Below are 242,446 nucleotides of genomic sequence, written 5' to 3'. Positions count from 1 at the left end.
CGGAGCCGGCTTGCACACGCCTGGTTCCAGCTCCGGTGCCCACAGCCGCCTGGCACAGCCCGGCCTGCCACGCGCCTCTCCAGCCCCGCATCCAGAGAGAGCTGCTCAGCAACAGCCTGCAGCCAACTGACCGGCTGTGAGCCCCCCCGTGCAGCCTCCACCGTCCAGCCCTGGCTCTGCGGCCTTGCTGGCAGGCCCTGGCACTGGCGGGCGAGGAGGATCCTGGGGTGCCAGGCAGTGCCCTGGGGCCAGTACAGCCTTTCTCCTGGGTCACTGCAGAGCCCTCGGCTGGGCGCAGCTGGAGCCCCTTTTCCACAGCCCCGAGCCCAGTTGTAAATCGCCCGCCTGGGGTGCCCTCTGCTGCCCACGTGCCAGCGCCCAGGCAGCTCAAGCACGGACCTTTCCGAACCTCCGGGTGGACAGAGCAGCGTCCCGCCCGAGTCAGGCTCTGAGCCTCGCCCCGAAGGGCAGGAGCGACCCCGGCAGGGGCAGCCGCCAGTGCAGCAGGGAGCACACGGCTCCAGCCCCTGGCACCCGCCCCGGCTCCCAGGAGGGGGCAGGCCGCCCCATCTGACGATGCAATTAGACCCGGGGGGACCCCCTCGGGCTCCTGGCGAGTTGCCAACGGGACCTGTTGCGGAAGCAGCGTCTAAGCGCCCCAGCCATGCAGTGCTCGGGGGCGGGGCCAGGAGTCGCCCTCGCTGTTTGCAGGCGGAGGTGCTGGGCCGGAGCCCGGGGCGGGCGCACGGGACCCTTCTGCACAGCGTCGTCTCACATGGAAATAAAGGTTTATTTTTTCAGCCAAGCCGCATGCCCCACGATTCCACTGTGGGCCACCTCTCCCTGCGCTCGAGTCCCTGCCCGGGGCACTGCTCCAGCACGGGCGCGAGGGGGCCCAGGGTCGGGCACAGTGCGCCAAGCCCTCCCCCCTGCCACAACTCTTCACCCCGGCCCCACCCACCGCTCAGCTGCGCACACTGGGCCCCGTCTCCGCTTTCTGCCCCAGGCCAGTGCACGTTAGCGCTGGACCCGTGGGTAAGAGCGAACAGGACACAGCAAACGGCACAGCCGAGCAGGCTGGGGAGCGACGCAGCAGCCCGAGCCGGGCAGATCCAGCCCCGCTCCTCGCTGCTGAGACACGAGCCCCTGGCCCAGCCCTGGCCCTCTGGCACGGGGCAGCAGGGAGACCCTGGCCCCAAGGATGGAGTCACAAGGGATGCTGCACGGTGGGAGCTGCCGTCAAAATCGAACTCGGCTTTTTTCCACTTCCCCGGCGCGGAGCAGGGCAGGCCAGCTCTCCAGTCCCCGCTCACAGGGGCCTGGCCTTGGGCCCGGGGCTGCCCCCGCTGACCCCACAGTGCGAACGCTGGGCGTGAGCACACCCGGGCCCCAGCACCAGCCCTGCTCAGAGCGGCCGGGGGCCACGCCATCTCCAGCGGCTGCAGCAGCGCTCCGGGGGGCCAAAGCCCGACCCAGGCGGGCTCCCGCAGCAGCCTCTGCGACTGGGGCTCCCCTGCTCGCTGCCCAATCCCACGCTGGCACCAAGGGGCAGGGGCCTGCCGCCAGCTGCTTCCCCACACGCATCGGCCAAGGTCCGAGGCTGCAGCGTTTCCAGGCTGGGGGGGGGGGCTTTCACTCAGCCCCCTGGAGAGCCCCACTCACCATTTCATTCTTGTGCTGCCACCCTGCAGCGCCTGCCCCTCCCACCTGGGGTTTCCCCGGGTGCCCCCCCTCCCCCGGCTGCCCTGCAGCAGCCCCCGAGCACGGACGGGAGGTAGGAGCAGGGCGAGCTGCCAAGTCAGCTCTGACGGGGCCTGTGCCCAGGGCCGACCAGAGGCTGCCACCAGGCCAGGCAGGAGGCTCCAGTGAGCTCCTCACCAGCTCCCAAGGGGGCAGGGCTGGCCAGCTGCAGGCTGCCAGGAGGCGAGAGCCCCACCGAGGGCGGGCCCAGCTCTCCCCCACCCCCATTTCCAAAGCACGGGGCTCTGCGCCCCCGCCGGCTGCACTGCCCCGCTGGCCAGGGGCACGCGGCTGCTACAGACAAGGGGCAGCCTTGGAACCGCGGCAGAGTCTCCGCCATGCGCCAGCTCCGGGCGCTAACCCTCGGGCAGGGACAGCAACCTGTGACGGGACCTGGAGATCAGCCAGGCCCACGGACCTCCTCTTCCTCCGCGGCCACCAGGCGGCCCAGCCCTTCTCCGGGCGCCCGCCGGCCTCCTGGGGTCCCCCGCAAGGCGGCGCGCTGGCGGGCCAGCTCTGACTCGCGTTCTCCAGGCACTCAGCTTCCGGGTGGAACCATCACCCGACGTCGAATCTCTGCCGGGGGAGGAGCCGCTCAGAATCGGCGCGGGCCCGGCCCCCGAGATGCAGCAGGGCCCCCACGGAGCTGCCCTCAGAGCCACGCCGGGCGCTCGGGGCCAGGCGCGTGGGCAGCGCTCCGGGGCAGGGAGCTCGAAGGGCGCCTGTGGCCGCCAGCCAGCCCCTGCTTTCCCGGGCAGGGACCTGGGTCAGCGTTTCCCTCCCCACTCACCGTCCTGCTGCGTTAGGGCTCTGGCCAGCTCCGCTTGTCTCGCTCCGGGGCCTGCAGCCGCTGCAGGTTCTGAGTCACCGAGCGCAGGGCCTTCCCTATGGGCACACGCAGACCCGTCAGCCCCGCCCGGGGCCGGGGAGTGGATCAGCCAGGAGCTCCCCCGCCCACCTGCCACTGGGCCCAGCTTCCCCCAGTCTGGAGACACGCAAAGGCAGCCCCCGGGCAGGTTAGCCGGGCGGGGGTACGACGAGAGCAAGGGCTCGCCGGGCTCGCCTCCCCCCCCCCGGTTTCTGGTGCCGCGCGGAGAAAGGCCTGAGCCACCCCCCGCCCCCGAGGTGCACGGGAGACCGGGGGAGTAAGAACCCTGCTGCTACGGGGTCAGCGGGGCTCACTACTACAGCTGGGCAGACGGCCGGGGGTTCAAGCCCCACACAAGACCCCTGGCAGATGTAGTGGGGGGAGCCACAGTAAGCTAAGTTCCCTGTAAGCTATGCAGTCACGGCTGAGACAGCCCGAACCCAGCCCTGCCGGACATCTCCTCACCAGCACAGGTGCTGCTGCGAGGAGAGCACGGGGGGAGGGGGGGGCCGTTTCTCCTTCACGGGCCTCGGAGCACCCCCCACGCCCCAGCCCACACCCTCAGCTGGAGCCCTCTCCTCCACCCCAGCTTTTCAGCCGAGCCCCTCATCCCCAGCCTCTCCTCACAGCCTGCACCCCCACCCAGGGCCCCTGCACCCTAGCACTCAGCCCTCTGCCCCAGGCCTGAGCCCCCCACACGCCGAACCCCTCAGCTTCACTCTTGCCACACAAATTTTGTTAAGCACACCGACATGGAGGTGCAGGGCGACACATCGCCTACACACCGGTGCACGTAACAAAATTCATTCCCCACGGGGCGGGGCGAATTAGGGGCCCACAGAGGGCAAGACCCATCATGCTGGGCACGGGGCAGGGATCTCTGCCCTCTCTCCGGCTGAGAAACCAAGTGCCCGGTTCTTTCAGAGGGCGTTGGGGATGGGCCCTGTGCTGCGGCCCCTGCCGAGAGCCTCTCCGCCGTACCCATGTCTCCCGCACGCTCCTCCAGGAAAGCCGACAGCTCAGGCAGGCTCAGGGACTTGAAGGAATCCGGCCCTCCTGCTAGACCTGGGGGGGCAAGCCAGAGAGATTCTTACCAACCAGGGCCCCCCCCCGGCCACAGCACCTCGATTTGCCGCGCTCTCGTATGGAGCGAGTCACCGCAGCGCAGACGTGGGACGAGCAGCAAGCTCCCTGGGCTGCTAACTCTGCCACGAGGGGCCGCGCGTGCCTGGCACAAGGGCTCTTCAAGCCCAAGGCGTTAAGCTCCATGGCCCGGCGCCCGAGACGCTCGGCGGGTCGGGTGAGAGGCGACTCCAGGACACCGAGCGGGACAGGAACGACCAGGGTCCGGGGAAGGTGAGAAATGGACCTTGTGTGTGTGCGAGCGCCCCAGCTCTCCGGGCAGCGGCGGCTTGCCTGTGACAGGCCTGCGGCGGGCTGCCTGCTCCATACAGGTCAGTGTAACCCCCCAGCTCTCCGGGCAGCGGCGGCTTGCCTGTGACAGGCCTGCGGCGGGCTGCCTGCTCCATACAGGTCAGTGTAACCCCCCAGCTCTCCGGGCAGCGGCGGCTTGCCTGTGACAGGCCTGCGGCGGGCTGCCTGCTCCATACAGGTCAGTGTAACCCCCCAGCTCTCCGGGCAGCGGCGGCTTGCCTGTGACAGGCCTGCGGCGGGCTGCCTGCTCCATACAGGTCAGTGTAACCCCCAGCTCTGCGCAGCGGGGTATCTGCGAGGGCCCCAGCCCCTGCACATGGCTGGGGCAACCAGTGTCAAAAGTCCCTAAGGGAGTTAGGAGCCTAAATGCCATTTTCAAAGGTAACTTAGGTGCGTTGGTGCCTGAGTCCCACAAAGGCCTTGGGCCCTGGGTCTCTTGCTCGTTTAGTGACAGTTTTCGAGGCTCTGCCGAGCAGCTCTGCCATTTCTGATGCCTCGCTAGTTTCACCCTCGGCCTCTTATTAAAACAGGCTTTTCCCCGGGTGCTCTCATTCACTCCTTGTCTTCCCGCAGCCCGGCCCGCCCAGCCCCAGCGGCACCCAGCTCTTACCTTCTCCCTCGGGCCCTCGGCACTCACCAGCTCCCAGCCACGCCTTGGTCTCCGGTGCCCCGCCCGCCACGGGCCCGTGGGCCAGCCGGGAGGAGAGCTCTGCCTGACAGGCTCTGCCAACGAGACCAAACCCCCATTAGTCAGGCAGCAGTGACAGCTGAGCTCCTCCTTCACCCTGCAACACCTGCCTGGGCTGCCGAGGGAACCCCCGGCTCAGGGCTCTGGCAGCAGCTGGCCGTGGGGCGCCCGAGCAGCCTGCCCTGGAGACAGCAGCCGCGGAAGTCACGGAGCTTGTGGAAAGTCGAGGAATCCGTGAGTGCTGCAGCCTCAGGAGAGGATCGCAGCCGTGGGTGCGAATTAGGGTGCAAAGGACTAGTCAGATAGTCAACAGGATAGTCGACTAGTTGCTCCTTCTCCGCCCCCCCCCACTGCATCTATCAGACAGAGGCAGCATGGGGGATTGGGGGGGGGTACTCAAACCCCAGTGGCATTTCAAAGGGGCAGCGCCGCACTGAGCCCGGGATCAACTGGGGAGTCCCCAGCTGATTCCAGGCTCCCCCCAGAATGTAGAAGCAGCAGCGCCGCACAGAGCTGACCCCACCTCCGTGCCACGAGTCCCTGAGCAGAAGCGCCCGCATGGAGCGGAGTCAGCGGGACTCCCCACTGGCCCCGGGCGCTCCAGCTTTGAAGTGCACAGGAGCCCGCGCTGGGGCTCTCGCACATTTCAAAGGCGGAATGCGGAAGGGCCTAGCGACTAGTCGTGGAGTAGATGGAAATTCCGACTACCGCTAGTTAACATCCCTAGTGCGAATTTCAGCCTGACCACAGCTGCCGAGCAGCATCGCCCTGATGCACAAGTGCTCTGGCCAGGGAGAATCACTACAGGGTTACTGGTGAGAGGACTCCTAGGTTTTCTTCCCAGCTCTGCCACTGATTCTCTAAATAGCCATGGGCAAATCACTTAGCATTTGGCTCTGGCTGGGGCTGAGCATTCACAACTGCAGCTCTGGAAACTCAGGCTCCTTTGGGAAGCAGGCTTCTCTCCAGAACATGCTCCTTGGGGGAGAATTAGAACCGGGCCAGATGCTGCAGGGAGCTGCCTACAGTCACACCAGAAGGGCACCACCGCCATTCCCCGGACACCGTGGGGTCTGCCGGGGCGGCCTGTTCTCGGCTTCCGCCGGAGTCACTTACTGCATCTGCTCTAGCAGGACCCCCGCACCGCCAGTGACGGCCTGGGCCTCCTGCAGCTGGATCTGGACCTTGGTCCAAGCCACGTCCCGCTCCATCAAGCAGCTCTCGACCACGGCCCGCAGCTCCTGCTCCTGGGACACCTGGCTCTTCAGCACTTCCACCTCCTCGCACCTCTGAGCAGGGAGAGCGAGAGGCGGGTCTGAGAGGGGCGTGCTGGCAGCTCGGACCCGACTGCTCACACGCGGCCACCTGTTCAAACGGTCCGGGTGGCTCCGAACGCACCAACCAAACCCATCAGCGGCCCCGATGCAGGCGGGAAGGGAGCTAGGAAAGGCTCCCACACAGGCCAGCTCTGATCCCAGGCACTCCCTTGCTCTCCACGCAGGAGGGGGTTTGCCCTGCGGACAGAGAACTATTCCGCACGAGTTCCCCATGTTCTGTGTGAGCAGCAGGACGGCAGATCTCCCCAGCCCAGCCTCCCCGCCAGCGGGGTTGGACTCCAGCCACCCACGTCTCAGCAGCACGGAGAGACCAAGGGCTAGAGGGCAGCAGAACCAGCAACGTGCTCCTCTGCATCCCTTGCCAACTCCCTCAGCTCCCCCACCCCAGGAGGGGCCAAGGAAACGGGGGACTGGGCCTAGAGCCGGCTCCTTACCTTGTGGAGCTGAATGGCCAGTTCCTGCATTTCCGCCTCGAGCCGATCGGCGTAGGCCAGCTCCAGGGCGTCGCTGGGAGGCCTGGCGTTGCTGTGCCATCGAGCTATGGCCGAGGTCATCTTGCGCTTCGGCCCAAAGAGGCTGGAGAGACAGCAGCCGGTGGTTACCGCACGGCTGCACTGGGGGCCGGAGTGGGCGGGGCTGGAGGACCAGCACGCTCAGACCAGGCGCAAGGTGCTCTGGACGATCTGGGAGGGGCGGACGGCCCACCAGCGGGCAGCACGGGGGCGGGGAGTGGCTGGAAGAGAGGGCTGAGCTCCGACCCCTTTGCAGGCACCCACGGGAAAGGGGCTACGCCGGAGACTCACGTGATGCCGATTTCCTTCAGGTCGCTCTCTGTGAGGGTGAGGAAGATGCGGAGGTCGATGTCCTGCTCCTCAAACACTGGGAGGTACTTCAGACACCCGATCTGCGCCAGGAAGGCTGCCAGGTCCTGTGGCCAGCCAGAGCAAAGGCCTTGGTACCCACACGCCGCACCGAGCCTTGAGGGACAGGCTAACGGCCACCGCCCATCACGGACCCCCGCTTCTCCCATTCCTGCCCTGGGCCACACGCCACAGCAGGGCCTGGCTCTTCCTTCGCCTTCCCAGCCCATCACTGCCAGCGGGTCAGGCAGGATCAAACCCTCGGGACGCTGCGCTCCTAGGGTGGGGCCGGTCGTGTTGTGTGTCTGCACAGCGCCTGGCCTGGCGGGGTCCTGCCGAGGGAGAGTGGGAGGAGCCTGGCTGGATGCGCAGGGGGCTGCGGGTGTTTTCAGCGGGCGAGCGTGAGCAGTGCAGGTCGGCAGCTAAGCCCACGCGGGCGGGGGGACATTGCTTCCTCCTCTGGGCTGTGGTCCAGGGCCGGACTCTGCTCTGGGGAGCTCCCAGGGCCTCAGCCCATCACAGCTTCCGTCCTTGGCGCTCTTACCTGGGGTCCCACGTAGGGGGTGGCCTCTAGGGGGGGGAGCGCGCTGGGCTGACTAGACACCCCCGCTTTGCCAGGGCTGGGGGCCCACGGGCTCTCGCCGCCGTGCCGGGCCTTGAGCTTCCCGTAGCTTTTCGCCGGTTTCCGGCTGGAGCACTTCTGGGTCGGGTCAGAGTCCTGGGGAGACGGGAGAGCGCTGTTCAACGGCACAGGGCTGCACGGGTGTGGAACGGGGGGAAGCCCATTGCAAGGCCTGGCTGGGCACGGAAGCCTCTGCCTTAGCCACGCTGGCTCCTGACTGGGGCGGTGGCCCGGGGACGTGGGGAGCGGAGACTGAGCAACGTAAGCTCCTCGGGGCAGAGCCAGTCTCTGTCCTGTGTTTGGACACAACTAGCCCAGCGGGGCCCAGGTCACTACCCCGGCTCCTCAGGGCTACCCCACGCCAACGGCTGAGCTCACGGCGGGGAGGAAAGCCCGCGGAGCCGGGGCCTGCAGCGACCAGGCACGCTCCGGCACAGCCACGGCGACGCGCGGGCGGAGTCTCACTGAGAAAGCAGCCTCTGCGTTCTAAGAGCAGGAGGCTGAGCGGCACAGGGTCAGAAGCTGGGGCTGGGGGGAGGAGGGGCAGCACCGCTTCCTCATCGGAGAGAGCCCCACGGCCAGGCTGAGACCAGGCAGCGTTCTCCGCAGGGAGCTCCAGAACCTGCACTGAGAGCGCGAGGCCGCGCTTTGGGGCTAGCCCGGGGCACGGGGGTGCGTTCGCTCAAGCCCAGAGACTAGCAGACGGACGGGCGGGGTTATTCCTGTGAGAGGAGCCCAGGGATCTCATGCCCACCCAGCACACAGCTACACCAAAACCTGACCCCGGCCTACTCAGCGGGGCGCGTCACCGACGCATTCGAAGGCCGCACTCCCCCCTCCTCCACCCTGTGGCGCCATCCTGCTCCCACAAATCCACGGCACCGGATCCAGTCATCTGGGCAAAGTCCTTCGCCAGCTACCAATTGGCGGCGGTGGGAGGGTTCCCTTCTAGAGCCAGGGCGAGGGCTGGGCCGCGCAAGAGCTCTGGGAGCGGGGCGAGAACGGTGAACGTTAGTGCCCCCGAGGACGGGAACAGGCGTCCCCAGCTACAGCCCAGCGCAGGAAGGGCGTCAGGCCAGGCCACCGGCCCCTCGGGAGGCTGCAGAGTGCAAGGCAGCTGTTCATACTGCCCTGGGCTAGCCAACCCTACCCAGGGCTAACCTTACAACCACAATTTCCCGCTTGCATTCTCTGCCCTGCCCGTCGGCCGTAAGTGGCTCCAAGAAAGCGCCGAAAGCAGCCACGTGCTCTGGTGGCGAGGGCAGCCAACGGGAACAGCCACAGGATACCCGGCCAGGGGCAAGTGCTGGGATGGGAGTTACTGGGCCGCCCCTTGGGAACTCAGTCAGCAGGGAGGGTGCTCAGAGAGCCAGATCAACGTCAAACAGGACAACCTGCCACCCCCCCAAGGGCAAATGAGCCGACTCGGTGTCTCCCTGCCTATCCAGACCACTGGGCCCGTCTCTGGAGTCTCACGAGCCACCTCGCTCAACTTCCTCCCAAAATCAGAGGTAAAAATACACGTCACGGCACGCTGCTACTGAGAGCCATCCCGCTTTCTCATTGCTACCATGCGATTACAAACCAGCTGGGCTAGAACGCTGAACCTCGCGCGCGTCCCAACAAGGCATGGTCCGTAGGACGTTTGTTCCTACTGACTGCACTGCCGTAGCCTGCTGTGCACCCAGGCAAGCACCTCGAGGGGCTGCATGCCCTGAGTGAGGCCCACTGCCCCACCCACTGAAAGGGGCGTTACTGTTGCCTTCTCCCCACGACCCTCCAGGCTCTCGGCAGAGGGAACGCCACGGCACGCAGCCGGAGTATCTGCGAGTTCCCGTGCTCCACCAGCCCTGGTGACGGAGACAAAGCCTCACCTCGTTGCTTTCCAGGGAGCCCTCGCTGCTGACCCCCAGGGCTTTGGGCAGACACTCGCTGCTGCTGCTGCTGCTCCTGATGGTGGCCAAGTTGTTGGTGAAGAACGCAGTCTCTTCTGGAGGGGGCCAGAAAGGCAAACAGTGAGCCCCTGGTTCTCCCCGACGCCCAGCCCGCATCTGCACGCAGCAGCTGCTCAGACGAGCAGGTTGCCCAAGGAATGAGTGAAGAGTCTCGGGTCTGGCGTCCATCCCCCACCAAGGCCAGGGGGAATACACCACTGCAGATCCAGAGCCATTTACCACCCTACCTGCAGGGATGGGTAACACGGGTATGTTTTAGGGTGTGGGGTTACTGGCGAAGGCCATGCTCTCGTCCCCAGGTGTCTCCCAACGGCCGTGGGGGTGGACGGCACTCATTCTCCCCCACTCTCCTCCTTGGCTCATGGCCCGTCACTCTTCTCTGGCATGGCAGGACAGCACTGATGCCACTCCAACACAGACTGCCTGTGCCCTGGCAGGGAGCCCCCTTTCTTGCCAGCATCTCAGGCAAGATGCCTCCCTAAGAGCACTTCAGACCTCGGGGGAGAGGAAAGAGGCCACGTGCAGGCTCCGAGGTGGTTCTCAACCCCAGGCCACGCACAGTGCAAGCAAAACCCTCCTCAGAGACCAGCCCCTACCCCGGCCGCTGCTGCTCTCCACGTCTTGCTCGTTGATTGGCGAGGTGACGTCCCGGAACCGGAGATCCTCCCCTTCAAAGCTGCCATCGTCGCTGAACGTCACATAGCCCCGGGGAGGGACCGGCTCTGTGTGCAAAGGGAGGAGAGGGCGAGTTACCAGGCAGGCTGCAGCCTGGGGAGCAGCAGTTGCCAGTAAGCATCCGGGGCTCGGAAAGCAATTGGGGAAGAAATCACATTTTAAAAGAACCAGCTTGTGGCCCCTTTTGGACGGCGAACAACATTGCCAGGAACATGGACGCCTAACAGCTCCCTTTGCGCCAGGTCAATGCTGGTCACGGATCCGGCTGTAGCCAACGACTGGATCAAAGACTGTTGCATGGAACCAGACGTTCAGCAGATGCCCCTCTGGAGTACTGAGCTGGGAGTGTTTCCTGGGAGTTTCTGGGTCAGCCCCCCGGGACGCTCTGCACCTGGTGGCTTGAGCGTTTCCACGTAGTCACCCCCGGTAGCTGTGTCAATGGGAAGTACGACACTAGTGTATTTCCTCACTAGCCTGGACAGTAAAATAGTCGTTCAAGCTCACGGCAATGAGCGGGTCGGTATTGTTTCCTTCCACACAAATCGATATTCTTGGCCATCAAAGACAAGCAGGTAGCTGGCTAGAGCCATGGACCATCTCTGTGCTGTACCACGCAGCCGCACCGGGCACAGCTCGTCTCAGCTTCACGGAAGGGCTAACGTTTAAACCCAGCCAGCGTTTCCCGGGACCCCGTGGCTGGCCGCGCCAGTTCCTGGAACAGGACGCACGCCTGGCGCTCCGGAGGATGCAGCTCACCCGGGCCCAAAGTTGGGCGATTCGTTAAAGCATCCCTGCTCTTTAGCCTGTTGTGAATCACCCCCACCCCACCCCTGCTGGTGGCTCCGGCTCCTGAGTCTGCCTGGGGAAGGGAAGAAGGGCCACTCTCAAGAGCCAGACAGCAAGCAGAGACTGAGAGGATGCGGAAGGACAGTTATCCCCTTCTCGGCCGAGCTGGGGACGGTTTTGAGAGCTGGCCTTCAGCCCCTTGAATCACCGGTGTTTGCTCAGTGCTGGCAGCCGTCGGAGCCATGCAGGAAGGCCCAATCTAAAGGAGCAGGGAAGTGCTGGTGCCGGAGTAACAGCAAAGCAGCACTGTCGTTCCCTGCTCCAGTGGGAATTCTGCACCACTGCGCAATGCAGAATTGGGCAGAATTAACTATGTGCTTGCAGAATTTCCTCCCCCGCCACGGGCTGCAGTACTGCTGGCTGGACCCAGCAGAGCCCAGCTGGCGCACAGAAGAGACTGCCAGCGGGAGGGGGCCGGAGCAGGGGCGGCCCGTGAGGGTAGGCAAATTAGGCAGCTGCCTAGGGCGCTGCTGGCCGGGGCGCCCGATGATGACATCACGGCTACTGCCGGCCGTGCAGGCGGGGGCGCCAATCGTGCCTTCTGCCTGGGGCGCCAGCTGCCGCAGCCGGCCTCAGGCCACTCCTGGCTAGAGGGGTTCCCAGCACGCCCCGAGGGCAGCAGGGATTTGGGCGCACAATGGCCCCAGGAGCAGACTGTGTAGGAACCTCTCGACTAGGATTCCCTGACCCAGGCTCACCACAGTGAGATGGCTTCTTCCCTGCAATTCCGACGGCCGTTATCTTCGCCAGCGCCTGGGGCCCTTCGTGGATACTGGGGCCCTTGGTCTTTCGGGCAGGTCTCTGTCTCTGGGGGGCGGAGCACGACTCATCCGAGGAGCTCAGATCTTCGTATTTTCCTGTGGTCCAAACACAGACCGTTAGCTGCATAGTAACTCCAGCGCCTGCCCTTGCCTGGCCCCCTCACACCAGCAAGGGCTCCCAGCCTGGAACCACAGCTGCTCAAAGGAGAGGGCTTTTGAGCAGACGACCCAAGCACCACTTCCACTAAACCACCGCACTGTAACACAGCAGCAGCCTCTTCCCCAAGCACCTTCCCTGCAAGGAGGCGTCTCACTTACCCGGGCCCCTGCAGAAGACCTTGGGCACTGGAGCTGCATGGAGGTCTATCAGCCCCACAATCTTCATGTGGCCATATGTCATGGCCAGCGTCCGTGCCGTGGCTCCAGTGTTCTCTCTGACATCCACCCTCACGCCCTGTGGGACGGCAGTGCATGCTGCTGGCGTGGCTGTTCTGAGCGGACACCACGCACAGCATTCAAGGGAACCAACGGAGTTGCATATTCCACCGGGACCCCCTCGTCTGCCCTTTTAAGCCACCAGGAAACAAACGCTTTCCTGCGACGCCCCTCTGTGCTGTCAGCCCAGGATTTCACTTTTCTGCACCACCCACCAGAATCTTGCTCGATTTGCTGCCAATTATTTTTCAGTGCTTCATCCTTCAGAATAAAGTCGCTATCCGGGGTTCACTGCAGTCAGAACCCAAGATGATCGGATAGTCAGACGTTAGCATGAAGGTGGAAGATGCCACGAGATAAACTCGACACACCTGTAAGCACTCGCTAGTTCAATATCTGGCCCGCCACCAGGAGATCTGAACACCATGCTCTGTCCGGGCCACAAAGGCTAAACCACTAGCAAAACCACTCTGTTTTTAGAGAGCTCCTCTTCACTGCTGGTTGGAGTGGGAGCAGCAGGAAGGCTAAATCGTAGAAACGTGCGGTACACTCCGGTCTCAATGCAGTGAGATTGGGGGCTGCTCTCGTTAGCCAGCACTGAACACTAATTAGCCCCGTTAAGAATGGCCCATGTTCTATCCCAGCCCCATCCTTGGATGGAAACTCCGCGGAGGAGGGAAGATTGTTATTACCCTGGGTCAGTTCTAGGGCAGGGCATGAGGAAGGACACAGAGGCCTTGAAATTGACCTGACAGTCTCTGGGGGACCAGCATATCAGCACAGTGCTAGGACACGGCTGCACTTTGGACAAACGGAAGCTCCTGACAAAGTTGACGTGCTTCTCCTTAGGCATAGCAAGGTGCAGTATGAGCGTACGTAGCGTCAGTCAGAATCCCCTGGGCCAGGGCTCCAACATCAGGCAAAAAAGACTTTATCTAAAAAGCTACAGCTAGTTAAGTCTCAGAGGGGGAGCTGTGTTAGTCTGTTCCAGCAAAACCGAGGAGTCCTGGGGCATCTTAAAGACTAACCGATTTATTTGGGCATCAGCTCTTGTGGGCTAGAGCCCACTCATCAGACGCGTGAAGTGAAAGGTACAGTTTGGCAGGGATATAGACACTTGCGAAGCTGGGGAGTGTGACATTATCACACAGAGGACCAGAACTAGCGAGGCAAATTCAATCAGGGTGAATATGGCCCTGTCCCAACCGTTGGAGGTGAGAAAACCAGAAGGAGGGGAATTACTTTTAGCAGCAAGCTAGCCTCTCCCAGTCATTTCATAGAGCCCTGAAAATCCACGGCTACCCACTTTTACAGCTGCAGCGGTCTCTGTGTCTGCGGATATCTGCAGCTCATTGCTGATACAAGCGCAGATACACATTCTGTACCCATGCAGGGCTCCATGTATTCAGATCCATTTGGAGCGCGTCAAGTCCGCATGTGAATTCCAGCTCTGCACATTCCAGCTCGAGTCTCTTTTTGGAGCTTTTTGCCCCGTAAGTACGGCAACAGCATGAAGCTGCATCTGTGGCTACACCGCTGCGTCTGACAAAGCGGGCTACAGCCCAGGAATGCCGATACCCAATCTCTTAGTCCAAGGTGAGTCAGGACTTCGGGTTGTTGCTGCAGCCAGGTAAGACTCCTACAGCAGCCCAGAGTCCAGAAAGAACCCTACACTGCTGACGACAGGATCCCGGCTACATCTGTTGGGCAAGTCCAGTGCAACACCTACCTCAAGGACAGAACAACCTATGAGACCCCCTGCTGGAAAAGAGAGGAGGAAATTCCACCCTGGAACCAGGCTGGTGTTTGACTGGGTTGTGCCCCAAGGGACCTAGTGACTCAGAAATCGGATACAGGGTTTGAAAGGTATGTTTGGGTTCTTTAGCGATAGCACGGGTACGAGAAAGGAGCATTTCATCCCATTTGGAAATAAGGAAAGACCAGAGACTATGCTGGAGACAGGGAAGGGCTGTTGGGGAGATGCACGCTGCGCCGAGAGAGGTTATTTTACATTTGGATCGTTCCATTTTACTAAAACAGATTTATAGGCATGTAACCCCCGAAAACGACTCAAGGAGGCAGCGGCCGGCCACCAGAGGACAGCTGGAAATACAACCCTTTAGAAGGCCTGTGCTCTCACAACCTGTGTTCTCCGGACTGCAGGTCTGGACTGATTTAGAACGGGGCAGATACTTACATGATTGAGAAGATACTGGACAATTATCTCATGGCCAGAAGCAGCCGCTTCCATCAGAGGCGTATAGCCGTACACAGGCTCCCTGAGTAGGAGAGAAAAAGCCCATGCAGGCGGAGTCAGCCCAGGGGGAATTAAAGATAGAATACAGGTTGCAGGTCACACAGAGCAAGAGAACCAAAGGGGAGGTCTCATTCCCTGAGGCTGAAGCAGAACCCACACCCTGGCTTCAGGGAAGACAGAAGCTTCCAGGCTTGTCAAACTGGCCCCTTTACCCAGCATCCAATTAAACTGAATTCATTAAATACATAAATAAAAAAAAAGCGCACTTAGCTTATGAAGCCATGTATTGCTCAAGGCAGCACAGCCATTAAAATGCCATTTTACTACCATTACTCCAGGCAGGAGGAAGGCCAACCTGATTGCATGACTGATCTGGGCCCTTCCAACTGAAACAGGGGCAAGCCCCATGACTCTTTTGCAAGGCAGTAAGCAGGAAAGGCAATTCCAGTCCATGCAGGATCACCTCCTAGACGACAGCCCTGTTTGCCTGGCACACCGCATTCTCTGCTTCGGCTGCATTTACATAAATACATTTGTTTACCTGGGATACACTTTGACCCTTGGCACGCAAAAGAATTATTCGGAACTCCAAGGAAGATGGGTTGATGTTCAACTGAATACTAATGTCCCAGCCCGCATGCCGCTCGAAGTCACCAGACCGCTGGTGCTATGTTATACAAGGGCCTGGAAGGATTATTTTCCCCTGGCATCATGCAATCTAGCCATTGATGGTGTTGCAAATGGGTCAAAAATTCAAGAACATACGTATTTGTGACAAACATTCAGACCTTTGAAATGTGCATTTACATAACAGACCGATTTCTTCCCATGGAAAAATACAGGAAACGGGGTTCTGACCAGGAAGATTTCACCTCTGTGGGTCCTGCAAAGCTACTGTAATTATGGGAAGAGTCAGCTATTCGCGTCAAGGATTAAGATTGCCAGTGCACTTTTAAAGCTAGATCCTCAGTGTGTATAAGCTGGAGTGGCCCCAGTGACTTCAAACACCTGACTGACACCAGATACGTCTCTGGGGCTTTCAGTTTTGGAAATCAATATTACTGGATGTAAGAAAATAGGAGCAACACGACCAGCACGTACTAGGCTGTTTGATGAGCGTGCAGTAGCGGGAAGCTCTCAGAAGTACAGGCACTGCGGTGCACACGGACAGCGACCGTGCATGAGCAACGACTGACTGATCAGGGTCAGCAGCAAAGGGCAGTCGAGGGCAGGAGCAAGTTGTAACGCTCTTTGGCTTTCACAGAGCTCAGCCAAAACTGACCCTCATTCCCGAGGTGGTTTAAATAGGGGATGTAATAGCAGAACCATTTAAATGGCTAACGATAACCCATGAGCGCAGGCTTATTGGTTGCATAGAGTCTCTGGGCCCCGGAAGTGAGGCCAGCAGGCAGGAGCCGGTACTCACTGGGAGCTGGCTTCTGGCACACACCGGCTCCTGTGGAGGCAGCTGCTGAGCTGTTGGCTCTGCAGCATGAAGCTTATAATGCAGAGCCCACAGCGCAGCCGACTCCGGACTGGGGCCAGCCGGCTCTCTTCCTGGGGAGCCGGCTACGCTGCAGGCGCTACAGTATAAGCGTTATACAACCCAGCCTGCAGTGTAACAGCTGAGATTTTCAGCTGTTACATAGTTATCTAATTAACTGCTTTTTAAGACCTCTAGTTTCAATGTGGCACTGTGGGCTAACTCCACTCTTCAGAAGGAATGTTATTGTGTGGACAGCTACACGATTAACTGATAAGCCTGGGCTTATCAATTAATCCTGTCGACTATACACATTCCCCCGCTCTGGCTGCCTCTGTATCACAGGCAGCGGGGAGGGAGCAGGAGCCGAAGTTGGCTCCCCACAAGCACCGGATGGGCCCTCCCCCCATCCCCGCACTGCTGCCTCTGACAAAGAGGCAGCAGCATGGAGGGTGAGGAGGGCAGGCAGGAGCCAATACGCACCGAGAGACCACTTTTAAACCAGCTCCCTCACATGCTGGCTCCATGGACCTACAGAGGCTGCGGGAGGGGGGCAGGCAGGAGACAGTGTTAGGCAGAGCCGATACTAGGGGGAGAGGCAGCAGTACGGGGATGGGAGCAGAGAAGGCTGCCGCAAAGCAGCCTCTGTCTGTGCGGGATCCGGGCTTGCTGTGCATAGAGGCTGCACCAGCATCCCACGGAGCAGCCTCTGTCTGCAGGGAGCTTGGATCCTGCATGGACAGGAGCTGCTGCCAACCCACACTGCTGCCTCTATCACAGGCAGCAGCGTGGGTTGGCAGCAATCTCCCTGGGAGTGGGGCCAGGAGTGCACTGGCTGCCAGCCCTGCCCCCTGGGACTATTGAATAGTCGTGTAATTGCAAAAATTTGATGCAGTTACCCAACTATTCAATGTTACGCTGTCTAACATCCCTACTCCTCAGTTTACACAGCACTGTGCTCACGACATTAAACGGAGAGTGGGTTACAGCTCATCTCTGTAAGCTGGCAGGGAAAAGGGACATAAGAACATAAGAACGGCCGTACTGGGTCAGACCAAAGGTCCATCTAGCCCAGTAGCCTGTCTGCCGACAGTGGCCAGCACCAGGTGCCCCAGAGAGGGTGGACCGAAGACAATGATCAAGCAATTTGTCTCCTGCCATCCCTCTCCAGCCTCTGGCAAACAGAGGCCAAGGACACCATTTTATCCCCAGGCTAATAGCCTTTTATGGACCTAACCTCCATGAAATTATCTAGCTTCTCTTTAAACTAGTCCTAGCATTCACAGCCTCCTCTGGCAAGGAGTTCCACAGGTTGACTACACGCTGTGTGAAGAAGAACTTCGCTTATTAGTTTTAAACCTGCTCCCCCTTAATTTCATTTGGTGTCCTCTAGTTCTTCTATTATGGGAACTAATAAATAACTTTTCTTTATCGGCCCTCTCCACACCACTCATGATTTTATAGACCTCTATCATATCCCCCCTCAGTCTTCTCTTTTCTAAAGGGGAGGGATGGAGTATGTTTTCTTCCATTATGCTCTGTAGCAGTCAAGCACGTTCACATGCTAACATGCTTCTTTTGCATTTGAAATCAGGTGGAAATCCTTGAGGCAGGAAAAGAAACACCGGGTATTCTTCTCTTACTTGCAGTTGGCGTTCGCCCCATTGTCCAGCAAGAATTTGACCATCTGCTGGTGTCCAGCACTGGTGCAGTGGAAGAGGGCAGTCCAGCCGTGAACGTCCTTCATCTCCAGCTCTGCGCCTTGCTTCAAGAGAACAGAGAAGGGTCTTTACTGCAGCATCTCACGGGGTCTGGGAGCCACTGCCCTCCGAGCTGTGATTCTGAGAAAGTCGGAATCCCCGTCAGGAAGCGGAACTTGCAGCTGTTCCTGGAGCGGACCGTGCTCCGTCACAACTGCTGGAGGATTCCGCTCCTCCGGCATTGCACGTGTACCAGAGCAGCTGTTCCTCACCGCTCCCGAACACCCACCTGGAGCAGGAAGTAGGCAACACTCTCATTGCCACAACTGGAGGCCAGCATGAGCGGGGTCTGCCCTTCCGGTGTGGGGACGTTCACGTTCACCCCTGCCTCCAGCAGCAGGTGCACGATGGTATCATGCCCGATGTAGGAGGCGTACATCAGCGGGGTCCAGCCACCAGAGTTTCTCTTGTTTAAATCCATCTCCCCACTTTAAAAAAAAAAGAAAGAAAGAAAAAAGCGAGCGAAAAGAAATCAGCAGGACCAGTCCTAAAGCGGGTCAGCGCCGCAACACAGACTCCTGTCGCCAAAATCTCCTTTATCATCATTGCAGTTCAAATATATAGAGGGTTAAAAGCCTTGTCTACACCGTGGCTCCCATCTGTTCTAACTCCAGTAGAATCACCGGGAATTTGGGGGTGAATTTCCCTGTCCCAGACATGGCCCATAAGTCACTTTACACTGAACAAATGACCGAGTACCACTGAAGTTCACATGCCATAGGTCCTTGATCCAGTGTAAACTGACTCTATCCTGCGGTGATTTAAAAATAAGGGCAAGTAAGAACAAAGCTGTGCTAGCCTGCTCCGCCCGCTCCTTACCGGTGAATACACTCCTGCACCACCTCGTATTGGCCAATGGAGGACGCTGTGTGTAGGTCCAGGGGAACATCCAGCTCTTCTCGACAGATCATCGGGCCTGCCCCATGCCACATGGACAGGCTGCGGTTCAGCAGCTCCGATTCGCTGGCTTCATCACTGAGCTCGGACATCACGACCTGTAGAGCCAAAGCGAAACAGAACCTTCAGGTGCAATTTCAGGGACCAGGGTGGGGCCACCTGACTCTGGTGGGGAGACGTCCTCAGCTTGGAAGGAGGGCTCTTCTCAGAGCTTCCTCCTGCTGAAATCTTCCCTGTAAACAGACCCATTCCTCTGGCCTCCCTTGGTCAACAAAGTTGTCCTGTGAAACAGCAAGTGATTGCTGCAGATCCTCCAATGATAGCTCTTAACTGCTGTTCTGTCTAGATCCTGTCTACATTACCCCCCGCACGTACCCCCCCCAAAAAGCAGCAAGCAATGCTAGAAGTCATCATTTAAACTGATTCTAAGGTTATCAGCAGCCGTAGTTTGGATCAGTTCTGCGTCCAATTTTGTTCAGTAGCTTCACCAATGATTGAGAGAACGAGAGAGAGAACACGCTGATAATGTTTGCAGAAGATACCAAGCTAGGAGGGGCTGCGAGTGCTTTGGAGGATAGGGTTAGAATTCAAACTGATCTGGACAAACTGGAGAAGGAGTCTGAGGTAGACAGGATGAAATTCAATCAGGACTCTACTGCCACAAAGTCTCAACCAAGGGGCTCTCTCTGTGCTATGCAATGCACAAGCACATTAAATGATGAGCCCTGAGGGGAACAATGATGAGAACGGTCAAAGTCCTCCACAGTTATACCTCTGCCTACATCTCATTTCTACCTTCCTACTGCCTTCCCTTTGCCCCAGCTTCCCAAACATAAGAGTGGCCATACTGGGTCAGACCAAAGGTCCATGTAGCGCAGTATCCTGTCTGCTGACAGTAGCCAGTACCAGGTGCCCCAGAAGGGGTGCACCGAAGACAATGATCAAGCGATTTGTCTCCTGCCATCCTTCTCCAGCCTCTGACAAACAGAGGCCGGGGTAACCATTCCTTACCCCTGGCTAATAGCCTTTTATGGACCATGAATTTATCTAGCTCTTTTTTAAACTCTGTTATAATCCTAGCCTTCACAGCCTCCTCTGGCAAGGAGTTCCACAGGTTGACTGTGTGCCGTGTGAAGAACTTTCTTGTATTAGTTTTAAACCTGCTTCCCATTAATTTCATTTGGTGTCCTCTAGTTCTTCTATTATGGGAACTAATGAATAACTTTTCTTTATTCAACCTCTCCACACTACTCATGATTTTATATATCTCTATCATATCCCCCCTCAGTTTCCTCTTTTCTAAACTGAGAAGTCCCAGTCTCTATAGCTTCTCCTCATATGGGACCTGTTCCAAACCCCTAATCATTTTAGTTGTTCTTTTCTGAACCTTTTCTAATGCCAAAATATCTTTTTTGAGGTGAGACCACATCTGTATGCAGGATTCAAGATGTGGGTGTACTATAGTTTTATATAAGGACAGTAAGATATTCTTCGTCTTATTTTCTATCCCTTTTTTAATAATTCCTACCATCCTATTTACTTTTTTAACTGCCGCTGTACACTGCGTGGAGGTTTTCAGAGAACTATCCTCAATAACTCCAAGATCTCCTTTCTGATTAGTTGTAGCTAAATTAGCCCCCAGCAGCTCCTCTCTCAGCCTCGCTTCTGTGCTGTCATCATGGTCAATACAGTAGTGTCTAGTGACCAAATGCCAGGGCCCTGAGGTGTACAGAGAAGCAGATGGTCTCTGCCCTGGAGAGCTTACAAGCAAGCCAAAGTTCAGGGGAAAGGGATCTCACACACGCACGCACGCGATGGCAATAAATGGCACGCCCATACCCAAACCTTGTTGGGAGGGGAGTTAGCTAAATGGAAGGACAAGAGGGGAGAGGAGGAGGAAGTTAGGATTGCTGCATTACAAGTAAACAACACCCCCACAAGTGTCTCATTGAAGACAGTGGGACTACTCAGTGTTGTAATTGCTATGATGGGCAGCACAGACTTCTTCGCTCCGGATTCTGTAAACACATCGGTTTGTAAGGAGGAAGAATGGGCCACTAGCGCGGAGCACCAGCCTGGATTACAGGAGACCCAGGTTCAACTTCCTGCTCCACCTCTGACGTCCTGTGCGACCTTGGTCAAATCACTAAAGTCTATTTGTGACTCATTTCTCCAGCAATCAAATGGAGATGAATGGCACCATCCTACCTCGCAGTGGAGTTCTAAGGATGCCTATGTATTCAGTCCATCAATAAATCCTACACGGGACATCTGGCTATTCAACAGGATCCACCCAGAAGAGCCTAATATAATCATCTGTCCCGTTAGTCACCCAAGGCACATGCTGCTGAACCTGGCAGTGTCCATGAACAACGGAACAAAGAGTCTAAATAGCTCATCTGGAACGGAAGTCTTGCGCTGGGTCCCACATAACAGTTAGACCAGTGGTCCCCAACACGGTGGCTGCGGGCGCCATGGCACCCGCGGGGGCATTTGCGTGCGCCCGCCAAGTGCTCAGGCCTGGGCTGGCCTGGCCCCAGGCACATGGCGCATGCACAGTGCCGGAGCTGGGCGCATGGTGAGCACTGGCCCCGGGAGCACCGTGGATAGGCCGCCCGCGCTCTGGGCACGTGGCGCATGCGTGGGGCGCCAGCCCCGGGAACGTGGCCCTTGGAGGGGGCCCCGGCCCAGCAGCTATGGGGGGACCCCGCCCCCTGGCGCCCGGCAACCTCAAATGGTTGGGGACCACTGGGTTAGACCAACAAATCCCGGAAAGCATCACCAGGGCTTTGTGGGCACCCCTGCCCCACCATGGATCAGTCTCCTTTGCTGCGCAGCCCTGCGGCCGCACCCCCCTGGGGCATCGTGGCCCAGCCCTCCCCCTCCCGCTGGGTATCCCCCTCCCGCTGCGCGTGCCCCCCGTGCGCGCGCCCGTCCTTGTCCCCTTCCCAGCCCGTGTCCCCCCCGCCGGGCGCGCGCACGCAGCAAGGCAGCAGCTGCCCCCCCCGGACGCCAGGCGGCTGCAGGCAGCCCCCGCGGGGCCCGACCCCAGCGCTCCCGGGCGAGAGTCGCGGCCCGGGGCCCCCTCAGCCCGGCCCCGCGCACCTCGCCCCGCACCGCGCCGCTCGCTCCCGGAAGCCCCGCGCGCTGAGGACGCTGGGAGCGCGGCTCCGCCAGCCCTGCGCCCAATCGGCGCGAAACTACAAACCCCGGGCTACCTCGCGGCAGCTTGTGGGACCCGCCCCCGTGCCTGCTAAGCAGCCAATGGAGGATGAGCGTTCCACGAGGCGGGGCTCAAATTAGCCAATGAGGTACGAGAAGGAGGAGGTGAGTGAGATCCTGGCAGGGCAAAGGGAGGCATTAGCGGGCTTTGCGATAGGGAGGGGGATAAAATCCCCACGGATGCCGAGAGAACGGAGTGAACACGAACTCGCTATTTCCTCCGGGAACTAGGCGGCTAGGTCCGAATTTTCTGTTTGTGAGCTAGCCGTTAATTTGTACCCTGGCAAGACCGCGGCGGGGGCGGGGCTTGAGGCGGGGCAAGCGGCCGGGGCGGGCCGAGGGAGGCTCTGAGGTGCGCTGTGAGTGGGGCGGGCGGAGGAGGGGTGCGCCGTGGGGGGCCGGGCGGTAATGTTCCGCTGCGCGGTGGGGTCGCGGGGGCGGACACCGGGGCGGGGAGGAGGGTGGACGGGAGACAGGCAAGGGCCCGGGTGGCGGTTGGCCTGGTTACCATGGGAACGGGAGGAAGCGCGGGGGAGGAGCCAGGGAGCGGTGGGGGCGGGGCTGGGGGCGGGGCCTGGCAGTTCGGGCGGGGCGGCGCTGCGCCTGGAAGGAGGCCGGGGCGGGGCAGAGGGTCATGCTGCGGGCGGGGCGGGGCGGGGCGCCAGACCCGCTCTCACATCACACCCAGCTGTTCCGTGCGGCCCTCCGCTGGGAGAGCTCCGGGGAACGACCTTGAGAGAGGGGGCCGGGTCACAGCCCGCCTGGGGGCTGGTTCTCGGGAAGGTGGAGCGGGGCCTTCTGTTCTAGCTGTCTCCTAACACGGAACAGGAGGACACGGTGGGATTGCAGGGTGGCACGTTCCAAACAGAGCAGCAACGCTTCTTCACACAACCCAGAGTCAATCCGTGGGGTCAAACAGAGGAGCAAAAGATTGTCCATTGGGATTGGATGGGGTAGTGTGGAGAGAGGGAGCCCTGGTGCTCTGCCCCCTGGCCTGCTGGGGAGTGGACACTTCATCGAGGGTGGGTAAGGATTCTGATCCCCCGCACTGTGAGGCAATTGGAGATTGACTGATGAATAGCACTAGATAAACCTAGGGGTTATCTATACTGATAGCAAGACCATTCCGAGTTGTAATAATTAATGCTAACAAATTTTGGAAGAGATGTTAAATGTCATAATTCAGGTTTTTAACCCCATTTCTAGTTATTAGAGATTAAGAGGGGAATAACCTAAAATGAAGGGCAAATTATCCAACTTCTACCTAATGCAAGGGTGGTTGCTGATGCTGACCACTAGGTCTGATCCAGCCTGGCTCTTTCTGTGTTTCCTGTTACTCACTCCACCTATGACAGAGGTCTCGGGTTTGATACTGGAAAATCCACGCTCGTCTGTAGATCAGAAAAGGAACCAGTGGGGGAGTAATCTCTGTAGCCAACTCATCCCAGCCTCATAGGGAAAAGCTTGCAGTCAGTGTGCTGGTCTCACCACATAAATCCAGCCCCATATCAGGCATCAAATGTCATGCAAGCTCAGCACCGTCTGATATGGATAAAGGAGACATATTAGATGGATGACGTGCAAAGCATTCACAAAGGCTCATTACTCACCTTGGGTCTATTAAATTGTAAGCTCCTTGGGCTGGGAATGAGCCTTGCTCTGTATGTAAAGTACTCTGTCAGCCTTTGAAAATGCAAGTGATTTAAGAAGGAAAATATAATCACAAGACTTATCAAATCACCGCTGATCTGCAGACAATAGCAGCCTCCCAACCTTTGTTATCCGTTAGAACTGATTTACTTCCATTTGCAATTCCTATAGAAATCATAGAGCTGGAAGAGACCTCAGAAGGTCATCAAGTCCAGCCCCCTGCCCAAGGCAGGACCAATCCCAAATAAATCAAGCCAGCCAGGGCTTTGTCAAGCCAAGACTTAACTCTCATGATTGTATCACAAATTGAAAAGGAAAAGGTCCCCAAATAGTATGAATTATCATCCAGTGAGCAAGAAGGCAGCCTCCACTGTCCTTGTGAAATACCCCTTCTCAATCTACTCTATGAAGAAGCCAATCTCTATAAAAACATTGAGAAGTCAAAATCCAAAGGCTAAATCTTTAGATCTGTGTTGTGCTATATTAGCATCCCCCTGATAAGAGGGAACCTTTGACTAGCACCAACTTTACAGCATCCCTTTTTGCCTTTCTCCCAATGTGGGGAGTGAGCTGTAATATGGTTAAGGTGCTAGCACAGTTTAGGAACACCTTGGATGCTACTCTAAATTACTCCTATTGATTCCCTCTACCTTCCTGATTTTCTATACCCTCTACTCCTTTGCCCCCCCCCCATTTATTTTGGGTCTGCACATCCTAAACTCAAAACTCTGGTCATCTGAAGAAGTGGGCTGTGCCCACGAAAGGTCCTGATCCCATCTACATGTTTTGTTAGTCTATAAAGTGCTACCAGACCATTTGTTGTTTTTTTCTGTACATACTAACTCGGCCACCCCCTGAAGCTCTAAATTATGTCGAGGCATGAAGATATCTGCCTCACTAGAGTCAGGTAGAAAGAAAGGCTCCATATATTGCCCTGTATTGCAAATCATTCTGCCCAGTGCTGTGGTATGGCTGAAATATATTAGAATAATGGGATTCCCAAAAATTACACTGAGGCTTAATGCACATGGAGTCTGTTCCTCCCCTGTAGTGATGCTATCTCTGTTTTCTTTAGTGGCACATGTTGAAGCCCTTTTCCATGTGATTGGTTATATGGGAGCGGTTTCAAATGGCATCAGAAGGACAAAGCCAGGAAAAAGAGGATCCGTCTGAGGATCTTACAGCCCCTTTCCAGGGCACCAGACCTTTCCACTGGGGAGCCATTCTCTCTGCAGTGAAAGACCAAATCCCATCTCTAGACTCTGACACTTCTACGGTAAGTGCTGCTTTCCAGCATCCTTCCTCAATATGTTACTCAAGGGCTCTAGGAACGACACCCGAGGATCACCTCGTTAGTGACAAGCTCCTGAGTAGCCAGTGCTTCTCTCAGTGGGCTGCTCGTCTGCTGGGAGCAGTGCGGTAGTGGGTGCTAGTCTAGGAGCTCTGTAATGGTCAGAATGCTGCGCCCATCCTCCCTCCTCGTCATCTCAGACTCTACTGATCACAGGCCTGAGTCTCCCTCAATCTTACTGAAGTCTGTGGGCGCAGAGGGCACTGGAAGCTCACAGCATGAGGCCTCCTGTGCTAGTCCTCTAGCAAAAACATGTCATGAAATGTGCAAGTAACTACATTGAATTTCTTTTGTGTTTTATTTCATTCTGCTGGAGTATTAACCGCAGCCCTGTCAGAGCCTGGCACAAAGCCTTTGAACATGCCTCTCCGTGGCTGAAGGCCATGGAAATACGATCCTTGGCCAAGAAAAGATCTTTGCTGATCTGCCATTGACTGATTGTGTGACAGAGGGAAAGTCATCCCATGCTATCCAGTGTGCCTTGATTTCCCCGCCTGTAAAATGGGGATGATGCTACTTACCCTCTTTGTGGAAAGTGCATCGAGACTGACTGGTAAAAAGTGCTGCATAAGAGCTACATGGCATTATTTATCATTTATTTATTTTTTATTACTTTTTTTTTTTTTTGTGCTTCTAGTAGGCTGACTGTCTTCTCAAAAGTATTTAGGTCTGTACCATTCATTGGAATCAATGAATAGTAGGCCCCTTAACCTTTTTGTGGATCTAACCCTGTTCCCTTTGTGTCCCTTGATGTTCCTGGGACTTAGAACGGATTTTATGTAGCTCTTTTTCTTGAAGCCCATCAATGATACAGTCTCCCACAATATTCTTGCCAGCAAGTTAAGGAAGTATGGATTGGATAAATGGACTGTAAGATGGCTAGAAAGCTGGCTAGACTGTTGGGCCCAGTGGGTAGTGATCAACGGCTCAATTTCAGATTGGCTGTCGGTTTCTAGCAGAGTGCCCCAAGGATCTGTTCTAGGACTGGTTTTGTTCAACATCTTTATTAATGACCTTGATGAGGGGCTGGATTGTACCCTCAGCAAGTTCACAGATGACAATAAGCTAGGAGGAAAGGTAGATACGCTGGAGGGCAGAGATAGGATCCAGAGTGACCTGGACAGATTAGAGGATTGGGCCAAAAGAAATCTGATGAGGTTCAACAAGGACAAGTGTAGAGTCCTGCACTTGGGACGGAAGAATCCCCAAGCATTGTTACAGGCTGGGGACCAGCAGTTCTGCAGAAAAGGACCTGGGGATTCCAGTGGATGAGAAGCTGGATATGAGTCAACAGTGTGCCCTTGTAGCCAAGAAGGCTAATGGCATATTAGGTTGCATTAGGAAGAGCATTGCCAGCAGATCCAGAGAAGTGATTATTCCCCTTTATTTGGCTCTGGTGAGACCACATCTGGAGTATTGTGTCCAGTTCTGGGCCCCCCCACGCATTGGAGAGGGTCGAGCAGAGGGCGACCAAATGATTAGGGGGCTGGAGCACATGACCTATGAAGAGAGACTGAGGGATTTGGGTTTGTTTAGTCTGCAGGAGAGAAGAGTGAGGGGGGATTTGACAGCAGCCTTCAACTTCTTGAAGGGAGGTTCCAAAGAGGATGGAGAGAGGCTGTTCACAGTAGTGACAGATGGCAGAACAAGGAGCAATGGTCTCAAGTTACAGTGGAGGAAGTCTAGGTTGGATATTAGGAAAAACTATTTCACTAGGAGGGTGGTGAAGTACTGGAATGGGTTACCTAGGGAGGTGGTGGAATCTCCTTACCTAGAGGTGTTTAAGTCTCGGCTTGACAAAGCCCTGGCTGGGTTGATTTAGTTGGGATTGGTGCTACCTTGGGCAGGGGGCTGGACTTGATGACCGCTTGAGGTCTCTTCCAGCTCAGTGATTCTATGATTCTAATGTGCTAAGTCACCAGCTGTGTATCTCAGACCCTTTGGATGTAGAGTACTTGGCACTCCAATGATAATACGGCTCAGCAAGGACAAAATTAGAAAGGCAATGTTTGAAATCAAACTGGCTAGAGACATACAGGTAACAAGAAAACATTGGTTCTGCACAGGAGTGGTCTGAGGCCAGGTGTGGCAGCTGGCGCCCCACCCTCCCGCACGGCCGTCAATGGCCGTGATGTTGTCATCGGGCGCCCGAGCCAGCGGCGCTCTGGGCAGCTGCCTAGTTCGCCTAGGCTCACGGGCTGCCCCTGGTTCTGCAGGGAAGCCCTTACCTTTCTGACTCCCAACCAGCAGCCCAGCAGGTTTCTCAGCCAGGCTCCTTGCCTTGCAAGCCCCTGCATGCTGCTCAGAGCAGCTGGCTGTGGGGGTCATATGCTCCTCTGAGTGCTGTGAGCCTGGGGGGAGGGATACTTTGTACGCTACCTGTTCTGCAAACAGGCAGCAAACTGGCCAGTGGAAGCTGAGAGATTGTGTTGTGGGCAAGGATAGCATGCAAAGCCTCTCTCCTCCATATCAGCGAGCTTGCAGTGTCCAAAGAAGCACACAAGGCCATCACAGTGGCGTCTCTGAGTAGTGCATGAGGGCAAGGCAGGCAGGACTGTGGGCTGGATCTGGCAGCTTGCCTGCCCTTGGTCTAAATGGTATTCCCTACTGCGGGGACTGGATTCCCTACTGCGGGGACTGGATTCCCTACTGCGGGGACTGGATTCCCTACTGCGGGGACTCTTGAGGTCCCTTCCAGTCGTATGAATCTAGGATAACCCTCAATAGCATAACCAAGTGTGAGACAAAGCAGTCAGATGACTTCTGCCCCAGTGAAACAGCTGTGCAAATGTGCTTGGCCCTTCCTTTCGTTTTTTGTTTTGTATGGCAGTCTGATGGAGATGAAGATGGGGAGCTGTTCATCTTCCAGCGAGACCTACCCAATCTGATTCCTGACCTGTCGGAAGAACTGACAGATCTTTCGCCAGAAGACCCAGATGTGCAGGTGACTCATTGCACTACTGCAGCCACATTTGCTGGGATTGCCAGCAGCACAGCTGCTTAATAGTACAGTAGATTTTTAGGTTGCACTGTGTGATATAAGTGTCTGGACTCTTTGTCTTGTTTTGGGTCTGCATTTCTCTCTGTTCCTCATCCATTTTTGTAGGATTCTCTCTGTTCTTAGGATCTGGGCCCTTTTCTTTTTGCCCCCACCTTCCAGCAGTTCCTCTTATCCCCTTAGTGCCCATTCTCTAGTGGGGAAGGAACCTTTTTATAGCTGCTTGTAGTGTGGATCCTCACTGTCCTTCCGCAAGACCCTGGCCCTCTTTCTTCCCCTCACTGGCCTGGTCCCGCTGTCTCCCAAGGAGTCCTTCAGTGTTCCCCAAATCAAGTGAGCCTGCTTTTGAATGAGCTACTGCTCCATGTGTGGCAGGTGAACCTAGGGCTGGGGAGCCAAGCCCCCATCCCTGTCCCTGACACCCGAGGCTCTGCCTCTGCTGACCAGCGCTCTGTGGGAGTCAAGCACTCCCCCAGTAAGGGCAGGCTACCTTTCCCCTAGCAGGTGATGGGTAGCTCCAGCCTTCCCTGGCCCTGGCAGGCGCATAGGGGTGAAGAGAGAGCAGCCTCCCAGCCCCCAGAGCATTAGTGGCATGGCCCCAACCTTGTCAGGGCTGAATTCCAGCCAGCTCTGAGGGTGCCACACTCAAGGAGGGTGGGGACTAGGGGCAGAGTGTGAGCGGGGCTGGGCTGGCAGTTTAGGAAGGCATTGCCTTCCCCTGCCCCTCATACCCGCTGCCCATGTGCTGCTCCATGATGGAGGTGATGCTGACTGGCTTGCAGTAGGAGCGGAAAGGTGGAGATTGCAAGCCGCAGGCTGCTTGTCAGGAAGTGCGATGGGGACACGTGTGCTTGCAGGAGATACTGATCTGTTAAGGAAACACTGTAGAGCACGGGGTCTATGAACACGGGGTCTGCAGGAGACCATTGTCCCTCAGCCACGGAGCAGCTCCGACCCTCAGGATGATCTGTGAAGCCAAACATCACCCCAGCACTTACTATAGGCCAGTGCAGCAGATTATCTAGCCAGTCTTTCACTGTGTGAAATGGCTCCAGTCACCATATTCCCCACACAGAACCCAGAGGGGATTTGGTTAATGGGGGTGTATCAAGAAGTCATTGTATGACGTTAAGACTTGGGCATAGAACCATGTGTAGATAAAGGGATTGCATTGCACCAGGAGGGATGAGACTCACTGGTGGGATGAGAGCTAGCTGGGGAGCAGGCCAGCTCCAGGGTTTTGACACCAGTTTCTTGTATCAGCTTCCCTGTTCAGCTGGGATCTGTATGGAAGCAGTAACCCAGGCTATCAAGGCACGGGGCTCAATGGGTCTCGGGGCATTTTACAGAATGAATCTCATTCTGGTTTGTAACAAATCTCCGGGATGAAACCGGAGCCATGCAGTTTTCAGATGCCCGTTCCGTGTGACCCTCCATCAGCCAATCCATTCTACTTGGTATATTGTATGTCTCTGTATTGCTTTGGTGAGGGGTGTGATTGTCTCTTCTGAGGTTCATTTTCTGTATCTATAGCAAATGTTAGAATCGGTGGGGCACCCTGGAGAGGCCTGGAATAGAGACCTAGAATGTTCAGACCTTTGGAAAGAAATGGACGTTACCCGCGCTATGGGAAGAGAACAAGTACCATTGGATAGAGAACAGACGTATGCTTTTGCTAACGCAGCTGAAGAAACTTCAGGCCAGCAGAGAGCAGTTCTTGCAGATCCTATTGATCAAACTCTCAGAGGGAAAGAACTGGGCGATGGAAAAGACAGGGAAACTGAAGACTTTTGGACTAATAAAGCCCCCTCTGCCGAAGGGCCATCTTTTGTAAATGCAAATAACAGTGAAGAGAGGAGAAAGCTGATAGAAACAAAAATACTCTCTAAGGTGACCTTAGAGGCACCATCTGGAGATGGAGGCCATTCGAAGTTCAAACCAAAATCACCATTGGAGATGATCAGTGACAATCTAGAGAGAATCACTAAAGCAGAACATGAGCAAGGAGCCACTTCAGCTGAACACCCTCGGGGGCTGACGCTCTTTTCATTGCAGGTAGGCAGGGCAAACAGTTTCCTTCAGTGATTGCTTAGGTGTCTAGTCTGGTGGAAAACGCATTAGATGCAGAATGTTCATCGATAATAAGAGGACGTGAATGGCTAATTCTGCACATACCTTGTCATTATTAATTTATACTGCAGTAACACCAGTCATGGCCAGGTCCCATTGTCCTTGGTGCTGTACGAACACTCAGGCCCTGCCCTAAAGAGTTCACAGTCCAAGTAAACCATGTTGGAAGTTAATCTCATGGATCAGAACAGGACATGTCCATTTCAAGGACCTCGAGCACTGGGTCTCTGATGTGGATGGAATGTGTGGTGAACTTTCTAGCCATCTGGTTGCAAAGAGTGCTGAGGTGGTAGGCTTGTGATGGCCATGCAGTAGCATTAAGACTGCTGAGAACTTTCCCTTTCTTGTAGCAGGGTACTAGTTTTTGAAGCTTAATTAGTGGGGTCAGTCACCTGCTGTCATGGAACTGCAGATGAAATACGGTTGTTCTGCACTGTCAGTGGCGTAGATACATCTTGTTTGATGACTGCGAGTGAGATCAGATTGGAGACATGATCCAATCTCCTCCCCTTAGCTGCTGCTGTTCCAGTCTATCAGCTCCCAGGGTCAATGGGGCACTCATGAGACCACCTGTATGCTAACAGAAAATTAACAGTTTTTTATTTCATAGATTAAAATACTTTGCCTGGTGGCTGACTACCATGAGAACCTTTGGATGTCTGTTCAGAGCCATCAGTGGGATTAAAATACAGATTCCCCAACATCCCACAAACTTTACAGGACAAAGTTACAAAAATCAGTGTCCAAGCCGCACTCACAAAACATATCCCCTTTTGTGGTCAAAGCTGTAACATGCACTCGCCTTTTTGTGCACTCAGCTGCCTAGCTTGACCCAGCAATTCCCTGCTAAACCCTGGCCCAAGTATTTTTGGGCCTAAGTCTGATCTTAATCATACTATTGGAAATTCTCCCTCAGTATCCATTTTACGCCAGTACGTCAGTTGAGTTACTTTTGATTTGCACCAGCGTTGGTGAGAGGAGAGCCAGGCTCAGTGGATTTTACTTTGGTGTAAGAGAGCGGAGGCAGGCCCTTTGTAAACACCACTTAGGCCTGTGTGTAGAGAGTGGTTTGTGCCGTAAGGGGTAGAAACTTGAGGTCAGCCAATGCTGGTCCCCATGGAGTCACACCTGAGCAGAGATCAGCTGATTCCCCTGTAAATAGCAGCAGGAAGGTTGGGGGTGGGGAAGCTGAGTGGAGTATTGAGGCTAGTGTGAGGGTGAGCAAGTAGCCTCCATCAGAGAAATATGAGACCACAGGAATGAAAAACCTGGAAGTGACCTGAGAAGAGGGTAAACCGATGGACTTGAGAACTTTTATTTTGAATATTTGTTTAATAGCACAGAACCTGCAAAGGACAAAAGGAGTATTGAAGAAGGCTCTTGACGGAGAATAGTGAGGCAGGGACTATTGCATGGCCATCCTGGCCACAGGAGTGACTCATCCGTTTTACAGCCTGCTTTTGAAAATTAGTCCATATTTAATTCCCAGCTCTAAAGACAGTTAAGTATGTGCCTCGCTTTAGGCATGAGGAGCCCCCCGAAGTCACTGGAACGACTCATGCTTACCATTAAATCTCTGCTTTGTTTTGGGGCCTTAGTAACTCACTTAAAGAGGCATCTCTCCTAGACTGGCTTCTTCCCAGTCATCTCTTTTGTTATCCATCAAATCCTGCAACTCTTAGCTCCTTTGCTGCTGGGCCTCATAAAACACTCTGTAATAGTCTTTGTTCCTGTGAGTCAGAGTGTGTCAGGGGGACCCGACAATATAATTATGTACATGATTCATGATAGATCAGTGTTTATATTTATTTAGCAATGGCATTTAAAAAGAAGCTGGTTGTCAGTTACACCATAATTATTGCAAACGTGTAAATTCTGTGCTTTCATTGAGATCCTTTGATAAAGTTGTTATGAGTGCTGAGCTATACGTAGGTCTAATTACAGGCTGAACCTCTCTGGTACTGGACTCTCATCCGGCAACATCTGTGGTCCAGCAGAGCCATGGGTGTGGCTGGACCAGGGAACCCCAGCCACAGAGATTGCAGCCCACAGGTCCAGTCCCTCTTGACTCATGATGCTGAGGGATGGTTCTCCAAAGAGCACGTACAAGTGTTACCCGTCAGCCTGGAGCTGTCAGGTCATGCAGCATCGATCAGTTACTGCAAGGGAAGAATTTGGAAAACCCACGTCATCCTCCATGGCAGTCTGCCCCCCTACTGGAAGCCCTATGTGTTTAAGCTAGGACTAGTTATGGAGGTTCTTACTTTCACAGGAGCCCTGCTGGAGGATCAAAGGCCTGTCCTGCAGGGAGCCCCTGAAAAAAACTGGCCCTGTGGTATCTCCCTTAGTAACCCTGCACTCCGCGGGGGGCTCCGCTGTGGCCAGTGTAGTAAGAGGAGGAAAATGATGTTTGCTGCAGGGCAGTGCCCCTCCTTGCTGTGTCAAGCAGGGCCGGAGAGATGCAGCTCATTAGCGGGTGGATTGTGGGCATCCAGCGGAGGGAACTGCTCCAGGAAGGAACGTGGCCCATGACAGCCGTACAGTCCCTGACGGCCACACACTTGCTGCTGGACACCCCGGGGTGTGGGGCCCCAGAGGAAGTGGCATGGAGGAGAAGGGAAGAGGCCAATGTACCCCACTTCTGCTGCAGTGACTCAGATGCTGCCCATCTGATTAGCAGCATGCCCACAGCCAGGTTTTTGGTTTCTTTTGGTGGCGCACATGCCTGGGTGCACATAGAAGAATTTATTCCACGCATGGATGGAAAAAAATCCGCACATGGCTAGAAAAGATTTGAGGGAATATTGCTCCCTGGAGGCAGATGCTGTGCCCGGCTCCCTTGCTAAGCCTCCAGACAGGGGAAATGCCTTCCTGGTTGTGCCTCCAGCAAATTCTTGGGCATGTAAACATCCCCAGCCTGGCTTTGCAGACGAAGGTGCTGCTTTGACACCAGCCCTGATGAGCTTCCCCATCTCAGGGCCCTGGTCCGGTGGCCAACGGAGGCCCTCAGGACCAGTAACCCACCTTGCTCTGTCCTGTAGCCGAGCTGCTCCCAGGCTTCTCCTGTTAGCTGTGCAGAGCAGGGGTGTGTGTGGAGGGAAGAGGGGAGTGCTGAAGTCAAGGTAGCCCCCTGCTTCTGTACCCCATCTCTACAGAGCAGTGGTCGGGGAGGGGGAGACACACAGCAGAGCTGCTCCAGTCTGAAGCGTGGGTGGTGAGTGACTCTGAGGAGTGCCGGTCTTTCCCTCACCACTGGTTTCATTCTTTCAGGATCTCGAGAAGTGGGATCTAGACAAGATTCTTGAGGACCTGGAGGAGCAGAAAGGCAGTAGAACTCACTCCGAGGAGCCTGTTCTTCCTTCAGAGGATCATAGTAACCTTACAAACCAAATGTTAACTAGCTGAAACTGTCAAACCAATCAGCTCAGAGCAGGGCCCCCCAGAACTGACCTCTGTTCTTGCCTGTGTCATTCTCTCTAGCTTCTCCTTGCCTCTGTGCATTGATGGTGCCTTCAACATCTACCCTCTACTTAACTTCTCTTACGCTTAAAAATCTTTATTTCTAGCCTAAACTTTCCTCTACTGTTGGACCATTGCCTCTTAGTCAGCCATGTTCTGAGAATGAACAGTTCCCTTCCTTAGTCTGTGTTAATGGTGCTGGCCCATATGTAGCCCTGGTCTAAGTCTATTGATTGAAACAGAATCCACCAGGTCTGAATTTGTCCTACTCAGCCTATAGACTGGCGTCCTGTCTCTGCTACCTTCTGCCCATCCCATCTGGGGCCATGTTGCGTAAGACTTGTGATCATGTCCTTGCAGGCAATTGGACAGTGAGCAACACACTGCCAGGGCACCTGCTGCTTTTTAAAGAAATGTATCAACTGTGCCTTGCTCCTTCTTGCCCACTCCAGAACCACAGGCTGGAGATCTCTTAGAAGCCACCATGCAGTGATCCCCAAAAGACTCCACTGTCTCCTCTCTACCAGAATCTCACATCCTCCGCACCAACAGTAGCTCTGTCCTCGCTGAATCGAGTCAACCCAGCTCTCCACCTCTTTCCACCCCGAAGTTCTCAAGGGGCTAAAGATGGGGACAGTGATATCATGCACTTCCCCCACAACATTCCTCCCCTAGTGCTGCTCCCATCACACCTACCCCTCCTGCAAGGGCTGCCTGGTGGCCCCTCAGCCACTTCTGGTCTGGGAATCCCTAGATCCGCAAAGTCCATCTCTCATCATCTTCACCAGATGGCACTGTTGTGCCCGAGCAGAGCCCTTGGCAGGGAGGCTTGCTGCTGGATGCAGTGTAGACATGTCCTAAGCCTGAGACTGTCAGTTTAGGACTTAGTGCTCTGAGAGCCCTTGAAGACTGAGCCCCATCTTCTCTGCAGTACTGGTGACACGTTTGTGTTGTGTAGTTCTTTCCCTCAATCAGCGGCGGATTTAGGGCAGGGCGAGCAGGGTGGCTGCCCCGGGCCCTGCACTTCCTGAGGCGCCGCGCATGCACCGTGTCAAAGGAGGGGCCCCGCGAAATTTTGCTGCCCGGGGCCCCACGGTGCTCTTATCCACCCCTGCCCTCAATAGACACCACTCTCCCTGTAACCTCAGTGTCTCCAGATTAGACCCTCAATTACGCCCATGAAAACCCACTGAGGACGGATGGGGTTGCACAAATCTCACTTTGGCTTGTAGAAGCTTTGTTACAGGTGACCCTGGGAGGGAAGGGAAGCCTGACTCTAAGATCTAGGCCGAGTTTGCCAGAGGAGCAGACAGAAAAACAAGTTTATTACCTGCAAGTTTATCAAATTTGATGTGGAACTCAGCGGTGCCCAGTGAAAATGAAGCCCCATTCTATCCTCTTGGGGGTTCCGCAGGGGTCTGTTTTGGAACCGGTTCTGTTCAGTATCTTCAGCAATGATTTAGGTGATGCCACAGAGAGTATGATTATTAAGTTTGCAGATGATACCAAGCTGGGAGGGATTGCAAGTGGAGGATAGGGTCAGAATTCAAAATGATCTGAACAAACTAGAGAAAGTGCTTCTTATGCCACTGCAGAACTGAAGCTTAGTGGGAAAGAAAATGGAGGCTTTGGTCACTTTACATGGATATCTGTCTCAGGCTGAGGAGGACAAAAAAGCATAACTGAATGAAAAATCTGGGACGAGGATGACTGCAGGGGTCGGGCATTTAAGATGTGACCCTTATCTGCATTGTCCATGACCTCAGACGTGATGGTTCTGTAAGTCCCAGTGTCCACTTGCTTTACAAGTTCTTGTGGAGAACGGCAGTGCTCTTTTGATGTAAATAGAATCAGCAGAAATCTCAGGGTTAAGCATTTGGGGGACCCACCTGTCTCTCTCCACATCTCCAGACCTTTCAACCTAATGGTTTGTGCATCGATTAGATTTTGAGTTGTAGTTTTCATGGTGTTGCTGTTTACAAGTGAAGAGAGCAACTCCGACAAATTCATTTCCCTCTGCTGCAGTTCCAAATGCATCTCAGGGTCATTCCCCTTCTGTTCTTCATCATTAACGCTAGCTCCAGAGTGGGGGGCTGCCATGCTAGGTCACCACGCTTTGAAGCTCAGGCGGAAATCTCTGAAGTCTCTGCCCTGAAATTATGTACATCACTTAGAGTAGTTATGGAGCTGGCAGTCTGGGAGTATGTAAACCTAGGTTCGGGGGGCTAGTTGTTTCCAAGCCCACGCTTGAGTGTCCACACTGCATCACAAATCTGGGTTTACAGTTACTGGACCCAGGTCTTGAGTTTAGTGTGTAGTGTAGATAGTAGGGATGATAAGCATGTAACTGTAACACTGCCATTTTTTCAGTGGTTATATGGTTACATGCACCTGCAGCATAGGGTGGCAGCCAGCTCCCTGGGATCCAGTGCATGCTGGGAGCCAGCTTTTAAATCAGCTTCTGGTGCAAACTGGCTCCTGCCTGCAGCCCTGCTGGTAGGGAGCCGGCTGCCATCCTGCTCTGCTGCCTCTGATTCAGTCATACCCCCTGCCTCCAAGTGCTTGGTAGAACTTTCTCTGCAACTGCTGAATGAGACAGGGGTCCTGAGAACAAGCAGTCTGTGATCATGTCATTAAAGGCTGTCTCATAATGCATGTGCGCTATGGAACGGAATTAACATTGTGGCATCAATCAGAATATGGGAATTTTTCAACCTCTGAGTGCTTGACTTTGCAACATTAGTGTTCTTTTAATATAGCTTTTTGCATCTATTTGGAGGATGACTTAGGTTTCTGTGCTCCTCTCTCTGAAACAAACACGATAGGTCACTGAGGGTGGGTATATTATTCCTTACAGGGAATATTTTTGGGGAGTCAAGTAAATAGCATCAATTTTTCTGTCTTTACCTTCTCCCTAAGTGGCCTGACAAGGAGACAAAAGAAGGTGTCAGTTACATTGGTTTACGCTTCCTTATATTCCTTTCTGAATCTGGCCCTAGTTGTCTGTCTGGCCATGCTGTATCAACACTCCCGAGGGCAGGTTCCTGGGGAGGAGCTGGCACAAGCCAAGTGATGGCAATCAGTAGCAAAGGAAGGCTAGACCATTAGAACCTTACTCCCAGGGGTTTTTAAAGTTTATTTAAAAATTAAATGATCAGTCTGGTTTTGAAGTGTAGCCTGATTTTGTTGCAGCGAAGCGGTAATAAGCTTACCACTCCCGTCCCTTTGACACTGAGTAGGGAAAGTGATGAGGCCCCAAAGGGGAAGTTGGAAGCCCTTCTTATCGTAGCAAGATTGTAGTAAGTAGTTCTCGGTCTTCTCTGTTCATCCATAGAGACCGTGGTCGCTAGATCCCAAAGCAGGCTCATGGAAAAGCTAGAAGAGTTGTGTACCAAGCAGTCCAAGGCATTGTCTCCCTGCCGCAGGAAGCCACTGGCCAAGCTTGCTCACTTTCAAGAACATGGAGGCGATCAGAAGTAGGTTCTTCTCGCTGGGAGTTAATTTTTTCATATACTAGAGCCATGGAAAGTGACTGTATGCATCAGAGATGTTAAATATCAGTTAATTGAATAGTCAAATAACCTCATGAATTCTTATCGAATAGTTGACTATTCTATAGTCCCCGGGGCGGGGCCAGCAGCAGCGTAGAGTGCCGGGCGGGAGCTAGTCCAATTTAAAAACCAGCTCCTCTTGCAGACCAGCTGCTTGACACCCTGTGCTGCTAAAGAGGCAGCAGTGCAGGGTAGTAGCAGCCCCTGTCTGGGGTGTGTGTGTCTGAGCTCCCAGAACTGGTGTGAACTGGAACTGAGCTGTGCTGCCTGCCACCCAGCTCCAAATACACTTTAAATGTAGAGACACAGCAGGGGGAGGTCCCGGACCTGGCATGAGCTAGATACTGAGCCAGGCTGCTGGCCAGCCTGCTTAATAATTTACTGGTTGAGGGGAGGGAAATGCGTGTCGTCTGTAGCATTAACCTACAAGCTTTTGCTTATTGGTTAATCGACTACACAGTTCCATCCCTAGAGTGCATTACAATCTATCTTTGCAGCAGTGAAGGGCTCTTGGACCCTGTTGCTCTCAAAGGGTTGTATTGGCAAAAGACCCTAGGAGAATTAGATGTCGAACTTTCTATTGAATTGCAATGGGATTCTGGCATCTAACTCCCTTTGGGTCCTTTCAAAATCTCACCCAAAATTATCTGAATCAACTCAACCAGCCCCCAATTACAGGTCCCAATCAGGTGCCCATTGAAGTCAAGATTTCCATTGACTTCCATGGGTGCTGGCTCCAGCCTGAAGTGAGCAACCCCCCCTGCTGACTCAAGCCACGATGACCAGCTCTAGGGGGAGACACATCCATGACCATGCGGGGTCACTGCTCCATTTGGTAGTGGTTGACTGTCATCAGTAAGGTGCCCTTCCAGGCTGGGGGGAGGGCAGAAACGCAGACTCCTTTCTCTGCTCTTCCAGAGTGTTTGATTTACACAGAAAGAGCGTGCAGTCTAAACCAGGCCTGGGCGAAGGGCAGGAGACTGGGCTCGAGCAGTCAAGCAACGTAACGAGCGTGAGGAGTGGCCATGTTTTAATCACTGAATGGGAGGCTTGGGGTTAGTATTTTCTCTCAATGGCGTCTTGACCATGCGGTGCGGTGAAGATGTGGGAGGCAGTGGAGGCATTCAAAGGCGGGAGTGATGTGACGTGATATTAGTGACAGCACATGGGAATGAGACAGAGGCCTGCCTAGGAAGCCAAAGGAGGAAGTTACAGTAATCAAACATGTGCCGGTGTTTGAGATTGTAAGCTCTTTGGGGCAGGGACTTCCTTTTTCTGTGTTCTCCAGTATCAACCTCTCCATCAGTGCTTGAGAAATAAATAATAATCATTAACCATGGGACAAGGGGTCCTGAGAGGTCAGAAGATTCAACCTCTGGCAGGGGATACAAATCAGAGCATCACCAACTGGTCTCTAAGCAGACAAGTGTAGGCATCTCCTTTGAGGGGATCAAAAAATCCCATTTTCTGCCCAGTCTGATCAGGTAGATTTATATGTCTGGCTGTTTCCAAATAATCAACAGTATTGGACATCTTTGAGGAATCGCCAGTTTTCAGTATAGGCAAGGACTTTGCTTGGTTAGAAGGACAAGCAGACTGTAAATCTGTAGCATTTCAACTCCTGTCTAGCCCAGAGGATCACAAAGGTGCTGTGAACGCTGACCTGACCTGAACTCTGTGACATGCATTAATGCCAATAATGTCCGTCAAATTCAGCTGCTGTGAAGTTTGAATCTTGGTGGTTTTGATAATGTTCATCTATCATCTAGACTTTAGTAAGGCATTTGATATGGTCTCGCATGATATTCTTATCAATAAACTAAGGAAATACAACTTAGATGGGGCTACTATTAGGTGAGTGCGTAACTGGCTGGATAACCATTCCCAGAGAGTAGTTATTAACGGTTCACAATCCTGCTGGAGAGGAGTAACAAGTGGGGTTCTGCAGGGGTCTGTTTTGGGACCAGTTCTGTTCAATATCTTCATCAACGATTTAGGTATCAGCATAGAGAGTACGCTTATTAAGTTTGCAGATGATACCAAGCTTGGAGGGGTTGCAACGGCTTTGGAGGATAGGATCATAATTCAAAATGATCTGGACAAATTGTAGAAATGGTCTGAGATAAAAAGGATGATGTTTAATAAGGACAAATGCAAAGTGCTTCACTTAGGAAGGAACAATCAGTTTCACACATTCAGAATGGGAAGCAACTGTCTAGGAAGGAGTTCTGCAGAAAGGGATCTAGGGGTTATAATGGACCACAAGTTAAATATGAGTCAACAGTGTGATGCTGTTGCAAAAAAAGCAAACATGATTCTGGGAGGCATTAACAGGAGTGTTGTGAGCAAGACACGAGAAGTCATTCTTCCGCTCTACTCTGCGCTGATTAGGCCTCAGTTGGAGTATTTTGTCCAGTTCTGGACACCACATTTCAAGAAAGATGTGGAGAAATTGGAGAAGGTCCAGAGAAGAGCAACAAAAATGATTAAAGGTCTAGAGAACATGACCTGTGAAGGAAGACTGAAAGAACTGGGCTTGTTTAGTTTGGAAAAGAGAAGATTGAGAGGGGACATGATAGCAGTTTTCAGGTATCTAAAAGGGTGTCACAAGGAGGAGGGAGAAAACTTGTTCTTCCTGGCCTCTGAGGATAGAGCAAGAAGCAATGGGCTTAAACTGCAGCAAGGGAGGTTTAGGTTGGACATTAGGAAAAAGTTCCTAACTGTCAGGGTAGTCAAACACTGAAATAAATTGCCCAGGGAGGTTGTGGAATCTCCATCTCTGGAGATATTTAAGAGTACGTTAGATAAATGTCTATCAGGGATGGTCTAGACAGTATTTGGTCCTGCCATGAGGGCAGGGGACTGGACTTGATGACCTCTCGAGGTCCCTTCCAGTCCTAGTATTCTATGATTCTATGACCATGTGCAGAGACTGTGAGCTGGAACCTGCCTAATACCCAGAAGCACGGTCCCCTTCTCGATCTATTTCCATTCCAAATGTGTGTCCTGCTGGAGCTCTTGTCCCTCATAGATGAATACTACATTGAAATGATTATTTATATTCACAGAGAAGTCGTCTTCCCACCATCTCCCCAGAGCTGTCGAAGTAGGGATGTGCCAGAACTGCAGGGCCCAGCAGAGCCCCCAACAGTGTACATTGATTTAAGGGATGCTAAGCCACACCAATCTGCGTTTCTGCCCAATGAAAATCAAAGGTAATTACTGAAATCTGATGCTTGTGGAAAACCAGGGTCCAAGGTCATGAACCTGACGGTGGTTGCAATATCCCATGCCTGTGATGAGCAAGTACCATGAAAAGCTTTCTTTGCTGTATCACTTCTCCCTGCCCTTTGTCTGGAAAGGGTGGCATATTGGTGGAGAAAGCGAGCATTTTGAAAGGGAAACTATGCAGTCAGAAATCCAGATAGATGGGCAAACAAGGGATTGCTGCCTTTGCTTTCTCAGTCTCCCTGTGAGACTAAGAGGTTCCTAGAGGTGAATTCTGGGAGATTGGCTTCTTTCCCACACTCCAAAAGCTCTGGCCCAGGGTCTTCTCTAAAGCTAATGAGTCTGAGGATGTGTCTACATGGCAGGGCTTAACTGAAAATAAGCTATGCAAATTGAGCTACGTCAGTTGTGTAGCTTATTTTGAAATTGGGAGCGTCTACACAGCACTTATTTCAAATAGAGCACTCTTCCTCCGACTTCCCTTATTCCTCGTACAATGAGGGTTACAGGAGTTGGAGCAAGCAGTCCTCCAGCTTGACAGTATTTCGACATTATTTTGAAATAACTGCCTGCTGTGTAGAGGCCGACTAAGTTATTTCGAAGTAACGCTAGTTATTTTGACATAATGTTGCTGTGTAGACGTAGCCTGAGAGACTATTTGCTTCCTCCCCAAGGTGCATGTCCACAATGGGAATGGACAGTAGTTATTAACAACTAAGTAGAAACTGCTGTTCTCTCTTCCCAGAGATGCTAGTGATGGTGCTTGCTAGAAAATGGCTTTGAAGAAAACCGTGATCTGGAGACACCTTGTAGATAATGAGAGCCAAGTAGATGTTTCAGATGCACTCATCTAACACACCTGGCTCTAAAAGTATCTCATTAAGGAGGTCTAATGTAACCCTCAGGGAGCTTTGATTTTACTGTCGATTTAAATTTAGCTAAAAGCACATTGTTCCAATAAAAACAATCATGAGATTGTCTTTCATGATCCAAGATGAGTTACGTTGTCTAAGCGGGTTCTGTTGTTAGGGCATCCATGTGTATCAGTTATTGGAGTATTTGCTATTGGGATGATGCCCCTGAGGAGCTGTCTCTATGCACTTTTAAATTATAAACATATTATTTATTATCATTATTTATTTATTTTATTGCACTATGGGCCAAATCCTGAGCTTATATAAATTAACCTAGCACCACTGTAGTCCATGGAGCTGTGCCAGTTGATACCAGCTGCAGGTCTCACTCCGTATATTTTCTTTAACATCCCATTGTTTTAAACGTCTGTCTCAGGTCTGACTAAGACAGCACATTATGGAGAAGTGCCCCAGGCTGGTGGTTGTTACTGTGATAGTGAACAGAGGTGTCCAGTAATTCGATCTCTTTTCTTCACAGCTTCCACTGTGACAGTTCCACTGAGGATGTGACAGTTCCACTGAGGAGTGACAGTTCCACTGAGGATGAGGGGGACACAACGGTTAAGGACCAACAGAAAACAAAGAGTATGCCAAAGTCTTCCCAAGGACCACGGTACAAACTTTCCTTGTCATGAACCTGAAATGATCCCCAAGAAAGACTTTGAGAGTGACACCTCACCTATTGAAATTCTGCCTGGCAGTGTCTTATTGCAGATCTGCTCCACTTAATAGCTGAAACACAACGTTTGTCTCTAGCTAACAAACAGTTTTGTGTTCTGTCTGCTGCAGCCATAATTAAGATGCTGGAGATAGAACCAAATTAATGCTTACGGCGGAATAGAATTCACCTTGTTCTTTTGCAGCTACATGGGATCTATAGAGATATTGAGCGCCAAATCTTTTCTTTTTTTGTCGGTAAATGCAACAGACATGGCTCAAAAGACACATACAGAGTAGAAACAACAGGAGTCCTATGGCAGCTTAAAGGCTAACAGATTTATTTGGGCATTAGCTTTTATGGGCAAAAACTTCAGTCTTTAAAGTGCCACAGGACTTGTCATTGTTTTGCAGATACAGACTAACTTGGCTACCCCGCTGATACTTATCACCATGCAGAGTAGATATAGCCAATAGGAAGAATGCCTCTTTTTTGAGCCATTTTGAGTTACGTGAGAGAATTGTTTTTAAATAACTCTGAATCAAACATTTAAAAAAACTGTGGGTGGAGACTCACAGCCAACCTTGTTAGGAAAATGATCAAACAAGCTAGTACTTGACATTGCTCTAGAATGATCACGCTGCGTGGGGAAAAAAAACTCTCCAATCTCCTTATTTGTCTAGGTATTATGTGACCAGTCAAGAAACTCAACTGTAAATGCTTCTGTATTCAGGGCTGGCAACTCTTCCCTGTTGCCAACCTCAGCATCTGATTCAGCAAGGTGATTAAGCAGATGCATAACTTTAAGCATGCGAGTAGTTACTGCTCAGATGCCTAAAGTTATGTACATGATTAAGCCCTTTGTTGAATCAGGGTCTAAATTCTTCACCCATGTGCGCTTGGTGTTATCTTTAGAAACATTCCCTGGATCTTAATGACGCACTTATACCTGAATTAGAGCAGTAGAAGGAACAAGCAGAACATGCTGTTTTGTGCTGTTTTTGTTAGAACCAATTACACTTATTTTTAAAAATAGTTGTGAAGGAATATGTGATTCGCCAAGGCGCAGGGCCCAGCCACTCAGAGTGTCTTAGCAGCTGAGACTAGTCAGACACCAGAACCAAGCAAGAGCAATCAGGGGCCCGGGTGCTCTCCTCTGTGCTGGTGTCAATCCAGAGAAATGCCGCTGAAATCCCTGGGAGAGACGCCAGTGTAAATCTAGAGTCACGTAAAACAGACCCTGTCCAAGTATATTTTGATCGGTTTTAAAATTGTGAAAATGATGCAAAGGTCTGACAAATATTAAGGTTTTTTGTTTCTACGTTAGGAAATCCGGTCATCTGAGCAGGCAGAAGCCCCACGGGCCGAATTCTGATCTCATTTACTTGGGCTTAGAGCTGGTGTCACTCTACTGACCTGAGTGGAATTACACCTGAGTTACACTGGGCTAGAATCTAGATCGGGGTGGGCAAAAGGGGTGATCCAGCCCATGGAGGCCCTGCTGCTGCCCCGCTCCCAGGCCAGTTAGGGCCTGGGGGCAGGGGAGTGTGCGAAGCCTTCTCCACTCTGCCCCTGCGCTGCTCACAGGGCGGGGGCAGAGCAGAGAAAGCTTTGCGCGCTCCCCCACCCCCAGGCCAATCAGGGCCTGGGGGGCGAGGGAGCTGCATGAAGCTTCCTTCGCCCTGCCCTGGCCCTGCAGGGAGGAGGCTTCCCGCGCTCTCTCGCCCCCAGACTCTGATTGGCCTGGGAGTGGGGAACATGCCAAGACTCTTCGAGGGCATGGGTGCCTAGTGGTAAGGGGGACAAAGGGGCTCCCCCAGACCAATCATGGTCTGGGGGTGGGTAGCCCTGCCCCTTCCTGTTTAGATCCCGCCCCTTCCGGGGTGGCCCGGGGCTACTTAAAATTTTTTTGAAGTGGCGCCCAGGCAAAAATTATTACCCACCCCTGATCTAAATGATGTCTCCCAGGGGGAAGCCTGCGGGACGGAGATCTCCTCAGGGAGATGCAGACAAGGCTTTGGGCTGTGCCCTCAAACCTGGCAGGTCCCCAGGGTCACGTGTAAGAAATCTCTGTACTTGTGCACCACCGCTGGCTTCTGACATTTCCCACCTTGCCTCCTTGGCAGGGCCAGCAAGCCTCACTCATTTCAATCCCTACACTTCCATACGGAGCAGCGTCAGATTCACCCTACCCTGCTCATTGCCTCCCAGAGGAAAAGCAAGCAGAGAGGTAGTGTAATTGTCACATCTGTTCCACTGGAGACAGACAAATATCCAGTCAGAATCCTCACTGCTGGGTTGCCATCTTGGCTCTTGTATGTGACTCATGATTGTCCAAGGTGTGTTGTCCCAAGGCATTCTGCTAGCACTGCTGCTACCACTGCACAGTCCAGACAAGGCCAGGAATGAACAATCATCACTCTGCACTTACATCAGCAGCTCACCTGGCAACAGATATAGAATCTGAAGCCCTGCTGTATGGCTGCTGAGTTCATTCATCATCGTTGGGATCTGGCTGGGGGGTATTAGCAAACCCACACGGCTTAGTCATTCCCCTGAATGGTCCAATTCTCACAGTACCCAGTGGTTTCAGGTGTCCAGCAGAGTCTTGTTCTCTCCAGAAGAGGTTATAGGTTGAAGTGGTGGTTCCTAAGCAGAGATAAGAAAGAGGAGACCCTTAAGAAAACAGAAGTGGGAAGCCTAGCTGCAGAATACTCTGTGTTCTGAAAAGTATAAGGTTAGTTTGACTAGAGCACAGCACCGCACTAGCATGCAGGCGTAGGCTCGGCAGAGCCAGGACATTGTAATATCAAACTCAGCACAAAGCCATTTGTCTGGGTCCAAATAATTCTCAGCTGCCTCCATCAGAGCCGAGCTGTGACCTCTGCAATGCTCCCTTCTTGACACCCAAATCTGGTGGCCCTCCCCTGGTACCGGACATCTAGTGAGCGCCTTCACCATCAAAGTGACAGGCAGCCACAAAACAAGTGTGTCCTGCTGTTGAGTTGCAACGTTCCGCTGTCATTGTGAGCCAGGGAAATCCCAGCATTGTGCTGCTCATGATAACACACCAGCATCATTTCCGCAGATGCAGGGAGGAAGAAGGCCTCCCTGATCTCCCTCCTCTCTTCTATAAGAATAGTAGGGGGGAATCTTCTCTCTTTATACCCACTGGATGGGACAGGGGCTACTTGGGGGGAGCGGTGGACTCTCAGACTTCCATGCCGCAGTCCATTTGCTCAGTGCTCCTGAGACAGGCACAAGGGCCTTTTCAAAGGCCCTTAAGTCCCACTTTCTAAAGTGACTTGGCTCCTAAATCCCATTGGCGTTCAATGAAACTTGGGCTCCTACGTGTCTATGGCACTTTTAGAAATGGGCTATCGGCTCTTGAATCGTGTAAGGGTTTTTGAAAATGTTCGCCCTCCCTCTCTAGAGCCAGGAGCTGTGTGTACCGTAAACCGTTCTAGATAATAGTCTACTGCAGCAGAGTCAGAGTGTAACTGACCATCCCCTCTACCACTTCTTCAGCAGAGGCAAATAACTAGTCCCATCACAAGGGACAATGCCACCAGAGCCTCACGAGTGCTGTCTAGGTTCATAATGTCCAGATCAATGCAGCAATGGCTACTTGATCCACCTGGGTGCCCAAAGAATTCCAGGTGGGCTCATGGTGGCTTGTTCTATCATCCGTGAGCTAACATTAGGACATCAATAACCATTATCCAAGCTGATCTTGTAAGCCCGCTTTGTGCCACCAGTCAAATTAGGGTCCTCAGTAAGGATCTGCTAAATTATAATGCTCTACCTTGGCTTAATCCATTTGATTTTTGATTTGCAGCGATTGCACTGGGAAAAGCCTGCTGCTGCAGCAGCTCCGTAACTTCCGTAAAGAAGCATCCCAGCCTCTTGCTAATGAGGCCTCTAAGCAGGTGCTAAGAGGTGAAGGAATGAGCCAGGATCTTGAGAGCCTAGAAGAGATGGGCACCCTGAAAATCAGGCGAAAACGCTATCTAAGAGTGAGAGGGGAGGCAAACAAGGTGACTTCCAGGTGGTTGGTGCGCTCAGACTCACAGAGAGGAAGCCCCCCCCCGCCAAGCCATGTGAGACATGGAGTCGATCCTTCAAGGGAAAACCAGAAAGAGACTGAAGACGCTCTACGTTCAGGAAGTGCTCCAGGGCCCCCACTAAATAAAGCAGCAGAATCCCCAAGGTACTAGAGCGTTTGGAGTGAATCTGTCAGTGGTGTGTCTGAATGCCATTCCACTGAGCATCCAGCTAGAGCAGTGGTTCTCAGCCTATAGTCTGTGGGCCTCCAAGGGTTTGCAGATTATGTCTGAGATTTCCAAAGGGGTCTGCACTTCCATTTGAAAGTGCTAAAAGTCCACAAATGGAAACAAAAAGGTTGAAAATCACTGACGTAGAGAGCATATTACTGGCTGCAGTCTGGGGGCACAAGACTGTCTGGCCTAGGATGTGACTAGACTACACCTCTCTGTTGGCAGAGAGATGTAGATTAGGCACGTCGAAATTGCTAATGAAGCTGGGATTTAAATATCCCGCGCCTCATTAGCATAAACATGGCCACCTTTTTTTTTCAAAACAGTTTTTTTTTTAAAAAATGGCAGTCTAAACGCGGATCTGTCAAAAATAAAAGGCTTTTTCGACAGATCCTGTAAATCTCATTTTTTGAGGAATACAGGATCTGTCAAAAAACACTTTATTTTCAACAGATCCGCGTCTAGACTGCCGTTTTTTTGAAAAAAAAACTCTGTTTCGAAAAAAGCAGTGGCCATGTTTATGCTAATGAGGGGCGGGATATGTAAATCCCGGCTTCATTAGCAATTTCGATGTGCTTGACTTGCATCCCTTTGTCGACAGAGGGATGCAGTCTAGACGTAGGCCCGGAGAGACAGTCAAACCCGGTGGCTCTCTCCATTGCTTAGAGAGGCAGTCGGACCCAATGGGGAAGGCTCTGGCTAGAGATTAGGGAGACTTGTGTTCTGTTTCCAACCCAGCCGCTGGCTTCCTGGGTGACCTTGGCCAAGTCACTCGTTTCTGCAATCTGTAAAATGAGGATAATGACATTGACCGCCTTTCTGCAGCATGTTGAGAGCTACTGATGGAAACCTGTGTAAGAGCCAGATGTCCTGATGTCTTTACGTTTTACAAAGCATGTCGAGGAGGAGGCGAGAGAGCTCGGAAATGCCTTGCGAGGCCAGGGAAAGAGAATGCTAAAGGGCATTAACAAAAGAAATAATAGGGACCTTGCTTCAGTTAGGCAGGCCTCTGCCACCCCATCTTGAGCTGAAACTGGAGCTAAGGGTTGTGTGCATCTGGCAGTGATTCATGCAGGGACCCTAGTACCTCAATGCTCAAGAGCCTGTCCAGGCTGCATGACGTCGTTGTGGTGCAGTTCAAGCTCTTTTTTTTTGACCTATGAATCCCTAAATGGTCTAATATCTGCCAGTCCCAGAGACCTCCTCTCTCCCAGCGTTAAATGGTCTAATATCTGCCACCATTGCCAATGACCAAAGCACGTGAGCTGACAGGAGGCTGATTGCAGGGTGTTGATGGGACAGTACCTGGAGCTTGGGAGGGATGCGTCAAAGAAATCAGACTATACACATCAGGTAAGCCCCACGCTGCTCAATACAGCAGGGTGTGGCACAGTGGGACTGCCATAAGGATTTGGGTGCATATTGAAATGGGATGAGTACAAATAGGAGGCTGAGACCCCTGAGTTAGAACTGAATGTAGGTGGATCTGTATGGCATGTTTTGCAGGACAGAAGAAAGTGTGAGAGAGCTCTCTCAGAAGGAGAAGCAAATGAAAGAGAAGCACAGGAGACAGAGACTCCAGGAGCAGCTGGAGCGATTGCAGCCTCAACACTCAGTCACTGGAAAGCAGCCCATGGCAGAGAAAACACCCGTTTTGTTCCACCCGGTTAGTAGCTCAGTGCAGGACTATTGATTTTTATGGTGCTAGCTTCCATTTGGTCACCTGTCCCCAGTGTCTTGTCTCTCAGCACTGCACCCACATCTGGAGAGGCAGCAGGTGTGAAAGGAGGATTGTGATGTTACTTAGGTACATCTACACAGCAGTGTTATTTCGGAATAACATAGAGCATGTCTACAATGCAAGCTGTTATTTCGAAATAATGTCGAGCTGGAGGACTTCCTACTCCGACTCCTGTAACCCTCATTTCATGAAGGGTAAGGGAAGTCAAAGGAAGAGTGTTCTTCCTTCAACTTCCTGCTGTGTAGACAGCGCCAAAAGCTGAATTAAGCTATTTCGATGTCAGCTACGCAATTGACGAAGCTGAAGTTGTGTAGCTCAATTCAACTTTTGCCCTTCAGTGTAGACATGCCCTTACTTTCTTTCCCTACAGTGTTTGATCTTTGCTGAGCGTGTTCTTAGGGGGATCCCAAAGCCATTCTAAATTTCGGAAGCCTAATACAAGACTCAGAAAAGAAGGTCATTTCTCATTTCCATGGGTTCTCTATATTTGTCACTGCACTAGTTTTGTTGGAAGAGCCCTCCATCCCCGCAGAGGGTGATGGGGAACAAGATTTGTCCCTACATTTGCTCCAGGTTCACTGGTACCAATCACTTTAGCTTAGCAACCGTCGCAAACATTTCGGTTAATGCTAGGTCATGTGGCCTAAATGCACTTGACAGGAGGCTGGTTTAGTCAGGTTTGCATATTTTGTAAACAAATGTGACTTTACTGGATTTTTGCATTTTAAATATTCATTTTTAAAACATTGGATTAACCGCTGATTAAAAATATTGGATTGACTAACCTGCCAGCTGAAGTCTTTTGTGTCAATAAAGGAGGATCAAGAAGAGTGATGCAGTACTCAGTTCTCACATAGCATTCCACTAGTGGGTTCAATGCTTGTTCTATAGGGACCTTCCATAAGGGTTTCTCATGTGTAGTCTAGTAGAATCAGCAAACTTGTTGCATTTGTGGTCTGGCAGAAGCTGTTGTTAAACTCCTGTTGGTGCTTGTTAAGATATGGACACTTGTTCATTTGGAAATAGATCGAATTCCACCAACTCTGTTGCACCAAACCATTGTCAGGATGTGATATATTTTGATCAGTACCAACCTTCATTGAATTTGTATCCAGGTAATAAAGGTAAAAGACTCCTTAATCCAGTGCTAATTTCATAAACTACCAGTCTTCCACCTGTAACTAAATTCATGATGCATAGTGATGGAGCTATACGAAATGCAGGCTGTGGGCAGCTTCTATCCAGGTCTTGTTCCTAAAAACCCATTTTGAAATAAAAATAGAAACAAAAACTACGACAATATCATCCATCAGCTCCAACAGTCCTTTTTAGGGTTATTTGAAATTCACCCTGACAGTTAGCAGCGTTTCTGGGCTTCAGATTAGAGCAGTTTTTTCTTTCTTCTTTTTTTATTTGCATAGATGGAAGCAGAAAAACTGAGACTGTTTTGACATAGAAAACTAAAGCTATAATTTGGCAGCTGTGTTGCTCAGAGATTTGGAAATGAAAATATCTAACACCACATATATTTTTTTTCAAAGAATAAACTGGAGTCTCAGACAGGGCAACACGCTATCAAATTTGTTTTCTACAGACTTTTTTTTTTTGGCAGCGATAGACATTCAGATTTGGAGCGCAGGATTCCTGACCATCCAAATGTACATCAGTAATTACATTGAATAATAAGTACAGTAGCTCAGAAGCCTGCATAGAGGTTATTAGAAAGTAATGAACTGTTTTTATAAAATGTGTGAAAGTTACATAAAAAGTCTTATAGAAACTCTTGAAAGCAAGGAAATTCAGATTTAATGTCACCACTCTTGCCATAGTTTAATCCAGTTCAGTCGAATTCTGTTCACAGTTTCTACTTCTAGTAAGGTGGCAATAGACTAAATGAGAATCATTAGATCTGAGGTAACATTTTCAAGAACACCTAAGTGACTTAGGAGAGTAAGGACTGAGTTTTTCAAGGTAATTAGGCACCTAAATATGCAGCTGGGTACCTATTGCGATTTTCAAAACATGTAGGTGCCAAACTCTCATTGATTTCAATGGGTGTTTTGAAACTCTCACATCAGCATCTTAAGATGCTTACATACCTTTAAAATCTGCCCCCCAATCCAATTTTCAGAAATGACTTGGACATTTAGGAGTCTGAGCTCTTTTGGCTTTCACTGAGAATCACGCGGCTACATGCCTACTTCACTTTTTAATATGGAACTTGGCTCCTAAGTTAGTTAGGCACTTTTGAAAATTGTGCCCTCGATCTATTGGTCCGGATTCAGACCTAGCATGAGCAAATGTAGTGTTCTTGAAAGTCTAACTTGGGTGATGATGTAAATGGTTCTGTAAAGTACATGTAGGGTTTAAGCAACAACATAATGAGAGCTGCACAGATTTGGTTTCAGTAGATGGACAAAACAAGGGTAACATATGTGCAGTGGTGGTGAAGGGATTTTGGTTGCAGGTAAAGCAATTGAAAAGATGTAAGGTAAATTAGAGGCACCTGCCTTCTGAAGTTACTTATCTTGCATATTAAGTGGACACTGCATCTGTGACTCAGCTTCCCAGCCTGGGTCCACAGACTTGGATTAGTGGGACTCCTGCTGGGCATTGCAACACAACTATTTTAACACACTAATGCAAGTCCCACTAGCACAAGTCTGTGGGCCCAGGCTGGGAGGCTTGCTCCCAGATGCAATGTAAACATACCCCGAGTGTCAAATCAGGACCATTCATGCTCCAGCACCACTTTCTGATTCCCGTGCACCCCTGCTTCCATTAGATTGGGTGGCAAAACTCCCATGGACGACAGTGAGAGCATGATCATGACATGTAACTTACCTGTCAAAATGTAGCCCTGACCTCAACCATATTGCATTACTTCTCCCGGGCCACACTCACTGGAAGTTACTTTTGCTCTACGCAGTGTAACTGAAAGTAGATTTTGGCCCAAAATATAAGCAAAAAGCTTTTCAGAGTTCCTTGAAGTACTGAGCCTACTTGACTTAAAGACAGTGGAAGACCACCTGAAATCAGTCCGTTTCAAAAATGAAGTTTCGGATCTTTCACCAATCGAGCAAAGGTTAGATGATCCCAGTGCTGTTGTGTCTGACTGCACCATGCTCTTTCCGGGGTTGTACTTACAATACCTCTCAGATTGGGGACTGGGACACACAGATGAGATGATTTCCTTAAGGTTTGCTACAAGTCATGCCAGAGGCCCAAGCTTGCAACCTAACCTCGGGACCTTCCTGCCTTTCTAGGCCAGCTATCCCAGAGTAGCCTGCCAATTCCAGGATATCTTGAAGGATATTTTCTTATTGTTATAAAGGGGAAACGAACTAAGAGCATGATTCCTCAAAGATTTTCACAGATGAGTAACTTTATTCATGGGGATAATCTATTTCTCTGTGGGCAGTCTTTTTCCAGATCAGGCCCTACCTCGTGAAACAGGGCAAAAAGATAGAATTCAGCCACTCTTAACAGGTGCATGGGGCTTTTCACCTAGGTAAACTTGATTATACACAAAACTGTCACATGCACAAAGCAAACAAACAAAAATAGAGCAAAGTCTATTTTGTTCCAGTTATAGTTATCTGATGTGACTGCGTGCAGGAATAGTAGCTGACATTTCCTGACTTAAGTGCGATTTTTGAGTTGCTGTGTCTCTAAATCAGAATTTGTAGATTTAAATTAGATTCTCAAGGCCCCAATTCTGTTTTCATTTACACTGTTGGGCTATGTCTACACTGCACCTCTTTTCCGGAAAAGGGATGCAGATGAGACAAGTCAGAATTGCAAATGAGGTGGGGGATTTAAATATCCCCCGCTTCATTTGAATAAACATGGCTGCCGCTTTTTTCCGGCTCGGGGCTTTGCCGGAGAAAAGCGCCAGTCTAGACGGGGTCTTTCGGAAAATAAAACCTTTTCCGAAAGGTCCCTTATTCCTCTTAAAATCAGGAATAAGGGACCTTTCGGAAAAAGCTTTATTTTCCAAAAGACCTCGTCTAGACTGGCGCTTTTCTCCAGCAAAGCCCCGAGCCGGAAAAAAGCGGCAGCCATGTTTATACAAATGAAGCGGGGGATATTTAAATCCCCCACTTCATTTGCAATTCCGACTTGTCTCATCTGCATCCCTTTTCCGGAAAAGGGGTGCAGTGTAGACACAGCGCACATGTATAGTTCCACTGAACTCACGCCAACATGAATGTGGAGTAACTGAATACAGAATTTTGCCCTTAGTGTTATGTTAACATAGTTTTTTAATTAAAAGTGAGATTCTGTTCAGAAACACATCTGTAAAAATGGCCAGAGCTGCTTCCTCTGCTGAACTTGGCCTGTATATGCTCTTCTGAGTCCCATCCGATTTCATTCTCTGGTGATGCTGGGTTTATACTTTGCAGTGATACATCAAACAGCCACCAGATGGCCCCTGTTTCCCTCTCTTTTGTCTAATAAAATATTTACCAATTGTTTGAAACAAGACCAAAATCTCTCTCATTTAATGAAAAAAATAAATTCATCACTACTACCCTACCTCCAGAATGGCTTAAAAATAAGGTAAGTTAATTAGAGATCATGTAGTTAAATCTACTGTGCAAGAACTGTACGGCTTTAAGATTTTCTTGTGCTGCCAGCTCAAAGGGGCTAGAAACAAGCTGGATCTGACCAGCCACCAATTCCTTCCGCATGGGGGAACTAGTGGCTGGTACAGTGGCAGTGTATCTGGCTCCTCTGTCAGCTTATTATTTATTATGCTGTGCTCCAGCTGTGTTTGGCTGCCTTTGCGATTCCTTAGCGAACGTAGGCAGTAAGCTAGAGATGCCCTCAGGCTGCTCTAACCTATGCCAGGGATCAGGATTGCACCCCTGAGATTTAGGAAGCCATGACTGTCAAAGCAGAGAATCCGGGCCTTAAAGTTTGGCTGCAAAGACTGCGGTGGTGTTAGCTCTGGTTCCCAGTACTGTGAGCTGTGGGACGGTGAAGACCGGTGACCTGTCGGTGCAGGCATTAAAACAAGTCAAGACTACCAACATCTCATTATCCAGCTGTTTCCTGTTTTTATACCGCACCCAGCACCATGGTACCTAAGTCGAAAATAATCACCAATCGTCCTGCTTTTATGTGGCATTTGACCAGGTCTTGCAGAAGTGCCACTGAGGTGACGCTTGCTTCACCCAGACTACACCTAATTATCATTTCAAAATGCTAAGGCCCAGACTTTGACAGGTGCTTAGGCATTGCCGTGCTCAGCATTGCAGTGCCCAGCTGACTGAGGCACTTACATCTCATTGTCAAGAGAGATTTAGGCACCAAAGAGCCTTCATTCCATGGACTGTCAATAGGGTGCCGTGGAGGTAGTAATGTAATACCTGAATCACGCTAGCTGGTCGCTGTCCAGGACCTATGGCACAGAGAATTCTTTCAGGGAGGCCATTCTGTTTCTATGGAATATTAACTTCCATTTGTTTTTGAAAAAAATTAAGATGCGAGCCCTCCTGCCTTCTATGGAGTCTTTCAAGGAGCTGGCGCATGTGCCAACAAACAGCCTGAAATTGGAGCTCTAAGGCCCAAGCTAATGTGCAGCAAAGTCAAGGGAAAGAGTCCCCTGGATTTCACTGGGGCTTGGGTTGGTCCCTAAGAATATTGTGACAGTCTCCATGGGTCTCTGAATGCAGCTGGAGATCACTGAAGTTGCGGGTGGGAAAGATCAGTGCAGCCAGCGAGTCCATTCCCTGAAGGAGTCTCTTAGATTCAGTAAGTTCTACTGATTAGGGACGGTTTGTTTGCCAGCAGAATGTTGCTATTATCCAGCAGTTGCTAAAAAGCAGCCAGCCGAGTTGTGAGGCTACAGCCGGGGAAGGCTCTGGGATTCGCCTCCTTTGGCTAGAACCAGCAAACCTGCCTTGGTGGGCGGGGTCTGGGGGACTGCACTGTACCCCCAACCCCAGGGCTCTCCATGGATAGGGACTCGGCATGCTCAGTGCTTCCTTCCCTGCATGCAGTTCCTCAGCAGGGCACAGCCTGGACAGGGGAGGGGCAGGTGCCATGCAGTTCCAACAGCTGGGCTGCAGCCACTTACCTCGCTGCTGCCTCCCTGCCCATATGGCCCTGTGTGCAGGCAGGGTGACCAGCCTGCAGTCAGAGAAGCCAATCCTAGCACTTCCTTTCTGGCTGCAGCCTCACACACTGGCCTGAAGCTGGGGCGTTTGTTCCAATTAAAGTTACCAATAAGTCAATGCCCTAATCCCATTAACCCTGCTCTGATTGGTTCCCAGCAATATCATAGAATCCTAGAACACTTAGAACTGGAAGGGACCTCGAGAGATCATCGCGTCCAGGTCCCTGCCCTGACGGCAGGGCCAAGCACCGTCTGGATCATCCCTGACAGGCGTGTGTCCAACCTGCTCTGAAATATCTCCAGTGATGGAGATTCCACAACCTCCCTAGGCAACTTATTCCAGTGTTTAACCACCCTGACAGGCAGGAAGCTTTTCCTAATGTCCAATCTAAACTTCCCTTGCTGCAGTTTAAGCCCCTGGCTTCTTGTCCTGTCCTCAGAGGCCAAGGAGATGTGTAGCCATTAAGCCAAAGTTGTATCAGCATTGCTATTCAGTGGAACCTACTGTATGTATGTGTTCCCATTGCTATAGTATCTATGCATTTCATAATCTTTAATACATTTCTCCTTGTGGCACCCAGGCAAGGTGAGGACATTGTATTCCCATTTCATAGATGGGAAACTGAGGCATGGAGACAAAATGACTTTTGCCATATGTGAAATCTGAAATGGAGCAGGAACTGAATCTAGGAATCTCTAGACCCAGGCAGGCAACCTAACTCACTGTCCAATCTTCCTCTGTCTCCAGGTTTCCACACTCAAAGCAGCAGCCAGTTACATGTGCAGAGCTGACGAGTCTGGTTGCTGCCTATAGTACATTCTCCAGTGCTTTGTTAAGTAACTTAAGGAAGGGTGAGAGCCCCGTTGCTTGGGAGACAGTCGGCTTGTTCTCACGTTTGGGAACTGTGCCTGATTGTCAGCCCTTAATTGCCTGCTCTTCCTTTCAGCGTGCACCTCGTCAGTATACCTCAGGGTTGAAAGCAAGCTAGCAGGAGAGGAGAGGGAGCAGAGTGTAGCACCAGAAGGAGAGAGGGGGAACCAGAGCTGAGTATGACCAAACGGGCGTGGCAAGTAGAACTTCTTTCGCTGTAGCTTTGGACTGAAGACAGTCTTTGTTCGGGGCTTGCAGCACTGAGTCCCAAAGATACACTCTTCAAAACAGATTCCCTGTGTCCGTTCCAGGCTGCAGGCAGCTGGCTGCTGCTGGGAGAGGAGAAGGGTGCCGGCGAGAGCACGCTGACCAGAACGTTCTCTTGAACGTCCTGTCTGTCCCTACCAGCCAACAATCTGCTGGCTGAGAAGCGAGATCCGGTCCCTGCTGGGTAACTGAGGCCTGTGACAAGAGCAAGTTTGCCAGCTGGGGGCCTGGGAGAACAAAGCAGAGCTGCCCACAGCACTGTCCTCTTCTTTGGGCTGCAATGGCCTGGCCCTTGGGGGAAGATGCCATGTCTCATCCCATCACCCTGGGACAGGAATTGAGACTGGGGAACGGGAGAGAATAGAGAGGAGGGAGGGGGTTAATGGCAGGGCAGAGGCAGGGACACAGAAGAACAGGGAGGGACCAGCTGGTGCAAGGAAGGGGAGAGAAGGCAGAGAGCAAAGAGAAGGTGGCAGGTGGAAGGCGCGAACGGGAAACCAGGAAAATCAAATGCGACACCAAGTGATCGGGTGTGGAGGGGGAGGGTCGTGCACTGAGACAGGTTTCAAGGCATGGCTGGGCGAAGGCAGGTTGACACCAGCTCCTGAACTGGGTTGCAGAGGTCTATGCAAATTAGTTTAGGCTCTTGGGCTCCTGGCAAGTGCCTACTGGAGCTCTTCTTTTGCAAGGTGTGCGCTCCTGCTTACCTAGTCAGAACCGCACACAGGTCCAGCCTACGCTGGTGTGAGAGCCCAGCAATGCTAATGCTAGAGGGTGCACTCGCATAGCCTGCCGAGGTCACCGGTTCACAAGGGAACCTCACCCTAGATTCTTCTGGGCGAGTTCACACAAGGCTGTAGCAGGCCGGCTTCCAGGCCATGTCCTGGGGGTCCCAGGCCCACCGAGAACAGGCTGAAACAAGAGTGTGTATCGTACTGCTTGATTTGGGTGCAAGCTGCTTTGTGCTGACTCAGATCTGTGTGGCAGTAACACTCGCCACCCACTCTGGGCACATCCTCCATTGTCCCCCACGCTTGTACCATGGCACAGCAGCGGGTGGCAGGTTTGGGGAGGGAAGTTGCCCTCTGTGTCTTGAGCCTTGCCTAGTGGAATGCCCTTGCAGGAGCCCTTGGCTTTGTCTATATCACTTCCCAGCTCTGCTGTGGAGTGGCTGAAATCTGAGGTCTTTCCAGGACTGGGGTTCTTTTCAGTCCCTTTTTCTCTAATAGGACTTTGAAATGGCTCATAGAAAGCTATGAAATATTTAGTCCTTTATGTTCCTTGGTCCATCTTGGGAGTAATTAAAATGACTGTCGGTCCATTATTAAATATACTCATGGCAGATCTTGACAGATGGAAACATTTGTTGCTTTTGCTTAAGGGGAAGGTTACTACAAGTGAAAGGAATATTGTTTCCAGGACTGCGTCCATGCGGCGCTTGCTGCCAGTAGAGGTCCCTAAATACTTTCCCATTCCCATTTGCAGAGTTGTCAAGGTAGATTTGAAGAGCAAGCAATAGCACAACCCGTTAATTAGCTAACCCCTAGCTCCCATCTGCAAGGGGGCAAGTGAGGCAGAAATTATGTCTGCATAAGGCAGTTGCTTTTTGACAAGCTGGCAGAAGTCTAGGTTACCTATGGGCCAAACTCTATCACCTTGGCTGGGGCAGATCAGTGACTATCTCTTTGATCCTGGGGAGCAGTACGAGCGCTGGTTTCCGTTCAGTGCTTAGCGTGATGGGGGGAATCTCGCCTGGGGCCGCTAGGTGCTGCCATAATAAAATCCTCGTGCCAACTAGAGAAGCCTTGTCCACAAGGACTGTGCTGCTCCTAGGAATTTCAGACCGTCTAGCTGGGGTAGCAGAGTGGAAGAATCCTGTTGTTAGGATTGGTACAAAGCAGGTGCTCAGGGTGCAGCCTGACGCAGCTACACAGCCCTCCCTCTGAAGTCAGCACGGGCGCTCAGCACCCCTTGGGATCAGGCGCAGAGATAAGTCATGTCCCGCCCCCTCCCAAGAGCTCCCAGCCGAAGTCATACCAGACACACTGGGAATGTCAGCAGCACGGATTGGTCCTTGCAGATGAAAACAAGGCTCCATCTAGCAAAGTGTTGAGGGCCCTCAGCTCCCAGTGAGACCGGTGGGAGGTGCGGGCACTTGGCACCCCGCCGCAGTGCTCCTCACCACGCTGGATGGGGCTTACGCTGTCTCGGAGGAGCATCGTTTGGAAGGTGCTACATGTACCCAGCTAGCCCTCTGTGATGGTTTCGGGTAGGGCTGCGTGTGGAGTGGTCATTCCATTTTCAGTGCCCTGCCCTCCATCGCAGGCTTGGCCTTTCTCGCAGGGACACGGCTTCATAATCACACCCCTCTGTGAAACTGTTTTACCTGCTGACACTACAAGTACCACGTCATGAGTTGATGGGCCGACTTCCCTTTGCCCTCCCCTAATCCTGGTGGGGCTGTGTGCAGGGTCAGGACTTCAGCATCGCTTACAGCATTACTGCTCACAGCCCAAGGGTCATACCAGTGCAGCTCAGGGGTTCGGGGCCATGCCCCCTTTCTGCAGCGAGATGGGAGATGGCATGAGAGCCTCAGACCCTTTGTACCAGGGTAACCCTCCCAAAGGCAGATGTCCCTGCCTCGTCACCTCACTTCACAAGAGGAGCTGGTTCCATGACTACACGCATCAAAGGGAAAACGTCTGTCTTCATTTTCCACCTGGGATTACTTTGTGTATTCAACAGCCCTTTTGTTTCCTTGTCTAGGGAACCAGGTACATCCTGCTCCACCACAGGCTCCCTGAGGGTCTTTGAGCGAGGCTCAGTTCTGTCCAAGGGGAAGGGCAGCCCTTCCCTTCCCCACAGGCGTGTGGCGAGGGCACAGAAGACTGAGCTGTTCTGGTGACTAATCCCGGCGGCCATGTGAAGCTCTTCTAGTGGGTTACTCTCGCCCTTCCTTTGTGCAAGTCTCTCTCACAGCAACAAGGGAAGGAAAAACATGAACAGGAAAACGTGATGGTGAAAGCTACAACTACTGGACTGTACCTAGGTTATGGGTGTATTTCAATTTGCATAGTGTTGGCTCAGTGCCGTGTTATTAATGGAATAAGAGAAGTATATAAAGACAGTAGATGCTTCAGGAGGCAGTGGAGCCTAGTGAATAGGGCACTTGGCTGGGACAGGAGACAGGGCTTCTCCTCCCAGTTCTGCCACTGGGTGACTGTAGGCATGTCATTTTCCTTCCTTATGCCTCAGTTTCCGTGCCTGTAAAACAGGAATGATGATGCTATTGGCTTTGCATGAATAGTGCATTGAGATCTCCGGATGAAAAGCGCTGTGAGGGAGCCAGGCGCTGTTTGGCCTGCTTCTGTTCCCACTTACTTTGACGGAGTCCCTCCTGATTTCCTCTCATGTAGGGTGGACGAGAATCAGGCCTGTAATGTGTTAACTGAGTGCGAGAGTGTGGAAAATGGGAATTTTCACTGAAGGATGCTGAAGATAAGATGTGCCAAATGAGGCTCTTTCACATCACATCTGCTGGCACGGAAGAACATTCGGAGGGAGGACTCTTGCAGTAGGTGGAAGCAGGAAATACCGTGAGCTTTCCGGGCTGCTTTTGTATCTTCGGGGTTTGGAAATCATTCTGAAGAGCATCACAGCATTTGGGAGCTGTTGTCTGAGGTTCACTGATCACAGGCTGGCCCTTCTGATCCCTTCCCAACGATTCTCAGAGTCCGAGTAGAAATATACTGGCCGGGCGGGAAGGGTTGTCTCCTTACTAGTAGCTCAGGGGCGGCCAACGGGACTTGTGCTTCCAGAAACAGTGTCAAGAGAGTCCATGCTGAGCCTGATCCTGGCATCACATCAGAAAGACGGCACAGCCAGGGCAGCGGCACGTACCATCCGCATCCAGCAAGGGGAGGTTCAGACACCACCGAGAGGATATCACTGGCCAGGCCAAGTAACCTGCGACAGCGCTCTGCGTTTGGTTGCTGTCCTCAGGTGCAATTGCTGACTGCAGTGGAGCCATCTGTTCACTGCAGAGCTCAGAAGCGCATGTGAATTTGGGGCCAAGCACATCCGTTTGCCCTGTAACCACAGCCTTGTTGCCCAGACACAAGGCCAGTGGCACAAGCAGTATAGATCTGCCAGTGCGCTCCTTGGGCCTTGGATCTGGTTTGGTTTCTTTGTGCTGCTTTGGTGGCACAAAGAAGCCCTCAAAGTGCCCTGCCGGGGCTGCTGAGGATTCCCTGGGAGTGAATGAGACACAAGTGGGATAGAGCCAATGGAGCTGGCTCCATACCACACCCCTTCCTGACTCCAGCATGGGGGATACCAAGGAAGTGGCCAGCCGGAGAGGGACGTATATGGACAACTGCTATTCCCACCTTGTTTATCAGGCATTGGGGTATAGCAGCCCGGGGGCTGCAGTGAATTGCACCTGAGGTTGACCCAGTCCCTCCTGGCCCCACGATTGGGGGAACATGAAGCTGCTATAAAGCCATTCCCCCTGCTCTGGGTCCTGTGCTGAGCATGGCCGTGTGCACCAAGGGGATCCCACCTGCCCCTCCACACTGCAATCATTGCTGAGTGACTCCTCTGGGACTCTTCCCCTTCTTGTGCCCTTGCATAGACCCAGGCAGGCTTTAGCACTCTCGGGCTCCCATGGAGAGAAGAATGGCTGATTCCAAATCTTATCAGACTTCCAAGCAGGAGAGATGATCTGTTTCAAGCTAGGGGCTAAGAATAATAGCAGAGAAAAGAAGTTATTCCTAGCAAGGGAACGTCTGCTTTCAATTTCAACAGCCTAACACAATATGCAATGCCTGGACCCAATTGGAGAGCTGTGGAGAAGGGATATTAGCAGCTAATACAGCCTCTGTTTCTCAAATCCTTGAATCCCCGCAGTCCTATTTTGGCAGTGTTTTAGAATGATCCACTTTGGGGGTTTATACCTCATCCGTCTGAATAATCTAAAGCATGGTTCAGGTCAGAAAATCTCTGTACCATCCCAGAGTGGTCCTGTTTCTCAGCTCAGTAACCCCAGGCTGGTTAATATTCTGAAAACCACTCCTGTTATCAACTGTGAGTCTCGTTCTAAAGTGCATTCACAGAAAGACCATTCGAACCATTAACGTCAATCTTGCTATTCTTTTCATTATTAACTGTTGCCATCCTAATTACAGTGTGTTCTGCCAGCTTAATACAGGAAATTCAAACAATTTCTCATTCTTATGCGTTGCTTCTAGTCGGCAGTGATAAAAGCAGGTCTCGGGCTGATTGCAGGATTTATTCCACAATTTAATGTGGAGTTTGAAATCGACTAACAGATGGTATTGCCACTGTTTTCTCCTTTCCCCAAAGAATGGGAAAGAACAAACACTTGACATTTCCAATATGTCTTCATCCAACGCTAGAGTTTAGGAAGCCTTGAAAGAATGTTAGCTGTGTTTCACTGGAGAGATGGACATGATGGCTAATGGGGAACAACTGCATTTCCTGGCTGGCTAAAGCACAGTGCTGTCCCGTTTGCAGGCTTATGAAAACAGACACATGGCAATGCTGATGCGTGCCCCATCCGTGCTCCTCTCCCTCCCTCCTTCTTTTTTCTGCACACGAATGCTGTGTACTGTAAGGGGTCATGCGAGGCTGGAGCTGTTTCAATATGGAGAGAATAGTGACTTCATTAGAGGAATTAGCCAAGGCTGCTAAAGTACCTAGAAATCAGTTCACATTTACAAATGTACAGCTGATGCATCTTTTGGCAGACAATTTCTGCAGTCGGTAATTTGCCACTCATCAGGGATTGCCTGTTAAATCCCCATGCTCCAGGATGCGCGGAGGATGACATAGAAAGATAAATGAAGACTTGGCTGCAAGCTACTGTTTTATGAATCCTCCATCCGGTATGGAATGAGACTGCTTCCATCCACAACCCCTACACATAAAAGATACCTCTTTATTTCGTTCATCAGGAAGCCACCTTGCTCCTCTTCAGTGTGGATGGACTACACTCTGATTCAGTCCTCACTGCTAGGGACTCTGTTTAACACCCCAAAGACTGTCTCACAATAAGATCTGACCTTTAGCTTCATCTTTACACAACGTTAGTGTGCATTTCATGGCAGATTGAGAGCCCTGGAGTCCAAAAGCTTCAGTTTAGCCACGTAAACAATATAGTTATACAAAGATCTCCTCTAACGGCCCTCCCTCCTAACTGGGAGAAACCCCCAAAAGGACCGAAAGGTGAACTCACTGTGCAAAGAAGAGCAGCTGCTCTTACGTAACAAGGACACCCCGCTGGATCCACTAGATTTACCTAGAAACCATTAGTTGGTGACAGCTTTCATTTGTTACCAGGCCAGTCCAGTCCTCTCCTTAGGGGTGAAAGGTCTCAGATTGATCTGCCCCCTTCCCCATAACATCCAACCATCTAAAAATCTCCACAGGACCTGCCAATTTAGAGCAATAAGAACTGGTTTCCAATCCAATATATGGATTCACTGAAAGGAAATTTAGAAAAAGGCCAACTCTCCTTTCCAAGAACTGTCTACAAACAGCATCATTTGATCCACTGGAGCAGAGGTGAGCAACCTCTGACCCTCAGGCATCCCATTGGGGTTCCACGTGCGGCCTGTGCACCCCTTTTCTGCCCCGTCCCCCCATGCCTCTCATGCCCGGGGGGCCCCTGCACTTACCTGCCCCAGAGCTTGAATGCTGCAAATCAGCTGATTCACAGTGTTCAAGCTAGATAGAGAGGGGGAGGAGCAGAGATGCACTTTGGAGGGGAGAGGCGGAAGAGGTCAGGCAGGGATTTGATATTGTAAAGGAAGTGTAAATGTTTCTTTTTTATTATAGTTGAAGTGGATGACAGTGTTATTAATAGACAAATGGTTAAAGCATTTCCGCTTGTATTGAAATAGTCAGCGCGCCCTGTATTAATGTATGTAATCCTAGTCTTGGGGTCATGCTTAGTGCTCACAGCTGGTTTCAATCTTGCGGCCCACTGAAACAAAGGAGGGCCACTCATGTGGCTCGCTCAGTAGCCTTGGTTGCCCATCGCTGCCTTAGAGCCATTTTCTTGGGAACGCATTGTTCATGTCGGCCAACAAACTTGTATCCGCTAAGCCTCAGCCCATTGTGATTGATACACTGCGGTGACCCATAACCCAGAGAGCTGGGGATGAAAATGCAGTGCCGTCGCAATTGTGTGCTGTGTGCAAACGTGTTGCCCTGGGTGGTAGGGGCACGATTTACTGCCGCAGCGTCTGGACAGGTCTCCTGCTCTGTCGATGATGAGAACCAGAACGCAGCTTGCGGCTGTGCTCAATGATGTGGGCCCAATGACCACCGCAGACTCCGAGAGGCCACAGATCAGAGAAGGACTGAAGGCTCCCGGCCAGGTTTATTGTTAAGTGAAGTACAGTCACAGTTGTCATATTTGACTGCACCGAATCACTACACATGTACTTATAACAATGGCCTCAGCACAACTAGTGAGAAACTCCCACTGCTCCCCAGCTGGACAAAGACTGTCCCCCCAAAACACCACTTTACATACAGGTACAAACAAGTTAGTCATCGCGCTGCCTAGATACCACCCACCATCCTGTGCCTCGTGATCTGCTTAGATCATCTCTATCCATCATGCTGTCATTTTAGACCCGTTTCTGAACCTGGGTCTGTGTCTGTGGGGAGTGTGGGTCCCAAGGTCTTTTTTAATGAGCTGGTGGTGCCGTGTGCTTTCAACTTACGACCAGCACCAATGTTTTGCGGTCGGTACCTAGCACCAATTACTGGTCTACACCTGGGCCTATTACCAATTAGTATTTTGCTCCCTCAGCCCTGTTTGTGCTGAGTTCTGTGAGCAGCAGCCTTGCCTCTTGCTCACAGCTTAGCTTTGCTTTATGGTAGGCATGTTTTGTTCATTGTTAGCTAGGCCTCAGGCCTCACACCAGGCCTGTGTACATGGGCCTTTGTTTCAGGCCCTCATATTACTACACCCTGTAAAGTTCCCCACATGCTGCTGGAGGGACAGATTAAAGGTAAATGCGTGTTTTAGTGTGGGTGTAAGGAATTGAGCGGCGCAGAGTTTCAGAACAGACTGAATGTTATTGGAAAACTGATCATGGTCAGTGCAAAAGTGTGAGAATTGCATTTGAAAACCAAAGGATGGGGGAAGGGCTTGTCCCTAATTGAACAATCCCAATGCTCAGTTCCAGTCAAGGAGATGCAGTGCGAGTTCACTGGAATGTACATGGGAGAGCAGCGAGGGTTGTTAGGCAGAACAGACAGTAATACAAGCGCTCTGGCTCTTATCAGGCTTGATTCAAGGGCATTTCCTTGATCACTAATTAACACTTCAGGTTGATGATGAATACTGAATAGCTCCAGCCATACCACCGCGGGCTGTGAGCTCATTAGCTTCCCCAGGCTAAGCCGCGCTGGGCGAGAGAGCTCTGAGCAAAGCCAGCATGCTACAGGGAGTGGCACTGGGAATCAAGCCATACAGAATCAATGCCCCCCATGCAGCTAACGGGACTTAGGTGCTGTCTCTTGGATATGCGATGTAAAAGAGATGCTGTAGACATGGACATCCCTGTAGATGGAGGCACCCAGTTGTGTTGAATAAACTAAATATCAAATGCTCTGGTAGACCATTTGTTGTTTTTTTCTGTAACAGACTAACTCCCTACCCCCGAAACAAAATATGGTTTTCTGTCTCTGGCCTCGTCACACCGTTTATTTTAACGTTCCCTCTCTCCTGCCACAGGAAACCTCTTATTTGCCAGCGGTTAACGTGCTACCCAGCGCAGACAGCGCTAGTGGTGAGATGCATCTCATGACGATTTGGCTCTCCAGCTGTGGACAAGTAGCCACATGTGGTCAGCACAGTGGACGCTTCCCAGACACTGTCTTGACAGCAGCCAGCACCTACCATGCCCTTGTTACCTGGCTGCTCTCCCTGGTGAGTTACACAGCGTGATGTGCTTCAGAAGCGGGCTCCCCACATTTTGTTCACCAGCAAACATCAAGGCAGGAGCAAAAATGTATCATAAGAACATAACAGAAGAGCGGCCAGCCTGGGTCAGCCCAAAGGCCCATCTAGCCCAGTGTCCTGTCTGCCCACAGTGGCCAATGCCAGATGCCCCAAGGGAGGGGACACAACAGGGAATCCTCACATGATCCCTACCGTCTCCCACTAGAGACACCGTTCCTACCCATCCTGGCTTATAGCCATTGATGCCATCATCCTCTTAACACCGTGGTCCCCAGCCCGGTGCCCGCGGGCGCCATGGCGCCCGCCGGGCTCTTCACATGCGCCCGCGGAGCAATCTGGGCTGGCCCTGCCCCTGGGCGTGCAGCAGGTGCCAGCCCCGGGCGCATGGCCGGTCCCGCCTCCGGGGGCGCGGCGCTTACGGGGGGGGGCGCGCCGGCCCCGGGCGCGTGGCTATGGGGCGGGCCCTGCCCCCGGGCATGCGGCTGGGGGGGGCCGCCCCTCGGGCAGGCAAGTGTCCCCGCCCCCTGGCGCCCGGCGGGCGAACGGCCACGCCCCCTGGCGCCCGACAACCTGAAAAGGTTGGGGACCACTGTCTTAACACTTCTCCTTCCTCCAACACTGCAAACAATGGCCGAGCCAGACATGCCGCGATGGAGCTCAGCTTGAAGCCATGGGAGAGATTCCCATTGAGGTCAGCAGATTTAAAACAAACAATCTAGCCCAGTGTCCTGTTTCCCCGCAGTGGCCAATACCAGATGCCCCAGAGGAAGTGAGCAGAACAGGTAACCATCAAGTGATCCCTCTCCTGTCACCCATTTCCAGCCTCTGACAAACAGGGAAGGGACACCATTCCTGCCCATTCTGGCTAATAACTATTGATGGACCTAACCTCCATGAATTTATCTAGCTCTTTTTTGAACCCAGTTCAAGTCCTGGTCTTCACAACATCCCCTGGAAAGGAGTTCCACAGGTTGACTTTGCGCTATGTGAAGAAAAACTTGTCTGTTTTAAACCTGCTCCCTATTCATTTCTCTTGATAATTGCCCCTCTTCTGTTCTTTCCCTTGGAAGCACCTGGCATTGGCCACTGTCAGAAGACAGGACATGGGGCTAGCTGGACCCAAGAAGCCTGTTCTTCTGTTCTTATTTCCCTGGTTGACAGGGCTCCTTTTAGTCTCCTTCCCACCATGAATAGCGAGATCTCTCATTGCAGACCATGTGCTGAATTCATCATACCTCAGCAGGACTTCCTGAGCCTTACAGCTCTTGTCTTGGCCAATAAGGCGTTTATGAGTCCAGAGCTCAGTCTTTGGAAATAAGCTGCTATTCTTGGTACCTGGTGTTCATTATCAGGCTGGCTTTATAGCCTTCCCATTTCAGATTAAATCTGTACGTTAAAAAATAGAATGTATCCCTGTGCAACAAAAAATACAGTCTGTTTTTATAAAAAACCCAGCCTCTGTCTAAGTAAAACTGGAGAGTGCCTGATGCACTGTGGCTTTGACTGATCATTATGGGGAATATGAAGGCTTATTAAAGAACTTTGTGCTAGCTCCTTATAATGACATAATCACTTGGCATTGATTTTGAGCAGAGATTCTATTGATCTCATTATCGTTAATAAAGGCAGTGGAGAGCGCTGCTGTGGGCTTGCAGCCTGCAGCACAGTGTTGACAGGGACTCTCCATTCTCATTTCTGGCTAAGCGAGGGAGTCCATACAAGCAAAACGTCTCTTGCTCTTGCAGAGCTGGGTGCAGAGCTTGCAGATTATTGGGGTCCTTCCTGGGAAGATAAATCCTCTGACCTATCACCGCCTACATATCATTCCTATTTAATTTGGCCTTGATTCAGTTACTGTTGGCTAAACTGTGGCTATTCAGTTAATCCCGCGAGGCTACGCCCAGGGTTACTCAGCACAGGCTGTCTCCACTCAAGGGAAGCAGAGTGAGATCAAGGGCCATTGTCAGTCCCTGTCTGAAAAGGCTCTCGTGCAGCTGTGAGTAACATGAAAGCATCTGTTCCTGTGAATTTACAGGTCTCTCCCTTGAAAGTGAAAGGTGGCCCCAGCGTTCCATTTCAGGTGCTGGGTCTACAGCAGGTGTGGCGGGAGGATGGGCTGGCGCTCTACGCTTGCCTGATTCCAACAGACGACTCTCCAGCGCAGAACCCCACCAAAATCCGGAAGCACAAAGTGAGTGGCAACATTTTGATAAGTCCATTACCTCAAAATGCCGTGGACGTGTCCTGGTGCTATTTATTAAGAACTAGATTTGACTGTCCTGACTCCAGCTGAGAGCGGGGAGCCAGCCTAGTTTAGAACAGCCCTGAGGCTGCTCTAAATCACACCAGGAGCAGCCAGCTTAGGAGGGAGGGAACAGACAGGTGACTTTCAGCCACTCTGCTCCTCTCATCTGTGCTGCTTTGAAACCTGCAGCTCAGAACCCAGTCCCATACATCAATGACTCTTTGCCTGTTTGCTGCAGATGAGTTGCCCAGTGGAGAGATCTTTCCCCAGCGATCAAATAGGGAAAACGTGCTTGACATGCAGGGTGGTTTTGCGGTTGTATTTTTACTATGTGAAAATGTTGCTTCGGAGAGGGCATATTGCCTTGCTGTTCAATTCCCAGGCCTTGGAGTCCAAAGTCCTGCCTTGTCCCTGCTCAGTTCAATGGGAGGTGGGGATCTAGTCCCTGAGCTGTTTTCTTGCTGCATGATGTAGCCAGGAATGTCTGGGAAACACACTGCTCCATGGTGTCCCAGGGCACCTGTCTCCGGAAAGACACCTGTTTGAATGAATGTTCTACAGGGAATCCCTGCTGAGACACTGGCCTGGCCCTTTGCTACCGTGGCAGGGACTGGTGGCTTTCTGTGGCACAAGCAGGTCTGAAGATGGGGTAGCTGGCCAGAGGGGATGCTCCCATTTAGGGGCTACTGATGCGGCCAGGGAAAAGGAGGCATGGCTGGATCCTGGCAATCCCTAGCAGCCACCATGAGCCATGAACAACCCTCCTGCTGTTCTGACTTGCACCGGAGAGCCAGCCTGGCACATCGTCACCTCCGGATCAAAGGAGGGGAGGTGCAGATGTGCGTCGAGAACCCCCTTTGCACTGTCGCCACTTAGCTGTGGGGGGTGTGCCTCGGTCACAGCAGAGGAGCCGGCTGCCTGTGAGCGGGAAGGACTCAGTTTCCCATGCTGGCTCTGAGCTAAGCTTCGCAGATACGCGATCAATGCCCTCTTAGCGGTGCCTGGGCATTTGTAGTGGGAAGCAGCCTGGAGAGCAAGCAGAGGCAGCCTGCTGAACAGCCTCAGGGCATTACACTCTTTCTGCCTTAGGCCACTGGATCCAAAGTAAACAGTTGGAAATGCAAGCAAATGGGCGGTGAAGAGACTCCCCCAGCCCCGTGCCTGGCCTGGATGCTCTCTGCTCACCCAGCCCCCGAGCCGATCAGAGCATCGACACCGAGCAAACTCAAAATGCCATCTGGGGGTCACATAATTGCACGTGTTTTGCAGGCTCCAGGCCCAGCCTGCGCTGAACATTTGGTGGGGTCAGGGACGGGGGGTGATTTTATCCCACATTGGCCGGGCGTGCTGCATAGTGCTTCCATCCCCGAAATAAACCCTGGAGCAGGCCTGCCACCCTGCTTGCATGCGCTGCCGCTGCTGCCCCGCTCAGCCAATGCACACAGCAGTGAACACGTGAGCCCGTCGAACCCTGTTCTTGAAACTGGGCCTGTCACAGCTGATGTTTCCTCTTCTCATTAGAGGCTCCAACGTATGCCATCCCAGCAACACTGACCTTTGTTATTCCTGCTTTCTCCAGACACTTGTACAGCTGCTCTTCGGTCCCTTGTCAACCATGTAAGCTGATGGGAACCAAGACAATGAAAACAAAAGCAACTCTCTGCTGCCTCTCTTATTGTTCTCCTTATCAGCCACAGCTATTGCTGGAGAGAAAGCTGGCAGGTTTCACTGTTCAGACTCGCTTGCTAGTCTCATGCTGCAGTGCTAACGTGTCGTCTTTTACCTGGCAACATGAGAGAACAATATTCCTCTCTTGTGATTCTTACCATTCCCCATTCTCGCCGTTTCTTACGGAAACAATGACAGTCAGTCACCGGGGCTTAGCTTAATTTGCTGTGCAAAATCTCATAGTCATTCTCCTGGCCAGGAAAAGAACTTGGTTCCCCGTAACACAGCTTGTCTTTGTTGGTTGTGAGATTCGAGGGCAATGTGAGTTGTCACCTTTTTTTAGATCATCTACAAACAGGCACAGAAGGTCATGGTCAAAGTTAAAGTCTAGCACCCTGACAGCTTGCCATTTTAATGTCCGTGGCTTGAGTAATCCGTAGTTCATGCGTTAGCGACAGGGCTGCAGACTGTTAGATACGACTTAGTATCCCTATGTTGCCAAGGAGGAAATGTCGGTCTTCCTGTGTGTCGGGCTCCTGAGGCCATTGCAGTAGTGTCTGATTTCCATCGAGTCAGCCGGAGTGGACTGCAATGTTTTGTTTTCTTTTAAAATTCTTTCATGCAGATAGTGCTGATGAAAGGCAGTGGATTGCTAGTCCTGGAAGCTGAGGACCTAGTTCAACCCACAGAGCAAATGTAGCGGGGTGACCAGCTGCCCAGGAGTGACATGGTGGGACATCTTGTAGGTTGAGTGAGACATTCTGTCCCATTGGGCCTTGCATTTCCTGTCACTTTGGCTTGATTGCCAGCTGTGATGGCCGAGTCTTTGAGTCACCAGGTGACTGCTCCTTTAAGACGGCTCAGGGCCCAGTCTACCTATGATGGTCTTCTTCAAGGAGAACAAGCCCCTCTTGGCCCATCTGTAGTATAATTACCTGCCTCAGAGGCTGCTAATGGGCACCTGGCCTGATAAAAGGCTGCCATAGCTCTGTTGAGAGGGTTGTTCCTGGAGGGCGGAGAAAGAAGAGAGAGGTGCTCCCAGACCCACACGGAACTGCCAAACTTGCTCTCGGCAGGGATGGAAGGGCTGAATTATTAACATGGGTCCCAGGAAGAGGGCTGTGGGACTCTTGCACTTAGGAGAGTGGGCCTGAAAAAGCCATTATCATCCAATGGCCTCCGTGAAACGAACAGGGTGTTTCAGGCCGGTTCACAGTGGCCCAACATCCACCTCTGCAATCAGCGCTAGCTACCATTATTATAAGTGCGGCAGAGCATCACCCTCAAGCAAGCCTCATGCAGGGAGGACGTTGGGCCACTGTGAACCGGCCTGAAACATCCTGTTTGTTTCACAGAGGCCATTGGATGATAATGGCTTTTTCAGGCACTACCAAGTTGGGGTGAGCAACCCAGAGAGGACAAACTGTCCATTCCAATCTCCTGAGCCTTCTGCTTTCTGCTTGCTGGGCATTTCATAGGCAGCCACAGGTCTTTTGTTGTTAACCACATTTTATTTCTCTAGCCCAAGGTCTAACGGTTTCTGAATAAAAATACAACAACAGGCTCCTTGAGGAAGGAACTGCTGTCTTAGACAGATCCGCCTTTCGGTCGCTCAACCATGACAGCATCCTTTGTTAGGAAATCTAGTCTGTAAATCAAGCAGATCTTCAAAATATGTCCCCCTCTGCCATCTGCTAGGGTAGCTTTTGGGGGGCCAGTTCCTGTCCCCCTTCCAAAGAAGGAATTGAAACTCGACAGGTGTACCCATTCCCAACACAGATCAGGGCCCTGGAGTTGTCAGATCCAGCGATGACACATTTATCTCTTGCAACCTTTGCATCTTGATAAAGCGGATTCATTTAGAAGTGTGTCTGATGGGAATGAGATTTTTATGACACGTGCTCTTTAAGAATTTAAACTGTGTTTCCAGTTAGTCAGACTTCCATTAAAAAAAGCAGTCTGGTTATTTCCTATACACTTGCTAACACTAAACCATTTTGTGGTGCATGAAAATAACTTCCAGGGAGTCATTGAACGAGTTGTGGACTTAGTCTGAAACCTTTGCAGCTTGTGCTTTTGTTTGAAGGTACCTGAACAGATGCAAGAGAGAAGGTATCTAATATATAAAGGAGAATATTTGTATGTTTGTGCTCTAATAACTTGGACACTATAAGAGCTACTGCAACCAAACTTTCCCTGGGATAACCTTTCCTCCAGGAGAAGGTTTTAAGGTACATTTGGACCCCATCAGGCCCGACTTCAACCGGTAAAAATAAAAAATAACCTGCCACACCGCGGGGCAGGGGCAGCCCTGCCCACCCTGGGTCACATGGCTGCCACCTGCGGCCCCCAGCACCGTCCAGGACTCGCCCCACCCCCATGCGCACAACGGCTCAGGCACCTGCCCTGTCCCCCGTGGCTACGGTTATCAGGTAGTCTAAAAAAAAAAAAAAAACAGACACTCTTGATCAAGGATGGGGGGGGAGGAACTGTCCGGGAGGGGAGCACGGCTGGCTGGGAGGAAGGAGTGGGGCTGGGAAGCAGAGCTGGCCGGGGTGGGGATAGTGGGGCTGACCAGGGAAGATCATGGGGGGCAGCTGGTGGGAAGCAGAGCTGGTCGGGGGGAGGGGGAGGGGCAGCGGGTCTGGTTGGGAGAGTTTGGGGTCGGGGGCAGCCGACGGGAGCGGGGGAGATCGGGAGGAGGAGAACTGGCCAGCAGGAAGCAGGGCTGGCGGGAAGCGAATTGGCCGGCGGCAAGCGGGACTGAGCAACGCCAGATAACTCCAGCTCATTTTTTATAACCATTAATCCTGATCATTTACAAACTGGACCCTAACTGGTAAACTCTTCTCTCTAGTTATTGAGAACCACATTGGAGGAACAAGTGGGTTTAGAGTGGGAACGAAAGATATCTGTAACTTTCCAACAGCGCAGAATGAAGTTGGGTTGCAGTGATTTTCATAACAATCTTATTAAAAAATCAAATGAATAGCACAGTTCAGACAGTAAAATAGCCTCGTGAAAGGTTTCTCAAGTGAATATTATACAGCATTAGACTGATTGATGCTCCCTTTAATGAAATAGTTTCCTCTCTGCTTCAGAAAGGCAGAATCTGGTTATAATTAAGCAGTGCACCTTCACAAAGATTTATACAATGCAATCACCCCCGGGCTGCAGAACAAGTGGCCAAAAGAAAGTTAGTGGTCACCCTTGGTTATAGAACACTCTGAGATTCATAGCATCGCCCTTTGGCCAGAACGACTGAAATGATTGGCTTGGTTAGCTATAAAGCTTTATTATGGAGAGCAGCCTTGGCGTTAACTTCGATTGGCTGTAAAGTCTAGGTATAAAACAACTGAAGCATGCTATCAATCACATCCCGCTCCCAGCCTTTTGGGCATCCGTGCCACTTCAGCAGGTGAAAAACTCGGCTACGCCTGCCTGGGCCCTCTTCATCTCCCTTCCTCTGGAGCTCGCAACCTCCTCTGTACCTTCATGCTGAACTGAGGTCTCTCCTCCATGCTAGGCCCAGCCCACCTGCTCCCATTCAGTTGTACTGCATTTATTTGCTAGGCTGGTTTGGGCAGAGAGAGCTAAATGAAGGACAATTTGTTATTCAAATGAGCTGAGGTGGGGGCAGGTTGACAGGTGGTGGGAAGATAGCCAGCCAGGTTTCAGTGGCAAAGCTGGAAGTATAATTGCTGGTCTGCACTGGGAACAGTGGTAAATTCTCTATTCCTCTCCCACTTACCTCCAGTCATGCACCATGTGTATGAAAGGCTTCTTGGAAAGAAAATGTGCTGCTTTCTTGCAGTGCACTGTTAACTTGAATCAAATGTCATTGGTTGCAGGCTAAGGACGACCTTCGAGGAACATCCATTTTTTACCAGCAGATCTCTACCTACCTATCGCATACATGGCTGTCAAGTGTTATCTGGTGGCACGGAGAACTGACCAGTCACCTCCAGAGCCAGCTATACCCACTCCTTCCAGAGATTCCCGTTGTACGGCTCAGCTGCATCACCGCTGTTAACCCTGACCCTAAGGTACTGCCTGTGAGCTGTGCGTTTCTGTCCTCTACCATGACTAGGGCCAGTAACCAGTGTCGGCTTCATCCATTAGTAATCTTTTCCTGTGCTCGAGGGAGAGGGGGGCTTAAGGTCTGTTTCTAAGCCTTACTTAGTACAAGTTGGGCCTCTCTGGTCCAGCACGCTCTGGACCTGATGGGTGCCAAATCCGAGCATTAGCCAAAGCATGGACAGGTCCATTTTGTAACGAGTACGTCTCTTTATTTTTATTTCGCCGAGGCAAATAAATGGAATGCTTGCAATGCTGCTTAATAATGTATGCCTGTACTGATGCATCCTACGCCTAGCCAAGGCTGATCAGCTCTCTTCATAACAATGTGTTAGTGTTGTTACACAATCGTACTGTGTTGGCTCAAGGAAATAAGTGGAAAAGTGGGACAAAACCCATGCTTATGCTCAGCAGCATTATTAACACTTCCACTGCTTGCTGGGCTCTGAGAAGACATTTAGGGGTAACTGAGAGCTAAAGAACACCTCAGAACACCGAGAGCCAGGAGTAAGCAAACTTGACAGGACAGTGGGAAACTTGGCCCCACTCATGCTAAGTGAACATCCAGCTAATTCAAATCCTGCCGGACCACGGATGTTGCCAGACTGGAGAGTGCCGGACTAGAGAGGTTCAGCCTGTATTCATAACTCCCACTGCAGTATTAACACAAAAACGGCCATATGGGCTAGATCAAAGGTCCAGCTAGCCCAGTATCCTGGCTGCCGACAGTGGCCAATGCCACGTGTTTCAGAGGAGTGAACAGACCAGGTAACCATCAAGTGATCCATCTCCTGTCACCTATTCCCAGCATTTGACAAACAGAGATTAGGGATGGCTCAGAGCCTGGCTTTGCATCCCTGTCCACCCTGGCTAATGGCCATTGATGGACCTGTGCTTGGGTCAGTGAGGATTACAAGTGCTCAGCACCTCTTAGGATCAAGCCCTTCGAAATGCCTGAGACTAAACTAACCCTGGGAAGGTGACTCTGCATGTCTAATGGTCCATAAAGATTAACCCGTTCACTGCTGTCCGGATGTCAAGTCTTCCATAATATCCGCTCAAGTGAATGGAATGCGAGAAGCGTTCGTGTGTTTCTGGTTTAATGGACGTGTCTGTTTCCTTTAGGACCTTGGACATGACACAGGACTGGCTTCTCCTATCTAATTGTGAATGGTCATAGATGCATTCCAGGAAGCAATTCTCTGGGACAGATGTTGGTTTCTACAGGACAGCTGTGCTGAGCCTCTTGCTCTCCTAGCATTTCCCCCAACAGGCAGGCAGAATGTGGCTGCCGCATTTGCTGAGTGCCAGGGGCTCCCAGCGCTGCTCAGCCCCTCTGGGTGCTATGCTGTGGAGAAGAGAAGCCAGGATGCTTGCAGAATGGTAAACAACCAGATGGCTACATTGGAGGCAATGGGTGTTTTTTATTTCCTAGTGGTCTAGCAAGACCCCAGTGAATGCACTCCTTCCTCCTTCCCCAGACACCATGCCATCACGCTGCTGCCCAGGCTCTTCACCTTGTCTGCTGGGTGGGTTCCCACCCATTGCCTTCCTGTACTTCAGCAGCCTCTGTCAGTCATCTTGTTTTCCCATCATTCCCAGGTCACTGTACGCACAGATACACAATCCCTGGAATCAGTGGACATGACAGTGTTGTTTTATGACTGAGCCGATTGCTTTGAAACGGATCATAGAATCATAGCACACTAGAACTGGAAGGGACCTCAAGAGGCATCGAGTCCAGTCCCCTGCCTTCATGGCAGGACCAAGCACTGTCTAGACCATTCCTGACAGGTGTGTGTCCAAACGGCTCTTAAATATCTGCAGAGATGGAGATTTCACAACCTCCCTAGGCAATTTATTCCAATGTTTAACCCCCCTGACAGGTAGAAAGTTTTCCTAATGTCCAACCTGAACCTCCCTTGCTGCAGTTTAAGTGCATAGCTTCTTGTCCTATCCTCAGAGGCCAAGGAGAACAATTTTTCTCCCTTCTCCTTGTGACACCCTTCTAGGTACTTGAAAATGGCTATCATGTCCCCTCTCAGTCTTCTCTTTTCCAAACTAAACAAGCCCAATTCCTTCAGTCTTCCTTCATAGCTCATATTCTCTAGACTTTTAATCATTTTTGTTGCTCTTCTCTGGACCTTCTCCAATTTCTCAACAGCTTTCTTGAAATGTGGTGCCCAGAACTGGACACAACACTCCAATTGAGGCCTAACCCGTGCTGAGCAGAGCGGAAGAATGACTTCTCCTGTCTTGCTCACAACGCTCCTGTTAATGCATCTCAGAATCATGTTTGCTTTTTTTGAAACAGCATCACACTGTTGGCTCTTATTTAGCTTGTGGTCCACCATGACCCCTAGATCCTTTTCTGCAGTACTCCTTCCTAGACAGTCACTTCCCATTCTGTATGCATGAAACTGATTGTTCCTTCCGAAGTGGAGTACTTAGCATTTGTCCTTATTAAACTTCATCCTATTTACCTCAGACCATTTCTCCAATTTGTCTAGATCATTTTAAATTTTGACCCTATCCTCCAAAGCAGTTGCAACCCCTCCTAGCTTGGTATCATCTGCAAACTTAATAAGCAACTCCTCTATGCCAATATCTAAATCATTGATGAAGATATTGAAAATGCAGTACTATGCCTCTTGCAGAATTCAAATCAGATTCAGGGGTTAGTAGTTATGCCACACAAATCAAGGCAATGAAGAGTTAGGCGCTAAGATAGCACTTACAGTTTTGTCCATATTATATTCTACCTCCTTGACTGAAAAGGCAGCTTCTCTTTCATTGATGCAAAGAAAAAGTGACTTCAACCACTGACACGTACTGAAAAGTTACCCCGTATATTTGTACAGGATAAATCTGGTGCTTATTTGTAAGGCATCGAATGAAGCCTCATTTCAATCAGGCAAAGCTTTTATGCCTATCCCTTATTAGGGGAATTATAAATCATTAGAAATTGAACAGCCAGGCAGCAAACCCATTTTCTGTGTGAGGAATCTATCTTAGCTTCGCCTGCTTAGAAGAAATTAAATCAGATAAAAGGCCAGATTTTCCCTTCAATTTCAGGTGCTTAGCACCTCCTTGGATCACTCCCTTAATGATGCAAAGGCCACATCACATCATGGCCCTTTAACCAGACCAACCTACTCTTAATAGGTGTAGCTTTCAGTTACAGAACATTTTGATCTCTATAAGCTAGCTGAAAATGGCCTGATTCTCCGCTGACGGAGATGGGTGCCAAAGTGGCCTCATGCTGATTGACACCAGCTGACAGTCTATCCTAAAACCAGCACCATGGCCATTTACATGTGACAGTGCAAGCTGTAGTCATACAATCATCCAATCCCAGATCTGGAATCCCGATATCCACGAGTTTTCAAAAATAATGGCCAAAGGCTCTACAATGACATTTGCCAACTCCCTCAGTAGCCTCGGATGCATTAAATCCGGACTCGTGGATTTGTGTATGTCCAGCTTTTCTAAATAGCTCTTAATAGTCAGGCTTGTCAGCTTGAAAACTCTGGTGTAGGATCAGTGATCGTGATTATTTATCATTCATATCGTGGTGGGGCCCAGAGTCCCAGCTAGCTTGGAGCCCTGTGGCGCCAGGTGTTGGACAGATGGTTAATGAACACATAGCTCTGTCCCGGGGAGCTCCCGGTGTAAGAGACAAGATGCAAAATGATGGATGAAAGAAAGGTGCGGACAGGAGGGGGGGAAAGAGAAAGATGGGGTGAAAATGTCATAGGATGCCTTATGCCAGCGTAGCTCTGTGCACAGGGTAACCAGTCAGTAGCGTTAATCTTTATATACCTGCTTTGTCAGAGAGAGAGGGCGAGCCAACATTTACTTTTCAGTCAGTTGGTCCAGTAGTTTCTCAGCAGATTCTGAATCCTAAAATAGATCTCTTTGCCCTTGTTGCCTTCCTTTGAAAGCCTCCGTTATTAATGCTATACATACTTTCTATCGATCCACAGCATTTCATTTTGGCTATCCAGAGCTAACTCCCAAGGGGATCATTAAATCCCCAGGTTGGGTTCAGAGTGATATAATCCTTGTGCAGGTTAGCAATTAGTGTTCCACGTCAGCAGAAAGAGGAGTGCTTCCTTTTACTATAAAATACAACTATAAATGCATCTTCATATTAACCCTTGAGATGCCGTGTATTTGTCCTGATAACTTCCTTCTGTTCTCCTCTTCCTCCACTCCCTAGCATCTCTATCAGTGCCCTGGGCACTAGAGGGCAGGCCCTCTCATGCTCCCTGTCTGCTTTTTCTTCACCGTCCTGCACAGAGCCACCCTGGGTGCCCAACCTGTGCTGGTTACCACCTGTTGGGGGGAATCGGGAAGGTGGATTGTGTCAGGAGCAAATGCCGAGGGAGAGTGAGGGGTCTTGCTGGTGTTGGGGAGATGGATCGGGACTTGCTTAGCTCAGCCTCACTTGCCCATGGATGGAATGCATCTAGTGTCTTCCACAGAGCCCTGGAAGTTAGCTAGTTCCTGGCTGACTTCCCCCAGCAAGTTGAGTCGTTTCCTAAGGGTTGTTTCGTTTTTCATGTACAGTTCTAATTGGTCCTACACAAAACTCCCATTGGTCATGTCTGGAGTTTTGGGCCCAAATTCTCCTGGGAGCAATTCCATTAGCGCTGAGGGTGCGTGTTGGCCAAAATATAATACAACTTCATACGGGGTAAGGAGAGCACTTGGGGGCTATATGAAGACTGAAGGCATATCACCAAAGGCACACAAAATTCACTGCTGTCGTGTCTCCCCTCTCTGTTCATAGAGGCTATGTCTACACTTTCACCCTCTTTCGAGAGAGGGATACAAATGCAGACATTGGAAATTGCAAATGAAGCCGGGATTTAAATATCCCGCACTTCATTTGCATACTCGCATTATGGCGCTATTTCGAAATAACAGACACTGTTAAGACGCGGTTATTTCGAGAGAAAACCCCTCTCTTGAAATAACCCTTATTCCTCATACAATGGGGTTTATCAGTTTTTTCAAGAGAAGGGTTTTCTCTCGAAATAACTGCGTCTTAACGGCATCTGTTATTCTGAAATAGCGCCATGACGCGAATATGCAAATGAGGTGCGGGATATTTAAATCCAGGCTTCATTTGCAATTTCGAATGTCTGCATTTGCATCCCTCTCTCAAGAGGGTGCAAGTGTAGACATACCCAGACTGATACTGCCTCCTAGAAAACAACCTGCCTGCGGAATTTGTGGTGCACAACATGTCCCGGAAGGGATCTGCTCCCATACGTGCAACAGACCAGAGCAGAGTATGAGTATGAGTTTTCAAAGATGTGATCATTCTGGTTCAATAGTAGGTGTGAACTAGCCGCCGCAAAATGCACCAGTCCAGCATGGATGACACCAGAATGTGCTTCATATCGTGGGAACATAATCTCTACAGATCAGACTTGGGAATTCTTGTTCCGAGCATTCTGAATTTGATCAGTTAGGCTTTACTCTCACAAGGGAAGAGGTTAAAAGTCCCTGTCACTTGGGACATTTCAAACAAGACAACGGAAAATACAAAAAAAAATCATGATGGGGAACTAGCACCAGTCGAATGACCTCCAAGGGCTGTTCTCTGATTAAAAATTAAGAAGCTCTTTCCCGGAGAATACATTAATGGGATATTTGAATAACAGCACTTGTGTGACACAACTGACAAAACCCATTAGCGTTTTGCAATGCTTTATAAATGTGGTGTTCCTTCTCTTCTCCCAAACACACGTATAATATATCTCCCCACTCCTGCCTCTCTGCTCTGAGCCTGAATGGTATCCTTCCTGCCTTATCCAGCCACTGATCTATCTCAGCTTCGCCTGCTTAGAAGAAATGAAATCAGATAAAAGGCCAGATTTTCCCTTCAATTTCAGGTGCTCAGCACCTCCTTGGATCACTCCCTTAATGATGCAAAGGCCACATCACATCATGGCCCTTTAACCAAACCAACCCACTCTTAATAGGTGTAGCTTTCAGTTTTATCTTTATCTACTCAGGTTTACTCTTTCTCCTGACACTTTATGCATAGAGGTAAGGGGGTGGGCAACAGAACATCTTCCTTTCCCCCCATTCCCTTCTCCTATTTATTACGAGTTTCCTTATCCTCTAATCATAACTCCGGCCATCTGAAGAAGTGGCTGTGCCCATGAAAGCTCATGATCCCATCTACATGTTTTATTAGTCTATAAAGTGCTACCAGACTATTTGCTTGCTGTTTTTTTCTGTAACAGACTAACTCGGCTACCCTCTGAAGCTCCTGCTCTTAGCCTGTGAGTGATGAGAAGTCCCATAGCTGTAATTCTACCAACAAGCACATCCACTAGCCCCAGGTAAGGGGCAATAGCACCTTTTACTGCCCCTTATTAGCAGCTCGTTTGCCATCATAGCTGATGGAGGAGCTCCCTTGTACAACTGCTGCTGCTGTCACATCAGCAGTTCATCATCTTCACTGCCAGCTTCACCTGGTTCTCTTAGGTTCTTGGCTGTGGAGCTGCTACCTCTAATCCTTATTTGTCAAACAAATACATGAAAATTGCATTGGGTAATGTGGTCTGGGCTCGGCGCCTCCCAGATCTTGATAGACCAGACGTTTTATTCTTCTTTTCCTGCTGCGTGTGTTCTCTCTTTGTCTTTTCTTTTCACACACTCCAGTGGGTTCAAGCTGCGCCCAGGTGTGGCCAGATGGTGCCCTTTATGTATGGATAGGACAGTTTCCAGATACCTTGGGGTGCACCATGGCTTGGCTGGCTGGGGGATCTGGGAGCTCTTGGGTCCCAGTGTGTGGCTCAGGGCTCTCTTGGCCTCTTCTGAAGCTTCTGCTAAACCTAATGCCAAATCTTCAAAGACTTCATTGTCAAGCATCTGAGCCATGCGTTAGGACTCTGCCTTAATGGGATCGACTCTGCAACAGCACTTTGTTGTCTTCAGAGTGGCTGGCCTCTCCCGGTTGGAGTCCCAGGGAATGCTGAGAGATGGGCATGTGTAATGCCTGCCTTCATGGGGCTGCTTTGTAAAGCCAAAGAGGCACCACCGCGCTCGAAGCACAGATCAAAATCTTAATCAAGGAGCGTTACTCTCCTGCATGAGTAACACCTCACCTGCCCCTGATTAGTCAGGGCCTCCTACTGTTCCCTCCCTTCTTGAGTTGGCAGTGAGAGGCCAGCGACCAGGCATTCCTGTGTCTGTTGGACCGCCTGATGCACTCATTATGTTGCCTTGACTGCAGTGCCTATAGATGCTTCACATCTCCCCTGATTGGTCAGGCTGTTGAGTCCCCTTAAGGGCTGACTCACCCATCCTGCCTGTGAGTCAGATGACCTGGTCCGCTGCTGTACAGCGATAATGTGGCTATATAAATGAATGCCTGTTTGGAGACTTACAGTGAGCTGCTGCATTACCTTGCTCCAGAATCCCACTTCACAGTGAAAAAAACATGATGAAATCCAGATCCCACTGAAGTCAGGGGGAGTTTGAAAAGCTGACCTTGAGAATATGAACGAAATGTAGACTAACACAGTGATGTTTGCCTGAAACAAGCTTGGAGAGATGTGAATTGCTCCCACTCATCACAGTGAAGTGTTCACTCTGAAGCCTAATGATTAAAATTAACTGGGGACATGGTTAATTACTCCACAGATGACTGGCTAGCAGAACCATCCGGCTAACATGCTTATCCTCCATAGCTGGATGTGGTGGTACATCATTGGGGAAGAGGGCACAATGAGACATCTTGTTGCTCTCACAAGAGAATGTGGAATACAGTCTTGTCTCCTTCTACCCTTAAAAGCACCTCTGTTCCTGTCCCAAAACGGGAAAATGAGAAAGCCATCTTTCCAGGTACATCCCTCTCCCTGCACCAAACCCTCAACCTCCTCCTGTATGTCAGTGTCCAGTACTGCCCCTTCCGTGCCTTCCTGCGGGACAGAAACTTTAATTGCCTCCTTCCCAGCCATCCAAACCTCCACTTGCCCCAGGCTGCTTCCTTTTCAGTACTAAAATCTGCAGCACACAGACATTCCGGGAGTTCTGTAAAGTAAATGGAATTTAGTATCCAAATAACATGAGGGATTGGCCCATGTGGCGGCAGAGAGAGGAGAGAATTTAGCAGCATGTCCCAAATCCAGGGTCCCTGCCATGTATCTCTGAAGCCCCTGCGATGCACATCTGGTCTTCTGTGCTACATGAGCCACGGGTCTCGACTATGTCTCGCCGCTGGGGCCTCTGCACCAGCTTTTAGTGCCTGGGGTAGTGACCCTTCCTTTAATGCTGTCGAGACTCTCACTGCCAATGGCATTTGCACAGCTGGGCTTGGCAGCTGCCTTGTCAATGCCCTGCCACTCATCTTGGCTTAAACCCAGTGATGCTGCATGAGCTGGTGCAGACAATTCACCCTGTTAAAGCGGATGATGTGAAGGAGCTAGGAGAGCTCTTTGAGACACCCACTCCTGCGGAGGGGAAGGGGAAAGCCGGTGACTTTCTCATGGGGGATTTGAGCAGCTTTTCTTTGGGGAAAGGATGGATGGCTGGGGCTGGGGCTGGGGCTGGGGCTGGGGCTGTCTCATGCTGGGAAGCACCAAAGGCTTTGGGGATGAGATGCAGAAGTAGCTAGTGCTCCTCCCTGCTGTGGCTGGGAACCAGCTCTCAGCTAGTAGAGTCTGTTTGTGGCATGAAGATTCTTTTCAGAGTCTCTTGAGATAATGTAATGGCCAAACCTTTTCCTTAGTTCTTGTGGGGAATGAGTTCAGAAGACCATACTACCTCCAAGAAGGGAAATAGCGGAGCTGGCTGTATTCTGGAGGACTCTCCGAGTAGCTAGGCTCCTGTAGAACTGGCTTCCCCTTCCTGCTTGCATTGTTTCTGCTCTGTATTTTACAGTCCATTTCCTGCTGTGAAATCCCTTCTCCTAACTGTGTCTGGCTACATCTGCGCAAGCTTGTCTGAAACAAAACAGTGGCTCCGAGTTGCTTTTAAATGGTTTTTTAAAGCAAAAGTCATGTTTATGTGCCGTGTCGGCTCTGCTACAGAGCAGTCTTCTCCCGTGCCTTCAGGTGACAGAAATCAGAGTATGGCTCCGAACAACAACCGAGAGAATTGACAATTCTAAAGAAAAACACACGACGCCACCAGCTAGGAACTGTAGGCTCCTTGGTCATATTACAAATAACACTGTGGGCTTTTTTCCTGAGCCTAGGTCTGCTTGGGAAGGGGCTGTCAGGGAGATAATGAGACTGCTCCAGCCTCAGCGTAAGTCAGCGCAGCTTTGGGGCCGCTGTAATTTCTGTCAGTTGCCCGTAGTCCTCCAGGGACCATATGCTGAGTGAGACTCGCTGTACTATGTCCTGCTTTGCCTCTGACACCTCTATGTGGGACACTTGGGGTGTGTCTAGACTACATGCCTCCGTCGACGGAGGCATGTAGATTAGACAGATCGGCAGAGGGAAATGAAGCCGCGATTAAAATAATCGCGGCTTCATTTAAATTTAAATGGCTGCCCCGCTCTGCCGATCAGCTGTTTGTTGGCAGATCGGGGCAGTCTGGATGCGCTGCGTCGACAAAGAAGCCTTTCTTGATCGGCACAGGTAAACCTGGTTTCACGAGGCATACCTGTGCCGATCAAGAAAGGCTTCTTTGTCAGCGCGTCGCGTCCAGACTGCCCCGATCTGCCGACAAACAGCTGATCGGCAGAGCGGGGCAGCCATTTAAATTTAAATGAAGCTGCGATTATTTTAATCGCGGCTTCATTTCCCTCTGCCGATCTGTCTAATCTACATGCCTCCGTCGACGGAGGCATGTAGTTTAGACGTACCCTTGGCGCAGGAGCTGTTGATTCTGTCACGTCCCAGCAGAGAGCTCTCCTAGCATGGGAATTCTCAGCAGCCGTTCAAGGGCAGCTCCCTCCGCTTTGCATCCCGTGAGTGGTGCAAAGTGGCAGAACATAGAGACTCTCGCCCACCTTCACTAGCGGTTACAGGCGGTTTTTGGTTATGATGTGGAATCTGGTTTAATGGGGCCGAGGGACCTGCTTTCCTGTCACTTATACCCCTTTACACATTACTTCGGTTTGATCCTTGATCCTGACACAGACTGCATGTCCTTTGAACCTGCCCTTATTTACACCCCCCCCCACACACACACACACACAATTTCTTCCTTACTTGAGGCTGCAGACGTGTAAATGAGGCAAGGCTTGGCTCATTTGATTTAAGCAACTCAAAGACAGTGAAATAACACAAGAAATGGAAACTGACACTCAAGATTCCTACCCTGGGGGCAAGCTGAGAGTCAGCCTCTCCCTCGAGTTTCCTAAGCTGGGTTGGGCTGTGTCCTAGCTAGAGCTGGGTGAATAGCGAGAAAGGTTTCCATGGAGATGTGGCCACATTCCGGATCAAGTTTGCTTTGACCGTTTCTTCTGCTTCCTTGAATATTCATGGCGGGAGTTTTTGTGCCAGGGTCAGCCTGCATGCATGCAGCACTGCCACAGCTCTTGTACAAGGGATGCCTCTGTGTGCATTCAGAGACACGACAGCACCAACAGTGCTCCTAGGGCCACCCCGAATCTGGTGGGAGGATGGCAGGCAGTCAAGAATGAGCAAAATAAAGGATTTCCTACAATAAATAGGATTGTTTAATCATCGTGAACAAGAGGGGGAGAGCAGGGATCTCCAGTCGCACAATGGTGCTGGCAAGGTCTCTTTCTGAGGGACACTTTGCCCACGTGCAATGGAGTGTGCACGGGTGATTGAGGGAGTGATATGATCACCCAGACACAACTACTCACCAATGCTGCAGCACAGAGACCTTCCAGAGACGGTGCCCCCAGATGGGTATCCTGCCCAAGAGCTGCTGCCCAGGACCTTCCCATCTGCTGGTCAGAACTAAATAGCAGAAGTGGGGTGGCAGGAGGCAGACCAGGGAAAAGATGGCACTCACCTTTCACAAAGGCCCCCCGCTAGCCAAGTGTGTGCCGGCACTCTCTCGTTTGAAGCTTCTTCAGCAACTCAGCCCTCCGACCAAGTCTCACACCCTGTGTGCGAAACCATAAACTCCCTCCTGGGTACATGTCTAATAGGTGCCCCCTATAGTATCCCTCAGTCTGTTTCCCACTCTGGCAGAGATTGGTGCCCCCAGGGCTTCCTGACCTGGAGACAGCGTCTTGGCCCTTACTTTGAGGGCTTTATCTCAGAGTCCCAACATAGCCCAGCCGTATCCAATAGCTCTCCATACAGAGCTGTCCATGGTGTTGCCACTTTCTCAGCCAGATAGTCACTCGTTTGCACAGCTTGAGGTCTCCAGAGGAACTGACTGACACTGGTCCTGCAGCTCCTTTTATAGGGACTTCTGGGCCCCTCATTGACTGCTTCCTTTGTAGCCACTCTAGCCTCCTTGGAGGACCTCTCTATTGTCTTTCTGAAGCAGGGTATGGCAGGACCACAGTGCCTCTGGCAGGGAGCCTCAGGGGCTGGTCCACTCCGTCACAGGGCCTCAGCAATAGGAGATCTCTGGGGTTTCCCAGCCTGCCTGGACTAATTTTCATTGTGCTGCTACTAGCATGGCACAGAGAAACTGGTGGGGACTGGCTTTTTTTTACCTTAAGTTAGTGATTTCTCACATCTGTTTCATCAGATTTTCCACAGCAAAGGAGTATGGTGTCACAGGGCAGAAACAAAGGGACAGAGCCTCCATTGGTGTAAATTGAGGTAGCATCATTGACTTCAGTGGAACCCTACCAATTTAGAGCAGCTGCGCCATGGAGTTCTGCACGTTAACACCAGCTGATCCCGGAATTCTGTTTCCATGCAAATGACTCTTACAGTGTTAATAATAATAATTAATAATAATAATAATTAATAACAACAAAACTAAAACTAAATGCTGCTGCAGCAGCACAGCACCGCACCAGAAGGTGTCAGAGGGGTTTTAACATTACTCAAATGCATTGTCTTTGGTTGTTACTGTTTTTAAACATTTATCGAAAGGCGTAAAGTCCATATTATTTATCCACCAGAGCAGAGTATCTCTCAAATGCTTACACAATTAAACTGTGTTATATGTACCTTGTAAACCAGGATGGCCCGATTTTTGCATAATTAGCCCAAACTGTGTCCATAATAAAAATCTGAATGATGCCTTCATGAAATATCATTTCTTTTCCATGGAATACATTCTGGTGGCATCTGAGCTCAAAAGACATTTTAACTTCAAGGGTCATATTCATGTCTGGTGTAAATTAGAGTCCATCTCAGATGAAGATCTGGCTGAGAACTGATATTTCTTTCTTCAGTCAGAGAGCTAACTTCTGCTCCATGGAAATCTCATGTAATGCCACTGATATTTCTGGAGTGACTCTAGTTTTACACTGCTATAACTTGGATCAGAGTTGGTCCCATTACCCAGAACTTGGCCAATAAGAATCTCCCCCGTGACCTGGAGATTCATTCATTCTTGGGGTGAATCCTTGCATGCTAATCTTCAAGCCAGAACGAATTGTTATGACTGGGAAGTAGCTGACACATCCTTACGCACAGAGGCTCAAACTGCACTCTTGCAGTTTGCGTGGTTTGCTGCACAGAAAATGTGTAAGACCTAATAGAAAGTGCAGCATGTAGTTAATGCTGGGTAATGAAATGCCTGTAGGCCCGCCCCACGTCTACCTGAGTAATGATTGCATCTGAAATAACAGGACCTCCCAAAATGTGGGGTCTTTGATTTACGTTGCAGAACTGACCTTGGTTTCATTCTTGTAGCAATTGGCTAATCCAACTCCTCTCGCCATATAGCCCTTTGCCATGAGATGCTCAGCACTCGCACTGACAGGCGAATGCTTGGCATGCTTGCAGGTCGGATCCTGCCATTCCCCACTGCACAAAAGACCCATAGAAGTCTGTGGGAGAGCTGCATATGGAATGGTAGCCGGTTGGTCCCTAATTATGGTCATTCTCCCAAGATACCAATTGTAACAGGTCCATGCTCCTGGATGTCATTTTAAGGAGTTCTTGCACCTAATGGTAAACAGAGCAAATGATGCCATGATATTGAACTAATGAGTACAACCCTTTGTCGTTTTTCTGCTCTCTCACCGTAACGTTGTCTTTTTCACTTCCTGCCTTTGAAGGATCAAGATAATTCCCAAATAAAAGCTGTCTTTTGTGCATTTCAGGCTGTGGAGAAAGCATTTGCAATGCCAGCTGGGTTCTACTGGCAGACAGTCGAGACTGATGAAAAATACTTCCCTCACAGCAGTGACATTGGGGCTAGCACAGATTTAGACACTGAGGTAAGAGCTCCTTTCTGACTGGCAGAATGAAGTGGGTATCTGCAGGACGATCAAACTGTCATGAAATGTTTGAATTCATGTGATGGGTGCAAATAATCAAACTTTAAACATTTCTCACTCCGATCTAAATATGCCAGCCTAGCCTTTGGTGTCATCCTTTTCCCTGTGCTCGTTGCTCCGAGCATGAAAAGATTCAACTCTGAAATGTCTGGGTTGGAGAAATCGCTGCCAGCCAGGTGCATATCTGTAGTGGCAGACTCTTTTTTTGAAAATCTAACCCAGCTTGACTACAAACTGATCTGCCATAGACCTTGCCTGGCTTTTAGAACTTGTACAATACAAAGCTGAATAAGTCCGATTCATTTGGGGAGGCTTTAAAGCGTCATCTTGAACTTGATCTAAAAATGCAGCAGCTGTGACTTTCAGCTAGACGGATGATTTGATCCCACATGCCTGGCTTGATCCTACAAAGTGCTTGATATCCACCAAAGGGCACCAAGGATTTGGGAGTGATGTACCTCTCTCTAGTCTACAACAACTCTTGTGACTGGTTCACAAGTGACCTTGTTGGGCTTCTCAAGGGACCTGCTTCTGTGCTGAAAAGAGGTCTCCAGTATGAGGCCTTGAAGAGGATGAGGAGTAACTTACTTCCCTGCTTGCGAAGTCTTTGCTAGAGGGTTTATAGGGCAGGAGCCTATGGGAAAACTCATTAGCCTGTCAGCGCAATGGGTCAATATCAAGGATATTATAACAACATCAACAGGGAAAACAACTTTTTTTGTCTGGTTGGAATAGTCTCTTTTATTACTGAGGTCAATTTATAGCTTAATGTATCATAATGTTGTACGCCTCACTATGTGTTTATGAGGGACTAGCACTTGGTGGCATTTCATTTAAAGTGTTAATTTGGCATTCACTGGAGTGCTAACACTCCTTCTTTGGGTTAGCATTCTGTCCAGAAGGGGAAACCATGAACAAGTTGTAAGCCAGCATAGCTGTACTATGCAGCTCAAGCCAGACCTTCCAAGGTCCCTGAATTTCAGGGAAAACCTGGATTCTTACATTTAAAGTATTTAGAGTCCTGCAAATCCGTGGATATCCACTTTATATCTGCAAGTGTCCACATTCGGGGATGTGGATATGGATATCCACTGCTCATTTTTGCAGATATAAAATGTGTATCTGGCAGGGCTCTAGAAATATGTACTCCTTGAAACTTGAAGTTTCCCCTTATGGAGTGTGAAATACAGAACTGAAAGCAAGAAAAGAAGAGGGTTCCGAATTATTTTCTTTCCTGTTCAGAAACATGGATATGAACATTCAGTCCACAGCTGGATGTCTTTCAGAACTCTTTAGTTAAAGACAAGTTGAATGATATTAATCTAGAGAACAGGCTTTTAGAACATAGACATATTACAGGATACCTGGTGTATCTGTTTTTAAATTCTCTTCTAACATTGATTTTAGAATTTCTAAAACTAGCAAAATTCAGTCATCTAGTCTAATATTATCAGAAAATGTTCTTTTACTACTGAAAAGGTAAACAGTGCATTAGGTAAATTTCATCCCTTTTCCCAAAGAATCTACAACCTAATACAAGACAAAAGATAGTACTTCAGCCCACAGAAAGCATTATGTTATTCATTAATGTTTTAAATATTTCTGATTATGTAAGTGTCAGAGGGGCCAAATACAGAACAAAGAGATAGCTCCCCCCCCCAGAGATTTTACAGTGCAAGTAAAAGTTCATCTACTTTTACAGTGGCATGTAAAGAACAGACATTCGATGCCCAGCTGACGTGGCTATAAATAGCATAGCTTAGGCAAGCAGAGTAGAGGCAAAGTCTTATTTCCAGGGTCTGTATTCCACATGGCTGTTTCCAGGTCTTCCTCCTCTATACTGATATTATTAGCTTCCTAGGGAACGTCTAGACTACAGGCTTTTGTCGACAGAGGCTTTGTCGACAGATACGGTCGACAAAGCTTCTGTCGACAAAGAGCGTCTAGACTACAGCCAGTTCTGTCGACAAAGCAAGCCCCTTTGTCGACATGAGAGTGTAGACGCAAAGGACAGTGTAGATGCAATAACACCTTCTGACAACAGAACTCTGTTGATAGAAGGCGTTAATCCTCGTAGAATGAGGTTTATGTCGACAGAACGCAGCAGTAGTGTAGACCCAGGTATAGTTTTGTCGACAAAAGTCCACTTTTGTCGACAAAACCCTGTAGTCTAGACACACCCCTAGTGTCCTGCTTCTTCCCGGCTGCTGGAGCTTTCCTCATTGTAGTGAAGGGCTCTGGCAGGAGACAGTGCTGCCTCCCCCCTGCTAGAACTTTCCTAGATTCCGTGAAGAGCTCTGGAAGCAAGAATTGGATCTGGTGAGGGAAGGCAGCAGGCAAAGATTCCCGAGCCTTCCCCATTGCCAGAGCCTTTCCCTGCCATACGTAGTTACACACATAGGCTCCTGTGTTCTGTGCGCCACTGCCAGTGTGTGGACGTAAGCTAAGGCACAGGGATTGCTGAAGAGAAGAGCTACCACTGCCCATTGGTGTGCGTGGCTGGTTCTCTCTAGAGCAGAGACTCAGACTGAAGCTCGTGAGCTGCAAGTGGCTCATTAACGTGATTCTTGTGGGTCTTTGCGGCCCACGATATTAAAACACCGTGGTTTCATTATTGGATAGTAACTTGGATGGACTCATCAGGATACTTTTACAATGTTAGTAACCGATTGTAATTTGTAAAATGTCATGATGTATATTATATACTCTATCTAATAATGCATATACATTTCGGCTGTGTCTACACTGGCCTCCCTTCCAGAAAAGGGATGCTAATGTAGCACTTTGGAATAGGCAAATCCGCGGGGGATTTAAATATCCCCCACGGCATTTGCATTAACATGGCTGCCGCTTTTTTCCGGCTTGGAGATAAGCCGGAGAAAAGCGCCAGTCTAGACGTGATTCTCTTGAAAGTAGGAATAAGAGATCCTCCGGAAAAGGCTTTATTTTCTGGAGAATCACGTCTAGACTGGCGCTTTTCTCCGGCTTATCTCCAAGCCGGAAAAAAGCGGCAGCCATGTTAATGCAAATGCCGTGGGGGATATTTAAATCCCCCATGGATTTGCCTATTCCAAAGTGCTACATTAGCATCCCTTTTCCGAAAGGGAGGCCAGTGTAGACACAGCCAACTTATGTATAGCATATAATGACTACGTAGCAGCCTAGTAAATGAACCAGTGAATTCACACGACTGTGGCTCTTGTGGGTCCCTGATTAGCCCTCTAAAGCCCTGAGGTCTGAGTATCGCTGCACTAGAAGAGAGAGCTCACCATTGTCAGAAAGTGCGTTAGGAGCCGTTTGACCCATTCCTCCATTGCACTCTTTGTCTGGCTGTCCAGGTGGCTGTGGTGTTGCTGTTTGAAACCCTGCTCCGAACTCCTGTGGCCGTCCATCACACGTTACAGCTGATCCTCCGTGCTGGTCTGGATATCTGTGGGCTCCGCTTGCTCTATCCCCAGCACAGCGTGCTCCTCTCTAGCACAGGTAAGGCCTCCTCTAGCTGCAAGAGCTGCTCCCCTTTAGCTGTATCCGCTCACAGGCCTGCCCAGACCTGCTCAAAAGGAAGAGGAGTTCGGGGGATCTGAGCATGGCCACAGTCAAGACCCTTCGAGTCTCCTCTGGAGTCAGATTATACCCTGCCCCCTTCTGCCTGGCCCCAGTGTTAAAGTGTTAAGTTTCGGCAAGTTTTTGCTATTTCCTCTGTTTTTACTCCCCAATACTCTTCATGTCTCTGTGCTGCTGTTCTTCTGGCCTCTATTTCTCTGTAGATGGCCGCCCCAACTTTTATCTCGGAGGCTCTGAGGAAACTGCAGTGTCTGGGACTGCTTACCTGACCTTGCCCCAGACACGCTGAAGGGTGACCCACCCTCCAGATTCCCATGCTTTGCCAAGTAGCTTCTGCCCTTTCTTTTAACTCCGGGGGTGGGGACTAAAGAGAAGACGAGGCACCAGCAGTGCATCCACACATGGATGCCTGCAGTTAGACACTTAGGCTCAGATCCGGAAAGGTGCCTAGTTCTGATTGAATTCGGGGGAGGCAGGTGCAGAAATACTTGTGAGGATCTGGCCCTAAATCCATACCATTAGATATCCATGTTCGTAAATAGCAGCCCGGTGCCTCAGTTTCCCTGTTAGTGAATCAGGCATAATAAAACCCACCTCCCAGGGAGAATGTGAGACTTAATTACACTATAAGCCCTTCAGTTTCCTAGCATGAAAGCCGTCACATAACTTCCAAGTCCTGGGATTGCTTCTGTACAGGCTAGCTCTCCTGGGAACACTCTCAGGTCACATGCTCACATACTCTGTATCTCTTGGGGTGGGATATTGGCAGGCTGAAAGGGAGAGAAACAAGCTAGAACTTTCCTTTCTGCTGGGTGGAAAGTCAGTCAAGGCCTGTTCAACCACTGAGAAAAGTTCTGCAGGCTCCCTGCTGCCTTGTCCCATTTGAAACCAGTGGGCCCAGGCTGGCTCATAATTCTGACTGTTGTTTCAGCAGTAGGCTTGTAATATGTTGGTACAAGCAAATGGGAAGCTTAGTAAGTGTGACAACGCAGTCAGGGTTCCCCCGTTCCTGCACCCCCAGAGCCGCAAGAACAGACTCTGCCAGCTGGTAGAATAGAGGGGTTGTATTGCTTCTCCAGGATACAGTACAGCCTAGATGTGATGTGTTTACAGGAGTCTGGGCCAGGATACTTCAGACCCCTTGAGATGGGTCCCTAGGGCCCTGGATTCCAGCTCTCTCCTCAGACTGGTTCCTCCGTGATTCCAGCCCAAGACTGGCTCTTCTTCCAAGCCCTCAGTTCCTTTGTTCAGCCTCTTCCCTTAGCTTGTAGAACTGGTTTTAGCCACTGCCCTGGGGCGATAGGGCGCCCCCTGCTGGGCCGTGCTTACAGACAGCTGCCAGTGGGGGTCACCCACAGCCCACAGCCCAAGCATAGCAACCAGCAAGGAACTTACACAACACCACAGTAAGGGTCTGTCTACACTACCCCCCTCGCTCGAACTAGGGTGGTTAATGTAGTCATACGAACTTGCAAATGAAGCCCGGGATTTGAATTTCCCGGGTTTCATTTGCATGTTGCCGGGCGCCGCCATTTTTAAATGTCCGCTAGTGCATTTAGGTAGTTCGGACTAGGCTTCCTATTCCGAACTACCTGTACGTGGAACGAGGCATACAGGTAGTTCGGAATAGGAAGCCTAGTCCGAACTACCTAGTTCGTGCCGCGTGTAGCCGTGGGCACGGAGTCCACACTAGCGGACATTTAAAAATGGCGGCGCCCGGCAACATGCAAATGAAGCCCGGGAAATTCAAATCCCGGGCTTCATTTGCAAGTTCGTATGACTACATTACCCACCCTAGTTCGAGCTAGGGTGGTAGTGTAGACATACCCAAGGTGAATAAAAAAAATATAAAATCATAAAATCCTCATTCAAGCACAGAAGATTGGCAGAGCTCTGCTGAGTTGAGATCCACAGCACAGGTCTGAAAACTGGCCTTTGCTTGAACCGTGAAAAAATACAAATATATTTCTGCTTTCAAGTATTTTCAGCCTCTTCCTCCTTTATTTATCTGTTCTGTAGTGCCTGAGATCACCCTTCCAGTTCATCTGCATGAATTCATGTCAGCAGTTCCTAATTCTCATGCTTCAGGCCTTCAGTCAGGCTGCTGCAGGGATCAGGAAGGGTTTTTTCCCTCAAAATGTGTTTTGGGTTTGTTCTTATTTTTCCCCCTTCTACTGCAGCATTAGTGATGACCATCGCTGGAGATGGGACACTGGGCAGGGTGGCTGGTACCCTGAGATGGTGCAGAGAATTCGCTTAGTTAAACGCATGGCCAGTGGGTCTTGTTCACATGCTCAGGATCAAACTGATCCTGAACTTTAGGGCTGGGAAGACATTTTCCCCCAGGTCATATTGGCAAAGAACTAGGAGTTTTTGCCTTCCCCTGCCGTATGGGCCACAAGTTGTTGTTAGGTTCATCTGGGTATATCTCACCAGCTCAATTTCCTGCCATTATAGGGGCCTTGGACACTGGTGCACCCCTAGCCCTCCATGGCACCCAACAAATCCTGCATCTTGGCAGGGGTTTAGACTAGACAATGCTGGTGGGGGCTAACTAGGTGAGGTTTAATTTAATCAGCCCTAATTAGACCTGGTTGCGTGGAGGGCTCAGGCCTGCTGCATCTCCTCCTGCCTGAGCTGCAGGCCAGTGGGAAAACCTGGGCTTGCGTGTGTTATTGCAAAGCATCGGCCCTGCCCACACAGGGGAAGAGATCGCAGTGTAACCGGCAGTGCCAAAGCAAGAGCCTCCAGAGGTGGGCAGGGACCCAAGGAGAAACAGCTGGCAGACTGGAAGGGGTGCTGGAGAGGCACTGATCAGCTGTCAGACATCTCGGCTGAGTAATGAACTGAGAAGAGACCTTGAGTGGAGTGAATGAGCCGGAAAAGGGAGATTCCAGGCATTAGTCACATGTGTTTATCTTTCACAGACAAGCTGCCTTCTGCTTACGCTCCAGAGGCTGGCAAGGTACCCCCTGTGCTGGCTTTAGGTGTGAGAGGGCCGAACGCCCGGAGCGCCTTGCAAGATATCATAGGGCCCTCGGATCCACAGCTGGCCCGCATGACAGACGGCAGCTCCATCAATGCCATCTACTGCAGGAGCCACGCTGAGCCCCTCGCCTACCTGCCCCACACAGACAGCCGCGTGCACAGGGAGCTGTGCCTCTATTTCGGAGGGAGAGCATGCTGGGAGGAGGTGCTTCTTGCTGGTGTCCAGAATCCTGCCTGCAAATATAACAAAACCAGGTGACAGTCCCGTACTGCCGGCCTGTGCTACATGGGCTTTGCTTCAGGCCCTCCTCTTACTGCACTCTTCCCCAGGCTGAAATGTCCACTTCCCTCCTTGCCCTGCAGATTCCCTGACAGGCTCAGACACAAACAACCCAAGGTGGGGAAGACGTTTCAGTCCTGTAAGTCTAAATGGCAGGACACGCTGGTGTCCCATGAGGATGTGTCAGTCCCATAGAAGAGATCCGGTTGGGGAGTAGAGCACTACCCCTCTCTCCACAGTGGCCTCTTGAAGTCACATCCCTCTGATTGTCCCTTGGAAGCAGGGTGTAGTGGGGGCATCCACCCCACAGAGCAAGCAGCTGGGATGTGAAACTCCCCCTTCCTCAGTCCCTCTCTTGGGTCTCTCCAGGCAAGGGGAGAGTTGGCTCCTTTTAATGTTTCCTGATGAACTACATTGTGCGGAGATTCCCCTGGTTCAGAAGTCCCATGTAAGCCCTGAAAAGTCCCTTCTGAAGCTGTGAAAATAGAGCTATTGCTGCGACAGCGGGACGAGAAATAGACAGCACATGGGCCTAGCATTGTCTCTACACTGAGGCAAATTACATCCTCTCTGAGTTCATGCCCTTGCTCATTAAGGGTTGTTTCCTGCCGTAATGCTGTCTGGGGGTATGTCCACACTGCAGAGTTTTTCCAAAAAAACTTCACTTACGTCCACACTGCAATCGCGTTCTTTCAAAAAAAAATGGAAAGAACAGAGGGGGCTTTTCCCAACATCGGTAAACCTCTTTCTACGAGGAAGAAGCCTTTTTCCAAAAGAACTCTTTTGCCACTCTGTCCATGCCACTCTGTCCATAGTAATCATGGCTTAAATGCGAGATAGCGTCCATTCAGTGTGGACACTATCTGTCGAAAAAGCAGATCGCTTTCTTGATGAGCTTTTGCTGTGTGGATGCTCTCTTTTGGAAGAAGTTTTTTCGGACGATCTCTTCCAGAAAAGCTTCTTCCAGAAGAAGCCTGCAGTCTAGACATAGCCTGACCGAATTTAGCTCAGCATGATCCTTATCACTGAATCCAATTAACATTTCTTGGCTTTAAGACTGAAAAATTTTCCCTCTGCTAAAGGGGTTTGGTTTGGTTTTGTTATGGGTCCTTCCCCCCTTACCAATAGGAAACCCCAGTGTAACATAGCGACACAGTGCTAAGAGTTTGGTCCAGCTGGAGTGCTTCACTGGCAAGAATATAGATTACATCTCCAAGCTCAGCTCCTTAGGAGAACCCACAGCCCTTCCTGTCAGCCTCCTGTGCATTGAAGACCTCTCAAGGGAAGGGGGCAGGCGCGCTTGCTTTAGCAGTCCGTGCGTAGCAGGCTGGCCCCCATGATTCCCAGATTCCAGTTGGCACTTCTGTTAGTCCCTTGGCCTTTGAAACCACAACATGGGCAGGGGCGGCCCTAGACTAGCTGCCAGCAACTGGCGCCCTAGGCAAACCATGCAATCGGCGCCCCCACCTCCAAACCCCTCAATGATATTGCGCCACCATTTGGCGCCCCATTTAACTTGGCGCTCTAGGCGACCGCCTAGTTTGCCTATATGGACGGGCCGCCCCTGAACATGGGTTTGCCCTGTTGTGCTTTGTTCCCTTCTGGAAGGAGGGAAGGGAGGAAGGCATATTGGGTATTTCACTGCCTTGGGCACCACTGCCAGGCCCAGTTTCTAACAGCTTTGAAAGTGCTTGACCCAAATTCCAGTCTGATGAAATATTCACCAGGCAGTAGCAGGTTTGAGATATCACAGGACAGGAAGGACATTTGAGCTGTGGCCTGGCATGTCTCAGCTCCTAGTTGACCACGTCGCATTAGTCACTTTTGGTTGATGAGAGCGAGCTGGAGAGAGAGGCTGCAGTGAAGGAAAACATCCAGTCTGTGTACAAACCTCTGTGTGCTCCGTACAGACAGGGGACTGAAGTGGCACTTCCAGGAAAGCGGTTTTAGAAAAGCAGCCTCCCTCTCCTTGGGGTTAGTGGGCAAAGCTGTAAGAGCCTTTCCCAGCTTTCACTAACTCTGCTGTTCTCCTCAGGCCTCAGAGTCCAGTCTCCAACAGAGCCACTGTTGACCAAGAGCGGGCTGATCTCCAGGACATGGCACCATCCAGGCCTCCAGCAACCCTGGTCTCGACCACCAAAGGTCATTTCTGAGGAGCAAAGCTGGAGATTTCACTCGCAGCCCAGACTCCTTCCTGCGTAGCCGAGGGTGTTACTGGGTATCTTATTCCTGCCCCATATGTCCGTGCCGTCCCGTCCCAGTGCGCACCTCAGTGCTGGGCCCTGGCCACAGGAACAAGAGTCGGGAATTAGTGTGTGAAATGGGGCATGCTTCTTGCCCAGTGTGAGGCAACCAGAGACTGGCCTGCCCCCACCCCCCGCCCTGTCCATGTGAGTAGCTACTAGAGGCCTGCTGTCCAGATACTGCTCTCAAGGGCCTAAGCAGTGCAAGGTTTCTAAACGCTTTTGCTGTCCAACATTAACCGGTGATCAAATGGCTTATTTTAGGCTTTGGTTTTACTTGGTGACTTGGCAAACTCCCAGAAGTGCTCATTCAAGTTCAAAATGGATTGATTAGAAAGAACAAGGTATCAAAACAGGCATTCAGAGTGGAACTGTGGCTGAATGATTGTACAAAACCAAACCTTTAAATCCTTTCTCCATTTGGAGACCAAATATCAGTGACTCTTATTTTCAGAAAAGCCTTTGATATTTTACTCTCAGAACCGGTGTGTCCAGGGCATTTCCTTTTCCTGTTCTGAACGAGCAGACAGACCAAGGTGGAGGAGCAGATAGAAAAGCAGGGGGAGATACAGCTTCTGTTGGTATTGTTGGTATTTTCTGGTATGCTGGCCTGCTGGACAGTTACAACCTGGCTAGCAAGTTGACCACAACATCTGCTGCTTGGATCCTGGTTTATGATCTGATCAGTGATGTCATGTCATTGAATCTTTCTTCTTAGACAAGCAGGCTGGGATGAATACAGCTTTGTTGGTGTTAGGATTTGATGAAAAGCCAAGAGAGTGAGAGTAGGATAGAAGGAGGCGGGTAGAAAATAACACAAGGGAAAACAAGCAGGATCTTGTGTGCTTGAAAACAAAATGTCGTGTACAAGATCATGGTCAGCTGGCCTTCCTCTCAGAAGAAAACCTTTAGATGAGCATTTGTTGAGATCTGGGATGCCAAGTTGGATAGGATATGAGAGGGGGAGCCGAAATGAACATGTCTTCTTTCCATGTCCCTTTTTAAAAAACTCATAAAGGGGAAAAGTAGGCATCATAATTCATCCTCCTCGTTATTTTATACACCAATTAAGCCTGATATCCATTACATCAATTTTGTTCTAGTCACTTCAACTGTAGTAACTTCAACAGTCCTTGGATTAATTCAACGTGGAATTTTGTATTTAGCCCCATCCAACTTCTTTATTTGGATACAACATTCACTGTTGTAAACAATTTGATCTGCTTTTTTGTGGTTATTGTAACATTTGACAAGCTTTCACATACTTTTTACATTTGAACTCATAATAGGGGCACCCTTTGGAGGTCCAATTGTCACAATAGGTCTCCTAGACCCTGCATGAGGGAATCTAAACCAGGAAACCCTTTATTCCTAGAGCCTGATCAGTAAGGGCACGTCTACACCGCAGGGCCAAAGCTGAAATAAGCGTAGCTAAAGTCAAAATAGCTTCATTCGGCTTTTGGCGCTGTCCACGCAGTAGAAAGCCCGAGGTGGAGCACTCTTCCCCTCACTTCCCTTACTCCTTGTACAACGAGGGTTACAGGAGTCAGAGGGTACGTCTACACTTGCTCCCTATCTCAAGATAGGGATGCAAATGTAGCCGACCGAAATTGCTAATGAAGCGGGGATTTAAATATCCTGCACTTCAGTAGCATAATCTAGCTGCGTGCTATTCTGATTGCCAGCTGATTCGAACCAGGAAGTGCGCTCTGGGCCGTATTAGTTCGAATCAAACCCCTTGGTTCGAACTAACGTTATTCCTCATTTTTTGAGCAGTAACATTAGTGCTCTGGCAGCCTTGCCCAGGAGCGACAGCCGCCTGGGAAGTGGGCCCAGAGAGAGCCCTGGGGACGCTGGGCTCAGGAGGAGAGTGTGTGCGGCAGATGGGCCGTTGGGCCCCATGGCTGCCTCTCCAAAGGAGGCGTGCCTTTGAGTGTGCTAGCCCTGCTCTCTGGACTAAGACTGGCTCTGCAGGGAGGAGCTGAGGGGCCTCGGGTCCCTCCAGCCAGCAGTGAGAGGCCAGGAAGGACAGGGAAGGAGAAAGATGCTCTGGCATAGAAAAGAGGAAATGAACTGGCCAACAGAAAGAGGATTTGAGGGGGTTAGAAATGGGAGCTGGGAAGCTGCGAGGGGCAGAGAAGGCGAGGGAGAGGAGGAGGGGAAGGGAGGGAAAAGTCAAGAAAGGAGGAGGCCTGCCTTTGAAAGCCTCCGTGTCGGCTTGTGTGTTCGTGCCAGTGCCTGGCAGGCCCCCTCCGCTCCACGCTCGGGGGTGGGGAGGGAAGCAGGTGGCGGCTGTTGCTAATGGCCTGAGCCAGATTTCCTGTTTCCCTCTCATTTTATGGCCACTGCTGATTCATGCTCGATGTGGGCTGCTGAGCTGCCCCCCGCGGCAGTTCCATCTGCGGTGGTTGGGCTCAGGAAGTGGCCTCAAGCTTTGCTCTCCCAGTGGCTGGTGCATCATGCCCCTGGAGGGAAGAGCACACAGGAGTAGGGGAGCCAGGAGCCACGGCGCTCCCTGGGCGTCTGCCTTGGGACAGGCTCGTCCCACCTTGTCGGGGCTGAGCCTTTCCAGCACTCCCTTCTGGCCCAGCCACTGGACCCACCTCTCCTCTGGCTCTTTCAATCCACTGCTGCTGGGCTAGCCAGGACGCTCAGCAGAGGGGGTGAGGGCGGCGGAGGCTGTGACATGAATGCGCTCTCTGGAAAGGCAATGCGGCTCCTGCTCCCAGCCCCACGTTGGAAACACTGTGAACAGCAGCATCTGGATTCCCGATGGTGTCTCCAAATCCTCGTTTGAAACGACGCCATCAAAACTAGACCTCTGTGGGGAGGAGGGAGTTCGGGGGAGGGAGGAATAGGGACATCCCTTCTGTGCTTCAAACTGTCATCCCCCCTCTCCTCAGAGCAGAAGCCCCAGCCCTCTTCCTTGGGGCAGGGTTATCAGTTAACCAGCTGTAGGACCTTCACTCCATTCTTCTTCTCCTCTCCATACCCCTGTGGGTTCTGATATTGAACCTTTCAAACCCTTAAAGGCCCATTCCCACATGGTGGGGTGGGGTGGGCTGACCACTAGGGGCTCCTGCCTTGAAGGGGCAGACTACCCCATCAGACATCCATACAGAGTGGACAGTGCAGCTGCCAGTCACACTACCTGAGAGAGACTCGGTGGGCGAGGGCTGTTGGAGAGAGACAAGCTTTTCAGCCACACACGGCTCGCCTGCCGCTATTGAACCGTAGCAGAAACACGTGTTCGTTTTAGTCCTAGATTCATTCCAGAAGGGTATTGTTTTAACTAGAGGGGGCTCAGAACCTCATCTGGACAGCCAGGCCCAACCGTAGATCCACACTGGCTTTGATCCCACAAACTAGCCCTTCCTGACACTTTGCAACACACAGACCCCCCCATCTCCTCGTTTCACGCGTATTGCTTCTTTCTTCATCGCTGCTGGTTTGGTTTGGAATTCTTCCAGTCACCGTGGGATAAGGATGTTGGAAACCCAAAGGGAATCACAATGGGATGCAGAGCCGTCTGCTTCCAAGCTATCCATGCACAGCGGTTGAAGTCCAGGGGTGAACAAAACCAGAAGCAGGTGACTGTTCAAAGGTCAACACATGCTGGGTCTTTAGTCCAGCTCCTGGAAGACAAATGTCCATCTCACAAGAACCACAATGGCCATTTCTTGCTGGCGTGCTCAGCAGCGATAGCTGCAGTGATTGGGCTCTGAAGACAGAACTATTCCTCCCTGATCAGGGCATGTTAGCAGGGCGGTACAGAGAAAACCTCTCTAGAGCTGACATGTTGTATGGAGCCTCCTCCTGGCCTTTCACAGAGGGCAGGTTGTTTCATGATTACAGCAAAGGGCTAGGAGAACAGAGGGCCAGTTTGAATCCAAGGTGAACCACTGACTCCCTCTAGCCATGCCTCAGTAAAGTGAAGAAGGAATGTATAGATCACTAGAAGATGTACCCAGCATTGCTCAGGTCCTTAACTTAAATACATTTGTTTTTCTTCATCTAAATCATTGTTCTGGGATGGAGGGGTTCAGTATGCAGGCTGCCCCAGGACAACCCCAGCCCTCTCTCACCACAGCAGCTTGGGGCAGGCAAAAAGCACCAGTCCGTAGCCGCTATAGCTGCAGTGGGCACAGCCAGGGGAGAGGTGCATGTCCCCTGGCTTGGGGGCAGACAGGAATACAGACGAACTCTCTGAAATATATAGTAGATAGTTGTCCCTTTCTCCACCCCTGTCCCTTGCTGACCCTATGGGATTATAGCAGCCCCAGTCCTCATCTCTGGCCCCTTGCTGCCCCCTTCTGGTCATTCTGCGGTATGACTCCCTCCTACCAGACTCCTTCCTTTTCCATTTTATGAGAATCAATTGAATTCCAGGCACATCCCATTGTCCTGGCACAACCAAACCCTGACTTTGCTTTGAGGTATGCTAAGAGGAAGCTGCCTACCAAATTTGGTGGTCCTAGCTCTTGCCGTTTAGAAGGAGTTCTTGAACAAATGGACTCACAGACAGACAGGTGCACATTTCTAAAATCTGTAGTGAGACACCTAGACAGACCCGAGTCACAAATGTTTCTGTGATTTTGGTGTAAACCCTCTTTTCCTGGACAGCTGCATGCAGGTGTGATAGGGGGACAAGCGGTCCTGTTGACTGCAAAATGCAGTGTCACCATCTGGATTGGGCTGGCCACTTCCATGAAGTTTCCAGGAAAGATAGAGCAGCTTCCATGAAAATAACTTGATTCCCTTCTCCCCTTTGCATTGATCCAGGGGATGTCATTGTGGTCGTGTCGCCTGCTGTGCCACCCCATGCATATGGGGATGTGATTTCAGTCTGTTCCCAGAGAGGGTTCACTCTGCAGGGCATCAAGCAGCAGCGACTGTCTCCCAAGCGAGCCATCATGCTCAGCATGACAGCAAGTCAGGTAGGAACCAGAGGGCCACTAGGGGAATGATCCTGACTGTGTAAAACGGGCATATCCAAGAGTGCACCTGCTAAAACCTGCAATGGGTCAGGCCGATTCCAATCCCAGGGAGGTTGATTTTGGCATGACTGTCTGACCTCTTGCAGGCTGGGTTCCTAGGATATTGAAAGCCTCCCAGAATACCTCGGTGGCTGGTGTAACATAATTGTATTGTGATGATGAGTTGCGATATTGAATAGATAGCAGGGTTAAAACAAAAGGAAGTTTTTCTTCACACAGCACATAGTCAACCTGTGGAACTCCTTGCCAGAGGATGTAGTGAATACCAGCACTTTAACAGGGTTCAAAAAAGAATAAATTCATGGAGGTTAGGTCCATCAATACTTATTAGCCAGGATGGGTAGGAATGGTGTCCCTAGCCTCTGTTTGTCAGGGCTGGGAATGGGCGACAGGGGAAGGATCACTTGATGGTTCCCTGTTCTGTTCATTCCCTCTGGGGCATCTGGTATTGGCCACTGTCAGCAGACAGGACACTGGGGGTACGTCTAGACTACACCTCTCTGTTGACAGAGAAATGTAGATTAGACACGTCGAAATAGCTAACAAAGCAAGGATTTAAATATCCCACACTTCATTAGCATAAACATGGCCGCCGCTTTTTTCCAAAATGGAGCTTTTTCAAAAAAAATGGCAGTCTAGTTGCGGATCTGTTGAAAATAAACCCTTTTTCGAAACACCCTGTATTCCTCAAAAGATGAGGTTTACAAACGTGTGCTGTGCCATTGCATTAGTCCATCACAGCCAACTGGGCCTCGAATTAGCTTGCACTTACTAAGGGAAATCATCGTTCCTGTAGCGACAAGCATGCTTCACCCCTGCTGCAGCACCGTGGGTGAACTCTGCTTGGGGCTTTCTTAGGCTCGTTACCCTTTTACCAGCAGCCAGGATTCCCCACCTTCTGACATCATGTTCCTTAGCTATGAGTGGCACCTCCAGTTACTTTCAGAGCTGAGCTTCCCTTGTGCTGGAAAATCCCATTAAAGCCCCTCCTACCTGGCAGCTGAGAATATGCCATTGTGAAAGTCAAACATGAATTTTGCCATTGATTTCAGTGGGAGCTGGCTCATACCTTAAATCTATACATCACCGGGCAAATTCACTACTGGACACATTAGTTGAACATAAAGTGTTGGGGGGAAAGTCAACATGGTTTCTGTAAAGGGAAATCCTGCCTCATTAATCTACTAGAATTCTTTGGGGCGGGGACAGGGGTCAAAGTACACTTACATTTCCAGAAAGCCTTTGACAAGGTCCCTCACCAAAGGCTCTTAAGCAAAGTAAGCTGTCGTGGGATAAGAGGGAAGGTCCCCTCATGGACTGGTCACTGGTTAAAAGGAAACAAAGAGTAAAAATAAATGATCAGTTTTCAGAATGGAGAGATGTAACCAGTGGTGTCCCCCAGGGGTCCATACTGGGACCAATCCTGTTCAACATAGTCATATATGATTTGGAGAAAGGGGGTAAACAGGTGGCAAAATTTGCATATGATACAAAACAGCTCAAGACAGTTAAGTTCTAAGCAGACTATGAAGCGCTACAAAAGGATCTTTCAAAACTGGGTGACTGGGCAATACAACGGCAGATGAAATTCAATGTTGATAAATGCAAAGAAATGTACATTGGAAAACATAATCCCAACTATACATATAATGTGATGGAGAGTAAATTAGCTGTTACCCCTCAAAAGAGATCTTGGAATCATTGTGGATAGTTCTCTGAAAACATCCACTCAATGTGCAGCAGCTGTCAAAAGAGCAAACAGAATGTTAGGAATTATTAAAAAGGGGAAAGCAAGTAAGACAGAGAATACCTTGTTGTGTCTATATAAATCCATGGTACAGCCACATCTTGAATTCTGCGAGCAGATGTAGTCTTCTCATTTCAAAAAAGATACCTTGGCATTGGAAAAAGTTCAGAGAAAAGCAACAAAAACGATGAGGGGTTTGGAAAGGCTGCCATATGAGGAGAGATTAATAAGACTGGGATTTTTCATCTTAGAAAAGAGGAGACTAAGGGGGCAATATGATAGAGATCTATAAAATCATGACTCGTGTAGAGAAAGTAAATAAGAAAAATTTATTTATTTGTTCCCATAACACAAATAGGAGTTACTAAATGAAATTCATAGGTAGCAGGTTTTAAACAAACAAGGAAGTATTTCTTCACACAATGCACAGTCAACCTGTGGAACTCCTTGCCACAGGATATTGTGAAGACCAGAACTTTAACAAGGTTCAAAAGGAGCTAAATAAATTCCTGTAGGATTGGTCCATCAATGGTTGTTAGCTAGGATGGGTAGGAATTGTGTCTCTAGCCTGTTTGTCAGAAGCTGGAAATAGGCAACGGCGGGGGGATCGCTTGATGATTTCCTGTTCCGTTCACTACCTCTGGGACACCTGGCATTGGCCACTGTCTGCGGACAGGACACTGGGCTAGACGGATCTTCGGTCTGACCCAGTCTGGCCGTTCTTACACTCTTAGGGTATGTCTACACTACCCCGCTAGTTCGAACTAGCGGGGTAATGTAGGCATACCGCAATTGCAAATGAAGCCCGGGATTTGAATTTCCCGGGCTTCATTTGCATAAGCCGGGCGCCGCTATTTTTAAATCCCGGCTGGTTCGAACCCCGTGCCGCGCGGCTACACGAGGAGTAACGGTAGTTCGTGCTGCGTGTAGCCGCGCGGCACGGGGTTCGAACCAGCCGGGATTTAAAAATGGCGGCGCCCGGCTTATGCAAATGAAGCCCGGGAAATTCAAATCCCGGGCTTCATTTGCAATTGCGGTATGCCTACATTACCCTCCTATTTCGAAATAGGAGGGTAGTGTAGACATACCCTTATATTTTTATCACTATGAAGAGGATTTTTAATCAATGACTGTGTCATCAAGAGGATGCTCCTCATGTGTCATATATAACTGCATAACTTCATGGTTCCTCACATCTCTCATAAATTAATCCCCTTATGTACAAAGAGCATGTATTGCTGTAGATTGGCAGGGTTCTCCTATGATGGTGCCAGTTGGCAAGCTTTTTATCTGCTGCTTTGTGTAATCTTACATTGGGTGCAGCTGAATGCGTTTGCATTTGGCATTGTCAGATCTTAGTCGAAGGAAGTCAAGATAATCATTAAAACAGGGCTTCCAAGCCAACTGAGATAGACAGGAGTGAGCCTAGGCCTGCACTGTTCACACCAGCCCAACACCCAGTGATGTAAGTGAGATGTTTCCTTGCACAGGGAGACAGCCCTTAGTAAGTCCTGTGTGCACACGGCAGGGTAAAGGGGACGTGGGACTGTAGAGTGGGGCACTTTCTGGTTTACCAAGAAAACTCTGCCCAAGGAGCTTGTTTGCACCTGATTGTCTTCAGACCTCAAGAACCATCCCCCCTCGTCCTCACACCGTACCAATACAAATATCGCTGGCTTCCAAAGTCTTGTGAAGGAAGGTCCCTAAATCCTCAGGCTAGCACTGAAATACAAATGGCCTGATTTGCCCAGGCGAGGAGCACCCACAGCTCCCCTGGGCCTCCTGAGATCTGCGTGCTCAGCTTCCCTGCAGATCAATGACTTGGAAAGGGTGGACTTAGGAGACTAGCAGGAGGTTCCCATGAGGATGTGCTGGCCTGTGTCGTTTCAGGTGGCTGTTTTTTGCCCTAACAAGATTTCAAGTGCCGCGGAGAGATCCTCAAGAGAAGACCTTCCTGCTGAGCCACGCTTGCACTGCCTGATCCTACTGCTGCGGAAGGAGAATGCTGGCCATCATGTGCCTGCGCTGGTGAGAGGTAAAGCCAGTCCTTCCCAGGTCCCCCAGGGAAGGGCGCTGGGATTCGGGTGTGCACCACTCCGACCGGGCAGCCTCGTTTCACAGCTCCCCGGGTGGCAGTCAAACTCTTCCACATCTTCGCCCCTGACCGTAGCTTTCAGTAAGGAGGATGCATCACCAGGCTTGTGTGTGAATCAGCCTCCACCATTGGATCCACATTCAGGGTAGCAGGATAATCAAGCTGCATAGTAATTTGGTCTTTAGGCTCCAGTCTTTGGACTCCTCATTGCCCAGATAATCATGGTGGCCAAAAGGACCCATCTGCCACTGCACGAGAAGTTAGTGCTCCATCCTGTCAGACTCAGACCTGGCCCCTGCCATCACCTATTTGTGAGTGACCCCAGGCTTCATTCCGCGCCTGGGAATTCATATTTTAAGGCCAGGAGAGACAGGTAATCTAGTCTAACACAGGGCAGAACATTTCGCCCAGCTCCCCGTACCACGCCTGGTGTTCGATTAAAGCGTCTCTTCCAGCGAGGCACCCAGTCTTTAGCTGACAACTTCAAGAGCCGGAGAATCCACCGGTTCCCTCAGCTGCTTGCTCAGTGGTTAATCATGCCCCTGTTAAAGAACTGCACCTTGTTTCTCGTTTGAATGTGTCTGGCTTTCCCTTCCAGTCACTGGCTCTTGTTACAGCCGCCTGCGCTAAGCCTGAGCTGTTAGTACCAGGCATTTTCTTCCCTTGAAGGTTGATCCAGCGCAACCAGGTCACCTCAGCCTTCTTTCTGATAAGCTAACCCGACGATCTTCCCTTGCCTTTGGTGCCGCGAGGCTGGGTTACACCAGGGGAGCAGCTGGTGCTTTGGGTTCCAGCGGTTGGGCCGTCAGGACTGGCTCTTTGTCCCGAGCACAGCGCAGTTCTCGTCCCTTCTCTCTGCCCTGGCCCCTTTTCCATTTCTTTTCAGGCAGGGCCCCTGGAGGCCGGTTATTTCCACATGGCTCCAATACGCTCGAACCTCTGTAATCCAGCAGCCCTGGGAAACAGGGAATGCCGGATTAAAGATTTTGCCAGGCCAGGGAAGGCGCTATGGGGTCTGGGCGTGAGGGGTACAGGGTGGGGCACTTACCAGACACCCCACTCCCAGGAGCACATGCAGCTCTATGCACCCTGCCGCTCCCAGGCGCCAGCGGGGAAAAGCTGCAGTGTTAGCATGTTGCTGTGTTGACGTCCCCCAGCAGTGCAGAGCCCCTTCCACCTCTGGCCATGGGTATTCCTGGATTGGGGGCACCCAGAGCACAGGGGTTCAAGTGTGATCGCTTTTCTCTGTGCCCTTCTCTAGCGTTATCCACCCTTTCCAACCATGAACTAAACATGTTTGTAAGGAAAGCATTATTATCCCAGTTTAACAAATGGGGAAACTGAGGCAGAAGGACGCTCACTGACTTGGGCACCATCACACAATAAATCTGGTGACTCATACGTGTTTCATCTGCATCATCCATTCGTCACTGTTCCTTTATTCCTCTATAGTATTCCCCTAGCCATCCCGCCCTCACTTGGACCCTTTTCTTTGCAAGATCGGACCCTGTGTTCTTTGGGGCTGGGTGCTTGACAATGTCCCCTCACTGCCTATCCCAGTTTGAGAATTCCTCTTCCTCTCTCTAGTGTCTTGTTTTTCGATTGTGCACCATATCATGCTTGAAAATGGAAAACCATCCATCACAGCTGTTGCTGCAGGAAAGACGTTTGAGGGTCAGAATGACTGGACAACTCCAAAGACTCTTTCCCTTGTTTCCAATGAGTATCGCACACGCTCCCTGAAAACATGCCCAGGTGTGACTGATTGATCAAGGCAGACTAATTGCTGCACTGAATTGTTTTCTGCCTGCATGCCTGTGGAAAGTTACTCGCTGAAGAAATGTGGTTCCTGGCCTTTCTAAGGGAATTTGAGCTAATCGTTCTCTTTGAGAAGGTCCCTGAGAATATGTAGCATTTACAGCACTTGAACAGAGCCAAGCAGAAACTGGCACAAGGAACCCTTTGGGAAGGTAAAAGATTGCTGCTCAAAAATGCATCGAATCGAACCCCAGAAGGCAGCCCTGCGATCTGCTCGTCTGACCTCTTGCATAATCCAGGCCAGAGAATTCTCTGAAGCAATTCCTGTCCGAACTGGGGCAGAGCTTTAGGGAAAACGTCCAGATCTGATCACACCAGATCTTTTTCATCCTTAGACCAGCTCTGCAAACATCCTTCCCTGTGGTCATGATCAATGCTTGGAGGATCAGGCCTGTGGTCAGGGCTGGTGCCTGACTCCAAGAGCCTTAGTCAGGGATCAGACGCCAAAGCCAGGGGTCAGAACCCCAAGCCAGAGTCTAAATACAGAAGCCAGGTGGGAGGCCAAGTCCAGGTACCGAAGCTGGGGTCGGGATCGGCCTTGGCGTTCAGGGCGGAAGCCAGGGCTCCAAGTCAGGGTTGGAGTCTGGGAGCGAGACAAGAGGCAGGTCCATCCCTGTAGCTGGCTGGGGAGTCCACCTAGTTGCACGGACACTTCCTGGGGCTCCTCTTGGTCTTAAATAGGGTGCCTGGGCCAATCAGAGCCATGTGGGAAGCTGTCAGTCTGGTCTTCTGAGGTGCAGCTTTCTGTGGTGTTTGCCTCCCCGGGGTCCCGTGACAATGTATCCAGCCTTCTCCGGCTGCCGGGGCACCTGCCTCCTCTCTGGCCTGTCTGCAGAACCCCAGCCCTGCCCCCTTGCATGGCTCCAAGCACCGACCTCGGCTGGCGGCTCCTTTCTAAGCAGCTTGTGGAGCAAGCGGACTGTCTTGTCCAATGAGCTTTAGGTTGGCCCCCAGGAAATGCCAAGCTGGTACAAGGCCTCGACTGAGCAGTCCAGCGTTGCCAAGGAGCAGCCGGCCGTGCCTGGTGACACGGCCTACTTACTTCCCGACCGACACAGAACGCAGAGGCTCCTCGTTCTCCGTGGAGCGGGGCAGGTGTGGGTTGCGAATGCTGGGATGTTGGCCGCAAGGCTGAGAGTCCTTCTAAGAACGGGAATGGCCCAGCCAGCCTTTCCAGCCGTCACTGAATCCTGCTGTAAATGAATGTGGCTTGCCATGCTGGCGAGGCTGCTTCTGACGCTGTGTTTTACATTCCTTGGGCGAACTCGCCAGCACCCTTATTAATGTCTCCGTCAGAGGAGCCTGGAAATAGGACCCAAGGATAGGTGGCAGGACGAAGCGCACTCCCACTGAGCCGAGCGCCGACGGCATGCACCGGGAATAGTGTGTCGGACTCTGTCTGTCGTTCTGTCCCTAGGGCTGATGAAGGAACTGGCAGAACGGGGCCTCCTTGGGGAGCTACGAAGCAGCTTGCCACTCAGTGCTGAACTGGGATCTGCATGGGGTATCCACGTAGCTCCCTATACCGACAGCCTGCTGCAGACGCTGGGTAAGTCCGAGTGCCGCTGTTCCAGAGCGGGACCCCGAGGTCTGCCAGAGCCTGGGCTCTTTACGGGGAGCTTTTGTGAGCCAGAACTTTAGATCTGGTTCATTGTCACCAATAATGGACTTAGCACTGGCCTCTGAGACCTTTCCCGATGCTGCTGGTTAGTGACTCCAGTCGGACAAGTGGAGTAAGGTGCTACCCTGACAAAGGCAGGGAGGCAGAGAGGAACACCTGGCTGGGGGCAGGGTCTGGGAGCGAGGAGTCTTGGGCTGGAACCATGAAGGAAACAGACTAAGGAGGGGGCTGGAATCTAGGGGCCCAGGAACCCCATCTCAAGGGGGCTGAGGCATCCTGGCCCTGACTCCTGTAGACACATCACGTCTGTGCTGCGCTGTGTCCTGGAGAAGCAATAAACCCCCCGTTCTACCGGTGGGCGGAGTCTGTTCTTGCTGCTACGGGGCTGCAGGATTGGAGGAACCCCGACTCGCCGTCACAAACAGATACTGCCCTGACCAGATATAAATATCTAAACGTCAGTTAGAGACGCAATCCAGCCTTTCTAGCTCTGGTCGGTTTCGGGCTGGAGAACGATTCCCTGCTGGTGTTGTGCAGGTCAGCCCTCGCTATAGACCAGCGTGGGACTGTCGCCAGACACTTGCTGATGTCCTACTTGTGTATCTGGGGGCTGCTGCTCCTAGAACCCAGGCTCTGTTATTCCCTAGAGGATGAGTCAGTCCCTCCATGTTCAGAGAAGGGGGAAGCTGTTACCCTGGTTAACTAGGATTGTTGTTTTGATCTCCCTGGGCAGGAGGCAATCTGAGTGCAGTGCCAGACTTGGGTATGGTTCCTCTGGATCTTTTATGCCGCCGAAGCTACGCCTCGGATCCTGAAATGGAACAAGTTGTCATCCTGACTCTAGTTGGGAAGGAAGCCCTGAAGAGTGCTGGCCATCTTCTGTGCCACATCCTTCGCCCTGGCTGCCAGAAGCAGCCTCCGAACTCCGGTGAGTCCTGCTCTTGGGGAAAGGTTGGAGGCCTAGGCCAGCTCCGTTCTATCCAGCTCCTCTTCTCAGTGGTTTTACTTAGGGAAAGGAGTGATAGGGCCTGTCATGGGGCCTGCTCTTCCTCATCCTTAGACGCCCCACGTGCCTCTCAGACTCTCTCTGTTGAGTGATTTGTTTACATCCCCGTCCCCCACTAACACGATACCACATACAGTGTCTCTCCTCCTTTAGCCCTTTCCCACAGGGCTCTCTCTCCACCCAGTGCGCTGCATGTACTGGACTCCCCCCACTGCATCCTTTCTGTGTCGTCCTCATATCCCCCGCTGCTGGACTAATTCACTCTCCCAGCCTGAGCATCTGACTAGCCTGCACCTCCCCAGCCAGCCTTTTTGGGAGGAGCTACCTCGGAACACAGCAGGTCCATAGATGTGCTGATTAACCTCCCTAAAGGCACCAAAGGTCTGTGAATGTCAGCGAGTGATGACCTCATCCATGGATCACGATTCAAAGAACATTTTGGCCCAGATGGGCACCTTTTGATGCAGGGGGTTTGGACCAGTTCAGGGGAGTGGTAAGGCTCAGGCTAGCTCATATGTGTAATCGGAACCAGTTTACCCATCCCTAGTCTTTAGCAGGCAGGATGGCTCTACAAATGGGGAAGAGAACAGGGGAGTCAGGAGACCTGAGTTCTAGTCTAGCTCTGCCACTGATCTCCTGTGTAACCATGGGCATGTTACATCACTCCTCTGTGCCTCAGCTTCCCCATTGGTATAATGGAGATAGTGACTGTGACCTCCTTTGTAAAGTGCTTTCCAACTGTAAAGTACCATAGAAGAGCTAAGTAGTATGATTATTGTGTTCTACTAACGGGAAGTAATTACGCAGAAATTGTTACGGAATAGAAAACAATGTATTCATTAACATCAGGCCAGTTTGGCAGCCTGGCTCCTGCTGAGTAGCACCTTACCCGGAGAGCCATCTGGAAACCAATGGGAGGGCTCGCAAAGGAAGATACTACGCAGGCGTGCCAGGGTGCCCAAATCTAGCCCATCGTAACTTCAGCAACGTACAATTATGCACTGAACCCCAAACATCTTGCTATCCAGCAAACAAGCCTAGTTTGCAAACATAACAATAGTTAAGCTATTCCAGTGACAAGTCAGTGTTACAATGGCGCTTATTACTATAATTAATATCCCTTAAAATGAAGCATTATCAGAGTGGTTACAGAGTATCTATAATTATATGCTATTCTGTGTCAAAGCACTTAAATACCCTTGGATTCCCAACATATAGTTTCACCTGCTCTCCATTCTTTAATCACTTGATCTCCGTGTCTCTGCTGATGAGGCACAAGGTTTGTTATTTGCTAGGGAGCCCGTTCCTGGCTCGATTGTCAGGCACTGTTTGAATATGCTCGGTTTCGCCCTGGCTGGAGAATGGGGCAGCGGGGAGACACGCGCTACCACTTAATAACGAACAGGTCTCTCTTGTCTTGCAGAGGGACTTGACCCTGGGTTTGAGCTTCTGAGCCTCAAGTGGCTGCCCCGTCTCACGCGAAGTCAGGCCAAGGAAGTAAGCCCCTTCGAGGTGGGAGACACCTGCTGGCAAAGAAGCCTCAATATGCTGATGTCCAGCCCAGCTCTCGTCTGTGCGCTGCGCAGGGTCAACGCCTTTGGGGTTCTTGCCGAGACTCTGAAGAAGCTCAGGCTTCTGGGGGACAAGCAGCGCATGGGCACCGGGGACCTGCAGAGAGTCATGGCCTTGACTCCAGAGACGGCCTTCAGGCAGGCGGCTCTCTTCTTCTCCGACAAGGAGCTCGTAGCCGGTAGGAGTTGTTACTGGGAACGGCCTTTGCAGCTAGGCAGACCCTGGGCTGCTTACGCAGTGCAGACAAAGGAGCCTTCCACTGTGGCTTCCATTCAAGCAGGAGGAGACACACACGAAATGGGCCAGTTCTGCACGTAGGTGCATGTCCAGTGAAGTCACTGGGAGCCGAGGCACCGGGAGGGAGGATTTGGCCCTAATAGTCTAACACAACTGTGTACCTCCATTGCGCCTTTCCTCGGAGGCTCTCAAAGCACGTTCCACTACTGAGTAGCCCTTACAACACCCTGTAGGCTAGGGGAATCGGCTTCTAGCCATTTTGTATGCTTCTGTTTCAGAAACCGAGACGCGGAGAGCCTGTATGACGTGCTGAAGGGCTTCCAGTAGCAAAGCCAGGCACAGAACCTAAAATGAGGGGCCCCAGCCTTTTTTTCTCATAGACTCATAGACTTTAAGGTCAGAAGGGACCATTATGATCATCTAGTCTGACCCCCTGCACAGTGCAGGCCACAAAATCTCACAAAATTTTCTAACTCCCACACCCAGTCCCCTGTTCTAAGCACTCCCTGCCCCCTGCCCCATAACTGATCGCTTTGAGACTCACGGCAGAACATGGGTAGCCATCCGCTCCACGACTCCTGTTGGGTTTGACCGTGCAAAGTAACAGACACGCCAGGGCCTGGTGTCCCGGTGCAGGCAGGCTCCTTGGGGCCTTTGGTTAGCATTTCTCTCTGAACTAAAGGAGAGCAGCTCATGGAAGATGGATGGTGCTGTTCCAGAAGCTCCCCACACATGAATGGTGCATGCTGGCACTAACACATCTGTGCGGGAAACCTGCCTGTTTCCTTCTGTGGGAAGGAGTGTGCCTCCCGACCTACTAAAACCGAATCGCTTGGCAAACTGGGCTCTTGCATTCAGAGGGGAGGCCTTGGAACAGCCAAACTTGGTGCTCGCTCCATTGCTTAAGAACATAATAGCGACCAGACTGGCGCAGACCAAAGATCCATCCAGCCCAGTATCCTGTCTGCCCACAGTGGCCAATGCCAGAAGCCTCAGAGGGAGGGATAGGATGCAGTGCTGAACAACTTCCAATGGGAAATCCATCGGCACATCCCTACAGGTCTAGGGAAATCCTGAGTCCCAGCACCGAAAGGGTAAATAATCCATAATCACATATGCTGTCACCTCATGTGCACATCACACCCAGGGCATCTAGAGAGGGGCACGTGTATTGGATGAGGCAAAGGTGTCAAAGTTCCATAGACTCATGATAAATTCCTTATGAGTTATAATAACCCTCTGGTTCTTCCTGTCGCTGCCCGTCTGCATTGCTGCTGACTCAAGTTCCCATGCACCTGCCTGTGCTTGTGCAGCGCACAACAGTGCGGCAGCCCAATCGAATAGCCGACGTGAACTGTGATGATGTCCAAAGTGTGTGCACGTGCTCCTGCGAAGATCTGCAAATGAGCTATACAGATGTTCTGTGTGCAGCATGGAGGAGCACGAGGAGGGGGAAAGGGCGGGGAGCCGACAGCTCAGCTAGATCTCCCCAAGAAGCCATGCGAGCTGATGCAGCATTGACCTGCCTTAAAGCCCTGGTGCACGAAAGGTTCAGGGCTGAGAGATCAGCCAGCACAGGGAGGGGTGGTTCAGATGCCTGTTTTCCCAGCTAGGCCATTGTCAGGGTAGAAATGAAGGAGAGAACCTGCAATTAACCACGACGCCCGCAGCCAGCAGGAATTCTTTCACGGGTCGCTCTGAATTCTTTCCTCCTCCTCCGGGGTCTGTGTTCTGAACAGCAGTTCTTCCTGGGGTGGTTGCAGCAGGGTGAAGGCCACTGCTATTGCCATGGCACCTACAGCTACAGGCCCAGGCGCAACAAGCCGTCGGGGCTGCCTCCCTGGGATTAGTCACAACAAGCACATCTCCTTCCCTTGCAGATTGCACTCGCCGCCCTGCTGGGAAGTACCTGCCACCCGCTGGCAGAGGAGCCCGGGCTGAAGGTAAGACCAGACGCATGGGTCAGTGATGCCCTTTGTGCAGAGTTTGCTCTCGGATGATCCCCTGGTCCTGAAATACGGCAGGGCCATTCGGTGTTTACTGAAACCGTTGTCATTGTGCAGCCGCTGGCCCTACCCACCCCATGGGGTTAGCAGCCCCAGGCTGCCGTGGGCGGACCCCTGTGCTTCCGGAGAAGCTGGGCAGGCGGTAGCATCACAGCCACTCTCTGCAAGGGATGCCAGGATGGGAGCAGCTTTGGTGAGCAGAGCAAGGGCCATAGGGTCCCGCTGTGGAGGACGCTGGCGAGTGTGCTGGCTCACACCCTCTCCTTGACCATGACCCCCCTTCCCCTGTCATGGGCTCCAGGCTGCTGGCCCAGTGGGGGTTGTGGCTGATTTGATCACTGCAGCCCTTTCACTGGCTGGTGCCAGCATGAGGGGCTCACCTCTGCTTCCAAGGGGGGCGGGCACTGACTGGCCCTTGCTCTTGATTTCTGTTACAATATCATTTGGCTTGACCAGCATTGGGAGTGGCCACCAAAATGATTCGGGGGGTGGAGCACGTGACCTACGAGGAGAGGGATTTGGGCTTGTTCAGTCTGCAGGAGAGAAGAGCGAGGGGGGATTTGAGAGCAGCCTGCGACTCCCTGCAGGGGGGTTCCAGAGAGGAGGCGAGAGGCTGGTCTCCGTGAGGGCGGGTGGCAGAACGAGGAGCAATGGGCTCAAGTTGCAGTGCGGGAGGTCTAGGTTGGAGATTAGGAAAAGCTGTTTCCCTAGGCGAGTGGGGAAGCGCTGGGCTGGGCTGGGTCCCCGAGGGAGGGGCTGGAATCTCCATCCCTAGGGGTGTTTGTCCCGGCTTAACACAGCCCTGGCTGGGATGGTTGAGTTGGGGTTGGTCCTGCTTTGGGCAGGGGGCTGGACTCGACTCCCGAGGTCTCCGCCCGCCCTGAGGTTCTCTGATTCAAAGAGTGCTGCAGATGGAGTGGAGCATGGAAGGCAGCCTGTGCCCATGAAATGGTGCTGGCAGTCACCAGCCTGGCTGACTGCAGGAGAGCAACGTACAAGGTCCAGATTTGTTGTCTGCTCACTGACCATGGAGTGGGGGCGCCTTGCACCCTAGGGCCCCTCTGGTGAGAGCTCAGCCAGCCCTCCTGTCTGTCCATCTCTGAGAACTCTCTGGTGCCCAGGCCCACCCATCTTTAATAGGCGTATCCTCACGTCCTCATGCGAGGCAGGCACTGCTGTTCTCCCCACTGCACAGATGGGGAACTAAGTGACTTGCCCACGGTTGCCTAGGAAATCTGTGTCAGAGCTAGGACTTAAACCCAGATTCGCCAAGTCTCGGCCAGTGCCCTAATTGCTGGACCCCTTTCCAGTCTTCATCCTGTCCCAGGCAGACAGGCAGTCCCATCTAGGGCTGTCAAGGAGTGTGGGGCTTCCAGAATACCCCAGAAGGGAAGAGGTGCTTGGGGATGGATGACAAAGGGTCTGTGGGGAGGTGCCATTGCCAGTGCGGGTACAATGTCCATGTGGACACTGCAGCATGAGCAGCAGGGCGGGCTAGCCACCCGTGCTCAGACCCAGGGGTCAGGCAGACCTAGAGCTAGACAGCTCTGGTCGGACATACCGGCTGTCCACACCACCCCATAGAGTGCACGAGCTCTGCCCCTGCCAGGCATCACCTCCCCCACTGCAGTGCAGATACATCTGCTACCTACTCCCTCTTCACATGCTCCCAGAACAGAACAGTGGCCATGGCAAGGAAGGGATGCGGCGGCTGGGCAGCTCCCAGGGAAAGGCTGCGGGAAGCAGCAGTCACGTGGATGGGAGACTGCACAGACTCCGAAGCGGTGGGGTGATGTCTGCTGCTCGCAAACAGAGTTTCCTTTTTAACTGGGTGTCAGGCATGTTCAAGCGGCCAGGCTGAACGCCAGGAGACTGACGGCCCTGTGCTAAAGGCGAAAGTTACAGGCCTCCCCAGCACCGGCTCAGTGGCGGGAAGGGGTGTTCCAGAGGGGCCTGTGGGGAGTTCAGGCTCCATGGCCCCTGCCGAGAATGCCGAGAGAGGGGCAACCGGTTGGTTTGTAACCTCTCTACTGTAGCTGCACTGAGAGCCGTGAATTGATTCCATCAAAGCCCCTTTCCCTGCCACTGCCCGGCCCTTGCGCATCGAGACTGGCCATCAACCACTAGCCTGGAGGTGGAAGGCTCCGTATTGCCTTGTCTGTCCCTTGGGGGGTGTCAGTTTTATAAACGCGAGCGTTAAGACGCCTGGATGTTTGGGAGTCGCTCCGACGGACGTTGTGCCCGGAGCACAGTCCGCTTCAGCTGGCGGGCCCGCTGTGTCCTAGATGGCTGAGAGGCTCAGAAGCGTCCCGTCACTGGGCGGTGCCCCATATGCGTGTGACATGCATTCGGGGGTGGGCACAGCGCTGGAGCTGCTTGGCTCTTCATGGGGTTCCAGCCCTCGGGACCCCAAGTGGCATTTTTCATGCCATTGCCAGGCTGCATGGTGACTCAGTCTGGCCGCCTGGCCGGCCTGGTTTGTACGTTACCGGAGCCCTGGGCAGGACATCAGAGTAATCCATCCGGCGCTTTTCTTTGGGCACTGGAAAGCAGGGCCCCAGGGAACTCCCCAGCTCACATCAGGGGCTCTGGACTGGACGGGGGTCACAGAGCCAAGCCCTGTCATATTTCACTGGCTGTAAGGGCGAGCAGCAAGGGGAGGGGCAGGGTCTAAGGGGAGGGGCAGTGCGAGGGTGAGGGCTCAGGAAGGAGCCATGCAGGTGTTGGGTGTTGATGGCCCCTCGCTTGTAGGAAGCTTCCTCCGCTCCTGGTTCACATGTAACTCAAGTGGGCCTTGAGCTTCCTGTAGCTGCCCCGTTATCGCCCAGCAGCGGTGCCCCGTCAAGCGGGAGAAAACATTCGCCCGCAGGGTCTCCTCGTGGGGCCTGACGGCCTTTTGCCCTGGCCCCTCCGGTGGCTGGCAGTTGTCCCTGGGAATACTCCCCATTCAGCAGGCCCATGTTAGACCTGGATAGGATTTGTGGGTGCTCAGCACTTCTGAGTCCCAGCCCCGTGTGTGGGGATGGGCTAGCTGAAAACAAAACCTGCGCCGTGAAGGGCGCCCACCATTGTAACTGCCACATGCTGCAGTGCAGCAGAGAGGGCCACGCTCCTCACCTGCGGCCCACAGCAGCGCTCACCTACCAAGTCCCTTTGCTGTTCTTCTCCAGGGGCAGAGACTCGGAGAGGCCACGCAGAGTCGCTGTTCGCCTACATGCAAGCAGGTGAGGGCAGGCTCTCTCCAGCTCACTGGCTCACGTGCAGTGCTAGGCTGCAGATATCCATGGGGAAAGGGCCTCTGTGGAGCCAGCTTGCTTAGACGCCAATAGGACGGCGCCTGAACTGCATGAGATGCTTCCCTGGGCTTGAACACAGACAGTGACATACACTCCCTTGTCTAAACATCCCAGGAACCTGACACGTGCTGCTCTTGAGACCGCATTGATTTATACACCCAAGGAAGGAAGCCTCTCCAGTTTAGCAGTGTACACGAGTGAGTGCCACAGGTTGGCTTCAACCTCCTGGAAAGCAAAACCGCCTTAGACACAGGAGGTATCCTGAAATAGCTGTTCCGCATCGTTTGAGTGTGCCTGTTATTTCGAACTCTCACGGGCTCGCTATTGCGGCGTCCCTGTAAACCTCCTTCCACGAGGAGTTTCGGAGTAGCGGCTTATTTCGAAATTAACTCAAGATAAGCTACACAATTTGCATAGCTCGAATTGCACAGCTTCTTTCGAGCTCCAGATGCAGTGTAGACACACCCGGTGTGGTTCTTAGGGGAAGCTGAGGGTATCAGTTTTGCAGGCTCACCTGAAGGTAAAAACATGTACACACCTTTGGGTGTGGAATTTGTATGAATAGGCAGCACGTATAGTTAAGCACATCCCAGAAAGAATAGGAATGTTTGCCCGGAAACACAGCAGATGGTGCATAAAACATCTTGAGGACAATGACTACTTATGTAACAGTATGTAATTTAGATTGCCATTCTATCCACCAGTAGCTGAGGGTAGCAGGAGGTTTGCCTCTGCAGAGCAAGCTGTTGCTATGGCATTTACCTTTCTGTTCAAGGATTTTGTACAGAAAATATGAGACCCTGTAATGTGAAAGCTCCCAGAAGAAAATGGGTTAATTTGTCTCACTGAGATGTACACAGAAGAGGGGCATGTTGTTGTTTTTTATCTGGCTCCAAATTGCTTTGTGTCATGAATCAATAACATGTCTCTTGCCATTTGAAAATAACTCCATGCGCCAAATTATATGTAGTATTACTGATGCTTCGTTGCATTAACATCTGTATAATCAGTAACTTGGTGCATAGAAAACATAAAGTGACATCTGATATATGCAGGCAGATAATAACGGTAACAGTATTAGCAGCCTGCAATACTTATTATTATTACATGCTTCATGCTAGCTGACATGGCCAGGTACGAGGAGCTGACGGGTCCCAGTTCACTGTTTCCAACATTACAGTTTGCCTGCAAATCTTTAAAGGATATTATCGAGATAAAATCATAATTGTACTCTTAAAATTATGGCGCTTTCAATAACTGAGACTGATAGAATTTTTATACTGTTTGTTTGCTTTATGTATTATGCCCAGTGAGGACAGTGGAGCTAGTCTGATCAGTTTCACTTCCCCTTCCTGGTCAGTTTCATTTTGTCGTTTTCAGGGATGTGCACCAAGATGCTGAGCTTGGTTCTCTGCTCTGCAGACGGGAGTTTGGGTCAGACGCAAAGTGATTTTGGCTCAGCTCCTCAGTGATATTTAGACATCTAACTGCCCTCTAAACCAGTGGCAGTTGTGTGCCTAAGTACCCATAAGAATCTCAGAGCTAAGCTATTTGACAGTGCCCATCTAAGCAGTATAGTCCTAGTGGGGAAACAGACACATACGGAATCTAAATAAAGGATGCTAAGGGCTCAGTGGTTATCCCAAACAAAATACAGGACTATGTAGCACTTTAAAGACTGTCTTTAAAGTGCTACATAGTCCTGTATTTTGTTTCAGCTACACCAGACTAACACGGCTACATGGTTACCCCAAGGATTGCATTATAAACTCTGTGCTAACTTCGGCTTTGTTTTGATCTTATATTACTTGAAAAGGGGGGGGGGGTTAAATTACCCTGTTTAACATATGCAAAAATGGCATCCCACAGAAATATCTTAATTGATTCTGGATCTACAGATTTGTACTATAAGATGTTTGGAGCTGCTCACAGACATTCAGATATCAGATAGAATCGCCCTTCTGGCCTTGCCTGCTCTAAATATATTTTACAACTAAAATGTTAAAGCATACCATCTTTATTCTGTGATTGTTTGGTTCTGACAGTAGTGTCCTGTAGACTACATGCCAGCTGCTCTTTTAAAGTCCTTGCTCTTTAAATGCTTGTCCTAGCTGACAAACAGTTAACTGATGTTTGCCTTTAAAACTACTGAGTGAGTACCCCTGCTCTCCTGCTTTAAGCAGCTTTGCTTTCACTGTTGTTTTTCTGTTACAGGAGCCCAACTTCTGTGCACTGTGTTGCTGATCAAACCTGGTGTCTGGGCTCGTAGCCTCGCCAAGATCCTCCGAAAATTAGTCCTGGAAAAATTCAGCCTTGTTGGGATGAAACACATAAGCCTGAAACCAGACATTGTCTTAGGATTTCTCTGTTCTGAAGCTAAACAGGTTTGTTAAAAACCAGACAGATCTATGACTGCGTTAGCTCTTAAAGTGGTCCCGCTGCAGCATGTGCTGATAGAATCCATTTCTGTTAAAGCAAAACACTCCAGTCCGGGATTTCTCAGTGGTTGGCACAGGTGAATTCCACAAAACAATTCTGTCTGCACAGGGTGTCAGCTATGAAGAGAGCGGCAAGGCTGAGAGCCTGTTTGTATCACATGGCACAAAGAAACAGGCCAGGTTTCTCTGAAAGGAAAGTTCTGAGCATAATTCCGTTCAGGAGGAAATCTCCCAGGCACGGAATAAGTTATTAAGTAAATGCCCTAATTCATAATGAGTCCTATTACATTTGCAATCAGAGCTCAGCCCCCTTCCCCTCCTGCCCAGGTTTCCAGACAGGAGGTGTGGGCGGGAGGGGAAGGGGGTTCACACACCTTCGAGTGAAATGCACATTCGCAGAGGGAGAGGTGCCCAGGGCGAGAGTCAGTAGTTTGTTTACAGAGACTGGGTGGTTAAGGTGAAGGGCTGGTGAGGAAATTAAGGCTCTGGAAGTGGAGCTGTTAAAACAGGAATCCCTCAGGGTCAGGTGGGAACCCTTTAATAACACAGGAGAAAAAAATACAGCCAAGCCCTTTGCACAGTGGGACCTGCCACATGACTCCCCCCCCACACACTATGTGACTCTTTCCATGCCATCCCTAACTCGGGGAAGGGCTCCACCTCTTCCTGCCCTTGCCCCGCCATCTCCATTCGTTCCCCAGGCCCCCTCCCCGCTCCTGTTCCACTCAGGTCCAGGTCCAGTGTTCTCTAAGCTACAGAGTGAGCAGCCACCCAGAAGAGATCCAGGTACTGGCCAGCTGATTACCAGAGCCAGCAGCCAGTGTGTGTTTCTGCAGGTGGTGCACATCCACACGTGTCTTGGTGGACATAACAAAATTTATTCTACACATGGATGGGAAAATTAGAGGGAACATTTGTTGGGTCCCCCTGCCACAGTCACTGGCAGCAGTGAAGGAAGCAGAGCGACCCGGCCCCTGCTTGCTCCACCCCCCTGGCTCCCAGCTGTGCCGCTCTGCTTCCCGCTGCGAGTGAGTGAGAGGGGGGTCGCTCTCTGCTGCCAGCGCCAGGCTACTCACTAATCCCTGGGCTGTGTCACTTGGAGCCTGGGGGCTAGGGGCAAATGGCTGAAGCTGGCCCCCACCCGCTCCCTGGTGGCAGGAAGTGGAGCAGGCTGGGGCCAGGTCACTCCACTTCCCCCCACTGCTGCTGGTGAGTATGGTGGGGGGGACCTTTGCTGCCGACAGCAGTCCCCTGCTAGTTCCCCAGTCTGCCTGGGGCCCCAAGAGACCCCCCAAAAGGCAGGCTCTTCCCACCAGCTGCTGGCTGCTTGGTTCTCCCTCCCATGGTGTTTGGGGGCACTTGACCCTTTGTGCCCCGGCTCTGAGCTTGGGAAGGAGCTGCCCCTTGTACCGGAGCATGAGGAGGCACTGCTGACTAAAGTTCTGAGTAGGAATACAGGGGTGTGCGCACATCCTCTCCTGGCTCGTCCATCTCGAGCAACTCCTGTTACCAGGCAGCTGAGCAATTGCTCGGTCTCAGTAACCCTTGGCCCATGGTGCATGCTACAGATCCCGTGTTGGCCTGCGTTTGCTGTGGGTTTCTATTCCAGTCTGACTTGGGGAGCAGAGGAAAAGGTTTTGCTGCTTTTGAATCCTGCCAGCCCTGCACAGCCTACACAGCTTAACACTGATCTTTCTCGGGCATCGGTGCAGTTGTTTCTAAGTCCCAGTCAACGACATGAGTGCTACACGAGGATGTCACTGAAGACAGTGAGGTTGCATGAGGGTAAATGGGGGCATTGTCTGGCCTGCAGGACTTTGCTGCCTGTGACAGTCCACCAGAAGGAAAGAAGCCAGCTTGATTCTCTGGTCCCAGCATGAGTTTTCAGGGTCAGCCGTTAGACACAGCACCTCAAAATGAAACACGTTTGCATGGGAGCCATTGCAGGACAGTAAATCTAGATCCACTGCCCCAGCATTTCTCCTGGGTTTCTTTTCATAATGGAACCACACTGTAAAGTAATAGCAGTAGTACAGATAAGAAGTTTTCAAACCAGACGTTTCTTCATTGAGAAATTTCCGTTTTTTATCTGAAAAAAACGGTAAAATTCCGTTGACCAAAAAAGTCTTTTGTGACATTTTAATGGAAATGTTTATTGACATTTATATCGAATGTATTTGCAACAGTTCTCAGCATTTTAATTTGCCAAGGCAAATGTTGATAATTGAGGTAGCGGTTTGGGTAATATTCTTGATCAAAAGAATTCTATCAAACATTTCTGAAAAATGGGTTTCACGTGATGAAACAAAAGCACATTTTTGAAAACAAAATGCACTGGGTTGTGAAATTCTTGATTTGAAAAGTGGATAGATATTCTGCGCTGTTACATTTCTTGCACCGGGACTCAACAGCACTTTTTTATCACAGCACAGCCCTGTGGAGTTTGTGCATATACTTTCCATAGGCAATAATACCATGGGAATGAGCTTGGACGCCAGTGACTTGTTTGTCAGCTTTACCTAATTTCATGAGAAAAAATGTCCTTAGATGTATCAAGACTCTTAGGTAACCTCTTAGCAACATCAGCATCCCATTCCGAGGTGGCATAATCTGTCGTGTTGGATCATTAGTGTTTGTTTTGGTTTCCCCCCTGGGGAATGCTCAATATTAGTTGGAAAAGGAGTTTTCTCCAGTTATTTGCAAGGCTTGAGAATGATGGCTAACGCCTCTCCCTGTCCGTATTCCCTGAAGCAGGGGCGGCCCGTGCGTATAGGCCAACTTGGCTGTCGCCTAGGGCACAGCGTTAAACGGGGCGCCCAATGACGACGTCACGCCATTGATGGCTGTGGAAGCAGGGGTGCCGATCACGCGTTCCGGTTGGGGCGCCAGCTGCCGGTAGCTCGCCTTGGGCCGCCCCTGCCCTGAAGTCAGGGGGACGTGCAGCCAGGCACCACGTGTGCCCCTGTGGAATATTTTAATGTCCTCAGGGAAAGCAGTTTTCATTTGGGTGCTTCCAAAGGATTTATCGTAAAACGCTACGAGAGCTACGTAGGTATGCTCGTGTGTGAGAGGGCGGCCATGTTGGATTGAACCGGCGGCTTCCAAGCACGAACTGCTACAGCTTGAGCTAAACAGACAAGAGTCCCTAGGTGGCGCTGGAAGTAACACACCCCTATTCTCTGGGGATCGGGTGTCGAGCCGGCCCTGTGTAACATGCACTCGCCAGTGGGCCACGTGCACATGTGTGGGCTTGGTGAACTTTGGGGCGGGGGGTATTGGCAGGGAGCACATGGCCCTTTGGCAGGAAGCAGGGCAGGGAATAAATGGTGTTTATTACGCTGTGGATGTGGTTAGCCATTGGAAGTTTGCCAGGTGTATCTAATACTCAACGTGCATCAGTACAATCTGAGTCTCTCCCCACTTTTCTTTTCAGGAGCCTGCAATTTTAGAAGCTCATAGCAGCTACCTCACCTCTGGCTCCTCCCTTGTGTTGTGCCTGCAGAGAGAGAATGCTGTAAAGAAGCTGGTGGACTTACTGGGGCCGGAGGACCCTACGCTGGCCCAAACGCTAGACCCATGCCTTTGGAGGGCTCAGTACGGTACCAGCTCAGTCCAAAATGGATTCTATGGTGGGTCCCCAAGCTAAGAAAATGATATTTGAGGGACTCCCATAGGCCAAGGGAAACAAAGATGGCCTGCAACTACTTCTTCATGTATTGCCAGGCCAGAGCAACCTGGGGAGGCACCTCCGCACGACACCAAAGCCAGAGCCCATGGGGAGCTGTGGCTGCTGGGTAGGGGCCGTGCAGAATTCTAGGTGGAGATGTGTGAAGAGGTTAATAGCCCCATTGCTGCCTTGGCTCTGGCCAAAGCCACCCAAGTAGAGAGTCAGAATCCCCTTTGATCCCCAGACTTCCAACTCAGGGATCACGTTCTCATCTCTCTCCCTAGTGTGGAGGTGGGAAAATATCTGAATCTGCTGGTTGACAACTTAGTATTTTTCCAAATAAAATAAGTAAGCTTTAGGAAGCACATGGGTTTGGTTCTCTAGCCCCCTTTAGGCTAGTTAGATTTGCTATTTAGTTCTACTCCATGGCACCAAATCCCCCTCCTTCCCCATCACTCTCCATGCTGGAATTGAGAGCGCTCAGCAGATTGAGCTGCATGTTCAAGGTCGTGATGACGAGTCTCCTGCAGAGCTTTTCAAAATTCGTAAGGGTGGCTTGCCACACTCTGCCTCAACGGCTCATATTGCCAGCCAGCCAGCCAGCCTGCGTGGACACAGGAAGGATCTTTCTGCGCTCAACAGGATCCATGCCAGTACAGAGTCTGACGTACACAGGATTTACCAACGGCCACACTCTGACAGCAGCTCCCTTGCAAAGAGAGAGAACCCACATCTTCCCGTACATCAGCAAGTAGCCAGTGACCGTGTGGATGCTTCAAGGAATTCAGTTGGCTCTTCAAGAGTTGTTCTCTTTTCCAGTCCTCAGGGATAAGCCAAGAGAAATCCCTTTGCACTCCCACTCGGATGATCCCAGTCAGGGAAGTAATTGGGAGTAGGGTTTACCAGCCTGAAAGATTTGAAGAAATATCAGAGCTGTTTACCTGGCGCATGCCCAGCCTGAAACCCTGCTTCTCAGGTTCCTAAAGGGCTGATGGATTTCCACGTGCTGAAAACTCGGTGGATGAGATCTCGCCACGCCTGGTGGAAAAGGGTCGATGGATTTCAATCACTGTAGCTAAAGTGGGACCCTGTGAATCTGAAGGGTCCCACTTTGGCTACTTACACCAGCTGAGGGGTTGGCCCCAGAGTGTCTATTCCTCGAGAGGTCACGCAGCCGACAGTGTCTGCAGAAGGGCTCCCAGCCAGTTCTGAAGCAGTAGCCACTAGAGTGGTACGGCTATTGCGAACTAGCCACATTATTCTGAAAACGTAAATAACGGTGTGAGCCAGCTAGCCGCACTCAGGTGGCCAGTGGTCAGTCGCTGACAGGCCACTGTGTAGTTTGCCAAGGCAGGGCAGGGTGCACTCCAGCCAGCTGTGCCAAGCAGCAGTCCGTCCTGGGACATGGGGCATTCATCAGTTCTCCATGCCCATCCTCCGAGCACGGGAAGGCAGAGCAGGGAGAGCAGCATTCGGCATGGACTGATTGGCGAGCGACAGGGGCTTGCCCAAGCAGACTTCTTTGCCATATGAAAAAACACCAAGTGTCCTTAGTTTTGCCCCAGACAATGACACATTGCTGGCTCCCTGCCAGATCCTCTTACTGAACTGGAGCAGACACGAATTGTGTGAGTTTCCTCCCCTAGCAGCAGCCCCTAGCAGGGTTCCCTGGACATTGATTCAAATTCCACTCAGCTGATTGTCAGAGCACTCACAGCCGGCAGCCTGTGTTTCTATTGGCGGTGCACATCTGCACATGCCTTGGTGCAGATAACAACATTTATTCTGCACACTGATGGAAAAAATCAGAGGGACCATTAGTCCCTAGCATGGTCAAGAAAAATCAAGCAAGGCAAGGCTAGAATTCGGCTGATTGCACCAAACAGCCACACGCTTTTAATACTAGCAGCTGACCACCTGGACTGCTTCCGTCTGCTCTGGATCTTTGTTTTCCACACCAAGGTGCAGGGTGTCTGATGCCCTGTGGCCCTGCATCTTGCGTGACCATTTACACTGGAGCAGCAGGGCCTGGAGCATTTTACACCAGCTCTGCTGAGGTTTGAGTGCCATTCACAAGGTACAGGGCAATGGCGAATCAGGCCGCAGGGCTCTGCAGCTGGCAGCATGGCTTCCGCACCACCGATCACTCGATACACAGCTCTGGGGTCAGCTGACTTTCGCATTAGGCCTCTTCTGACAGAAGACTCCAGGAGCTTTTGCACCACAAATGACTAGTCGGATGTTGAGTCTGCGCAGCCTGCAATGGGTGAGCACTTTCCAGAGAGCAGCAGGCTTTGGGGCAGGGACCTCTCGCATCCCAGGAGCATCAGTCTGCCCGGCGCATTGGCAGCCTGCTTGAACTCCAGTCCAGGGGCATAACTTTCCTTTCTCTAGTCCTTCCACTTGAGACTTTCTAAGCAGTATGAATACAGCTTCACAGCACTCCTGGGCTGTACCAAAATCTCATCTGCCCTCTTTTGCAGAAGGGGAAACTGAGGCACGTGGCAGTTAAATGACTTTCCCATCACTTAACAAGGCAGTTAGTGTCGCATTCAGGATTGGGTCAGATACCTCCTGCCTCCCCGTCTTGTGCTTTAATCACAGGACCATCCTTCCTCCTCGTGTTTCCCCCCATATTGTCCCACTCTCCACAACCCTGGTATCAAGAGGTGTGGATAGTGGTGCATGATTAACCAACACATTTTGCCTCGTGGCTGAGCCGTGCCTATTGATGAAAATGCCCAGCCCCTAAAGTAATCCCAGAGGCTACGTCTACACTGCCGGCTTCTTGCACAAGAAGCTTTTTGCGGAAGAGATCTTCTGCAAAAACATATTGCGCAAGAGCGCATCCACACTACAAAAGTGCATTGCAAAAGCAATAGCATCCAGACTGTGTGGACGCTCTCTTGAAAGAAAGCTCTGATTGCTATTCACAGAATAGCCACCCGAGCACCTGTGCTTTTGGCCATTGGCTCTTTTTGGGCAAGAAACCCCTGTTGCCTGTCCATACACACCTTTTTGTGCAAGAACTCTTACACAAAGAGGAGCTGTTCCTCGTGGAAAGAGGAATACCTACACTGCAAAAACTCCTCTGCTCTTTTGATTTACTGTAAATGTACTTGCGCTAAAATGCGCTTGAGGTGTGGATGCTCTGCGGGTGTCTGCGCATTTGTGCAAAAAGCCTGTGGTGTAGACATAACCAGAGTGACTATCTCAGCTGTGTTCCCAGGAGCGCATTGCTGTTGTGGGATTTTGATGCCCATTCCCTCTGGGGTGGCTGATGTTTAAAGGGGAAGAAAGAACCAAATTCTGCTCTCCAGGATGCCATGGTGAGGTGTAGCCCCCGGGGTACTGAGGTCATTCGTAGCTCCTTCCCACCCGACCACACCTGCCCCATGTGATCCAGCCTGGATGGTGCATTGTTACCACTGACTCCCTCCAGCCATCCCCATTTGATCACCCTGCCACGGAACGGAAGGCGCCTTGGTTAGTATGAAGAACAAGCTGAGCAATGATAGCGCCAAATCAAAATACCAAGACAATGAAGCAAATGTAAACACAGTGGCTTTAAATGTTCGCGGTGACTGTGTAGAACAGCTGCCCTTTAAAGCAATCCCTTCAGCGAGCTGCATGCCATCAATCCAGCAGAGTGAGCCTGGAGAATGGGTGAGTCCTGGCCTGATAGAATCTCCTCGTGTCTGTCTGGCAGGCTCCGGATCCTACCACGCTGCTGTCCGGGATACGAAGCTGTTTTTCCCAGAAGGGCTGTGCGGGGCCGATTGCCTGGTGCTGAAGGAAGAGGAGGTAGGGTTCTGCCTTTTCCTGAAGCATGTCCTGCTATAACAGGGCAGTGGTTGTGGCCTGGGTAGCCCAGGACTCTGATCTCGTCCTCTGTTGGGTGCCGTTTCCACCTCCTCTAAGCATTAACTTTCGTAAGGCTTTTGACACAGTCTCGTATGGCCTCATAAACGAACTAGGAAACTACAACCTAGATCGGGGTGAGGAACCTCAGGCCTGGGGGCTGGATGTGGCCCCTGCCTTGCCTGGATCTGGCCCCTGAGGCTCAAGGACACCCTCAGCTTAAGCCCCCCTGTACAGTGCTGGAGGGCACAAAATCTACTAGCCGGGGTCCGCATCGGGCCGCAGTTTGGGCTTACGAGAAAAAAAAACATGCATGGGGTCATTGACTTGATCCCCTAGCCATTAAGTTTCCCCACTTCAAGTTGTTTCACAAGAAGTCCAAGTCTTTTGGAACGTCTCTTGGACTTACAGCGAGGATGGCCTGTACCTCAAACCCAAATACTCTTGCCCCACCTACTTCATGCCCCTTCTCCGAGGCCCTCCCCTGCTCACTCCGGCCTCCTTCCCTTTCACCAGGCAGGGGCAGAGGGCTGGGGCGCAGGCTCTGGTCTTGGGCTGAGGGATTTGGAGTGTGAGAGGGGCTCTGAGCTGAGCCTGGGGCAGTCGTTGGGGTGCAGGAGGGGTTCAGGGTACAGGCTCTGTAAGGGAGTTTGGGTCCAGGGGGCTCAGGGCTAGGACAGAGGTGCAGGAGGGGTTCATGACTGGGGCAGAGGTTCGGAGCTGGCTCCAGCTGGGTGCTGCTTATCTCAGGTGGCTCCTGGGTGGGGGTGCAGTGGGGCTAAGGCAGGCTCCCCCCTGCCCTGGCCCTGCACCGCTCTCCAAAGCAGCCAGCAAACTCCATCCCAAGTCCTGTTGTGCCCCCCTCCGTTCTGTGGTGATAGAATATGGCGGGAAGGGGGGCACCCTGACTTCAGCGCCCTCCTCTCCCTCCCCTGCCCTGCACAGCAAGCAGGAGGCTCCTGGAGGGACTGGGGGCAGGAGATGCACAGCAGTGGGGGGAGGGGCAGCGGAAGTGCTGCACTTGGTAGCCTCTTGGCCAAACCCGTCAGGATCCCCCGTCAGAGGCTCCAAGGTCTCCCGGTAGATCCCCATGGACTGGCTGGTGACCACGGGGCTAGAGAGTCCGGCCTGGGCAGACTCAGGGCAGGGACTTTGGACAAGGATAACGAGGTGCCCTGAATTAACCACAGAAGGGAGCGTGTTCAGCTCCCGAGTGCCCGGCCCGGCCTTCCCTAGGCTGGCACTGACAGGTGAATGCCACAGCTTGCCCAGATCGCTCTTCCCAAGCATGGCCCCTGCTGATGAGAGGGCACCAGTCACGTGGTCCGCCTTTCCCCTTCCCTCCTGTAGATTGAGAACATGCAGCGGGACCCCGTGGTCCAACCGGAACCCGGCAAGCGGCGCAGGGTCGTAAGGCGTGAAACCAGAAGGCAGCTCGGCTCCCGGGGCACCGAGCAGCAGCAGAGTCTAGGTAAGGAAACCTCGAGCTCCTCCGATTCCTATTGATTCCTTGGCCAGCAAGACAAGCCCTGGGTGGCAGCCTGAGTCAGCGCTGACTTGCTCAGAGCTGCAAACCACTCAGACTTATTAACCCCTTGGACGCCAGGCCTTTCCTCTGGACTGCAGTGAGCCTTGGCTCAGGGCCCATGTATCTCTGTAGCATGACGAGGCCACTCACGGCCACATCTTCTCGGTCATGCCCTTTTCCTGCCCGGAATATGAATAAGTAAAGGGCAGGGAACTCAGAGGCATGGGAGGTAACTGGCCCCCTCGGGTTAGCCGTGGGGCAGCCGTAGCAAGGCTGTTCAATCCGTGACTCTCTTCCATCTAACATTCCAGCTCAGCTCACCCCAGGTCATAACTCATCCTTCACCCAAACTCCCTTCAGACCCAACCCCCTCTCCTGCACCCCAGTCCCTCATCCTGAGCTCCCTTCTGCACTAAAACCCTGTCCCAGACCCCATGTCCCCTACACAGAAAAGTGCAGCCCTTAACCACTTACCAACATCTTGGAGTTGTTCCCCCCGCCCCCCAAAAATGTTTGCCTAGTGGTTGGCCCTGCCAGGAGTGCAGGGGACTGGACTTGATGACCTCTCAAGTTCTGGATTTGCAAGAGTTATTGCAAGTGCGACCCCTCCGGGTATGTCTACACTACCCCGCTAGTTTGAACTAGCGGAGTAATGTATGCATACCGAACATGCAAATGAAGCCCGGGATTTGAATTTCCCGGGCTTCATTTGCATAAGCCGGCCGGCGCCATTTTTAAATGCCGGTTTGTTCGAACCCCGTGCCGCGCGGCTACACGCGGCACGGGCTAGCTAGTTCGAACTAGTGGGGTAGTGTAGACATACCCTCCCTGAGGAGACGGGAATACTCCACAAGCCGCACTTTGGGCATGTCTCCACTGGGGCTATTTCGAAATAACGAGGTGAGTGTCACTCTACCATGCCCGGTATTTCGAAATCACAACTCCTGCTTGTGGAGAGGAATAGCTTATTTCGGGAGTTATGATTTTGAAATAACTCCTTAGGGTAGACATAGCCTTTGTGTCCCAGAGTTGGCAGTGAATCCTGGAGTCTGCCCTGTTTCGTATGTATCAGCCCTCCTGTGAGCGACCGGGCCGTGTCTGGGCACAGCTGAGGGCGTCCGCTCAACTTCAGGGCTCCTTACAGTCCCCAGACTGGTGACCTCTCCAAACAGGCCACAAACCAGTCTCACAGAGCACTTCAGCAGCTGCCTGAGGCCTCACGAGCAAAACCCCTCCGACACCCCAGCAATATCCGTGCCCCAGATGGCCCTGGGCCTATACACAGGTGGGGGGTCCTAGCATCCAATCCCACCTACCCCGAACAAGTTCTGTCCGGTTCCAAGAAACCAGCCACAGATCCCTGGTCACTTTACCCTCTGGACCTTACCCACAAATCACGCTGGGCCAATCCTTTAGAATCTATATCTAAAGGTTTATTATCACAAGAAAGAAAAGCATGAGAGTAAGGTTATTAAAGTACAGTATGATACATGCACCGAATCTCCCAGTCCTCGATGCAGGCTCTAGCAGAGATGTTACAGCTGCTGGTTTAAAAGTTCTTGTTGCACATCCTAGAATCAGGATGGGTTCACAGGTCTTCCGGGCTCTTCAATCCCTGCAGTGCTGCCTCTGGGATGAAGTGCTGAGCTGAGAACAAAATGGAGTCCCCCACATGGCCTCTTTATACATCTTTCCTGGCCTCTCCTTGGCCGCAGCCAGTCACCTGGCAGTCAGCCTCTCTCTGCTGGCAGCTCTTAGGCCTCCGCCCTCATGCTTTAGGTGTGTCCTTGGCCCATCGAGTGCCATTGTCCCATGGCCTCGCTAATCAGCCTGTCCATAGGCCAGGCTCTGCCCAGTGCTCAACCACATTCAGAGAAATATTCAGTTTCCACACAATTACAGATTCCTACCTACACACACGAACATTATACACTCACATAAATAGCGTACACAGGATCAGCAGACAGTAAGCTTCTATTCAATACCTCTCATGGCCCCCTTCTATACCATTCTTGGGGCCAACACCCCCACCTATGGGTGCATCAGTGATCTGGCTGCTCCCCTCAAGATCCAGTAACGTGACACCCCCCGCCTGCCCTTTGCCTTTGAGAGTGTCTAAGCCAGTGGTCCCCAACCATTTGAGGTTGCCGGGCGCCAGGGGGCGTGGCCGTTCGCCCACCGGGCGCCAGAGGGCAGGGCCGCCCATAGCCCTGTGCCCAGGGATGGGGGCGGGGCCCCCCCATAGCCACGCGCCCGGGGCTGGTGCCCCCTCCAAGGGCCGTGCGCCCGGGGCCGGTGCCCCCTCCAAGCGCCACGTGCCCGGGGCCGGCACTCCCCTCATGCACCACGCGCCCAGAGCACGGGCGGCCAATTCGCGGTGCTCCCGGGGCTGGCGCTCACCGTGCACCATGCGCCCGGGGCCAGCTCCAGCGCCATGCATGTGCCACGTGCCTGGGGCCAGGCCAGCCCCGAGCACTTGACGGGCGCACAGAAATGCCCCCGCGGGCGCCATGGCACCCGCAGCCACTGTGTTGGGGACCACTGATCTAAGCACAGAGAAGAGTCAGGAAACATGCTGGACCGACACAATACACCCATCCAACAGCTTCTGAGACAGTCGCCACAGTGGGACTGTCCTGAGAAGGCAAGGACATGAGACCACTAAATCAGCTGGCACTTTAAGCCACATGAGCTTTTAAGATCATCTTGGACACTAGAGGGCTCTATTGCACACCCAGAAACCTGTTCCTTTGGCTCCTATTCATCAAATCCACAAAGCTTTCGCCTGGACAGACCAACAGATTTATCATAGGGAAACCACGAAAGTCATCAAACCTTACAGATGCTGATCCGAAGTGCATGTTTGGATTATAAAACCAGATGGATTAACAGATTTCTTTGCCTGGATGAAATTAAATGGAATAATATCTCGTGTAGTACATCAGGCACTGTCCTGGTGTGATGTCTCTGAAAATGGGGTCATTACTGCTGTCTGACTACATACAACACTCACACACAGCTTGAAGTGAGCAATCACATCTGCTAGCATCTACACAGCATAGTGTTGTATGAACCTCTGGCCCCTGGATTATTTAATTTGTTTGGACAAAGGGAGGGTATTTACAGGTTGTTGGGTTTTTTTTTCAATATTAAGCAGCCATCTGTTGTGTTTTGGTCTTTTCCCTTCAGACCGGCCATTGCTGGACACACTCTGCCAAACCACTTGCCTGATACTTCCTGGGATAACCCTTCGGGGCTCCGAGCACCCACCCTGCCTTGGACTGCTAGACCAGCTGATTGGCAGAGATTTCACAGTGACAGGGATACGTCTCACCGTGCTGGACAAAGCACAGGCTCACCTCGTCTCCGAGACACTGAGCTCGGAGGGGCGCAGTGTTTCAGCAATGGTACGGGACAAACAAGGAGCTGCTCTTCCCTCGGCCCACCCATTTGCTCGCCTTCACAGTTCTTAGTTCCACTTAGTTGTGACTCCTGCAATGGCAAACCCCCATCAGGTCTTCGAGTACCTCCCCTCTCGGTGCATGGGTGTCTTTACCGCACTTGCTAGAGTCCAGGTTGGTTATAAGCAGACAGGCATCCCCACTTTCTTTTTGGAGTCCCTGCCACGGGTTCAGGGAGGACATTGCCCCTGATACCTACAGCCTGTTTCCCTGTTGTTCATTTTACTCATTCATCCCTGGCCCCCTTTGGCTATTCTAACTAACCCCCCTCCTTTCCTGGGGAGTGCACGCTTGACTTCTTGGGAGGGGATTCTGTGCCCCACCGCCTAGTTTTCGCATAGCCAGTCTAAGCATATTTAACCCTTTCCTGGGTTTTGCTCAAAAATCAGACCCCAAGTCATTTTTGTTGCTCATCTCTGAGCTGCCTCCAGTTTGTTGCTAGCTTGCTGGTGCTGAGGCACCAGTATTCATCTCCGGGGCAGGCTAGCGTGTTCCCACCCAGCTTGGAGCTCCGTGCTGCAAATGGCTGAGAACCTGAGCCCTGCTCTGCCCCGGCACTGAAGTACGTGACAAGGGCTGTTGAAGCCCAGGGAGTTCTGGCTCTTGAAGCCCGGTGAGAGTCTGACCCCAAACATGTTTCCTCCCTGGCTGCTGTGTGGAAGACAGGCCCATCTAGGGAGCTGGCCAGAGGGAAGTAGCCATGGTGACTATCCAAGGAAGTGCTGTCAAACGCCCAAAGCAAGCAGGGGGAGGGGGGATGAGCCTGACACTGGCTAGAGACAAAGGACTGTCCCATGCGCGCACAGCCACCCAACTGAGAAAACATGGACATCGTTTGCCTCTCGCTGCTCAGCGTGGGGCCATAGCTCTTCCTGCAGCAAGGGCAGGGAAGCTATTTTCAGAGCATGATTTTTACACTGACAATATCCCCTTAAAGTAGATCTGTATAGAAGAGCAATTCTATCTAGTAGCCAATTAGACGAAGCACCAGTCTGCTCCCCTCTGGTTTTCCCAAGGCTGCCAGTCCCTCCCCCAGCCCCACCCGGGAATGATCCCCAGCTGTTATAGGAAGGGAGAGGGATGGGTAGTAGGATGGAAGCCGGGGAGCACCAGGGAGTGTTGCGCTGAAATCCTTTTCCCCACTCAGCGAGGAATCTCTTCAGTCACCAGTGAGGCGTGGCTGGTATATTTCCATACAGGCCTGGGAGTCCTGAGCCAATGGGAGTCTCCCAAAGGAGTCCCTCGCCTCCTGCCTCCAGCAAGGCCTGTCAGCGCAGTCTGAGTACCACCCCAGGCCATGCCTTCCTGTCAGTGCCTCGGTTTGCCTCTCGCCCAGAGGGAAATGACTAGACCCGTGCCCAGCCCGAGGAGAATGGGGAGGTCTGAATTCTCGTGGGGCCTGCTTTTCAAAGCGTGTGCTGCCCCATCTCTTCCATCCCCCATGCAGCGCGCTGCCTGTTCCTTGTGCTATCAGCAGCTGAGCAGAGTTCCTTACGTGGGTCTCTACACAGCCTGCTTTCTTCCCTCCCTCGCAGCATTCCCTGTTGGATGGGGCCTGTCTGGTGGTAGCAGCACAGCGAGACAATGCCGTTATTTGCTTTGACTCCCTGCTGGACAGGTAAGCGGGGACACCACCACGCCAGCCACATGCCAGAGAGCTCCTGAGCTCATCGTGGGGCTGGGATCCTTTTCTGCAATTCATCTCCCATGTACCTTTCCTAAGGGGAGGTACCTCTCAAAGGCCACCCTACTGTCATTGGTTATATTGGGACCAGCATGGTAGAGAGCGTTCATTTTCGGAAGTCACGCATCCAGAACACCCCAACCAGGCACTGGGGTCTCTCCAGGACACGGTCAGGGTAGTGTTGGGATTTTGTTGTGCAAAGACACCGGGAGTTCCCCAAAAGAAGGCTTGCTTGGAGAATAAACCTGCAGAATCAATAGGAGAACACCGGGGTGGATTCTGTTGCATCTACCACGGAAAGCCAATTTCAAGCAAATACCAGCGAACGGAATAAAAAATCTCCCTGTTCAGTAAATCCCCACGAATGCCTGGGAGAGGAGTAAACGTGCTAAAACAAACAGAGCCCCCGTAGGGGCTGATTAGTGGAACCGAATGATCGCAGACCAATTACCCCAGTGGGCCCAGGAGGCAGAGTTTCCCTCTCCAGCACGACAGGCTGATTGTTTGCGATGTGTGCCGGGCTTCCCTGGATCCGGCAGAGCCTGCGCTGTGCCGCACCCTGCAAGGGCGATCTCGCGGCACTACAGGCCGGCTCGCCGCTGGGCAGCACCCCCCGGGAGAACGCCGCCAGGGCCCTGCTCTTCTTGAGCCCACACACGCGAGAGCTGGAAAACTAGCAGATCTTTCCAAAAAGGCGCTTCCAAGCTTTTGAAACTCGAACCCAGCACATCTAGTCCTGGAGCGCCCTCTCTGGCTCATTCCTGGGGGCTTGGATGGGCTTGAGCATGGGAGGAGCGAGGACTAGTGGAGGCCTCTGGGTTTTGGTGGTCGGTCCAGAAGCCCTGTGTAATTGGGGAAACAATTAGAACTCCTATGGAATTCCTCTGTGTGATTTCCTCCAGAGATAAATAGCCAGGTCCCGAGGGCTTGTCTCTTTCCCCCACTGCCCCAGAGACTCTGTTACATCACTGGCCATTACTGTTTGTCTGAGGGATTATATCTGAAGAGCTCCAATCCGTTTATACAAAGCTTCGTAAAACCCTGGATTTAGCTGTGTAAAGAAGTTCAGCAACAGATGCGCATGGCCAAGAACGTTCCCCTCCCCCAACTAGGTCATTTGCAGGCTCTGATGGCATAGACGGCCGAGTGACACTTGCTTTTCCCCTGCTCTGTTTTCCCCCCCTCTTCCCAGTGGCCACCGGCAGAAGCAGGCCGTGCAGGACTGCATGCGGCATCTTCTGTATCCTCAGACCGAGAAGCAGGCAAGTGGGTGTAGATTAAGTCCAGCTGTTGAGAACGGGTTTATTTTGGTGGAAAATGTGAATGAAAATGGAACTTTCTCTGGAGAGAGGAGCAGGGGAGAGTGGGTCAGGGGGTCTCTGGCTGTGGTGCATCAGGGGAGGTGTAGTCTGGCCAGAGAGCTCAGCCCGTGTAACAGAATGGGAGCGTGAGGCTTCCGAACTCCAACTCCCGTGAGGCACCGCGGTGCCATTTTGAATAGAAGAAATGTTTTGTCCTTTTGTCAACAGAGCACATTTTCCCCAGGGATCAGATACTTTTCATTTGGTCGAAGCCCTAATTTTCCATCAAAAAGCAGCGCTGGTGGAAAATTGGCCACTCAGCATTCAGATTCTAGAAGCCCTGTCTCTGATCCAGGGGGGAGGATCGCTAACCCGTAAAATGAGGGGTGGCTGGCGGTTTTCTCAACAGCGCACTGCAAACGTGGAGAGGGTCTGTCCAGCAGCTTCCAACCAGACACAGACTTTGGAGGGAGGGTGCTGGCTGAACAAGGAGGGATAGGTTAGAGGAGATGGGACAGCATGAGGAATGGTAGCCAGCCAATCTGCCTGTCCAGGAAAGCAAGGGAGGGTGTCAGATGTGTTGGTGACATGGCAAAGCTCCCGCCGGAGCGACAGCAGATGGCACATTTCCCCAAAATCAGTGTTCGGCACCCTCAGGGCTAGGCCTTGCAAGAGACCCTGGGACGGTGCCCCAGCTCTGTGGCCTTGCCAGTTGGACACCCCTTGGTGAGTGCTGTAAAGCTGTAGTTTCCAGCACAAGGTATTCTGCGTTGCCCTTGACAACAGGCAGTGCAGGTCCCAGGATGCTGAGCCGAGTGCGATCGGAAGCCCAGCAAAGTCTGCAAGCCCAACTCTTCCCTAGCCCATCTTTGGGAGCCAGCTGTGAGTGTGCGGCACCACACTGCCTGCTGTGCCAATGGGGCATGTACCGGGCCACGGCAGCCATTCCGGGCTGCCCACTGGCTTGGGGGAGGCCCTCTGGTTTGCTTTGGAAACAGTGTTGGTCATTGCTGTCTGGCATGAAATCTCTTCTCCCTTGTGCCAGTACGTGGGCGCTCAGCCAAGGAGCAAGGAGCTTGGGATGCTTTCTGCACTGGGACAAGTTTCATTGCTCTATGTGAGAATGTGAGCTCATGTCCCCAACCCAGCCTCTCCTCCAGCGCGGTGCCAGGCCGCCCCTTCCCCCTGTTGCATGGTGGGAAATTTCATCTCCCATTGGCAGGGCATCTTTTGCTCAGGTAGCTTGAGAAATGACCGAGGAGCAAACCCGAGGAGCATGCTCCTAGAAAAATGAGTTTGAATTGCCTCAAAGGTTGTCCCGGGCAGCCACGTCTGACCCTTGCTAACGAGAGTACAAAGTGCCAAGCAGGCCCCCAGGCCAGAGCGAATGGGAAACAATATGATGGCAGGCAACGGGGCTAAATAAGAGGAGCTAAGGATGAAAATCCTCGTTGTTTGCAGCACGTCAGATGAGCAGAGCTCGGTGGGGCAAGCCATGGGCCGTACAGCCAAGGGATCGCCCGCTCTGCTCATGGTCCCACAGGCTTCCAGGTCAGAAGGGAGCATCATGATCACCCCGTCTGTCCTTTGCGCATTGCAGGACACACTCACACACACACCCCTCCATTCCTGTAATAAGCTCATAACCTCTGGTGAGGGACTGAGGTCTGCAGCACTTCCAGTGACCAAGAATTCACCGACTGCTCTAGTTCAAACCAGCAAGTGACCCCGTGCCCCACAGTGCAAAAGAAGGTGACCCCCCCCCCAGGTCTCTGCCAGTCCGATCTGGAGAATCCTCACCCATGTGCGGTGATCAGTTAGACCCTGGGCATGTGGGCAAGAACCACCAGCCGGACACCTGGGGACGAAGAGTCTCCAGTGTCGCTGGGGGCCTGCTGCGTAAGGCACCATGAGCTAGTAGGCTCCCCTTTCAGAGCTTATGTCAAGACCAGGCAGCTGTAGCGCACTGCTCCAGAGCGAGCCGCGACGGTTTTCCCTCAGGGGCTCACTCGAAGTGCAGGGAGGAGAGAGCTCGCCCGCCCGCCTGCCAGTTCCGTGTGGGATTCGGCTGCCCTCTCTGTATCACGGAGCACATGGCTCATAGGGCTGCCAGGTGTCCAGTTTTGAACCGGACGGGACAGTCCAGTATTGAGCTTTCTGTTTGGGAAACAAATGGAGACAATAGAACTGTCGGGTGTTTTCTAACTCAGACGGGATGTCGATTGTGATGTCATGGCAAGTGTGTCCGGTATTTTTGTTGAAACCATCTGGCAGCCCTAGTGTGTGTGTCCCGCTGGCTTTGCACTGGGCCGGGATGACCCACCCCGTCCAGTGCGCACTTCCATGCCCTCGGAGTGGTTTGGCTCTGGCCCTCTGATTTGCATTGCCACAGACGGTTATCTCCTACTAGCAGTGTGCCAGGGAGGAGCCCCCCGGCTGACAGACAATCAGAGTGCAAAGCTTTGCCTGGTCACGGCACAAACCTGCCTCCTCCGGGTGGCAGCTCGATTCCCCCAGCTCTGCCCGGCTTCCCGCCCCGGGAGCTTTCCAGCTGCCGCTGGCAGCCAAGGTGGCCGTCTTACCGCCTCCTGCCGTCAGCTGCCCCGAAAAGCTCCGTCATTGACACGAAATAGAAGGGACAGCATGCTCGCCAGGAGCGGGGCTGTGACACTGCCCAAAGCACCCTGGGAAATCCCCACCCCCTCCAGCCTCTTTGTGCCAGGTGAAGGGGTCAGTCCCCTGTACAGGAGCCCTGAGAGCCCCATATCTTCCAGAGCAGGCACTGGGGCAGGCAGCCCCAATGGTATCTTCCAAGGAGCTGCTCCCAGTCCCGGGCATATGGACGTGGCAAGGGCAGGGCTGAGCACATGTTGGGGGGACTCTCAGCACGTAGCCAGTTTAGCTGCCCCCCGCCCTGGAGCAGGAACTCTGTGCTGCCCCTCTGAAAGGCACAGCCCAGAACGTCACCCTCGGGCTCCTAGCTCCTCTTCAGGCCCCACCGTGCCCGCGCTGACTCGGAAGTCGTCGCCGCTGTCCCACTCCCCACCCCAGTGAGCGGGGCCCGGTGGCAGTGACCTGACTGCACGCCTGCCCCTCTCCATTCCTTTGGGAAGCCTGAGGGCAGACCCCCGGGGCAGCCAGCCAGGGCAGGAGAGCCAGAGCGGGGTGGCAAGGAAGGGGCGGGAGGAGGAGGAGCAGAGGGGATGTCTTCTAGTGGTTTCCCATGCCGCATCTTGTGCGCTGCCATTTTTGCCCATGTTATAAGAGTAACCGAAGGGCGTTTCCCTTCTGCTGGGCTAATCCCCCCTCTGCTCTGGGATGGCTTCAGCCTGCCCCCACATGTCACCTGGCAAACAGACAGTAAAGCCAGCTCCCCCCCTTTTCTCCCCAGGCTGAAGAGCTGCTCTGTTGCCTTTTCGACTCCCTGACGTCCAACAGCTTCTACCGCCTTGAAATCCAGGATTCCTAGCCCGGGTTTTCTGTTCTCCTGAGCAGCCCAGCTGCAAATCCCATCGGGGTCTGAGCACAGGAGGCCTCAGGACTGCACTGGTAGAGCAGCCCTGTCCCATTTGGGATTAAAATGCCAAGGCTGGAGCGTGGCGTTTGCATCTCTAAGTTGAGTCAGGGGGAAGGGGGGAAGCATCGCTCCACACTGGAGCCCCGGTTCCCAGGGGGCTGACTGGAAAGGGAACAAAGCAAATTGGGGGCGGAGCTGACGCAGAGAAGCCTTTCTGGGGCGCTCTGACTGGCCCCGGGAGCCGTGTGAACAGGGAAGTGGGGCTCTGCCTTCTCCCGAAAGAAACTGGCAGGAGGCGCCGGTTTGCCAGCCACCAGCTTGTCGCTTCTGCAGGGCCTGCTGCTCTCCTGTCTGGGTCTGCAGGCAGCGCAGACGGGCGGAGGCAAGAATAGGGAGAGATCGGCCTTGTGCTGCAGCATAATTGGTCTGAATGTCTGATGGGTGCTTGGCGGAGCCCGTCCCTGGGAGAACCCCCCTTCTGCCCTACGTCCTGCCCCACTTTTTCCTGTCACCACTCTGCTCCCACTCCACCTCTTCTCCCAAGCCCCGCCCCCACCTCTTCGGCCCCTGCTCTGCCCCTCCCAGCCCCAGTGCCCCCTCCCTGAACGACGCAACCTGGTGGCTTACCGGGGAGCCCGGCTCCGGCAGCAGGGTTGGGCCCAGCCTGCTCCACTCCCCTGGCTCCCAGCCGTCATTCTGGGGAGCAGACTGGGCCGAGGCTGGGCTGCTCTGCATCCTGCCGCCATCGTGAGTGCACGGGGACCCTTTCTGCCAGTGCGAGCCCCCCCGATAATCTCCTGGGGCCCCCCAAAGCGTCCTATGGACGGGCCAGCTCTGCCTATAGGGTTATGTCAGTCACTTGGGTTAGAGTTACGGTTCAGTCCTGCTCCCACTCTCAGGTGCCCTGCCACCACTTCCCCAGTAACGCTCACCGCCGGCTGGTGTGTGACAGGAGCTGGAGAGTGGAGACAGGCACAGCCCACAGAAGGGAAGCTGAGTAAGGTGGGGCAGCCTGGGTTCTCTGCAGATCCCCCTAGGAGGCTACCGCTATTGACTGAGCAGGGATAAAAGTATGAGAGTGTAATGTCCGCGTGCCTCCGACCCAGCCCTCCCGCTGAGCCCTCTGTCTGCTCCAGCCCCCCGCCCAGCCTCTTGCCATTCCTGCCACGCTACCAGTAGCCTGTGTTAAAAGCATCATCCTTGTCCCTTCCATTGACTGTCGTGGACCGCTCAGCCAGCTCTCTAGTTCACCTGCCTCCTCGCAGAGGCCTCAGCCTCCTGGGGGCAGCTGAGAAGAGACAGGTGAACTACAAGAGCTCTCAGGAAGATACTTGCCGAGCTCTCTTCTCAGCCCAAGAGGCCTCTTGTTCCTTTGCCCTGTTGGCCAGCCTGAGATCTGTGCCCATGTGCACCAATGCAGCTGATTACATCGCCGGTCGTGGGCGCAGCAGGAGCAGTTCTAGTGCGGTTCCCAGGGAGCTGCTAGCTCACAGCATCACGGCACGCAAAAGGACAGCTCTTTGCTGAGACGCAGTGCAAGCCGTATTTCTGAGGGCACGGTTTTACGCCATTCCGGCAGCTCTCTGCCATGGGTGGTGGGTGAGGGTATTGCTGGGGGGGATATAAGCCTCCAGCCCCGCCCCTTCTGCCAGGCCCCGCCTCCCACCGGAGCCAAGCCGCCCTGACCCCCCACAGCTTCATGGGGAGGGTGGTGCTCCGCCCCCAGTACGCTTACGTTAGGTATTCTGGAGGTGGGGTATGGGCGGGGCCAGGATGGCAGTTTAGGAAGGCAGTGCCTCCCCCTGCCATTGAATTCACTGGTGCGTGATCTGCCTCACAGTGACTGGCAAGGCCTTTTGCCCCGTTGATCTATTGGCGGGGGGGCCCACCCTGAAGAGAAGCACCCACAATCCTGAGGTGTATGAATAACCTCACAGGCCCGGATGCCTCCCAGCTAGATAGTGAAACACAGCAACATGGCAGCGGAAACTTGGCAGCTCAGGCATTTGTCCTGATGCTGCTGCTGCTCCCCAGGGCCGTCCCCCACAAGGTCCTCTGAGTACGGACCCAGCATGCCTGATAACCGCCGCTTGCCAGCCCCAGCTCAAGGGACACCTCTTGGCCTTCATCTGTCTGCTGGCTCTCTCCTCCCGTGATGCCCATGATGAGGGGTTATAAGGCCCATCCTTGCTCAGCAGAGGGTCACACGGCACGGCCAACCCAGTGCTCGGTGATGTTCCAGTTTCTCACCGGAGTCCCTCATGAAGGAGGTAGGAAGATGGAGTTCCCAGAGGGGCCATTAGCTTCCTTTGACTTTGCTGTCTTCAGTTGCTGTCTGCATAGATCTGGTCAACCCCCAACCCTGCCAGCCACGCAGATAATATTCCCTACACAGGAGCGTTTCTTGTGCTCAAGTCAAATGTCTTGCTTGCTGTGCCCCAGAGGCTACAGACTCGGGCTGCGTTCCCGTGGCCAGTGAGCTGTGTGCCTGATGCAGGACTTCCTCTGACTGCCGGCCATAGCTAACACACATCAGTGTTGCCTGTGTGTGCTGATTCCAGTTGTACGCGCTGTGTGGAAACGAAGAGGTACATGCGGAGCCGCAGGTTTTGTGTGGGAAAGTTGCTTCCGGTTCCAGGGTAGCCAGTGGCAAGTTTTGGAACTGACGGGCTGGGAAGCACAGCCCCGTGGATTCTCCCGCCCGGAGACCCAGGCTTGGGCTGCATCCACACTGCAACATGCTTGGGGTCTGACCCAGCCACTGGCAGTCAAGAGAAGTTGGCCTGCATCCAGCTAACTTCTGTGTAGACGGAACAAGGGCTTGGGCTTGGATCTGAGTTTGAGTCTGGGCTCCATGTGCTGCGTAGACAGACTCACAGTCAGGCGCGACTGCAGATTGTTCTGCCCTTACGACCTTGCGTACTGGAAGCCTCTCTTCCAGGGTTGGCACCTACATCAAGGAGCCGGGAGAGGGGTTCTGGATAAAGGAAGAATGAGTGCACCGGCTGCATGGAATGGGGTGGGTGTATTAAATGCCCTCGGCTGACTCTCTTGCCTCGTTCACTGATCAGCCCACGCTGTTCCCCTGGCTGCTGCCCCCAAGCAGCCTGCTGGCATGTGAAATGATCATACACTTGGTCCCCCTCCCCCTCGCCGGGGGGTAACCGAGTGACTGCAGTAAGCATCGAAAGACGCATTGCACATGGATGGCAGCGCTCTGCTGGGACGCTCAGAGCAGCACCCCACAGCCCTGCGAGCCTGAGCGTAATTCCTCGTTACTTGTTAGGGTGACCTGCAGAAGGCAAACCAGCTGGGGCTGGGGCCGTCTTGGTTCTCTACGGTGTTTACAGAAAGGCTGGCCAGTTATTCCCCTGGTGTGTGTGTTACAGTAGAAATTCATCTGCTCTCCGGCGGAATGGGCAGGCAATGACACCCCATTCGCTGAGAAGGTGAAGTAGTTTGGACTTGTCGGCTGAGAGCTCTTTAGCTCTTCTCTCACACTGACCTCAGCTCCTTGGAAAGTATTCATCCCAGTTGCAGCAGCTGCATATTCTTGATATTTCTAAGGAAAAACACTGGTTAAAACCCCCTCTTCCTTACATATTTTTTAAGCTTCAAACTCTTTCAGGCCTTCCTTAAAGCCATAAAGAAGCACACACAAAATGACACAGCCCCAATCCCCCTCTCGCCCCATATGTCACCTTCAAGCGCTGACCAGAAGATATTATACCCATTTTCCAGCTGGGAAAACTGAGGCACAGAACGGGGAAGTGATGTGTCCGAAACCACCCAGCAAATTCAGTGTCCAATGGAGGAGTAGGCCCCACATGTCGCCTTCCCAGCCCACTAGTCCAACCACTAGACAAACAGGCCAGGGTGATGTTGATTGTAGGGTGTAGGTAAGGTCCAAGAGGCCCGTAGCCGAGAGCGAGGGTACAGTGTGCTACAGCCAGGGAAAGGAGGCAGAATGTGGACTGCCAGTTCCCTTGGAAAACCTTGTCTGTCCCTAACTGATAATTAGGCCATTTCCTGTGCTCCACGCCAGTCTCTGACATGCTACGAAGCTGCGTGCAGCTCTGAAACAATTGAAAATGAAGGGGATGCCCTCAGGGAATGTGAGTGAAAAAAGGAGAGTGAGCGTGTGTGTGTTTAGCTGCTAGTGAAGATACACGAGGGAGTCAGCTAGAAACTGAAGTCTTCCAAGCAGTTCCGTAATTATTCCAAAGAGGGGGCAAAGGTCAGCCCCAGAGGTCTGCGTCCGGGCAAGGAGAAGGGGCAGAGAACACTCAGGAATGTCTGCGGAGGGACAGACCGTCCCAAACCAGCTGCACCTGCAGAGAAGGGCAGGGAAGGCTCTGGAAGGCCAGGGCCTAGACAGGAGGTGGGGAATGCTCCAGAACATCTGCACCTGGCGGGCTGGGGTAGAGAACGTTCTGGAATGCCTGTGCCTGGGGGAGAGGGGCAGAGAATGTTCTGGGATGTCTGTGCTTGAGGGGAGGGGCAGAGAATGTTCTGGAATGCCTGTGCCTGAGGGGGGAGGGGCAGAGAACATTCTGGAATGCCTGTGCCTGAGGGGGGAGGGGCAGAGAATGTTCTGGGATGTCTGTGCTTGAGGGGAGGGGCAGAGAACGTTCTGGAATGCCTGTGTCTGAGGGGGGAGGGGCAGAGAATGTTCTGGAACGTCTGTGCTTGAGGGGAGGGACAGAGAATGTTCTGGAACGTCTGTGTCTGAGGGGGGAGGGGCAGAGAATGTTCTGAGACATCTGTGCTTGAGGGGAGGGGCAGAGAACGTTCTGGAATGCCTGTGTCTGGGGGGGAGGGGCAGAGAATGTTCTGGAACGTCTCTGCTTGAGGGGAGGGACAGAGAATGTTCTGGAACGTCTGTGTCTGAGGGGAGAGGGGCAGAGAATGTTCCAGAAAGTCTGTGCCTGAGGGGAGGGGCAGAGAACAAAACAGATTGGCTGGGGGGAGGGGCAGAGAACACGTCTGTGCTAGGGTGGAAGGAAGTGCTTGATGAATCACGTGCCCTGTCAGCTCCTGTATTTGTGTTTCCAGCCCTCCCCCCCCCCCCCTTCGCTGGACTCTCCCTTGGCTGCTGTGGCCTTGCAGCCTGGCCCCCTCTCTCTGGACTCTCCGCCCGTCTCCTGCTGTTCTAAAAGAAACCAGAGGTGTTTCTCCGGCAACCGACCGACTCTCCTGAAGAAGACATAGCAGCTAAAGCAGCTGCTGCAGCAGGCAGACTCCCAGGAAGGCAGCCTTCTCCCTGCAACACCCCCCCCAGGTGCTCCCCACAGCCCCCCCGTGTCTCTTGGCCTGGCTAACAGGCGTGTAAACCCCCAGCCCAGGCATGTCAGAGATCCCGCAGGGGTTTCCCTGCTGCGCACCGGCCTAGGGCCCCCATGGCCATGGCCCGTTGCTTCACTACTGATGTTCTCGGTGGCGTGGCACGGTTCTCAGGGAGCTCAGGGCCACGGGGGCCACACTGCTGGCCCCCACTCCCATGCTAAAGAGCTGCAAAGAGAGCAAAAGCCAGGGTCTAGGTGGGGGGACCCCCTCCAGTGGTCTAAGCCTGGCAGAGCCAACGCTGACACCAGTCAAAGTAGGTGAGAGGAGGGGCAGGAGCAGAGCGTGGCACCGCTCTGACAAATCACAGCCTGCGAGCTTAGGGCCCCTCGCATCTTCAAAGGTATTTATGGCCCCAACTCCCACTGATTTCAGGCAGCCCGTGAGTTCATTGGAAGTTAGGAGCCTAAAGACCTTTTGGAGGTGAGCCTGTGTGCCTCAGTTTCCCCTGTGTACAAAAGAACTACCAGCACTTCCCCTCCTCACGGCGGATTGAGGATAAATACACTAATTAGAGTGCGGCGCTCAGACGCTAGGTACAGGGACCGTATCCACAGAAGTAGCTTAGATTTAAAAAGCACCATGCTAATTAATTTCAAACTGCAGAGATACGCAGCAGACCCTGCGTGGAGCAGAGGCGGGATATTTATAAAATGTCAGGGTTCCATAAATAACAACCCCCAGCCCGTTCTCGCCACTACAACGGACGTCCTGTCCTGTAGGAACGCCGGGCTATTCGGTTTGGTTGGAAAAACCCACAGATACCTCCCCATTGCCCCTCCGTCTCATCGCTGCTTGTAGCTGAGCTGCCGTTCACACCGTCTTATCCTCACAACCTGCCACCAGGCAATGGGGATTAACTCGCCAGCGTGGAGGAGCCAATTAGCGATTGTGGGAACGAGGGAGGTGGCAGATTTGATCGGGGATTGTCAGCTTGCAGCTGGCTTCTACTTGCAAACAATTCATTTAGATTATGAAAGCAAGAAATTGAGCACAAACCCCCCCTAGATTGTTTGCTTCCTACAGAAAGAAAAGGAATTTAGATTAAAAATTATGCTGAATGGTATTAACTCCCCATCCACTTTTGCCTCCTCCCTTGGTGGGAGATACAGAGCTAATCAGAATTTGGGATTCTTTTACCCTCCATATTTAGAGGCTATCTCAGTGGAGAAGAAAGGGTAAAAATACCTTGGTCTTTTGTATTAATTCCTGAGGGCTCTGTTTATCGACCTTTCTGCATATAAGGTCTAGTCTGATGATCTATGAATTCCTTGGGTAGGAAATATCTCGGTGTCTGGTCCCATACCTCTGATGCTTCATGTAGGCTGACAGAAGGGGCTGCCCTGGTGGCCCGTGTGCCAGGTCTTGGGTCCTTTCACTCAGACCCGTCCTCTTACTTTGGGGTTTGGTGAAGCAGCAGTTTAGGAAAGGTGGCTTGACTGACACCCCAGCCCGCAAAAGCCCAGCAAGGCCCCAGATCTGACCAGTGCTCAGCCCAGTGGGGACGGCTGTGCCCTGTCGGGGTTCTGTCCTCCTGGGGCCAATAAGTCTATGCCAGTGGTCCCCAACATGGTGACTGCGGGCGCCATGGCGCCTGCCGGGCCATTTCTGTGCACACGGCACATGGGCGGTACCGGCCCCCCAGGCACACGGCACATGGGCGGTACCGGCCCCCTGGGCACACGGCGTATGGGCAGCATCAGCCCCGGGCACGCAGCACATGGGTGGCCCTGCCCCTGGGTGCGCGGTGCAAGGGTTGTGCCAACCCCGGGCGCATGGCATATGGGCGGGGCCGGCCCCTGGGCGTGCATCATAGAAGCAGCGCTGGCCCCAGGCATGCAGCACACGGGCGGTGTCGGCCCCGCCCCTGGGCGTGCGGTGCATGGGCTTTTCCAGCCCCGGCGCATGGCATATGGGCATCCCCACCCCTGGGCACGCAGCACCGGCGCCGGCCCCAGGAGTGCGGCGCATGGGTGGCACCAGCATGGGGTGCGCGCTGTATGGGTGGCCCTGCTCCTAGGCACGTGCACGGCCCTGCCCCCGGGTGCATGTGTGGCCCCGCCCGCAGGTGCCCAGCGTGTGAGTAGCCCCACCCCCGGACGCCTGGCAGCCCAAAAAGGTTGGGGACCACTGGTCTCTCCGATTCTGAGGCTGCTCCTTGCATCTGGTGGCTCCTTTTCAGCCATGCCTCCCTCCAGTGCTGGCTGCCACTGGGCCCGGGGTAGGACGGCGAAGCCCCGCGCGGCCCGGGGTAGGACAGCCGAAGCCCCACCGGGCCCGGGGTAGGACGGCGAAGCCCTGCTGGGCCCAGCAGCACAATCCGGGCAGCAGCTTTGTGCTGTGGCAGCTGCATTTCTACCCTGTTCATTCTGCTTCACGCAGCTGCCGTAGTGCCGGGCTTTGCCCAGCCCGCACCCAGGGAGTGGCTGGCCCGGACGCGGCCGGGGGAGGCCTGGGCAAGGCTCGTGGCCGGATCGAGGCTGCCTGCTCCAACCGGCCCCTAGAGCAAGACAGCGGAGTGGGAGCCCCTCCCTCCCGGGCCCAGCATCAGGGCCCCATTGTGCACACACCGGCCAGAGCTCGCAGTCGCCGGAGAGGGGGGGATCCTGGGCTGAGCTCCCCTGGCCGGGGGCAAGCTGCCTGGGACATGCGGGTGACCGAGGTGGGGTCCCCCTGCCGTGCAGCCACAGGGCCTTGCCTCCGCTCCTGCTGGCCGTCAGCGGGCAGGGCTGGCCTGGACCCAGGCCCAGCTGTAGCTTATGAAGCTGCTATTCACCTGGGCTGGGGCAGGGGGAAGCTGTATCAGAAAGGGTCTGTCTGAGCTGGGCCAGCCGTGTCCTCACTCAGCCGCCGACAGCTGAGAAAGCAACGCTCCCGCCGCACCGGCTCCCTCTCCAGAGCAGGCCGTGTCCTCGGGCGCAGCCAGGCGCCTGCTGCCTAGAGATGCAGACCCAGAGCCCGGACACCTGCGGAGGATCTGGCCTAGTGACTGCGCTGAAGGGGGCCAGCTGTCTGGGTGCCGGCATTTGGCTTGCTCCGGGGCCTCCCTGCAACGGGAGCGAATGTTCTGCCTCTGCTTGGAAGCCCCAGAGAGGGGTCAGGCGAGCGGCGACCTCAGACTAACCACTCTCCTACCGGGGAAGCAAACGCCACTCCCTCCGGGGCTGTGTTGCCTATAGGCTGTGGCACTTGCAAGTAGGTGTCCTAGGTTCTGTTCCCAGTTCTGCCACTGTGGTCCCTGGAGCAAGCGCTGGCCCCGCTACGTGCCTCAGTTTCCCCTGGAACGTGGAGCTCATCACTTACGTCTCTGTCTGGGGGCTGCGAGGGTAATCAGCACTCCGCAGCGCTCAGCTGAAAGGAGCCGGGCACCTGCCCAAGGGGGTTCTGGGCCCTGGGGCACGCTGGTCAGACGACCAACCGGGATGACTCAGCAGTGGGTAATTAACCTCCTTGAAGGTAGAAGTAGCAGCGCTCTTTGAAGCCTGTAAGTAGGTCAGATGGGAGCCTGTTGCGATCGGTGTCTCTCGCTGGGGCTGCCGCAGCCGGGGAGCTGGTGGCAACATGTAGGAATCAGTGAGGACAAGGCTTCAGGGAAGAACATGCCGGGCAGGTGGGACAGTGCCTTCAGTGAAGCGAGCGTCATGCTGGGTGCAGCTGGGCCAGGACAGGGCCCTGCCATGTCGGCTTCTCCCTACGGACGGGCAAAGCGCTGGGCTCTACAAGTGTGCAAGCCCTTCGGAATGCTCAGCTCGTGTGAACTGGCAGGGAGGTAGCGTGGCCTAGTGGATAGAGAACTGGTGCAAGATTCGAGGGGCCTGGGCCCTGTTCTTGGCTCACCCACTGTCCTGCTGCGTGACCCTGGGCAAGTTGTTTTGTTGCTGTGCATCTGTGCCTCAGTTTCCCAGTCTCTAAAAGGTGGTAAGACAATCGTGGAGACCTCTGGCTGAATAGCACTATTAGTGCACCCACCCCGTCTGGCCTGCTGCCCCGAATGGCCCCCACTGACACACCAGCTGGGGGGCCGACGCTGAGATCCAAACACAATGTCTGACTTCCCTCTGCGCCGGTTCCGAGGCCGGAAGGGACGAGCTGGGCTGCCTAGTCCAGCGCTGGGCAACCTGGGCTAACGAGGGGGCCGCACGAGCAGCCTCCTTCATCTCAGTGGGCTGCCAGATTGCTGTAACCAAGACAACCTCCCGGGCGAGGGCAGGTTTGCTCGCTGTGCCGACTGATCCGTAGCCGCCCGGAGGTTGGCTGCAAGCGAGCGCCCGGCTCTCCCTGTCAGTGCTGGGTGCCTGTCAACACGACATCGAGGGGAAACGACATCGAGGGAATCCAGCAACCCTGCGCCTGGACAATAGGAAACAAAATGCCTCCCGGGCCGCAGGCACCCATCAGTCTGGATGGGTCTAGCTTCAGCCTCCAGCCGTGGGTCCGGCTCAGCCTCCCTCTGCCAGCCGGACTAGCCCATTCGTAGATGCTTGTTCCCGGGTCGGTGTCAATAGCCTGGGAGCGAGTCACCCGTCACAAGCACTCCGGAGTCTGCCGCTGAGCCCGGTTTTCCGACCCCTGGATTGGGCTTGTGGCTTTTCTCTGACCCGTTCCAATGTACCAACGTCTGTCTGGAACCGTGGGCCCCGGGGCTGGACACGGGATCCTCGCAGCAGCTGCACCGCAGTGAAATAACGTCCCTGCTCCTCCTGACGATCCCCCCGTGAACCCACCCAGGGATGAGCCCGCTCGGCCGCAGTGTCACATGGAACTCATGGCCCAGATCTAGAGTCCTGGCCTCCGGGGCAGACTCCGACCCCCCAGGCTGGTCCCTTTCCCCACAGCCTCTCCTAAGGGGTGGGTGAGTCCGCGCCTGCCCCTTCGCCCCACCCTCACCCAAGAGGGCAAGAGGCAGAGTGACTCTCAGGTACCTCGTTGGCACCCAGGGGCTCAGGAATGTTCCCATCTCCTCCTCCCTTCCCCCACCTGGGTTCTGACCCATGCCTGCTGTCCGGGGCTGCCGGGCCCTGCTCTTGGACTCCACGAGCCGCCAGTCAGGCTGGATCTCGCCTGGCACAGGAGCGGGGAGCGGGGGGAAAAGCCTTTGGCTGCGCTGAGGAGCAGTGAGCAGGGGCCGGCCTGCAGGCGCCTGGCCCCCCAAGCACCGTCCCTGCTGCTGCGTGGGGAGCTGAAAACTCAGCCGCCGTGGCCTGCTCAGAGAGCTGAAGCCCAGCGGGGTCCCTCTACGTGGAGCCACCAGCTGGGAGGCAGGGAGCAGGGGGGCTGGTGGCTGTAAGTGGAAGGGGGAAGGCCGGACAGAGGGGTCCGAAGCTTTTGGGTGGAGCAGCTCCATCTTCATGGGCACGTTACACGGGGATGCCAGCACCAAGAACCACAGCAGGGCAGCCTGTTTCTCCTGGTGGTGCACATCTGCACAAGCCTCAGTGCACCTCACAAAATCTATTCCTCACATGGACAAAATTAGCAGCAACCCTGCACAAACATCTGCTCGGCATCAGCTTCCGTGGGGGCCAAATGCTGCTCCGTAGCAACAGTGACAACGAGTTCCCACCCCGCTCAGCGCTGCCGGGCCCCCGGGCTCCGGCACCTGCAGAGGGAGCCGCCCCGTGTGCTGCAGGAGGCCAGACTAGGAGATCGCAGGGGTCCCTCTTCTGGCCTATGAGTCTGTCTGCACATGGGCCCACAGCGCTCTTCTGAGCCTTACACCGCCCAGGAGTCCATGGCCTCGGAGGAGCGGACCGGAGCTGAGTCCGGTTCCTGCCGCACAAGAGGCAGAGGAGCATCCTTCTCATGGCAGAGCCAAGTCCCAGGCCGGGCCCAGAGCCCGCGCTCCCCTGCCAGCCTACCCTCAGGGGAGAGGAGCAAAGCCGGGCCGCCCGCTGCCCATGCTGCATCTCCTGCAGGCACAGTTGGCAGAGTCCAGGGCTGCGGGGCTGGCACGGCCACCCGCCCAGCTCCCAGGTGTGCAAGGAACAAAGCCGGGCAGCAGAGCGGAGGGAGCAGCCAGCCTCTGTGTGCGCCGGGAGCACTGCCCCAGCCTGGGGGCTGCGAGGGAAGCGTTACCGCGGGCGAATTTGGCACAGAATGCGCGACAGCAGCTGTTTCCAGCACGAGGAGAATGATCCCCCTGGCCGGTAAGGGCCCGTCTGCCCCAAGGGCCGGGTAACCTCATTGCACCAGCCTGCAGCAGCCGGTTGCTCTGGCTGCACAGCTGGTCTGCGAGCCGCCAGTGTGTCACGCAGACATGGAGCGGATCCGGGCGTGGGGCGGATCCAGTTCCCCACTGGGCACCTGCCCCGGCTCCTGCATTCCTGCTGTCGCTGCAGCACTGTGTGCGCACGCCAGGGCCTGGGGGATGGAGCAGCAGCCTCTCAGGCCAGGGGCCGGGGAGCCAACCCCAGCCCGGCCCCCGCCCCCAGAGACCATCGAAGCCCTCATGTGAATGGTAAAGCCCCTGGAGCGAGAGGGGAGCCAGACGGCTGCAAGGGAGGGCTGGGCAAGCTGCCTCATGCGGCCACATCAGCCCCTCCGCCCCCGCTCTGCCAGCCCTCCTCAGCCTGACCCAAAGTCCCTGCCACCTGCCCCGGCCCAGGCACCTCCACTGACTCCCCCGAGCCCTGACCCACGCCTGGCTGGGTCTCTAATGCTATAAACGTCATTCTCCATGGCCAGCAACTCCCATAGCCCAGTGCTATGAGCTCCCTCGGCCTAGCCCTGCGCCGTCTCCCGTCGGCTCAGCTCGCCTTCGGCTGGCTCATTCAGAAAGGACGAGGGGTTCGGAACGGCTGCCCTCTGAGGAGAGATCACTCAGACTGGGACGCTTCAACTTGGAAAAGAAACGCCTGAGGGGGATAGGACAGAGGTCTATACAACCCTGACTGGCGTGGAGAAAGCGAATAAGGAAAAGTTATTTTCTCCTTCCCATAACACAAGAACTAGGGGTCACCAAATGAAATGAAGAGGCAGCGGGTTTAAAGCAAACAAAGGGAAGTATTTCTTCACACAACACACCGTCAACCTGTGGAACTCCTTGCCAGAGGATGTTGTGAAGACCAGGACGTTAACAGGGTTCCAAAGGAGCTAGGTACATTCATGGAGGTTAGGCCTGTGTTTGTCAGAAGCTGGAAATGGGTGACAGGAGAGGGATCTTTGTTCTGTTCACTCCCTCTGGGGCACCTGGTCTTGGCCACTGTGGGCAGACAGGACACTGGGCTGGACGGACCTTTGGTGTGACCCAGAGTGGCCCTTCTTACGCACAGGCACCCTCCTCCAGCAAGAGAGCGAACGAGAGACGTCTGCGGGGCTGTCTCCTGCCAGGTCAGATACAAAGAGCCGCCTGTTTCTGCACAAACAACCTCTTGTCGCGCTGCCGGGGCTACTGCTGCCCCAGAGTCCCTTCCCCTTGACTGTCCGGGCTACTCCAGGACAGCCAGAGGAGAGCGAGCCCCCAGCCGTGATGTAGTGCCCGTCAGCCTGCCGCTCCTTGGCAGAGTGACGGAGCGCCTGCCTGGCCTCGCGATGGATGGGGGTGATTGAAGGTGTCGCAGCCACTCAGCTGGGAGGAGGTAAGATGGTTCTGCCCCATTGGCTCCTGGGAGCCAGCCAAACCCATCCATCCCTCTTCCCTGCTGGGGAGTGATGGAGAGAATCAATCTCTGCCATTCCCCACTGGCCCCCGTGCGGCGTGGCCCTTCCCACTCTCTGGCTGATGAGATCGCAGCTGATCTGCTGCAGGAAGGAAGGGCCCCAGGAGCTGGGACTCCGGATCCCACAGGCTCTGGGCTGAAAGAGCCAAACATCCTCCCTCGCCGGTTTTCCCCTGCTCCCCACAGCCAGCCGGGCGCAGCCGGAGAGACAGCAGCATCCCTCCGGTGCATCAAGCGGAGCTGCAGGCCACACCCGCGATTAACCAGCGAGACCAGCCGTTGGGACGAGTCTCGGAGAACACCGGAGAAAAGGGCATTTCACCCCACCAAACCGGCCCCGCGTGCCAAGTAAAATGGAGCTGGAGAAAACTATGTGGCCATGAATCCCCCTTATAAAATTCAGCTCCCGCGCGGATAGATCCCTGGTACCCTGTGCGTGTGTCCCCTGTAGGCAGGGTCAGAAGGGATGCCAGGCGCTCTGCAGTGCTACCTACATTCAGCCCCGCTGGGCGCCGCATCACAGTTCGGGCTCTCACCGCAGGGTTACAGACCGGTTCTTTCACCCCGGCCCCTTGTGCAACTTTGCTGGGTTTCCTCTGGGGCCGGTGCCGCGAGCAGGGGCCTAGGAGTCAGGACGTCCCAGCAAAGAGTTGCCATTGGCTGGCAGATGCCAGTGAGCAGCAGACAGGTTTGTGGGCAGGGCTGCAGCCAGGGGAGTGCGTGCTGGGACACCCCCCACCCCAGCTTAGCCCTGCAAAGCTGGCTATGGGCCGGGCAGGCGTGAGGAGGGGGCTGCCGGGGGGACAGGAGGGCCTGTGCAGGGCAGAGGTGGCAAGAGGTGCCTTGCAGCTCCACGGGCCCCCAGAGCCCGCTGTCAAAAGCCCGGGCACCTGCAGCTTCTCCCCACTGCTGCCCTGCCCAGCTCAGCTCCTGGGTACAGGCTGATCTGCCGGGCTGCAGCTAGAGACTGCTCATCCCTGGCCTTCCTTCCCTGCTTGCAGCCTGGACAATACAGTCCTCAGTTAGTGGCCTGCCCCAGCCAGCATCCGCACCCGGTAACATGAGAGCCAACAGGACCAGAACGGTTGGGGGGGACGTGCTGCTGTTACCTGGAAGTTGTTAAGATTGGGGTTGCTACGAAGCAGGAGAGTTTAGCCCTGTCTCTGTGGGACAGCCCCACGCGAGGTGAGTCTGAGTTTGCTTTTATAAACAGAAAGATTTTTTTTTTTTACAAATAGCCCAGAGAAGTAAAAGAACCAGCAAAGTGGGAACAGCAAAATCTGTAGAGTCTCTAGAGCGTAAGGTGGAATTTTAATGCAGGGCGGGTGGGATTTAAGTTTATGCACACACAAATGGATGGGCATATGCATGCACACGTGGGCGTGCGTGCACCCGGGTGCACACATACCTGTCCATGCAGATGCCCACACCCACACTCACAGCTGGGGAGAAGAACTGAGCCAATGACCCCAGGACATCTCACGGTGCAATCTATCGAGGACTCGGTTGTGGGACCTCGCTACTCCCTACTCAGACTCCACACAGCATCAGGAGCCGCACCCTGTTTCCCCACAGCAGTGGCATGAGAGACAACCACAGCTTCACCCACCCTGACCTGCGGGAGCTCCAGCTGGCAGACGCGTAGCTAAAATGGACATGACGGCTCTTTCCCCTCCACTAGTGTGTTCTATTAATTTATTACAGGTTTAATGTATTTGCTTTCAAATGGCACAGATTTTTCTTTTTGCTGATTTTATTATAGAATACAACTCTATTATTTGGAACATAGTTCATCTTTATTAGTTCACAAGATATGCTGCAGAAGTGCCCAGCAGTTCTGAGAGCAACCAATTACTTTTTACCGTCCAGCATATCACAGCTCACAGGATCGGCGATAAATAGTGTAATACTTATAAACGTATAGCAAGGCCTGCAACTGACTAGGTGCACTGACAGTGTTACTCACAAATGTACAGCAAGCACCACACTGTTCCAAACAGCAGGATCAGGCAGAGCACAGTACGCAACGTGTTACTGTGGCTCACTCTTAAAGTGCTCTTTCAAGCCTGCCTGAGCTGTATAGCTCCACATTGAGCCCTGTGTCGGGCTGTTCAGAGTCAACGAACAGCTGCTCCAACTCCATCCTTTCCCCCAGAACCACCTCCCGCCCTTCGTTTCACATATATTACACGGCATAGAGCAGGCAGCTGTAACACTGGGATGTTCTTTCTCACTTACTCCTCGTGGGATAAGGTTTAACAGTTAATTCGAACTAAGGGGTTTATCTTGTAATCCCGTTTCTCTGCTGCATGTAGACGCGGGCAGTTACTTCGGGCTAGTCAGTTTCCAAAATGGCGACCGGACGGGATTATGCTAATCAAGTGTGGGATATTTAAATCCCGTGCTTTATTAGCAATTTCGGTCACCCTCATTAGCCTCCCTAGTTCGAAGTAGGGGGCTAGTGTAGATGTACCCTCACACACACACACACACACAGACACACCCCCCCGCTGATGGTATAGTTACTAGTCTGTTGCTCGGCCCAACCTATTGGCCAGATAGGTTAGGTGTGAGGAAGGAGCCGGGTTCATGTCAGTCTGGACTGATGCTCCTCTTGGTCTTAGCAGGACAGAACCCAAAGAACCATACAAGACACCCCATCCTGTATAGGACTTTGCTTCCATGCAAGTCTATGCATTTTGCCTCGTCAGGTCTTAATCAGCAATTCAGCATCACAATCAATCTTCCTACAACATGTGCTTATCGGGAGGAAGTTGTTCTCACGGTCATCTGATACCAGTGTGCTGACGATCCCTCCAGAGTGTTGTCCTTCCGGCAAACGTTGTTATCTGTTTCCTATCATGTTTGCCACTAACTTCAGGGTTCGTCAGTCTGCCCCAGTAGTCTGCATCTTCAGTGCGCTTTCATTTAGTTGAAAATTATTTGGTGCTTCTGAATGTCCAGCCCCTCCTCTGACCATTTGAGCATGCAGTGGCCTTCACACTTATCTCTCCTAAAACATTCTCTCTCTCATTCACACAAACAACACATTTACAGAATTGCATCATGGAACAAACGGTACTTCTAGTCACTTGAACAAAGTTACAAAGTCTTTCAACATTAAACTTCTTTCTATCTGCTACAAGGTCTTGCCTAATATTAGCATCACTATGTATTATGATATTCCTTCGCTTCAATATGCTAACATCAAACAGAGCTGGAGCTAAGTTAACAAAGCTGCCTGACCTGTCTGAGACCTACATCTTGTATTTAAGTTTAATCCAAACCTTTTGCTATAACATACATTTATTATAACTGACTTCTTAGTTACAAAAGTCCAATTCCAGTGCTACAAAACGGCACCAAATTTCAAAATAAAGTGCTATTTCGAGACATCCCTTATTCCTCGTGGAACGAGTTTTACAGGGATGCCGAAATAGCACGTCCATTATTTTGAAAATTATTTCAAAATAGAAGACGCGTTCCTTAGACGCAGGGTAGCTATTTCGGGATACCTCTGGTACCCCAAAATAGCACTGCAGTCTAGATGTACACTCATTCTGCAACTGCAGAGCAGGTGTTTGAATCCTTCCCAGGTGCTGTCAAGTGCTGGTGCTGGCCAGGGTACGGCTTCTGTTGGAATTTCAACATGGCCAGTGATCATCTGCTGGTTGGGAAAGAAAGCCCCTGCTTGTAGCTTCCTGAACAGCCCTGTGCTCTTAAAGACATGTGTACCATGCACCGCTGGCCAGCCCACACCGATGCTGGAGAAGCATCCGTAGGGCTCCACCAATGCTCGCATGACCCTGAAAAGCAGCTGATGTATTCTGTAGCGAGGGGCTCTTGTGCCTAAGCAGGGATATGTGCGCACCTATTGCTCCACCACAATTCGGGAGCATCGCTGCTGCAGACCCATCCACTACGTCTGGCACGTTGTCAAGCATTGCAGTTGTGTGTAGCAGGGGTGCTTAATTGCCCTGCTTGCTTCCATATCAACAGCCCTGCAGTGGATTTTCCAACTCCTGCATGGTTTCCCACTGACCAGTAGCAATCCCGTGTTACAAGTGGGGGGGATGGAGGGGTGGTGGTGGCAATACCATGCTCTGGGCAGTCCAGCCATTCAGTTAGCTAAAGTCTTTTCTCAGCAGAGAACTCTTTAGACCTAACCTTAACGGTCTTGCCTGTAAGGGTTAAAACCATAGACAGTGGGTCGCACAGAGTCACCAGGAATGCCAGAGAAGCAGGAAGTGAGTTGACAGAAGTCGAGGAGAGCCAATAGAAAAAGAGTGTGGACTTCTGAATTGGTAGCATTGGCCCTTCCTGTTCCTGTGGTATGGCTGGAGCAGAGCCTGGGAGGACGTGAAATAAGCCAAGGAGCCAGGCAGGGAGAACCCAGTGAGATCCATGCCTAGGGAAGGACTAACTCTTGAAACTACAGAGGAGTGAGTAGAGCAGGGAATGTTTAGTCAGACACGAGGAGATTATTGCCTTTATTTTGTGGCTTGTCAGATGCCTCTGTGCTGAGCACATGTAACTGCCCCTTACACTGTGATTTCCCCCTGTGAGTTGCTCTGTAACACCTGGCAGCCAAAGAGTGTAAAATCACCCTTTTAAAACCATGATCTGATTCTTGGTCCTAGCAGGTGGGGTGTTCTGTGTGCCTAAGGCTGCACGCCAGAGTCTGAAGAGAAATGAAGGGCTCCTTTTTGGTTGATTGCACCAGCTAAGGGTCCAAGCTCTCTCCAGAGGGAGGGTGAGAAGAGCTAGAGGGTTTCCCACAGGAAGGAATTCCCAAATGCACCTTCCTGGGCTCTCAAAAGCATTTTGCATGTGGGTGGTGGCAGGGATACCAGTCCATGGCTAGAGAATCTGTAACGTGGGGGAGTTTTAACACAACCCTTCAGCAGCAGGGTATTTAAAAGTCCTTTGTGGGCCCCCACCTTCTGCACTCCAAGTGCCCGAGTGAGAAACAGTCTCGACAAGAAGCTTCCATCGTGCAATCACCTCTCGCTTCTCCGCTGTCCATGCAGCTCTCAATTTGGTGCTGCTACATCAGATTCGGGGGCAAGCTCCATGCACACATCTGGGATTGTGGATCCCAAAGTTCTGAAGCCACGACTCATGGTCCCAGGTCTTCCTTACGACATGACCCCACCGGTCTGCTCGTTTCTCAGGCCCAGAGGAGGTGCTGCGTCATCTGCGGCTGCTCCATGAATTCCACCAGCAACCCTGACCTGGTTCTCACTATGTCCCAAGGCCTCTGTCCTGCACGAAACGGTCATGTTCCTTGCTGATCCAGTTGTTCTTGAGGCTCTGCAGATAACTGAGCATCACGTGTCTTGTGCTTGCAGTGTCAGTGACAACAGTTCAAAGCCATGCAGGGCTTCTATGCTTCTAGCAGGGATGGCAGCCAGGGCTGTGCCCATGTGTGAGATTTTGGGAAAAAAGGCATGAAACTTATGAGATACAGATGGCATTATGGGATGGAGACGGTTGCACACTGGGAAGTTGCCTTTCTTGCTCCCAGTCATTCTGCACGACCCATTTTGCCCCCGCCATTTGTCACCCCCTATTCCTTATGAAAATTGGCTCATGAATATGCATAACTCATAGGCGCTTTAGGCAAAATGCCTCATGTGACATATTATTTTAAAAATTTCCGTCTGCTGAATGTGCATGTTCTATTTGTGTGCATGTGTGTGAAGTTAGAAATATGAAGTGTAAACCTGCTTATTAATCTGGAATTTGTAGTGAGAACCCTTAGTGCTGCTTACAACAGAATGGCCCGGTGCTCAAGGTAACAATCTGTGAATGGCTATGTTTTTCCTGAAAGCCTGGATTGTGGTTGGTCCTGCCAGGTCACATGGCCAGGACACCTGATACCGGAATCCATTTTGGATCTTGTACTTTTCCACTCAAGGTGAGAAAAGTTTGAACTCAACACTAAGAATTCCTGTGTTGGGCAAAGGGGAGATAAAGGTGGGAAATCAAACAAGACACCAGCAGAAACCCACTTAACACCCAAGATGCCTGCTGGAAACATCTAAGACTTAACAGGGAGAAGGATCAGGCTCAAGGTGAGAGATTAGAACAACTGTTAAGGTAAGACTTTGCATGTAACAAGCGTCTTAGTATATTATGCTTAATTGGCTTGTTTGGTTTATTTTGGCTCAGTAACTTACTTTGATCAGTCTGTTTTCACTTGCAATCATTTAAATCCTACTTTTTATTCTTAATAAAAACCCTTTTGTTTATTCTCAAACCCAGTGTGAATAATCATTACCTGGGGGGAGTCACAGCTGTGTGTGTCTCTCTTCCATTGACAAAGAGAGACAGCCTAATGAGCTTTCTTTGTGTGAGGCTTGTATACAGAGTAAGGCGGATTTATTGGGGACCTTGGTCCCTTTTGAGGGCTGTGTTCCTGGGTGTTGTAAATGAACTACAGCTGAGCTGAGCTGGTTCAGCATCTTGAGTTGCTCTGTTGGGGGGTAGTTACCCCAATTCTGTGTCTTTCTGGGGGGAGACCAGAGCTTCTGGCCCAGCGGGACAAGGTGGTGGGGTGGCTCAGAGGGTAGGTAGGCAGGCTCAGTGGTGTGATCAGCGCAGCGTGTGACAGCCCCAAGGGGACCTCTGTGATCCAACCCGCCACACCATGCATCTCCAGAACTTCACAGAGGCCAACCCCTCGTACGTGGCATTGGGCATTGATACAAGCTCTCGTGGTCGTCCTGAGTGTCCATGCCCAGAAGCGCTATACTAACTGTGCCAACGTTTGTGGAGCAGCCACGCTCCCTACCCTGGAGAGAGGGGGGTTAATATCCTGCATTGCAGGGCGAGAACTGAGTCCCGGAGAGATGAAGGCCCATTCGCAGCCTCACACAGGGCATCTGTACAGAGCCAGGTCTTCTGAGGCCCAGCCAGAAGCCTTCCCTGGGCAGCCCAGTGGGGCAGGAGCTGTGTCGCGAAGGATCCGTGTCTGAGCTGCACACGCAGGACGTGACGGACACGTTGGAATCAGCTCGTCCGTCTCGCTGTGAGCAGCGTGTTCGCTGAACCCCGCCGGGCAGTCAGATTTCAGCCGCCCCTTGCTCCAGGCCTGGAGCTTCTTGCTTTGCCGTTTGCTGCCTTTCTGGGGTCAGATCTGCGTGGGCAGCCCCTACCCCTGCATGTGCCGCTGGCGCCCGGGGAGGACAGCTGCCACGAATGATGTTCCCGCTGCTGGGAAGGGTTGTCCCCGTGGGCAGAGGAGCTTGGGGGTGGAGCCAAGCATCTGGTGACAGAGCCTTCTCCGCTCGGCTGGTGGCCAGGCTGTCACTGGGTGGCCTGGGGCTGCCAGGGCCACATCTGTGCCAGCAGAGCCTGTCGTTTAAGGTCACCGGCATGCCGGGCCTGGTGCAGTGTCGCTCAGCTGGGAGCTGGGAGGAGGCCTGCCCCGGCTGTTCTCTGGCACCCTGGATTCCTGCTTCCTTCCCTCCTGAGTGATTGACAGCCCTGCGGCTCAGCGCCAGGGCAGAGCTGGGGGGACGCTGCCGGCAGAGACTCGGGGTGAGACTGGATGTAGCCCCGCCCCGGGGGAACCTCCCCACATCAGCCGTCTTGCCGTGGACCTCCTCTGAGCAGGACCTGCCAAGCAGCCCTCTCTGGGGCTGGAGTGGGGCAGAGCTGGGGACTAGCCTCTGAGCCCCCAGCCTTTGGGAGGGCTTGGATTGGGGTTCCCTGCTACAGACACAGTCGGGGAGGCGTAGGTGCCTGGCAGGGTGCTGGCACTGTTGCCGGGGGAGCCGTCAGCCCCCAGGGCGGCTTTGTGCTGCCGCAGCAGGCTAATTCCAGCCCCGGGCGGCATAACTACAGCTCCTGCTAATCCCGCTGCTCCTCCACGTGCCTCTTAGCCCGTCACAGGGGATCACAATATTTTCCCTCTTCTGCGGGGAGGTGGCCTGGCTGGCACTCACGCCGGGCGTCTCCGCGCAGCAGGGCTCAGGGCATCAGCTGCAGTCCTGGGGGGGCGGCTCGGGACAGGGCAGAGAGCAGCTTGTGGCCCATGCCCTCTGGCTGCTCTTGCAGGTGGCCTGGTGCAGGGAGTGGGGCTGGATTGGCAGCCCCTGGGCACGGAGCCTTCCCTGGGGGGCCACTGTCCAGAAGGAGCGAACCACAAAGCTCCCAGACCTTGCCCTGGAAAGGAGCAGCTGCAATCAAACCCCCAGGGCCCTCTGCTCACCTGCCCCTCCCAGCAAACCCCACGCTGCTGGGCACTGCCAGGCACTCCCCTGGCAACCTGCCGGTGCAGCCCGTGGGCCAGGTCCGGGCACAGGGAAGAGACACCGGCTGCCCAGCCGCTGGTGCCCCAGGCATGGGGGGAGGCCCCGGCAGGACGGGCTGGGAGGGCAGGGAGCGGGCCGCAAGGCATGCGCGTGGCTCGCCCAGGCTCGGCGCCGACCAGGGCCCAGCCCGCCCCTTTCGCCACACGCCAATGGCTTCTTCCTCCCACCCCCAGGCACAGGTGCCCCACAGACGGGCCCGGCCCACGGTGGGGAGGGGGAGCTCGGCCGGCAGCCCGGGTGGCTTTCCGGCCCCTATTCCTTTGCACGGGGATGGCGCCGGGCTGCGAGAGCCGGTCGTCAGGCAGGATAGAGCGAGCGCCAGGGCTGCCAGTGTCCGGTAGGGACCCGACAGGCCGGTACTTCCGCCTCCTGTCCGGTAAAAAATCGGAAAATACCGAACCCCTGAAACGTCCGGCACTGTCGGATCGTTTTCCCTGCCAGGAGGTGAAAATACCGGACACCTGGCAACCCGGCCACACGCAGCAACCAGGCCCAGCCCCGTTCCTCGCACCCCGCTGGCCTGCTTCCGCAGGGCAGCTGTCTTGTGGCATGGAGGAAGACAACAAGATGGCTGCCGGCAAAAAAAGCCTCAAAGGCCTTGAAAAGGGCTGGGTTTTGGAATTAACATTTTTTTTTTTTTTTTGCTCAATAACTTTGGCCTCCCCCTTTTTTTTCTCCACGGTGTTTTTTGGGGGGGGGGGGGATGGTGTTTTTCGGTATTTTTGGTTAAACCACCTGGCAACCCTAGTGAGCGCTAGTGCCAGGGCAGGCCGGGGAGCGGGAGCGGCTGGATGCCGAGGCCAGGCCTGCCCTGCAGACAGCCGCCATGCTCCGGGCTGAGAAACATCCCCAGCCCTGAGCCAGGCAGCGGGACGGCGCCGAGGCCTGGCGCGGGCAGCGCTGTGTTGCCAGGGGAGCGTCTCCCATCGCCATAGCTACCGCCTCTCGGCGAGGCGGATTCCCTGTGCCTGCGGAGCAGCATCGTCCCTCGCGGGCTGCGGTGCACAGACCTGCCCTGAGGGCGCACGCAGGGCCCAGTGCCTGCTTCTAACCCCCCCGCCAGGACCCTCTCCGGGGGTGTCCAGCCCCAGGGACGGCGCTGAGACACGTCTGCCCCTCCCCCAGCCGGCGTCTGTGGGGCTCATGGCATTGTGAGCTCCCTGGGCAGGTGTGAGGATGTGCAGCCGCCCCCACCCATCCCCGGGTTTCCAGACGCTCGGGGGCCTACGGGCACAGCTGCACCGCCGCAGGGCCCCACGCTGCCTGCCTGCCCACGCCACCCACCAGGCTGAGGACACCAGCGAGCCTGCTCTGAAACCCGGCAGCCACAGCCCCTCTCTGACTGCTCAGCACTTACACCTACCCCAGGTGTGCTTCCCACCTGAATTCCTGGCGCCACCGCTGAGTCCTGGCGCCAGCTGCTGCTCTGACCACTAGGCGTGACCACCTCCCCCTGGTGCCTTGCTCAGGGATGTGGCATGCTGGGAATGCGGGGCTCTGGCAGCAAAGGCCGGGGGAGAGAAATGGAATCGGATTGTGTATCAAGGTGCTTGGCAGAGCTGTGGTTGGCGATAGCAAGTGTGAGATGTGGCACGGCGCTGGTAAAAGGCAGCAAGCTTACAGTGACGACAGGGCCGTAAGTTTCTGCAGTGTGGAATTAGCTGTGGAACTCATTGCTGCAGGGCATTACTGGGGCAAAGAGAAACTGAAGCTCAAGAAAGGATCCAGCCTGCATGTGGATCTCTGTAGTGATGGGAGCTGGGCTCTCAGGACAGGGGCTCTCAGCCCTCAACTTCGACATCACCTCCCCAAGCTGCTGGCTGCTCTCTGAAATGTCTCCCTAGCTGCCTGCATCTGCAGTGCTCTGGGCCCAAGCCAGAGGCCTTATGGTCTGGCTCCTGGCCAGAGAGTGCAGGCTCCTTCCTGGGCGTGGCTGTCGGCACCTTGGCTGTCGGCGGTGCCGGGATGGGGGTGTGTAGCGATGCCAGGCCGGGCCTGGCTGGGTGTGGGTGGGAGGTGGGGGTAGGGGCTGCAGGTCAGCACAGGAACAGCAAAGAGCAGAGAACACAAGATCCGGGTCTGTAGTGCAGGTCCCAGACCCCCGGCCCCGGAACCCAGACACCCCTCCCCCTGCACACCTGGCTCCTGCCCGGGCGGGTCCCAGCCGGCGGAGGCTCTTCTTGTTCAGCCCCTGGGCGCATGCTGGGCTGTGCAGCGCACCATGAGCCCCTTCGCCCGTGTGGCCCGTGAACCACGGGGGGGAAAGGAGGCGGGACTAGGTGGCCCAGCGAGCTGAGCTGATCAGCTGTGGCTGGCCCCATGTGTTCAATGCCACCTGGCTGGGTCAGCCCTGCTGAGCAGGTGCAGGGAGTTGGGGGGGAAGGGTGGATCCCAGTGTGGCTGGGTAATACCCTGGGTGGGAGGGGGCTGGGAGAGGGCCCCCCCCCCGTCTGGGCCAAGCGGCCGAGCGAGTGGAAACACACCGAATGCAGCTCTGGTCCTCCTGTCTCTGCGCATCAACCCTGAAAAGTAGGGCAAGGCCAACGCGACAGCCCAGCCTGCTGCTGAGCTGATGGGCCCTGACAGTGCCGCGGCCAGTGAGCGCTGGGGCGTAGCAGGAGGGGCGCAAGGGGGCAGCGAGGGCAGGGAGGTGAGGGGATGAGCAGGAGGCTGTCTGTTTGGATACGCCAGGCCGGGCGGTGATGGGCAGTGGCCACGCCGATGCCCCCCCCCCCCCCCCCCCCGGCGTGGATGTGCTCAGGCCTCGGCGCAGGGCTGCGGGGAGATCTCCAATCAGCGCGGATCCCTGCCACCCTGCTCCCCGCCCCCTGTGCCAGCCCCGCACGCGGACGGATTCAGGCAGGGAGGCAGACGTTCATCTCACCGCCGGCCTAGGCCAGCTTCTGCGGCACAGGGCAGGAGAAAGGGGCTTTCTGCCCCAACTCGCTTCCATCCACTCATAGCTGCCTCTGCTTGGCTGCAGCCTGGCCCCGTTTCCCTCTGCCACTCGGGAGCCCCCAAAACTCCCCTCCCCAGAGAGAGTGGCAGGAAGAGTCCAGCAGGAGGTGCTGGCAGGAGAAAGTTGCGTCTCTCCCAGGTGGCATCTGCTGCCCGCTGCCTCCCCCGGCAGAAGAGAGCCAGACCCTGGTCCTGTGACTAGCTCCACATGGCTCTGGGGGTGCGGCAGCGAGGGGGAGGGGCTGCTCTGGGCATGCACCAGTGACCCTGCCGTGCAGGGCGTGACCATGAGGCGGGCGAATGGCCAGAGCAGCCCGGATGTGCCTAGTGCCACTGGGCCAGGGGTGTGGTGGCCCCGTAGGACCTGCAAACTCAGGATCCTCCGACCTGGTTCTTGGTTGCTGAGCTAATGGGTTTGTGCAAGAGCAACAGGAAGTGGGTTGTGCCCACAAAAGCTCGTGATACTAGATACGTTTCTGTGCATCTCTGTGGTACCACAGGGCCCACGGGGCCGCCACTCACTGGTTTCAAAGGTACAGACTGACGACGCGGCTCCCCTCTGAGACGGAAGGACTTGGGCTTGTTTACTCTGGAAAAGAGAAGACTGAGAGGGGACATGACGCAGCTTTCAAGTACCTAGAAAGGTGTGACAAGGAGGAGGGAGAAAAATATTCTTCTTAATGTCTGAGGACAGGCCAAGAAGCAAAGGGCTTAAATTGCAGCAGGGGAGGTTTAGGTTGGACATCAGGAAACACTTCCTACCTGTCAGGGTGGTTACACACTGGAATAAATTGCTCAGGGAGATTCCCCTGAATCCCCATCTCTGGAGATATTTCAGAGCAGGTTAGACAGACACCTGTCAGGGATGATCTAGATGGTTCAGGGGACTGGACATGATGACATCTCGAGGTCCCTTCCAGTTCTAGTATAATACATTTCAACAGAGACTGCTCTGTCATGATGAGCAGGCCTGTCCCATGGCTCCGCTCCTCCTCTGTCTGTCTCCACTCATTAGACTGTCCGTGCTGTGGGGCGGGGACTGTTTGTTCTGTGTTTGTACAGCTCCTAGCGCAGCAGGGTCCTGGCTGGTTACTGAGCTCCTGGGAGCAGCCACAATCCAAATAATAATAAAAGGCCTCCTTCCTGTGGAGGAGCTACAGGGTAGTATTTGGGACTAGGCCGCTCGGCGCGTCTGTCGGACATGCTTCATGCGGGGCTCCATTCTCCGTGGTGTGCGAAGGGCCAATAAGTGCTGAGCAGCTGGTTTACACACGTCACACACGGGGCGGGAGCTGGTTAGCAGTGGAGGTGGCATAGAGGGGTATAACTGGGTATAGCTTGCCCTGCATAATAATTGAGTGACCATTCATTAAAACACGGATTAACACTAACTCTTTCCCAAGGGAACCGTCGCACAACACGTCACCGTTTCCTGCAGGCCGAGGAGCCGTGTTTCTCCCCGCGCTGAGGCAGCTGTATCAGGGAAGAGTCTGGTTCAACAGGGCCTATAGCAGACAGGTATCAGGGAACTTAAAACGGGGGAATGGTTCTGTCCCCAGCCCTGGCCGCTCTCCTTGCCAGAGGCAGGCAGGGGCTAAGATTCGAGGCAGCGCTGGATCCCAGATCAGCAGCCCCAAGCAGCCCAAGGATGGTCTGTTATGCACCAATCCCGTGAGCACAGACATGACTTGCAGGGACCATGGCCCCCTGTTCCCAGCTGGCTGGCTCCTTTAAGGGAAGATGGGCCCAGCCCCACCTGTGACTCCGCTCACCTGTCCGGGTGGGGCAGAGGAAGCGGATGAGCCTGGGCGAAGGCTGGCTGGGGGAGACCAGGATCCGGTGGCGGTGAGTCCAAGGGGGAAGCGCAGCCCGCGCCCCGGAGGGAGGGCTGGGAAAGTCCCTTACTCAGGGAAAGGTTGGGCCCCACAGGCTGCTGGAAACCACGTGAAGATGAAATAAACCAGCCCCCGTCCCAAGAGGTGGCATCTCATTTTCAGTTCCTTGGAGTGTGGGGAGAAGGGGAAATTGTGCTGGGTTGCTGCCTCGAGAGTGCCTCCTCCTGGCCTGGAGTGGGACTGCAGCATCCTGCCTCAGTTTCCCCTTCTCAGGTCTCCACCAGCTCCCAGGACTCAGAACGGGGGAAGGATGCATCCTGAGCCAGTGCCTCAGGCCTTGGTCAAAGTGATCCTGGCTGGTCAGGCGTAGGGGGGTCAGGTTAATCCCCACACAGGGGAACAGCCCTGACACCCAAACATGGCCTGGGGGAAGCCCGGAGGCTGTGGGGGCCGTGGGAGGAGCACCCCGAGTCCAGGCTGAAAACAGGGGGGCCCTGGTGTGTGCTGGGAGGGGTGGTGAAGGGGGGGACCTGTGTGACTGGAGATGGTGGCTTGTCAGAGGCCGAAAACCCTCTTAGCCTGGAATCCAAAACAGGTTGGAAGAGCTCTGGGGGTGTCCGGAGGTATCTGAGCCAGAGTGAGCCGGCCGGTTGGCCAGTCCCTTTTCCTCCCCAGGGCTGGGACCCACCGGCTGAGTCTGGGGCCCTGGAAGGACGGGGCCGGATGGAGCCTGGGGAAAACAGATCTCAGCTCCTTCCCAGCCCTTTGCTGCTGCTGTTGTCATGGTAACGGGGTCGGAAGCAAGGAGCCAATGATGATGAATCGGGCCGGCGACTGGTGTGGCTGCCGTGGCCGTGGCGGGCGTGAGTGCCTGCATTCTCCATTCTTGGGTGCCACGTGACCTCGTATGGCCCGTCTAAGCCGCCCTGCATCGCTGCCTGTCCTCGAAGGCTCCTTAGTGCCACTTTGGGGTCCAGCTGGGGGTACCGGGGCTCTGTGAAGCAGCAGCGTGTCAGGACTGAGGGTCGTCAGGGGAGCTGTGGCGGGCAGCGAGGGCCAGAGAGCAGGGGCTGCCGGTCGGGAGTGAAGGGTGCTGGCAGAGGAGGGGTATCTCTGCAGAGCTGCTCTCGTGGGGCCATGCAAATCGGGGCCAGGAGTAGAATCAATTGGCGGTCTTCAGGATCACGCAGCCTTGCCCCCGGCTTGCTGTCAGGTGGCATGATGGGCTGGACTGGGCCCAGAGGACCCTTGCTGGAGATCTCAGGCCCTGCCACACTCTGTCCCAAAGAGGAGCAGTAGAGAAGTCCTCCAAGAGACCTAGAGTGGTTGCAGGGAAGCAACCAATGAGAGATGCTTCAATGAGCAGCCAATCATGGCCCAGGGGGCCATATAAAAAGGAGCTGAGGCATCAGAACCAGTTAGGCAGTTCCTTGCTAGAGTTAAGGGAGGGATAGTTTGGTGGTTTGAGCATTGGCCTGCTAAACCCAGGGTTGTGAGTTCAATCCTTGTGGAGGCCATTTAGGGAGATGGGGCAAAAGTTTGTCAGGGGTGGTGCTTGGTCCTGCTATGAAGGCAGGGGACTGGACTTGATGACCTTCAAGCTCTAGGAGAGAGGCACTCTCCATTAATTTAATGGAGAGCAGATGGTTCTCCTGTCTGGCCAAAGGGCACTGCAGCCCAGCGGATAGAGCCTATGTGGATATAAATGGGTATCTGCAGATATCCACATCCACCAGTATAGTATAGTATACATTTGTCTCCACACAGGGCTCTACTATGCACGGCTCAGCCCTAGCAGGCACCTGGGGCATGAGGAGGAGCTCTGGGCTGGCTGCTGGGTCTGTGTTAGAGTCCCAGGTGAGGGCCGGGGTTATGGGGAAGCAGCCCAGAGAGCTGACAACAGTGTTGCTGAGGGGATAGGATAGGGTGGCTTGTGGTTACTGTTACTGTTCTTAGGCTCCCTGGGTGTCCAATGCTAGCACGTGCTGGTAAACCATGAACCATGACAATGCTACATATTCATCCCCGAACCCACCCGAACCCACCAGGGAGTTTTTGTTAGTCAAGTCCTTTGCTAATTGTCCTTTCCTGCAAGCCCATTCCAGCTGTGTCTACGCTGCACACTTATTGTGACGTAACGCCTGCTATTTTGAAATAACAGTGTGCGCATCTACACAGCAAACCCGTTCTTTTGAAATCATTTCAAAAAAACAGGTTTCTTACCCCCGCTCCTGCAACCCTCATTTCACGGGGCGTAAGGGAAGTCGGAGGAAGAGTGCCCTTCCTTTGACTTCCTGCCGTGTAGACAGCGCCCAAAGCCGAGTGGAGCTGTTTCGACTTCAGCCATGTCACTGACGTTGCTAAAGTTGCGTAGCTTAATTTGACGTTAGCCCTGCTGTGCAGACCTGCCCTCGGTGAGCTTACTAACTGGGGCGGGGCGTTGGCACTGCTCTCTCCTTGAGAAGGGCTGAAATGAGACACCCGTGAATAGTGGCCCATTACCTATGATTAGTTCTTAGGGACTCCTTTGTTGTTCGAATGGCAATTCACCACATGCTGTTCCATTGTTACTCAAGGTGTTGGGCAGCCCTGGTGGTTAAAAATAAAGTGTTTTTCCTGTTGAATCCAGATACTCCAGATGTGCGCTAAACCTTGGGCCAAGGGCAGACAAGAATGTCCCATGAGTTCAGTGGTACTTTCCCCAGCTGTTTCCTGTGTTTAGCACAAATTTCAGGGTTGGACCCCAGGTCACATTCTTACACTTTTCAATTCCCAGATGAGCACCGGGAATATACTTGGCACTAGTGACCTTACGCTGGGCCACATCCCAGCCCGGGGATCCCTGTGCCATCCTCAGCAGCAATTTCATCTCTGAGGTCCCCATCAGCTTGTAAGCTTGGAGGTAGCCAGGGAGCCCACCTTGTGGAATTATACTCTAGCTTTGTAAGGCTGGATCCGTCTGTATCTTGTGTCGGAGCTTGTCAGATTTCTTTTTTCCGAACTGGGTCATGCGTGAGTCATATTTACTTCAAATTCCTCTTCCTGCCTTTCACTATTTTGGGGATTCTTGAAAGCATGTCAGCTGTAAGACGCACGCTGAATGAGTCCTTTGGCAGCATCGTCTTCTGAAGACTAGGCGATGCTTTGCACAAGAGCGTCTGTGATATAGCTTCCAACAGTTTCTGACTCAACTGATTTCTGCTCAGAGACATATTCATGAAAGGGCTCACAACCAAAAAACACTGCTTTTCTTTTTCAGTCCGTGGTGTGTTAGTCAGTGCTTCAGAGATCGGTGTGTCTGGACGCTCCTCTTACAGAAAGACTGCCCCCGATTTAAGCAATGGGCTTAAATTGCAGCAAGGGAAGTTTAGGTTGGACATTAGGAAAAACTTTCTAACTGTCAGGATGGTGAAACACTGGAATCAATTGTCCAGGGAGGTTGTGGAATCTCCATCTCTGGAGATATCATCTGTCAGGGATTATCTAGAATGCTGGTGTTTGGTCCTGCCATGAGGGCAGGGGACAGGACTTGATAACCTCTCAGGATCCCTTCTGGTTTGAGTGTTCTAGGATTCTATGAACCCCTGTGCTTGTGCATCGACTGAGAACTTAGGTTCTTTGTGAATCACAAAACATTTCAAATTAAGAGCCATTGCTTTAGTTGGCCGCAGAACTTTCATGTGTTGTCAATAAACTGGGCTCAAATCAGTAGATCATTAACAAGTATTTCTACCCTGGCCAGAACCTGAAAGGTTTTACCTAGGGAGATGATTCTCCATCACGCGGTGGCTGTCTAACGGACAGGCTGTAGCTCAAACAGAAATGCGGGGCTTGGTGTATGCGACAGTGTGACCTGAGAATTGTCACATGGAAGGCGCAGGGAGGACCCCCACGCAGCAGACTCCAATTAGCCAGTCTTCTCAGAGACTGCTGGGAGTCGGAGGAGTCTGGGGGCTGCATACGCCAGACCCAGCTCACTCCAGATAGACGGGGAGGAGGAGATGCAGCAGCTAAGATCGGGAGGCTGAAGGTTGTGCCACAAGAAAGCTGCTCTAGAAAGGGGCAGGAGGAGAAGCGGAGGGAAAGGAACCGAGTGGAGGAAGAGGTGGGCAGAGGCCGTGGCTGGCCCTTTCCTGAGAGAAGAGCATGTATGGGTAAATGGGGCTAACAGCTTTGGGTGGAGGTGATGATAATCACATGGATTTGGATCCACAGCTGACCCATGATCCACAAACTTGGCACGTGGATATCTGCAGATTCGCCAGGCTCCATCTTCGTTCTCCTGCGTCCCCACCCCCATGTCTCTCTGTGGTTCTCAGCTCATCATGCTGCCCTGCCAGGCAGTGGGGATGCTGGGAGCAGTAGGACATGGGCGTAGCTGGAAGGCCGGGTCGCGTTAGCGCTTGCCTGCCTGGGACAGCCGTGTCTCCACCTGTTCACAATCCCGAGCAGCCAGTGGGGTTCTCTGGTGGGTGCTATGTGGAAGGGCAGTCCCTACTGGCTCTTTATTGACCGCTTGCTCTGCATTCTGATGTACTTTGGCTCTGTGGTTTGAGCAGGCTGCTGACCCTGCACTAGCGGCTCAGTGGTCCCTTTGGGCTTTACAAAAATCTACACGAGCTGTGGGAGCTGCTACGTCGTGGCACGTCAGATGCTGCAGTGATCCTGACTGGTCGTCACTTAGATGTGTGCTTGTCCATAAGCGGAGCTGATGGTGCAGGGTCACACCTCGTCTGTCTCGCTGGTGCTGCCACACCCTTAACGCGCACCCCAGATTGCTCTTCCGCCTGCCTTTTGACATCTGAGCCTGTCGCTTCCTCCCTCCCCCATCTCGTGGGAGAGCACGCCTGCGAGCAGGCCTGATTCCCAGCTTTACAAACCCGCACCGTGTTTGATTTTGTGAGCGCCCATCCCATTAACCTAGCCAGCCAATGTCTGCATGAGCTCAGTAACAGCTCGTTTTCCACTCAGTCGAGTGTTTGTAACGGTATTTCTCAGTGTTAATGGGGCCGTATGTGGGGCCTGTATTTTTGATGGTGTCCTGGGATCTCCAGCGATGCCTTGTAGTCTGTCCAGAGCACAGCTCAGTCCTGCGTCACATTCTGGGAGAAGATCCTTTGCAGCTGACCTGAAAGCAGGTTGTGCACCTGTTGGATCATCTGCATTTGCAGCTGACTCCTCCACCCAAGCATGTGCCTCCTGTCGCACGGTTTCAAACCGGCCGTTCGAAGTGCCAGAACTGGTCTACCATGTGGGTTCTCATCCCTTCCGTGTGCGACACGCCGAATCAGTATCGCAGCCTGGAGAGTCACTAACACGTCAAGGGGGTGTTAAGTCTCCCATTCGAACAACTTCCCTTAGTTCTTTTAGCAGCAGCAAGTTTTTATAGAGAGCCCCCTGCCCCCGCTGGCCGTCTGACCGTCACTTGCATGGAACTAACGATACAATAACGGTCCCTCGTGGGACGGGGGAAGAGCTGGATGAGATGGTCTGGAGTTGATATATGTGCAAGTGTGATCCTGCGTCCTTTACAACAAAACATGGCAAATACACCCAAAAGGGCCGGATGGACCTCTAGTCTGACCCAGTCTGGCCGTTCCCAGTGTAGACAGAGCCTCACTAAACAGAAGGGAAAAGAAACCGCTGGGCCCTGCCTGCTGAGGGCTGGGAGGAAATGAACATTGTGTTTATATTTAAAAAGGGTAAATGGGTTGACCCTGGTAATTATAGACCTGATACAGATCCCAGCAAGATAACGGAGCAGCTGGTATGGGACGTGATTGACCAACACTTCACGGAGGCTAATACAACTGATGCCCCTCAGCATGGGCATGGGAAGCTGAATTCGGTCGTACTCATTTGATAGTTTTAGGAGCTTACACGTGTGGTTGATGAAGGGACTAGCATTGAAGCAATACGCGTCCGGGAGACATTTGATGTGGCGCCGCGGGACGTTTGGATTAGAAAACGAGAACGACACAAAATGAAGATTCCCCACGTCACATGGATTTTAAACTGCCTGGCTGGCAGGTGACGACATGTAACTGGAAACAGGAACTCATCCGCAAGCGAGGGGCTGGCTGCAGGTTTGGGTTCCCGCGGATCCTGGCCCTACGCGATATTCAACCTTTTTGTCAGTGACCTGCAGGAAACCATCAAATCATCGCTGGTCAAGTTTGCAGATGACCCCAAACTGGCGGAAGGGTCCGTAATGAAGAGGCTCGCTCCCTGCTACTCAGGGAGGTGGAGCAGGTGCTAAAGTACACCTGGTCCCCAGTCCCACTCCACACCTGCGCCTCTGCTCAGTTCCTGACTCCCGATTCCTGACCCTGGCTCTGGCTCCTGGTTCTGGCTCCTGCCACTAGGCCTGGCTACCCACTCATTGATCCATGTCATGCATGAGCAGGGGAATCTCGAGTAGGAGCAGAGAGCTTCCTTCACCTCTGGATTTGGCACTGGTGAAACCACCGCTGGAATCCCATGTCCAGTCCTGGTCTCCGCGATTCAAGGAGGAGGTTGGTACGTTTGAGAGGGTTCAAGGGAGAGCCATGAGCACAGTCCCAGGGCTAGAAAGGGCCTTAGAGTGACAGACTCAAGAGCCGCGGTCCATGTAGTTTACCGAAGAGAAGGTTCAGGGCTGCCCATTGGGAGGGAGGGGCCCCGGGGAGCAGTGTGGGGACCTCAGGGTGGCCGTACACCCGACGGGAGGGGAGGGGGGGGGCGTGGCAGAGCTGTGGGCGGGGCTGGCGGAGCAGGCGGGCTGCAGGGCGGGATGGAGAGCTCAGCACTGGGGCAGCAGGACGGCTGTGGCCCAGGAGGGACGGGCTCTGACAGTCCACACACAGCCGCCCCGCTCAGGCCTAGTGGGGGCTCAACCCCCACATCCCACCCTCTGCCCCGCACAATGGGGATACTGAGAAAGCCGAAATGTATTCCAGCCTTGTCCACAGGCTAATTTCAATTTCCTGGCAATTATGCAAATGAATGTGGATTTAATTAAGGGCAGATTTCATTAACATCTCCCTGGGAAAATGGAAGCAGCGAGGGGAGAGCGCGAGGGAGGAAGGAGGGAGACAGAGGCCGTGTCAGCCCCGGAAGATAAATGACTGCAGGCAGAATGGCTGGGATTGGCCAAGCCACACGCCGACGTGCGCTCCCTTCTCTGGGGCTGGGCGTCTGCTCGCGGGGCCTGCAGCTGGCACTGAGAGGGCGTCGCGGCCGGCGACAGGAGACAGAGACGCCTGAATTCCAATAAAGGCGCCTGCCCCCCGCCTTTGTGTCTGGCTCGCTCCTGTCTTCCGTCAAGATGCCTCCTTTCTTCTCTGTGCGCTGCTGCCTGGCGCTCGCTCGCCATCTCCCTGGCACGTTTCCTGGGGCGGGCCTGGCCCTGCCCCTCCTCTGCTCCGGCAGGAGCCGAAAAGCTCCGCCACAGCCGGCCCATGAAGCTGGCTCCTATGGCGCGTGTGCACTATAGAGCCCCCCCGGGCACGCCCACTGGGAGGCTGTGCAGCCCACGTTGCATCGCACACCTGGCACAGCTGGAGGGCATGAACGGAAATATGCACACGGTGCGGGCCAGGCCCACCCACCAAGGGGAAGGCCGTTCCAGCGCCCGGCTGCCCAGCTGGCCACAGAGCACTGGGCGGCGGACGCGGGGAAGGCTTCTCGGGGCTGGCAGGCGTGGCGTGCAGAGACAAGGGAGGGCTTTGGATCCTGACTCTCAAAGGGGTGTAGATGCCTTGGGCACTGACCTGGGGGGGCCCTCTCCTGCGGTTGGTGCTCACCTGGCAAAGAAGGGACCAGGCCCCCTGTAGGCCTGGCAGGCCCAAGGCTGGAGCACTCCCCTGGGATGTGGAGGACCTAGATTCCAGTCCCTGCATTGGGCGCAAGGACGTGAAGCCAGACCCGCCCCCCTCCGCGGTGAGCGCGCTGGGCATGGGGGTAACGGCATCTCCCGCTGGAGCAGGCCACCGGTTCCCGGCCCTGCTCCGGTGTCTGTCTGTGTAGCTCTGCCACCTGCAGCCGCTCCAACACCCCACCCGCGCACGCCTGCTGTGGGGCCCGCTCCCAGCACTCCCTGCTGGGCGGCCGCGTGGGCGACGCCCCTGTCGTGCCCGGGGCCAGGCCGCTGTGCGCATGCCAGCACCCACGACTGTCCTGGGCAGGCCCCCGACGCCAACAAGGCGCCCAAGTCTCCACGGAGACCTCCCTGCAGGCTCACCCCGTCTGCTCCGGTAGGAGCCAAAAATCTCCGCCAAAGCCGCGCTGCGCCCGCCCCACATGCGCAAAGTCAAGTGCTGGACCTGGGGAATCTCCCTCCTGGGATTTCCCATTGACGGGGGCGTGAGCCCTCTGGAGAATGGCCCATGGCCCGGAGGCTGAAGGCAGTGGTCCAGCCAGCGCCCATTGCACCGCCTGCTGGTCTGAACTGGCTATGCTGCCACCAGGTCCAAGTCCCACGGCTTCCTGTACGGGTGGGCTAGCCGATGTGTCCGTTCTCTCCTACTAGCCTGCGGCCGTGCACCGGTCTCCGTGCCTTTGCAGCCCGGGCTTGTGAGCCAAGACTTCGGACACTTCGCTGCCTGGCCCCGGATGGCATAGCCATTGGACGCATGGGTCTGGCGAAGGCTTCCATCGCCGACGGGCCACGTGCCACTCAAATCAGGTTGAATTCATGCCCCCCAGCCACTGTGGTGCCATGTGAAGATGTCCCTTTGGGCCGACACACCAGCGATGGCACTCAAAGCATGAGCTACTATGCCTTGAGTTACAGAGCCATGGCCCTGTGGATAGGGACCCTCCCAACTCCTGCCCTTTGTGGGTCCACACGGGGGAGGAACCGGTCGCACACGGTCAGCAGAGGATCCCACAAGAGCAGGGCCGGACGGAGGCATGGGCGAGCCGGGCAGCTGCCCAGGGCGCCAACCGATGGGGGTGCCTGATGGCAGCTGTAAAGGGCGCGCGGCGTCCCGCAGAGCTGCCATCAGGCACCATGCACCCGGCTCCAGCAGCGCTGACCCGGCGGTGCCGGCCAGAAGCGCCCTTCCCCCCACGGCCGCGGGGCCCTGCACGGCCCAGTGCATGCACCTGCAGCGCTGGCCAGCTTGGGCAGCGCATGCGCCGTGCGCCCTGGGGGCAGGCCCCAGGCTGGGCACTAGCAGCCATGGCCAGCCCACGCATGCGCCATGTGCCCTGGGGGCGGGCCCTGGGCTGGGCACTAGCAGCCATGGCCAGCCCACGCATGCGCCGTGTGCCCTGGGGGCGGGCCCGTGCACCCTGGGGGGGGGCTGTGCATGCGCCGTGCGTCTGGGAGCAGCGCCGTGTGCCCTGGGGCAGACCTGCACACCCTGGGGGGGGGCCGTGCATACGCCTGGGAGCAGCGCCGTGTGCCCTGGGGCAGACCTGCACACCCTGGGGGGGGTCCCGTGCATGCGCCTGGGAGCAGCGCCGTGTGCCTGGGCCCAGGGCGCCAAAAGGGCTCGGGCCGGCCCTGCACAAGAGTAATGACAATTAAACCACTCACAATTTGAAACCAGGCCACCCGCACCCAGGTTTGTGTTGAAAGAAGCAAGGGGCTGAATTCAGGCCAGGTTAGTTATGTCAGTGCTAGTCTGGGTGAAGTCAAGTCCCAAAGGAGAGATCAGACAGCGAAATGAGGCAGGTAGAAATTAAACAGCGATAGCCCGAGCGAGAGAAGGAAGGGAGACCAGAGAGAGCGAGAAGGAGCAATTAGATCCGGAGTGACCAGATGGCTAGACCCTAGATAGAGGGAGAGAAGACACAACCCAATTTGCCAGGTTTGTAGCAGCTCTGCCTGGTGGACTCCTGGTCTCTTTATCAGCTCTCCCAAGTCCTGAGATGGGCTAGACCAGGGCTACTCAACTCAAACCATTTGTTTGTGGCCCACGGTGCGGTTTGGGTTGATGTGGGGTTCAACACAAGGCCCACGGGTGGGAGCCAAAGCAAAAAAGTCATCAATATAATGGTCTGTTGATATGGTGCTGAAAGATCCGACCGGGGGCCGTGTGCAGCTTGACCTTCTGCTCACAAACAGGGAGGAACTAACAGGGGAAGCGGAGGTGGGTGACAACCTGGGAAGCAGTGATCATGAGATGGTAGATTTCAGGATCCTGACCAAAGGAAGGAAAGAGAGTAGTAAAATACACACCTTGGACTTCAGAAAAGCAGATTTCGACTCCCTCAGAGACCTGATGGGCAGAATCCCCTGGGATGCTAACATGAAGGGGAAAGGAGTCCAGGACAGCCGGCAGTATCTTAAAAAAGCCTTATTGAAGGCACAGAAAGAAACCATCCCGACGCGTAGCAAGAGAGGCAAACATGGTAGGAGACCGGACTGGCTTATGGGGGAAATCCTTGGTGTACTTAAGCACAAAAAGGAAGCTTACAAAGAGTGGAAACTTGGACAAATGACCAGGGAGGAGTTTAAAGGTCTAGCTCGAGAATACTGGGGGGTTATCAGGAAGGCGAAAGCGCAAATGGAATTGCGACTGGCTAAGGATGTGAAGGGTAACAAGAAGGGTTTCTACAAGCATGTTAACAAGAAGAAGGTGATCAGAGAGGGTGTGCAGCCCCTAATGGATGAAGGAGGTAACCTAGTGACAGATGATGTGCGGAAAGCTGAAGTACTCAATGCTTTCTTTGCCTCTGTATTCATGGATAAGGTGGGCTCCCGGACTAATATGCTAAGTGACACAAGATGGGATGAAGATGGACAGCCTGTGGTGGGTAAAGAACAGGTTAGGAACTATTTAGAAAAGCTAAACGTACATAAATCCATGGGTCCGGGCTTAGTGCATCCAAGGGTACTGAGGGAGTTGGCAAATGTCATTGAGGAGCCTTTGGCTATTATCTTTGAAATGCCGTGGAGATCGGGAGAAATCCCGGATGATTGGAAAAAGGCAAATGTAGTGCCCATCTTCAAAAAAGGGAAGAAGGACGATCCAGGGAACTATAGGCCTGTCAGTCTTACCTCGGTTCCTGGAAAAATCATGGAAGGGATCCTTAAGGAATCCATTTTGAGGCACTTGGAAGAGGGGAAGGTGATCAGGAATAGTCAGCATGGATTTACAAAGGGCAAGTTGTGCCTGACCAATCTGATTAGCTTCTATGATGAGGTAACTGGCTCCGTGGACGTGGGTAAGTCAGTGGATGTTTTATACCTTGACTTTAGCAAGGCTTTTGATACGGTCTCCCACAATATTCTTGCCAGCAAGTTAAGGGAATGTTGATTGGATAAATGGACGGTAAGATGGATAGAAAGCCGGCTAGAAGACCGGGCCCAGCGGGTAGTGATCAATGGCTCGATGTCAGGATGGCAGTCGGTTTCTAGCGGAGTGCCCCAAGGTTCGGTTCTAGGACCAGTTTTGTTCAATATCTTTATTAATGACCTGGATGAGGGGATGGATTGCACCCGCAGCAAGTTTGCAGATGACACTAAGCTAGGGGGAGAGGTAGATACGCTTGAGGGCAGCGACAGTGTCCAGAGTGACTTAGACAAATTGGAGGATTGGGCCACAAGAAATCTGATGCGGTTCAACGAGGACAAGTGTAGAGTCCTGCACTTGGGACGGAAGAATCCCAAGTATTGTTACAGGCTGGGGACCAACCAGCTAAGTAGCAGTTCTGCAGAAAAGGACCTGGGGGTTACAGTGGCATATTGGCATATTAGGTTGCTTTAAGAGAGCATTGCCAGCAGATCTAGAGAAGTGATTATTCCCCTTTATTCGGCTCTGGTGAGGCCACATCTGGAGTATTGTGTCCAGTTCTGGGCCCCCCACTACAAAAAGGATGTGGGTGGACACATTGGAGAGGGTCCAGCAGAGGGCAACCAAAATGATTAGGGGGCTGGAGCACACGACCTGTGAGGAGAGGCTGAGGGAGTTGGGTCTGTTTAGTCTGCAGAAGTGAAGAGTGAGGGGGGATTTGAGAGCAGCCTTCAACTTCCTGAAGGGAGGTTCCAAAGAGGATGGAGAGAGGCTGTTCTCAGTAGTGACAGATGGCAGAACAAGGAGCAATGGTCTCAAGTTGTGGCAGGAGAGGTCCAGGTTGGATATTAGGAAAAACTATTTCACTAGGAGGATGGTGAAGCACTGGAATGAGTTACCTAGGGAAGTAGTGGAGTCTCCATCCCTAGAGGTGTTTAAGTCTCAGCTTGACAAAGCCCTGCCTGGGTTGATCTAGTTGGGATTGGCCCTGCCTTGGGCAGGGGGCTGGACTTGATGACCTCCTGAGGTCTCTTCTAGCTCTATGGTTCTGTGATTCTATGGCTGTGTCTACATTGGCGCAATCTCGCACCAAAGCGGCCACTTATGCGCAAAAACATGCTGCCTGTCTACACTGGCGGGGAGTTCTTGCGCAAGAACACTGACGTTCTAATGTGTGAAATCAGGGCTTCTTGCGCAAGAACTCTGATACTCCCGCTCAGGAATAAGCCCTTTTGTGCAACTGTTCTTGCGCAAGAGGCCAGTGTAGACAGGCAACATGAATTTCTTGCGCAAGAAAGCCCGATGGTTAAAATGGTCATCGGAGCTTTCTTGCACAAGAGAGCGTCCACACTGGCACGGATGCTCTTGTGCAGAGGCACATGCCAGTGTAGACACTCTCTTGCGCAAATACCTTAATGCACGAACTCTTGCGTTAAAGAGTATTTGCACAAGGTCATGCCAATGTAGACACAGCCTATGTGTTTTAGTAGTTACAGTCCTGGACTGTCATTGCTCATTCAAGGTGCTGTCCTCTGGGTGAAAATCTGGTCAATGTTGCATTTTATTAATATTAGCAGCACTGACTTAAATGGGGCCTGCGTGTTGTGTGGTCTTGCCTTAATCTTTGTAGTCATGCCCGTCAGTGTGAAAGAAGCTATTTGCATATATTTGCATATATATTTGCATGTATATGCAACCACACTTAAGTTGCGGCCCTCGGCATGTGCTGGGAGTATCCTTGTGGCCCCCGGGGCTTCCAAAGCTGAGTAGCTCTGGGCCAGATGATCACAACAGCCTCCTTTTCGCCGTCCCATGGCATAGGACACCACGCCACGCTCCCCTTTCCCCGCCCCTCCGCCCCTGGGGCTCTGCTTTCTCTTGCAGTCGTGCGTTCCCGGGGGTCTCGTGGTCACCCGGTAGGGTTCAAGCATTGTGCAGCCTCCCAGCGTGCACAGGACTTTCTAACGCCCAAGAAAAGACCGAGCGAGCTTTGCCAGGCCGCACAGTTGCTTAGCACCATGATTTGAATTGCAAATGTGAAACCCGTCTCCGCCTAGGGCTCCTGGCTCGCTCATGCGCGGCCTCAGGCTGGCTCGGTTGCATATGAAAGGGGATAGAAATGGAAGGGGTCAAGGCACCAGAGACCCATGATCAAAACCTTCTTTCATCCTACAGCAGAACCTGTACGGAACCCTGGCGCCAGCAGCTAACAGCTGCGGGGATGTTCCCACGGGGCGAAGAACCCTGCATAGCCTTCATGGCGAGCGGCACGCACTGCCTGGCGGGGTGAGTGCATGTCACAGCACGGTATGTTGCCATGAGTCCATTCTCCCAGGTGCAGTATAAACGCCTGGCGGCCATGCGGCCTTGCATCTGCCCCCCCTCACTGCTCCGTTCCGGCATGGACCAGTTACCGGTGCCATGTGCGGGGGAGAGGGCTGACCATGGTCAGATCCTTCCACAGCTGGCTTGCGGGTTCGGATCCCCGCGCAGGGTGGGAATAGCTGGCAGTGGCTCCCTCGGGGCTGTGGGCTGCTGGGCTCTGTCCAGGCCTCCATGTCCTTCTGATGCTGCCCTGCGGCTACTTGGCCATGTCAGCAGGGATGCGGGATGCCAAAGAGCCCAAGCTGGAGCCCAGTGGGGACGCTTGCCTGCCCGCTGCCTGCTCCCGGCGCACAGGGCTACAGAGGCAAGAGAGTGCAGCAAGCAGAGACACAAGCGCAGAGGAGCCGTCCCCCTGGGTCACCATCTCCTCCTGGGCGAGGAAGGCTGGGCTTGTGCTAGGGCTGGCCTGGGAATCAGGCGATGGAGTGGCACTTCCAGGCCCTGGCAAACCTTTCTGGGCTTCCTGCATCACAGCTGTGGGGTGCATGGTCCTGCCTGGGTGTGCTCCCGCTGGAAGGGCTGGCTGAGCCTGGCCTCTGGAGCAGCGAGCACGAGGTCCCGGTGGAGCGGACACCTTGGTCATAGACCATCTCCTTCCATTGGACGTGTTAAAACGGTCCCTTCCAATGTGGCGGGGAAGGGCCCATGTGTCTAATACATACGCACCCCCATGCGCCCCCTCCCCAGGGACACGCCCCGCCCAGCCGGAACGCCAAACACTCCCTGGGCTGGATTGTTGGGGCGTTATCCCCTTGGCTTTATTTTAGAGCAGAATTAAAGGACACATTTAAAACCCTCGTGCTCCCCAGGTCGAAGAACGCCGCGTAGTTACAGCCACGTGCTCGTGTGAGCGTTTGCTTTCCCTTTTGCAGGACGGGGTGGGCCGGGAGAAATACACCACCGCTATGTCTGATCGGTGGCGTTCTGAGCTGGCCCCTCCCGCAGGGCACAGTGCCACAATGGCACAGACACCCGGCCGGCTCACAAGGCTACGTCCCAACGCAACCAACAGGATGCAGGGATGCTTAGTGTGAGAGCAACCGAACCAGCTGACGGAGGAGAGGGCCATGCTGCTGGATGGATGAGTCAGCCGGGGAAAGCGAGGCTGCCCAGCCTGTGACATCTACGCTCCCCACCTCCTGAGCCATCTGGCTCCTGCAGGCTTGCTCAGTGAGCTGTGGGCCTTATCAGCGCCCGCGGAAGCCACTGGCCAAACTCCAGTTGGCTTTGCGAGGAACATGGTCACAGCCCAGCCGACTGACGTCCCTGGCGGGGGTGGGAGGGGGGTTGCTGATTGGCCGGGAAGGTTTGTGGGTTTCAGCACAGGGGTTTCTTTAGCAGGTTCCGACCAAATCACGTCGTGACCCTTGGTCCGAAGTCCCTCAGCTGTCCGAGGCGCACGGTCCAAAGGGAGGGCTACGCAGCTGCCCACCAAGGCGATACTCCCAGTCTAGGGAGACTAGGTATCCCAATTTCATAGGGACAGCCCCAAAATTCGTGGCTTTGGCTTAGAGGCACCTTTTAACCATCCACCCCATTGCTATCTGGCCACAAATATCAGCTCATCAGGGGGAGTGTCCCAGCCTGGTGTCTGCTCCAAAGGTGTTTCAGCTCGGAGAACATCTAAGCTCGTAGGAGCGATGCCAAGGGGCGGGAGGTGGAGCTAGCCCACCGGGAGGAGCGTGAGACCCTTTCTTCACCTTGGCTTTGCCTAAGCAAGAAGCAAAGACCCCTGGATTGTCGTCACCGCCCCCCCCCCCCCCCCGGGTAGAGCACAGCAGCAAGGGCCGCAGCAGGCGGCACATTTGCAGCAATCAGGATACAGGGCGCAGATGTGGCCAAACCCCTTCATCAGGAGCGATGGCCTGTGCTCCCAGCCTTCTCCCGCCCCACACGCTGGCTAGGGCAACAGCTGGGTCAGGCAGCGTTTCCCATGGAGCGCTAGGACTGCACGGCAAGGTGCACTGTGGGCCGGACAGCGGGCGTCAGGGCATCTGGAACGTAGGCAGCCAGGACGCAGGGCTAGATGGGCCACGGCGCTGCTCTGGTGTGGCCAGGCCAATCACGGCCTGCCTCGTCTGCTGGACTCGGCCCGCGAGGGAGCCAAAGGGCAAGCACTTCGTGGGATGTTCGGGGCTGGACTGGGGGCCTGACCAGATTGCTCCAGGGAGCTGGCTGGTCCGGGAAATGGGACAGGCGGGATGTGGACGACTTGGAGAGTCCAGCGCAGGAGAACAAAAATGATTCGGGGCTGGAGCACGACTTATACAGCGAGGCTGAGGGAACTGGGCTCCCAGGCTGAAGAAGAGTAAAGGGCAATTTGGTAGCAGCCTTCAACTCCTTGGAGGAGGGTTCCAAGGAGGCTGGCGAGAGGCTGGTCTCAGTGGGGGCAGACCCAGGAGCAAAGGGCTCAAGTTGCGGTGGGGGAGGTCTAGGTTGGACATGAGGAAAAACGATTTCCCTAGGCGGGTGGGAAGCGCTGGGCTGGGTTCCCGAGGGAGGGGTGGAATCTCCATCCTGGGGGTGTTTTAAGTCCCGGCTTGACCAAGCCCTGGCTGGGCTGATTGAGTCGGGGCTGGTCCTGCTTTGGGCAGAGGGCTGGACTCGATGACTCTTCCAACCCTGCTCTTCTATGAGTCTATGACTGACCAGATAAGCCAGCCCCAGGCGACCTGCTCCGACTCCATGGGGCCGTGCAGAGCAGCGGAGGAGCCTGGCCCTGCGCACGCCCGTGGAAGGGGCCGGTCTCTGCAGCGCATACGTCCATCCCACTCTGAGCGCCGCCGCCGCGAGACCCAGGGGGGTCATCAGCAGCGCTGGGGGGAAAATTCAGAAGCTTGCGGCTGCCATTTCAACCTTCCCTGAGCCAGCCCCAGAGCAGTGTCTGCAAAAAACAAACCCCACAGCCCGCTTTTTGGACCAGGGCTCAAACCACAAGCCCCCGCCCTTCCAGAGAGCAGCCAACACACATGGTGGTTTTTGTGCTGGCCAAGACCCGTCAAATGGGCCAGCCCCGGGGGCCATCACTGCAGTGTTACAATAGGGAATCACTTTTCTTTTCTTTTATTTAAAAAAGGCCTTCACGTCCATTGATAGTTTTTGCTTTTTTTTAAACAGCCATTTTGTTGGTTTTTTGTCATTTTTTAATTTTTGTCTTTGCTTTTGTAACAGTGACAGAAACTGAGGTAACACTGTGACGCTGTAACCTCTCCTACGGGAAGAATACCCCAAACCCGGCCACCAAAGGCACTGCCGCCCCCGCCCCCCTAACAACAACAGCAACACAAGGGAAGAACTATCACACACACACACCCTGAAAATCAACAGACCAACCGGAAAAATAAAAAAAGTTCTACGTGGTGTTCTTATTCCTTATCTACATTATTGCACGAAAGATCAAGGACATTGAGGGACCTAAGGCAAAAAGGAGAACTCGCGGCTCTATTCTCTAAACCTGTGCAATGCTACCTCTAAAAAATACTCGCGCCCTGGGCTTTCCCCAGAGCCCAGGGTGACACTAACAGGCGGGCAAACAGGGAGCGTTCACCCAAACCGGGAACCGCTGAGAAGGGGCGACGCTGTGACAGCAGGTGGGGGAAGAGGACCAGTGGACACAACTGGGGACCCCAAAGGTCAGATCCTGGGAGCAGCAGGCTGCTGGCCTGAAGGGCGGGTCAGTCCTGCCCGGGGATGGAGCAATGGGCTAGCAGACGTGGTGGCCCCCGGCCATTGCACCTGGAGGCTCTGGCGTCGCCACGGGGGCGCAGCGGTGAGGGAGGCGGCCAGGGCGGCGTGTGCTATGCTCAGCGAGAGGCAGGCAGGAGACTCTCGCTCTCGGCTGCAGCCCGGTGGCCCTGGCTGCCGAGCGCCCCGGCGGGTCAGGCGCGGGGCCGTCTGGTGTGTGTGTAAACTGTGGTTGCTGCTTAATCGTGCGATAGCCCTTGGTGCAGCAGGTGCGAGTCAGGCTGCGCCCAGAGCCACGGGCTGGGGGGAGCTGCTCTCCAGCGTGACACCCCCACTCAGCCAGTCCAACTCCCCCCACCATGGCCCCTGGGGAGCAGCCAGCCCTGGGAGTCTGGGACGGGGGCAGCCAGCTGTGCTGGTGGGACTGGCCAGTCTGCACCCCGGCGGCATGCCCCTGGCAAAGGGGCCAAGCCAGCCGCTGGAGGCGGGTCTGCCTGCTGCAGAGCTAACTCAGGCGCCTATTCATCCAGCCACCCCCTGCCCAAACCTGAGGGTTCTCTCCGCTTGGGCTAGCTGGTGGGGGCTCTGAGCTAAAACCCAGGCACGGATTCCGCGTGGGCTAGTTACCACTCCCCTGCCGCTAGTCCTTCCGCGCCCGTTCCACCAACCCCCCAGCCCTGCATGCCCAGAAGGGCGGGGGCTTCCCCGCGATTCCCTGGGAGCGCAGCACAGACTGGCTCAGCTGGCTGCTGTGCTAAGTGTGGCCCAGCCCAGACACACTCAGGGCGCACCGCACCAGAGGCAGCTGCATCTGGCTTGGCAAAGTGGCCGTTTGTTCATCCCAAGCTGGGGGAACTGGGGCACTCAGAAATCCTGCCAGCCCGCCGGGTTAGCGCTGCAGGGAAGATCTGCCCTGAGGTGCAGGTGAGGTAGGCACATGGCAGATCACTGGGGCAAGGAAAACTCCTCCCCCTCTACCCCCTTCCCAGCAAGATGGCCTGGGGCTGTAGTCCCTGATCTTGGGAGAAAATCCCTTTGGAGCATGCCCCTGGCTGGGAAAGGGCCCGTCTGCCTCTGTCTCCCTGGGGACCCCTGCTCAGGGCCTGCACTGGGAGGGAGGCAGCTGAGCGGGCGAGACCCCCAATGCGCCCACTCAGGGCCTGCGTCTGCGCTGTGCATGGCCCAGGCCTCTGCCAGGACCTGCTATCCCTGCCCCCCCCCCGCCCTCTGCAAGGACCTGCTATCCCTGCCCCCCCCCAGCCCTCTGCAAGGACCTGCTATCCCTGCCCCCCCCCAGCCCTCTGCAAGGACCTGCTATCCCTGCCCCCCCCCCCAGCCCTCTGCAAGGACCTGCTATCCCTGCCCCCCCCCAGCCCTCTGCAAGGACCTGCTATCCCTGCCCTCCCCTCCCCCCCGCCCTCTGCAAGGACCTGCTATCCCTGCCCTTCCCTCCCCCCCCCGCCCTCTGCAAGGACCTGCTATCCCTGCCCTCCCCTCCCCCCCGCCCTCTGCAAGGACCTGCTATCCCTGCCCCCCCCCCCAGCCCTCTGCAAGGACCTGCTATCCCTGCCCTCCCCTCCCCCCCCGCCCTCTGCAAGGACCTGCTATCCCTGCCCCCCCCCCGCCCCTCCCCAGGACTCTCTGGCTCTGAAGCACCCACAGCTGTGAATTCCACTTCTGCCACCCCCACGCCCCAGTCACTGACCCCAGCCAGGGAGAGCAAGTCAGCCCCCTGCCCCAGAGCCAGCGGGGGGACGGGGGACGGACAACTAGTTACGGACTGGCCCTGCTAGGCCCTTCCCCAACCGGCCCATGGAAATGGCAATTCCACCCTCCCCCTCACACAGCCCCTCTCTCACACCCACGTCTCCCACCCCCCCACACATCTCCCAGCGCGGCGCAGGCTCCCAGGACGGTGGCAGGGCAGGCGCCATGGGCTCCCCTGTGCTCCCCCCACTACAGGGACGTTCCCCACAACCCTGTAGTCACACGGCCAGAGACCGAGCTGGGATCAGCTGAGTCAGCCTCCTGCTGCGGTCAGACCCCCCCAGTAATTTCGGGGGGGGGGGTTTGAGCCGAGAGCCAGAGACGAGCTGGGCAGGCCGCCGGGTCCCAGCCAGGCTCTGGATGGGGAGGGAGCGAGCGGGGAGCCAGGCGCCGGCCCCGCGCGAAGAGGTGACCAAGCGGCGGGAGTCACCCGCCTGCTCCCCCGCCCTGGCGTGTCTGCGCCCCCGTCCCATGGCCCTTCCCCGCGGCAGTGGTGGGCTCCCAGCGGCGGGACCGGGCCTGACTCGGGGGCAGCGCGTCGCTCTCCCGCCTGCCCACCCCTCGGGGGAATGGCTCCTCCGGGCGCCGGGGGCCAGGCCGGAGCTGGGGACCTGGCTCTGTGGGGAGATACTCAGACTTGCCCCCCGCTTTCCAGCCGAGGAGCTGCCAGGCCAGCCCTGAAGATGTGGCGTTAGCAAGTCGTTTGGTTTCCAGTCATTGCATATGTAAATATATGCACATTGGCTATTTATGTAAATGTATGTAGATTTAGCACTGGTCTAGCTGAGGACGCCCTGTAGTCCTGTTTGGTTCCAATGCACCCACCGAGGTGGGGGTCCTGTGCCAATCTCCATGCCAACGCCTACTGATGTGCCCTGGGCAGCCCCGTTAACTGGCTCTGCTCTGCCCTGGCCTCCCTCCTCCCCCCCGAGGGGTCACACTGGTGGCAGGAGACGCCAGCAAGAGCCTGCCAGCCCAGCAAGCAGGCGCCCGGCCAAACCCATGGGGGTAACTGTGAACACCCCTCCCGTGGCCCTGCCTGGCAGCCAACCCCCCGCCCATACAGCCTGGCACTGAACACCGAGAGCCTCTCTCAGCCCCGGCTCTCCGGCTGCCCTCAGTCTGCCAGCTCCGCCGGAAGGGCTGTGACCTCTGGTCCCCTCGCGCCGTGCCCCCTTGCTCCCCACGTGGCCCTGGGGCGGGAAGGGCGACGGGGAGCGCAGCTGAGCCCCGCCGTCCCGACGCACACGGACAGGCCGGCGTTTGCTGCCTTCAGGGGGCATTGGCTGCTTCCGCCGCTGGCACAGAGCAGCCTGGCCTCAGGAGGCGCCGGGGCTGCTCGCCTCCCCAGGCCTCGCAGGGCTCCCTCTGCCGCAGACCGGGCCCTGCGGCCCCCCCTTCATGGACAGACCAGCGCCTCAGCCAGGCTTGTTGGCTTCCTCACCGTCTCCTGCTCCCCACCACAGACTGGGTGGCAGCGGGGGCGGGGCGAACGCCAGCCTGCTTGGCCTGGGCTGGGCTGGGGCACGCGGCCCCCCATCGCTCCAAAGGCCTCCTCCACAGACGGGGCTCATGAGCCTTTCACTCAAGCCCCACGAGTCCACCCCGCCAGGGAACCCGAAGAGCCGACAGAGCCACAGGGGGTAGCACCCGCAGGGACGGTCCCGGCCCCGGCCCTGTCCTCTCTCGCAGGGATCCCCGCCCAGGGCCCTAGGGCCGAGATGGTCCCGTTCGCACAGGCCTCCCGTCACCCCAGAGCCCCACCGCAAGCCACCCGTCACGGGCAGCCCCGTGTCCTCCTGCCTCCCGCCCACCCACAGGCCTGCTGGCTCTGAGCCCCAACTCCCCCGTCTTCCCGCTCTGCTCACTGCGACAGTCCCTGCCGACCCCCCCCGGGAGGAGCCGCGGAGCCACTGGCAGAGTGGGGGGCGCAGCGCAGCGTTCTGGGGGACGCAGCCCCCAACCCAATCCTGGAAGACGTGAGGGGAGGGGCCGCCCTGGCGCTCGTGGTCCTTCCCGGCCGCCGAGCCAGGGCCTCTCTCCGGGCTCCGTGCCTGCGCCCCGGCCCCCCCTCAGGCGCTGGCTGTTGGCTCCTCGGCCCCAGTGCGCACTAGCAGTGAGTATTTTTTTGCTTCGGGAGACAAGGCTCCTAGTCCTTTTTCAAAAGGAATCCCCTCCCCCCGCAGGCCCCCCCTCGCCGGCGCTGCAGGCTGCGCGGAGCAGGGGACCAGCCGCCCCCTCTTCCCGTTGAGCCCTCATCAGACACAAATCTCTATTGCTGTGGCCAGGACCATCTGCCCTTTGCCTTTGTCCTGCCGCCCGTCCGTCCGGCTCGCGGCCCCCGGGGAGGGCAGGCCCGGCTCGGAGGCAGAGAGCCGGGGGCCGCTGCCTTCCGTCAGGATGGTTCTCTTGAGCGGGGTGGGGGTGCAGGCGCTGGGCGTCTCGTGGCGGTGGGGGCCAGCAGCCAGCTTGTCCCCGGCGTGCTTGCGGGAGCGGTAGGAGGGCCGGCGGCGCACCTCCGACATCAGGTCGCACTTGATGAAGTAGAAGACGTCCTTGACGGGGCAGCGCTTCTCGGGGTCCAGGGCCAGGAGGCGCTGGAAGAGGCGCAGGGCGCTGTCCGTGAAGCGCCGCCACTGGGACGGCAGGCCGGCCAGGCGCCCCTTCTGCCACCGCACGAACTCCTCGAAGAAGGTGTCGGAGGCCGAGGCCGCCTCCCAGGGGAAGTTGCCGGTCAGGACGCAGAAGATGAGCACCCCGAAGGCCCACACATCGATGCTGGTGTCCACGGCGAAGCCCTCGGCCCGCCCGGCCTGGCAAACCTCGGGCGCCGTGTAGGGGATGGTGCCGCTGACGCGCTTCACCCGGCAGCCCACCTTGCGGGTCATGCCGAAGTCGGCCAGCTTGACCCGGCGGCAGTCGCGGTCAAAGAGCAGCACGTTCTCCGGCTTGATGTCCCGGTGCACCAGGCTCTTGCTGTGCATGTAGTCCAGGGCCAGGCCCAGCTGCTGCACACAGCGCTTCACCATGTCCTCGGGCAGGCCCACCTGCACGGGGAGACACAGCACATCAGCACCGCGCCCGGGGGCGTTAAACACGGCCCCGGGGCCAGCCACAGGGCGTCAGCCACTGCTCTGCTGCCTGACGGGCAGGCCTGGGGGCTGAGCCACAGAGCTACAGAGCAGAGGGAGGCAGAGCAGGCTGGCTCTCCAGGGACGGTCCCAGTGTGCCAGCCCCCGTCCCGGCACCTCCCCTTGGCACGGCTCAGGCTGCGGACTCTCCAGGTTAAGTGCGTGAATTAAGGAGGGCCTACTGTAATTCCTTTCCAGTTCCTCCCCCAGGCCTCCACGTGCCTTGCACAGACACGAGCGTGGCACTCCAGAATGGTCCCTGCCCCGAGTCACTACAGGGGTCACCAGCATAGCGAGCTCTCCACATCTCCCCCACCCACATTTGGTACCGACATGGGCACTGACTCCGCAGGCCCTTGGGCGAGGGGCTCCATGCTCCCAGAGGGGGCAGCCTCCGGTGGAAGGGGCAGGGCAGGGCAGGGCCAGGCCAGAGAGCCCTCCATGCTGCCCCAAGCGTGTCGCCCCCCCCGCCCTTAGAGCCGCCCCACGCGTGTCCCCCCCGCCCTTAGAGCCGCCCCACGCGTGTCCCCCCCGCCCTTAGAGCCGCCCCACGCGTGTCCCCCCCACCCTTAGAGCCGCCCCACGCGCGTCACGCCCCCCCGCCCTTAGAGCCGCCCCAAGCGTGTCCCCCCCCGCCCTTAGAGCCGCCCCACGCGCGTCACGCCCCCCCGCCCTTAGAGCCGCCCCACGCGCGTCACGCCCCCCCGCCCCGCCCTTAGAGCCGCCCCACGCGCGTCACGCCCCCCCCCCGCCCTTAGAGCCGCCCCACGCGCGTCACGCCCCCCCGCCCTTAGAGCCGCCCCACGCGCGTCACGCCCCCCCCCCCCCCGCCCTTAGAGCCGCCCCACGCGCGTCACGCCCCCCCCCCGCCCTTAGAGCCGCCCCACGCGCATCACGCCCCCCCCCCCGCCCTTAGAGCCGCCCCACGCGCATCGTCCCCCCCGCCCTCAGAGCCGCCCAGAGCGCTGCGCTGAGCTCCAGTGGGTGTCTAAAGGGCCCTGGGCTCTGGCCGCTGATACTAGAACAGCAGGGGTAGCTGGGAGCCCGGGCCCCTTTGAATCACCGGCCCTCGGGGCAACTTCCCCCTTTGCCCCCCCATCAGCAGGCCTGGGTAGCGAGACGCCCAGACACCATGGACATTCCAGTCAGCCTCCCTGCTCTCCTACGCGGGCCTGGCCCCCTCCACTGTCACCCTCAAACACAGGGCGGGGCCCCTGCTCCCAGCAGGCAAGTGGCAGCCGGATCTCGGCTGAGGACTTTCTCCCGGAGCGGGGCCGTGAGCACGAGGCCGGAGATCCAGCTCAGCTCCAGCGCCGCCCATTCACCCCCAGACCGCGAGACCCCGCGCAGGGGCGGAGGGGCTGGCCGGGGAGGAGGGAGAAAGGTGCTTCGCCGAGGGGCTGTGAAGGGGAGGCGGTGGCGGCCATGCAGGACAGCGCAGCAGCGCTGGGCTCGGAGGAGGAGGCCGCGAGGTCCAGGGGGCTTGCGAGGGGAACAGGGCCGCTCCACCCAACGCAGGCCCAAGTCCTGGAGCACAAGCGGGGGCTGGTCCTTGGTGGAGAGGGGACCTAAAAGGCCTTCCCTGCGGCCTGGGCGCCCCAGCCACATGCCCCACAGAAGCGGAGCCGGAGCGCAGAAACCATCGTCACCCAGAAATGACGCCCGCGCTGGCTCCCGGCCTCCCACGGGCCCAGGGGGCTGCCAGGCAGCTGGGTGGGAACTGCCAGCCACTCGGGCGGGGGGGGGGGGGGAATACAGGTCCCCTTCTCTAGGGGACCACAGCCCAGGCTAGCCGAGGCCTCCCCCACCCCACACAGGCACAGTCTGTCGGGCCTTTGCTACTGCGTCCGTGGCAGCTGCATAATCGCATTGCCTTTTATTCGCTTTCCATTACGATTGCATTACACTTCCAATTCAGTTACGTCTAATTCGATTTGGGGAGATAGCTTTCTCCTCACCGGCCGCCCTTTCTCCTTCAGTTCTCTCAGGTCGGTCTGCTCCCCGTGCAGAGGGGGAACGCTGGGTGTGAGAGCAGACAGCCCCAGAGGATGACTAGGACCCCCGGGCACCGCCGACTCCTCCCTGCGCTCAGAAGGCTGGCGAATCTGTCGTTCGTTTTTGATCTTCCGCTCGCACCTTTCAGGATCCCAAAGCTCTCTGCAAATGCCGGAGCCAGACATGGCCTCACCCACCACTAAAATGCAGCCCCCTCTGGGGTGAGGCATGCCGGGAGTTTAACAGCGCGCAGCAATCCCAAGCAAAGGGTTAGCACAGGCCGTGATGCCTCAGGCACCCGGTTACAACCACAGGGCAAGCGGGAGCAGGAAGGTTGCCGTGACCCCAGTTCGTGTTTGACCCCCGTGAATATTTCCCAAGGACACAGGGTTCGGGTTTGCTGCCCCCAGGGTCAGGTGGACGAGCTCAGCATGGACGGGGTCTGCCGTCGCCCTGGGGCAGCAGGGGCGGGGAGGGCGCCAGTGGGCAGGAAGGGGTCTCTCGCGCAGGGGAGCCGTCCAAGGCCCGGCTCGGGGGCAGGCGAGAGGCGCCCAGGGCCGGTACCTGCGGCGGGATGATGTCGAAGAGGTCCCCCCCGGGCGCGTACTCCTGGGCGAAGACGTAGCAGTCCTCCGTCTCGAAGACCACGTCGAAGACCTTGATGATGAAGGGGCTGGAGGAGAGCGTGTTGGTGATGCTGAACTCCCGCAGGAAGTTCTTCAGCTTCGTCTTGCTCTTGTTCACGAACTTCAGCGCCATTTTGGTGCCTGCCGGGGAGAAGGCTCAGCCACGGGGGCTCCTCCCGCCCCAGGGAGAAGGGGGAGGGGGACCCAGCGTCCCGGTGAGAGCTCCCAAAGACATGCCCCCCGGCACGGGCACCACCCACGGCAGCAGGGCGGTCCCAGGGGGCGCTGCTCTCCATGGCAACCCAGCTCCGCGTGGCTCTTGCAGCGGCCTGGCCCACACCCGCCAGAGCTCTGGAGCGGAATGAATTTTGTTACGTGCACCGAGGATGGGGGGGAGCTTAGCGTGCGACACATCACCGTCATATTAGTGCACGTAACAAAATTCAGGCAGCATGGTGGGCCCAAGGGGGTCTGAGCAGGGGGGAGCTCAGGGCTGGGGCAGAGAGTTGGGGGGGCCAGAGGGGGAGGACTCCAGCTGGGGGTGCAGGCTCTGGGGAGGGGCTCTGGGCTGGGGTACAAGAGGGGGGACGTGCTCTGAGCTGGGGCCCCACTAACCGCCCTGGGCTGAACCTGAAACGGCCGCTCAGTTCCTCTGCCCCGGACGTGCCTCCCCCGCCCCGGCCGGGCCTCACCTGTGCTTTTGTGGGACACCAGGTCCACCTTGCCGTAGGTGCCCTTGCCCAGCTCGCGGATGAGCTCGTAGTGCTTGTGGACGTCGGTGCCGGAGAGGGTGCGGATGGCCAGCGACTGCATGTCCTCGGTGATCAGGGGCACCCCGCAGCAGGCCACCTTGCGCGCGGGCTCCTGCTCCACCGAGCCGGCGCTCATCGTCGCGCTGCAAGGCACAGAGCAGGTCAGGGCCCTGAGACAGACCCTGGGAATGGCTGGTGGGTGGGGGGCACAAGGGGGCCTGAGCAAGGAATTAGGAGTCGTTATTAATACGTGGCCTGTGGCAGTCCCTGCTGTGCTCGGGCGGGACGTGATTGATTGGGCGTAGGGCAGACACCACCTGGCGCGAGGACAGCCCGGTCCCCGGCACAACGACAGGACACGGGGGTGGGCCCCCTCCGTCTGGCCACTCCTGCACTTTGCCAGCCTGGTCCTAGTGCCCCCCTGGGCCTGCCCCCCTGCTCCAGGTGAGCCAGATTCGCTGGATCCCAATGGGCAAACACGGACCGTTCCGTCTGGGCAGCACTCCGAGTTGGAACAAAGCATCCAAGCGAGATTCCCGATGCGCAGAGCTCTCAGCCATTCACGCTGCCCGCCCCGGGGTGCCAGGCCCCTGGGGCTGTGCGCCCCTCCCCTGAGCGCTCTCGGGGCCCGGGCAGCCTTTGCGTGGTCCAGACGGGGCAGAATCCCAGACCCCCTTTCTTTCGCCAGCATTCCCACGGCTTACACCAATGTGCATTTTCAAGCATTTTTTTCAAACTCAAGGCACATTTTCCCCGGGGAGGGAAACAGGAGGGTTGTCAGAAGGGATTTAATGGCAGGACCCGTTGAGATTCAAAAAGGTGAGGTGTTGTGACCATTAACACACAGACTGTCAACAGCCCCTATCAAAACCTATGCAAATATCCCTCACGCCGGCGCTACTAAGTGCTCAAGCCGCCTTCCCTTGCTGTGTCTCTGTGCGTTTCAGTTCTCACCCTGAGCAGGGACAGTGACATCGACATCGAGCCAAACCTCCCAGAGTTAACGCGGGGTGTGTCCAGTGCCAAGCACCAGGGACGTCAATCCAGAACCCAGGCCCCCAGGCGTTACCCAAACACGACCACTGTCCCTCCAGCACCTCTGTCTCCAGCCAGCGCCCAGCGGCCTGTCTGAACTGGACAGCGCTTTTACCAGGACAGGAGAGAAGGATGTGGGGCGAGGAATTCACACCTCTTGTTGTCCCCTTCCCCCCCGCTCTGTTGTGAGCTTCCATGTATCCCGGGGGACTGTAATCCCTCTGTGGTTGGGGAGTCGGATGACTAGTTCCCATGGCTGCCCATTCCCACAGCAGCTAGGACTCCATTACACACCACGATGGGGTGCGTAGCCACCCGGGGCCCTGAAGGGGTTAATGACGTTCTGCAGCTGTACCTGGGGGGGGGGAGGGAGCCCGGTTTCACTGATCTCGAAGCCCAGCTGGGAAGGAGCAGGGCAGTTAGTTAAAAGCCAGGAAGCTGAGAGCAGAAGAGGGCTGCGAGGGGAGATGCTGCAGGCTGCGTGTGGGGACCCAGGGGGGAGAACAAGCACTGGGAGACCCGCCTTGAAAGAGGAGCCAACCCAGAGAAGCTGGGGCAAGAAGGCCCAAGAGAGGCAGGGTACAAAGAAGTCCAGGGAGCCAGCACCGAGGAATGGCACGGGGCAGCCCTGGGCTTGGAGGGTCCCCGCCGGACGGCACCCCAGTGTAAAGAGAGGGCCCAGATCCCCCCCTCACCGTCTCTGGGAAAGCAGCATGAGCCCCGTCAGGAGCCAGAGATCCGACGCGAGGGCTAGACAGTATTTATTGTCGGTGGAACTTTTTACCCCAGAGCAGCCAACATAAATCTTGTGACCTGGCCAGAGGGCCAAGATGGAGAGACACCACCGCAGCAATGGGGTGACCGCCAGTAGGGGGCGCCGGACGGGGAAACAGCTGCTCTGCCCCCCCAGGCTGCTGCGTGACCGCCTTACGCGCAGGCACATATAACCCATGCAGCTTTAGGACCCAGGTACACCGCTTACACAGTGAATTACCGGCACGTAGCAGCCTCCTGCCAATTACAGGAACTGGTGACGAAGCACAACCACCACAGAACACCCGAACTAGCGGTACCTGCACTATCGTTCCGGCATCTGCCCCACACCGCTCTGCGGTGACTGTAAAGTAACTCCCGCACCATTGCAGTCACTTGATTGTATCACCCACTGGGATGGAGCTGCCGGTTTCAAGGAGGCAGGCACCCGGCAGCCCCATGTGCAAAGTTCAGGGAGACCTCAAGAACTGAAAGGGAATTAGGCCCTTGCCTTCCTTCCGGCCACTTGGGCCTCGTGTGCTGCAGCCTGCAGCCCTGATCCTCACCAGGAGCTGCACTCGGGCGCCTGACGGTGTTTGCAGGAGGGGTAGGAGGGTTTTACAGGAGTTTGGAAGCTCTGCGGGTTTTAAGGCATTGATGTGCAGAAAGAAAACTCCGTCCGTGCGTCTAGTCACCCCGGATGAAGCCTCACACTTGAATGGGCAGTGAGGGAAAGTGATTAAAGTCATCGAGTAAGTGGCCAACAATTTACTGTTGTGAAATTCCTGGCAAGTTCTTAGCAGCTAGCAACACCATGGAGATGTGTCAAATGCCCTGCGGAGCATAAAGCTTCCATCCGGCAGAGTCCACGGGCTAGCCTGGCTGCTAAAATCCCCTGACCGGCCATAGCGCCGCGCTTCCTTGGGCCAAGCGCTAACGGCCCCTCCCCACACACGAGAGCCTAGCGATGGGAGAGACACAGAAGTGAAACGATTCGTGCAAGGTCGTGCTGTGAGCGCGTGGCGTGTAGAGGAGCACGGCCGGAGCCCTGGGCCGAGCTGGGCGAATAATGGATTCTGCGGTTCACCGGCAGTTCGGGAACATGGAAGAAAAATGCATTTGGGACCCACAGAAAACATTTTCTTTCCATGTGTGTTTTAATTTTAACCAATCAAAAAGTCGCGAGGGGACTGGCTTGGGTCAAACCCATTTTGTTTTGGTTCTTGAGCAATTACAAAAACGAGATGGAAAGAAGCGCTCCCGGCAGACGGAAAGGCTCCTTCGTCAGACTGTTTTGGGGGGGTTCCAACTGAGCCAGCTTGCCGAACGCGACAAAGTCACGAGCCGGTGCAGTGTCACCAATCTGCGTTTTTCCTCGAAAAAAAGTTTGGATCAAAAAAATGCTGGGCCTGATTCTCAGTCCTTCGCTCTAACCACCAGGCCACACTCCCATCTGTAGGCTGGGCAGGATGTGGATACAGAGCTGTAGGGAGCAGTGGATCCCATGGGGGCTCAATGGTCGGGGGGGGGGGCTTTACAGGGAATTTTGGTTTGGTGTCCAGTGTCCCCCTCAGCAGCTGCAGCAGGGCCGGGCTAGGGAGTGACTAGGTGTAAATCCATCAGCCCAGCCCGAGCCGGGACCCTGACCCCGGGTCGGTTCAGGACCTGATCACCTGGCCCTACCCAAAGACCCCGTCTGACTCCCCTGCTGGGGCAGGGGGCTGCAGGACTTTCCAAAAAGCCAGGTAAGCTGCACGAACTAGCCCCATCCATCTCCCTGCTCTGGATACGTCAGCGCGGGCGGCTGCCTGCAACGCCACACCTGTCTGCGGTCCCCGTGTCCTCTGGTAAAAATAGCACCCGCTCCGTCCGCCCCTGCTGTTCCCTGCAGCCTCGCCGAGACGGCAAGGGGGGGCCGTCGTACCGCAGCGCTGGCTGGCCCCGCGGCCCCCTGCTGGGAGCGGCAGGACAGGACTTCTCAGCTGTGCTGCGGCCGCACTACTGCATGCAGCACCTCCTAGGGGATGCAACGGGTACTGCAGCAGGTCCTAGGCAGCACCCTCCCCCTTGCAATGCTTCTGGTGGTGAGCTACAGGCCTCTCGTCCAGCCTTCCACTGGAGCTAGTGGCATCTGCAGCCTTCTCCACGCCCAGCCCCAGGGGTGCACGGGAGGATGGATCTGGGGCCAACTTGCTGGATTCGGGGACAGAACCGACCCTGCACTGACCAGCCTGAGGATGACTCTGGAATCTGCCGTGTCTCAGACATCAGGGCCGAGCTCCTCTGGGCAGCGCCTGCTCGCTCCCTAACCAGCTTTGAGGAGCACTGGGCCCTGCCTGGGCTCCCTGCTCGGTGCCCCCCTCTGGATCCCTCATTTTGAACCTCTGACCCCCATTCCTGGCCCCGTTACCCCACACTCACTTGGATCCAGAGCCCAGATGGCTCCGGTGCATACGGCAGCGTGGAGGCCTGCCAGGGGCGAACTCGGGGCACACTGGATCTGGCCCGCGGGCCGGTATTTGCCCACCCCTGGGCCAGTGTCTTAGCCACAAAACCCACCAGCCCCCGGAGTTTTGCTTTCCCTGCACAAAGATCAGCTCTGGCCTCCCAGCCGGAAGGGGCGTATTTCAGATCCAGGGAGCCGCTCCCCCAAAGCGAACTCCCCACCGGCCCATTCCAGCTGTGCCTTTCAGGGCGGCAGCCACCTCGGCAGAGCGCGAGCCTCTAGAAATGTGCACGGAGCATGCGCGGCCAAGACCGTACGCCCCCCCAACCACCCCGCTCTGAAGCCCAGGGCTGCCCACTGGCTCAGGACCCTCCCCGAGCTCCAGGCTCGGCCATCCTGCCGCCCCGCTGGCAGCTCCCCTCCGTGGGCTCAACAGCTTGATTGGTTCTTCCTACTCCTCAGCCGGCGGCTGTTCTCTGTTGGAGCAAAGGAACCATTTATCTCATTGACTAGCGAGGCTGATCCACCCACCGCTTCCTCGCTCCATGGCTGTGGTACGTATTTATAGACGGCGACAGTCTCCCCATGGCAGCTGTCTTCTCCCTCCCGTCCCTGCTCTCCAGCACCCCCACCAGCACCCGACCCGACCCCTGGCAGCCCGTGAGGCACAGGAAAGGCCCCCCCCACGGTTCCCCCAAAGAGACCTGCCCCGCTGCCAGTCTTCTCCCTGTTCGGTGACCCAGCCAGGCACATGCACACCAGAGACAGGCTGCAGCGGGCCTGGGGGAGATGGAAGGGAACGTGGCTGAGGAACGAGGGATGGGTCCCTGGGGTATCGGTGCGGTGCCCGACTGCACGGGCCTGGGGCAAACAGGAGACGGCTCCGAGCACCTCCAGATGGAGGCGACGTTCAAACGAGCCGCACCCCTGCCAAGCCCTGCACCAGGACCAGGCTTGGTACAACACAGGCCTGTGGGAATCTAGGCTGTTCCCAGGGCCTCGACCCACGCCGGGCCCCTGTCTGCCATTCCCACCCAGAGTGCAGCCTGGTCAGCCACGCGCCGGCCGAGCAGGAGCAGGAGTTGCTGATCTCAGGCTGGCAGGCCCACAGACCCACTGGGAACAAGCACCAAGCAGAGCTGGGCGAATAACGGATCTTCCAGGTCACTGGCGATGGCCAGAACCCAACAAAACGCAGCTGGGCCCCTCCCCGGAATGACTGGTTTTTAAAATGGTGAATCAAACAATACAAAAAAAAATCTGTTTCATATCAAACAAAACTTCGATCATTTTGAGGTGTGACAAAAACATTCCGCAGCTCTCAAGAAAACGGCAAAATGAAAAATCGCTTTCCATTGAAGAAAAACCCGGAAGGGTTGTTCCAAAAATCTCACCTCTTCCCCCCAGATTCTGTTGGCTTGTTTTTCCTCCCCCCTGAATCCATTTGATAAAATGGCCACAAATGCGCAAAGCCCAGTGGTGCCAAATCTGCATTTTTCCCCACCACAGAAAGGTTCAGTCAGAAACGTCCAGCCAGCAATCGCCCCGGCGAGCCCCGCTCTGCTCTCCGGCAGCCATGCCCTGCTGGGGGAAGACACCGTGGCCTGCACGCCTGCGGTGGAAGCCAAATTCACCCCCAGAGATGAGCTTTGCTTGCTCCATAGCCAGATTGCCCCTTAAAATTCCCCAGAGGGGCTGCAAAAGGTGCCTCGTACTGGGCTCTCCCCAAGCCCGGCTGTTCACCAAGACGGGGCTGCCAATATACGTGTTGCTGGGGGGCACTGCCCCCTCCCCGAGCCGCCCAAGGCACAAAGCTGGGGCAGCCACACGCCCACTGTTTCTCCTAGTCTGTCCCCCACACGGGCCAGCGGCTGATCGCCAGAGATGTGAGTTTTCTATAGTAACCCCCCAAATTCTCCAATTCAAATCCCCCCCATATATAAGCCTGTGGCTCTTCCGTGATTAAAATGAAACATTGAACTTTCGCTTGCCTCGCCACACTATCGAGAGGTATCAGCCTGATGGCCAGAGCCCTGCCGTGGTCAGCCCCAAGCTGACGGCGGTTCGGGCGATACGGCAAGCCGGAGAACGGGACGAAATGGTTCTACCGCACATGGATTTTTTTCCCCCACCAAATGTGAAAGCTAAAGCTTCTCTGTAAAAATGCAAATTCCACGTTCCCCCGTGGCAAGCGGATTTGCAGGCTCCCTGCTGATCACTCTTTAGAGCCGCGTCTGAAACGCTGCCTCGGTTGCCCCGTGACGCTTGTCAAGCTGTGTGACGGCTCCCAGTGAAACGTCCTATTTGAGGGCAAGGAGCAGCGCTGGAATCCGGCGAGACACAAAGCGGCTCTTTTTGGAACCGGGGGGAAACAACAATCACGCGCTGAATCCAGGTGGCCTTTCGTTGGCTTTCAAACACACCCGTTGCGGGCGGCGTAAGAGAGGGCCTCTTCCAGACCCTTCCCGGCCCCGCTCGCTCACCACTCGGCCCCACAGCCCCTCTGCGCCGTCTGGTTACAGGGAGCAGCCAGGCAAAGGCATTCTGGAAGCTACGGGCCCCAGCTCAACTTCCTTTCGTTCAGAAGCAGGGGTGGCCTGGTTTCCGCCTGCCTGCTGTTTAATTTTAACGTGGTTCTCGCCTGTTCGGTGGCGTGAGAAGGGCTCTAAATATAAACGCGGGGCAGCGGTGTCATGCTGGCTCTGCTCGGAGCTGGTCCCAGCAGCTATGAAACCCGGGGGACTCCGGCTGCTTTCCTTGGGGCTGTGGGGGAGCAGGGAAGCAAGCCCAGTCCTGTATCTGTAGGCCCAAACCTTCCCCCATCAGCCCGTCATCGCCCCCGGCCGTTCGGCTGTCTTGAATCAGTCCTGGTGGGTGTCAGAAAACACACACTGCCGGGGCCCCCTGCTCCCCAAAACCCCTGGGCAGGGCCAGGCGTGCTTGTGCACATGTGCAGAGGGGGATTCGCCCCGGAACGTGTGAAGAACAGTAACTCGCCCGAGGGGCCCCACCCTCCTTGCTCGCTTCCCCGGTTGGCAAGTCTCCAGCTGTGGAGCCCCGAAAGAGCGGAGCTACCATCTGTCCCCCTCTTGCCAAAGGACAAATCTAGGCTCCTGCCTTCTTCGGCACGGGCCGCTCTGTCTGGGGCTGACCTCCCTCTGCCCAGTGCCACGTGCACCGGTCCCCTGCTGCGCTATTAGCGCGCTGCCTTCATCTCATCCCACTGCTGGCACCATGGGGAGAGGGCTGCGCTGGGGCGAGCAGATTTAGGCGCCTGCTACCGGGCACGAGGGCAGCGACCCCCTGCAGGCTCCGAGGTGCAGACTGAGACGTGTCCGGTCCCCAGAGATGGCCCCACCGCCTAATCTGCTTTTCCATTTCCGCCTTCCAGGATTCACCATTTGACTCCCCATGCACCGGTGTGAAGCAACGCAGGGACTAGAGACAGGCAGGAAACCCAGACGATCTATCCCCCAGCCACCAGAGACAGCCGGTCTCCCTGCAACAAGCCTGGTGTATTTCAGCTCTGCCAATAAATAATCGGCAGCTCGTTAGCAGCTCCTTGAGGGCCCTGGAAACCCTGGGACAAAAGCTCCGGCAGGTCCCGGCAGAGAGGGGCGGAGCGTCTGCTTGTCAATAACGGGGAGAAACTTCAGCGCCAGGAACTCCCTGATCATTCGATGGAGTCAAAGTCGATGGGCTTAGCGCTGGATCTCGCACATGGCCACCTGCATCGTGCCAATGGCTACATCCCAGGGAGGCTTGGTGGGGGGGGCAGGCGCTGCAGAGGGCCCACCCACCCCCGAGCTCTTCGGGCCTCAGTCGACCCAGCCAGAACCCGGGCGCATGGCAGGAACCGGGCGGGGGTGCCAGGGAGAGCGCCGGCAGGGAGCGAGCGAAAGGGAGAAACCCTTCTCTGACCCCCGCTGCGGACGGCGTGAAGGGCAGCGGAGACCAGGGACAGGGCCAGAGCCCTACTGTGAACAGCCACAGCTCCACCGCGGCCGAATGGGGAACGGCAATGGCGCTTCCGTTCCATCTCCGTGCTCCCCCTCCCCAGAGCCAACTGCGCTGCGACTGGCACACCCCTTCCAGCCGGGGCCTCCCCACCAGCAAGCGCCCCCCTGCCAGCCCCGTCCGGGAGGGAGCAGCCCGCAGAGGGAGAGCCCGGAAGGGAGGGGCTCAGCCCCCATTGCCAGGAAGAGAAGCCAGGGCCCTCGGTCCGCGCTTTGGCCCCCCGCCTGGAGTCCCCCCCGCAGGGTTTTGCTGCCCGTGGGCTGGCCTGTCTGCTGCCTCCCGAGCGCCTCCAGCCGGTGCCGTGCTCCCTTCGCCCCTCGCCAAAGCCGGGAGGCGTCGGCTAGAAAACGACCCCGGCCCAAGCTGCTGGCAGGAGCCGGCCTGAGCAAAACGGCCTGTCCTGGGCCAGCTCCAAGGGGCCCACCGCCCCGGCAAAGCTCTGCCCCACGGCCTCCCAGCAGCGCCTCCCTGCCCCACACGGCTGGGCTCTGACGGCCCCTCGGCGGGTGCATGGCCTGGAGCGCAAGGGCCATACCCCGTGTCCCGCAGAGGGCAGGAGGCTCGCGGCAGAAGGGCCCCCTCTACCTGCAGTAGCTGGGGGATGGGAGGAGGCCCATTGGCACCGGGACCCCTTGGCTCCCACCTCCCGTTGCCATGAGCGATGGAGTCCTATGCCCAGGGCGGCGGGCACTTGTCGTGAGCAGGGCTGCTGCCCGGAGCCCGGGTCACACAACGCCCCCCGCCACGTGGAGCAGACTGGCAGGGGGTCCGTGAGCTCAAGGGACCCTGGAGCACCCAGGGCCCGATCAGGAACCACCAGCATCGCCAGGCAGGACTCAGGGCCCCAGCGCTGCTCAGCATCGCCAGCTGGTCTGGGGGCGCTGGGGATGGTTGCAGACGCCCTGCGGGCTAGGGACAGGGGCCGCTCTCACTCACCCACGGCACAGGGAGGGCGGGTGATTCGGCACCTGGCTCCTGACTGGGCTTGAGAAACCCCAGCTGGGCCCCCCAGCAGCGAGGCAGACCCGGAGAGCCAGGGCGAGCGGCCTGAGCACGGCGCACAGGCCCGAGGGTTGCTGGCAGGGAGCGATAGCCGCCGGGGTGGAGTTCTGTGGACAGCAAGAGCCAGGTGCCCAACTCCCATTGGCTTTCAATAGTCAGCAGCCCCCTCTCCAGGGCACGTCTCGAATGGTCACCCCTAGGTCCGTACTGCAGTGGGGCGAGCGCGCCGCTCTGGGGCCGGTGGGCTGCTCCGTGCTGCTCGCTCTGAAGAGTCGGGGTCGCTTCGCAGGGCCCCAGCCCAGCCCCGGCCCTCGGTGAATTTCTCTCCCGGCAGGGATCTCAGCAATGCACCCGCCTGTCACGTGAGACCCGCGGCGCCTCGGCTCCTCCAGTCCCCGGCTTCCGTCTCAGCTTCTCTCTTCCCCCCGAGCCCCAGAGGCGCTGGCTGAAGCCCCACCTGGTGGTTCTGGAAGGGGGGGGGGGATTATGTAGAGGGACCCACCCCCCCTTAGCAAGCCTGCAGAGCTGCCTCACCTCTGAGGCGTTCCTCACACACAGGGGGCCTCTGCGCACAGTGACTGGCCTGAACCTACTCCGCAAAGGCTGGGAACGGGCCAGCTCCAGCCCCCATGGGGACAGGGAAGGGAGGCACAGCTGGGGGCGGGGGGGGGGGCAGGCTGAGTCTCTGCAGAGCAGGGGTCTAGTCTCGGTTTGATCCCTCACCCGCTGTGTGATCCAGAGCAAGTTGCTTTTGCTGCTCTGTCTAGAGCCATTTCTCGCCCCGAGCTTGGACAGCTCCTAGTGCTGGGCGCCGAACAGCACAAATAACCCCAGGCCAAGCGGGCAGCCCTTCCAGCTGGGCTCCCCACCCAGCACTGTCTGCACCGGTCCCTCCGCGTGCTGCTGAAAGGAGAGACCCCGGGGGGTTTATCCCACTCCCCGAGGGCCTGTTCTGTGGGCAGCTGGGCTGTGGAATCTGTATTCGCTGGGGGGTTCAGGAAAGCTGCCAGACCCCTGCCCGGCAGCCTGAGGGGTCTGCCGTCTGTCTCTCACGGGGTGCAGGCAGGCTCCACACAACAGCTCTGCCAGTCCCGACGCAGAGGGACCAGCCAGGGGGATGGGAAGGGGCCACAGCATTCATGGGCTCCTTGCACGCTGCCCGTCAGGCTCCGAGGCGGGTGTGGGTCTCCGTTCTGGGGCCTCTTGCCTGCCTGGGATGGGGCTGTAGCCGCTGCAGACAGAGCATGAGGATTAGATCAGACCCCAGAGTTCAGTCTGGACTGGAACCAAGCACTGCACTAATCAAACAATAAGAGGGAAACACAACTCATTCATGTCACCGCTCCAAGCAGCTGGTCAGGGACCGTCTGTCTGTCCAGCACCTAGGACAATGGGACCAGGGGCCATGCCTAGAACTCCCAGGGCATCACAACAGAGCTTTATAACCCTAGAAACCCAACTGCATTGTTCAGAAGCAACACAGCAAAAGGGCACCGGTATGTTGCTACTCACAAGCATCGACTGTATTTTCAAAATCAGTTCCAAAATAGCAATCCCCCAACATTTCAAAGATTCTTAAAAAAAAAAAAAGCCAGGAAAAAAATTAGGATGATCACCAAACTTCATTCTGATTTTGATTTTTTAAAACTTTTAAAACAGCCTTTTATACAAAAAAACCCTGACATTTTTGGTAACAAAAAGATGGAACTGTCACGTTCCCAAAAAAGGATGAAACCGGAAGTTCTGACATTATCAAAATGCCATCTTCTGTTTTCTAAACAAAATTTCAACACAGGTGTCCCAACTGCTTAATTTTCAAACAAAAACGCATTTTGGGGCAAAAACGATTTTGATGAAAAAAAAAATCTCCAACCAATTCTATTCATTTTTCCATACAAATACTATTAGACAAATTCTTACCACTGGAGATTCTTGGGCTCCTTTGTGTCTTAAGGTGCAGTCAGTAGCTATATAGATTCATAGATGGTTGCCTGACTTAGCCTTCCACCCTGCTGGGTTTCCCTCCCCCCAAAATAATTATACTTTGTACCTTCCTAGCAACTTCCATCTGACAGCTCATTACACACATTAATTATTTCAATTCTCACAGCAGCTAGATTACATTTTGCAGAGGGGGAAACTGAGGCCCAGAGAGACAAAACCATTCGCCGAAAGTCACAAGCTGAAACGGAAGCAGACCCAAGAACAGAACCCAGGAGTCCTGCGAGGCAGCGCTATTTGTTAAGCCACATCCCCTCCTCCCTCCCTTTTCAGCAGCAACCTTCTCTGTAGGTCACATCACGGTAGCTTTTCTTTGTGTAATGCTTTGTGTTTTCCTTTCTTCCTCTTTGTTCTATAGACGCAGCTACAACCTTTACTGTCGTTTGCTTTGTTACACACACACACACACACACACACACACACACACACACACTGCTGTGATACACACACACACACACACACACACACACACACACACACACACACACACACACACACACACACAGCTGTGATGCTGACAGCAATCACCTGGCCATCTGGGGACTGGCCATCATTTTTGCAAAAATTATGTGACAGCAATTCCTGGTGGGAACTAACAGAGTCACCACACTGTGTCCAGCCACCAACCCCCCTCCCCCTCGCCTCTGACTGTTCCCCTCTGTCCCTTATCCGAGGGACATGCTGATCTCAACCTTCCAGCCCCATCTCCATGACGACAGATTCTTGAAGGCAAATTCTCAGTAGGGATGTTAACAGGTATTCGGTACCCAGGGAGACGCCCCACCCAGGGCTGGGTGCAGCTGAACCCCCCCCCCCCACCACCACCTGCCCACATTTAATCAGTTAAATATTAACTAATTAAAGGGGATTTTACATCCCTAATTCTCAGATGGTGAAATTGGTCCCAACTGCTCAGCTCCTGGAGTGCCACCAATTGAAACCTACAGGATATTTGGGTCCCAGTTTCTCACCGGCTCCCTTCTTGGGACGGTCGGTCTCAGGCCACCACCACGGCCAATTTCAAAGACCCTGCTCCAGTACACCCTGGAGAACCCCTGCCAGCTCTCTCCGGTGCAGATCTGGCCCCCTACCATAGTACAAGTAGAACCTCTCTAGTCCGGCACCCGACCGGTGCTGAAGCAGACAATTTGCCAAACCACAGGCTGTGCAGATTGTCCAGCAGCATCACCAACACTCCCATGGCTTGCTGCTCTTAGAAGACATTTCGGGGACATTAGAGCTAAAGGACAGCTCAGAACACCGAGAGCCAGGACCGGGGGCTGGAAACAAACTTTACGGGACCACAGGAAACTTGGCCACACCTGTGATAAGTGGGCACCCGGCTAACTCACATCATACCGGAGCCCGGATGTTGCCAGATTAGAGGGTGCGGGTTAGAGAGGTTCAGCCTCTTTTTAAATATATTGATGCTCACAGCAGCCCTGGGAGGAGGGACGTGCCATCACTTTGCACCTGTGCCCCAGAGAGATTAAGTGGCCTCCCCAAGGTCACACACAAGTCTGTGGCAGAGAAGGGGATTTAACCCACATGACTGGAGTTCGGGGCTCATTCCCAGGCCACTGGGTCTGGGTTCCATTCCTGCTCATGGACTATAGGATCTTCCGCTGTCATTGGCCAATGAGGTTTGGAACACGGCTTCCTTTGGTAACTCAGAATCGGCTTTTGTGCCCTAGGATTCATCCCGTAAGCCCAAGAGAGCAGGGTGTGCAGTGCAAACAGCCACAAGCAGAAACACGGCAGTACAGCTCTCCGAAGACATGGGCAAGCTACGGATGTTGTACTTAATTAACTGATTGGGAGTGTAGGGGAAAACCTCTTCGGTTCATAATTATGGTATCACGACAGCCCAGCCAGTAAGATGTCTCAGATCCTAACTGGCAGCTTGGCCGGCCAGGGGCAAGCAGAGTAACTCAGCCGGGCAGGTTGTATGACCAGACAGCACCACACTGGGGCAGCCAAAGGGCCCACCCAGTCCCCCGTCACTAATCCCAGGTGGCTCCGAGGAAGCTATAATCCGCACTACCCACAGAGAGCACCTACAGATACAATATCCCGTAAGGCAACATTTCTTCCTAACCCCAGCTGATGTCATGAAGCACGCTGACTGAGAACCCCCACAACCAGTAGCACAGCCAATCCTATTCTTATTCTGTTTGCCTTGACTCTTATATGGCTCATGTCCCGCATATCTGAGCAGATCAAAAGATTTATACCCCGGAAGATAGAGAAGTATTATGTCCATTTCACACATGGGAAACAGCAGCACCAAACGATTGAGTGACTTGACAAAGGTCACATGGAAAACATGTGGCAGAGTCCAGAACTGAAATTAGATTGACTGGGTCTCATTTCAAGACCATCCTCCTTGCCCTGTATAAGACCTAATCATTGATTAATCTTGCTCCCGTTTTACTCTGTGATATCCTCCAACAGGGGCTTCCGAGCTTACCCCCTACAGGCAGCTCTCGTCAGCCCTTTTAAAGTACACTGCCTTTTAATTTGCAGTAGCCTTGTGTGATGGGGAACTAGGGTCGTACAAGTGGCACTCACTAGACCACACTAAAAAGCGAATGTGGTGCTGCCCAAGGTGGTAACATTTTCTGCGTTGTTCTCCAGCTCCTTCCTATGTCCTGCCAAGACCCAGACCGCTCCTCCATTTTCCCTGATGTGAGAGAATTCTCTGGAGAAGTCCCAACCGATCCAGACCTTTGAGGAGTTTCAATGATCCCCTGGCAAGGACTGCAGGTTGCCTGCAATAGCAGGGCAGCGTCCTCCATTCCTTCCAAGGGGCACAACTCTGGCATTTCTCTAGGCTGAATTCCACGTCCCCTGTCATTTCAGATTCTTCCGGAGCACCTCAGAAAGCCTCCGCGCCACGTGAAAGCCCATCGGGCCGGATTCCAGTCACACCGCCAGCAATCTGGTGCGACTCCTTGTAGTCAGTGCAATTACACAGGACGCTCTCTATCGCGCTGTGTTGGGAGCACGTCCCCATGGCGATACGCAGCCCCCTTTCTAGGTTAACTGACGTACTGAACTCGGGTCCCAGTCCAGACCCTTGGGGATTCCATATGTAGCATCCCGCTGGTGAGATCCCTTCACTTCCCAGCTCAGCTTTTAATCAGGAACAGGACTCCACCATTCTCCCCGGGGTTACCAGGTACCGTGAACAGCAGCGTACGGGAGCCTCCACAAAAGCTTTGGCCAGAGCAAATGACTGATTTCCTCCTTTCCTGCCCTACCCGCTGCTTTATCCTTCACTGCTCCCCAGGCATGTTCCTGATCATTCCCCCCCCCCCCCGTCCCTGCTGTGTCTCAAGCCCCCCATGCTGACCTGCAGCTGTGATCTTTAACAGGGCAGCCCCTTTGCCTGAAACTGTTACACCTTCCTGGGTAAGTTCTCCTCCTCATCACCCCCGCCCCGCGTGGCGGCCCCAGCACTGCGCTAGCCCATGCTACCAGATACGTACTGCCACTGAGCCTGTCTTCTGCAGTCCGCTGGCTGACTCCCTACCTGCTGGCTGTCCAACCCTTTGCTGCCCTGCCCTCACTCATTAAGAGCCCCATGAACTCAGCCCCTCCCCTCATCCACACACTGGAGCTTATCTACCCCCTGTCCATGGGACAGGGGATCTCCCAGCAAACAGTCTAGATGGGGCTTGGGCCTGCCAGGAGGGCAGGGGACTGGACTCGATGGCCTCTCCAGGGCTCTTCCTGTTCTAGGGTTCTATGATCCTAGGTAAGTCCCTACCCTAAAGCTCCAGTGGTCTCACCGGCCAGCGGTTGGCTGGTTGGGGGGAGGAATTACCCTCCTCAGCCTGTGCCACAGGGCAGCTCCCCGACCCGTCCTCTTCTGGCTTCTCTGATCATTGCCCGTCCCGACGCTGGCTTCACCAGAGGGTAACCGGCAGGCCCCTCGCTCCCAGGAGCCTGATTCTCCGTGAGTGCAGCACAAGCACAAAAGCCTGGTGCCAATGCACGGCGGCGGGGGATCCGGCACACGAGGTACATCGCCCTGCTGCCCATCGGGAGCTCGGCAGCCCGGAGCACCTTGCCTGGCGCCTCCCATCTGCAAGGGCAACGTGGCCGCCTGGTACGCAGGTGCCAGCGGGGGCCCGCAACTGGGTCCTGCAAGACTGTAACCGACTCCGACTCCCGCCGTCTAGCCCAGCGATCGGCTCCTTCCGCTGCCCCCCGCGGAGCAAGCGAAACCCCAGAGCCCAGTCGGCTCCCGCCTGCCTCGCCCCCCCGCACTGCCCAGGTCACCCTCCCGCCTGCCCCGCTCAGCCCGGGGGAGCCGCCTGCTTCCCTCCGGCTTTGTATTCTTCCTGCCTTCTCCAGCCCGATCCCTCGGCTCCTTCCCTGCCACATCTCCCCAAGTCACCTCTGGTCACCGCCCTCCATCGACTCCCTGTGCTCCGAGCCATGACAGCCAGGCGCCCCCTGGTGGCCGGCGCTGGCCACTGACTGCTCAGAAGGCACGCCAAGAGAGCTACAGCCCCCCAAACTTTTCCCCAGTCCTTCCCCGCTGATTTCCGCTGCCACTCAGGCTCCAGCTCCTTTCAATCATGACTCACTCCGGTTCCTCTCCGGCTCCCAGTTTCTCTACAGGGACGGATGCCAGCTCAGACTGCTTGGTTCCTTGACAACCCAGCCCAGCCAAGCAACGGGGCGGTCCTCTCCTCCCAGGCGGGGAGGCCACCCCCAAGGAGCCGGCAAAGCTGAATGACAAGCAGTACCCCCCAGCCGGAAGAGACCACTCCAGGGCCATCCGGAAGAAACAAAAATAAACCGCCACGCACGTCACAGCCCCACCAGCTGCACTCCCTGGCTCACCAGCTACCCCAAGCAACTGAATAGCTGGGCCACCTGCGAAGGCTGAACCCAAGGACTGAGTCAGAGGAGCTCAAGAGCTGTCTCGCTCTCCAGCACGTGCCTGGCGAGGCGAACATCCTGCCACGCGTATAGGTGGTGCTGGGTGGCCCAACAGGCAGGCACGTGGCCACGCCCTGCTCCAATGACCCCAGGAGAGGTCACCAGGCAGAGGCATTATGGCTCCATTAACAGCTATTTACGGCATGTTGTTTGCCAGAAGAAACAGGCCTGGCCGGCTCTCCAAGTGCCCAGCCAGGGAGATATTGCTATGGAGGGAGGGATATGCCCCTTTGGAAAACACCCCGGTACAGGGCACTTACCCAGCAGGCGAGGGGGGGGGAGAAGAAGGCAGGCCATCTTTGGGACAGGGATTCCAGCAGGGCTGCTTGTAGCAAATGATTCTTCCAGAGGGGTTTGCAGCCCAAACACCAGGGCGTCTGAGCTCTTTCGGGAGCATTACACAGACTCTGGGGAAGCACATGGGCGCCCCAAGATCTAATCCCGCCTCCTGCTCCTCGCACTCCCCCACCCCGCCTCAAGCCAACCCTTGGAATCCATGCAGCTAGCTGACAAAGTTTCAGGCAGGGATCTACAAAAGGGCAGGAAACAAGGGATCAGAGAAGTCGCCCCAGGCAGGGCTGAAAATTCCCTGCTAGAACAAGCATAAGAATTTAAGGCAACAAAGGGGGGGGGGTACCTGAGACCAGCTGGAAGGGCCTAAAACAGACTAAGGGAAGGGCAGGGGCAGAGAGGACAGGGCGGGCAGGCGGCTGTGAGAGGCAGATGTGCAGAATAGCAGGACCTTGACCCGGCTGGGAACACGTCACCTCCAGCGTCTGCCCTGGTGCCAGGGCCGATGGGCAGCAAGGCTGGATGGAAGAGCCCAGGTCAGACAGGCGGGCTGGGCCAGTCCTGGGAGTGGAGGGACAATAGGATTTGCCCCTGGTGCTGCTGCCAGTTCACTGCCCCCCGCCCCCCCGCAGAGCCCCGATGGAGCCGGGCAGACAGAGCCGGGGGGAGGGGGTTCTGTGCGGGGCTGGCGCCGCCGAGCCATGGAGGGGGAGGGGGCCCGGCTTGGCGCACGGCAGAGACACAAAGGAAAGGGCCTCGCAGCCCAAGCCCCAGGGGCTGGAGCGAGCCCAGCCCAGCCTGCACCTGCCTCCGCCAGCAGCATTCGCCTGCGGCCGCACCCTGAGCACCGGCTGCACGGGGGGGGGACACAGGGCGCTGGGGGGGGACACAGGGCGCTGGCCGGCGGGGGGCTCCCGGACCTAGGGGGGGGGGGACACAGGGCGCAGACCGGCGGGGGGCTCCCGGCGATGGGGACGGGGGGTGACACAGGGCGCTGGCCGGCGGGGGGCTCCCGGCGATGGGGAGGGGGGGTGACACAGGGCGCTGGCCCGGCGGGGGGCTCCCGGCGATGGGGACGGGGGGTGACACAGGGCGCTGGCCCGGCGGGGGGCTCCCGGCGATGGGGACGGGGGGTGACACAGGGCGCTGGCCGGCGGGGGGCTCCCGGCGATGGGGACGGGGGGTGACACAGGGCGCTGGCCGGCGGGGGGCTCCCGGCGATGGGGAGGGGGGGTGACACAGGGCGCTGGCCCGGCGGGGGGCTCCCGGCGATGGGGGATGGGGAGGGGGGGTGACACAGGGCGCTGGCCCGGCGGGGGGCTCCCGGCGATGGGGACGGGGGGTGACACAGGGCGCTGGCCCGGCGGGGGGCTCCCGGCGATGGGGATTGGGGAGGGGGGGTGACACAGGGCGCTGGCCCGGCGGGGGGCTCCCGGCGATGGGGGATGGGGAGGGGGGGTGACACAGGGCGCTGGCCCGGCGGGGGGCTCCCGGCGATGGGGATTGGGGAGGGGGGGTGACACAGGGCGCTGGCCCGGCGGGGGGCTCCCGGCGATGGGGACGGGGGGTGACACAGGGCGCTGGCCGGCGGGGGGCTCCCGGCGATGGGGGATGGGGAGGGGGGGTGACACAGGGCGCTGGCCCGGCGGGGGGCTCCCGGCGATGGGGGATGGGGAGGGGGGGTGACACAGGGCGCTGGCCGGCGGGGGGCTCCCGGCGATGGGGACGGGGGGTGACACAGGGCGCTGGCCGGCGGGGGGCTCCCGGCGATGGGGGCGAAGGGGGGCGCCGGGCTGGGCTCCACCTGGCCCCGCGCCGGGGCCGCAAAGGAGGGCAGCGTGGCCCCGCAGCCTTACCTGGGTGGGAGCCGGGGCGAGCCCCCGGCGAGCTCCCACCTCCCTCGCTCACTCGTTCGCCTGCCCCTTGCGGCCGGCCCAGGATCGCCCCTGGGGGCCCGGGCGGGGCTCGGTCTCCGCCTCGCTTGGCTGGCCCGGGGGCCCGGGGCATCCCCCCTGCGCCGCCGCCCTGCGCCGCTAGGGGGGTCGGGTCCGCATGGCGCGGGGCGGGCGGCTCAGGCGGCTCCGCGCTGCTCCCCGGGCAGCAGCCGCCGCGCTCCGCGCCCCATCGCCCCCCGCCTGCAGCCCTCGGGATCCGGGCGCCGCGCCCCGCGCCTGCTCCGGCCCCGTCTGCGCCCGAGCGCGCAGCCCCTGGCCGCTGCCTGCCGCCCCGCCCCCGAGCCGCCGGGTCCTAGCGCCGCCCGCCCGCCCGGATCTAGGTCACCTCGGGCTGCGGGCACCTGGTAACGTGAGTCCGCGTCCGCCGGGGTGCGCCGAGAGCGGGACACACGGACTCCTGGGGCTGCCTCAGTGGCCCTCACACAAGGGGGGTGCAACACACACACACACTCCCATACACCTCTCACACAAGGGAGGCGAATACACACCCCTGACTCCTCCTGCCCCCCACACACACAGAGAGCGAAGGGACACAGACATTCCCATACACCTCTCACACAAAGGAGGCGAATACACACCCCTACCTCCTCCCACCCCCCACACACAGACAGAGTGAAGGGACACACAGACACATTCCCATACACCTTTCACACAAGGGAGGATGACACATATATCCCTATCACCCTCCACACACAGGGTGAGGAGACACATGCACACACACAAATACACACTCCCATACATCTCTCACACAAGGGGGGTGAGCACACACCTATCTCCCTCCCTCCACAGGGTGAGGGGACACACACAGAGACACACACACACCTCCATACATCTCTCAAACAAGGGAGGATGACACACACACACACACCTACTTCCTCCCCTCCCTGCCCACACACACACTTCCATACACCTCTCACACAAGGGCAGCCAGTCCTTCCGGGTGCCTGGTGTTGTTTTAAAGGGCCCGGGGTTCTAGCTGCTGCCACAGCTTCAGTAGCAGCATGACAGCCAGGAGCCCCCGGACTTTTTAAATAGCCGGTTCTGAGAGCAGCTGTCCTCTCTGCCCCCCACCCCCTCCCCATTCCCCCGTTGGTGGCAGTTACTCAAAAAGGAACCCCACACAAAGTGGAAACAAAGAGGAATCACTACTGCGGCGTACAGAAGAACAGCACAAGCGCATGCAGACAAAGTCAGAAGGCCCAAGGCCCAACATGAGTTACACCTGGCCCAGGATAACAAGCGCAAGAAGAAGAGGTTATTTACATACATGAGGACCAGGGAAAGAAAGGAAGGCAGGTGTAGGTCTTGCATGTAGGAAGGAAGGCAAGCAATAACTTCCAACTTTTACAAGGCTGAGGTAGTTAATGTTTATTTGGCTTTCGTTTTCAGTAAGAGGGTTTATGGTGACCAGATACTCAAAACAACATTTGCAATAAGGGGCAGGAACACAAACCAAAGCAGGGAAAAAACGGTTTAAAAATATCTAGCTAAGTTAGACGTATTCAAGTCAGCAGGACCTGATGAAATTCAGCTTATAGTATTTAAGGAAGTGGCTGAAGCGATCGTGGAACCATTAGCAATCATCTTTGAGAATGCATGGAGAATGGGGGCAGTCCTGGAGGCCTGGGAAAAGGGCAAACGCAGTATCTAGCTTTAAAAGAGGGAATACAAACAACCCAGGGATTTAAAGACCAATCAACCGAAAATTGATACCCGAGAAGATACTGCAGCAAATGATAACAGAGTTACAAAGACAAGCCGGCATGGATTTGTCAAGAACAAACCATGCTAAACCAATCTAACTTCCTTCTGTGACAGGGCTACTGGCTTAGTGGATGGGGAAGTTCTTCACTTTTAGTAAGGCTTCTGACACAGTCCCACCAGACATCCTCAGAAGCAAACCAGGGAAATGGCACCTATATGAAACTGATGTGAGGTGGGTACACAATTGGGCTGTACTCAACGAGTAGTGATCAGACCAGAAGGCCGTATCTAATGGTATCCCGCAGGAGCCAGTGCTGTGTCTGGTGCTATTCGATGTATTTGTTAATGATGTGGATAATGGAGTGGAGAGGATGCTTAGAACTTTTGCAAATGAGACCCAGCTAGAAGGGGGACCCGCGCTCGGATTAAAACTCAAAACGACCTTGACAAATTGGAGAATTGGTCTGAGCAAGATGAAATTCCACAAAGTCAAGTGCAAAGAGCTCCACTTGGGGAGGAAAAGTCAGCTTCACCGCTGTGCAATGGGGGATAACCAGCGAGGCAGGAGTTCTGCTGGAAAGGACCAGGACCTGGACCTGATGGTGCAACACAAATTGGATATGAGTTCACAGTGTGATGCAGTTGCAACAGCAGTTCTGCAGGGTACTAACAGAAGTGTTGCATGTAAAACACAGGAGCTAACAGTCCTGCCCTGCACAGCTCTGGTGAGGACTCAGCTGGAGTACTGGGGGGGCGAAGCAGTGCAGCGGTGGTAGATCGGCTTCCAGTCACCTGCTCTGCGTGGCTGTCAGCACGTCCCTGCAGCCCCTGGGTGGAGGTGGGGGGTCTCTGTGTGCTGCTCCTGCTGCAGAGTCTGGGGAGCTGTGCACTGAGACACCGCCCCCCCTGGGGGGAGCATGTGGGGACAGCAGGCAGGCAACAGTGTAAAGAGACCCCCAGCCCCCAAGAGCCACGGCCAGAGGGGGGCGCCCCACGTAAGCATGGCACCCCAGCCGCATCCCCCCCACACCCTCTCATACATCATGCTCCCTCCCAGAGCCTGCACCCCTCACCCTTTCCTGCACCCCAATACCCAGCCCAGAGCAGGTGGTGCTGCTGAGTTAAGTGGGGGGAGTGCAGGCTCGGGGCATTTTAGGACCCACCAAAATTTCTGCAAACCTGCTGCTCCTGCCTACAATCACTACACACCTTCCAACTTCTGCAACAAAGGAACAGGAATCCTACAGACAGCAGCCTCCTGCACTACCTAGATCTGCTCCATTCACAGCCCACCCTGAGCTCTGAATGAGGCAGGGTCCTGTGGAAAAAATAGTATAAAAGACTGTAGCATAAAGCATACGCACAAGGGGCCATTCTGGCATTTCCTAATTTGTAAGTGCTTGCCTTTGCCACCTTACTGGTGGCTTTTCCGTAAGGTTCTATGTGTGCAATTTCCAAGGATTTTAACAAAGCAAATGGAACAAATGCCCTCGTGTAGAATGATACTGACACGCCCACGTGGTTCATTGCATGATCACTTTTAGACCCACCAAACAGACCTCTGCCAGGTCAGCTCCAGGCATAACCAGCTGCAGTATCAGGCTGTTATCTTGTCTGTGGATCAGGACTACAAGGAGAGACACACATTTTGTAGGAGAAATACAAGACAGATGGTTTCCCAGTTCTGGTGCCACAACACCCTCAGCACCTTGCAGTAGCAACTACAGGGAGAGACCTCCCAAGCACCATCCCTGGGCTGGGGGAGACATCCATTTGCTCCCTCGATGCTTTTGAGGAGCAATGGGCATGGTCCAGGGCTCTCTGCTTTGTGTCCCCATCTGACTCCCTTGTTTTAGCCCTTTGACCTTCACTCCTACCCTGTTCTTCTTTGTATTTGGCCCCTGTAATTACTTGGCATCCTGGACTCAGTTGATCCTCCCCTTAGACTAGGGGAGGGTCCTGTATACAGCCCACCCACCTCCTGGACCCCAGGAGGACCATCCTTGGTCTGGAGCATACTCAATGCAGACAGACTCTGCAGAGAAGCCTCCATAGTACATGCAAAGAGAGATTTTGCAAAGAGTTATAACTTGCCCAAATTCGGGCAGATTTTTACAGGGAAGGCAGAAAGGCAACTCTCCCTCGTAAGCTTCTCAACCAAAGAGCTGAAAGATTTATCTGAATATGGCAGAAGAACAGCTTTCCCCCTAATTTTGTTCTAAGACGTGGCCGGAACGTCTTAGCTGAACCTTGGAAAGAAAATTCATCTTGAGGCTGACGCCCAGCCTGGAAAATTTCAGTCCAAACAACTGAAGTTTGGCAACGTTATTAAACTACTGACAAGAAGGTTATATAAGGGCAGTTTTAACTAGAGGTAGTACTGCAAACTCTGCCTGTCACTGCAGACAGAGGATTAGAGGAAAGGCAGCTAGGTATTCATTCCTGAGCCAGGCCTAGACAAGTTCTCTCTTTCCTTTTATGTCTCCTTCCCACCCCATCATTCTGGGGATGACTGACACATTGGGGCAAACCGTTCTTCACAAAGAATGGGCCAGATCCTCAGCTGGTTTAAACTGGCGTCGCTCTCTGAGCTGCGTGATTCCACCCAACTGAGAGTCAGGCACGGCAGCTGTTAAAAATGCAGTTTGTTTTGCAACGCATTGTTGGAGAGGCTGCTCTTTGTAAGCATTTGCTGAAAAAGTTGGACCCGTCGTCTTCATGCCGTGCACTGTCCACAAACGCTTCATGCCAGCTATGTGTTATTCATTACTCATGTGACGTGGTTAGTCCCTGTTGTGAGGCTATATCAACCCCTCCTCACCGGAGAAGGCCCGAGAGCTCTATTAGCCCCACCTTGCTACACCTGGAGGGCGTGTCCGGCTCAGGAAGGATCTGAGAGTGGTGGGGTGGAGGAGACCCAGGAATGAGGGGGTCTGGAGTTCCTTCTCTCTGGGAAGGACCAAAGAGAAGCCAGCTGCAGGGAGAGGTGGGAGAGATGTAGAGGAGAGGGGTTAGCTCCTGCAGTGAGTCTTGAGACAGGAGAAAGGGAGGATCTTTGTGGGCTGGCGGTCAGTAGAAGAGTCGAGAACTGGGGGAACATGAGTGGGATGGAAGGCTCAAGCCTGAGACAGGTCAAGTTGCTTAGTTAGTATTTTGTCTGGTTTGGGGGGCTCACGATGGACCAGAGTCCCGGCAGAAGCCTGGATGGCTGAGGAGCCGGAGGGGCTAAGGGTGGCTTGCGAGGGACAAGAGGAGCCGGAGGGGCTGAAGATGCCTTGTTGACTGGCATTCCTTCGATGGCTTTGTCTGGGACGTAGACAATGGGACGGAACTGCAGTGTGGCCGGCTGGAGGACAAGCTCGCCACTGAAGTCCTGGGGACGAGAGCGAGGCAGAATTGCTGAAACGTGGCGCCCCACCCCAGGGGGTGCTGCAGGGCCATTGGTTGATGGCAGCTCCCCCCCTCCGCTCCCCCGGGTGCATGGTGTTTCCTTCCCTAACCGGATGATTGGAATGGTTTCAGCAAGAGAAGGACCAATAACAAATCCTGCACTTCACCGTAGGGATATCGGGAACGTCCTTGGTGTTCAAATCTGCTGACGTGGGGCATATGTTGTGACCCCCCCAGCTGTCACCCCAATTCCAGGGAATAATGAAGCAGATGGGTCGCAGCACGTGGACTGGTGCAAATTAGGTTTCCTTTTTCATTCTCGTCACCGGGCCCTTCAGCCATCTCCCAACCACAACGTTCACTATTCTAGGCGCTGCGGCAGGCCTGGATGACCAGACACATTCCTGAGTGAAGGGGAGCCGCCTGGCTAGGAGAGGAGGATGCGGCTGGAGAAGAGAAGGAGGGAGTTTCTCTTTCCTTCCCCACATTCCCGCTCTGGGGGCGTCCACTTTCCCATGCTGGGACCCCCTCCAGCACCTGCAGGAAGTCTCTCCCGTGAATCTCTCTTCCCCATGGCGCTAGTCTCGGTTGGAGCACAGAGCAGTTCAGGGACTTGAACCCAAGAGGCTGAATCCAGATCTGACACTTCTGTTATTATTTCTATTACAGTCACAACTGTAAGACCCAAAGAAGATCAGGGCCCCTGTGTGCTAGGTGCTGTACAGACCCTTAGCCAGGCCCCGAGGCGCTTACAATGGACCAGAGTCTGTGACAGAGCCAGGGCTGAACCCGCATCCCACCCCCATGCCTGTTCTTTAACCGCCAGACCAGCCTGCCATTCGTGGACCTGCCTATTGAACCGGGTAGCGAGTGATCACTTCTCTCTGGTTTCCTTGTCACAGCCTAGGGAACTTTATAGCAGGAATAGGCTACTCTATTCAATCCCATTGATTCCTCTGAAACATCTCCACCGTTTCATACTTGCTCAGTTTTTTAGGCTTTTTTCAATAGGGCCATAGAGAAGGCCTCCAGGAGGCTAGAGTGGCTTGGAGGAAACCAGCCAATCAGGGGCCAGGAGGGACTATATAAGAGGAGCTGCAGGACTAAAGGCAGCTCAATTGCAGCCGAGATGTGGAAGGGAGAAGGTCAGGGGGTGGGTGGCTGGCAGGCGGAGCCAGGGATAGTGCCCAGTGGAGAGCTGTTGAGAATGATGAGCAGAGGTAAAGCCCTGAATTAGGAGCAAGAAACCCTGTCCAGGAGGAGGAGTCCTGGGGGCACCACTCTCTCCTGAGTGGGGAACCAATCTGAGAGGAAAGGGACATTAGCAGAGGGTACTGGGAGAGGCCCCTGTTGAGGTGTACCCTGGAAGGGGTTTGTGATTGCATGCAAGGCTAAGTAGCCGAAAGGCAGTGCAGGGACCTGTACTCGTGTGAGGGGAAGGCTGACCCCCATTACAGCCAATTGTGGTGTTTCCCATGTGCAAAGAGCCACCATCACCTCTCCAGCCAAATGACTTCTGTATTAAGAGAACAAATCAAGAAAGAACAAAAGTAAGGTCCCTGCGAGAGAGAGAGAGAGAGAGAGAGCGCTGTGTGTGTGTGTGTGTGTCTGCATAACAGGTTGCATTTGAATGGAGCACAGGATAGCAGCTCGGGGTGGGCAGGGATTTTTATGGCCCAGCACACGCAATGGACTTGCAACAGATACACTAACCCGGAATGAGGTGAGAGCTGGAAGGAGCGACCTCCTGTAACTTCCTGCACTGAGCACGGTCCCCCCATGGGAAAGCTTGTGTCCTAAGCTGGGGCCGGGGGTGGGGGGAGAGAGCAGGTAAGGGAAGAACACGCTCTGGATGGTGTCCCTGCTATGGAGGAGCTATCGCCAAGCTCTCTCATCATGTTGTTCTGCCAGGATGGAGCTGGGCCGAGAGGCATGGACCGGGAGAACATCAGAGTTGCTGGTGACCGGGGGTGGAGGAGACGGTCTGGACTCAGAGCGGGTGGGTTAGCGTAACGTGAAAGGAGCCTGGCCTTGCAGAGGACGCCTGACAGACCCATTCCCCCCACTTAGCCATTCTCACCCCCCCCCCCCCCGGCCTCATTGCAGGGGGAGGGCAGACTTTAGGTCCTGATTTTTGCTCCTCCAGGGTGGTGCTTCTTCCATGTCTCTTTGGAGCTCCTTGGGGAAATGGGGGTGGCTCCGGTTGTCCCATAGGGATCGGGACACTGACTCAAATCTCTGGCCATGCCCCTCGTTGCTGCGGGTCCCTAGGCACTGTGTGGCAATGCCTCAAGGTATGTTCTCTGCAGAGACTGAACCTGCATCTCCGAGCACAGTCCTCTGCTGTTCAAGCCAAAGGAACAGCTACTGGCTGGCCTGGCCTGCTCCTTTGGCTCAGAGGCTCCAGCTGACTCAAAGCTCATCTTGCCACGGGAGGGGGGGGAACCACACTTCTTGGGTGACCTTGGGAAGCTGTGATTTTTCTGAGCCTTATCTCTCTGCAGAGCATCGATGGGCAGCCAGGAACAGCCATGGGCCACATGAGTGGCCCCCGGTCACCGCAGTGGGCTGCAGCAATCGCAACCCTCCTATCGGACTCCCTGCCCCACGCATCTCTCACGCACTGGGGCACCGGAGCCCCACACGTACCTGCTCCTCCCCCTCCCTCCCAGCACTTTACGCACTCCATCCCGCTCCTCTTCCTCCCTCCCAGAGTGGAACAGCTGCCAACAGGGGCAGTAGTGGGGCGTGTGAGGGCGAGGGCAGGCAGGGGCTCCATGGGCCATAGGTTGCCCACCTCTGACTCAGATGATGAGCTATGCAGGGCCTGCAGTGATCTTTACGAGGCATGTCCAGCATGGAACTCTAGGAGGCCTTGATTTAGGTTCATGCGATATTGGTGTTCCCTGTAAGCCATGTGCTTCAGTGTCCACCCAGGAGAAATTCAAGTGTCGCCCAGCAGATTAGCAGAGCACCCACAGCCGGCAGCATGTGTTTATACGGGTGGTGCACATCTGCATATGCCTCTGTGCATACAACAAAATTTATTCCACACATGAAAAATTAGCAGGAACATTGACCACAGCAAGGATCCGGATGAGAGCAATCATCGCCATAAACTCTTCCTCATCGAGGTCAAGAGAGTATCTTTCCCCTGCACAGAGGATGGCAAAAAAAGCCAAGCATGTGCCCAGCTAGCTGCCCAGTTATCAAGGTGAGAGGCAGGAGCCCGAGTCTACCAGACCAATGGTTTCATTTACGAGAGTGAATCCTCTGCACCCACATCTCCAGCCCACTGTCTCTCTGGCTGGATAACCGCCTGAGTGGCATGCTCCCCTTCTGACTCGTGACAGACAAAGGCCTTGTAGGCTGCACCAGAATCTTTCCAGGAAGTGGCTAATACTTGGTTGCAGATCCAAGCGCTTCATTTAGAGCAATTAAACCGGAGCTCAGCTCTGACCAGCTAACAATTTCTCCCCTGAGCAGCTCTTGCGCAGCAGCTGCGGCTGTCAGCCTGCAAAATATACTTTGCGCTGGAGCGGGCATGTGGGTCGCGTAGAGATTGAATAATAATAATAATACCCGCACTCAGCATTCGCATGGAGCACTCCATCTTCCCAGTGTTTTACAGACATGAGCTAATTAAGATCAACGAGATGGAAGGGGCCGGCTCATTTCTCCAGAGCTGTTTCAGACACGTCGGCCACCTAACACAGTGGGAGACTGCACCCAAACCGCTTTATAAAACCCAGACTCTAGAGCCATCTCTCAAAGCTCTCCTGGCTGAAATTACTAAGGGACTCCTGGCCCAGGTCAGTGATGCTGGCTGCTGATAGTTCAGGAGCACACTAGCAGAAGGGTGCTTGAAACTTTGATCGGGGTTCCAGCCACACTGTGGGCAGAACCTAGAGGCTGATCAATTTCATTGAGTGACAGGAGCTAAAATGCTACCGTGCGGTGACATTTCCGCCCCAGCTGGAGGGGAAATGCGTGATCTGGACTGGACAGGGATGGCCACAGAGCAGGAGTGGAGCATGCTGGGAAGGGAGCTGGCCGAGGCGGTACAAATTAAACCGAGGAGGAGGGAAACGCATGGCAGAGGAAAGGCTGGGGTGACAGTCAGCGGGGGACGCCCTGGTGCCCAGCTCTGGCAAGAGCTGGCCGAGCTGCGGCAAAAGCCAGAGCAGGGAGCTACTCAAAGAGCCAGCAGGGGCCCAGGCCGCAATAGGACAGTCCCTGTGAGAAAGTTGAAGTTACTGTCACCGCTGGGAAAGACCCCAAGGGAAAGGCCAGCAGGAGCCATTAGGGTCCTGAGGGCAGAGCCAGGAACCTCAACTGGAGCTGAGTGGAAATGTTCAGAGGGAATTTCCCAAGAGGTAACTGAGCCTGGACATCAGAAACCACGTGTGACACTGACCCACGCCCAGGTGTGAGCAGCGGGGATCAGACCTGGGAGCCTGGAGCTAAACAGACCTACTATCTGCTGGAGAGAGGCAGGCTGGCTGTTTGCGCAAGATCTAAGGGGTAAGAGCCAGCACCACCAAATTCCGCAGGCGGCGTCCTCTCCTCATTGCTTAAAGCCAGGCCAGGGGTTGGCTGGCAGGTCAGTGGGACGTGCCCGGAATGGGATTGCCCACCAGATCTCACGGTGCTAGCGACAGATTTGGGTTAGTTTCTAAGGTGCTACATCCCAGTGCATCCACACCAGCAACTCCCCGGGTTGTGGGAATTTGGGGTTGAAGCGCCCTCTAGTGGGCGTCCTGCGTCCTGCCGTGCAGCAGGGTGGCCTTGTGTTCGCAGCCTGGCCGCCCAGCCAGCGCACGGGTGCCAGGCGCAAAAGCCGGGGTGTTCCCCTGACCAGATGCTTATGGGCTCCCCGGAGCTCGGAAGGAGGGGTCAGACCTGCCCACCCACAACCCTCTATCTGCCAGCAGAGCCTTGGACTGCTAAGGGCCAAGGGCAGGCCCATACGCAGGAATTTCCAGGGGAAGGGGGTGCAAGTTATGGGAGGGGCTTGTGGCTACCCCACCCCTGCGGCTCAGCCCTGCCCCTGGCCTTGCTCTTGCAGGGTGAGGGGGGGAATCAGCCCCAGCCTTCTCCCAGCCGACTGGAGCACGGGGCAGGGAGGCTGGGGCAATGCGCCGCCCCCAGCCTCACGCGTACTAGGAGGACCGGGGGGGGGGGGGTGCGTTCGCACCCTTTGCATCCCCCTGCATAGGGGCCTGAAGGGACTTAGCCCTTCTGTGACAGGGGCTGCCCTACAGGCGGTGGGCAGTCGGGGCCGGGGGTTCCTGGGCACGTGGGGCTGCAGTTTGTGGCACTGGCGTGACCCACTGTGACCCAGCCCTGCGGCCAGGAGGCTCTTGGGTCAGACGGAGCCAGGCCCGGCTGGTTCCAAATGGGGCGGCCGGCCCCTCTAAGAGAGGACAAGCCCATCTTGGCAGCTCGTTGGCTCCTGAGCACTGGGGCCAGGGAAGAGGCTGCCAGAGCTCGGCCAAGGGAGACACTCCTTGAGGGAGGCTACCCGGTCCCCGGGGCTTGCCTGCCGGATGCCTCGCAGGTAGCCCTGAGGCAGCTGATGGGGGAGAGGAAGTCCCGGGGAGCCGGACGAAGAGGAGTCTGGACTCTGGCTGAGAGTTGATAACTCGGAGCCCCACAGAAGGGAGCCTCCTCTGGATGAGTGGCAGGGTGGGGAGGGCCGGGCGCGCTGGGGGGCCAAGAGGCGGGTGTGACGTGAGGGTGCTGCACGGGGGAGGCTATCCCTGCAGATCCCCCGGGTGTAGGGGAGCCTGCAGCGACAAGGCCTTTCCTCTGGGGCAGGGGCCTCCCTGTGTGGTTCCTTTCTGTCGCCATGGCGGTGCCGACGCTGGGGGCCGGGGCAGCTTTCCGCACCGCTGGCTGATGTAGCGACTGTCATAACGTGTCCGTGCAGGCCAGGCCTGAGTCTGCAGGCAGCCTGCCCCGCTAGCCCCGAGAGAGCGCGGAGCTGCGCCCATTCAGCCCTGAGGCCGACCGCCGGCCGTTAGAACAGGACCCCTCGGCTGTGCTTGGAGGGTGGGTGGGGTGCGGGAGTTCTTGGCAGCGGAGTGGAGAGCCGGTCCCGCCGATGGTGAGTCACCCGGCCCCGCGGGCTCGGTGGCAGCTGCTTTCTCCGATCCCGCCGCCGAACTTCACTTCCAGCCCCGCTCGCAAGCGGTGTTTTGCTTCAACAGGCGGGAAGTGTCACTTCACAGCCCAGAAATAGCCCCGCGCTTACACCTTCCCGGCTGTGGGGGAAAGCGCCACGGCCTTGTGCTCCCTGCCGGGCCCAGCCCCCCCCCCCCGGCCCCCGGCCCCTTCGTACCCGCTCCCCGCAGGGCTCGTTCCTTCCTCTCGGGGGTAGAGAGCCCAAGGGTCAGATGTGGCCCCCAGCTTGCCTGGATCCAGCTCCCGAGGCTCAGCGCTCCATCCCCCCGGCATTGGGGAGACCGCACTGGCGCTCCAGCCCTCCTGCTGCCCCACTGCTGGCCGGAGCCCACCAAATCTGCTAGCTGGGGCCCCCCAGCTCTGGTGTGGGAGGGGACTGTGGGGAGGGTCTTTCTGCTTCTCGGCCTGCGCTGCCCAGCGCCCAGCCTCTCCCGTTGCCGGCAGTGTGCCTGGATCTCCTGAGCTCTGCACCTCCTGCGTCTGCAGCATCCCTTCGAGTCAACACAAAACCTCCTGCCCTCCAGCCGGGGCAGGCCCGGGGCTTGGTGTGTTCGGAGAGCTGGTCCAGCAGGAAGGGAGACGCCAGGGCCACTCCGTGCCTCGCCCTTCTGGATCCCCAGCCCACGTGTCAGCTGCTGCTGGGTCGCACGTGGTCCGGCCCTCGCGAAAGCCCCCCCCCACGGAGAGGATGGTCACAGCGTGACTGAGCGGCAGGGCCATGAAAGGAGCACTCCTGTCTCCTTGGGCCTTAGCTGCAGGGCCATCTGCCCCCTTCCCGGCCGGTTTCCTCGCAGCTGGCCTAGGAACCCGGGAACCGTCCCTTTACCCACGGGGCTGGGGAACCTTTTTTGGGTTGGCGGCACCGACCCACAGAAAAATCAATCGGGGCCGCGCACAAGCGAGCTGCAGAGGGGTGGCGGGCGGGCTGGAGCGCCAGCGCGGGCCCCTCAGTGCTGGGAGGGCGAGTCCCGAGACTCAGGGGCAAGATCCAGGCAAGCCAGGGGCCACATCTGGTTCCCCGCCCTTGCTTTACAGGGATGAGCCAAGAGTAAAGAAAGCAGGAGGCCCTCCCCGAAACCTCCTGCCCCCTGCCTGGCCTGACCGCCCGGTCCCGCCCGCATGCGATGGCGTGTGAGCTTGTACCTCACTAAACAGCCAGGTGGGACGTGCCCCTGGGTACGGTTGTCAGATGGTTTCAACAAAAATACCGGACACACTTGCTACGACATCACAATCGACATCCCCTCTGAGTTAGAAAACACCCGACAGTTCTATTGTCTCCGTTCTATTGTCTCCGTTCTATTGTCTCCGTTCTATTGTCTCAATTTGTTTCCCAAACAAAAAGCTCCAATACTGGACTGTCCGGATCAAAACTGGACACCTGGCGACCCTATCCCAGGGCAGGGAAAAGCTCCGGGGATCGTGCTGTCGGGAGCAGCCCAACGCACCAGCTAAATCCCCTCCAGTTCACCGGGCCTCGCAGTGGCCGCCTGGGTCCTCTCCGATCTTCCTCTCGGCCGCTCGCGGGACAGAAAGTAGCGGCAGAGCCAGGAGGGCAGTGGGGATGGCGCTGGGGACGGGCACAGGGCCGGAGCCAAGCGGCTCCTTTTCAGCTCAGTTAGAAACACGGTCAAGGCCCCGATGATGGTAACGGGCTAACGGGGGGGAGGAGGAGGAGTCAGGCCAGCTCTTCTACCTCTGCTAGATCTGAAAGGGCCGCTCCCCTCAGCCAGGCTACGGAGCCGTTTGTCTCCAGGCTGCTAGCACAACTCCAGCCCCGGCAGGTACCGCTGAAAGCCATTTACGTCCGGCGGCTGAGCGTGGCCTGGATGGTGGCTTTCTCCCAGGTCTCGGGGGCCTGTATCCAGCAGGAGCCCATGCTAGCCCCGTTGCTAGCCAGGCCACGCCAGAGACCGGCCCTGGAAGGGCCACGCCTCGGGCTGAGGAAATCTGTGCTACGAACAATTGGCGGGCGTGAGGCTGAAGAGCTGCCCATCACCTGCCTTTCCCTGGAGCTAACTACCCTTCTGGGGCGTGATCTGCCTGAGCTTCTAGAAAGGCACCGCGAGCGGGGGAAAGAGAAACGAGAGCCAGGAGCCAACAGGCGCCATTCGATAACCCCGGCCAGCCCCTCCCGCCTTTCTCCGGGACGGTACACAGCGCAGGCCGGGTTACCGGCGGTAACGTGTGGCTGTCGGGCTGTCTTCTCCTCCCCCGGCTCAGACCATCACACCATGTTCTTTGGGCTGGGGCCAGCTCCAAGCACCACGCCGGTCGGTTACGCCTGTAACCTGAGTCCAAGGGAGCCGCCTCGTTTAGCCAGGAAGGCTCGGAGGCCGGCCTGAGCCAGGGAGTGATCCCACAAGGCCGCTTCTCCCGTAACCTGCCCTCCCAACCGTGGCCCCTGCCTCCTCCCAGAGCGACGCCGGGCCGGGTCCTACACAAACAGCCGGCCGGGCGGCCATCAAGGTGGCACAAATGGGATCTGTGCTGAAGGAAGGAATCCCACAGGTTCCTGCGCTGGGCCAGTCCCGCAGCGGGGTCTCGGCGGGTGAGCGGACAGGGGGCCGGCTGCAGCAGACCGCAGGCGGGGATGGCGAACGGCCGGGGGGCTGTAAACAAGGCCCAGTGGAAGAAGACTCCGTTGTTGCTGTGATAAATCAGGCCCAGATCTCCGGGGAGATGACGCAAGGCTGGGCGAACGCGAGCACCCAGCCCCACGGCGCCGAGGCAGCTGTAAATAATGCCACGCGGGAGGGGGGAGGAAGAGACTCGTAATTACCACGCTGTCAGAATCAAGCGGAGAGCTAATGGGGCCGACCGCAGCGCCGGGCTGCGCCGAGCTGCCTGTCGATTACACGGGCTCTGAGTGTCCGGACCAGCGCTGGGGACGGACTGAACGACCCCCGGGCAGTAACCCTGCTTCCCGGCTGCCCCACAGGCCTGCACGGCGGCCGGGGCTCGGAGCGACCGGCCTGACTGGGGATGTGAAATCCCAGTGAAAACGTTAACCGGCCACACGCAATGCTGAACTGATTCGTCGAGATCCCGCAGGGGCGGGCCCAGCCGGGCTGGAGCGGTCCCCCCCACCGGCAGCAGGACACGGGCTAATGCCCCTCTCCCAGTGCAGAGCCATTTGTGCGTCCGTGGCACAAAGGGGACACCCCAACAGCTGGGCCTGCCACTGCTGAGCAAAACCACAGCCAAGGAGCAAGCGGTCTGGAAGGTGACAGGCTACCTGCCCTAGCACCAGCCTCTGCTGCCCTGAACCTCCTTTTCCCCTGGAAACCCAGCTTGACTGCTGCTGGGGGGTAGCCGCTCGGGGGGGCCCAGGCCAGAGCTCCAGGGGGCCTAGCACTGCGGTCGCAGCAGTGGGGCGGCTCTCCATGTTGTCCCGGAAGCCAGTCCCAAGGCAAGGCCCCCGCGCTCGGCCCCGCCGCAATTCAGCATCAGGCCCTGCACGGCAAGGGGTGGGGTTTCCCAGGTAGCGCAGAGAGCTCCAAATTCCTGGCGTCTGAGCCTGGCTCTTTGCCAAGTCGCTCCCCGCTTGGTGCCTCAGTTTCCTCACAGGGGCTAGTGATGCCGACTCTCCCTGCAGCACCCTAACGCCTGCAGCGCGTGGCGACAGAAAGCCAGCTCCCGTCTGGGTGTGACCTGGGGGAGGCGGCTGCCTGGCTGCTCCCCGCTTCCCTTCCGTCGGCCTGTTGAAATTTAAACCATTGCCAGGTGGGAGAGGTTGTGGGGGGGTGATCCCAGGGCCAACCCGAGCCATCGGTCATTACATTCTGGGAAGGCAGCCAACTCCGGCGCCCTGACTCCCTCCTCCCGCCCTCTGCCATCGCCACCTGCTTCAGAGAAGCTGTCACTGCCCGGGGGAGGGGGGACATGCTGCTCTGCCTGGGCCAGGGAGCAGGTATGACCCACACGCCTCCTGGGGGTGTGCACTGTCCCATGCAATAGCACCCAGACCCCTTACAGAGAGTGAATTGATCTGCTCTACTGTCTCAGCTGAGCGGATCCTGCACGAGCCTCCCGAGGTCGCAGGTTCGATTCCGGCTGCTAGGAGTTTGCAACAAGCTGCTTACAGCCAGGCCAGGCCTGGAGAATACAGCGGGCTGCAGGGTGGGGGCCAGGCCCTTCCCTGGTGCACAGAGGGAGATGGGGCTGTGCAGGAAGGCAGCAGTTGCCCAGACGGGGAGGGTCTGCCTGGTATGGAGGCCGCTGGCTGAGCGGCATGCTGGCATACCGAGCCCTTTACTGCAAAGGGCTCTTTGATGCCAGCAGCACATGGGGTACTAAAGGTGCGGGCAAGAGGCCCTGGGCACAGCAGGGTCTAGTGGGTACTGCAAGGGACTTAAGAAGTTGGTTCATATACTGCGCCCATCATGGTGGTATCTGGGAGACAGGACGCCTGTGTCTGGCTCTGTCACTGACCTGCTGCGTGAGCTCAGGCAGGTCTGTGCCCTAGACTCAGGGGCTGGGTGCCACCTGCCCACCGCCCTGGTTCTGGGCTGCTCCGCTGGCAGATCCAGCCCTGGGCGTGAGTTAGAGCAGCCTGGATGCTGTTCTAGCTAACGGCAGCCCCCTTCTCCAACCAGTCCCCTGCCCTTCCCTACCCCACCCCAGGGGACAGACACATGGAGGATATAGGGTTGTCTATGTTGCCCCTGCACTATAGGAATTCCCCGAATTCCCTGAGGGGGGGGCAAGACCTCCCCCGGTTTCCCTGAGCACATGCTCGGGGCGGGGGCAGGATTGGGGAAAGGATGGAGGCACTCGGGGCTCATGGGGGAAGGGGCGGCCGGGGGGCTTTTTAAAACCCCCCGTTGGTGAGGAATTTCACACACACCTCCCCAAGAAGCGAAGCCTCCTCCGCAGCTTGGCCCCCGGCCCGTGCGAGGCGGATGGGGTGGATGGGGTCCTGGCTCCGGCGAGCAGGCTCGCCTTCCATGCCATCCGTGCAGGCGGGGAGCCGGGGCCGGGTGGCTGGCAGGCGTCGGCTCTCCCGTCCCCAGGCACGGCCGGCCGCTCTCATTTTAGGCCTCGCCGCCTTGAGGGGAGCAGGGCCTGTTCTGCTGAGTGTGGCCCTGGGGTGCTGAGACGGGCAGGGCCCTGAAAGTAGAAACGCCCAGCTCAGCTCCTCAATGCCTGCCGGGGACCCTGCCTCACCCAGCCCCTCCCATGGCCCGAGTCCTCCTGGGCAGCGCTGGCCTCCAAGCCCAGAGACCAGGGCCTGCTCTGAGCAGCCGGGCCATGGCAGGGGAGGGATCCGCCCCACCGGCCCCTGTGCGCCCCACATGTCCTCCCTGTGCTTGGAGGAGCAGTGGGGCCTGGCCCCAGCTGTGCCTCTCCGACACTTTTCCAGTGTGGCAGCTGGCCAGTGCCTGAACGTGAATCCCCAGGAAGGGGCCAGCTGCGCCCTGAGGCCCTGGAGATGGGCAGAGATGCTGGATCGCTAGGCAGGGGCGGCCGAGTGACGGGCGGGGAGGGCAGGATGGGAGTGGCCAGGGGCTGTGTCAGGACTGAGGGGCACTGGCGGAGCAGGGTGTGGGGGGAAGGGCCCGATTCCTGCCTGTGCCAATAGCTCCCCAATATCCCGGGGACAAAGTCTCCTTTGTGTGTGGGGGGGGGGAGAGAGGGGTCAGCCAAGAGCCCGAGGAAATGGAGCAGCAAAATGATGATGAAAATAAAAGGAAGCAGCCCCCCCCACACACTCTGCTTCCCCCTCACACTGGAGCTGCCCCTCGGATCAGGCCCCTGTGGGGAGGAGCAGGCAGGCTGGGGGGAGGCTAACGGGAAATGGCAGCGAGAGGCAGCCCCCCTACACCTGGTCCTGCGCCGGGGAGGAGCCACGCGGGGAAGGCAGCTGCCTGCGTTCGTACCTCGCAGCCCTGCCATCTGGCTCCTCATTGGGGCGCAGGGGGCTGGGACACGTGGCTTGGCAGGAGGGGAGAACCGTTCCCAAAGCAGTGAGAGCACAAGGGAGGGGAGGCCTGGGGCCTCCGGCACAGGGATACCTCAAGCCCAGGGCCTGCTCTCAGGGGACACCCCTGCCCCCTGGACTAGCTCTGCCAGGCCAGGGAGCTCCGGAGTTCACCGCCGGCTGCCTGCTCTCCTTCCCCCGGCTCTGTGGGAACCGCGGAGCCCCGAGAGCAGCACCGGGTCCTTCCGCCCCCCGCTTGTCGCCGCCTGCACGAGCAGGGCCAGAGGCTGCTCTCCTTGCCACGGGCATCCGCCCAGAGTAGCTCCTGGCTTTGCCACGTGGGCCGGGGCCGCTGCGCCCAGAGACGGAACAGGAACGCAGCGGGCAGGGCGGGGCCCGGGCAGAGGGGTCATGCTAACCATTGCTGTCGCTTTGCTCCTGACCGGGCTAGGGTTGCCAGGTGGCCGGTATTGACCCAGACAGTCCAGTATTTTCGCCTCCTGTCAGTAAAAAAATTCAGAAAATACCGGACACCTAAAATGTCTGATATTTTCTGATTTTTTTTCCCAGCCAGGAGGCAAAAATACTGACCACCTGAAAACCCTAGCACCCGGCCTCCCCCCGCCCCAAGCCCTGACACCCCCAGCCCTTCGCCCATGGACTCCAAGCTCATCTGGTTCCGCGGGGAAGCTAAGTTCTGGCTTGAACAAGAACAAAAACACAAAGTGGCAAAAAGCTTAAAGACCAAACGGAAGCAATGTCTTCCCTGGGTCTTAGTGCTCAACCGCTCCCTGTTCCTATCCCTGTTCTAACTCTGCACTCACTCTGAAAGGGGCCATGCTGTTTTAATGCTGTTTTATTATTTAACTTTTTTTTTTTTTTGCTTAATAACTTTGGTCTCCCCTCCCCTTTTTTTTTCCTCAACAGAATTTTTTCTCTGGTGGTTTTTTTTTGTGGGGAAGGGGTTTCAGTAGTTTTGGTTCAACCATCTGGCAACCCTAGACCGGGCTGGGGGAGGGCAGCTCACTCCAGTGGGGGCTGGGTGGACTCTGGGATGGCTCAGCCTGGTGCTTGTTTTGGGAGGGAGGCTGGATCTCAACCCCCCAGTCTCCCTCTGAGGTCACCGGGCACTGCGGCCACTCAGTGCCTTGGGGTCTCACATAGGCCCTGGAAACCGGTGCCCTGATTGTTAGAGGCCACGTGTGCAGAATAACCCCCTGGAACCCCTGGCACCTCCCAGCACCAGGCCTCACGGGCAGGTCCCCTGTGAGCCCTGGTGGCCAACAACCCACGCAGGCTGAGGACTGGCAGGGCCTTCTTCTGCCACCAGTGGCCCTGCTTCCTGGCCCCTCAGCACCGCCCGGCCAGGGCAGCCCTCTCCTGAGCCCTGACCCCAACCCCCTGCAGGGGCATTACTCAGCCCCCAGCTTTGTTTCCATTTCTCACCTTCGCCGCCTCCAGCCGGGGCTCTCCTCCCCTCGCCCCAGTGAGGGGGAGCAGGGCCTGCTCGGAGGAGGCTGCATTTCCCCTTGCCCCCACCCCGTAAACCCACCGCCAGCCCCAAGCCTGGGGAAGCCAGGCCCGGTGCTGGGTGGAGAACACGCAGCCTGGCACGTAAGAGGCGCCCACAGCGCCCTGGGAAACTCCCCTGCAAGCTGGCGCCACGCTGCTCATCCCCCCGGCCGACCCGGCCCTGTCGGGGGCCAGGACCTTCCAGGGCAGAGGAGCCCCTGAGCAGAGCTTCGTGCCACAGTCCGGGGGGCGGTTTGCAGGGGCTGCCTGTGGGGAGAGGACCGGTCCCCACGCGGGTGGGCTTCAGCGTGGAGGAGGGGAAAGGGTGGGGTCTCATCGACAGGCTGGCATGGAGGCTCCCGGGTAAGACGGCTGGGGGCTGCATGGAGGGGAGGGGGCTGGCCAGAGGTCAGAGCCCCTCCCCTGGTCTCAGGCCCGTCTGCCTGGGCGCTGCGAATGGCGGGAGAAGCGGCTACATCCCTGGGTTGAGGCTCAGCACCTCTCCATGCCCCTTGGCCAGGGAGGCCCCAGGATCCGGGCCTGAACAGGGACGGGACAGCGCTCGCCCGCACGGCTCCCTGTGACTTGCTGCATTCGATAAATTCCACGGAGGACGGGCTCTGTCAGCCACGCCCAGACGCGAGCGATCCCCAGGGACACGCCCCCTGCACCGAGACAGATGTGCCTGTGCACAAGCACTCCCGCACGCCTGAGTGAGCCTCCCCCGACGTGCACAGGTGCACCCGGACAGACTGCGACCGGCACGCACAGAGACACACCCACCCAGGCACTTCCGTCCAAACAGCTCTGCACACACAGAGATGAGCGTACACACACACACACACACACACACACACGTTCTCTCTCCTGTGCTACACACACACACACACACACACACACCCCTTCTCTCTCCTGTGCTACACACACACACACACACACCCGTTCTCTCTCCTGTGCTACACACACACACACACACCCCTTCTCTCTCCTGTGCTACACACACACGCACACTCCTGTCCTCTCTGGTGCAGACACACACCCTGCTACAGACACACACACTCTTCCTCTCCCCTCCTCTGCAGTTTGCAGGTCCCCCTGTTGCAGCTGGAAAGGGGCCCTGGTGGAAGCCGCGTCCTGAGAGAAGACGAGGCGCTTGCGTGAGAGAAACTTTGGCAAAGTGAGGGTTTCTGGGCCCGTTCCTGAGCTCTGTCCTGCGAGCAGGCCTTGCTACCCCCTGCCGCTCACGCCTCCCTCCCCCAGATCAGCTGTGCAGCCCCATCCGCTTCCCGCCCACATAGGCCCACCCCCTCCTACAGCCCCTGCCCAGGCTCCCAGCAGCTCGCCGCCCAGCCCCTTGCTGGCCCTGGGGGCCACGGCTGGGGGAAGGGACAGCGGGCAATTTGGAACTGACCTGTTCAGCTGCAAGGGCTGCAGCTCCTCTTTCTGGAAGCAGACGAAGCAGAAGGAATCCATCTCCTCGCTCCCACATCCGGGGCACCACGGCGGGGGCAGCTGCAGGCTGGGGCAGGCCGCACGGGTGTTGGCATCCTCTGGCCCCTCACTAGGCTGCCTGGAGGCTGGAGGAGCCAGGGTCAGCAGGTCCCCAGGCTCCTGGACCAGTTGCCAGGAGGCGTCATCGTCTGCTTTGTCTCCCAAGTTGCCCGTCGCGCCTTCCGACGGGGAGAGCTCGCGGCTCTTCCTGCCCCGTGCCCTGCGAGGGGACCCTGTGCCCTCGGCCCTGCGGCGGGGAGCCCGCCCGTCAGCACCGGGCTGGCCCGGCCCCGCCCAGGCGCCGTGACTCCTGGCCCACGCTGTCCTCTCCGCGGCCAGATGGCACCCTGCACTCTGGCTCCTGCCGGTGGCTGCTGCGGTCGCGCTCTCGCTCTGCGGGGCTGGACGGGGCTGTCCCTGTAGGACTCCCTCCTGGGGCAGCCGGGGAAGAGCCAGGAGGGCCCAGGGCTCAGTCTGTGGCCTGAGGTGGAAGACCCGCAGCTGAGGTGGTTAGGGAGGAAGAGCCAGCACGGAGCCCCCACAGCGTCCTGCTGCTCCTCTCAGGCAGAGACACGGGCGCTTGGCTGCCCATCTCCAGGGGCCGGAGCCTGGCTCGGCGGAGCTGGTGTCCCTGGTCCGGCAGGGAGGGCACTGGAGCCGGAAGGCCGATCCTAGGTGGGCGACTTTGCCGCTCAAGCCGCCCTCAGGAAAGTTTCCCCTTCCTCCCGTCGGCTCAGCAGCCAGCCTCGGCCGTGGCTCGGGCGGCTCCGTGGGGCGGGGGGCAGCAGTGGGCGTGGGGGAGCTGAACCGCCGGGGCAGCGTGAGGAGCCGGCGCAGGGGGAGCAGCCCGGGCCCGCGGGCACACGCGAGCTCTCACCAAGAAAAGTTCTGGCCCTGCCAAGACACAGCTCTGCGGGGCTTGTCTGGATGACAGAGCAGCCGGCTCGCTCTGACAGATAAACCAGCGTGCGGGTATTAATAGCTCCGGATTCATGCGGAGAGATTAACTCTTTCGCTGCCAGCCCCCAGCCCAGGCTCACGCCAGAGAGGCTGGGCAGGGCAGCTACGGCCCCGGGCTGTTCTCTTTTGGCTCGCTCGGGGCTGCCCTGAATCATGTCCCATCCGATGCAGCCCCCCAGCGCCGTTCCTCTAGCCAGCTGGGTGGCTCTGGTTCCCCCTCCCCAGGGTGGCCAGGGCCTAGGCAGAATTGAGCATCACAGCCCTGGCCCTGGCTTCCCCCTGCTTAGTCCAGCTGCTTTCCCTTTGCTAGTGTCCGTCATCTCCCCCTTCCCCTCTGTGCCAGGGAGCCAGCCCCTGTCCCTGGGTGGGGCTGGGCTGAAGACGCTCGAGCTCCAACTGGTTCCTTCTGGCTGGGTTTCCCCCCAGCCCCACCCTGCACCAGGCTGGACTCCTCCTCTGCAGCCGCGGCCCATCAGGACTGACGGGCTGGTCGCTCTGGCACATGCACCCTGGCTCATCGGGGCCAGGGTCCCAAATTTCATCAACACAGGACTTGGCCGGGGTGGGGGCTGTTCTCCTCCTCCCGCACCAGGCACCCGCCCCCTTCCCCCGCCGTGCGGGAGTGGCCCTGAGCTTATCTGGCCTTGGGACAGCTCATGTGTGCGGCTGGAATCAGCCACCCGGCTCCCCACAAACTCCTGTGGGAGAAACTCAGCCTGGTCCCTGGCCTCCCTCTTGGCCTCCCCTGGTTGCAGGGGCCTGGCCCTGGGGCTTCCTCCTGCCCGAGAGCCACCTGGTGAAGGCAGGAGGGCCCACCTTCCTGGAGGCCCAAAAGGGAAGTTGTGCACGTCGGATCTTTCCTTGTGACACGGGCCTTGATCTTACTGGGTGCAAAACTCCAGGGCCAGTTCTCCTGCTCCCAAGGACTGAGCACTTCCGACAAGCAGAGAGCCCCATTAGAACACAGACCATACGAGCGGCCAGACCACGGCCCATCCAGCCCAGCGTCCTGCCTGCCTGCAGTGGCCAAAGCCAGGCCCCAGAGGGAGGGAAGAGAACAGGGCAGATATCAAGTGATCCCTCCCTTGCTGTCCAATCCCAGCTTCTGGCTGTTGGAGGTTTAGGGACACCCAAAGCAGGGACGCCCAACTTGGCTAACAGCCATGGATAGACCTGACCTCCATGAACTTATCTCATTCTTTTTTGAACCCAGTTATGTGTTTGACATCTACAACATCCTCTGGCAAGGAGTTCCACAGGTTGGCTGTGTTCTGTGCACGTCCTTTTGTTTGGTTTTTAATCAGCTGCCTATTTCATTAGGTGACCCCTAGTTCTTGTGTTATGTGAAGGGGTATATTACACTTCCCTCTTCATTTTCTCCACACCGTGCCTGATTTTATAAATCTCTCTCCAAACCCCCTTTTGTCATGTTTTTCTCAAGTGAAGAGTCCCAGTCTTTTAAATCTCGCCTCATATGAAAGCTGTTCCATCCCCCGATCAATTTTGGTGTCCTTCTCTGTTCTTTTACCAATTATATCTTTTTGAGTGGAGTGACCGTAACTGCATGCAGTAGTCAGGATGTGGGTGTACCACGGATTTATATAGAAGCATTATGAAATTGTCAGTTTCATTGGCTTTCCCTTTCCTAATGGTTTCTAACACCGCGTTGCCTTTTTTGACCGCTGCTGCACATGAAGCGGACGTGTTCAGAGAACTCGCCCTGATGACTCTTCCTTCCACAGTTCGAGGTAATTCAGAGTCCACCATTTTATGTGTCCACTTGGGAAAAGTCTTCCTAACGTGCATTACTTTGTACTTGTCAACACTGATTTTCAGCTGCCGTTCTGTAGCCCAGTCACCCTGGTTTGTGAGGTCCCTTTGTAAGCCTTCATGGTCAGCTTTGGGCTGAGCTATCCCGAGGAACTTAGGGTGTGTCTAAACAACATGGCTCCATCGATGGAGCCATGTAGATTAGGCTGATCAGCAGAGGGAAATGAAGCTGCGATTTAAATAATCGCGGCTTCATTTAAATTTAAATGGCTGCCGCGCTGAACCGACGAACAGCTGATCAGCTGTTTGTCGGCTCAGCGCACTAGTCTGGACGCTCCCGCACCGACCTGAAAGCCCTTTATCCACCTCCCCGTTATGCCTGGTAGGATGAGGGTTACTGGGGAGGTGGATAAAGGGCTTTCATGTCGGCAGGGGAGCGTCCAGACTAGCGCGCTGAGCCCACAAACAGCTGATCGGCTGTCTGTCGGCTCAGCGCGGCAGCCATGTAAATTTAAACAAAGCCGCGATTATTTAAATCGCGGCTTCATTTGCCTTTGCTGATCACCCTAATCTACATGGCTCCATCGACGGCTCCATCCCTTAGTGTCATCTGCAAATTTGGCCCCCTCTTTTCTCACCCCCTTTTCCAGATCATTTGTGACCAGCACTGGTCCCAGCACCGAGGGGTGGGGAGCTCACTCGTTACCTCTCTCCTTTGTGAAAACTGACTGTTGATTCCACGCTGTGTTTCCTGTCCTTTCACCAGTTAGGGTATGTCTACACTACCCCCCTAGTTTGAACTAGGGGGGTAATGTATGCATACCGAACTTGCTAATGAAGCCCGGGATTTGAATTTCCCGGGCTTCATTAGCATAAAGCCGGCGCCGCCATTTTTAAAAGCTGGCTAGTGCGAACCCCGTGCCGCGCGGCTACACGCGGCACGGACTAGATAGTTCGGATTAGGCTTCCTAATCTGAACTATCTGTACACTTCGTTCCACGAGGCATACAGATAGTTCGGATTAGAAGCCTAATCCGAACTATCTAGTTCGTGCCGCGTGTAGCCGCGCGGCACGGGGTTCGCACTAGCTGGCTTTTAAAAATGGCGGCGCCGGCTTTATGCTAATGAAGCCCGGGAAATTCAAATCCCGGGCTTCATTAGCAAGTTCGGTATGCATACATTACCCCCCTAGTTCGAACTAGGGGGGTAGTGTAGACATACCCTTACTGATCCATGCTAGGCCCGTCCGTCTAGCAGCTTACTTTCCTTAAGGGCCTTTGGCAAGAGACCTTGTCAAAGGTTTTCTGAAAGTCCAAGTACACTGTACCCACTGGCTCCCCCTTGCCCACATGCCTGATTGCTGACCCCCTCAAGGAATTCTAACAGATGGGCAAGGCATGATTTCCCTTTACAAGAGCCAAAGTGACTCTCTGCAATATATTGTTTATCTCTGTGTCTGATCGTTCTGCTCTTTGCTATGATTTGAACCAATTTCCCTGCCACTGACGTGAGGCTTACCTACCTGGCATTGTCACATTACTTCTGGAGCCTTCAAATAAAAACCCAACAACATTATACTCAGTGCATAGTCAACCTGTGGAACTCCTTGCCAGAGGATGTGGTGAAAACTAAGACTTCAACAGGGTTCAAAAAGGAGCTAGATAGATTCATGGAGGTTAGGTCCATCAATGGCTATTAGCCAGGCTGGGTAGGAATGGTGTCCCTAGCCTTGGTTTGTCTGAAAATGGGTGACAGGGGAGGGATCATGTGAGGATTCCCTGTTGTGATCCCTCCCTCTGGGGCATCTGGCATTGGCCACTGTCGGCAGACAGGTCACTGGGCTAGATGGGCCTTTGGACTGACCCCGTCCGGCTGTTCTTATGTTCACTAACTAGCTACTGATCGGTCTGTGATGATGCCTACATACGGCACCTGCCCGTGTCTGAGCCCCAGTTCAAATGATTTTCCTTTCCAGAGGGTTCACCAAGCATCCACACTCAGCGCCGCAGTGCGCAAAAGCAACCCCCGTGTGTACCTGTCACTCCCTGCAGGTGTGCACGGCGCCTCGCACCGCAGAGCCTTGACCTGGCTGGCGTCTAAGCGCCACTGCCACGTAAAACCAACATCCTCCGTCCGAAGGTGCCGCGGCCATGGCTGCAGACGGGAGCGGCTGAGCGCGTGCAGTACCCGCTTGGGAACACTGCAGGGCTCTTGGGAGCGAAGAGGGGCTCCGCGATTCCGGCTTGGAGCATGCGGCGCAAATATGGCGGCGAAGAGACAGGCTGAGAATACCAGCAGCCCGGTGCCTTGGAGTCAGCCTCTGGGTACTAGGCCTCTGCACACAGCCTAGACGCCTCCAGCCCAGATCCAGCTGATGGGGGGAGCAGGCCATGAGCCAAGTGCGACACGCTGATGCCCACAAGGGGGTGTTTATGGGACAGAGGGGTGTGGATCCTGGGAGAACGTTTCTGCGTTGGGCCTGTCCTGCTTCCCCGGAACCGACCAGGCGCTGGGACCGACCCCGCCCAGCCTGTCCCATGCAGCCCGGGGCTGGCTGTCAGCCTGACCCGTCACGTGGCCTGGCCGGGTGTAATGTCAGAAACAGTGACCGGCCAGCAATTACTGACATCTAGGGAGGCTCTTTTGTGCTCCCCCGTCCCAGTTTGCTACCTTTCAACTCTGTCAGCCTCTGACCCAGCCAAAGGCTCAGCTAAGGGAATCTTTTAAATGCTCACATGGGCGGTGCTATGTAAACTATTTCTCAGAGTCGATATGCTGGATCATAGCAGCTCACCCCTGTGCTGAACCCCAGCTCCTCCCTCCCCTTGGGCCTTCTCCTCTGCAGCGGTTTGTCTCCCCCCGCCCCAGTGCAGTCACGTTCTGCCTCTTGCACGAGCCTGCCCACCCCCCCGCCCCCTTGATTCCGTTGCCTCATGAAGCCCCTGTGAACAGAGGGGTCAGATTTTAAGCCCAAGTAAGGGCAAAGTGAGGGCGACAGCTTCAGCAGACGTTACTGAGCATGCTCAGTCCGTGCTCACATGCTCAGGATAAGCCAGGGCTGGGCCAGATCCGGCCCACGGATGGCATCTGGCCTCTTTCTGTTTATATCCTGCTGCCTGGGCCACCGAATTTCCAGGCAGCAGGATCCTATTTTAACAGCTCATGGCTCCCGGTCACAGCACTATCCCGGTAGGAGCCAGAGCCAGGAGCCTTTTAAACAGCTGCAGCAACCCAAGGCAACACTGTGTTTTTATTTCAAAACCTCTGGCCCCAGCCCTGCCCCTACTGCCCAGGCCCCGCCCCCTCCAGCGGTGGAGCCAGCCCGTGACCAGTATCAAAATTAATTAAGTGGCCCCCCTGTGAAAATTGTTGCCCACCCCTGCTATAAGCCAAGCATTTGGATTCTGCTCTCTTGCTCCGCCTGTCTGATCGTGGCATAGCCCCTGCAAGGCAAAGGAGTTCCTCTAGATTTGCCCCAGGCAGGGGCAGGGCTTCTCTCCTCCAGCAAAGCCAGCTGGCCTGCTGTGCCCGGCCGGGCCGAGGGAGGCGTGGTGCTCTGGAGCCAAGGGTGGAGCTGGGCTGTCAGACTGCGGCTGGCGAGGGAAGGCCCCGTGCCCTGCTAAGTGATCCATTTAGTGCGCACGGTGCCTGCAATTAGGGAGAGAGGCAGCCCTGTCCTGGCCGTAGCCGGCGGGCGGGGCCTGCCGACAGGCTCCTGGCCTGTCCCCGCCGTGGGGCTGTCGTTTCTCCCTGTGAATTATTTAGCACGACGCTGTTTGAAATGCATCTCCCGGCCGGCGCTGCCTGGGCGAAGGGGAAAAATCAATTGTTTTTTCATTTGCAGTGACCGGGTACTCCCAGCGCCGGCCTGCCGAGAACGCTCGCCGGGAGGGGAGACGGCAAACGGGACAGCTAGTGCCAGGCACAAGGAGCCGCGGCGTTTGGCTTGGACGCAGCCCCTAGTGCCTTGCCTTCCTCCCCCACCCCGACCCCTCTTGATTCCTTGTGAGCTGGCCACTTGCCTCAGCTTGCCACTGTCCGACCGGGGGACGCAGCGCTGGGCTTGCTAGGCAGAACTGTCTAGTGGTCAGAGCAGGCACCAGGAGATGGAATTCCTGGGTCTGCCTGTCTTCAGGGGAGAAGCCAGCTTTGGGGATCAGGAGAGAGTTTCCCAGGGGACAGTTATCCTGTGACTGTTTCCTGCAGGGTTTGCTGCACTTTCCTCTCAGACCCAGCCCCGTCTCAATGACAGGCTGTCACGTTACTGGATTTTGAGGGGAGCAGCTAGGTCGCTGCTGCACCCATAGGTGGGGGTGTTGGCCCCAGAAAATGGTATAAAGGGGGCCATGTGGGGTGTTGAATAGAAGCCCCCTGTCTGCTAATCCTATGTACGCTGTTCATGTGTGTGTATAATGTCTGTGTGTGCGATTATTAGCATGTACTTGTATGGACACTGAAGATTTCCCTGCATGTGGTTGAGCATTGGGCAGAGCCCGGCCTATGGACATGCTAATCAGCAAGGCCCTGTGGGACAATGGCTCTCAATGGGCCAAGGACACACCTAAAGAATGAGGGTGACTCATACCTAAGGGCTACCAGCAGTGAACACAGGAATAAGCTGGGGACCAGGTGACCTGCGATAGCCAAGGAGAGACCAGGAAGGAGGTAGAAATAGGCCATGTGGTGGTCTCCATCTTGTTCTCAGCTCAGCACTTCATCCCAGAGGCAGCACTGCAGGGATTGAAGAGCCCGGAAGACCTGTGAACCCATCCTGATGCTAGGATGTGCAACAAGAACTTTTAAACCAGCAGCTGTAACATCTCTGCTAGAGCCTGCATCGAGGACTGGGAGATTCGGTGCATGTAACGTACTATTCTTTAACAACCTCACTCTCAGGCTTTTCTTTCCTGTAATAATAAACCTTTAGATATAGATTCTAAAGGATTGGCCCAGCGTGATTTGTGGGTAAGGTCCAGAGGGTAAATTGACCAGGGATCTGTGGCTGGTTTCTTGGAACCGGACAGAACTTGTTCGGGGTAGGTGGGATTGGGTGCTAGGACCCCCCACCTGTGTATAGGCCCGGGGCCATCTGGGGCACGGATATTGCTGGGGTGTCGGAGGGGTTTTGCTCGGGAGGCTTCAAGCAGGCAGCTGAAGCGCTCTGTGGGACTGGTTTGTGGCCTGTTTGGAGAGGTCGCCAGTCTGGGGCTGTAAGGAGCCCCGAAGTTGAGCAATTCGCCCTGAGCGGACGCCCTCAGCTGTGCCCAGACATGGCCCAGTCCGTCACACAGGCCACCGGAGCATTGGTGGGATCCAGCCAGGCCTGCGATTCCCCTGCCCTCGAGGCACCGAGCGTTTGCCTGGGGCCAGTGGTCACATGGGTGCAATGTGGCGCAGAACCAGGCCCCTGCATTTCCCTCCTCATATTGCCTCTGGGACCTGCCCAGAGACCTGGGCTCTGTTATTCTCCGCAAAGCGCGGCGCGCAGGGCTGGCCAGTTGTCTGGCCGGGCTCGTGGACGTGAGTGCCGGTCTCAGTGCAGCCGGCTACGAGCAGGGCACAAGCCCCACGCTGGCAGCGCGCCTCCGTCTGCCTGGCATTCGCGGTCCCCGGTGTGCTGGGAGGGTTATGCTGAGATTTCCCCCACCCGGTATCAAGTGGGAACCCCTCCGGCACTACAACAGCCTCAGCAAGGAGCCACAGGCAGTCCCTGGGGTCCTCCAATCTCCCTGGTCACCTTGGCAAGCCTGACTCTGTGATAGATGGGCCCTCACACCAAACACCACAACCATACTCAGGTTACTCCCCGTCCAAAGGACCAGTCACTCACTCCTTGTCAATTGCACCCCCCCCCCCACCCCCACAGCCCTGACATAAACTAGCTAGAGGTTTGTTAAGCAGGAGAAGGAAAACAGAGAGTTCTTGACGAGGTTCCAGTAGGTAAATAGATAGGCCCACCAATGAGTTATACTCTTGACTTTCAAACCACAAGAGAAGCGTCTATAGTAGCAAGCTCTGTACGACCTGTGGGGCTGAGCCAGGCTAACCTCTGGGAGCCTCTTCCCAGCACATGGCAATGCCCACCTCCATGCTCTCTGACACCGGTCCCTAACTGTGCAGTTCCCTGGCTCAACTCAAACGTGGCCCTGGAGCTAGGGCCTGTGTGAGGATGTGGAGTCAGCAACTCGATCGTGGTCCTCGAGCGGAAAGTAGGAAGAGCCATTCCCAGAGACGAGCTGGCTCCTAGCACTGCGGGTAAACGCTCTGGCTACGTCTACACTGCAATGCTGTTTCAGGATACCGGCGTATCCCGAAATAGCTATCCTGCATTGTCACAGCAAGCCCGTTATTTCGGGCACACTGTGCTGGCATCCCTGTGACCCTTATTCGCACTCCTTGCCCCTGGCGCCGACACGTGATGGGTGACGGGGCTGTTCCCAATTCCCCCCCGCCCCCGGCGCCAACACGTGATGGGGGATGGGGCTGTTCCCGTTCCACGGTTCGGTTCTCTGACTCCATCCAGCCCTCCGGAACGGTGCTGCAGGGCCCCGAGAGACGCTGCAGCCCGGCGACGGCATCACGCAGGGGCCCGCTTCTCACTGCCAGTCATTGAGGCCATTTCCTCCACTGGCGCGTCCCGTGAAACCGTCTGCATTCGCACCGGGCCGCCCAGGGACCTCTTGTTCTCATCTCCCACTTTCAGCTCTCCCGCGTCAATAAGGGAAATGTGACGCCAGGTGGGAGAGGCCCACGCGTTGGCCAGAGCAATTGGCCCGGGGGGGGGAGGCTGATGGAGGGGGCCGGGAGCTGGCTGGGCTAACGAACGTGCTATTTCTCACTTCTGTCCTTGGGGGGCTGTGTCTCCTCCCGCCCCTCTGGGGGGTTGTGTCCTCAGTAGAGCCTGGGGACTGAACTCGCTCCCTCTCTCCGGGCAGGGACAAGGCACAATTGGGCCCCGACACCATGGAGAGGGACAGGCATCTCCCCACGAGCTCCATTTCCCCTGACATCAGCAGAGGGACCCTGGGTCCCCTCTCTCTCATGGCAAGGCACTGGCTGTGGAGCATGGCTTCCAGGACAGGGCAGACCCATTTCTCCCTGTCCCAGACAATAGGAGCGCCCTAGCCAGATTGCCATGCACACCAGCCCAGGCGGGAGGGAAGAGAGCGGAATGGCTGCAGACACTCAGTCACCTGGAGAAACGGGAGAGGGACTTGTCGTTTGTGCCAAGGGTTCTGGGTAGGGAAGCCCTTCATGAAACCCCAGCCCCTTCCCAGCTGTGAGCAGGTGAGGGCAGGTGGCCCTGGCGGAGCGTGGGCCTGTCTCAAGCTGCATTCGAGAGCTTTGGCTGGTAGATGGACTGACGTGGGGTTGTGGAGAGGACTCTGCTCTTATTCTGACAGCGTCGGGGCGTTCTCTTGGGCGTCTCCAGCTTTCCTGGATGTTGCTTTGATGGCCTGAGGGCAGCCCCTTCCGCAGCCTGAGCAGGGACCGCACAGCCTGTCCCTCGGCGTGGTGGCCGAGCGGAACGGAGCAGGGACCGCACAGCCTGTCCCTCGGCGTGGTGGCCGAGCGGAACGGAGCAGGGACCGCACAGCCCGTCCCTCGGCGTGGCGGCCGAGCCGAGCGGAGCAGGGACCGCACAGCCCGTCCCTCGGCGTGGCGGCCGAGCGGAGCGGAGCAGGGACCGCACAGCCCGTCCCTCGGCGTGGCGGCCGAGCGGAGCAGGGACCGCACAGCCCGTCCCTCGGCATGGCGGCCGAGCCGAGCGGAGCAGGGACCGCACAGCCCGTCCCTCGGCGTGGCGGCCGAGCCGAGCGGAGCAGGGACCGCACAGCCCGTCCCTCGGCGTGGCGGCCGAGCCGAGCGGAGCAGGGACCGCACAGCCCGTCCCTCGGCGTGGCGGCCGAGCCGAGCGGAGCAGGGACCGCACAGCCCGTCCCTCGGCGTGGCGGCCGAGCCGAGCGGAGCAGGGACCGCACAGCCCGTCCCTCGGCGTGGCGGCCGAGCCGAGCGGAGCAGGGACCGCACAGCCCGTCCCTCGGCGTGGCGGCCGAGCCGAGCGGAGCAGGGACCGCACAGCCCGTCCCTCGGCGTGGCGGCCGAGCCGAGCGGAGGCGGTTGGGCTGCCCACGTGAGGGGAGTTCCCGTTGTCGTCGGGTGACAGCGGCGGGGAGACTTGTCCCCCGCTACCGTGGCTCCCGTGACGATGTCTCTGAAGCGGGAGGCACGTCGGGGACACGCTCGCGCCCAGCATTGCGCGGCCGTCAGGAGAGAACTTCCTGACAGGCCGGCGTGAGGACCTAGGCAGCAGAGTCTGGGGCACTGTCCTCCCCTCAGCAGTCACGGAGGGGCCCCAGCTCTTGGCACTTGCTCTCCTGCAGGAACAACAGCACAGACCTGCTGTGTAGCCCTGGAGAGAAATCCCCAGTCATGCTTGCCCCACGCCAGACCCAGCTGTGGGCCCTACCGGTCAGGACAGACGGGCATCCGCAGAGGCGCAGGGACCCCGGGTAGAAGCTTGGGGGCTGTGGGTTGCAGCAGAGGCTGCCGGCTGGGGATATAAGGGGCATTCAGAGCTGTGGGACGACTTGCTCAGCACCAGTTGTACTATTATCAGTCCTCTCCCCCCTAGCTCAGTCATGGATCTGAGCTGCCACATGGGAGCCTCCAAGCTCTCTGGGAACCTGCGCCAACCATCTCAAGGACACCAGGCGCCACTTGGGAGCTGGCTGCTCCATTAGCTGCTGCACGGAGACCTTGCTGGCGAGTCCATTAGCTGCCTTGGGGCGGGGCGGGGTGGAAAGGCCTTCATGGGCTTGGCCCCAGTCCATCACTTGCCTCTCTCTGCCTCTGTCCCCCCAACCCCAGGCTCCTCACTGGGAGCTCTTCTCCTGGCTCCATCTCCTAGGGGGATGCTCCCACCAGCTCCTAGCAGAGCCAGCGGGGGAGCTGCCAAGGCAGGCGAAAGAGGAGTGGGCTGCAAAGTCGCTGACCACACGCCGCCACCACCAGCCACGTGGGAGGAGCCGTGGAGCCCGAGGGAGCCCATGGGCCACTGTGTGTAGGCCCAAGCAATGGCATGCAGGAAGGCTGTTGCCATGACAGTTCGGTGGCCTTTATTCCATGGGGCAGCCCGTTCCTGGGAGTGTGCCCAGAGCGGCCGGGGGAAAGGGACGTCCAGGGGAGCAGGGGTGGCAGGCAGCCATGCCGTAGGACAAGGAGAGAAAAGCCACGAACCAGGTGCCCCGAGAGCAAGGGAGAGAGGAACCGCGCAGGTAGGAGGCAGAGAGGAAACGAAAGATTTGTCCAAGCTAGCCCTCGAGGGGCCCAGTGCCCCTATCTGGGGGGCTTGTCTCAGCTGGTCCTGGATTCTCCGCTGCCCCATGGGGACCGCATGCCAGTTGGAACTAGGGGAGGGACAGTCCTAAATAGCCAGTGCCCTGGGCCTGGGGTCTTGTCCTCATCCCAGCCAGCCCTGGGCGCTCCCCCGCCCTTTCTGTGGGGGCTTGCCCTCCAGCTGAGCCAGGGGAGGGGTGTGAGCTAGGGCTGGACCAACGGCTGGGTCAGAGACATCTGAACAGACGGAGCGTGCCGAGTCCAGTCAGAAAGCTAGAGGCTGAACCTCTCTCGTCCAGCACTTGCTGGCCTGGCAACATCTGTGGTGCGGCAAGATGTCAGCTCGCCAGACGTCCACGCATCAGGGGTGTGGCCAAGTTTCCCACGGTCCCATCCCGTCCGTCCCACGTTGCACTAGGCCAGTGGTCCCCAACCATTTGAGGTTGCCGGGCGCCAGAGGGTGGGGCTCCCCATAGCCGCGTGCCCGGGGCTGGTGCCCCCTCCAAGGGCCGCGCGCCCGGGGCCGGCGCCCCCCCCATGCGCCATGCACCTGGGGCCGGCGCCCCCTCCAAGCGCCACGTACCTGGGACCGGCGCTCCCCCCATGCACCACGCACCTGGGGCCGGCACCCCCTCCAAGCGCCACGCGCCCGGGCCCGGCACTCCCCCCATGCGCCGCGCGCCCAGAGCACGGGCGGCCAATCTGTGGCGCTCCCGGGGCCGGCGCTCACCGGTCACCATGCGCCCGGGGCCGGCTCCGGCACCATGCATGCGCCACGTGCCCGGGGCCAGGCCAGCCCTGAGCACTTGGCGGGCGCACACAAATGCCATGGCGCCCGCGGGCACCGTGTTGGGGATCACTGCACTAGGCCATGCAGGCTGGCTTGAACCCTTGGCACCGATTCAGAGAGACACTCACGCAGGCACACGCTGCAGGCAGCCCAGGGAGCCCCGAAAGGTTAAAAATTCATGGGTCGGCTAATGGGCCAACGGGAGGCAGCGCCCTGGAGAGCAATCCGGGCGGCAATGGGGAGAAAGCGTCTACCAACACAGAGAACAAAACAATGCGCAGGAGCCCCGGGGAGACAGCTAATGAGTTCTGGGAAGGATTAACGAGGTCGCTGGCTGAGGGAGGCAACGTCCCCTTCCCTGCAGACGGAAGGGGAAGGAACTCTAGCAAGCGCCATGTCCCCAGTGTGATTCCCCCTCCCCCCCGATTTGCGAGTGTGACGCCCTTGTGCGGCCCGGGGCCCTGCCATCTGTGGGGAAGTCACCCCTGTCACTAGTGTTATTCACACAGAGCTGGGAGGGTGCCTAGGGCAGGGTAAGGCCATAGCTGGGCCCCCCAACTGGGCCCCACCTGATTGGCCCAGCCACCGAGGGGCTGAGGGGCGCAGCAGACCTGCCCCTATGACCAGCAGCAGCAGCAGTTTGGTGGCTGCCAGCTACTCAAAGCATTTGCTCACAGCTCTGATAGCGCCTGCTCCGGCCTCCTCTCACTCCACGGGCCCCAGCTCTGACCCGCCGCTCCGATTCCTGGCTCTGGCATCTGGCCTTTGGCTAGGAGGACCCCAGGTTTCAATTCCTGGTGCCTGCTCCAACCACTAGGCAGGGCCACCCACTCCTTGACAGCCCAGCCCTGGCTGAGAAGACGAGATGGCATTTCTCTTCCAAATGAGGTCCCGCGCCGACAGTCAGCAGAGTGAGAGGAGGACAAAGGTGAAACTCCTTTGATTTACAATCTCAGGAGAGCGGGATTCTGTTCCTGCCTCCGCTGCTCATTTGCTCTGTGATCTTGGGCAAATCCGTCACCCTGTCTCTGCCTCAGTTTCCCTTCTCACCCGTTGTCTATAGCTTGTGGGTGCTTCAGGGCCAGGGCTGTCTGTACACTGGGGACTTGGGGAAGTGCTGGCGTGCCCATAAATAGCACAGCTCGCAGGCCCCGCCACGGACAAGGACCCCGCTGTGATGGGCACTGTGCAAACGCAAAGCCGAGAGATCATCAGCGCTCCCCAGAGCTTACGTTCCAAGCGGATAATCACCGGGCCTGGCGGACACAGCTCTGGCTAGGGGCTGAGCAGGAACGGTCCCTTGTAACCGACATGCAGCGTCCCTGCGGCTCAGAGAAGGGTTTGATCCCACCCTCTCGTGCGGGGCTGTTGTTCCTGGGTAACGCGGGGCCTCTCCCCGGGCGTGGATGGGAACTGAGCCGTTCGCTACGGAGCGGGGACGAGACGCGGCAGGATCCCAACACGTGGGGCTAATGGGATCTGTTTGACCAGGAGGGTCCAGCTTCGGAGCAGTGATGGGCAGCTGCCGTTTAAGGAGAGAAAGGGACGGGGGAAGGGACGTCTCGTGTCCGGCCCCACGCCCACTGGGGTCTGCAGCACGGCTTGGCTTGCATGGGGGGATTTCTCGTGCCCAGCCCCACACCCAGCGGGGTCTGCAGCACGGCTTGGCTTGCATGGGGGGATTTCTCGTGCCCGGCCCCACACCCAGCGGGGTCTGCAGCACGGCTTGGCTTGCATGGGGGGATTTCTCGTGCCCGGCCCCACACACAGCGGGGTCTGCAGCACGGCTTGGCTTGCATGGGGGGGATTTCTCATGCCCGGCCCCACACCCAGCGGGGTCTGCAGCACGGCTTGGCTTGCGTGGGGCGGACCGCTCGCTCCCATCTCATGCTCTCCGAAAGGAGACCATCTGAAGGGCTCAGCCTGACTGCAAATGAAAGGAAGCCCCTGAGGCCGGACTTCAAGCAGGGATGGAAACATCGGCCTGTGCTTGTCCCCTTCAATCTGCCTCCCTCCCTCCTCTTCCTGTTCCTTGTCTCCTTGGCAACGGCCTGGTAGGAAAAAGGGGGGGGCAGATTTATTGGAGTTAATCCCGGGTTCATGCTGAGCTCTGGAGAGAGGAAAGGGGGAGACAGGAAAAGGTGCAGCCTGTTCCCAACGCCAGAGGGGGACCCCTCCTTCCCCTGCCAGGGCGTTACTCTAGGAGACTGACAGCCATCTAGTACTGGACCGGGCCTTTCGTCCCCTGAGAGCAGACAGGGCGTCCGTCCCTGGCAATGGACCAGTGGCCACCTACAAACAGGACTCTCCCAGCTTGTTGGGCTATGTGAAATAGAATAGGGTCTGGGATAGGGATGGGGGTCCGGCCTCAGCAGGCGCTGCCCTTTAAGCCAGTGTCTCCCCTTTGTCCTTGCAGTCTGGAAAGACGCTTGCACTGAGCAGTGTCTTGTTTTGACGTCTCGCTTGCTCTGTAAAAGTATTTTCAGGTTCGAAGCTCTTTCCCCTCCCTGTGGGCTGCTGATTAAGACCGTGTGTAATGCTGAGTCAGCGAAAAACCAGTAAACAACAAACAGGGGCGGGCATAATCGTATTCATCCCCCGCTAATCAATATTCATTGCATGGGAGTTAACATGACGACATCAGGTTTAGGGAAAGCCGTGACTGGCGTGTGAATTAACATACTAACATGGATAAAAGGGTGTAATTGGTGCCAAATTGGTGCCACTTGGGACGTTGTGGTGGATGTCCAAGGTAAAGGTGCGTGGGCAATAAAGCAGGTCGTTTACCCCCATCCGCTCCTGGGTTGCCTGTTCCTTCTCTTAAACAACTGAAGGGAGAGCAGCTCTCCCCAGGACTGTCGTGAACCCACACGCGTGCGCACCTGGATCCATTCCTGCCCAC

General features: G+C 55.3%; 3 protein-coding genes and 2 long non-coding RNA genes across 19 annotated transcripts; 2 read left to right on the top strand and 3 right to left on the bottom strand.

The window, feature by feature from the left end:
* Positions 1-793: 793 nt before the first annotated feature.
* Positions 794-21,804, bottom strand: ANKS3 (ankyrin repeat and sterile alpha motif domain containing 3). Of its 4 annotated transcripts, none has more exons than XM_075899072.1 (17): positions 21,724-21,804; positions 18,541-18,716; positions 17,951-18,149; positions 17,605-17,726; positions 14,419-14,500; positions 12,105-12,240; positions 11,724-11,882; positions 10,101-10,226; positions 9,424-9,539; positions 7,472-7,645; positions 6,871-6,995; positions 6,502-6,643; positions 5,847-6,019; positions 4,653-4,765; positions 3,590-3,673; positions 2,531-2,625; positions 794-2,316 (listed from the first exon to the last, which is right to left on the bottom strand). In XM_075899072.1, the coding sequence occupies exons 2-16, from the start codon at positions 18,708-18,710 to the stop codon at positions 2,543-2,545; spliced, it is 2,004 nt and encodes a 667-aa protein (XP_075755187.1). In that variant the 5' UTR covers positions 18,711-18,716; positions 21,724-21,804; the 3' UTR covers positions 794-2,316; positions 2,531-2,542. The 4 variants fall into 4 exon arrangements, with proteins under 4 accessions (XP_075755187.1, XP_075755185.1, XP_075755184.1 ...); XM_075899070.1 differs by having other exon boundaries at positions 4,680-4,765; positions 21,724-21,787; XM_075899069.1 differs by lacking the exon at positions 21,724-21,804 and adding an exon at positions 18,864-20,370.
* Positions 21,805-21,830: 26 nt separating this feature from the next.
* On the top strand, positions 21,831-136,420 carry DNAAF8 (dynein axonemal assembly factor 8). 8 transcript variants are annotated; one of them, XM_075899066.1, is made up of 32 exons: positions 21,831-21,945; positions 24,566-24,766; positions 27,672-27,785; positions 29,373-29,894; positions 33,240-33,342; positions 36,763-36,904; positions 40,048-40,194; positions 41,600-41,734; positions 45,618-45,989; positions 47,563-47,722; positions 63,833-64,027; positions 66,096-66,251; positions 71,825-72,019; positions 85,240-85,356; positions 88,755-88,899; positions 91,908-92,223; positions 94,284-94,390; positions 99,274-99,428; positions 103,126-103,270; positions 106,566-106,697; positions 107,503-107,697; positions 109,199-109,525; positions 111,465-111,527; positions 114,761-114,814; positions 117,101-117,270; positions 120,758-120,953; positions 124,701-124,795; positions 126,203-126,323; positions 129,570-129,787; positions 131,377-131,459; positions 132,718-132,787; positions 136,218-136,420. In XM_075899066.1, the coding sequence occupies exons 2-32, from the start codon at positions 24,620-24,622 to the stop codon at positions 136,293-136,295; spliced, it is 5,175 nt and encodes a 1,724-aa protein (XP_075755181.1). In that variant the 5' UTR covers positions 21,831-21,945; positions 24,566-24,619; the 3' UTR covers positions 136,296-136,420. The 8 variants fall into 8 exon arrangements, with proteins under 8 accessions (XP_075755181.1, XP_075755178.1, XP_075755175.1 ...); XM_075899063.1 differs by lacking the exon at positions 21,831-21,945 and adding an exon at positions 21,965-22,079; XM_075899060.1 differs by lacking the exon at positions 21,831-21,945 and adding an exon at positions 22,142-22,192.
* A 22,742-nt stretch (positions 136,421-159,162) lies between these two features.
* On the top strand, positions 159,163-179,364 carry LOC112544404 (uncharacterized). Of its 2 annotated transcripts, none has more exons than XR_012896081.1 (4): positions 159,163-159,301; positions 162,027-162,141; positions 175,859-175,969; positions 179,240-179,364. It is a non-coding gene; the product is annotated as an uncharacterized LOC112544404 (long non-coding RNA). The 2 variants fall into 2 exon arrangements; XR_012896080.1 differs by having other exon boundaries at positions 175,859-175,990.
* LOC142818562 (uncharacterized) lies at positions 179,116-181,136 on the bottom strand. The gene is made up of 2 exons (XR_012896082.1): positions 181,064-181,136; positions 179,116-180,952 (listed from the first exon to the last, which is right to left on the bottom strand). It is a non-coding gene; the product is annotated as an uncharacterized LOC142818562 (long non-coding RNA).
* Positions 181,137-181,368: 232 nt separating this feature from the next.
* On the bottom strand, positions 181,369-227,142 carry SBK1 (SH3 domain binding kinase 1). Of its 4 annotated transcripts, none has more exons than XM_075899058.1 (4): positions 226,606-227,142; positions 187,964-188,166; positions 187,210-187,412; positions 181,370-184,566 (listed from the first exon to the last, which is right to left on the bottom strand). In XM_075899058.1, exons 1-4 carry the CDS (start codon positions 226,665-226,667, stop codon positions 183,778-183,780), a joined length of 1,257 nt encoding a protein of 418 aa, XP_075755173.1. In that variant the 5' UTR covers positions 226,668-227,142; the 3' UTR covers positions 181,370-183,777. The 4 variants fall into 4 exon arrangements, with proteins under 4 accessions (XP_075755174.1, XP_075755173.1, XP_075755171.1 ...); XM_075899056.1 differs by lacking the exon at positions 226,606-227,142 and adding an exon at positions 206,381-206,736; XM_075899055.1 differs by lacking the exon at positions 226,606-227,142 and adding an exon at positions 204,494-205,371.
* Positions 227,143-242,446: the final 15,304 nt, after the last annotated feature.

This window comes from Pelodiscus sinensis, chromosome 16, assembly GCF_049634645.1.
Source record: "Pelodiscus sinensis isolate JC-2024 chromosome 16, ASM4963464v1, whole genome shotgun sequence".
Lineage (NCBI taxonomy): Eukaryota > Metazoa > Chordata > Testudines > Trionychidae > Pelodiscus > Pelodiscus sinensis.
Note: the sequence above shows the minus strand (reverse complement) of the source record. Positions and strands in the feature narration are given on the sequence as shown.

Coding starts and splice junctions, on each gene's coding strand:
- DNAAF8 (XM_075899066.1), top strand. CDS start 24,620: ATGGCATCAGAAGGACAAAGCCAGGAAAAAGAGGATCCGTCTGAGGAT. Junction 33,343..36,762: donor TCTTCCTTCAGAGGATCATA/GTAACCTTACAA, acceptor GTTCATCCATAG/AGACCGTGGTCGCTAGATCC. Junction 103,271..106,565: donor TGTGCCTGCGCTGGTGAGAG/GTAAAGCCAGTC, acceptor TTCTGTCCCTAG/GGCTGATGAAGGAACTGGCA.
- ANKS3 (XM_075899072.1), bottom strand. CDS start 18,710: ATGTCCGAGCTCAGTGATGAAGCCAGCGAATCGGAGCTGCTGAACCGC. Junction 11,883..12,104: donor GGTCTTCTGCAGGGGCCCGG/GTAAGTGAGACG, acceptor TTTGGACCACAG/GAAAATACGAAGATCTGAGC. Junction 3,674..4,652: donor CCGAGGGCCCGAGGGAGAAG/GTAAGAGCTGGG, acceptor TTGCCCCCCCAG/GTCTAGCAGGAGGGCCGGAT.
- SBK1 (XM_075899055.1), bottom strand. CDS start 204,654: ATGTGCTTCCCCAGAGTCTGTGTAATGCTCCCGAAAGAGCTCAGACGC. Junction 188,167..204,493: donor CCCCCCCCCTCGCCTGCTGG/GTAAGTGCCCTG, acceptor TGTGCCTTGCAG/CGCGACGATGAGCGCCGGCT. Junction 187,413..187,963: donor GGTGTCCCACAAAAGCACAG/GTGAGGCCCGGC, acceptor TCTCCCCGGCAG/GCACCAAAATGGCGCTGAAG.